General features: G+C 42.2%; 4 protein-coding genes, 1 long non-coding RNA gene, 1 other non-coding gene and 2 pseudogenes across 12 annotated transcripts; 3 read left to right on the forward strand and 5 right to left on the reverse strand.

Annotated features, from left to right (window-relative positions):
- Positions 1-1720: 1720 nt before the first annotated feature.
- On the reverse strand, positions 1721-2069 carry LOC123001506 (NADH dehydrogenase [ubiquinone] 1 alpha subcomplex subunit 5-like; annotated as a pseudogene).
- Positions 2070-18781: 16712 nt separating this feature from the next.
- GRAMD2B (GRAM domain containing 2B) lies at positions 18782-123866 on the forward strand. Of its 4 annotated transcripts, XM_044387357.3 has the most exons (15): positions 57261-57496; positions 100080-100199; positions 101048-101090; positions 103148-103259; positions 105844-105910; positions 106846-106949; positions 110887-110982; positions 112892-112963; positions 113063-113143; positions 115585-115696; positions 116268-116390; positions 117120-117207; positions 118073-118177; positions 119636-119729; positions 122637-123866. In XM_044387357.3, exons 1-15 carry the CDS (start codon positions 57433-57435, stop codon positions 122676-122678), a joined length of 1323 nt encoding a protein of 440 aa, XP_044243292.2. In that variant the 5' UTR covers positions 57261-57432; the 3' UTR covers positions 122679-123866. The 4 variants fall into 4 exon arrangements, with proteins under 4 accessions (XP_026363646.2, XP_057162976.1, XP_044243292.2 ...); XM_026507861.4 differs by lacking the exons at positions 57261-57496; positions 101048-101090 and adding an exon at positions 18782-19052; XM_026507863.4 differs by lacking the exon at positions 101048-101090 and having other exon boundaries at positions 57263-57496.
- On the reverse strand, positions 101479-103810 carry LOC123001513 (uncharacterized). The gene is made up of 3 exons (XR_006410489.3): positions 103122-103810; positions 102881-103014; positions 101479-101541 (listed from the first exon to the last, which is right to left on the reverse strand). It is a non-coding gene; the product is annotated as an uncharacterized LOC123001513 (long non-coding RNA).
- LOC113261959 (U6 spliceosomal RNA) lies at positions 109783-109888 on the reverse strand. Its single transcript, XR_003318565.2, has one exon. It is a non-coding gene; the product is annotated as a U6 spliceosomal RNA (small nuclear RNA).
- ALDH7A1 (aldehyde dehydrogenase 7 family member A1) lies at positions 110077-209293 on the reverse strand. 4 transcript variants are annotated; one of them, XR_008957462.1, is made up of 20 exons: positions 209051-209279; positions 207684-207737; positions 207080-207145; positions 200758-200838; positions 200301-200424; positions 196979-197111; positions 195156-195200; positions 191751-191828; positions 189504-189601; positions 184581-184622; positions 183455-183549; positions 181661-181745; positions 180401-180507; positions 178470-178586; positions 177308-177405; positions 177032-177105; positions 173280-173355; positions 171866-171922; positions 139786-144970; positions 110077-115754 (listed from the first exon to the last, which is right to left on the reverse strand). XR_008957462.1 is itself a non-coding variant. In XM_026507860.4 (19 exons), the coding sequence occupies exons 1-18, from the start codon at positions 209240-209242 to the stop codon at positions 171868-171870; spliced, it is 1620 nt and encodes a 539-aa protein (XP_026363645.1). In that variant the 5' UTR covers positions 209243-209279; the 3' UTR covers positions 138117-144970; positions 171866-171867. The 4 variants fall into 4 exon arrangements, 2 of the variants coding, with proteins under 2 accessions (XP_026363645.1, XP_026363644.1); XR_007190485.2 differs by lacking the exon at positions 110077-115754 and having other exon boundaries at positions 138117-140315; positions 144798-144970; positions 209051-209280; XM_026507860.4 differs by lacking the exon at positions 110077-115754 and having other exon boundaries at positions 138117-144970.
- A 5936-nt stretch (positions 209294-215229) lies between these two features.
- Positions 215230-229834, forward strand: PHAX (phosphorylated adaptor for RNA export). The gene is made up of 5 exons (XM_026507864.4): positions 215230-215349; positions 217946-218559; positions 220660-220780; positions 223598-223681; positions 228551-229834. Exons 1-5 carry the CDS (start codon positions 215254-215256, stop codon positions 228818-228820), a joined length of 1185 nt encoding a protein of 394 aa, XP_026363649.1. The 5' UTR covers positions 215230-215253; the 3' UTR covers positions 228821-229834.
- A 3359-nt stretch (positions 229835-233193) lies between these two features.
- SPMIP10 (sperm microtubule inner protein 10) lies at positions 233194-238361 on the forward strand. The gene is made up of 3 exons (XM_026507865.4): positions 233194-233586; positions 234374-234482; positions 237999-238361. Exons 1-3 carry the CDS (start codon positions 233501-233503, stop codon positions 238206-238208), a joined length of 405 nt encoding a protein of 134 aa, XP_026363650.1. The 5' UTR covers positions 233194-233500; the 3' UTR covers positions 238209-238361.
- A 4888-nt stretch (positions 238362-243249) lies between these two features.
- Positions 243250-244033, reverse strand: LOC113261666 (40S ribosomal protein S2-like; annotated as a pseudogene).
- Between the last annotated feature and the right edge of the window lie 44325 nt (positions 244034-288358).

Raw genomic sequence — 288358 nt, forward strand, 5'->3', positions numbered from 1 at the left:
TCTGAAATCTATAGGAGTGGGGTATTTGTACAAGTTCACAGTGTGGTTCTGAGACAGAGCAGAAAGTTTGAGGACAACCGGTTAAGAAAATGACTCTAAAACAGGATTCATTGACCACGGGGTGGCGCCAGAATTTCAAAGATGAAAATTCCTACTCCGGCATTGTTTCTTTCGAGAGTACACTAAGTATATTTCCCTTTCCTCTCTATCCTCCACGTCTCCCCAACTTTTAGAAAAGGGCTATATCACACCAACATAAATATTCCACTCAGTATCAGTGTGGCACTTTCTCCTTGAAATTATGTAGGTTACAACAGACTGTCTTGCTCTGCAGGGACCTTAGATGGGGCTATTTCAGCACTGCCCCCACTTTCCCTTAGCATCGTCCCTTCTGAGTGCAATGTTTGGAAGAAGAAAATCCACTGTGAGTACTGGCCTCAACAGCGAGGAGTGATTGGACAAAAAACAATTAAATGACAAGTTCCCGAAAGCCATATTTAGTCATTTGTAGTTTTCGATCCCTGCCTTTTCCCAAAAACCATGACTTCAAAAATACACCAGAATCACATTTATTCTTTCCAAACTCCCACTGCCTCAGTGCAAAAGTATTTGACAACTTTTTAACAGTTTTGTCTTCTGTTCTTTGTCAGAGATTTGGCACATTAAAAAATCCCATGCAGATAATAACATCGTTTAAAAAGTTCTCTGAATCGTCCATTTGTTTGAAATCTGCTTGTGGTCACTGTATGTAGCCTTTCATGCGTTTAATTACTTTTAAATGTGAACTGATCAGAAATGGCTGGAAAGATGAACAAGACATATAACATTTATTTTACCGATCCTACAAATATCTACTGAGCAAACTATAGGTACCAGGCTCTGTGATACACACTAGCGGGAAGATACCAGGTTGAACACAACAAGATGGAAAGTGACCTCGACTTTTATTTCTAGTTGAGAGAAACATGGGGGGGGGTAGCAAATAAATGAATAAAATAATAAGAGCAACAACTCTTTAAAAAAATAAAGCGGAATGATGTGATAGTTTCTGCACAAGGTGAGACTGGTGTTGACAAGGTGGTCAGGGGCGGCAACCCTGAGGCGGTAGCGTGTGGACAAAGAATAAATGATGATAAGAAGAACCTGGGTGGCTCAGTTGTTTAGCATCTGCCTTCGGCTCAGGTCGTGATCCCAGAGTTCTGGGATCGAGCCTCTCATTGGGCTCCTGCTTCTCCCTCTCCCACTTCCCCTGCTTGTGTTCCCCCTCTCGCTGCCTCTCTCTCTGTCAAATAAATAAATAAAATACTAAAAAAAAAAAAAAAAAAAAAGAAGAGCCATCTAGGCAGAGGGTAGAGCAACGGCAGCGATTTGGGGTTGAACAAGCCTGGTACACAGTAAATCAGGAAGGAAGTCAAGGTAAGGAAGCATCAGCCACATGGGGTTGGAGACATGACTGAAGAAAGACCTTATCAAGGCCAGAGACTGCAATTTAAATGTGTATATATACATATGTGTGTATATATACATATATTTTTTTTAAGTGAAATGGGAAATCACCAGAAGGTTTTAAGGAGGAAAGTAACATGGATTTATTTGTTTATTTCTTTATTTATTTATTTGTTTGTTTGTTTATTTATTTATTTATTTATTTATTTATTTATTATAACAGAACATTTAATCACATCAGTTTCCCACCAACACACTAGTCATTTAATAATGATTACATTGGACGTTTCCACTGGTTGGCAGGAGGCTTTTCCACTACAGGCTCCCATGGTTTCCAGGGTATCATTTTCCCTGCCAGTCTTAGTTCATATGCAGCCTCAAGTATCCCCTCTGCTAATTGGCCACCCTGCAATTGGTCTTCTAATTTCTTACCATCTGGTTCCACTTTAACCACACTCAACTTCTCCTTTGCAATCTGTTCTGTGTCTGTTCTATAGGCTGCATTGTTAGGAATTGGCTCAAGAACGTCAAGAATCTGTGTACAACACTGCTAGGTGTTCGTGTGAACTCTCACGTTTAACCCAACCCACAAGGCTGGTGGTCTTCCCCAGCAAACCTGTCATGACAGCGCCTATAGATTTAGTTTTTTAGATCATCTTGGCTCCTGATTGCAAAGGGGACAAAAATGGAAGCCGAGAGAACAACTGGAACATGGCAGTAATTGTCTGCATGAGAGATGATGGTAGCTTGACTAGAAATAGGTGTGGCCATGGAGAGAAGTGGTCACATTCTGGAGTGATCTGCAAGGACAGACTTGCTGACCGACTGCATGTGGGGAATGAGGGCGTGAGAGAAATCAGCAACACCTCAATTCCTGTTTGATCAACCAGGTATAGGGGGAGACCAATTACGGAGGGTAAAATGGGCAAGAAAAGTTGAGAGGAAAACTCTGAATTTCAAATGCTGTTTTGGTCACACGAAGTTTGAGATGTTTATTTAAAATGGGAACAGTCAGGGGGGAATTAGGAGATTTAATAGTCATCAGCATATGATATTATTTAAAGCCTAGATAATATCCTATAATATCCTATAAATATCATATCATATAAATATTATATAACAGCTGCATAATATCACCTAGAGGATGTGTACAGATAGAAAAGAGTATCAGGGACTGAGCCCACTGACTCCACATTGATGCTGTCCTTTTCCTCTTTCAATAAGACTGTAGTGGTTGTGGAAAAAAATGATGTCATTAAGATCAATATTGGTGAGAATAATAATATTCCATACGGTACTGCAAAAAATAATTAAGGGGAGAGCTGCTGGGTGGCTCAGTTGGTTAAGCAACTAACTCTTGATTTTAGCTCAGGTCATGATCTGGGAGTCATGAGAACGAGCCCCCACATCAGGCTCTGCACTGGGTGTGGCGCCTGCTTAAGATTCTCTCTCTCCCTCTCCCTGTGCCCCTCCCCCCTTCCACTCACACACAAGATTTCTCTCTCTCTCTTTCTCAAAAAGAAAAAAAAAGAAAGAAGGAATACATAAAATATCTAAGTGTTTGACACAGAGCAGACAATCAAGAAAACATATTTTTTTTCCTATTTCCTTCCTGGGTAAAAAGTGGACTCGGCAGTAAATTCCAGTGGAACCAAAATCTTTCTATTAGTTCAGATGTCTTTACAGCCACAGGAAGTCATGAGAATCATCTGCCTCCACATTTCCAAAATGAGATTCTTCCTTTAGGGTCTCAAGAGGTTTCCAGGATCTCTATTAAGCCTGAATTAATAACAGATTTCTTGAATGCAAACCTTCACAAAGTTCTCTAAGGGACAGACCTTGTATGCAGCATTTCCCGACTTTCACGCAGGCTAGAGGAAAGCACTGTCTAGGAAAGCACTGACTGACCCCATGCGCACATTTTATAGATGAGAAAACTGAGCACAATGGGGCTCAGTTGGCCTGGAGCCTTGGCCTGGAGCTCGTTGTTATAGAACATGCGTTACTAAGAAACTGCTTGCCCCAACCTTCCCATCTGAGTGCCTATTCCTGCTTTTTTCCTTAAAGCTGAGTTAATGAGGGGTCGACTATAGGCTTTCGGGTTGATAAGATGCCTACGATAGGCCTCAAGTTCCTTCCTGGAGCTGAAGGGCTCACATGTGGTTTATGAGAACTGGCCTAAGAATCACTATTGTCACATAGCCATAATATGAAGAGGGAGACAGATTTTTGATTTTTTTCTAAGGTACAAACTACTACTATATTTATGGCTTTGCTTCCAGCCATGTGTGTGACTTTGGGTCCATCCACATCTTGTCAAATCTCTGAATTTCCATTTATCTGGCTGTTAATAGTATGGGCAGTAAAATGAGAGTCAATATTTGCTAAAGCTGTGGCCCATAACACAACGTTTCTAAATCACAGAAACTATCTCCAACAATGACCAAAAGAAGCTTGGACTAACTTTCTCAAAAGCGATGATCTTCCCCATCACCATTTTGCAGGAAAGAAAACTCGAGTACACAAATACTAAACCCTTAGTGGGTCAGAGGGCGTAATGTGAGAGGCATGAGGCAGGGTTGGAGGTCAGCTTTGTCGCTGGTGCCCCTTCAATGCAAAGCCCTCTGGTGTAGCTGATAAAGGGGTCGAAGAAGGAGTTCCGTAAAAAGAGCCAAGGAAAGCGAGTGGTGGGTACGGCTGTCAGCTGCTCCTTGGGGCCAAACAGGAGAGTGGGAGCACTGCCCCAGAGGGTGGGTAGGATGGTTTGGGGATGTCATGGCAACAGTTTGTAGGTCTACCAACTACAGCTTTGAGATCTTTAATAGACGTCATCTACCTGATCTCAAGACTATTTTTTTTTATTTCTAATGATAATAGCCTTCCGAAGTGTATGGGACTATTATCCCGGGAAGATTCCACGGCACTCCCTAAGTTCCCCACTGTCACTTACTGAAACTGAAGACACTCTCAAAGGACATTTATTTAGCTCAACCAACTGACAACAGTTAAAATATAATAGTCCCTGGGAGGAGCTACAACTTTCTTATTCCATTAGTATTATGAATATAGGATGTGAAGCAGTTAGCTATGACTGCATAATCATCTCAAAACATATGGGTTTAAAAAACTATTGTTTTGGGATGCCTGGGTGAGGCAGTCGGTTAAGTGCCTGACTCTTGGTTTTGGCTCAAGCCATGATCTCAGGGTCCTGGGATCAATCCCCACTTCCGGCTCCACGCTCAGCGTGGAGTCTGATATTCTCTCTCTCTCCCCCTCCCTCTGCCCCTTCTGCTCTTGTGCTCTCTCTCTCTAAGGTAAATAAATAAACCTTTTAAAAAATATTGTTTCTCCGGAGGCTACAGGTTGGCAGGTAGTTCTACTGATCTAGTCTAGTCAGATTTTTGTGTGGGCTCAGTCTGTGGTAGACGGCCATCCACTGGGAGCCAAGTGTTCCATGATGGCTAGAATGACTCAGCTCTCCTCCATGTGGCCTCACATGGAACGTGCCCCAAAGTCAGACATGTTGTCATGGTGACCAGAGGGAAGCCAGAGAGGAAGCAGAAACACGCAAGGCTTTTTTGCTGTCTAGACTCAGAATCGTCGCATCATCACTTCTGCCACATTGTACTGGCCAAAGCAAGTCAGGAGACCAGCCCAGGTTACCGTGGGCAGGAACTACAAGGCTATTGGACAAGGGGTATGGATAGATGCCATTAAACTAATTGAGATCATTGATGCCTTCAATCTAACACAGGGTGGAAGGGCAAAATTTGATTCAAAGAATAGAAAAGGGAGAATAGAGAATAAAAGCTATCTGCCTTCCTAATAAACTCATGCCTGGAAATCTCATTCTGTTTTTGAGCCTCGAATTCAAACAAATTGGACTCTTCCTTGTCATTTGTAAATCTTCGTCTCGGTTTTTCCTATGCAAGTAAATCATCTCCACAGATTTTGTTTTACAATGGTCACAGATTAAAATTCATTAAATACTTAAAAATATTTTATCACTTGAGTTTAGCCCAATGATTTTGTTTGGATATTTGTTTAATACAGAGTAAAAAAAAAAACTTTAATGTCCTTTTTTTATGCTTCTAATTAATAAGCAACTTTGGTATTTGCATTAGCGATATGGTGAAACACCTAAAAAAAAGGAGAATAAAAAAGATCAACTTCGCTGTGAAAGAGCCTTCTCTAGTATGACAGATTTATCATCAGTCAATATTTATTGAACCCTCACCGTGAGCAAAGAACCATGGCGAATACAGTACAAAACACGTTTCTTTGAAAGTATATTCTGAAAAAATAAAATAAAATAAAAATAAAAGTGTCTTCTGATTATAGAAAGCGCAGATGGGGCAGGGGTGATGAAACATTGATAATACCGTTTAACAATGAATATCAAAGCTGTTGTGTTGGGCATTTTGCTTGTTTGGTTGGTTGGTTTTTGTTTTTTTTTTTTTTAAGATTTTTTTTTTTTTTTTTTATTCGACAGAGATAGAGACAGCCAGCGAGAGAGGGAACACAAGCAGGGGGAGTGGGAGAGGAAGAAGCAGGCTCATAGCGGAGGAGCCTGATGTGGGGCTCGATCCCACAACGCCGGGATCTCGCCCTGAGCCGAAGGCAGACGCTTAACCACTGTGCCACCCAGGTGCCCCAGTTGGTTGGTTTTTTGTTTGTTTTAAAGATTTTATTTATTTATTTGGCAGAAAGAGAACACAAGCAGGGGGAGGGGCAGAGGGAGAAGAAGGCTTCCCACTGAGCAGAGAGCCCGAGGTGGGGCTCGGATCCCAGGAATCCGGGATCATGACCTGAGCTGAAGGCAGATGCTTCGCTGACTGAGCCCTCAAGGAGCCCCGGCATGTTTAACTTAACGAATGTATAGTCATACAAACAGGAGGAAGCTGAAGCCCATTGAGGGAGAAAGAGGGTAGAATCTCTAAGGGGGAGCACTAACTCACTATCTTCTAAAGGGAGGAAAGACAACAAGACTGGAATAAGACATAGGTCCTCATGAGGCAGGGGTCAATGTAAGTGACCCCATACCAGCATCAAGATAAGATGAAGCTATTGAGGGAGTTATTAGGAGTCACACAGAATGTCGCTGCGGTATTTGCTCAACCACACATGTGTGTTTCAGGTGTGGCTGATCATGGTCCTTCCGAGCAGAGTCTGAAAGAGAAACCTTCTGTCCTAGCACCTAATACAGTGAGGCAAGAGCAGGCCACTTGGCTGAAAGGGCTCTCATTGGCTAGATCAGGAGTACACTCCAAGTTCCTTCCTGGTACTCCCCAGAGTTTCTCAAAGATCAGGTGGCCTCTAAATGATGTGGAAAAGGCAGCAGGCCCTGCCAGCAAAGAGGAGCATCCAGCAGACCTTTCAAGCACAGATCACATCCTACAAGAGCTTGCTCCAGAGGAGGGAAGTGAAGCCAACAGACCCAGACCCAGAATTGTAAGTGTCAGGTCTCAAACCTGGGGGAAAAATAGGTGAGAAGGGAGTGTTGCCTCTTTGTATATAAAAGGACTCTTTAACATCTCAAGGACAGAAAGCCTCCGAGGGGGGGGTGGGGGGGTGAGGGGAGTCTTGGTTGCCCACAGAGAGCATTTTTCTTCTTTATCATCAAGGGCTTGAGAAAAAAACAAGAGTGATCCCACACGCTTTAGGAACCTAGCACCTATTAATCTAGGATGCAAGTGTATTTTGCTTATAGGGTTACTGCCTAGACAACTGTCAGGGTTTGAGGGTTTTCATGTTATTCAAGCTGAAGAAAGAGAACTTAAGCAGGGGGGGACAATGAGCAAAGCTAGGAAAGCCTTGAAAAGCATGGCTGGAATCCAGGACTCAGTTTGCTCAAGAGAACTCAGTATTTTTCCAGTGAAGGGAAAATGGGATTGAAAGCAAGAAAGAAAAGAAAGAAAGAAGGGGGAGGGAGAGCACCGAATCCTAACCACAAGACTACCAGGGAGCATTGGAAGGAAGGAAGGAAGGAAGGAAGGAAGGAAGGAAGGAAGGAAGGAAGGAAGGAAGGAAGGAGGAAGGAAGGAAGGAAGGAAGGAAGGAAGGAAGGAAGGAAGGAAGGAAGGAAAGAAGGAAGAAAGGAGAAAAAATACAATTAAAAACAAGAAAAAAGAAAGAAAATGGGATTATAACACACTTGCACTGTCCTGTCACACTTACCGTGTCAACCTGTAAGTTTTGGTTTTAAGTTCCTTTTAATCTAGAAAGATAGGTTTGGTTTTAGGTTAGATTTCTTTGACTTCCTTGTAAGCCTGCACAATGTCTGAGGCTTTTTTTGGTCTTTTGACTTCTGCTTTGTTTTCTACTTTAAATTTAGCAAAACCTCTCGCAGAGCACCGATTACATGTAGAGGAATTTAATTTTTTTAAAAATTCCTCAGGAGTTCCAGCTATAATTGCTTTAAAATCCCTCAAAGAGTCCTGTCTTAAAAAGAAAGAGAATTTTATGGGAAGGTTGTTAGGCTCAGCTCAGACCTAGAGCAATAAAGAGAAAGCCTCCAGAAACCCATTTAAAGGCATCACCATGGGTACACACAAACACTGTGAAGACAAACACTGTCCCTGAGACGTGACGGGAACAGGAAACATAATATAAAATGTAAATGGATTGAGGAGACAAGAAACCATGTGCTTTACTTTACTTCCAGGAGACTGTGTGTAATAATGGAAAGACACAGGGCTCTGGATTCCACAAACCCGCCCTAAATCTCAGCTCCGCAACCATTTCACTCAATGTGTGGGCTAGGAAAAGAGACAATGTTTCTTGACTTTGGTTATCTTATCTCCAAAATGGTGAGAAATATGCCTATTCCCTAGCCTTATTAAGAGGGCTAAGTAAGAAACTTAACAATGATTCAATTCCCTTCCAGTCTTTATCCTCTGTCCCTGAAAACTCAACAAAAACACTAGAACACAGTTTCACAGATAAACAGTCTATGCATCTCCGCAGCCATCAAGAGACAGTTCAGTCCAATCACCAAACTCCACCTTAATTTACAGCATTTTCATGGGTGTGTCAGGCAGGGGTAGAATTCAACCTCTGGTTTACCAGCAATCTCAAAATGACATCTGAGCTGTCTGGGCTAAACGGTCACTGTGCCTGCAGAGGAGATGGTAAGCATCTGGATCTGCATTTGAGTCTCAGCCTTGCACTCACAAGCTAGGAGACACGAGATGAGTTCATTAAACTCTCTGAGCCTCAGCCTTCGTCTCTGCAAAATGAGGACAGTAACTCCCTTCCAGACTCACTTCCAACACTGCACACAAGCATGTGAGGAAGGCGAACACTGTCACCACAAATGTGGTGGCCTTTCAAAGACCTGCCCCAAAAACCAAAAAACAAACAAAACAAAACAAAAACCTGCCCACTGGTCACCCAACTGGGTCACCTTCTGCATTGTTTGATAACTAGAAGAGAATATTTTTATTTCTTAGCCATGTGCATTTTTTCTTCCACACATTGCACTCTTATGACCCAACTCGTATCTTAAAAGAGCCTATGAGCTCAATTATCAAGACCAAACTATTACAGATAGCACTGTCTCCATCACCTTCCGAAGTCGGCCCAGTCTCACGGCTCTGCACTGTTTTAAAACCTTGCAGAATGAATGGTAAATTGAAGACATGTAATCAACAGTAACACAGAAATGCATTAGCATAGGAATCTCTGTATCTTTGCCTGTCCTTACGTGATGGTAATTCATGCTCTTCTAAATGCCCGAAGATTCTGTAGGGAGGTATCATTATTAGTGTTCTTTGTTATTGTCATTGTTACAAACAGGTGAAATAAACAACCGTCTAAAAAACATGATGTCAGGATTATCAAGAACGATAGAGGGAAGATACTAAAACTCTGGCCCTGGACTTACTTAGAGATGCATAAGAAAGATAAAAGTCCATGTCTTCAAAAGGAACAGTGATGACCAAATTCACCAATGGAGAATAAGTCGCTAATTATATTGTTAAAATTAATCAGTTAGCCAGAAATAAATCCTAATGTTCATGGTCAATTCATTTTCAATAAAGGGGGCAAGACAATTCAATGAGAAAAGAACAGTCTTTTCAATAAGCGTGCCAGCAAAAACTGGCAAGGAGTCAAGTACCAGGGCAACGTACAAAAGAGTGAACTTGGACCTCTACCTCACAACACACATTAGAATCAACACAAAGTAGATCCAAGACCTTATGCTTACATAAATGTGAAAACCATAGTACTATTAGAAGGAAACAGAGGAAAGCTTCATGACCTCAGGTGAGACAATTATTTCTTAGGTATGACACCAAAAGCACGAGTGATAACAGAGAAGATTGATAAATTGGACTTCATCAGAATTAAAACCTTTGTGCTTCAAAAGACACTATCAAGAAAGTGAACAGACAACCTATAGAATGGGAGAAGATATTTGCAAATCACATTTCTGAATAGAGACTTATATCCAGAATATATAAAGGATACAACTCAGTAATAAAAAGACAACCCAGTTTGAAAATGGGCAAAGGATCTGAATCAGTTTTTCTCTAAAACAGATAAGCAAATGGCCACTAAGCACAGAAAAGATGCTCAACATCATTAGTCATTAGGAAAATGCAAATCAAAAACATAATGAGATACCAGTTCACATCCACCAGAAGGGCTATAATCAAAGAGGAAAAAAAATAGTTAAATGTTGGCAAGGCATATGGAGCAATTGGGACCCTCCTCTATTGCTGATTGGAATGCAAAATGGTGCAGCCACTTTGGAAAACAGTTTGGCAGTTCCTCAAAAAGTTAAACATAGCAATTTCACTCCTAGTTATTTAACCAAGACCACTGTGGACACAAAACATGTACACAAATTTCCATAGCAGCATTATTCATAATAGCTAAAAACTGGAAACATTCCAAACATGCACCGAATGAAACATGAACCCATAAAATGTGGCATATCCATACAATGGAATATTATTTGGTCATAAAAGGGAAGTACTGATACATATCATAACATGGATGAAACTTGAAAACATGCTAGGCGAGGGGTGCCTGGCTGGCTCAGGCGGTAAAGCGTGCAACTCTTGATCTCGGGGTCATGAGTTCAAGCCCCACATTGGATGTGGAGCCTACTTAAAAAACAAAACAAAAACAAAAAATCAAAAGCATGCTAGGTGAAAAAAACCAGTTACAAAAGATCACATATAGTATGATCCCATTTATATGAAATATACAGAATAGATACTTTCTGCCTCTATCTGCAATGTTTCATCCCTAGACACAGAAAGCAGTGATTGCCCAGGGCAGAGGAGCTGGGAGGTAGGAGGAGGGAAGGTCACTGCCAATGGGTACAAGATTTCTTTTTGAAGCAACGAAAATATTCTAAAATGAGACGATGGTGGTGGTTGCATACGTCTGTGAATGTACTAAAAACCACTTAGCTATACACATTAAACAGGTGGACTTTATGTTATATAAATTCTATCTTAAGCTGTTTTTTAAATCTTCAAAAACAGTTACTTTAAGACCCTCTGATTTTATTATAAATGTTGGTAACAATAATTATAACAGCTTACTGTGTGCTTATTATGTGCCAGGCAATATTCAAAACCTTTACAAGTACTAATTCACTTTTCTGACAAACGTGTTAGGCAAATACCATTATTACCCCCATTTGACAGATCAGAAAACTAAAGCTATTAATAAGCAGCATCTAAGAATTCAAACAGAGAGAGTCTGTGTTTTTAAATAAAATATGGACCTGGCCCTGTAATCCAACAGCAAAATATGGGGAGGAAATCCCTGAAATTCAGAGAGTTGGGGAAATTTTAAAATATTATAAACGACAGGGTCGCCTGACTGGCTCAGTCCGTGGAGCATGCAACTCTTGATCTCGGGGTTGTGAGTTCAAACCGCAGAGATTACTTAAAATTTTTTAATAATCTTTAAGGGACACCTGGGTGGCTCAGTCAGTTAAGTGTCTGCCTTCAGCTCAGGTCATGATCCGAGGGTCCTGGGATCAAGTCCCATAACAGACTCCCCGCTCAGTGGGGAGTCCGTTCCTCCCTGTGCCTCTGCTGCTCCCCCTGCTTGTGCTCTCTCTCCCTTTCTCTGACAAATAAATAAATAAAATCTTTAAAAAAAAAACACCTTAAAATAAAATATTATAACAAACGACAGAGCCTAAGAAGGTTAATGACTAAGAGAAAAATAATTGGGGGGGGGGGCGTTACTTCATACAATAGCAGTGGAAAAGGAAAGGCTATAGATGACATGGCCATGGCCATCTCTTTTCCTATAGGCAAATAATATTAAACACAGGTGGGCCGTTGCTGGGAATCCTGATACATTTTCATTCTCCCATGAGCTACAGGAGGAGGGAATGGGTACAGCAGCGTGGTAAGAACAGAAGCCAGACTAGCAGGCTAGAAGCGAAGACAGAGTCAGGAGAGCAGCCCTTCCTCCGGCACTGATAATTCATGTGGCCTTCGGTAGGTCACCTGACCCCTCTGGACACAAATGATGGATCTCTACCATGAATTATCCTCAACTGACCCTTCTGAAAGCATCTGTGTGTTTTAAAATCTCAGCATCTAGCTCCTAGTTTCTAGACGGTTTCAAAAACATCTTGTCCAGCGTAACGCTTACTCTCTAACAAATCTTTCTCAAATTGGTTTCATGCAAGTCTTCACGAAATTCTGTATGTTTCTATGTCAACTCCTCCAGCCCCTAGGGCTCCGCGGGTGGGGAGGGAACTGAGATGTGTCTGTGTGTTCCTCATGTTGAATGGAAAGGCCCCTTGAAAATTACAAAAACGTAGTTACTAAATGTCGGCTCTATTTCCAGGATTACTAAGCTATTTTGACAATCCTTTGGACTAAAACATAATTTTGATAATGCTAACAGTGTTAATTGTGATTATCTCTGGAGGCTGAGGATTATAGGGGTTTTCTTAATTTTCTTTTTTAGATTTTGTGTATTTTGTCTTATAAACAAACAAAGTGTATTTTAAAAAGCTATGGCCCAACATTATGAACGTAGTTAATGGCACTAAACTGTGCGCTCTAAAACAATTATGATATTATGTATATTTTACCACGATAAAAATCTCCCCAAAAAATCCATTATGGAGACACTAAAAATAATACAATGTTCAAATATTTCTCTGGAAATAATTATCGATTTGTATAAAATCAAACAAAGGCAGAATAGACAAAAACTATGCAATAGGTCTGAAGATACTGATATTTAAATCAAGGAACACAGTTTCTTCAATCTGGTAACTCTGGAGCCAAATTCATACGTTTTGCCAAATACTGCAGCTGGGATGTCTGAATGTCCACAGCGGTGTGAGGAAGCCAGCTCCTACAAGCTCACAAGAGTTAACTATCAGCATGTCTTCCCAACGTCATACTCAATGTCGCCATGTTGGTAGCTTAAAATCAGCCATGGTGGGAGCATTTATACTCTGGAACTTGGCAAATGCTACAAACCCAAGCTTTGTTTTTCCTAGAAAATCAGCTTACCAGTACATTGTTGTTTAAATAATAAAAATGTAAATAGACAGAAATATATACTAACAGAATGCCTAAAGTCAATGATTTCAACTCATTTTATAAATTTAAATACAGTTAGGAGCAGTGAGAAACATGCCCAAGTGAGTGGCAGGGCAGGAATAGGAACCTGGGTTTCCAAATTTCTTTCCCTTACATCATAAAGACCAAATACCCAAGGACAAAGGTTGCCTTAAATTTGATACTGCCGTGTTCACTAGAACTGCAAGATCAATTTTCTCATCTTTCTGGGGGCGAAACTCCCTCTAAAGTCACCAAATGCTGCAGATAGTAATGGCTTTCTGTCAAAAGCTATACGTCACTTCTCTGCATCCTCTCAGACAAGAGCTCATGACTTCAGAGGAGGAATTAACCTCCTTTCCAACTGCGATCATGGACGCCACAGACCAAAGGAGCTTGAGGAAGGAGGAAGGGGCTTGAGATAGGACCTAGTTCACTAGTTAGACTGAGCATTCCAGGCTGTTGGTGGAGCCGTTAGCACCAATGTCAACACCCCACAGGCACAAATTGTTCATACTTGAGCTCTCTCTGAGACGAGGTCTTCCACAAGCCACGTGCAGGCACACAGCTGACGTCACATTCAGAAAAGGAAATTATATCTTTCGATTATATTACAATAAGACTCCACTCAACTTTAGTGAAGCTATGACCACGTCAAATCATAATCTTCTTCCTCCTCCGCCTCAATAGTATTTTCTGCATGCTGACTATATACAGGCTTCATGTTGGAACTGTACATATCATCCGGTTCTCACCTTTGAGATGGATACATTATTACCATTTTTCCAGAGCTCTGGAACCTTTCTAAAGTAACACAGCAAGGAAATAATGGAGCCACCCTTCCAATGCAGACAACCCACCCCCAAGCCCACATTCTAAATCACTCTAGAAATGTGCATACATTCATAATACACCCAATATACCATCATTCCATGAGGAATTTGGAATCTCCAGGTAACTTCACCAGAACACACACTTGTTTGCCCAAATGGCAGCAGCATGTGCGTAGAGTATAAAACTAATCATATTAACACTAACCTGAACACAGCATAATCCATCAGATAAATCTTAAAGCACAAATTCCTGTAACGTTGCTTACTTGTAGAGGAAATTCAGTGTATTTTTAAGTGGAAATTTACATTCCGTGCCCCTGGAAAGCTCAGTTTTGAAGCTCTGTTTTTTATCTGGTGCTTTCAGTTTGGTCTTGTGCCTCAACATCCCATTCCCACACGTCTAGGAGGAGGAAGAAGATATACAGGCATGAGTTCCCCACCCCTTACCTAACTGAACACCAGCAGGCATATCAGGTCCATATTTGTGGACTTCACAATGGCTGGATATAATAACCAAAGATTATCATCATTGCACAAGACTAAATTCCTAGAACTACGGACCTCATTTCACTGAAGAAAGAAAAAAATTGTAGGGCACCTGGGTGGCTCAGTCAGGGAAGTGTCTGCCTTTGGTTCGGGCCATGATCCCAGGGTCCTGGGATCAAGCCCCACATTGGGCTCCCTGCTCAGTGGGGAGCCTGCTTCTCCCTCTCCCTATGCCTGCCACTCTGCCTACTTATGCTCTCTCTCTGTATCAAATAAATAAAATCTTTTAAAATTTTTTTAAAAAAAGAAGAAGAAAAAATTCTTGCAGTGAAACTTAAGTGAGTCGGGTTTAAGGAGCTAGAGCTAGAGAAGACTTTCAACATCATGTAGGCTCAGGGTTTAAAACCCAAAAGCATATTTGGAGAACCCAGTGAATCAAAGCAGGCCGGATGAGCAATGGGGAGGGTTGAGGACAGACGCAGACTGCAGAGATCAGCCCCGCCACAAGGGGGCACTACTACTTAGTATCAGTCAACTATTACCACACGGATCCTATTTTTCAGGCAAGATAACAATGTTTTATATGAAATGTTTAAGAAATTTCTAAATATGAAACATGGCAAAGGCCAAACAGAAGCTGTCAGCAGGCCAATTCTAGCCTAATATCTTTCATTCGGTAGAAGAGAAAAAAGTCCAGAGACATTAACTCAACTTACCAAGTGAGATCGCCCAAATTCATTGTTCTGCTTTTCTAGGTCACAAGCTCTTTTACAATCTCTACTTACAAAGATATAACATGTGACTTACTGGAGAGTATCAGCAAAATGAGACATCTGAATCCTTGGTGGTCTTGCTTTAAACTGCTTGCTACTTTGTCAATTTCTGCCTTGTTTGGTTTCCATAATCTCAGTTTCCACGGGAGGAGATAATAAGGTCTCTTCTATCTTTATTTTAGTTGTATTCTACTTATTATCATTTTTTTTGCCAGTGTGTATGCTCTTTTTATAGCTACATTTATATAAATGTCCTACTCCAGTTGTTTATCTTTGATCGCCTGGCCTTTGTTTTAATCTTCACACACAAAAATGAAAGCTGCCGCAAAGGCTGAGTGCCTTGAGCAGAGGCCATGTCTAAACAGTTGAGAGGGTCAAACAGGGGTAGTTCGGTGCCTGTTGATGTGGATTGCTGCCCAGCAGTCAACTGCCATTAATCTTAAAAATAAGGCATCAGAAGTCACATTTTGCTCTCTGTGGTCGTGTGCCTACAGAACTTCATTCTTGTTTGAACATAAGGTGCCAACAGAACTACTAGCAAACTTTGAAACATTTAGCATCTGCAGCTCCTATCGGAGGGGGCAAGGCACACAGCTGGATCCTGTTCCTGAACAGGCTTGGGTTGCCCGTCCCACCAGCCTCTGGCCACTTAAAACCTGAAAGTCCCTGATTGATGATGACGTTGAACATCTTTTCGTGTGTCTGTTGGCCATCTGGATGTCTTCTTTGGAGAAATGTTTGTTCCTGTCTTCTGCCCATTTTTTATTTGGATTATTTGGTTTTTTGGTGTTGACTTTTATAAGTTCTTTATAACTGGTGGTTACCAGAGGGGAGCGAAGTGGGGGGAACGGAAGAGATAGGTGAAGGGGATTAAGAATATACTTGTTATGATATGAGCAGAGTAAGGTAAAAAAAAAAAAATCTTTGAATCTCTATATTGTACACCTGAAACTAATACAACGCTGTATGTTAACTACTGGAATTTAAAACAACTTGAAAGTCTCTGGGGAGAACACACACATTGCCCCTTTCTACCCCTTTCTGCTGGCTTCCATCCCCACCTCACAGTCCTACTTACCTTTCTGGCTCTTGAAGGTATTTGAGTTCATGACCCCTGGTCTAGACTTTCAGCAAACCTCATCTTCACACAATTTCTTATGATTGGGGACGAACTCAACATCGTACACAAGAGTTCAGTCAGTACTGTTTCAACGGCTTCAGAGTGCTTCCCACAGACTGGGAACTGCCGCCTCAGTGAAATAATCCTATCAGATGATTGCAGTCATTTTCAGCTTTCAAAGCATCATGCACACGGCCATGAAATTCAGCATTCATCTGTTTATTCCTATTACCTGTAAGATAAAGCTTGACCTAGCCACTGGCATTCGGGGTCCTTCATCATCCAGCCTCTACCTGAATGTTCAAAGCTACTACGTTTTTTGCCAACACAAAGTCTCCACTTACACACACACACCTGGCCTGTGTACTTACTTGCTCGTGGACTCCCCTCCCTTCCCTCTCTGCTTTTCCAACCTCTCCTCACTCTTCAGAGTTTAACTCCACCTTTTCCTGTAGGCTTTTCTAAATCATCCCGGATTCAAAAGAAAGATCTCACCTCCTTTTAAATGTAAATAAACATAGTCTCACTTCTGTTTAAATGCTCAATAAACGTTTGGTGAATGAATGAATGAATTCCAGCACCACCGCATTCTTAGGGCCACTTAATTATGGCCATGTTGCTTAACCTTTTTAAGGTACAGTTTCATCATCTGCAAAAATGTGGTTTGGGCAAGAGACCAAGATAGTGTTTTGAAATTACCTAGCAGAGAAGCTACAGAGACTCAAAAGATATTAGGCAGTACAAAGACTGGAGAAGTACTAGCCTGATTTACTGCCTTGCTCCCTCCTGCGTTGCGAATTAACTTTTCCATTATGTATAGTGTCTCTTCCTAGCTACATTATTGGATCAGGACCCATTACTTAAATTTTTTTTCTGTCACTCACTGTGGCTAGCACAGAGTTTTGTTAACAAAATATTGTTGATTAATCAATAGCTTCTCTATTGAAAAATATGTCCAAAGATAGTCTGGTAACACTGGAAATCCCTCCTTTAGAGACATTCTCTCCTAAGTTAAGCATTGCCCCAGCTAAAATCCAAGCCTGATTGGGAGATAGTAACAAATTATGTTGTATTAGTTATTAATATATGCGCTGGTTAGACTTTTTGTTTACAAGTAAGAAGCAGAAACTAGCTTACAGATTGTTGCTAGTATGCGAAGTATGCTATGGTTTTGTTTAACTCAACACTTTAGTAGAACTTACTTTATTTAATGTCTTTCCAACATAACTGCAACATAGAAATAAGGGGGACAAGAGAAATACAGATACGGCACTATCAAGGACAAGAAGTGAAGCGGGATGCAGTGTGGCATCAGAATTGTGGCAAGACGGCACCAGGAAGCACGGTGACCGGCTGTCGAAGTTTGCCTCGAGCTAAGAAGTCCCAAAGATGCAAGGCATTCAGGGCTAAAACCAGAAAATCCTGGACAAACTGGGATAAGTTGGTCATTCTATTAGGAACCACTAATTTCCCACCAAAAGACGCACTTCCCTAATTCCAAAAGTGCACTTGGAGTCCGTATTGCATGCCCAGCAGCACAAACCCGAGTCTGGCTAGTTATCAGCTGGTTAGAGCAAAGAGCTCACAAGGCCAAGGTTGAAGGTTTGATTTCCCAGGAAACTTTGCTCTCTTCCACAGACAGAGTGGGTGCGCTTCACTTAAGCCAGCCATCCTCCAATGTCACTGACCAATCACAGGGGAACAAGGAGAGGGAAAGTGCAGCTGCTTTGGACCAGATCCTTCACCGCTCCTAGTAACGTTGGTGGAGGGACGCTGATGTCTTCTTGGGGCATCAACACTGAGTCATTGAATAATGTCACATAAAGAAACTCACCTTCTGAACTTCCTGCTTAAATGCATTTGAAGTAACAATAATACATAGCCGAATCTCCTAGATTTCATTCTAATATTGTGAGACAGGCTGGCAGGCAGCAAGCTCAGCAGGTTGGAGATCACCTGCGGTGACAGAGCCAGAAAGTAGCGAAGATGGAGCTGGAACCCTCTCCCCCTAGAGATTGTTTGTCTTTGTGGTGGTGGTGGCGGTGACTGTGATAGAGGCCACAGCTGCCTGGAACCCAGCAAAATACACGACCTGGACGTTGAGCTTGACTTTGTACGTTTCCCTTCCCTGAGAATTCCAGAACTCTTCAGGTCCCAAGAACCATGCAGGGCATCCAGAAAGCTCTTGTGCGTCTTGCCCCATGTCAGCCGTGGCGTGCTTGTGGGCTGATTGTTTCCTGCATGTGTAAAGGCTTTATAAAGCCCACCCACATTCTCCACTCTGTCGCTCAGCCCCAGGGGGTCCAAGAAAAGCAACCCCCTTTTAACATTGAGATGGTGCAACTTTCTGCACCTCACTTTTTCACGTCTTTACCTTCCCAGAGATTTTTCTGCCTAAATCCACCTAAATCGTGTGGTGTTCATATTAGTACACCGGGAGGTGCAGTTCCCAAACACGCGTATTTTTCCTTTAGAACGAGTGTGGGTAGGATGAAAACCACTCTGTGTCATACTTACATGTTACTCATTAACTGACTTCAAAAAAAAAAAAAAAAAAACAGCTTCGGCTAGATTAGGAGTCATGTGAAGAAAGAGTTTCCTGCAATGTGGGAACGGAGCAAAGCTAAAACGCAGAGTTTTTCACATGATTGGGGGGAGTCAGAAAGGAGCCTTTGAGCTTCTTTCCTGACTTGGCGATCGACCCGCGCACCATGGCGAAGAAAAGTCTGTCTCCCAGCGACACGGTGTTCCGGTTTGACATTCCCGGCAGCCCAAGAAAGGCAGGCACCGAGGCCCCACACAGCTCCACAGACAGTCCCGGCTCTGTGTTTCTCAGGTGGGTACATCTCGTGTGTCGCCCTGGTGGCCTCAGCCACCTGACCGTTGTTCTTTGGAGAGCTCCGTCCTCATCCCTGGAGGCAGCAATCGGCCAAGGGGAAGGAGAAGGCACAGCCTAGGCATTTGGGCCAGTGCATTTGAAGGGGGGTACATAGCAAAGAAAGTGACTTGCTGAGCAAATCGAACTATTACCACTATTAAGGGAAAATAATGGTTAGCGCCTTCTTTAGGATTTTTTTAGTACTGGATGACTGCCCAACTCTGCCATTCTCTTATTCTTGATCACTTTCGGGTTCATAGGAAATGAAGTCAAATAGTTGAGCCAAAAACCTTACTTGGGTGTTGGAATTACCTGTGTTATTATCAAAAGCGTAAATGCGAGGGCTTTCTAAATTAATTATCAAAATAGTATTAGCTGTATTGTGGGTTCAACTATTTATTGTACGGTGGTTTGGGGCAGCTTTGGCCTGATTGAGAACACACTCTTAGCTGTAAGTTTTAATATCTATATAAACTCACTCTGATAATTACATATTTTTTAAAATTTTTATTTATTTGAGAGAGAGAGAGCACAATTAGGGGGAGCAGCAGGCAGAGGGAGAGGGAGAAGCAGGCTCCCTGCTCAGCAGGGATGATGCGGGGCTCAATCCCAGGACCCTGAGATCATGACCTGAGCGGAAGGCAGACGCTTCACCGACTAAGCCACCCAGGCACCCTGACAATTACATATTTTTAATGAAAATTCATGTTATCAGCTCTTCGTTCATTTTGGCCTCCTAATAATTCTCTAGGAATTTACATAATGTAGAAATCAAATCCAAATGGAAATCAATTACAAGAGAAAGTTTCTCACCCAACTTTGATGTAAACTTCAAGGTTACTCCATGTGGACCTCCAAGAGGAGGCAGAGGAATGACCTCCACGCGGGAAGTTTACTTCAACACAACACCGTAGCCGGAAAGTTGATCATTTGTTTTGTGTTTTCATCATTTTAAATCATTTATACAAAAAAGTGCTCCTCAAAGTGATAGCTTTTAAAAATTAAATGGAAACCAAGAAATCCCATTTCATTTAACTGTGTTTGCATAGCAGAATGTCAGGTTATAAAAACAAGTGAAATAATTTTAAAAAGAAGTTTTGGGGACAAAGAGTCTGAATTTATGCAAAATGTTGCATAATACCTCTGTTTTTAGGTTAGCTTAGTTTACCCATCCATCATGAAAATGAATCTATCTGACTTGAATTGTCTGAGCAAGAGCACAACTCCTATGACTGAAAATGTAAAACCTCTGTATTATTCCTATATTTTGCTGAATTTCAAATGTTTCTCAAATCTTTTTGTCTGCTTAATCCACCTCTTCTGTAGATAATGCCAACTCTTCTAGGAGCTCAAGTTCTAATCAGGAAAAACGAAATTAAAATACAAAACAAACAAATATTTAAAATATATAAAATACAGAAAGTATAATTTAAATAAACATGTCTTATTTAAATAAACTTAAATAGAATAAAAATAAAATAAAAACCTGCATCAACCTAAATTCAAGCCTCTTTCAAAAACAGCCCAAGCCTATTTTACCAGCCTATTAGAATATTCAATATCAAATGTCTATATTAGTATCTAAAAATGGTTTTTTTAATGTGTATTGGAACCCATCTAAAAACATTACATGTATCTCCAAACGGTCTGAGCATTGCAGGACTTTTAGTCTGGTTGAAAAATCTACTTAATGTATTATATATTAAATCATTCAAAATAATTCATGGAAACATTAGGCACATGTTGATTAATTATTTGAGGTAAAAAATGAGACCAGGTACATACTTCCTTTAACTTTCTAAATAAATACTAAGAATTTATGTGGCTGATGTGGTATCCCATTATCATTTTCCAAACCAGAAGTAATAAAATGTACTCTGAGATCAACAAACCACTTCAAATAGGTACAGATACAATTTATGCAGTGCTCTTATCAATCATTCAACAAAGATTTACTGAGTGACTAGATTAAGCCAGGCTATGTGGAACACACAGTGGGTACATTCACAAGCAAGACAGACCTAGTCTCTGCCCTCAGAGAAGTTATTAGTTTAACTTCAGAGACAAGCTAAAAAAGTATGAATGCATGAATGGACACACCCACATATACATAATTCTTACATTAACATTTATTATCATAGGAAACAATTCCAGGGCTGAGAAAGAGAACCAGATAGGGAATACTAACTTAGATGAGATGGCAAGTGAAGGACCCTTTAAGGAAGTGATAATTCAGCTGTCTAAAAGGATGAGAAAAGAGCCAACCATGGAATGGCATGGAAAGGACATGTTGCCCTGAGCGAGGGAGGATCTTACGTCCTGAGGAACCCCAGGGAGAGTGGCAGCTGATGAACCTGGAGAAGGGGTTTAAAATTCTCACTTAACTGCACTGGGAAAGCACTGGGTGGTTTAGAATAGGGGAGTATCACATGTGTTGTTCCCTTGAGAAGGGCATTCTGGCCCCTTTCTGGGTGATTTCCAGGTTTCTGCTCCGCTGAGCAATACTGCATCTTGCCCACATCTCCCCAGGAGCTTGGATATGCCTGTAAGGTATGGACCCAGCAGGGGCATTACTGGGTCACAGATTACAGGCTCGATTAATCCTGCTCATGATGTCAACTTGTGTTCCAAAGTGTTGTGTCATTTACGCTCCTACCCTCAACTATTCTGCTGCCTACACAACATTGGCATTATCTGACTTTTTAATTGTTTCTAGTCCAGAAGCTGTGCAATGGCATCTCAATGGGGTTTTAATGTTCATTTCCCTTATTAATACAAAAGGAGCATCTTTTCAACATGTTTATTGATTATTTTCATTTCCTCTTCTATAAAATACCTGCTTACGGATTTATGACCCTTTGCGGCAGAAGGCGGGCAGGAAGATGGGTTACTATCTTTCTCTTATTTTTAGATAGTTTTAAAAACACTCCAGATACTAATTTTTTGTTAGTTATATGTGGTGTAAGTATTTTATTCCAGCATATGATTTGTCTGTTCTCATTCTCTATCATACCCAAAGTCTTATTTTTAATTTATCAATGCCTTTACCAGTTCATGCATTTCCCTACCTCCCTCCCCTCTGGCAACTGTCAGTTTGTTCTCTGATTCTGTAAGCGCATTTCTGTTTTGTTTTCTTTATTTTGTTTTTTAGAATGCACATACAAGTGAAACCATATGGTATTTGTCTTTCTCTGTCAGACTTCTCTCTCTTAGCACAATACTCTCTAGGTCCATCCACATTGCCACGAATGGCAAGATTTCATTTTTTTTAATGGCTAGGTAATATTGTGCTCTGTGTGTGTGTGTGTGCGCGCCATATCTTCTTTATCCATTCATCTATTCATCATTCATCTACTGATGGACATTTAGTTTGTTTCCATACCTTGGCTTTTGTAAATAATGCTGCAATGAACAGAGACATGCATACATCTTTTCAAATTAGCATTTTTGTTTTCTTTGGATAAATACCTAGGAGTGGAATTGCTGGATCTTACAGTAGTTCTACTTTAAATTTTTTGAGGAACCTCCACACTGTTTTCACTAGTGGATGCACCAATTTACATTCCTACCAAGAAGGCACAGGGTTCCCTTTTTCCCACATCCTTGCTAACACTTCTTATTTCTTATCTTTTTGATATTAGCCATTCTAACAGACGTGATTATCTCGTGGCTTTGATTTACATTTCCCTGATGATGAGTGATGTTGAGCATCTTTTCATGTGTCTGTTGGCCATCTGGATGTCTTCTTTAGAAAGATGTCTATTCAGGTGCTCTGCCCATTTTTTAATGGGGTTGTGTGTTTTTTCTGCTATTGAGTTGTATGAGCTCTTCATATATGTTGGATGTTAACCTCTTGTCAGATATGTAATTTGTGAATATTTTCTCCTATTCAGTAGGTTGCCTTTTCATTTTGTTGATGGTTTCCTTTGCTGTGCAGAAGTTTTTTTAGTTTGATGTAGTCCCATTTGTTTGTTTTTTGCTTTTGTTGTCCTTGACTGAGGAGACAAATCAAAGGGGAAAAAAAAAAAAAAGATCCAAAAAAATGAGGCAGCACTAAGCTTGAATGTGGGACCAGGGTGGGACTAGCCCAGGCCTCCTTAGACTCCTTCAGTGCTCTGATTTGGGGATCACCCCAGGCTGCAGTCAACAATGACAATGGCAGGTCCAAAGTAGCCCTGTAGTCACACTCATGATGCCTCCACCCAGTGGTCCCACTGATTCTGTTTCTGTTCATCTACTGTCCCAGCTGCCACCAGTGAACGTCAGAAGAAATGTTGGTCCTTCTCTCTTCTCCCAACATCCTTGATATTTCTTAGCCACACCCACTTCTCCTGCTAGTAGGGAAAGAACAGAGCACTTTTTGGTACCTCAAGAAGAGGAACACTGTAGACGTCGTATTATGACCCATTTTCACTAGATGAGCCCATCATCCCAGCTCCTGTTCGCTGGCGTTGTAGAAACAGGGTTATATTTAGAACCTGGAGGGAGCTGATTTCTGGGAAATGTGTTTCCCTCTCTAGGAGAAGGGATGGGGAGGTAACAAAGAGAACAGGACTGTGTTAAGAGAATATAGTAGTAGTAGTCGTCCTAATGTCCTAAGTGTGGAGTGGGTATTTCAGTGAAGGGCGTACCTCTATTCTTAGTGGGCAAGGTTCACCGGCAGGACCTGGGAACTCTGTTGAGCCTCAGAGGAGAGCGAAGAGCAGGTTGTCAGAAAGCAATGAGATGATGAATTACCCCAGGATGTAGTGAAATGGGGCTTGGAAGTTAGAATGAGGAGGTACAGTACCAGGAATAGACGTCTCTGATAGGAGAGTCAGAATTTTCCCAGCAGGAGAGAACAGAACTCCCCAGCAGCTAACCTGGCCAGGAGAGAACGGACCTGCAGTCTCTTTCCCAAACCTCGCCAGACACTTCCCCACAGTCTACATATACCAAGCACTCAACAGTCTCTCAAGACACATGTTCTACCCTTGCACCAGACTTTTGAACATGCTGGGAGCCCCCCCCTTCACTGCCTCAAAAATTCCTGCTCATCTTTCATGATGCACCTCCAGAAAGGTCTACTCTAACATCTGGGGAGACTTACTACTTCCACCCCTCAGAAGTAGTTGCCTTTTTTATTTCTTGGCACTTTATCCAATATTAACCACTTATCAGAATAGACTGTCAGAAGGGGTGCATTTATTACAAAATCAGTGAAGTTTAAGCTTCCACCCTCACTTAGACAAGCCCTTTCCAAGGCCCTGGGAGTGCCTGTAGCAAGCTCTTCACATAGTCATACCTTTCAGTAAGCCTTTCAAACAATATATTAACTACAATTATGACTGCTCTCTCTCTTCACTCCAATGTTCTCTCTATCACACTTGCCCTCCTGTCCGGTGGGCAAGGGATTTTTTGACATTACGAGATAAGGGGAAGTTGTTTGGAGATACATTTAGTTTGGGATTGCTGGAATTTGTTTATGTGATTTGTCATGTGTGTGTAAGTTATTGCTAGCCAACCTGGCTTCCTGGAATATTCCCACCACCCATGAAGGGCCAGAGATGATATCATGATAGGAATACGTCCTCCCGGTACCCTTTATCAGCAGTATGTAGGCAGTGAAAGAAAAACAAGACTGGAAATGTATAGGACCAGAAACTAGTTTCTGGTAAATTCTTCCAGTCATCTGATGTGTAAATTGTAAGTGGTGGACTCTGTCCTCATTAATGCCAACACAAAACAGAAGTTCTCTTCTGTTAGGACCATAAACTCGATAATGCAGCTGATATCATTAAGTACACCAAACGTTTTTCTTCTGCTTCTTCTGCTTCTTCTTTAGTGGTAATTGCATGATTTATCAGAATTTCTGTGTTTATGGGACACAAACCCAAGGTAATACTAAAAACAGCCACTGCCTTTGTGAGTGTGTCACATAATAGATCACATCTTAGTATGACATTATTAAGAGGAGGTTAGAATACAAAAGAAAATATCAATAAAAATTAAGGTTTTTCTAGAAAAAAGACTAAATTATCTCTTTATTGAAAACATTACAAATCTGTTGCCATGTGAAGATATTAATGAGTATCATCTAAAAATTATAAGGAAGTATCATATAGTGTATCAGGCAGTTAGGTCATAAGAGTGTTAAATTACTTCTCTGAATTGGGAGATGTTTGTGGAATTTATTGGCTTTTTCAAATTAATAATTTGATTTTTTTCTGCATTCTAAAGATTTTATTTATTTATTTATTTGTCAGAGAAAGAGAACAAGCAGGGGTAGAGGCAGGCAGAGGGAAAGGCAGGCTCCCCGCTGAGCAAGGAGCCTCATGTGGGGCTCGGTCTTAGGACCCTGGGATCATGACCCAAGCTGAAGGGAGATGCTTAATTGGCCGAGCCACCCAGGTGCCCCTTCTTTCTGCTCTAAATAAATATTCACTTTTGTATCTAATTTCTCATTCATAATGTTTCTTAAAGAAGACCCTAAAGTTGTATTCGCTTCAGGACCACAAAACCTGGATCTGCCCCTGAGTCTAACTACCTCTGTACCTGTGTTTTCCAACAGATTGGAGCTTCTTTTATCCGTAGATGTTGACACAGGCTATGAACTTGTAGTGCTAAGCGAAGGTATGGAGGTGATTCCCTGGGAATGAGTCCCTGAGTGGAAGGCGTGCTGCCTTATAAGTAACCGCCTGTTAGAAGTTTCCCATTTGGGGCAATTTTGAACATATTTATAGAAAAACTAAGTTTATAAAAATGTTTCTCATCAGTGTTCGGTTCATTAAATGTTGCACAACACCTAAACTTGTTTTTAAAAAACAATTTTAAAAATTAATAACCTATGTTTAAGCCCTGACTCACTTTTTACATGACGTTTTCAAAAGTCGTGAAGATCTATTTCAGATGAGCTTATCTTTAAGTCGCTACTTTCATTAAAAGCTTTTTATCATAACAGGTTTTTAAAAAAATCAATCCGGTTCATTTACATCCGTCCCCCCCCCCCCATTCCTCCATGTCTAACGTTAAGCCAGGGAAGTGAGTGTACCTGCGTTGCAAGTTCCAGGAGTTGCCTCCATGGGTAACTATGTGGAGTTTCAAGACGGCATATTGGCCAGCCCTGCCAAGAAGTACAGGAGTGATGAATGAGGGCTTCTTTATAGCCAACAGCACGAACATAACCTCTGCTGTTTGCACAGTGGCTTACTCATGGGAACTTTTTACAGATGTGAACTTACTCACCTTAGTGGCTTTTTGCTATGGTGGATGGATTACGATAGTTACTCTCTTTGGTGCTTAGATAACGGTGAAAACAACAGAAAAAGGAAAAGAAGTTTTCTGCTGTGGCTGGATGGTAAAATTAAGCCAATGAAATTAGGTCAGGTAGTGAATGCCCAGCCAGACAGGTGGCCAAAAAGGCATTATCCAACTTCATTGACCAATTGATTCACCTCGAGGGGCTTCAAATTATGTGGGCTATTTCCAAAAAAAAATCAAATCCATCTTCAAGGGTCATTTAATTCAGTTCCTTCAGCCCACCCAGGGTAACTTTTACAACCTCAGAGGGGCACCGGTTTCGGAAGTAGGCATGTGACTCTCTTTGAAAGAACAAAGTTAAGGAGACCAACCTGGAATTCTCTATTCTATATTGACCCATGATGTGATTCTGTGGGTCTTGGTTAAATTTGTTGGTAAAAAAGACAAGGGTATTTGTCCTTGATACTTTTCAGGAGCGGTGAAAGAACAAGTACGATGGGTCATTTCATTTAACAAACAGTTATGGGATACTTTCTACAATCTCTGTATAGGGATATTCTACATGGAAGACTGCCTGGTGTGTATGTGGTAGATAATATTCAACAAGATAATACATAAAGTGCTTGGGAGCACAGCAAAGGTTCTAAGGAGGTTATTATAAGGCAGTAGGCATGATGCACAGACGAATCACGGTATATTCACTCACCACCTAGAACTGTTAGAGGCGAGAAATACGTCCTTTCCTCTCTATCGATAGCATGTGGCACAGAGAAGAAACTCTATAAAGAGAAGAGAGCCTTGCAAAGTAAATAAATGGCTGCAAACCCAGCTCCAATTTCTGTTGGTGAAGGACACACCTGCAGGCTACGATACAAGGAAGGCAATGTGCATGTACTATGAAGATTAAATTATTAGCCTAACTCTCCAAACTATAATTTCCCTCAGCATGTTTACGGCTGATCCCCACATTGCAAAACTTACATCTAGGAATAACTGCACATTTCAAGTGCTTAGTGCCACAAAATAAACCTTACCTAATATGAAAAACTAACGGCTGTCAGGACTCTCCTGGGGGGAGGAAAAAAAAAAACCCTATTTTATTACTTCCAATAAACCTGCAGGGCAGAACAATGTGCCATGAATAAGCCTCACTCCAAACATGCTCCTGTGAAAGGGAAATAAAACCAGAAGCAGGAATGGTGAAGTCATACCAGTGTGTGCATTTCTCCCCCAGACTTGTCCTTTGGACACTGGGAAATACTGCCTATGACCCCGCTGGCCTCCCTGCTCCAGGAAGCCTCCACTTCAGGCATGCACGCTAGTCCTGCCTTTGCACCTTCTGATCTGACCACAACCCTCTGGCAGAGTAAATTCTATGTGGTTCTTCAGATGGGACCAGACATCCCTGCCTTCGGAAAGCCTCCCTTGACGCCTGTTTCTGGGCTATGTGTTATCTTTTGTTTACTTCCATGACAGCATTTATCACACGCCGCATTACTCTTGTTACGTTTGTCTTTCTTTTTCACTTTGCTGCTGCCTTGTTTCTAACCAACCATTCAGCACAGTTCCTGGCACAAAAGAGACAACAATAAATGTCAGATGGTGCTGGGCGACAGAGCAGTGAAGAGCTCCCCTGAGATGACAGGCAAAGTTGATCCTTGCTGGGGTGCTGCTGACCTGGCCCCAGGAAGGCTGGGGCTCAGAGGAACAGTGAGGGCACACAAGGGAGGAACCGGCTCAGGGCAGGAAAGCAGCTAGAGGCAAAGTCAAAGGATGGATCAGACCTTCTGACTCACCGTCCTGGACCCTCTCGCTGTTCCACAGTGATTTATTATTAGATCTGAACTAGCATTTGCCTACACCGTGGTCCCCAATGCTTTATCCTTGCAACTGGGAAAAGAGAGGGAAAGAATTACAAGGAGCCACTGAAGCTGAGATTTCTGTTTCCATAAATTGAAGTGCAAACTTGATTTTAACTCATTTTCACATTGAATTTAGTTTACAAATAAACTTGAGTACAGTAAAATTGAATTAAGCTCAATATAAAAGAAAAAAGAACGCAACAAAACATCAGTTTTTAATTTAATGAATAATCCCTCACGCAGGCCACATGCTTTCCTAACCTCCATGCCCCTGTGCTCGCTCTCTCTGCCTGGAATACCATCTCCCTCCAACAGGACTAGATCAACAAGTGTTTCTTGTGCCGCATGTCACTAGAAATCCAGCGGTGGCTACACCAAGAGTGGTCCCTGTTCTTACGCTGCTCTCATCGAAGGAAGTCACATATGAACAGGGTTTCGAGCATCTTGCGTAGAGGAGGACAGGGCACAGGTAAACGGAGCAAAGGGCGTCAGCCCAGGCTCCAGGACATAAAGCAATGGCAAAGGAGACACAGTTCCCAGCACGAAAAGGAAAGGGTGATTCTGTGACATCATAAGGTGTTAGCTAACACTACTGTGGTAATCACATTGCAATACAGAAATGTCTCAGGCGAACAGGTTGTGCACTTCCAACTTACACAATGTTATCTGTCAATTATATCTCAGTAAAAATAATAATATTTTTTTAAAAAAAGAAATGAAAGATAGGAGGTGAGCTGAGCATGAGGCAAGGGAGCGGCAAAGAGAGAAAGAGCTAGAACCCAACACTGAAGAAATAGCATTTTGCTACTCTCTGGGGAAGAGAAAAATGTATTTCAAACTGTTGACAGAACCCTGCAATCTGGAGCACACAGGGGGAGGGAGAATCAGAGGAAAGGATGCAGAGCCCAGACACACTTTCCTCAAAGAGTAAAAATGAAACTCAGAAGCTTAATCTTGTCCCAAGTTCCAACAAAATAAAATGCCCCCCAGAAATAATACTATCCCCATGTCTCTCCCGGTCAGAGATAGTATCCAGTTGATACAAACCCTTGAGGCGGCAGTTACCGTCTCCCCATGCCACCTTTAGAGAACAAAAGATGTTCATTTCTCCTTTTTGGCTGTGCCTCCCCGTCAGCCCCCAAGCTCTGCCCGCTGACCCTTGCCTGATTCCACGCCACCCAACATCCAAAGGCAAATCCAACTCCAATCTAGTCGTTTGTGTGAACATGAAGTCAACCAGGAGGCTCACTCCAAAGTGAGGAAGATTGGCCGACAAAGGCTGTATGAGTTACCAAGTGCCTCACAGCACGTTACACCAAAACGTTGCCTCTTAAAACCATAAGCATTTACTATCTCACACAGTATCTGTGGATTTTGAATCTGCAAGTGAAGAGCTTGGTGATTGTAGCTCAGGGACCCCGGTGAGGTTGCAGTCAGCCATCAACCACAGCTGCCATTATCCAAAGGCTTGCTTGACTGGGGCTGGGGGGTGCATTTCCAAGTGACTCACACACCTGGTGGGTTAGTGCTGGTGTCTGCAAGAGGCTTCAGTTCCTCTCCAACCGGAAAAAGGGTTATTTACAACATGGCAGCTGGCTCCCCCCAGAGCGAGTAATTCATGAGACAGGACCGCGAGACACAATGTCCTTTATGACCCAGTTTCTGAAATACACCATTTTTGCAGTATCTTGGTGGTGAAACAGGTCAGCCCTGTGTATTCAGTATAGAAGGGTACAATACAAGGGCGAGAATACCAAGAGAGGGAGATCATTTGGAGCTGTCTTGGGGGCTGGTGACCACAGAGCTATGCAGGTGACACCAAGGCTGCCACGTATTTCTAATCCGAAGGCGGTATATGCTGGAAGGACAGCTTAGAGTTGCATAGGCCTGTGTTTGTGTTTGGTTTGGTTTGGTTTGCACAGGTCTGTATTTGATCACAATGCTGGCATGTGCTGTGTTACCTTAGTCCAGTTACCTGAACTTTCTAAACCTCAGCTTTCTCATGTGTAAGATAGAAAAACAACACCTACGTCTGAGGACTGTTTAGAGGATTAGGTGTGGAGAGCCTATAGGCTGGCAAATACTGAGCGCTCGAGAATGGTTAACTGTTAACAGTTACAAAGTAAACTAAATGTTACCATATAGCAACACAGTTGGAAGTCCGTACCCACACAACCCTGTATCAACTCCAAGGGTTTGCTTCCATTTGTTTCTTTATATTTGTTTCTCATATGTTCTTTTATAACTTATGAATGACTTAAAGGTAAACCCAGGGTGGGGGCAGTGTATAAAGCTAAAAAACACATATTTCTGTTTATATATTTGAAAAGAAGTAGAAACCACGAAAACTTTAAGATCTAAACTGGAGCCAAAGAGCTGTCAGGCTATTGCATTTTTCCCATATGACTGAAGTCCATACTATAATGACCTTAAAGAAACACGGACAAGACGTAAGGGGGGGAGGGAAGTATTGCACTCAGGAATTTACTTAAAATCACAGTTTTTCTGGGGGAAAAAAGGTGATTATTTCTAGAGAAAAACACAAGTTCTAGTGCTTAAGTTGTGTCTCATGTCAAAACGAAACATTTTTTCAACAGGGCTACTTGTTTATAAGGTTAAAGTATATTCTTTACTCAGAAATTTGAGAGTTTGGGTTTTGCCTTTGATGCAAATTTCTCCACCCTTAGCTTCTTCCCCAGTAAAATAAGGTAAAGATACTATGAGAAGAAGCTTCGTCATGTGTGTACTCAGAATATTAACCCTCTAAATTCATGCACCAAAAGTTTAAGTGGAAAGAGCCCAGGCTTGGCCCCTACGTTCCTCTGTGACCCAGAACAAATCACTGACCCTCTCCATTCCCTCATCTCACAAAATGGAGAAATCCACCAGTAAGAGGATTTTTCCAGACAATGGAGAAGTTAAGGAGGGGAGGGGATGAAATGAGGTGAGATAAATAGATATATAGAGAGAAAGGTAGATATATAGAGAGAGAAGTAGATATGTAGATATTTAATTATAAGCTCTTTCCAGGGGGAAAAAAGTGAAGAATTCTTTTCTGGGAATACTTTATTCTTACGGTATCTAAAATCTATTTTAGTTGCTATCTGAAGTGGCGGATTTACCACAAAGCTAATGAAGCTGAACTTTCAGGGCTGATCACCTGAATTAATCTCTTCTAATTCAATATTCTCTGTCTGCACCTAATTTTCACATTTTTTTTTCTCAAAGGAGTCCCCCATATCCTATAAGCTGCAGGCCCTACAAAATTGAATCTTTCCCAGTTGCTGCTGGTTTTGTTTTTTGTTTTTTAAAGATTTTATTTATTTATTTGACAGAGAGAGAGACAGCCAGCGAGAGAGGGAACACAAGCAGTGGGAGTGGGAGAGGAAGAAGCAGGCTCCCAGCAGAGCAGGGAGCCCCACGCGGGGCTCGATCCCAGGACCCTGGGATCACGCCCTGAGCCAAATGCAGATGCTTAATGACTGAGCCACCCAGGTGCCCCATGAATCTTCCCCAGTTGCTGCTGTTAATATAAATACACGTTTTTCAACCAAGATCAATTTTCTAATATTATCATTGGTGTCTCATCATTATCAGTAAATGAGATAATATCCTACTAACAGCTTAACAAATCTATACAAGAAGCTACTACTATAGTATGAATGGGTATTTCCAAAATGACTGATTACTGAAATAGATGGAAATAAAACGTATTCCCTACACATATATATTATTTTTCAGAACATTCATATTGTCATTTATACAGGATGATCACATGACATAGACCATATAATTCATGAACCACATATACTAGAGTACGTAACATATTTAATGTAGGATTTAATTTTAGCATGAAACATAGATAAAGGTGGTAGTATCTTTATTTTCCTTCTCAAAAGAGAAGAAAAATATTATCGAATTTTTTATCTATCTATGTTATTATATCCCACATTTTGGGGGGGTTGAAGAAGTGTAGATTCCAGAAATTCAAAAGTTGCTGTACCAATACTGATTCCTCTCTGAGCCGAGAAGCAGCACAGAAGAGTAGTTAAGAACAGCACCTCCAATGGGTGCCTGGGTGGCTCTGCCAGTGAGTTTTGATTCTGGGTTTCAGCTCAGGTCATGATCTCAGGTCCTGAGATCCAGCCCCACTTTGGGCTCCACTCAGCTCAGAGCAGGCTTGTCCCTCTCCCTCCCTCCACTTGCACGCACGCACACTCTCTCTTTCAAATAAAGAAAAAAATAAAATCTGAAAGAAAGAAAAAAAGCTTCATTTAAATGTTTCATGGCATGGGATTATTATGTGTTTTTATTCCAAAAGGGTTTTTAATATTTGCTAAGTTGTCCACATTAGTAAATATAATTATGAATTAATAAGCATATCTCTATTGGAAGATGCTTCCTTTGTCAGCCTGTAGGGGAAGCTGACTGAGAAGTTGACTTGACTTTGAACTTTTAACAATATCTGGGTTTACAATAATAATACAGAGTGTGTTTATTGTGGCCCTAACCAGTCTGTACCTGTGAACACTCAATGATTGGGTCATTAATATGTAAGTTCTGAGGTAATGTTATCAACATGGTAAATATTTAATGGAAATACCAAGCCACCTTTCTTAAAGTCTTATTTCTGAATGGTAGGGAAGGAGTTTTGTTAATTTCCTTATAATTCTATCAATAGCCCTTAATTAATGATAACTAAGAGAAAAGTACACATTGTGATGAAACATTCAGTCATGCTGATACCAGTTTTTTGTCTCTTCTTTGGATCCCAAAAAACAAAAACATTGTTTATTTTTGAATTCAAAAGAAATAAAATTTTCCTACTATGTGCCTATCAGGTTTTTCCATGATTCCAGAGGCTATATAACCATAAGCAAACCTACAGTTTAATGTAACTTTTGCAGCCTTTCAAAAATGCATAGTTAAGAGCTCGGTAATAACCATAGTTCTATTAGGTAATTCTTAACATGGGCCAGCCTTGGTCCCACCATCTTGTCATAAAAATGACAATAACTTAACATTTATTATATGCCTCCTGTACCAGGTACAGTACTAAGCCCTTTTCACAAATCAGCTAATTGAAACTTCACAATAACTTTATGAAATAGGAACTATTATTACTGCATTTCCCAGGTAGAAAACAGAGGTTTAAAAAAGAATGAAGTACTTAATTCCAACAATGCAAGATTTGGATTCTATCTTAAGACAGACTCTAAATCCCACATTCTTCCTACTTCACTGTACTCCAGCCCTTGTAACCCTTAATCTCCTTCCTTCATGGAGTAACAGAATTGGGCTAATGGATGTAGACATTCTAAAGTAACTGCAGTGCTTCACATCTGATGTGAGAGTTAGATGTGACACCAAAAGCAGAAGCCACAAAAGAAATAATAAATACACTGGACCTCATCAAAGTTAAATACAAAACACACCAACAAGAAAGTGAAAGACAATCCACAGAACGGACAAAAATATTTGCAAATCATGTGGGTGATAAAGGTCTAGTATCCAGACTATACAAAGATTTCTTACAACTCATTAATGAAAAGATGGGTGGCTCAGTCAGTTAAGCCTCTGACTCTTGATCACCCAGCTCAGGTCTTGATCTTGGGGTCATGAGTTCAGGCCCCACATTGGGCGCGATGCTGGGTGTGGAGCCTACTTTAAATAAACAAACAAACACACAAACAAACAAATAAATGCAAAGGATATGAATAGTTTTTTTTCTTCCAAAGACATGTAAATGGCCAATAAGATGCAATATGGTGTTCCACATTAGTTATAAGGAAAAAGGTAAAACAACAATGAGAGAAAAAAACCCATAATGAGGTACCACTTCACAATTACCAGAATGACCATACTCAAAAAGACAGAAAATGACAAATGTTGGCAAGCCTGCAGAGGAATTGGAACCCTTCTACAAAGTTGGTGGAAATGCAAAATGGTGGGACCACTTTGGAAAACAGTTTAGCAGTTCCTCAAAAAGTTAAACACAGAGTTACAAAATGACCCAGCAATTCCACTCCTTAGTATATAACCAGGAGAATTAAAAACCCATGACCATGCGAAAACCTATACATGTATATCATAATAGCCATCAAGTGGAAACAACACAAATGTCCATCTACTGATGTATAAAATGTGGCTTAACCACAGAATGGAATATTAATTGGATAAAAGAAAAAGGAATGAAGGACTATTCTATGCCACAATATGAATGAAAGAAACTAGTCACAAAAGGCCACGATTCCATTTTTTTTTAGAAGATTTTATTCATTTATTTGAGAGAGAGGGAGGGAGCTCACGAGAGAGCATGAGCCGGGGGGAGGGGCTGAGGGAGAAGCAGGTTCCCCACTGAACACAGAGCCCAACATGGGGCTCGATCCCAAGACCCTGAGATCATGACCTGAGCTGAAGGTAGACGTCTAACCGAATGAGCCACCCAGGCATGTCCACATAGTTCCATTTAAATAAAATGTCCAGAATAGGCAAATCCACAGAGATAGAAATAGATCTGTAGTTCCCAGGGGCTAGAAGAAAGTACAATGAGATTGACTACTAATGGTTACAAGGCTTCTTTTTGTAGTGATGAAAATATTCTGGAATTAGTGGTGATAGTTGCACAACTCTGAACCATTGAATTGGAGACTTTGAAAGAGTAAATTTCATGGTATATGAATTACGTCTCAACAAAGCTGTTATTTAAAAAAAAAAGCTAATGAAAGATAAATCATTCCTTTTTCTTAAAACTCATGTTCTGTAAGTACAAAGCATAAACATAATTTTTCCATGACTGACAAACTGGCCTCTTGATTTTCAAAAGGAATGACACATTTTTATTGGACTAGATATTCTACATCAGTATTTTCTTTATTCACTATTTAACTTTTTTTTTAAAGATTTTATTTATTCTTCAGAGAGAGAGAGCATGTGTGCACTGTATGAGGGGCAGAGGGAAAGGGAGAGAAAGAATCCCAAGCAGACTCCCCACTGAGCACAGAGCCCAACACAGGGCTCGATCTCACTACCCTGAGATCGTGACCTGAGCCAAAATCAAGAGTCAGACGCTTAATCGACTAAGCCACAGGTGCCCCTAAGATTTTATTTTTTTAAGTAATCTCTACCCCCAACGTGTGACTTGAACTCACAATCCTGAGGTCAGGAATCGCACACACCATTTAACTTTCTGAAAACATTTCCCTTTCATCTTTGCACTGAAACTGTGCCAGGTTAAGGTAAGGGTGTGGGAAAATAAGTTAATAATAAGAAAGGGTTTGTGTCAGGGGTCCATAAGACCACCCCACACTGAGAGATTGACGAAACGCACACACAGAACTCAGCATACAGTAGTACACAAGGCTAAGATTTACAACAGTGACATAGTAAACGGGGTCATAATGGAAAAAGATGCAGGCGGAGTCTGGGGGAATCCACGTATAAGCATCCTTATGCCCTTTCCTTCCCATCAAGAGTCACAGAGAATAAATACCCTCTTCCCCCAGCAAAAAAAATTTAACAACAGATGTACAATGTTTCTGACCACAGAAGCCCTTCAGAGAGGTGAGATCCACAGTGCTTATTGGGGGCTGGTCACGTAGGTACACTCCAACTGTAATCTCCCAGAAGGAAAGCAGATGTTGAGAACAAATCATATTGCTTGCACAGCGTAGGCCCAATGAGCCACTTTTATCAGCCTGGGAAAAGTGGGAACGCCCCCAAAACCTAAGTTCCAAAGCACCAAGCTTGCAAACACGTCTTTCCAAGAAGACCTGTGTCAGGACTGCTACAGTAACTCTGTTCTGCACAGGGGTGGAAAACCAGGACCTCAACACTACCATCCAATGAAACACAGATTCTTGAGGGAAAGACAAAGAGGACTAAGAGGTTCTGGAAGGGTTAGCAGGGTTAGCAGGGATTCAAGGCCAAGGGGACACCATAAGGTTTGGCTCCTAGATCAAAAGTCTACCCACATCCATGACCCGAGAAAAGTTGGACTGGTTCAAGGGATAGCCTTAGAGCCAGTTGGGTCTGATCGCTTTGAAGCGATCCCAGGATTTTCTAGCCTCACTCCTAGCTCCTACCACCATCACGGCCTTCCACTCTCTAGTGCTCCGGGTGAAGGCACTGCCCCCCCACCCAGTGCTTTCCTGGAATCGGTCTGTCTTTCACAGGAGAGATAAAAGGACACAGAAATGAAGTGCAAAGGTCTCTGACCTTTACCTTCCACCTGTGGTATTCAAGAAAGAATTCTCACAGATGTACAGATGTTGAAATGGCTTATCACCAAGAACAGAGTTCATGAAACACTTACCAGCCCAGCTGCACCTGTAGCCCAGATGTAAAGGTCACAGAGGCAACACTGAGAAATAACCCTGAACAGGAGGGACTTCGTGTCATCCTCTTCTCTACTGCAAATGCTTAGTAAGAATTTATCTCACAGAAGACTGGAAGGATCTACCTGCTGTCTCAACTCTTCTGGGAGCCAGTAAAAACCACAGATCAACTAGAATATATTTGAAAAATAAAGTGGAAGGGACATCTATTGTTTTCCCTAGAGTATATTTCTGTTACATAAGAATTGTTTAACTTTGACCAGTGAGTTACAAAATGCATCATTACGGGGCAGGATTCAAAGTGCATGCCATGCACGGAAACAGTTTAGGCTTCGGCGGCTGCTTGGAATTTCTAAGACTTTCTACTTTCTCTGTAGCTTTCTCTTTTATCACGGGTTCCTCATTTTCCTTTTACTTCTTCCACCCACCAGTCTCTTTCTCTTTCCCACTTCCCATCATTCCCATCTCCCCCAACAATTAGAAACTGTCATTTCGAAGGTTCAACTATCTGCAGCCAGTTGTTTTCTTTGACGATTTTATTTCTCTGATTACCCAGATGTAAGACGGTATCTCACTAACAGATGATTTCTAATAAAAAAATTCCTGCAGGTGACCATATGCGTGTACCTGCATCTTCCACATTCATAGTTTTTTTTAAACTGGTACCTTCCATAAATATTAAAGTTTGTGAAAATCAGTAAATTATTTTTTGCTAGGTTTTACTTAGCCCTATGAAAAATCAGACAGTAAATTCATATTTAGCAACTGCCTTTCAAAATCTTCAACGCTCTGCCTTTAAGATCAGGCAGCTACATAGGAAAATCAGAGTTTCCCAGAATCAGACTGGGTAGCCCTCGCAGAGAGGGAGGAAACATTCCTGGCAGAGATCAGTCACCCAGGGAGGGACCCTGCATCTAACTATCCACATTTAATCTTCACAGAGAGTCAAATTGTCTTGAATCTAAGAAAGTCCACTTAGATACAAGACATAATAGATGAGCCATTATCAGGTGAGCCTGTCCCCAAGATAATAATAGCCTTCCCTTTCATTTGCCTGCCATTGAGCCAGGGTTTTACTAGGACGAAAAGAGAAGTTTTCTCTGAAAAGCTGAAAAAATTGCTTCCTCCAAAAAATTAAAAAGTTAATTTGATATCAAATAGCGTAAGTAGACTTTAGGATAGGTAACTATCCTGTGTGTGTCGGGCCCTCCCCGAACCATCGTGGGTTCTATGGAACGGTGATAATCTGGAGCATACTCAGAGATCCGAGAGCATGAGCAAACATGCAGATCTAGGCTGTGCAAGAACTAGGACTATTAGTTTGCAGAAGCAAAGCTCAGAAGCCAGGTGGGGAGAGTAGGGCATGAGGGTCAACTCAGATATTTAAAGGTTTGTCATGCGGTGGAGTCAGTATACATGGCCTGAAGGGCTAAAAAGGAACAACTAAGAGAGATGACATTCCAATCATTATTAAGGAGAACTCAGAACAATCAAAATTCCTAAGGATAAACTGGGCTGCTCTGAATGGTAATGAGTTCCCTGTAGCCAGAGGTATTCAAGCCTTTGATAGATTAATTCAACATTCTGCTCCTTTATCAAGTGTTCACTCCAGAGGCTCAACACTGGCTACACAGAGGTGAATGAAATGGTTATGATTCCTGCTCTTATCCAACGGAGAGTCTGGTGAGGTGATTTGCTAAGCGGTAGACTGTTGAGGGAATTGCTAGAGAAAACCCAAACATACAACCAGATAAGATTTGTCAAGTTTTTCTGAATCTCAGGAAACATTCCAGGAAACAAAGCCATAGGTTTTTCTACATTTGAGTCCCAAATGTAGAATGAGCCAGCCAGATTAATAACTCTTAGCTATGGAACAGTTTACAGCTAGCTTAAAGAATATTTGGGAGACTGTTGGGATTAGGGCTTTAAACTTTTGGCTGTGGGCCTCCAAAGTACCTTAAGGAAGAAGCCTCAAATCCATTTTCCTAAAGAGAGCTCTTAGAATCATCCTTTGGCTCTTGGTGACAGTTCTTATAACTTAGAGTTCCGTATGCTTTATGGTTAGAAGATAGCTAGCTTTTGGAAAAACAGAATGACAGTATTTTATAATTAGAAACGTAACATAAGGCTGGTATACACTCAAGAAACAGATGAAAAAGGATTCTTTTTAATGGTTTGTATTTATTCTCAGAATTAATTCCTTAACACACAATGCTGATTAAGTACAATCTAGTCTTGCCTGTTAGTTATAATTAGTGAAGTTCATTTTCTAATCACTTTGGTAATCAACACATTTCAAGATAAGATCATTTTACCTTAATCTTAATTTCACAACTACGATTTTAGACTGGATCACATGATGATTTAGAAAGATAACCTGCTGTAGCAACAAGGCTCCTTCGGGTTTGCCTAACTTGACCAGGGGGCAGAGGTGAGACGCTCTGGGAAAATTCCAGGAAGTTCACTTTAGAGAACCTCTCAGAGTAGCTCCAGGCAACACAGAATTCACAAACACGTCTTCACGGAAAATAAACTGGCACTAACAAAAGCTCCTTTCACTTCTTTTTTTTTGTAAGCTTTTTTTAAATATTAAAATTAATCCAAAAATACCAATTAGCAAATTATGTATTAATCTATGATAGAATGCTAAAAGTTTAAAAAACAAGAAAAGAACAAGGTCAGGGACTGAAAAGTCATAAGCAGCAGGAAAGAACTTGCTACTCAGTTTCTAGAACAAGAGGGAATGTTTTATAGAAACTTCTAGATACAGACCTGTTAAACCTAGTACTTAAAGAGAAAGATTTACTATCAAAAAGAACCATGATACTTTACATTATTATACAGTTTTCTAACCATATTCTTGAGCAGACCATATCTCTGCTGCTGGTTAGGCTCAGACAATTAAATACTGAGATAACCCTCTGACCCCTAGTCATACACACGTGTGCACGGGATCACAAATGAATAAGTCACAGAAGTAAGATAAAAAGGATCATGGGGCTAACAGTAAATTGGCAAGTTTTCAGCTCATTGTTAGGCTTTCAAATTCTAGTAAGCCACTGGATGGCTCACTTAGCTGAGGGTCACTATTTACTAAGAGGGGAACCAGACAGAGAGAAAATCAAAAGTGTAGGTGGGGGTCCTTGAATCAGGTTTCAGGCCCAACCCTGTCCCAGCATTGACCCCCTCCTCCAGCATTTTCCCTTGCATCTTACCCTTTCCTCTATCCGTGGGGCTTCTGCTGACATGTCCATGGGGACTCCAGGCCATCCACGGGCCTTCCTATCACCCCTCCCCAAGGGGAAAGAAGTCCTCTCTCCTAGTATGACAGTTCTTTCGGCCAACTGAGAAAGCCTGGTTTCATGAATGAAGAGGCCCACGAATAAGAAATTTACAGCTAATGAACCTAAGAGTTGGCAGAACCAGGAAGTGTTGATAAATAGAAGAGAGAAAGATATTCTCAGCCGTCTGGTCAAAGGAGGTGATTCTCCCCTAACCCTAGAACCCATCCAACATGCTGAGACTAGGACAACCTTCCTTGTTTTCTTCTTTGAGGCATAATCTCTATGGTATTACAGGCCCACAATCTACTACCAGTGAATCTGAGATAGAAAGAGCTCTGAAAGCCACACGACTTTTATAACTTTGCTAGTACAGCCTGAACTCAAGTGATGTGAGACTCTCAGCCACAAGTATTTGTCTCACGTAGTGGGAATATTCACACGTTTAGCTGAAGAAATCTTATCCGATTGAATCACAAGCTGGGAATATTTTGTAACATGCAGCATATGTGTCGTATTACTTCCCTAAAATCCAAAAATCTCTCTGTATCCAAAACAGATCTGGCCCCACCGGTTTTGGATCAAGGCCTGGGGATCTGTAGTAGCTTCAAAATTAATTCCAGAGTTTTCTTTCACTATTTCCCTCAGGGGCCTGAATGAATTATACAGGATATTGTGGCGAAAAGGAAAAGGTCACATACAGGAATTAGAAGTCCTCATAATTTAGTGGGGAATTTAATGGCAAGAGAGTACTTTTAGAGAGCCAGGGGTGGAGTCTTCCCCAAAGCCCTAGAGAAGACAATACTTACCCCTTAGCAGTCTCTTCTCTTTGTCTACCTTTGGCTAATATTCACCCAGGAAGGAGAGTCCATCCAGGGAAATCCATTCCTGAATTCAGTGGGGAGCTCACTACAGGGTAAGAACTGCCTTCACTATACAAACAAGTTTTTAAATGATTTGATTCCCTCACTAAGCCAGAAAAGTTTGCTTATGGAGTAGCAAACACAATAGAATCCACAATATGGAATAAGCTCACTTTTATGAGCCAGTCTTGGAATCCAAATTCTTTTTACATTACTCCTTACATGAGAAAATGTATTCTGCATACAAAATGCCACGTAGCACACAACCCACTTCTAAGTCGGATGCTAGCTGTAATATGTAGTGTTCTTCTAAGCATCATCCCTTGTTGTCCAAGAAATAGTTATGGGGCACTTACAAGAGGTTCTAGGAATAGAAGGTTCAACAGGAGACCATGAACCAGTCCTCACACTGTTCAGACACTAGGGAGAGAGATGAGAGGGGGAGAAATGTAATACAGATTAAAGTAAACCCTTCTCAATGTAAAATCAAATACCCAATAAAGTCACAGTTTTCTAGTTGTAATTCTGTACATCCAAAGTCTCCTATGATGAGTTTCATCTTACTAAAAAGCCGCTGCATATTTTCGGATACAGAGAGCTGGACACACTAAAAGTTTTACACTGAGTAACATAAAAGTCTCCAAACCTTCACAAGTGTAAGAAACTTTCTAATTACAGATATTTATCCTCCAAGTTCTACTAGTAAGAAAGAAGCCACCCAGAAAAGAACAATTTACAAAAACTCAATAGGATAAAAGCACCATTTTCCCAAAAGTGAGACATGGAACACTATTTGAATCTTAAAACAATAGTGCTGAAGTTCGTCATTAAAAAAAAAAAAAAGTTGCAACTTTGCCAAAAGAAGATGGAATATTAATGTCTGATCTGATTGTTGCAGCCCACATTTTTAGAAAACCTGTCTCAAGATTCTGCATATCAACCTTCTGAAAACAATAGTCTAGCGCTATTGAAATGTCAAGGCTAAATTTTCTAAGTGGAAACCAAAAAATAACAGCTACTTTCCCTGAAATCAGGAAATCCCAGTATCCCACAATACAACCCAAGGAAACAAAGCCTTGGACTTACACGCATTCTTTTCATGATAGAGGTATTCGGTAGAGGGCGCGTGTGAAGGGAAGCAAAAAGAGCAAAGGCCTTACTTCTCTGCAAGGCAGCTCCCAGGGGGAGCTGAAGGCAGGAGTGCCAATAGAAATAGGAAGCTGTAGGTAGAAAGCAGATAGAAGAATTACGTGCTTGTTACCTTAATCCAGATTGCATCAACCATGTAATGCTAAGGACAGAAAGTCAGTCTATACTTGATGTTAATCCCCTAAAGGAACAACAAAGAAATAACTAAGTCTTGAAATGACTCATGGGCATATGCAACTCCCTCTCTACTTTCAGATTTCTTTTTTTTTTTTTTAAGACTTTATTTATTCATTCGACAGAGATAGAGACAGCCAGCGAGAGAGAGGGAACATAAGCAGGGGGAGTGGGAGAGGAAGAAGCAGGCTCATGGCGGAGGAGCCTAATGTGGGGCTTGATCCCATAACGCAGGGATCACGCCCTGAGCCGAAGGCAGACGCTTAACCGCTGTGCCACCCAGGTGCCCCACTACTTTCAGATTTCTAAATGCAATGAGAAATCCCAGGGGATGGAAATGCCAGCCTGGAAAGCAATAATCAGGATCCTCAAGAGTAGCAGAATAAGGTCTGGGAGGTGTGGATTCTGTACTTGATAAGTTCTTTCACTGGGGAAATTTGGACAATGCGGAAAATTTGGAAGGTCATTAACTAGGAAAGTGAAATCACTCGAGTAGGCCTTTGTTCAGTGTCTCGAATTATGAGATACTAATCTGGGCACTAAAGGAAGAATTACAAAGATGTGCAACACATCACCTCCATCTCCTTGGGGAGGTAAGCCTCTACACATATAACCATAAATTGAGGAACATGCGGCATAATAACAAAAGCTAATTCTTAACACACACAAGACATCCATTACATGCCATACCCTATTCTAAAGGGGTTTCCATGTTTTATTTCATTTAATTATCACAACCACTCTGTGAGACAGATACTATTATTCTGTTATTTTACAGTGAGAAAACTGAAGCTCAGAGAGGTTGAGTAAACTTACCTAATGTCACACAGCTTCTAAGTGGTATATCAGTAATTTAAACCCAGGCTCCAGATGTCACTTACTCCTGCCCACCACACAGTAGCATGCAAAGGATTCTAATTCTGTCTGTGGTGAATTACGCGGCCAGGATGAGGTAGGGATGTGGGGAGAGAAGGGGGAATGAGGAAAGGGCAACTGAGCTGTGTGGTGCCTCGATGAACACGATATGACCTCCCACAAAATAACCAGGTCCCATAGACCTAGTTTCCTTATCTCCAAGCAAGACTGATGAGCTTCTCTCTCAGGTCCCTTTGAATCTTTTAATCGCTTCGGAACTCAATGTGTCACCTCCTGTGACATCACCAGAGACAGTACAAAAAGAGCAAGCTTTGGAAGAAAACCAGTGAGTAACAGCTATGTGACATTAGGAGAGGTGTGTACCTTTTCTGAATCTTAGTTTCCTTCATTGATACAATGAGATAATCTTCATAAAGTTGTTGTAGAGGTTCAGTAATTTAGACTCAGTGCCTGGCACATAGGGGGCACTCGGTTAAATTTAGTCTCTACTTCCCCCTTCCTTTTTCTTTAATTGCATAAAGATCTCAGTTCTTGAACTCTCTTAACCCTTAGATGAGGGACTTGGATGTGCAGCTGGCTACACCCCTTGGAGGGAGATTAAAAAATAAAAGATAGGATATTTGAGGTTCTCAAATGTTTTCCAAAATATCTGCAAGGTTTTCATTTACAGTGCATCCATTTTATATTAAAACATTTGTCCTTCTCTTGATCTCTTTCATTATACAACTTAACTACCTTAGTGAACAGTCACATGATAAACTGGAAACCAAGAGGTGAAGACGTGTACTATTTATAAGCCATGATTCATATGGCCTAGGAAGCTTTCAACATTCCTTAAGTCACGCAAAAGTGCATAGTTAAAAGGATGAAAAACTTTATAATGTTACACACTGAAATAAACGCGAATGGAAGTGGGTAATAAAGTCTTATCTAAAAACACCTGCCAGAATTTGAAGTTTTATTATCAAAGATTAAATAAAGATAGAGATCATGAGGCATAGCCACAGAAAAGAATAGACAGATACCATGTTGATAGCCAAGAGAAAAAAAGAGTATATAAGCAGATGTTTTATTTCTTCTTTCATTAACTCAGAACACTTTTTTTTTAACCAGCGCTGGCTCGAGATTTGAGACTTTTCCTCCCTTTTTACTTCTTTTTAATTAAGGTTTAACTTACATATATTAAAGTACACCAATCTCAAGTGTACATTCAGTTAATTTTTACATATGTATACACCTATGTAACCATCTCCCAGATCAATATATAGAACATTTCCAGCACCCCTGAATGTTCCCTACCCCCTTTTCAGATACCAAAAGGTAACGTCTATCCACGCTTTTAAATACAGTACTGTAACAAAAAGAGGCAATGATCAATGAAAAAGTAAAGTAATTTGTGTCTTCTGGTATGTGCTAGAGTTTTTCATTGCAAAGACTACTCGTGGGCAGTGTAGTAACCAAGAGATACTCAAGGCTCTAAGGAATTCACTCACTGGATAATAAACTGAAAACCACAGCCTGGGACGTTCTTACTCTGAAAGAGTCAAATGACCCATTTCTTTCTTCTGGAGGAAAATGATTAAAGAAATCATTGGGAGAATTAAGCCAGACTGCAAACTCCATGTCAATATGAATGACTCATAAATGACTGAAATTCTGCTTGGTGGTTATAGCCAAGCCAAGATAGGTAATAACCATGAGTCAGTTAGGACCAAACTCTTGATTGGATCATGAAGCCATCATTGTGTACAGCGATGCCTCTGATTTGACATCAATGGAGCATGAACTTTGAGTTGTTTTCTAACTGTGATAATTTGACATTCTTGCATACATTTCTTTTTTGCAATACACTTCTTTTCCAAATTTTTATTTAAATCCTAGTTAGTTAACATACAGTGCAATATTGCTTTCAGGAATAGAATTCAGTGGTTCATCACTTACATTTAAAACCCAGGGCTCATCCTAAGTGACCTCCTTACTACCCATCACTCATTTAACCCATCCTCCCGCCCATCTCCCCTCTAGCATCCCTCAGTTTGTTCTCTGTCGTTTAGAGTCTCTTACGGTTTGTTTCCGTCACGCCTTTTTTCATTTCCCCCCCGCCCAAATGTTCACCTGTTTTGTTTTTTAAGTTCCACATATGAGTGAAATAATATGGTATTTGTCTTTCTCCGATGGACTTATTTCACTTGGCATAATACACTCTAGCTGTATTCACATCATTGCAAACGGCAAGATTTCATTCTTTTTGCTGGCTGAGTAACAGTCCACTGTACATATATACCACATCTGCTTTCTCCATCAGCCGATGGACATTTAGGCTCTTTTCATAGTCTGGTTATTGTTGATGATGCTGCTATAACCATCAGAATGCACGTACCCCTTCAAATCCATATTGTTTGTGTCTTTTGGGTAAATACCTAGTGGTACAATTGCAGGAACATAGGGTAGTTCTACTTTTAACTTCTTGAGGAAGCTCCATACTGTTTTTCAGAATGGCTGCACCAGTTTGCATTCCCACGAACACTGCAAGAGGGCTCCCCTTTCTCTGCATCCTCGCCAACACCTGTTGTTTGTGTTGTTAATTTTAGCCATTCTGAGAGTGGTGAGGGGGTATCTCCCGGTGGGTTTGATTTGTATTTCCCTGATGATGAGTGATGCTGAGGATCGTTTCATGTGTCTGTTGGCCTTCTGCATGTCTTCTTTGGAAAAATGTCTATCATATCTTCTGCCCATTTCTTAGCTGGATTATTTGTTTTTTGGGTGTTGAATTTGATATGTTTTTTATAGATTTTGGATACTAACCCTTTATTAGATACGTCATTTGAAAATATCTTCTCCCATTCCATTGGTTGCCTGTTAGCTTTGTTTTCTTTGCTGTGCAGAAGCTTTTTATCTTGATGAAGTCCCAATAGTTCATTTTTGCTTTTGTTTTCCTTGCCTCCGGTGACGTGTTAGTAAGAAGTCGCTACGGCCAAGGTCAAATAGGTTGCTGCCTGTGTTCTCCTCTAGGATTTTTATGGTTTCCTGTCTCAAATTTAGGTCTTTCATCCACTTTGAATTTATTTTTGTGTATGGTGTAAGAAAGTGGTCCAGTTTCATTCCTCTGCATGTTGCTGTCCAGTTTCCCCAACACCATTTGTTGAAGAGACTGTCTTTCTTCCACTGGATATTCTTTCCTGCTTTGTCGGAGATTAGTTGGCCATAGAGTTGTGGGTTAATTTCTGGGTTTTCTATTCTGTTCCATTGATCTGTGTCTGTTTTTGAGCTAGTACCATACTGTCTTGATCACTACAGCTTCCAAATGTGGCTGGAATCTGGAATAGTGATGACTCCAGCTTTGCTTCCCCCCCCCTCCCCACCTCCCACTCAGGATTGCTTTGGCTATTCAGGGCCTTCAGTGGTGTCATACAAATTTTTGGATTGTTTATTCTAGGGCTGCAAAAAAATGCTGGTGGTACTTTGACAGGGATTGCATTAAATGTGTAGATTGCTTTGGTTGTATAGACGTTTTAACAATGTTTGTTCTTCCATCCCATGAGCATGGAATGCTTTTCCATTTCTTTGTGTCCTCTTCGATTTCTTTCATAAATGTTCCATAGTTTTCAGTGTACAGATCTTTTACCTCTTTGGGTAGGTTTATTCCTAGGTATCTTAGGGGTTTTGGTGCAATTGTAAATGGGGTCAATTCCTTCATTTCTTTTTCTGCTGCTTCATTATTGTAGAATAGAAATGCAACAGATTTCTGTACATTGAGTTTATATCCTGCGACTTTGCTGAATTCACATATAAGTTCTAGAAATTTTTTGGAGGAGTCTTTTAGGTTTTCTACAGAGTATCATGTCATTCACAAATAGTGAGCGTTTGACTTCTTCCTTGCAATTTGGATGCCCCTTATTTCTTTTTGTTGTCTGATTGCTGAGGCTAAGACTTCCAGTAGTCTGTTAAATAACAATGGTAAGAGTGGACATCCCTCTCTTGTTCCTGATCTTGGAGGAAAAGCTCTGTTTTTCCCCACTGAGGATAATATTAGCTCTGGGTCTTTTCTATATGGCCTTTATGATGTTGAGGTAAGTTCCATCTATCCCTACTTTGTTGAGGCCAAGAAGGCATGCTGTATTTTGTTAAATGCTTCTTTTTTTTTTTTTCATCTACGGAGAGGATTATATGGTCCTTATCCTTTCTTTTATTAATGTGGTGTATCCTGTTAACTGATTTGTGAATATTGAACCACCTGTGCAACCCATACATAAATCCCACTTGACTGTATTGAATAATTCTTTTAACGTGTTGTTGGATTCAATTGGCTAGTATCTTGTTGAGAATTTTTGCACCCATGTTCATCAGGGATATTGACCAGTAATTCTCCTTTTTAGTGGGGGCTTTGTCTGGTTTTGGAATCGAGGTAATGCTGGACTCATAGAAGGACTTTGGATGTTTTCCTTCCATTTCTATTTTTTGGAACAGTTTGAGAAGAATAGGTATTAACTTTTTTTTAAGTGTCTGGTAGAATTCCCCTGGGAGACCATCTGGCTCTGGACTTCTGTTTTTTGGGATATATTTAATTACGGATTCACTTTCTTTGCTGGTTAGGGGTCTGTTCAAATTTCTTCCTGTTTCAGCTTTGGTAGTCTGTAGGTTTCTAGGAATTTGTCCGTTTCTTCCAGATTGCACAGTTTGCCGGCATATAATTTTTCATAGTATTCTCTTATAATTGTATCTATTTCTGTGCTGTTGGTTGTGATCACTCCTCTTTCATTCATGATTTTATTTAGTTGGATGCTTTCTCTTTTCTTTTTGGAAAGTCTGGCCAGGGGTTTATAGATTTTATTAATTCTTTCAAAGAACTAGCTCTTAGTTTCATTGATCTGTTCTTTTTTTTTTTTTAAGATTTTATTTATTTATTTGAAAGAGTGAGCGAAAGAGAGAACATGAGCGGGGGAAGGACCAGAGGGAGAAGCAGAGGGCGAGGGAGAAGCAGACTCCTCAGTGAGCAGGGAGCCCAACATGGGGCTTGATCCCGGGACTCTGGGATCATGATCTGAGCTGAATGAAGGCTGACGTCTAACCGACTGGGCCACCCTGGCGCCCCACCATTGATCTGTTCCACTGATTTGTTTTTTGTTTTTTAATTTCTATATTGTTTATTTCTCCTCTAATCTTTATTATTTCCCTTCTTCTGCTGGCCTTAGGCTTTATTTGCTTTTGCTTTTCCTTTTCTAGCTCCCTTAGGTATAAGGGTAGGCTGTGTATTTGCGACTTCTCTTGTTCCTTGAGGTAGACCTGTATTGGTATATACTTCCCTCTTAGGACCACCTGTGCCGCATCCCAAAGGTTTTGGACTGTTATGCTTTCATTTTCACTGGCTCCTGTTTACTTTTTATTTCTTCTTTAATATCCTGGTTAACCCATTTGTTATTTAGTAGGATGTTCTTTAACCGCCAAGTATTTGTGGTCTTTCCAAATTTTTTCTTGTGTTTGACTTCAAGTTTCATAGCATTGTGGTCTGAAAATATTTTTTGCAACACATTTGTTCTGGTAACTTTGAGGTCACTTAGTAGAAGTTGGGACTACAATGAGTGACAGAGGGTACTCGACTGGGCAGCAAGGCAATCAGATCCAAGAGTTTGGTTCATGCTTAATCTAAACACCTGAGCTAATACAATATTTTAATTTGGTCAAACTATAGATGGACGGTCAATAAGTGTTCCAAACAGGGACACCTTTAACAGGGGACCCTACTATAAATACACCATAATAGTGGGACTAAATCAGGACTCTCCAGGCAAATGAGAATGTACCATTGCCCTAGCTATCACAAGCCTCCATAAGCCTCAGAGTTCATATTGATCACCTCTTAATTCCAATGACTTCTTTACCATTAAACTAAAGCTCTTATGGTGGCAAAGACATTTGAGAGAGGAAAAAACCCAGGGCACACGAGAGATTACAGAGGAGATCTAGCCAGGTAAACATATCAATGTCACTGATCTAAGGATGGAGTCTTAGCTTCTGATACAAGGATATCAGCTTGAAGAGGGTTGAGGACTCAGGGGAGAATAGATACTACACCTTCGACAGCTTTAGTAATGCCTTCTCGCATATGACATAACACTCCACACGCTGTGGGTTGTCATTAAATAATCAGGGCTGATGATCTAAGGGAAAGCAGTAGCCTCCATTTGTTAAAATATTATTCTGGTCAATAATAACATGATGATGATAATCAATAGTTTAAATGAACTGAGTGTTTACTAGGTACCTGGCATACTTTACTAATTCCTTTACATACATTAGCTTTCTAAATTTCCCAGTGTTCTATAACATCGATACTACTGCTATTCCCGTTCTTCACCCCAGATGAGGAAATGGAGGTTTACAGGAGGTAAGCCAGGTGTCCAAGGTGGTTAAGTACACTTGAGGACTCTTAGATCAGTCAGGATCTCAATCACTTGACCTCACCTCATCCCTGCTCCTCCCCTCCCGGGACTTTTTTGCTGCAGGACAATTCCCTGAAGGAGCTCCAATAAGGGGGTTTGTTTACTGAAAGGACACCATGGACAATCCCTCAGACAGGAGGGGCAGAAGAGAAAATACTGTAGGACTGCATGAGCAGTGCATCTGAGAGGCCAGGAATCAAGACCACTACCACCAGCTCTCACCTCCTGTTTCTTTGTAGTATCTACTCCTAATTTATACATTTTCTCAAAATCTGGAGGCTTGGGATTCTAGAGGACCAAGCATTTCCAATGTCTGTATCCCTCTCTAATGTGTGTTTTACTAAAGAGCTTATTGTTTATTTTTTTGATAAAAAAGAAAGATGAACTTTTGTTTCTTGGACTACTACTAAAAATAGAAAATAGATTCTGATTTTAATCAGCCTGGGATCATAACACAGAGGGAAACAGTCTGTTTTCACCTGGTGGGCTTTTAAAGGTAGAAGTCCATACAAAGAAGCAGAAAGCTCTACAGGAAGGCGGTAAATGCACTTAGTTTCCCAAGTGAACAGATTTGACTAATTACTCTCGCCTCATGAAATGTATTTAAGTGTCATTTCACAATAGGTACTTCCAACATTTCTGTGTAAAAAAGTTTTTCCCCCTTCACTCCTTTAGTCTCTGTAAGACAGACGGTCATACAGCTGTAACCATGAAGTCTAGAGCCCTTCCCTTGAGGCCAGCCTTCTCTTACTTCAATGCTGTATTCCATTAATAGATGCACATTCCAACACAAAGCCCAGTGCCTGGACTAGAGCCCAGTTCTGACTTCCAGCCTAGAACCTTCTCAACAAGTTGTGCGGATATGTAAGGGGGCTAGGTGGGGAGTGGGTATGACTTGTGTGTGACCCAATACAGAAGAACGTGAAGCATCCCATGGCCATCCCCTGCCCCTTTCACCATGGGACACCCAAGTGTCTGGTTGTGATATACTAATGTGATAGGTTTTGACTCAAGTTCTTGGTATGTATATTTTGTAAATAACCATTTACTGAACTCTTTCCCAGTGGACTATGAACTCACTTATAGCGCATAGGTGCTTATTTATTTTTACATCTCCATCACGCAGAATATAGCTTGGTACATGAAAGGCACCAAAAAAATATTGGTAGGAAGTAAAGAAGGAAGGAAGGAAAGAAAAAAGGAAGGAAGGAAGGAAGGAAGGAAGGAAGGAAGGAAGGAAGGAAGGGCACGATTTACCTCAAATGAAGGGTCTATTTATAACATTCAAACAAAAGCAAAGTAAAACTGTGGTTACTTGAGGGAAATAGAAAAACTTTCTTATTTGCCTGAGGTGTTTTCTGCATTCGCTCCTCCCTGTTCCTCTTTTGCTATCTTTTTTGTTAAATGATTCTTAAAAAGGAATAATATTAGAAAACAAATTGGAAGAAAGGATAACAAAATTCTAACAGGAATTGTCAGAAAGGAATAATAACATGAAAGTATGTAAAAAGGAATGAAAATTTTAAAAAACAATAAAAAGTATGCAATAACGAAAAAAATGTAACATGCAGAAACTCCTTGAATAATTAAAGCAGTATTAACTGCTTCCAAACTGTGTATTAATTGCACCGTGCAGAATGCATCGTCAGAACATCTCACAGGGAGGAAAAGAGAGCACGCAAAACCAAGGCGCAAGGAAAGAGAAGGGCCACCCCTCCTAAGCATGGCATGATCATTAGTTCCCAAAACAAGGAAAGGAAGTTGCTGTATGAATGTTTCTCCAAGAAAAATGAAAGATTCCCTAACTTTAAATCACTGCCTGTGGATGATAAACAGTGATTCTTGGACTTACTTTGGAGCCAGACCATCTGGGAGTCTTGGGACCTCTCTGACCCGTTTGAAACACTTGCAGTCAACTAGCAGACAAGTGATCAGTAGCATGAACTACTTTTCTGTTTTTAGTTGGGGGGTTGAGGTGGGAGGAATTTGAGTTAAATTTCGTTTTTTCATTCACTCTCTTTTTTCCCTGCAAATTGCAAAAAAGGAAAGAAAGAAAGGGAAAAAGAAAGACCAATGCTACTGAACAATAGAACATCTCAGGTCACCTAGAGTTCCAGAAGATCATGGTTGAGCAACATTGGTTCAAACAACCACGCTATGATTCCTTCATTCATTACACACACATTTACTGAGCATCTAATAGGAACCAGGTACTGTGGATAGAGTGGCAGACACAACACACAAGTCCATTGTTTTGGGGAACATTCCAAACTTCTGGGAGAGGACAGATAATAAACAAACGGACAGAGAAGGTAATATCTCTATGAGACCATCTCCCACCAACCTCCTCTTCCCTCCTTTTACTCCAGGCACAGTAGAGAACAAGGGCCTCCCTGCTGTCCCTAGAATGGGCTGAGCTCAGACTTGCCTTGACACCTTTACCCATGTTCTCCCCACTGGCTGCCAAGCTTTGTACCCAGACTTCACATGGCTCCCTCCTTCCCCTCCTTCCAATCTGACACATCACCTCTCAAAGAGGCTTGCCTGGACTTCCTGTGTATAATAGACCTCCCTCCTCTCCACCGTTTTCTTTTTTATTTCGTTTGTATCTCCCATCTGTTGAAATGGTGTTCTTCATGTGCTTACATTTCTCGTTTTCAGTTCCTCCACTAGAATGCAAGACCCACGGGCACTATGGGTCTTGCCTGTATTGTTCACTTGTATACCTCATGTGTTTAGAACATCGCTGCTAGAAGTGTCCATTTATCCACATCCACATGGACAAAGCATCTAAAGTCAGAGGGTCTCATCTATTATCCGCACTGTGGTAGCTGGTCTCCAGAGACAGTCCCCAGGGAACTGCACTCCTGCTATTCACACCTTGAATGTGGGCTGGCCCTGTGGCACACCCTTGACCATGAGAAAGCAGCAGAGGTGAAGCTGCCTGACATCCAAGGTTATCCCATAAAAAGCCTTGCAGATTCCCCCTTAGCATTATAGAACACACACTCTAGAGGAAGCCAGCCACCAAGTAAGAAGTTTAAGTATACTGAGATGGCCATATTGTAAGGAAGCCCAAGCTAGCCGTGTGGTAGGCCATGGAGGGAGACAAAATGCTCAGCTAGTCCCCACCTGCTCCAGCCATCCCAGCTGAAACACGAGACGTGGGAGCACATCTGTAGCTCAACTGAGTCTTCAGATGGTGCTGCAGCCCTGGGCACCATCTGACAGCGACTGCATGAGAGACCCCTAGTGAGTACCATGCAGTGAGAGCCCCATCTGCCCCCCCCCCGTACCATGAGCAGAAATAATAAATGATTGTTTTAAGCCACAAGCTTTGAGGTACTTAGTTATGCAGAAATAGATAACTACAAAGTGCAGCCACCCAAGAAAGCTCTAGATTCCAACATTTCCTTCACCAGCAACATTATAGGTGTGTAAGCGTCCCTGAGCTTTCCCTCACGCACTCTCTCCAGTAAGGCGTCTCTGCCATTAACGAACTTTGTGTTTGCCTTGTTCACTCTCCTGCACCCCTACAATCACCCAGTGGAAGTCAGGAAAGCTGAATCTTCATCCTCAGGGGATCGCTATCATCTTGGCCAAGTCCCTATACCCTCTGAAGCTCAGGTTCTTCTCTGAAAAATAACTGTAGATTTCATTTTCCAATTTTGTTTAGTGTGTGGCAGGCAACCTTCTCCCCCTCCCTGAAATAGAACCCAGTACAGAACACAAATACGTGAGAGAGATATAGTGGAAGTGGTCTAGCAGAGGCAGGAGAGGCTGTATGTCTGAGTGGTGGTAAGAGGGAGGCTGACGTCAGAAGACCTACGTTCAAATGCCAGCTCTTCCACTCTCTAGTTCAAACCATCCAGCTGACTCCCCCAGAACCTGGTGTGAAAACCACAATACTGGGTGGTCTCAGAGGCCTCCTTACGTCACATGTGATCTGTGACATTAACCATGCAGAAAATAGACATCTACTTTAAAACTTTGGGATTGATTTTAATGTATTATTTATGGGGCATCATGTATTTTAATTTTTAAATAATATCACACTGGAAAAGTTTTTTATTGCTTCTGCTTTCTCACAGAACCAGACTTCCACTAATGTGTGCCAACCACCACCTGTCCCTACACCACTAAGCCCTTACCACCTTGGCCATTTCTCTAAATACGGGTGCTAAGCTTGGTTGGTGCTTCATCCCTAGAGAGAGGAAAAGAATACTTCAGATTTCCCCATCTGCAGTTTAACCTGACTTGGGAAATACTGGTTTACAACCATTCTATGTGTTTTTTTTTAAATATTATTTTCAAAAGCCTACAGAGTAGGAGATTCCATGCCCTATTATAGATTCCCACTGCGATGTTTAATGGCTATACTCATCAGGAAATTGTCCTTCATCTCAGTAAAGGTCCCCTTCACATAATGCTTCTCAACTTTCATTCTTAAAACTTGTTTTAGAAGTCTTAAAATCAAATTCTTCAGTGTCCCCATATGTCTCACTTCTGAACTCTGTGTTTTCCCATTTTCTCCTTCGGATATTTAACTTCAGTTGAAAACAGGAATGGTCTCATGAGTACTCATGAAATTCTTTGACTTAGGACACTGACACATTGAATATTATGCATCGTTAAATGATTACAGGTTACACCTCGTTAAGAGCATCAAGCACCTTCTTAAACACGTCATCAGACAACAGGCACAAAATCCCAGGCATGCGATGACACCTGATGTGTACCTATACTGGCTAATAAGTACATAGCCTGCCACGTGTTATAAATTAGGTAATCACTTGACCATACATTGCACCATTATCTTCACTCAAATCTCCAAGCTCATGTTTGAACTCTGCCCCTGAGACTATGGGCAGATGTACAGTGTATCTGATCACTGTGAAAAAGAGACCAACTTTGATCGATATTCCAAGCTGTTAAGTAGAAGTCTCCTACCTCCTGAAAGGTGATGGATTAGGCATTTTCTACTGGATCTGGTTCGGTAACTGGAAAGAGTAACAGCTAGAACTCCTCTTTGATATTAGGAACAAGAAATGATGTTCCCAGAGGCTAGAAGGAAGAAAAGTAAAGGGTCTTTTGTTAGAGAAAATCAAAGAGCTCCCCAAAATATATTGTAGACATAATCCCACATCTCAATTTTGTCATACTACAGTGAAATCCCCTAATGTTGGCCGCTGCAGCCTTTTAAATATTGCATTCCATTTTACTGTATAATAGCCCCATGAATAAACAAATTAGGAAGCAGTTTGACAATGTCTTTTAAATGCAGGCAAATGTCACCAAGTAAAATAATACAGTTTACTTGCTCCTTTTTTTTTAAGATTTTATTTATTTATTTGACAGAGAGAGAAAGCACAAGCAGGGGGAACAGCAGGCAGAGGGAGAGGGAGAAGCAGACTCCCCGCTGAGTGGGGAGTCCAATGTGGGGCTCGATCCCAGAACCCTGAGATCATGACCTCTGCTAAAGGCAGACGCTTACCTGACTGAGTCACCCAGTGCCCTTACTTGCTCCTTTCTAATTCCTCCCCACTGTAGGAAAGGACTCTGTGCTATTTTCTTCACCTGCCCCTACACCCATCCTCCTCTCCTCCTTTCTCACTTAAGACCACATTATTTCACACACTACAGAAAAGTTCCAGGGCACTCATTAATTGAGCTGTAAGCCCATGCTGAGGAAGTTTTGAATACTTGTCCTTATTCATGCATCCAAAGGGGTCTGACTGAGGTTTCTCAAAAGGTTAAACACGTAACTACCATCTGACCAGCAATTCCACTCCTAGGTATTTACCCAAAAGAATTCAAAGAGGGGGTCAGACATTTGTACATCAATGTTCACAACAGCATTATTCACAAGAACCACTGGGTAGAAACAGCCCAAGTATTCATCAACAAGTGAACAGATCAACAAATGTGGAATATACATACAATGGAATATTATTCAGCCATAAAAAAGAATGAAGTTCTGAGATATGCTACAGCTTGGATGGACCTTGAAAACATTATATGTAGTGATACAAGCCAGACACAGCAGGAAAAATATTATAGGACTGTATTTGCATGAAGTATCCAGAACAGACAAATTCATAGACGCACAAAGTAGAATAGAGGTTACCAGGGACAGGGAAGAGGGGAGGAGGGATTATTGTTGAATGGATATGGAGTTGATATTGGGTATGACAAAAGTTTTGGGCATAGGTGTGGTAATTGTTACGCATATTGTGATTACATTTAATGCCACTGAATTGTACACCTAAAGAAGGCTAAAATGATAAATACTATGTCATGTATATTTTATTGCAAGAAAAAAGAAAAAACTTGGGGGCAAAAACTGAGCTCTCCTTTGAGCTGTAGCAGGTGCTGTTAGGAAGATACCCGACATTTAGGGAAAGAGTCACTACCCGGAATTTACGAGCATGTTCATCTGTTTTGTTTCTTAAATTTCACATATGCATGAAATCATATGATATTTGTCTTTCTCTGACTCATTTTGCTTAGCATAATACCCTCCAGTTCCATCCATGTCACTGCAAATGGCAAGATTCCATTCTTTCTGATGGCTAGGTAACATTCCCGTGTGTGTGTGTGTGTGTGTGTGTGTGTGTGTGTGTGTATACCACATCTTCTTTACCCATTCATCTGTTGATGGAGATCTGGGCTCTTTCCATACTTTAGCTATTGTGGACATTGCTGCTATAAACATTGGGGTGCATGTACCCCAATAAATAAAAATTTAAAAAAATAGGGAAGAGAGAGCACAATCTATCAGGCCAACTCTCATGGAATTTACATATTTTTTTTACTTTTATTTTTCAAGTGTCAAGAGAATCGATTTTGGAGCAAGCAGGCTACAAAAAGATGCTTTTGTTCTCTTTGGAAGGGACTTGATCCCCCAAATATTTGCAATTATCTGAAAGGGTAGTTGTTTTCTTTTACACACACCATATATACATATGCATACGTACATGTAAACACTACCGTTCGGTAGTCTTAGTAATTATTCTGAAACCTAAAATCAATTTTACAAGAAAAATGAAGGACTTACAGCCCCAGACAGAGCAGAGAGTTACTGGTTTTTTCCCCAGCCAAGTCATGAGCTACTGTTGACCCTTGTCATTGCTTTAAAGTAAATTTGGGCTTCCAATAAGGAGGTTTTACACCACTCTTACTCTCAACTACTTTGTAGAAAAGTAGAAAACCACCAACACATACTCTACTTGGGATAATCAGGGCACGTTTGGAATAGTACCTGGAACACGGTAGCTCTCAAAAATCTATGAGATAAATGATGCTTGAAATGCAAAACTTCAGACGGACTCACCACGTCCAAACCTCACCAAAAAGCTTGCAGAAGAGGCATTCAGTTTACTGGGCGGGGGCGCAGTCCCTGCGGACTTGCTAAGGAGGTTTTGATGAATGCCTCCCCACCCCCACCCCCACCCCGCCCGGGGAAGGGTTAACCCGACAACCACTAGACACAACCACGTCTCACTACCTTTGTCACTGAACTGACGTGTTGTTGAAGCCCCGACGGAGCAGTCCCCAGTGAGGCAACATCCTGTTTGAATAATTTAGGCCGGGACCCAGGCCAGCCCATACAGCGCATCTGTGCGGGAGAGCGCCTCGCTCCGTCGCAACCATTTCCTGGAGCTGCAGCGGGCCGCCCTTTTCCCAAACCCCAGGGTTACACAGCCGGGGAGGGAACCAGCCCCACTTACCAGGAGGCTAAATATACGGAGCCTAGTCAGGCAACTGTTTCACCTGCCTGGCCAATTAGCTTCCTCGGCCCCGGCGGACTAGTTCAACAGGTTTGCTTGCGCGCCGCCCGGGCCTCCCGGGTTGGGGCAGGAGGCTGTCACTTGGCTTCGACCCTCCCCTTCCCTCCCCAGCTCGCACGCCGGCGCCGACCAATCGCGGCCGGCCGGACGTGTCCAGGTTGGCGGCCCCGCCGCGCCGCGCGGGCCTGGATGCGCCGGGCGCCTGAACGCGCGGGGAGGGCGCGGGGAAGGCGCGGTTCGCAGGGCCTGCGCCCGGGTCGCTGGCAGACGCGAGGGGACGCCTGAAGGTGCCCTCCGCACGCGGCCCCGATGACCGAACTACAGCAAGATGTGGAAGACACGAAGCCTGCCAAAGTGCTCGCGAAGAGAGAGGGCAAAGTTGGCTCAGCCCAGTGAGTATGCTCTGCGGGGACCCAGCCCCGGCGGCCGGAGCGCGCTGCCCAAACGTCTCTGCCCGGGACCGGTTTGGAGTGGAACTTGACCGTGGATAGACCGCCCCGTGGCTTGAATTCTTTCGGTGGCGCCCGGTCTCTCTCTCTCTTTTTTCTCCCTCCGATGCTGTGTTAGAGAAAAAGGCAGGGCAGCGTTTCAGGAATGTATTGCAGCTTGCAGTCTGGTGGGGATGTGAAGGGTTGGAGCCGAAAGCACGAGTGGAGGGTTCCCATTCCCTAGGGAGGTGTGGGGCAAGCGTTCAGATCTCGAAGCCAGGTCAGGAAACAGCGCAACGTTTATTTCTGTTGCCCTACTTCTTCGTGACGTGTGTGAAGATGAAGTTGCCTCATAGGTGTCATCTGGTCTTTACCTTCACGGTGATGTGTGTTTCGTCATTTGATTCAGAGCTTGAGGGTGTCCTTCTCCCATCGCCTTCACTATTTCCCCTAAAGAAAGGGGAAAAGCAGTGGAAAAATGAAATATGATTATCTTTTCCCTCAAAGACTGACTTTGCTTGGGAACTTGACACAAACTTGTTAAACACTTTTTTTTTTTTTTTGAGAGAGAGAGATGGTGTAGGAGTAGGGTGGGGGGAGCACAACAAATATATTAAAATATAAAGCACTTCAAATATTGGGTTGTGACTATCCTCTTAAAAGATTCATGTTTATAATAGGATTTGCACATTGTTGGGCCTATAAAGTCTTCTGGTTTCAGAAACTGAAAACTGAAATATTTGGATCACAAGGATTAGCTTCCTATAATAAAACTAATTTATCTTCCCCTGTACTACTTTTTTTTTAATCCAAAAGTATTATTTCCACGATTGTTATTCCCAAACATTCTTCTTTGAAAAAGGAATCTTTCAGTATTCGCTTCTTTTCTATATCACTGTAACTTTAAGTGGTACTAAGATAAATACATAAATTGTTAAGATGAATAAATAAGCCCATTTTTTTTTGGTACCAACCTGTTGGGGGTACCTAAAAAATAGTTAAAATTCTATCTCCTTCATTATTTCAGCATTTACTCATTTTTTTATACCACGGCCTGTTTCCACATAAAGACTTGGGTTTATAAAAGCATCTTCCATCTGTGTATCAGAGTTTGGGCTGAAGTTTTGGAAGAAGAATAGCTTTTATTAGCTGCTTTGATTTGTTATTTCAAAGGCTTTGGTCATATTCTCTTCCAGTGTCTGCTTTCCTTGGCTACCCTTTCTTCTGCCCCTCCAGCTTTGTCAACTTAAGCTGATACTCCTTCCTCTTCGGTGATAGATAACAGATGATAGAGGGGAAAAAAAATCGCGTAGGTAGAACCCTCGCAAAATGATTTTGTTTTCTTAACCCAAAATAAAAACCTAACTCTATTCTAATCATTCAAGCCCAAGAAAAAGGTAAACTAGCAAAGGACATTTATGTCCTTTGCACTTAATCTTTCTTTTATATGCTTCTCTTAAAAAGAGGTATTGTGGCATTCTTAAGCAGCCCTTGATGGATGTTTGAGGTGACAGGAGTGTTAAGGGGTACAAACAGGCTGGAGGCCAGGACTGTGAACCCCTAGTCCAGAAGTCAGCCCCCCAGGCGGTGTTAAGTTCCAGTTACACAAAGCAGAATGATTTAAGTCCACCCAACGGCTCCTAAATTTTTACAACTTCACATTCCCAATAGTCTACTCAGTTAAGGAGATCGTTTAAGTAGATGGAGAAAGTCTGTTATCTGTTTAGATGAATTCTCTAAACTTAAAACTCTTCAGATGTTGGGAAAATAATTTTATAGAAGATAATCATAACCATATTGAAGCAGAAGGCCCCAAACAGCCAGACCTTCATCTGGAACACCTAGTTTCACAAATTCATTTCAGTTCCACAGATGTTAGAATACCTACTATTGGCTCCATGATGATGAGGAATACAGAATGAAGGTGGTGTGGTATCTGCCCTTCTGGAACCCAAGAGCTGTGTTGAGAGGCATACATATAGATATAGATATAGATATAGATATAGATATAGATATAGATATAGATATAGATATAGATATAGATATAGATATAGGGGCGCCTGGGTGGCTCAGTCGTTAAGTGTCTGCCTTCGGCTCGGGGCGTGATCCCAGAGTCCTGGGATCGAGTCCCACATCAGGCTCTTCTGCTGGGAGCCTGCTTCTTCCTGTCCTACTCCCCCTGCCTGTGTTCCCTTTCTCACTGGCTGTCTCTCTCTCTCTGTCAAATAAATAAATAAAATTCTTAAAAAATAAAAAGATATAGATAGATATAGATATCTACATATATCTATACCTATTACTGTAGTTCAGAGGACGTTGGTATCCGTGGCCACATTCAACACATAAACAAGATCCACTAGAAAAAGTTTGGCCTATAACTGAATCTTCTCCACAATACGGATGTTTGCCCATTTGGCAGTCTTTGGTAAATTTTTCTTGGTTTATGGAGATTTTTGTTTGTTTTGTTTTGCTTTGTTTGTTACAAAGTGGTAATTTCCAGGCCTGCTGAAGTCACTTCTGAGTCAATCGAAGACTTCAGACACTCTCCACTTCGTGAGCTTTTGAACTTACAGAATAAGAGTGATTTTAAGAGGCAGACAGATAGATACATTATCAGTGTTATATGTATTGTGATAATTGCATGTTCGAAATCATTTGAGGAGCACAATTTTGATGCTTAGAAGCCCAGTCTAACTTCTTTATTTTGAACTTTGTAACTTAGATTAATTATCACTAACCTCAGAGTCATTGGAGTCCGAGTGTCCTGATGGATGTTTTCTTCTCAAGTATTAGAATGGCTTGCTTTTCCTACACAGCCCTCATCACCTGGAACCCAGCCTCGTAATTAATAATAGCTGGCATTTATGAGAATCCTTGCTTTGTGACAGGCAGTGTGCTCAGCACTTCACGTTCATTTTCGTATCGAATTAGGCAGATACTGTGATCTCCATTTTACAAATAATAAGAACATGGAAGGTCTGAGAAGTTAAGCAACTAGGCAGAGACCCAGTTAATAGAGAACAACTCAAATTCAACGCCAGGACTGCTCACCCTGGAGCCTGAACTTGAATACTTTAGCACTACTTCTGTACTCCAGAATTTATGACGGCCCTCCATGACCTCCTCTCCTTTGTTAAGAAGTTCAGACCTTTCATGATCTGAGCACATGTAGGCCATTTCAACCTCATTCCTAAATACTAGCGTGCACATCTTTTATAGCTAAACAATTGCTCTAGCGGCCCTGTACTTAGAAGGTGATGATGCAGAAAGATAAAGAACAGGTGTGCCAAATGTACTGCTGGGTGAGATTCCCTTCATTCTCTCCTTCTCACCTCTTGTCCCTTTGCTCAAGCAATTCCCTCTCTTCGTTTCAGTATACTTCTACAAATCAACTCAAAATTTCTTCCTTTAAAGCCTTTCCTTGTCCCTGGCCATACTTAGCTCTCCCTTATCTGGGCTCACCTTGCATGTATGTGATTGACCCCAGAGAATTTAGCTGCCACTATTACTGCTGTTAATTAACAGTTAATGTTTATTGAGCATTTGTTATGTACAAAGTACTATTTTGTTAACAGATATTAACTCACACACTAGTGCAGGGTATATTAGTTAACCTTAAATTGATTTTTTCTTACTGAACTTCTCAGAGGGCCCGACAAATAATGTCTTCCGATAACCATCTGTTAGTGAGGGAGAGAGGCTGAGATGCCAGCCCCCTAATTAAGGTATAGAATATACTTGTAACTGACATTCCACTTGACTATCTCCAGGGAAATGTTACTCTTCTAAAATTTCTTAATCAAATTTTCTATCCATAGCAGTTAGAATTTTTAGGTACATTGACTTGCCTGAGAATTGTGACTTATTCATCTTTGTGTTAGCAGTGATGTGAGGCTGCAGATTTACTCTACCAAAATGCATAGTTGATTTAAAAATATTCCCTTTTTTTTTTTTAAGATTTTATTTATTTATTTGTCAGAGACAGAGAGAGAGAGCGAGCGGCAGGCAGAGGGAGAAGCAGGCTCCCTGCTGAGCAAGGAGCCTAAATGGGGGACTTGATCCCAGGACTCTGGAATCATGACCTGAGCCTAAGGCAGACACTTAACCGACTGAGCCACCCAAGCATCCCCAAAATCCCATTCTTACCAAGATTTGTTAATTTAGCTGCATATTTCCTTTTGAAATCCTAGTTTTCCCCTTTCAGTACTTTTTTCATTCTGGATATTATGTTCCCCATATATAGACATTTCTAACAAGCCTAACTTTTTTGACACACATTTTCTTTTTTTTTTTTTAAAGCTTTTATTTATTTATTTGACAGAGAGAGAGACAGCCAGTGAGAGAGGGAACACAAGCAGGGGGAGTGGGAGAGGAAGAAGCAGGCTTCCCAGCGGGGCAGGGAGCCCGATGCGGGACTCGATCCCAGGACTCTGGGATCACACCCTGAGCTGAAGGCAGACGCTTAACGACTGAGCCACCCAGGCGCCCCTTGACACACATTTTCTGAGATACACTTTTATTTCATAAACTCTCTTGTGGATCTGATTTAAGTTATTTTCAATGAATTGCAGAAAGTATCTAAAATGACTGATACATTTCTGGTCAAAAGTTATCTTGATTCATATTTTAAGTAATGAATTTTATCACATGTAGTGTATTTATAACGCAATTTTAATTTTTAACTTACTTGAATAATTTGAGACCTAAGAATTCTAGACATATATTCAACTCGATATATATGGAGAAAGAGAGAATGGATGTGGACAACATAAACATTAACCTTAAAAGGAAATTCTTGTATTAGCAAGAAGTAATAATGATTTTAGGGACATATTTGACATTAGTGAATTCAAGTAAAAATAAGTGACCTGCCTTGAGAGCATTAATGCAAACAGAAGTAGGGGTTGAAGTTAAGAATTGACCTAGCATTGGAAGCAAGAGGAGCAAAGACAAATAATGTTTGAGGATAGCTTGATTTGTTAGTGTCTGCTTAATTCTAAACTTCCAAAGTGCTCATTTAGAGAAAAAAAAAATCTCCGTATTGTATATTACCTATGTATTATCTATCTTTCTGTGTTTGTATGTGCGTGTCCACGTTTTTCTAAAATTCTAATTTCCAGGTCACCAGGTCTGACAGATGATCTGATGTACTTTTTAAGAGAAATTTTGGAATAGGAAGAAAAAATTTTAACATTAGAAACTATTAAATTTGTATTAAAGTGAAACAGTTGGAGGAGTTTGTAAAGATGGAGAGAGATTAAACAGTGTGCTGGTCTAAAGTATTTCGGGAAAGGAATTTAATGAATCAAATCAGTCCTCTGGCTAGAGGGTACTACCCTAGGAAATTGATGATTTATCACGGTAGTTCATAAAGATGTTGAGAATGCAGGCTCGGACCTACTTTACGATAAAAAAAATAGAGCAATGATTTAAAAAGAAATCCTAGTGCAACCTACACATGTATCACAATTTTGAAAAAAAAAAAATTTTTTTTTTAAATTGATGCCAGAAAAAAAAAAAGGCTCTAGGAAACAAGGATTTGAAATCTGACTTTCCTGTCTCCTGAAGTGTGACCCTGGCCAGTTACTTAGCACCACTTAGTCTCCCTTTCATCATGGGGAATGCTTAAGTCATCTGTTTCTTAGATGCTTGCTTTCATGTTTGAATGAAAAATGTTAAGAAATTCGCTTTACCTAGTGTTGACATTGTGAGCTCTCAGTAACTATAGCTATGTTCATCTTCGCTGTTGAAGGTGTGGGACTTGCTGTGGAGTGGGGGGTGAGGGAGGGAGGCTGACGGAAGAGGTAATTAAATTAGTCAAAATTCAGCAGGCCTGACTCTGACAGTCGCATGCCCCTGTGTTGTAGTCAGTGAGCCTCTTTTATATCGGCTAGACCTTGAGGACACTCGGGACGGCCCCTGAGCGGTCCCATGAAACCAACATGGCACCTTCGTTTTTAGTTTATGCTAAGAGGATCTCCTGTCGTAACTGTTTAGTGACCTACCAGCTAATTTAAATATTGCTTATTGCTTTGGTGTTATCCCACCTGTCGTCCAGAACTGTTATCTAGGAGCCATTGATTTTCACATCCTGCTTCCTGGCACTGAATTTTATCTCGTGGCTCCTCATCTTTAAACTGCTGATTGTTTTTCATTTGCTATACTCCAGTAGAACTCTCCCTCACCATCTTTCTAATTCTTTAAATGCTCAGCTCTAGGCATTTCACACGTTTTCAAATGGCGTAATGCAGAGGTCCTCGAGAGAGACTCCTCCACGGTCACCTTAATGACTGTTCTTTCTCCTTAAAGGGAAGCAGGTGTTTTTATCTGAACTTAAATTTGATTATTTATTCCTAGCAGAGAAGCAGAACCAACTTAAACTGCATTCCGTAAGGGAAACTAAATTGTATGCTGTCATTATTCACTCCGTGTCCCATGCAGAATGGGACATGATGTCTCAAGAGGCAGATTATTTTTTATCTCAATAAACTTGAGATATATATAACGTATCATAAAATTTTCCCATTTCCAGTGTACAATTCAGTAACTTTACTGAGTGGTACACCATTGGCATACCTGGCTTTAGAGCATTTTCACACCCCCCCCAATAAGATTCCTTAGGCCCATTTATATTTAATCCCCATTCCCACCTAGCCCCAGGTAGCCACTTGTCTACTTTCTGTTTCTACAAATTTGCCTTTTCTGGGCATTTCATATAAATGGAATCATATAATATGTGGTTTCTTTCTCTTTTTTTTCCCCAAGGTTTATTTATTTACTTATTTATTTGAGAGAGAGAGAGAGAGAGTCAGTGAGAGAGAGCACAAGCCAGGAGGAGAGGCAGAGGCAGAGGGAAAGGGAGAAGCAGCCTCCCCGCTTAGCAGGGAGCCTGATGCAGGGCTCGATCTTAGGACCCTGAGATCATGACCTGAGCTGAAGGCAGGTGTTAGACTGAGCCACCCAGGCACCCCAATATGTGTTTTCTTGTATCTGCCTTCCTTCACTTAACATCGGGTTTTTGAGGTTCATCTGTGAACCTCATGTCAGCAGTTGATTCCGTTTTTTGCTGAATAGTATGCCACTATATGGATATACCACATTTTGTCTGACTCTTCATTTGTTCATGAGCATTTAGCTTGTCTCCACTTGTTGGTTATTATGAATAATGCTATGAATAGTTGCATGCAAGTCCTTCTATGGACATATGTTATTAATTCTCTTGAGTGTATACCTAGGAGTGGAATTGCTGGGTCATATCGTAATTCTGTGTTTAACTTTGGGACGAATTGGCAGACTTTTTCCAAAGCAGCTACAGCATTTGATGTTTCTCCTAGCAATGTATGAGGGCCCATGGTGTAGATGTAAGAGAAAATGCTTTCACAGTGCAGGGAAACAAGATTGTGAGCACTTTAAAGGTAGATGGGTGGCTTATACTTTATAACATAATGAATATCTGTTGATTTCTGACTAAGGAACATTCATACTTAGGATTTTGAAAACTCCTCCAAACTGCAATGTTATCAAAGATGTGAACAGAGTTACAATGTTAACAAAGATAACTCCGCCTGTCGTACTTGGGTACATTTTTTACAATCTCTTAAAATTTTGCATGTAACATTTATCACTGTTGTTTTATGACAGAGTAGTACAAAGAAGAAATTTTAAAACTGGACCATACCTCCCCCATCTGTGTTGACATATTTTAAAGCAATATGTGTATAAGGTTAGGAAAATAAAACAATGTAAGCTGTGTACAAAATGAAAAATGAGAGCTTTGTTACATGTCCTTGTCTCAAACAAAGGTAACTGCTTGCTGAGGTTGTTGTTTTGTTCTTTCCCTGTTGGCACTTAAGGCCAGAATCGAGTTTTTTATTGGTTTGATTTGTTTGAGAACATCCGCCTCCCAGCATGCATGTAAGTATGTTGGACTTGGTAAAACTAAAGACCGTGGGAGGATTCAGAGTGACCATACTCTACTTGGAAAGCATACCACACAAGAGCTCCGTGAATGGCGGACGGTATTCTCAAAAGGCACTGTTTTCTCCAACTTATTTGCAAAATGGTCATCTATACCAATAAAGTGCCCTCCTTGGTTTTAGCAGTGAAGAATAAATAAATCCATCAGAACGTGACTTTCTTGAGTGGACCTTAGCAACATAGTGTTAAGTGAAGGGTCTGATGTCTGATCATGCCATCCTCCAGTTATCAATTCATCTTCTCATCTCTTCTCTTCCCCTCTCCTAAATGAGGGACCCTAGGCAGGCCCCTGATGAGATGAGGTAACAATACCTGGGCCGCCATGTGAACAACTAGATGGAGGTCACAGTGGTGATGAGATGGGTTTTAAAAAAGAAGAGATCGAGCGGAGAAGTGGAAATGTGAAGGTGGCAACAAGGAGTAAGGAGATGGGGAAAGAAGAAAGAGAAACCAAGGAGGGATATCAAGTTACATGGAAAAGAGAAAGAAAAAATGATGATATACCATTAATGTGTGTGATCTTCCACTTGTTTCCTGGTAGATGTTTCTCCTCCTCTCTCCATATGCTGTTCTGTAGCCTGTTGGTGAAGTCACTGGCACTGTGATGGGTAGCAGACATGCCTCTTCTTCCTTTCTGGAGATACTGAGCTGTGTATAAATGTTGGCGATCTCTTTAAGTCCCTGTATACCAGGTTTATGATTATACCCGTGTTTGTTATCTTCTAGATTTTTCAAATTATGTCTTCCATCTTATGCAGTGAGTTAAACACTGGGAAGAACCTTAGACATAGGCTAAATTTTGTGTCATTTGCTATTAAGGATTATTACCTGAAAGGCAGTGATCTTGGAATCCTACAAATTATTTTGAAACCCCTAAGGTGTAGTGCCGTAAAGGGTGTATTGCGAGTTGAGTTGCTGTAGGTTAACAGTGATGAAAAACTAATTCATCATGACAGCTTTTATTATCACAGTGTTGTTTCTATAATTCTTTGGAAAATAGCACTTCATTTGATCCTAGCAACTTAAATTATGCTACATAACATATAATGTCTTCTGAGAGCTTATAGGAAACACCAAGATTTTCCTTTCCTCTTTCCTTTCCTCTTATAATAAAGTCTAATAAACTTAGACTAGTTTTGAGATGAAGCTCGTAGGTTTCTGACACTTGTTCTTGATTTGATCACAATCTTTTCTAAAAATTTGACAAAGAATCACAGCACTTTTGTTGACATCAGATACTAAAATCTCAAAACATCAGACTTTTCGTCAGCACCTGAAATGAGAGAATAATCAGTGGCATCTGAACTAGGAGAAAGGCAATATGTAACAACTGATAATGACCGGAGAGATTTGCTCATGTTCTCAACTGACATTGACTAAGTAGTTGTGTATGTTAGTCACCATATTGGGTGTCATGGCAGTCACCAAATGAGGAATGGAAGGCCTTTGCCCATAAGGAAAATAAGAGCAGAGGAAAGGAATATTTTGAAATTAGAGCTTTTTTTCCGAAGAAAAAACGAGGTAGCTTCAGAAAATATATTAAAGCTTAGATGAAGTGCGATATCATTGTTATGTGCTAGACGCCATTCAGAGTGCTTTTACATATATACATGTGATGAGGTAGGTAGTTTTCATCACATGTTATGCCTAACAGAGACTCAGTGACTTACCCAAGATCATAACAGCTCTTCAGGTGTTGAAGCCAAAATTCAAATGCCCAAGCATTCTAATCTGAACCAGCCCCCTTAGATCGTTACTTACACAAATAACCTCAGTAGATTTAGGAAGAGTAAAGACAGAGAAGGCAGAGTACCTCCATGAAGTGTTTCTGATCCCTGAGTTGATCTGTTAACGTTGGTTGGTGTGTTTTCTCACCTATGAATCCAAGATTCCTTTCCATTCGACACTTCTAACATTGAAAGGATTTCTAATGTTATGTAGAGGACGGGGTGGAGGGAGCACCTTGAGCTAACTCTGGGGCACTGGGACTTTCTTTGTGTGTTGTCAGACACAGGTATCCCTCTCTGGCTCCTTCTGCTCAGACCTGACCACAAGCAACTTGATCATTGCAGTTTCAACTTTATACTGTGATTTGTGCAACAGTCATTCATAGCTTCCAGTTATTAAAAACCATGGTTGGGTTCTTCTTTGCATAAGCACAGAGTGTTTCTACAAAGTAATGTGACTGCTTTGTTGTAAAAACATGTGAATGTTGTCTCTTTAAAAGTAGTCACCAAAGGAACCCAAGAACTTTTCCAAAAATGCTGCAATTGCACAAAACCTTTTTGAAACTCTTCTTAAAGAGTTACTTTCAAAGCCTGGAGCCCATTCTTTGAATAGTCATAAGGTTGGCAAATCTTCGTCCTTTGAGAATGAATTCAGTTTCTGGAAACAACCTGAAGCCAAATGTGGTGAATAAGGTGGATAAGAATAATTTAAATACCTTTAAACCACTCTTGGATAGGATCATTTTTGATCCCAAAATAAGCTGTGACTATGAAATAATAAGACCGAGTTTCTAGTGATATTTACGAACTAGTTTCTATATTTCCAAGTTCAGGTTATTATTTTGTAACCTCATTATGAAAACAGAAAAATGTTACAGTTATTATTCTGACCTAAAGCCATTTTTCAGTGTTTATAACATACCCAGGTAGGTGTTAGACATATCATAAGCATTAAAAAATACATTGAGTATGCAGATGTAACATGTGATAGCTTTTCATTGAAGTGTATTCCATATGTATTAGGGAAAACAATTTCTGAAAAACTTGCCCTGAGTTTTGACAGTTAAGTGAGCGAAGTTCAGGTGTCACAATCTTCTTGTATTATCTTGTCCTTCATTACAGATTAAGGGAATTTGTGTGTTCATTACATTTTTTTCAGGCCCTTTCTCCATATCAGAGCTTGACACCAGATGGACTTTTTTCACATATGCAAGGCATCACTCTTGACTTTTCCACAGGATGGCTATCAATTATCAGCGTGAAGCTTTCCACTTTTGTCTAAGTGTCATCTGTTAGTTAATATCTGTGAGATGATTGATCTAGTACTACCTGTTAAGTCCTAGAGCCTTCTTAAACACAAGCATATTTTCCTGTTCCCGGCTTTTGGTCCAAATGGATTTCTTAGCGTAGCAATTTTATCCGAGTTCGATTTTAGTGCTACAAATTTGGTAACTCATATGTGCTTTGTCTCTGCTCTTCTGTAATCCGCTGGAATTCAAAAAACATTTCCCTACGGCTTACTGTCTGCTGGGCATACAAGGCTAAATGACATGTGTGCCTTCGCCTTGGGAGCTCACAGTCTGGGGAGAAGAGAGTGGGAATATGGACGTACGCACATAACTAATACCACGTGTTAAAAATTTCACAGTTGTCTACGGCTAGTGGGAACAGAGATGTAGGCAATTTGTTTTCCTTGAGGTGAGCTGAGGTAAGAAGTGATGTTGAAGTGTGGTTGAAGGGCAGTAAAGAATTTGGCCTCAGCCGAAGGGAGAAAATTATTCCAGGCAGAAGGAAGAACCATGATAGGTTGCTTGAGAGTTCACAGTCATGTTTTTGATGCATACATAAGCGTCTCCTGCGACTCAAATGGTGCGGGCCAAGAGAACTAGGAAGAGCAGACTGGGGGCAGACCTGGAGCCCCCATTTAGAATGCTCGTCCTGGCTTTGTTCTTTGTCTTCACTTCCGGCTTTGGCTCTGCTACTGATTCTTTGGAACTTTAGGGAAGTCATTCACTCTGGTCTTCACCCTCCTCCTCTGTGAAGAAGGAGGGCTGAATGACCTGATTTGTTCGATTCTTTCCAACCTTAAGAGGAAGAGTCTTTGCAGAAACTGCCCTACTTCTCTGCACTCTTCTGTAGCCTTTGTGTAAAGAAGTCTATCAGACTGAACAAACCAAGGAAAGGTTTTTGAGTATGAATGGAACCCTTGCTTTCTTACTTGGTGTTATGCTTTTTTATTTTTTTTTTCTTTCCTTTCGCTAGGTAAACTTACACCTGGTTAAGGCAGAATTGCCATGGAACATAACTAAATTGTCCTCTCACAAATTTGTAGATACTTATCAGCATTCATGTTGCATTCAGACATCCTTTCTTTGCCCTTTGGCTGCAGCTGACAGGGTCACAATGCCTTCTGGACCAGTTATAGTAGAAATGTCAAATCAAGTAACTTAATGTCAAACCTATAACACACATGGAACCAAACTCCTTACCAGTAGAAATGCAAACTTCCCAGCTATAGTTCAGGTCTGAAAATAATGGTATATTTCACGTAATACAGATGACAATTTAAGGTTAAAAGACATTTTTTCTCAGAAATGAAGTCAGGGATATGTGCTTATCACTTCAACTTAATAATTATTTTAGCATTTAAAAGCACTTTATATGAAGGGAGGGTAAACAGAAGGGGGAATGAACCACAAGAGACTATGGACTCTGGGAAACAAACTGAGGGCTTCAGAGGGGAGGGGGGTGGGGGATTGGGATAGGCTGGTGATGGGTATTAAGGAGGGCACGTATTGCATGGAGCACTGAGTGTTATAGGCAAACAATCATGGAACACTACATCAAAAACTAAGGATGGTGACTAACATAATAAAAAATTTTAAAAAATTAAAAAATTAAAAATTAAAGCACTTTATATTTTTTAAAGGACTTTTATTTACCCCAGTAGTTGAATTTAACACACATATTCTGAGGACTTACTATTGTCAGGGACTGTACTGTCCACCTTAAAAGTAAAATAACCAGTTCTTTTACCATCAGAATGGGTTTACTGGGGAACAGCAGAGAAATTGCAGTCGGACATGCAAGCTATAGCAAAAGCCACAGGCAAGTCCAGAGAACAAAGGAAAAGAATGCTGTTTTACAGAGGAAAAGGGGGGAGTCGGGAGGGGCTGTTATAAACAAAAAGGCCATTGGTGTAAACTGGGAATTTGAAGTGTAGGTGCTTCTCATTGGCTGAGGGGCGACAGTCTCTCATTGGCTGGGCTGTGGCCACGTGAAGAGAAAATCTTCCTTCCTCCTGTGGTGGTAGTAAAGTAGGCTTTTTCCTTTTGGGAATGCAAAGTCTGTCTCTTTCTGTTGAGTCTGCAAAGTGGGGCAACTAGTGTTAGAAACTTGAGCTTCCCACCTTCTGGCCTCTGGACTCCATTTTCCATGAGATTTCCTTTATTCAGTTTCACAGTACTGGGTTATAAGTATATTAGGTTGTATTAGTCATGGACCCTGCCCTCCAGAGCAGATTTCACTCTAATTTGAGCAATATCTTAATATGACTTTAAATATGAATTTCGATCTATTGTGATAAGTAAGAATATGTACAAGTTATTTTTAAGAGAATAGCAGGAGGAGAAAGTAGCCCAGTGTGGATACTGAGTAAATAAAGTAAATCATGAGAATGGTTGGAATTTTCCAATGGAGAGTAGAAAAGAGTCCCAAAGAGAGAGCCTAGGAATGAGTTTATGTTACAATGAAGGACAAAAGAAGAGGCTCCAGAGGTTATCAAAAAATAAATGGCACAGCAGAAAACAAAGCAATAATAATATGAAAGGCATGGAATAGAATTGTGACAAAATGATCAAGGGAAGGAGAATCTCAAGACAGAGCAGGGGCAGGTGCTGCCAATAGCAGCATTAAGAGAACTCCTGAAGGGCTCTTAGCCTTTAACAACACAGAGATCACCAGGGAACTCTGCCAGAGAAATTTTAGTGGAGCATTGAAAATGGAGGCCAGACTGTCATGATTTGGGTTAGTGGGAAATGAAGAAGCAGACACAGCGTGGGTGGGCTATAGCTTCAAGAGACTCTACTGAGAAATAAAGGAAGGGGAGGGAGGTAACTAGAGGAAGTGAGGTCAAAGGAAAATGTTTTGCGTGTGTGTGTGTGTAATATAAATTCTAGTTAATATACAGTGTAAGGTTTTGGACACACAAGGTTTATGCACACAAAGATATTAGAACTTTATTTTGAAAAAATTAGAAAGATAATGACCATCCTGGAGCAGTGACATGATCAAAACTGGGCTTTTGTTGCCACAGCTGTTTATGACTGAAGCTCAACTAAGACTGAGCATCGAAGAATCATGGTAGATTCAGAAGCAGGGCCTGTGATTGGGAACCAAGGGCTTAATGTGATGGGCTCAGAGATGAGCCTTTCTATATCTCAGCTTCATCATGGGTGATAGGTCTGTTAATTTTTTAATTTAAATTCAATTAATTAACATATAGTGTAGTATTAGTTTCAGAGGTAGAGATAGTTCAGTGATTCATCAGTCATATAATACCCAGTGCTCATGACATCACATGCCTTCCTTAGTGTCCATCATCCAGTAACCCCTTTTCCCCACTCTCCTGCCCTCCAGCAACCCTCAGTTTGTTTCCTATGGTTAAGAGTTGCTATGGTTTGTCTCCCTCTCTGATTTCCTCTTGTTCTAATTTTCCCCTCCCTTCCTTTATGATCCTGTGTTTCATTTCTTAAATTCCACATATGAGTGAGATCATAGGATAATTGTCTTTCTCTGACTGGCTTATTTTACTTAGCATAATACCCTCTAGTTCCATCCACATCGTTGCAAACAACAAGATTTCAATTTTTGATGGCTGAGTAGTATTCCAGTGTGTGTGTGTGTGTGTGTGTGTGTGTGTGTGTGTGTGTGTGTATACACACACACACACACACTGCATCTTCTTTATCCATTCATCTGTTGGTAGACATCTAGGCTCTTTCCATAGTTTGGCTATCGTGGACATTGCTGTTATGAACATTGGGGTGCAGGAGCCCCTTCAGATCACTACATTTGTATCCTTGGGGTAAATACCTAGTAGGGCAATTGCTGGGTCATAGGGTAGCTCTATTTTCAACTTTCTGAGGAACCTCCATACTGTTTCCAGAGTGGCTGGCTGCACCAGCTCGCATTCCCACCAACAGTTTAGGAGGGTTCCCACTTCTCCGCATCCTCACCAACATCTGTCTTTTCCTGACTTGTTAATTTTAGCCATTCTGACCGGTGTGAGGTGGTGTCTCATTGTAGTTTTGATTTGTATTTCCCTGATGCTGAGTGATGTTGAGCATTTTTTCATGCGTCTGTTGGCCATTTGTAGGTCTTCTTTGGAGAAGTGTCTGTTCATGTCTTCTGCCCATTTCTTCATTGGATTATTTGTTTTTTGGGTGTTGAGTTTGATAAGTTCTTTATAGATTTTAGAGACTGTTTACCTGATAAAACATTTACAAATATCTTTTCCCATTCTGTCTGTCGTCTTTTGGTTTTGTCTCCCTCTCTGTTTCCTTTGCTGTACAAAAGCTTTTTATCTTGTTGAAGTCCTAATAGTTCATTTTTGCCTTTGTTTCCCTTGCCTTTGGAGATGTATCTAACAGAAGTTGCTACACCCAAGGTCACAGAGCTTGCTGCCTGTGTTCTCCTCCAGGATTTTGATGGATTCCTGTCTCACCTTTAGGTCTTTCATCCATTTTGAATTTAATTTTGTGTATGGTGTAAGGAAATGGCCCAGTTTCATTCTTTTGCATGTGGCTGTCCAGTTTTCCCAACACCATTTGTTGAAGAGACTGTCCTTTTTCCATTGGATATTTTTTCCTGTTTTGTCGAATATTTGTTGACCTTGGAGCTGAGGGTCCATTTCTGGGCTCTCTGTTCTATTGATCCACATGTCTGTTTTGTGCCAGTACCATACTGTCTTGATGATTACAGCTTTGTAGTAGAGCTTGAGGTCCGAAATTGTGATGCCACCAGCTTTGGTTTTCTTTTTCAAGATTCCTTTGGCTATTCCGGGTCTTTTCTGATTCCATACAAATTTTAGGATTACTTGTTCCAGCATTGTGAAAAAAAGTTGATGGTATTTTGATGGAGATTGCATTGAATGGGTAGATTGCTGTGGGTAGCATAGACATTTTAACAATGTTTATTCTTCCAATCTATGAGCATGGAACATTTTTCCATTTCTTGTGTCCTCCTCAATTTCTTTCATTAGTATTCTATAGTTTTCTGAGTACAGATCCTTTGCCTCTTTGGTTAGATTTATTCGTAGGTATCTTAATTGTTTTAGGTGCAATTGTAAATGGGATCGACTCCTTAATTTCTCTTTTTTCTGTCTCATTGTTAGTGTATAGAAATGCAACAGATTTCTGTACATTGATTTTGTATCCCACCACATCACTGAATTCCTGTATGAATTCTAGCAGTTTTGGGGTAGAGTATCATGTCATCTGCAAAGAGTGAGAGTTTGACTTCTTCTTTGCCGATTCGGATACCTTTTATTTCTTTTTGTTGTCTGTTGAGGCTAGGACTTCTAGTACCATGTTGAACAACAGTGGTGATAGTGGACGTCCCTGTCGTGTTCCTGACCTTAGGGGAAAGGGTCTCAGTTTTTCTCCATTGAGAATGGTATTTGCTGCGGGTCTTTTGTATATGCCTTTTGTGATATTGAGGTATGTTCCCTCTCTCCCTACACTGGAGAGTTTTAATCAAGAAAGGATACTGTATTTTGTCAAATGCTTTTTCTGCATCTTTTGAGAAGATTTTGTGGTTCTTGTCCTTTCTTTTATTAATGTAATGTATTACATTGATTGATTTGTGAATGCTGAACCACACTTGCAGCCCAGGAATAAATCCTACTTGGTCCTGGTGAATAATCCTTTTAACGTACTGTTGGATCCTATTAGCTAGTATCTTGGTGAAGATTTTGGCATCCATAATCATCAGGCATATTGGTGTGTAATTCGTTTTGGTGGGGTCCTTGTCTGGTTTTGGGATCAGGGTAATGCTGTCCTCATAGAATGAGTTTGGAAGTTTTCCTTCCATTTCTGTGTTTTGAAACAGATTCTGAGGAATAACTGTTCTTCTTTAAATGTTTGGTAGAATTCCCCTGGGAAGCCATCTGGCCCTGGACTCTTGTTTGTTCGGAGATTTTTGATGACTGCTTCAATTTCCTTGCTGATTATGGGTCTGTTCAGGTTTTCTCTTTCTTCCTGGTTCAGTTTTGGTAGTTTATACATCTCCAGGAATGCATCCATTTCTTCCAGATTGCCTAATTTGTTGCCATATAGTTGCTCATAATATGTTCTTATGATTGTGTTTCTTCAGTGTTGATTGTGAACTCTCCTCTTCCATTCATGATTTTATTTATGTGGCTCCTTTCTCTTTTCTTTTTGATAAGTCTGGCCAGGAGTTTGTCAATATTATTAAATCTTTTGGAGAACCAGCTCCTATTTTTTGGATCTGTTCTGCTGTTCTTTTGGTTTCTGTTTCATTGATTTCTGCTCTAATCTTTATTAATTCTCTTCTCCTGCTGGGTTTAGGCTTTATTTGCTGTTCTTTCTCCAGCTCCTTTAGGTGTAAAGTTAGGTTGTGTATTTGAGACCTTTCTTTTTTCTTGAGAAAGGCTTGTATTGCTATGGACTTCCCTCTTAAGACCACCTTTGCTGCATCCCAAAGGTTTTGAACAGTTGTGTTTTCATTTTCATTTGTTTCCATGATTTTTTTAAAAAATTCTTTAATTTCCTGATTGACTCATTCATTCTTTAGTAGGATGCTCTTTAACCTCCATGTATTTGAGTTCTTTCCAAATTTCCTCTTGTGATTGAGTTCAAGTCTCAAGACATTGTGGTCTGAAAATATGCAGAGAATGATCCCAGTCTTTTGGTACCAGTTGAGACCTGAGTTGTGACCCCGTATGTAATGTCTTCTGGAGAATGATCCATGTGCACTCTAGAAGAATGTGTATTCTGTTGCTTTGAGATGGAATGCTCTGAATATATCTGTGAAGTCCATTTGGTGCAGTTGTTATTCAAAGCCCTTGTTTCCTTGTTGATCTTCTGCTTAGATGATCTGTCCATTGCAGTGAGGGACACGTTAAAGTCTCCTACTATTATTGTATTATTATCAATGTGTTTCTTTGATTTTGCTATTAATTGGTTTGTATAATTGGCTGCTCCCATGTTAGAGGCATAGATATTTACAATTGTTAGATCTTGTTGGACCCTATAATTATGAAATAGTGTCCTTTCTCATCTCTTATTACAGTCTTTGGTTTAAAATCTAATTTGATATAAAGATTGCCACCCCCTTTTCTTTTCATGTCCTAATGGACCTGTTTACACCTCTACAAATAGAAAAGCAACCACTTTCTGCAAGAATGACAAGACGGAAAAACTCACCTCAAAAAAGAGAACAAGAGGCACTATTGACTGCCAGGGACCTAATCAGTATGGACATAAGTTGTCAGAACTAGAGTTCAGAATAACAAATGTAAAGATACTAGCGGGCTTGATAAATGGTTTTCCACTCCCTCACTTTCAATCTGGAGGTGTCTTTAGTCTAAAATGAGTCTCTTGCAGACAGCATTTGATGGATCTTGCTTTTTTATCCAATCTGATACCCTGTGTCTTTTGATTGGGGCGTTTAGCTAATTTACATTCAGAGTAACTATTGAAAGTTATGAAGTTAGTGCCATTGGATTACCTGTAAAGTCACTGTTTTTGTATATTGTCTCTGTTCCTTTCTTTTCTATGTTACATTTGGGCTCTTTCTTCGCTTAAAGGATACGCTTTAATATTTCTTGTGGGGCTGATTTAGTGATCACAAATTCTTTCAGTTTCTGTTTGTCTTGGAAGCTTTTTATCTCTCTTTCTATTTGAATGACAGCCTTGCTGGATAAAGCATTCTTGGGTGCATATTTTTTCTCATTTAGCACCCTGAATATATCAGGCCAGTCCTTTCTGGCCTGCCAGGTCTCAGTGGGTAGGTCTTCTGCCAGTCTAATGTTTCTACCCTTATAGATTACAGACCTCTTGTACTGAGCTGCTTTTAGGATTTTCTGTCTGTCTCTGAGATTTGCAAGCTTCACTATTATATGTCAAAGTGTTGGCCTATTTTTATTGATTTTGAGAGGGGTTCTCTGTCCCTCCTGGATTTGAATGCCTGTTTCCTTCCCCAGATGAGGGAAGTTCTCTACTATAATTTGCTCCAATATACCTTCTGTGCCCCTCCCTCCCTCCCTCCCTCCCTCACCTTCCTCTCCTGGGATCCCAATTATTCTAATATTGTTTCATTTTATGGTATCACTTATCTCTCAGATTCTCCCCTCATGATAATAGTTGTTTATCTCTCTTTTTCTCAGCTTCTTTATTCTTCATCATTTTGTCTTTTGTATCACTAATTCTCTCTTATGCCTCATTTATCCTAGCAGTTAGAGCCTCCATTTTTTTATTGCTTCTCATTAATAGCCTTTTTTATTTCAACTTGATTAGATTTTAGTTCTTTTATTTCTCCAGAAAGGGATTCTCTAGCATCTTCTATGCTTTTTTCAAGCCCAGCTAGTATCTTTATATTTGTTATTCTGAACTCTAGTTCCGACAACTTATATCCATACTGATTAGGTCCCTGACGGTTAGTAGTGCCTCTTGTTCTCTTTTTTGAGGTGAGTTTTTCCATCTTGTCATTCTTACAGAAAGTGGTCACTTTTCTATTTGTAGAGGTGCATCTATTCTTTCCTTATATCTCTGATTGAATTTGCAGGTGTTCAGAATCCAGCTATCTAGCTGGATTCCTGGGACCAGACAAAATTATGGTCTTCTCCTCTGCCATCTTGGACTCTTCTCACAGATTTGGTTTTTAAATGAGAGAGCTTTGTGAGGTTGTACATAAACTTGCAGACTATGGAACATAAGAAATAGGATGATTGGTAGGGGAAGAAAGAGATAAGGGGGGTTAATCAGAAGGGGGAATGAAACATGAGAGACTATGGACTCTGAGAAACAAACTGAGGGCCTCAGAGGGGAGGGGGGTGGGGGAATGGGATAGACCAGTGATGGGTAGTAAGGAGGGCACGTATTGCATGGTGCACTGGGTGTTATACGCAACTAATGAATCATCGAACTTTACATCGGAAACCAGGGATGTACTGTATGGTGACTAACATAATATAATAAAAAATCATTAAAAAAAAATAAAATAAAAAATAAACTTGGAGAAAGCTAGCAGAAAGGAGAAGGGTGAAGATGTAGCACAAAGGTGGACTGATAGAACAAGCCCAGAGGTGTGGGAACATGGGCTTGAACGTCACTAGGAGAGAGCCCTTGTCTTCTGAAACTGGGGGAACACACAGATGCGGTAGATGCAGGTACACGCCATTGTAGTTCAGGGGAACACACTGGCGGCACTCCCATGAATACTTCAGTTTTCTGTTCTCCTAGCTAGGTAGTGATGTGCCCCCATTTCTTCCAGAGGGTGGGTTGTGTGTGGCTAGGGGCTTGGCAGCATGGAGAGTGTTTAGAAAGCAAGCTGAGGAAATAGGTAGGGAGGATGGCCAAGAGCTGCCAATGGGCCCCTGACAGCAGCATCAATCCGCAGTAAGGGCTAATTTTGCCCCTTCAGCAGTGCTCACCATCTAGGGTTGAGAAAGTAAAAAGGCTGATATTGAGCTGATCTTGTGGTGTTGATGCTGGCAGAAGGATTGGCATACCTGGAAACTGAGGGTGAATCTGTCACAGAGGTGGTCTGCACTGCTTTCAGGAAATAAGTCCAGAAGGCATTGATCAGCTTAGGAGAACATGGAATATCAAAGACTGTTATCTGTGTCTGATGCCAAAAAGAACCAGGTGGGAGTGGTGACAGGCGGGAACTGGGATGATAGAAGATCACAGGCAGACAGCAAGAGAGAGCATTTTTATATGGAGCAATCTGAGCAATGATTTAATGGAGTTAATACCAAGTGGTCAGATGCCATTCACGTGGACAATGAAGGATCCAAGTTTCAAAGTTCTCAAGAAAAGGAAGTGGTCCATATGTTGGAGGATGCAGGCAATAAGGAACATTAAATGCAACTCTGTCAAGACGAACCCACAGGAGGTTGGACTTTCTGTATGCTGAGCAGAGGTGAAAATGAACTTCAATTTTTAAACTCAAGTGAACTCACACAGTTAGAAACAAGAGTAGTCAATAGGTTAACTGGTCATCAGACAATATTTTAAAATCAATTACCTTTCTTACCAACAGTCACAAATTTAAAAAACAAATTGGAGGAAAAGGTACAAACAACAAGAAATATGAAATAACCAGAAGTAAATTTAAGAGGACTTAAAAACAATGCAGCTACTACAGGAGACAATTAATGGAGAGGTTTACCTTCTTTGAAATGAAAGAAAAACTTAACATAGTAAGGATAGTTGTGTTCCTTTAATTTTATGTTCAAACAGAATTTCAGTGACACTCTGAAACGTTACAGACTGAATCTAAAATTCCTCTCAAAGAGTAAGCATGTAAGAATATCCAGGCTAAATCTAAATAAGAGAAGGTAGACTTGTAGCTTGTCGGGATGGATTCTCAAGCTCTAGGATTTAACTGTAGCACATCTAATCTGTTAACTCCTGATCTCATCACCAACCACCTTCTTTATTATTTTTTTTATTTATTTGAGAGAGAGAGGGAGAGAGGAAGAGCAAGCACAAGTGGGGGGAAGGGCAGAGGGAGAGGGGGAAGCAGACTCCCCACTAAGGACAACCACCTCCTTTAACTGAATATTTACATCACTCAAAATTTTGAAAGAAACCTCGTCAAAACCCTATTTAAAATGTATTTTCCAAGATGTATTCAAATTTATGGGTTATAAAATGTAGAGATTTTCCTGTGAGCCTTGTACTAAAAATTCCTCCCTAAACATTTACTTGAAATCTGCTCTGGTTTAAGACATTGAGCATAACTCGTGTCCCACAATCCAGTGGTGTCCCTTTTCTCCTTTTTTTAAAAGACAGTTTAAACAAATTAACATATGTGATTAGAACAAGCTCACAGTAGTAACCTTGACCACCACAGATCATAGCAAAAAATAAAACAAAAATCACGAGTAATTTTACCTCCAAAAGAAAATTCAAACATGGTTTGTATTTCGCTTTTGGATAGTGCATTTAACTAATATAGAAACTTCATTCCTAAAGGTGCCATTACATACTCATCATTAATGGGGATTATTTTTCTAGGAGTACTAGCTTGTGCTGATAAATTTACCCCTTTTTGCCAGCCCGCATTATAAGATCACTGAAAGAAAGAATCAAAACTAACCAATTTGCTTCTCACTTGACCTAATAATCTTTGGCTTGGTTTCCATTCGCCCCAGTAGTTCCAAGATTTTAGTGGGCATAAGACTTAAGTCTTAAAAGGGTTTGAAATAGGGGCACCTGGGTGGCTCAGTTGGTTAGGCATCGGGCTCTTGATTTCGGCTCAGGTCATGATCTCGGTGGTGAGATCGAGCCCCACTGAAGGCTCCACACTCAGCATGGAACCTGCTTAAGATCTTCTCTCTCCCTCTCCCTCTCCCCCACCCCTCCCTCTTTAAAAAAAAAAAAAGAAAAGAAAAACAGTTTGTGGTAGGTTTAAGTATGTTCATTTTTACAGCCCACCCACCATCTCCCAGGTGGCTCTGACATAGAAAGTGCTTAGGCCCCACTTTCAGGACCACTCATTTATGGAGTTCACAGATAGATCTTACCAGAAACCGTATGGCTCAAGCCTACCCAAAATGACCTGTCACAGAAGAGAAGAAGGTGCTTCAGCTTTATTTGTATTTTCTGTCCTGGTTTTGGTAAGTGTTGTTTCATTCTGTGTGTTCATGTCTTAAGCCAGGCTCCCATTAATTAGTAAGAAAACAGGGCCCCCCAGGCATAAGCTTGAGGCTGCAGAGCCTGCTCACACTCTTTCACATCTTCCTCCTCCTCTGTCTCCAAACACACCCTGTACTTGGTCACCTACTGCTTTGCGCCCTCTGTAAAACCAGCTTTCTCTCAGCCGTGGTGGGAAGACACCGCCAGTGACTTCAGGAGGTGGTGGTGTCACTTCATAAGAGTAAAAGAGAGAGATGCCTTCCAGTAGCCCCGCCCCGGTTCTGGTTTACATGTTCAGAGATGCTTCCCAAGAAATAGAGGGAAGCATAATAGGGTGGCAGTTGGAGGAGCAAGCAGGAATGGTGGGGAGGAGATTCAGGTGTGCTACAAAAGACGGGCTGCCCATTTTCTCCCATGATTGAGCCAACTATACTGTGCAGGGAGCTGCTTTTAAAACAAGCTAGGCTTCAGCTTAGAAAAGACATTTCCTCAGCATTCTTTCTAAGATAACCTGACAGTTTAGTATCTGAAGCTGTTCAAGGAGAGGGTAGGAATTACTGTTACATGAAAGGTCTTTCTCATGGACAGGATTCTAAGGTTTTTGTTCTAAGAATTGGCAAGAACTTCTTGCAGAGATAAGGGGGCAGTTGTCGTGTGTAGCATATATATATAATTGGCAAAGTCTGAGAACTGAATACTTTTGAGAGAGAGCTGATCTTTGCACCTAGAATGCCATATTTTGTTTCAAACCCGCATACTGCTTGCTTTTTAGATGCTTACTTTCCATCCCTTTCCTGTGCCCAGGAGGGCTGACCTAACCCTGCCAATTCTCAAAGGCCAATGAGTGCATCTGTAGGAAAACCCAGACAACCTCAAGTACCAGCACCGCCCAAGGCCTCACTGACAAATAATATTGATGGGCCAGAGGAAATGGGTGGTTGTGCTGTCACATCCCCCTGTGTGTCTGCTGAGCAGCAGGTTTCTCTCAGGAAAATCCTTGGGTTTTGAAAGGCAGGTTTGGGGGTGTTGGAGAGGAGCAGGCAGGAACAGATGTGGTACTAATATCCCACCTACTGTCATGGTGGCTCATCCATTTAGATACAGTCTGCTCACAATGATAACCAGCTTCTTGTTGACCCGTGTAATTCCACATCTCTTTTCCTTCATCCCCAAGAAGACCTAATTTGGCCCAGGTGTTGAGATTAGGGACTATTTCTGTTTCTTCTCCCCAGAGTATCCAGAGCAACTAGGCCCCCAAGAAAAGAGCCCCCAGCACATGGAAATACCAGAGGGTTAGCTCCTGTTGCCAGGCTGGTGACAACCATGTGGGTTAATGCAGGGAATGTGAACTCTTCCAAGTCCCGTACTGGATACTCTGAATATCTAGCATGTGCCCAGAGATGATTTAGTTCACTGTAACCCTAAGTACTGCAGAGGGAGAAAATAATTTTCCTTCTACTCTTCTGAGTTCTTAGCTGAGACTTCCATAATAAAAGGTAGAGTCACAAGAGAAGAACATTATTAACATGTTTGTCCTATGTATATGTGGGAGCTACCCAGGGAAAAATGAGTAACTCAGAGAGGTGGCTTTAGAACTCGGTATTAAATTCCATCTTTATAGGGAGAGGAGAGGGAGGACGTGGGCCTCTCAGGGAAAGTAAATGATTTTTATGAAAGATGAAGGGCCTGAAGAAGAATAGGCAAGAGGTATGACAATTTCTGACCGTTTGTCTGGGTGGGTGTGGTGGCAACTTCTAGTCTACTCTTTCATGATGAGTCAGTCCTTCATGGTTGATGAAACTCCCAGGAAATTCCTTCTGGGAGAATCTGTCTTAAGGCAGGGAAGGGGTGTTCAGAGAAAGCCTCTCCATGCATTTGCTCTCGTTCAAATGCCTACAGGTCAAAATAGCCCACACACCGAAATGGCATCTTTTGGGGAGACATGTCCTGCTACTCTTCAATAATAATACATAATGTTAATATGTTCCCTGAATAAGAGCTAGATTTCACTTATTTTTTTTTAAAGATTTTATTTATTTGTGAGAGCTAGAGAGAGCGCGAGTAGGGGGAGGGGCAGAGGGAGAAGGAGAAGCAGACTTCCCACTGAGCGGAGAGCCCCATACAGGGCTCCATCTCAGGACCCCAAGATCATAAGCTGAGCCAAAGTCAGACACTTAACTGACTGAGCCACCCAGGTGCCCCTCACTTATTTTTTTAATCAGTTACAATTGTTAATCCTTTTTGGGTTTGATATTGGTATTGTGTTTATCTTTTTTATTTATTCAACTTCTAGCATGCATACTGCAATGATTATAGATGCAGTGATAATGTAGGGATTTGCTTCAAAATAAATGGGAGCTGGGAGGAGAAGAGATAGATGAAACGAGATTGGCCAAGAGTAAATAATCATTCTTTTGTCTACATTGTATGTATCATAAAACTCATATAATTGGAAATTTTTCTAATCATTTATGAAAATAAGTGGGAACTTTTAATTACTCAGTTGGCTGTGATGTAAACTAAGTATTAATCCCCAAAAGTAGACCAGCCTTAGTTTTTCTAATGAGATCTATGACAGATCTTCAAACATTGTCACTATTCTGTGAACATCACCAGGCTTCATTGGTCAAATAGAAAATGCATACGCTACCCTAATGAGCTTTACCCCAAATTCTTAAAAATGGAAAATAAAAAAAAATCTAAATTCAAGTGTGATAGGACAGAGAGCAGCTCTGTAGTCCATGCTGTGGGAGCAGGAACCTGGTGTGGAGGCGAGAAAGCCAGAGTCTCATTCAGACACTGAAATGTGATAAACAATCTTTATGAAGATGCCCCTCCCAGAAACCACGCATTGGGCTGCTCTTAGGAAGCCACAGATCCGGGAATAGAGTCTTTTCCTTGAGCCTTATCCATTGCAGAGGTATAAAATGAAGAAAAGCAATCTTGTGTTCTTTGGGTTTCTTGGAATCTGCAATATCTAAGCATTGCCCTTTAGACTCTTAAAAAAACAAAACCAACAACGGTGTGATGGCCCCTCCCAACAGCAATGATGAGCTCATATGGGCTTAGTAAGGCCGACTCTCCTACCTTTCACCCAGTTTCGTGGGAAGAAACAGTAAAGCTTCCTCAATTGAGATGTTCCTTCTTGACCCACAGTATTTGCTGTGTCCCTTTGTCAGACCTTTGCCTGGAAGAATTGGAAGGGCAGGCCATTGCCTCACTAAAGCTGCCCGTGACCAGTTTGGTCCAAGTTTGCCAGAACAGGATCCACCCTCTAGTAGAAAATTTCTCTGGCCTTTCCCATGCCAGTCTTCCCAAGTCCAGGAATCCCCAGTGAAGTACATCCCTTCCTGTTGCTATTTATGCTGTCTGGTGTAGCCAGAAAGGGCTCTGGGCTAGAAATCAGAATGCCTGGCCTCTAGTGCTGAGTTGAGGAACATGAAGTACTTAAGTACGAGTAGAGCCCTTTCCCCCAAGGGGTACAGAAAACCCTGGACCCTGCCCTCCAGGGGCTTATGATCCAAAGAGAAAAAGGCAAGTAAACTGTAGGCATTCATAATTTTAAAACAAACCCCCCAATTAAAGCATGCAGTTGCCATGGCAGACCTACCTTATAGAGTACTGGGAAGGAACATTCTGAAAAGGAGGATCAGTCCTCTAGGCACACAAGGCACTGGGCAAGCTTCCCTATAGGACGATGGCCAGCCAGAGCTAAATCTTGGAAGATAACCAGTGCTTGCCAGGGCCGGGAAAGATGTCTTAGGCAGCCCAAGCCCACGACTGGGGCAACATGATGGAAAGTTAAAAGCCAAAGAGGGAGGTTCCAAATTGCATAGGGCCTCCTTAATTCATCTTCAGATGCATCCCATAGGCATTGGAGAACCAGAAGGATTTCAGTGGGATGTGGGTGAGAAGATAATGTAATTATCCTATTTGGGTTTTTCCCAGATCACAGCATAAAGTGATCTAATATATAGACAGAAGGTGTTCGATGGAGGAAGTGTCTCTCAGAGCTCAGATGAGGTAGGGAGGTACAGTGGTCCAGGCAGAAGACCTTGAGGATCCCGGCAAAGCCAGCAGAACTGGGAAAAAACAGGGTGGGAACATAACTGGAGAATATTAAGGAGGTAAATTCCACAGGTCTTGGGGTCTGAATGAGTTTGGTGGGAAACAGGTAGTCAATGTATGGGAGTAATGGAGGTTCTAGGCACTCAGATTACTGTGTGTCAGTCCCTCGGTGCTCTTATTTAGCTTCCTTACTCGTGACATGTGGATAACAGGTGTCATACATACTCTCCTTGTTCAAGTTGTCACGAGCAGTGGGATGGTCTCATGCATGGTATGGGTGTGCGTGCTCTTTGCGAACAGCCATGCAAATTTAAAGTCATTTGGAAAATGCAGTACAAAGGGGTGGCAAGGGAGAGGGAGGAGGCAGAGAACAGGTGTTTAGCCAAGCAGTGTATTTTCAGTAGAGAAAATGCATATTTGTGGTGGGAGAAATTAAGAACAGGAAATAAGGATGTCAGATGTAAGATCTGTTAAAATGTATTTAAGGGCACCCGGGTGTCTCAGTCGGTTGAGCATCCAACCCTGATCTCAGCTCGGGTCTGGATCTCAGGTATTTGAGTTTTAAAAAAAACCTGTTTAGGCTTACTGCTTATATTTTCTTGGAAGAGGTACTAATTTTCATGTATAAATTACACTAATTCTAATTCTTCTATCCTGCGCAAGTTACTTATCTTTAAAATACTGGGATAAACATTTCTTCTCGACAACAGTGAGGAGTTACTCTATAATTATTACATATATTGATATATGTAATAATTATGATATATCATGTATTTGCTTAGATCATGATACTGACAAAATGATACATGCTATATTGTTTATATCATATGTGATATATTATGATATAAATATCAAATAATTCTCTGACAATAATACATACAAAACACAGGGATAGATTCCAGGGGAGAAAAACAAAGATAAGAGACAGTTAATGGGTTTACTTTCATGAGCAGGTTACATTAATACTTTTGAATCTTACAACTCAAAATAACCAAAAAAGTACTCTTTTATAATTTTTTGCCATAGGATAACATGAACTGTTCTTTGCTGAAGTATCTAGTTTGGAAGTGTTTTAATTAAACCAAAGCGTAGAGGAAACTGTTTTCTGTAATGTATGGATACTGCATTATTAAAAAATGACAGAGGAGCCTGGCTGGTGCGGTGGGTTAAGCATCCAAGTCTCGATTTCCTCTCAGGTTATGATCTGAGGGTCCTGAGATGGAGCCCAGAGATTGGGGGTGGCGCTCCATGCTCTGCGGGAGTCGGCTTCTCTCGCTCTCCCCCGCCCCTCCCCTCACTCACATGCTCTCTCACGCTCTCTCTTTCTAAAATAAATAAATAAATCTTTTAAAAAATTAATTTATAAATAAATAATCATAAAAAGGGACAGTGCCTTTCTTGTCTAGTGGTTGAGTCCCATTAATTTTCATTAGAAAGAAATCCGGAGTCTTAGTAATACAAAGCATTTAAGCAAAGAGAATGTCCTCATGCACTGATGACATCCAAGGAGCCCATGCCCGCTTGGATCACCGGGGGTGATGTGGCAGGAAGTGTGGAGCTGACTTCTGGAAATTCCTATAGGGCACAGCCCGGGGAACATCCTGAGCTGTTCGCACACACATGCTGTTCTGAGCCATGAGATCAGAGGACGGAATCCTGAGGACACAGCACTGCCCAGTTCGAGTGGGGGGAACGGAGGAGAGACCGTTTTGCGGAGCTCTCTTTGGTGCTGTGTTGGAGTCTTGAGGCACCTTTTACCTCTGCTGCAATGGCCATGTACCTGGGTCTTTCAGCTCTCGGGCTTTTGATGTTTTTGGGTTTTTTTTAAATCTGCATAGACCAGAAAGTGTTCCAGGAAATGAAGGGTGTAAGAGGAAAGAAAGCCCTTTAGTCATCACAGATGACAGCCAGGGTGGCAGGAGACAGCTCCTATCTCCTGTCTCCGTCTCCGGTGCTTCAAGTCCAAATGCCTCCTCCAGCAGCTGAGGGCCTGTTTCCACGGACACAGTGGGGGCTCCCTCAAAACAAGAACAAACACTGCTCTTCGAGTCAGCTTCCAGTCGCCCTGAGTTGGGGTGGGTTTTTTTTTTTTTTATTTTATTTTAAATGTTACTGTGCTATTAATAGGTAAAATATTCCCTTCTGGTTAACTGCATGTATTTCTGGCATGATACATTCCCTCTCTCTCCGGAATAAAAGTTACTCTCATGCATGGTAACAAGAGAAATGAAACTTAATTCAGGAAGCACTGGTATTCACATAAAGACATGTTTTGCCCATGTCGTTTATTAGGGAGCTCCTACTTGGGGGTGGGGGGGTCTGCCTTTTCCCCTTTCTCTCTAACCACCTGGTCCTCTAGCTTCTCTTTGCTGGAAGAGTGCCTATAAATATAGACTCCCCCACATTCCTCTCATCCAGGACCCATCTATCAGAGGACAGAATGTCATTTTCTCAGTATCATTTTTAAAAATGTTATTTATTTATTTTAGAGAGAGACTGTGTGTGCGAGTGGGGGTCAGAGGGAGGGAGAGGGAGAGAGAGAGAGAGAGAGAGAGAATCTCAAGCGGACTCCCTGCTGAGCACAGAGCCCGTCTCACCGGCTTCAATCTCATGACTGTGAGATCATGACCTGAGCCGAAATTAAGAGTCAGATGCGCAACTGACTGAGCCATCCAGGCGCCCCTCAGGAATATCATTTTCAGAAAGTTGTGCCTCATTTTAGGGCAGTATCCTGTTATTTTCTCAAAATCTTGAGGCTCCTCTGTTCAGCAGCACCTTTCTGCCTTGGCCACTTGATTTTTTTTATGATTCCACTCACCTCTCAGGCTCTTCTACTAAAGACACCTTCTCTTTGGAACTCCTCACATCCATCGTCATTGTTCGTTTCTCTTTCCTCGCACACTGTAATGTTTTATGACTTCTGCCTGAAGTCTTTATCCTCCCAATTTTGTACTATCCTTGGTCCTCTTTTCCTTTAAAATGTGGTTCCAAATTGATACTCTGTGATGGAACCCCACACAGGCATTAACATCTTTATTCTGAGTTTTAATGAGGTTGATAGAACAATGGGTTTTGTTTTTTTTAATGTGTGCCAGTTGTCTTTATTTGAAGTGTAAATCTGCTGAGAGCAGAGACTGTCCTTAAGTATTTGTTCTTCCCTTCTTCCTGGCCGTGTTCAGGATGTGATAGGTTCAAAGACTATGCATGTGGCCATTTATCTTGGATATCAGATCTCTTTTGGTATAGAGGTGTTTAAAATTGTGTCCCTCCCCAAAGCTCGTTGAAAGAACTTCTTAATTTTTCTTAAATTCTAGCATTCCTGCTCTGGGCAATAAGCACATTTATGAATTTGAGTAGTTACAAGTCCAACTTATGTAAAACAGCTTTGCTTTTATCGTTCAGAATTGCTTGTAATTACAAATGGCTATTTTATCATGTGGCATGTTCTTTTTCTGTATTATGACCTGTAAATACATTCCCAATGATCTAATTGCTCTCCATAATCTAGGTTTTAATTTATAGTTATTTCTCAAGTACCTGAAGTCCTTTCTGATCTTATTTAATATTTTTGATATTTTTGAGTATTTTCCATAATAGCTTAAGATTTGTTAATATTGTACTTTCTCTAAGTATTTTTTCCCTGAATTTCATGCCCTTTTCTTTTGTATTCCTATCTTTCTGTTTTGCTAGGCTTTTCATTCTGCTTTTAAAATTTATTTCTTCCCCAAACACATCCTTCAGACCAAAGCTTTAATAAATGTCCTCGAATATATCTTAGGTACATGAAAATGGCTTATTCTGACATTTAGCAATTGCTGGTACAGAACAACTTCAAAAAAGGAGTGGAGATAGAAATACAAAAACTATTTAAAGTCCTTGCCCCTGAGAAAATCATGTTCTTGTTTAAAGGAGCTGTATTAAACTTATTTTTAGAAATTTTGTTAGCACAGAGCAATGCAACATAGAAAATACTGTTTACACGCTGAGGGTGTAAATAACCAAAGGGAATTCACCATCAGCAGCCTCAAGTTGCCCTTCCTGGAAATTGGCAAAGTCAATTGCTGTCTCCTTGATGTATTTTCTTGTCATTTTATTTTGTCATTTTCCATTTGTGCTTGGCCTCAGAGTACCACTACTGAGAATTGATTGAATTAGTTTGATTATAATTTTCCTTGAGATCGTTTCTTCCAACAGCGAAGTCAGTCTGTTTGAGTTGTCACAGGGTTTCACATTATCGCTCACCTAACTAATGATCAGTGTGAGGAATAAGTCTGTACACAGTGCTGATTCAGTATAAGGGAAAGTGGAAAGACGACTTGTTCTCCCCTCTCACACCTTCAGCGTGGCCCCCTTCTGCTAGAAGTTGTAAGGCACACCTGGGAAGGAGTATAGGATGTAGGTTGAAAGAAAATGTAAGCCCACGCTCCGTTTTAAAATGCTGATTGTTGGGACACCTGTCTGGCTCAGTCAGTAGAAATGTGACTCTGGATCTCCAGGTTGTGAGTTGAAGCCCCACATTGGGTGTAGAGATGACTTTTTAAAAAAAAAAAAAAAGGCTGATTTTTGTCCTGTACTGCAAATATACTCAAAGTTGTCTGGTCCGTAAGTATTAATTGCACAATTTCGTATTTCCAGACACTGAAGCTAAAGAGATGGGAGCCAGTATCAGAAAGGTCTATAATTAGACATGCCCCGGGCATGGAACAGTGTGTCGTTGTGGGGAGTTGGGAAGAAGCAGAGAGGATGGTCCAGGCTAGAGCCAGTGCACGGAGGGAGGATGGAACACGATGGAAGCGAGGCCACGGGGAGTTGACCAACATGGCTGGAACGCAGAACTCTTTTTGAGAAGTAGAGAAACACGGCAAAACTCTGGCAGGTCTTGGCTCATATTCAGACACCGCAATCCAAGGCCCAATAGAAAGCCATTGTTGGTTCTGGAGCGGTGACGTGACGCAATGGAGGCAGTGTCCCGGGAGGATGAATTGGGCATTGATAGCCCGGGCGACTTGCAGAGGGAGACCCCAAGATGACTGCTGTGTGTTCAGAGGTTGAAGGGAAAGGTCTGCAGCTGCAGCTCTTCTGCACTCGTGACTTCATCTTAAAGCAGGGACAAAAGCCCTTTGGGTTTTTTTTTTTTTTTTTTCTTTTTTTGTAGACATAAGCTGGTTTGAGTTGGGTTTCTGTCCCTTCCGAATCAGAATCCTGACAATTAAATGCTTTTTGGAATTGAGTCGCTTAGGCTTCGAAAGCAAAGCAGTGATGTGGGCAAACGGAATGAGGAGAAGGTAGAAAGGTGGGAGTGACTGACGTGATGGGTCCTGGGACATACGCTTGTCCATTTGAATGCGAGCAGAAGAAGCTCTGTGGGACCAGTTTAAAGAGGTGTGTTGGGGCCCGTTGGTGGCCCATGGTGAGCCATTCCTCCATGCCTGGGATTGCAGCTGTTGCTCTTGGCTCTAGCCATGTGCTTGGGGCTCAGCAGAAAGAGTTTCCAGCTGGCAGGACTTCTCCTCTGCAGTCGGATACTCTTTTTGCTGTTGTTCTTTTGGGTTCTTTCGGTTTCTTAGATACAGCTTTCTCACGATATGTTAGATTTCTATTGCTCACAATAGACGTCTGTTATATCTAAAACTAGGTTTGCAAAAACCCTCCCACCCAACTACATTTCCTCTTGCGTTCCCTGTAGTTGTTGGTGGCAGTCCTATCTTCTCTGTCCCCCAGATAACCTTGGGGGTATCTTGGATGTCGCTCTCCATTGCTTGCTTTCTTCTCTCTTTTGGTGTTATCGCTGGATTCATCCTCCTGTGCAGTCTCCTGCTTCTTGGCATCACACTCGGCTCCCCACCCCCACCCTTTGCTTGGCCGCTGATGTAGTATAATCGCCCCAAAGTCCGTAGCTCTTTAGACCCTCACGATGGCAGTGTGGGAAAAGATGGGCACTTAGTTCCCTGCCGCTTCATTCCTTCTGCTTAAAAATGTTTCATTTATCCCTGCTGCCAACCCAATGAAGTCTAAAAGCAGCCTGCTCTCGTTAGGAATCAAACTTTCCAACAACGTAATTTGCCACTTCTTTCTGCTGCCTATACTCCAGAGAAAACCAGACTGCTAGATTTCCTTGCGCATGTATGACTCTTCCTTGTCTGCCTGTTTTTGCTACTGCCTTTCCTTGTATTTCTGGTGACCTTTTGGTATCTCTATAAGTCTAAGTTGTATGTACCCAGCTCAAACACCGATCCTTCCCCCATGACAGTTGCACAAATACAGTGTCTCCCTGGGTAGAGGGGTGGCAGAGATGACTACAGTGTGGTAATGGAAGGGTTTGATTTTCTCCATCCAAAGGAACGGATTTATTTTTTTAGTTATTTTTATTTATTTACAACACAAATAGAAATATAATTTACACTTCTGGTTTCTTGTACTGAAATGTATTTCTGACAGCTAAATGAGAAAAGAAATATTGCTCCCCCCATACATGCACACGATGTCATGCTGATTTCCTCCACAAATGTTCCCTGATTCTCTTCTTCACAATTAGATTTCTGAATTCCCAAGGCACTCTGTGTATGGTAGACATCCCTTATAACCTGTGCTTTATTTAGGTGCTAAACTAAAACTCCCAGTAGAGGCGATAGCCCTGGAGAGGGCAGCATCTGCCAGTACGTTCTACACATTGCAGGAACTCAAACATCTGAAGACAGCAAATCCACCTATTTTTATGATCCGCGCTATATTTTACATCTTCTTTCTAAGGATGTTAATATGTTTTTAAGTGTTCACAAAATAATACAGTGTATTAAAATTTATAGCGAACTCAGTTCCACCTCTCCCATTCTCCATCTGCCTCCCCAGTAGCTTCTTCTAACTGTGCCTGATTTTAGTGGCAGTGGTTACTTCATTATCTATAAAAATGTTTGCATCCTGCTCTTTCTTATTAATTTTAAACCTTATCTCTTCACTTCCTGTTTTGATGGAACATAAGAGTCAACTCTAACTAACTCCCTGCCTCCCTCTGCCTATTCCTAATGTTACATAGGCAGATTCCTCTAAGTCCTGCTTTCTCTTTTATCTCTTTAAAGAATACATCAGCCTACATTTGGTGAACAGCCAGTGCACAGGTTTTCTCGTGAGAGCTTAGGGCTGTGGTTGGAGGGAAGTGAGTGAGGGGGTCAGGAGCTGAGGAGGGGTGGACAAGACAGGTCACCAAGTGCCTTGTAAGCCACTGAGGACTTGGACTCAGGGAGAATTGAGGAGTCCAGAAAGGTTTCCCTTGCCATAATACTGTGATCCATTTCATGGGTGCCACCTTCTCTCTCTGAAGATATTCATTAGAAGGCTTTGGGGTTTTGTTTTTCTTGTTTGCTTGTTTGTCTTAAGTTTTCTTCTGTTCTCTGAAGTCAGTTTCCTAAGGATTTTACTTTCCTGTTGGTTTATCTCAATCTTTTCATTAAGACTTCAGACTTTCTTCAAGGGTCTGGCAATCCTTTGTTGCCATTTCATGTTTCAGAAAGACGGACTAAAGAGCTCTTCTGGGATCTATGGAAGGACATGGGTAGTCGATTGGCACCTAGCCTGGGGATTACTGATTCCACATGGGAGGATGAGAAGGATTTACTGTAGGGCTCCACCCTCCATTCTGGGTACCCTGGTTTTCTGCACCTAATTTGGCTCTGTCTTTTCACTGACAACCGTTCTGATATTTTACCCCTGTGGCTAAGTGTCTGCTTGCCTGATGATGGGTCTAATGATGGGGGCTAGGGTGAAGAGGAGGCAAAGATCTCTTACATACACCTTTAATTTAATCTAATGTATTCATCAACTTCTTAGTCCTTCTCCTATAGCACCTCATTGGACTTTGACAGACCAGATTACTGTTCTCGTATCTTCCACTGATGCCCATATTCTAACTATAGCTTCTTTACTTTGCTACACGAGTTAATACTGTACTTTCTACTTTCCATATTTCAGAAATTTGGGAACTGACTCTTCTGTTGATGGTTTCCCTCCATGATTATAAGCAAGAGTATTACTTCTTTTATACTTATTTTAACGGGCCTTGGAAAGGAGAGACAAACATTTGTGCTCCATTCCTCCCTCTAGAACTAGAAGCCTGTCAGGTTTTATTAAAGGTTTTGCTGAAACCAAAGAATGCTATGTTTTTGGCATTTTTTTCCGTACCTGCCAGTAAGCCTATCCAAAAAAAAAAAAGGTTAGTTTGTCATTGACATTTTATTTTAATGTTAGGCCAACTCCTAATATCCACTTAACTTCTGATTATTTAACATCATTTATTTAAAAAGTCAGTTCTGGAATATTGTGAGAATCAGTGATATATATAGTTGTGATAAGAAGTGTTGCTCTTGAATGTTTCAATCAACAGCCCAATAGAAAAATTGGCACAATGTACATACAAACAGCTAAATCACAAAACAGAAATTTTAAAATACATAAAAATACACTCACCCTTACTCATAGAGAACAGTAAATCAAAACTAAAATGGATTTTTTTTTTTTTTTTTTGCCTCTCACATTTGCAAAGATCAAAAATTTAACACTAGTCTTCATTAAAAGTATTCTTGTTATTTTATGTGCCAGGTAATCTGCTAGGGACTTGGAAAAAAAATTTTTTTGTTTAACACTTTATCATTAAGAATGTGTAAACACTGCTTTGTATTGTGGGTGTGGGTTACAAAACCTCTACTGAAGGCAATTTGTCAATAAGTTTTTTTAATTGTGTATGTTTTGACACAGGTGTTCCATTTCCAGGAAATTATCCTATGGATATACTGACACACAAAATAAACATACAAGGACATTTGTTGCAGTGTTATTTGTATTTGTAGTAAGACTGAAATCCACCTGAATGTCCATCAAGAAGGAACTGGTTAAATTATAATTTATCCATTTCTATGGAACTCTATGCAATCATGAAAAAGAATGAGGAAGCTCTGTGTCTACTGATAGGGAAAGAGCACCAAGATATATAGTAAGTAAAAAGGGAAAAAAGCAAGCTGTATGATAGCATGCTATCATTTGTGCTTAGTACCTACACTCATACGTACACAGAATCTTGCTGGAATGACACACAGGAGCTAGGAACAGTAGTGGGTACCTCTTTGGAGACAGACAGGGCCACCATGAAACAGGGAAAGAAGGGAGATTTGTTTTTTGATTTGTAACTTTTTAACTGAAGTACAGTTGATACACTGTTACCTGAGTGGCAGGTGTACAACATAGTAATTCTGCAGGTCTATACCTTATGCTGCGATCAGCAAGCATAGTTACCATACAATATTACAGTATCATCGACTATAGTCCCTGTGTTGTACCTTATTGATTCCATAACTGTAAGCCTGTATCTCCCACTCCCCCACATCCATCCTCCTACCCCTACCCTCTGGCAGCTATCAGTTTGTTCCCTGTATTTATGGGTCTCTTTCTGCTTTTTGTTTGTATTTATTCCTTTGTTTTGTTTTTTTAGATTCCAAATATAACTGCAATCATAAGGTATTCGTCTTTCTCTGTCTGACTTATTTCACTTAGCATAACAGCCTCTGGGTCCATCCATGTTGTGAAAAATATCAAGGTCTCGTTCTTTTTAATGGCTGTTTAATATTCCATTGTGTGTATAGACGGCATCTTCTTTATTCCTTCGTTTATCCATAGGTGCTTGGACCACTTCCATAGCTTGGCTATTGTAAGTAATGCTGCCGTGAACATAGGGGTGCAGATATCTTTTCAGATTGGTATTTTTGTTTTCTTTGGGTAAATACCCAGAAGTGGAATTACTGGGTTGTGTGGTATTTCTGTTTTTAATTTTTTGAGGAGCCTCCACACTGTTTTCCACAGCGGCTGTCCCAAATTACATTCCTTCCAACAATGCGCGAGGGTTCCCTTTTCTCCACATCCTCACCAACGCTTGTTATTTCTTGTCTTTTTGAGTCTTAGCCATTCTGAGGTATGAGATAGTATCTCATTGTGGTTTGGATTTGCATTTCCCTGATGAGTGCTGATGATTAGACACATCTTTTCATGTGTCTGTTGGCCATCTGTATATCTTCTTTGGGAAAAATGTTTATTCAGGTCCTTTGCCCATTTTCTAGTCAGATTATTTGTTTTTTGGTGTCATGTGAGTTCTATACATATTTTGGTTATTAACCCCTTACTGGATATATCATTTGCACATAGCTTCTTGCATTCAGTAGGTTGCCTTTTCGTTTTGTTGGTGGTTTCCTACACTGTGTAAAGGCTTTTTATTTTGGTGTAGTCCCCATAGTTTGTTTTTGCTTTTGTTTCCTTTGCCCAAGGAGACATATCTAGAAGAATGTTGCTAAGGTCAATGTCAAAGAGATTATTCACTATGTTTTCTTCTACAAGCGTTATGGTTTCAGGTCTCACATTTAAGTCTTTAATCCATTTTGAGGTTTTTTTTTTTTTTAAGATTTTTATTTATTTGAGAGAGAGAGCGAGCTCACATAAATGGGGGAGGGACAGAGAGAGAGAGGAAGAAGCAGACTCCCCGCTGAGCAGGGAGCCTGACATGGGGCTCGATCCCAGGACCCTGGGATCACGACCTGAGCTGAAGGCAGATACTTAACCGATTGAGCCACCCAGGTGCCCCTGAATTTATTTTAGTGTATGGTGTAAGAAAGTGGTCCAGTTTTTCCAGCACCATTTATTGAAGAGACTGTCTTTTCCCCGTCGTATATTCTTCCTTTGTCATAGATTAATTGGCCATGTAAGTGTGGGTTTACTTCTGGGCTCTCTATTCTGTTCCATTGATCTGTGTGTCTGTTTTGGGGTCTGTACCATACTGTCTTGATGACTGCAGCATTGTAGTATATCTTGAAATTTGGGATTACGATACCTCCAGCTTGTTCTTCTTTGTCAAGGTTGCTTTGGGTATTTGGGGTCTTTTGTGGTTCCATGCAAATTTTAGGATTATTTGTTCTAGTTTTGTGAAAAATGCTGTTGGTATTTTGATAGGGATTGCACTGTGTAGATTCCTTTGTCTATACTAAGGATATTGTAACAATATTCTTTCAATCCATGAGCACAGGCTGTCCTTCCATCTGTTTGTGTCCTCCTTGATTTCTTTCATCAGCGGTTTATAGTTTTCAGAGTTGGATTTCTACCTTTTGAATTGTGTACTTCTGCTTCTAGTACTTATTCAGAAGTGAATATGTAGGGGCGCCTGGGTGGCACAGCGGTTGGGCACCTGCCTTCAGCTCAGGGCGTGATCGCGGCGTTGTGGGATCGAGCCCCACATCGGGCTCCTCTGCTAGGAGCCTGCTTCTTCCTCTCCCACTCCCCCTGCTTGTGTTCCCTCTCTCGCTGGCTGTCTCTATCTCTGTCAAATAAATAAATAAAATCTTTAAAAAAAAAAAAAAAAAGAAGTGAATATGTAGATAGATACATAAAATTTCAACTTTCTAGACGAAGATCTGTATCAAAATTGTAAATGAGAGACTTTTTTCTAGCTTACAAAAATCTAGTTTGGGAGATTTTGCATTTACTTTGCAGTTGGAGAGGCTGAGGGGTCTTCCAGAGGCCCTGGTCTCCATCACCACCTCCTGCACCTTTGTGCCGCATTCTGCAGCCTTTTTATGGTTACCATGATGTCTCAATCTGTACTATGGCTGCTGCCCAGCCACCCCCAGAGCCTCCATCTCTTTGTTCCCTCGCAGTGCCGCCCATGCCTGCCAGCCAGCCTTGAAGCCACTAAGCAAGCAACACATCAAAAACAAGGGTTTGATGGGGCTCCTGGGCGGCTCAGTTGGTTAAGTGTCTGACCCTTGATTTTGGCTCAGGGCATGATCTCTGGGTTGTGAGATCGAGCCCCCACTGGGGTCTGTACTCAGCAGTGAGTCTGCTTCAGATTCTCTCTCTCCTTCTCCCCCACCACCCTCCCCTCAAATAAATAAATCTTAAAAAAAAAAATAAATAGCAAGGGTTTGGTGCCCTAGGTCTTGGCTTGCCCAGGTGTACCCTAGTTTCCAGTATAGGGTTTTAGCACAACACTGTATTGTGACAGACCTGGACTTAAAACGACAGTCCCATTTCCAGGATTTTATCCCCTTGAGATCTTCTGGTGACACAGAGCCTATCTATCTTCAAGTCACTTCCCAACCTTGTTGGTCAAGACTGTGGTTTCAGCATACGGTGATCAGGGATTTTTTTTTAAGTGATGATGGATTTAAAACTACCCTCATCCATACTACCATAAGGGAGTTGATGACATTTTCTATGCTTTAGCTTAGACTGATTTAACTTGAAGGTCGACTCAAACGCAGGGATCCACCACTGTGATTAGGAAGGAACACAACTACCTGGACTGAACCATAGGAGGCACTTGTTTTCATTTACCTGAGACGCCACTTAATCACTCACCTGAGACGCAACTTAATCATCATTCTGCCCAACAGCTACTTACCTTGACTTGCTTGGGATGATGGCTGAGTACAGCTCATTCTCAGCATGAGGGACAAAGCGCCTCGGAGATGAATGGGGCAGGAGAAAGGAGACCTGAGTTTACCTTAAACTCAGAGAGACTCTTTCCAGGAAGAATATAAGAATTCTAATTCTGAAAAATTGTGAAATCTGAATCATCTCATCATCAGATTAACAAGGTCTGGGAACTGACTCATATTGCACTCTCGATAGGGATTGTCCAACCCGTTCTTTATTTATAGATTGTGTAACAGTGTGGGACAGTGTCTTCTGAAACCAGCACTTCCTAGCTGGTAATAAAAATGCATTCCCCCAAATGGTAACATCAGGCTTGGTTGGTATAGGCAGGACTGTCTCACTGCTCTGGAGTTCCTACTGAAAAGCTTTCAGGGCCCACAGTGATACTTGGGTTGGGTTGGAGATGGGAGAAGAAATAACTTGCCAAGGCTGAGTGAAGGTTAATCGTATGTTTCCAGCATCTGGTTTTTCTGACGATACTTAAAACTGTCAGTCACTTATCTGTGTCACCGGCCCAGCTCAGCGTCCTACCCTGCCAGCAGGGACCCTTCCAGTAAACGTTTGTTGGAAGAGGAAGGTTGGAACACCTGCCATCAGGGTCTCCACTAGCGGCCCTGCAGAACCATCCCTATCCCCTCCCACACTCGGCCAGTCTTTGCTGTTTGGATTCCGTACAGTTTCAGTCCACTGCCTCAACACCTCAGGGGGGACGGCTGCTTGTGGGAGTGAGCTCTCCTGTGTCAGGAATTCACTTGCTTGAGTTTCCGTAGCATCTTTTTTTTTTTTTTTTAAGACTTTATTTATTTGAGGGGTGCCTGGGTGGCTCAGTCGTCAAGCTTCTGCCTTCGGCTCAGGGCGAGATCCCAGGGTCCTGGGACCGAGCCCTGCATCGGGCTCCCTGCTCCGCTGGGAGCCTGCTGCTTCCTCTCCCACTCCCCCTGCTTGTGTTCCCTCTCTCGCTGGCTGTCTCTCTCTCTGTCAAATAAATAAATAAAATCTTAAAAAAAAAGAAAAGAAAAGAAGAAAGAAAGAAAAAGACTTTATTTGAGAGGGGGAGCAAGGCTTTGGGGGGTTGGGGAGGGGCAGAGGGAGAAGCAGGCTCCCCACTGATCAGGGAGGCCAATGCGGGGCTCTATCCCAGATGCTTAACCGCCTGAGCCACCCAGGTGCCCCCCGTGACATCTTTAAGTCGACGAAACTCTAAAACTGAATCGGCCCCTACATGAATTTCACTTCCTGAGACACGGCAGAACAAATCCCATATCAGTCAACACGAATGAATGGCCACTAGGAGCCAAATGCAGAGCTGAGCGCCATGAAAAAACACAGACACTCCCTGTTTGTAAGGAAGTTAGTCTAGGAGTTGGATAAATACGACATTTGCCCAGCTAGGGGGACCTTAGCTCAGCCAGGCCCTGTAGCAGTGGGGCTACCTCCAAACAGAGGGGCAGGGTTAGGGTTAGGGTTAGGGTTAGGGTTACGCTGCTCGGTGGGAGGGCCCGTTCTCGGTCCGCAGGGGTGCCGTGCGGGAGAGCAGGGGCCTCGGCTCAGTAAATACATGAATAAATGCCGAGTGGCTTGCTGAGGGTCCACACACACTTACTCTCCCTTCGGAACGAGGGCCTCACAAGTGGATTCCCGTCTGATGCTTTTGAAGAATGGGAATAATGTGTGTATCTTGGGGAAGACGGGTAGACGGAGGGGTACTCTGAAGCCCCTTCGCCGTTCTAAAATTCTCTGAGTCTATGGACTCCACTTGATCCTAAAATTAAATAAAATGCTCTATTTCAAACCAAAGCAGTGATTTCCCAGTAATATTGCAAAGACTTCCATGTGCCTTTTATCACCTAACGCAATTCCGTTACGAACTGAGCTCTCTTCTCGATCGTACGTGAGTGCTTTTGAGTACTTTGTGAATTGAAGAAGTGGAAGGTTGGGGAAGGTTTATGTACTAAGAGATGAGAAATGCTAACGACGATGTAAGAACATGCACCATCTGTCGGGATTGTTAATTGGCTACCTTGTCAGATACACTCGGTCTTGATTTTGACACGACTGCAGTCTTACGGGAATGGACTGGAACTGTCCCACATGGTGAAAAGTGGTAAGCAAGCAACCACAAAGCTTCAGCTAACCACTCACATTTCCTGCCTGTGCAGTCATGTGCAGGTGAAGACACCAAACGGTGGTAAATTAGGATTCCGATCAGCCAGACTGTCATAGCAATGCTATCTTAGTATGTTTTCCTGTATGTTCGGCTGCCCTGTCTTGTGAATTCTGTGCTTTGCAGGCTGACACGAAAGAAGGTCTGCTCCATGTAAAACACCACACAATCTCCCTTCCCGTGTTCCTGTCCCTCCTCTTTCTTTCCCAAATTGGAATTCGTGTCCCCCGTCCCTAAGATTGAGGAAGCTCAGCTCCTGCATCCACCCCACCGGTTACCTCCGTTTGTTAGTGGTGCCGTGTGCAGACCCTCCTGACTTGCTTTCCCCTCGGTCAGCCTGAGGTCACCAGGTCAGCCTGAGTTTTCTAAAAGCCTGTTGATGATGATTATATACCAGCACTCACCTAGACCCGTGGTCAGTATAAAAATCCCTAAGACCCTCACCCCACCCTGGAGCTCTCCCACTGAAGAGCTAATGAGGGGGCTAGATGGAGGGACAGGTGGTTGGAGGCATGGGGTGGGTGGATGGCAGGGGAAAGAGAGAGAGGATATGAGGGTGGGTGTGTACCCAGAGGCCTCCTCGATGGACAGACCTAAGCTTGAATCCCAACTCAGACAGATGCTGGTTGTGTGAACTTGGGCAAGATGGGTGATATCTGAGAGCCTGAGATTCCAGATCTCAGGGGTGTAATAATTCCTACCCAGCCTGGGTGGCTGTGAAGATTAGAGACTGTAAATGGCTTAGAGAAGCGCGTGGTTAAAATATCAACAACCCAAAGTGGGACCTATATATAACTACAACAGTGGGTGGTAAATGACACAAGAGAAATGCAAACAAAGGGGTGGGGGCTCGCAGCAGGAAGGCTCACACCTGGCAGAAGGCCACGCGTGAGCGTGTGTGCTGAGCACGTGTGTACATGGGCCCTCCCACCTCTGGGTGATCTGTCGCCCCAGCACACAGCCAGCAGGGCAGAGCTGAGCAGTGTGGGGCCCAAGGGCGCACACCTGGGAGCCACCCATTTCCCACAGAGTCGGACGTTTACCTGCTGCAGCAGGCATGTCCTGGAGCTCGTGCCCTTGAGAGGCCAGCTGAGAGGTGGCAGAATGGAGATCTGGAAAGGGCACAGACGTCCAGATTGACTTCGGCCTGCTATGGGGATTGAACATCATTCCCTTCTCCAGAAAGCAAGGTGTTTTCATCGTTTTTCCTTCCACGCCCTTCCCCGGATGTCTAAGGTCAAGCGTTCTTCTCTCTTCAGCTCAGAAGCTGAGAATGGTGTGGAGGAGAAAAAGAAGATCTGCAAGTCGCCAACAGTCCAGTCCCCAACCCCGTCCAGCGAGGCTGAGTCCCCAGACCAGAAGAGGATCATTTCCTTGCGGTGAGTCCTCACGGTGACGCTTTGTTCTTTTTGGGCCTTTGGGGAGGAGGGGTTACTGGGAGGAGCCCATACTTCTAGTTTAGTGGTGGTGGTGGGGAAGAGTCAGGATCTCCTGTAGGCAGATAAACCTCCGAGAAAGAAGTGGGGTGTCTGTCTTGATATCCAGGCACTGATGTTTGCCTTCCTGTCTAGTCTCGTGCGGGCAGCATCTTTCCTCCTTCCTGCCCCAGCCGACTGCAGAACGTCTGCCCCTTGCTTCAGGGACGGATCTTGCTACCTGATAGAGCCAGGACAGCCCCCTGTCTGGCACAGACTTCCGAAGCACCTGGAAAGGCTGGCCAGGGAGCCGGCGGGGCCCGCCCAGGTTGCAGGGCCTTTGCGTGTGCACACCTGCTGTCTCGCTTTCCTGGCAGCCACAAAAAAGCCAAGGGGAGCCCTGCCTGGGATCCCTGGGCGGGCTCTGCCAGTCTCGGGGGGCCACCGGCTTCCTGGGGGCTGGTGCTGGGAGACAGCGGTAGTTTGGTCATGAGCCTGGGAGTGGAAAGGCAGTTTTGAGAGGAGCCACGGTCCCCGGCACTCTCAGAGACTCTAGCGACGGGCTTCCTTTCACACAGAAGGAAGTAGGAACTTCAAGTTGCTTTTTTTTTGCCCTGAAAAGACAATGGCTCTACCCATGGTCAGTTACGGGGAAGTGTGGCCAGGGTTCTGTAACCGAGCAGTGGAGGGATTGTTCTCCTTTCTCCTCCCTGTTACTAGAACTGTCAGAACTGCACCTTCGGGGTCTTCTGGCCTCAGCTGAAGGGTAATTAAGTAACTCCTGCTTTTCCCTTTCCTTCCTGGCTACCCAGCCCATTCCTTCTCTCCAAATCCTTACTTCCTTCAAGACCAAGCGTAAGTCTCATCTGTCTCCCCCAGATTTTTCTTTCCTTTCGCTTCTAGTTCTCTCATCATCGGTTCTGCGTGGCTGGCTTGACACATCTCACATTTAACCCTCCTTTCTAGAGCCGTTTCCTGTCTGAGCATCTCGCCTCACTCATCACAGGAGTCTCTGGGCAAAGGCACAAAGCACGGCCTTTCTTGAATCTTTCACCATTACTGGCTGGCTCCAGCGGGCACTTTAAAAAGTTGGTTTGACACCGCCTCCCCCAGGCTTCGGATGAGAATAACACACTCATCGTGAGAGCATGCTTGTTAAATGGTGTGGGCGTGTCATCTGTGTGGTCGCAGAGAGCCCCACGCTTGCTTTACTGCTCTGCTCTCGCTGTCTGCAATTTCCTAATTTTTGAATAAGAGGCCCGACGTTTTCATTTTGCACTGGGCTTTCCGTCCAGCTCATAGTCACCTGTGAGAAGAGAGAGTACCACAGTTCAGAAGAAACAAAGACAGCAGTACTGTGTCAATCAGCACCCCTCCCACCCCTTTCACAGAGCCCTGTGCCATGTAGACAAGTCCATTCTGCTTGTGGCTCTTGAATTTATCAAGGGTAGAGCTGCCCTCCTTGTCGCACCTGCTTACAGTCCTTCAAGAAGTCATTGCCTTGGCAATGCCATTAACATTTACTAACGTGAATCAGTAGAGGTGATTAAATCAGGTTACTGGATAGTATAAATAGGTAATTTGATATTTGTAAAAATAATTTTATTTTTGAGTACAGTGTTTACTGATAATTTCAAAGAAAAAAGTAATCTCTAGAATTCAAAAGGGATTTACATCTGTGAATAGGTTCAGTGGTCAGTAGCTAAATCCAGATCTTCACCTGTGGGTAGGGCAACGTGGACCCAAACTGTTGGGGCTGGCAGATGGCCCGTCTTTTCATAGCTGAGAGACCCAGAGTCTAAAATCTGACTTCAGTCATTTCTGTCTGCATCATGCTCTCATGCCACCTGAATTACTCACGATTCTTACATCTGCTTTGAACCAAATAGTAGTTTTAACTGAGCTTTCTAAGGAGTCATATTGTGGAATCATGGATTTCATGTGCCATTTTTCCCAACAATCAAAAAACTACCTAATTGCATCCTAAAACTTGGTCATATATAGACTTCTAAAAATTATCCATGCGTTCCACTTTGAAATGCTTCTGTGTGTCTGTAGGGCTACAGACAGGTGCAAATTCACACATGGACTCAAACGGAGAGCCAGGACCAGAATCACCTTAGAAACACATGCGGGAGCTCTGCCCTCTGTCCTTACTAGAATAAAGGAAGACTTGACTTTCAAACACATTCTTCATTTTTATCCTGATTTTACTTCTGTTTTCCCCACTCTGGGATGTTTTGTCTCTCTTTTCCTCGTACCCACCTCCTTCTCATCCTCTGAGGCCCAGTGTATTAAACCCACATTGTGCTATCAGTCTCTCCTCTTCTCTTCTCTCCTGTTGGACTTAGTGTCTCTATTCCTCCTCCTAACACCCATGGTATGTATTATGTGGTGCTAAATCTTGTACTCCCTTTTTAAAAAGATGTCTGATGAATTCACAGGGTCCTTGAGGATAAAGTCTCTCTTGTGTGCCTTATGGCTTTAATACAATGCCCTCCTCAATTAACACATGTTAAATAGTAATAGAATTCTGGAACAAAAAATATTCTTTGATTGAAACTATCGCTGTAGTTTTGTTGTAATAATTTGCCTATACGACTCTTCTTTTACTGCTTAAAATATGTTTGAGATGGTATAATGACCTTCACAATTCAGCTGATACTTCTCCCTTCGACAAGTCCACATTTCTGCAGTCTGAGATTGCAGCCTGGTGAAACCATCCCGGTCTCCTATACGCTGTACTCTGTAAATGCTCCTAGAGTATTAGGAGTGATCACTGAGGTCAAGAAGAGAAAAACAAATGTCAGGTTTTCTCGTGAGATGGTATAATAATCCAGATTTATTACAATGCAGTTAATGAGTAGCGTTAAAAATTCATCTTACAGACTGCCTGGATTCTCTTTCCTCAGGTCAAAATCCAGTTTTGATGGTGCCTCTTTAGCAAGCGATAAGAACGACTGTAAAACAGAAAACAAAAATGAATCTAAGATGGACAGGAAAAAGTATTCGTCTTCCAGCCAGGTAACTTGGGACGGCGGTATGTGTCATGTCGAGGTGGAGGCCCTAAACCCAACTGCATCTTCCTGCTGGTCGGGACTCATGTAGGCAGAGATGGTAGAGAATCTGGAAGAAAAAACAGGATGCATTTCCTTCAGTTGATTTTTAATCAATATCATATTTCACCACTGACGTTTCAGTATATCCTGGCCGGTGGTGAGTTCCGTGCTGTGACCCTTACCTCCGACAAGCACCCTGAGGGAGGGACCCACACGGTCAAGTGCTGGTCGAATAATTAGCTGAGCCCAGGAGAGCTGTGATAGCCTTGCACTGAAATTAGAATCTGATACGGCACCCGTATGAAGAGAAGGTTACCCAGCTGCACACGGAGGGGGGCAACCTGTGAACAGGGTCATTATTCTCGTCCAGGAGTAGTTTAGTTTTGCTCTAAAACACACCCAGATGGTGTCAAAGCCCAGTTCTGTGTCTGAGAGTGTGGCATACTTACTGGGGTCAGTGGTTTAAGGTCGTTATTGACACTTCACCCCTAAATACTTGAATACGTGTTTCCTAAGAACTAGAACAACAACCACAAAAAAAAAAAAACCCAAAAAAACCCACTGACACACACAAGAAATGCAACTAAATAGTAAATATACAAAAATATTAATATAAAATCCATTTCAGATTTCCATAATTGTCGCAGTACTGGATGCCTTTATAAATGTTTTTTGCTCCCCCCTCTCTAGAATCCAGTCAGGAGGCATGAATTACATTTATCTGTCGCTTTTAATATAGATCATTCCCACCACTTTTTTTTTTTTATTGTATTCACATTTTTGCCTTTTATTGTATTCACATTTTTGAAGACTCCATGTTCCAGGTTTTTTGTTTTATGGACTTTTTTTTTCTTTTGGGCCCAGGTTTTTGTTTTTGTTTTTAAGATTTTTTTTTAATTGATTTATTTGTCAGAGAGAGCAAGCACAAGTAGGGGGAGGGACAGAGAGAGAAGCAGGCTCCCTGCAGGGAGCCCCATGTGGGACTCGATCCGAGGACCCTGGGATCACGACCTGAGCCGGAGGCAGACGCTTAACTGACTGAACTACCCAGACGTCCCTGGCCCAGATTATTTTTAAATCAAGTCATGCAGCTGATTCTCACTGTAGCCATTAAAAACAAAAACAAAAAACCAAGAAATCTCAAGAAAGCGCCCACGGCCTATCTGGCTTTACTCCAGGTAACGTTCCGGATGCAGAATGTAGTTTTTTGGAAGCAGCATGAGGTGACCTACTTTACGTGAGGCGTTCGTAAAATAGCTGACTTGTGGGGACCATCTTTGATCTGTGTGACCTTTCTAAACTCTTTCTTAGGGCAATACTAGGGCCATTTCTGCCACTGAGACCACTCCTAGTTTGGATAATAAAACACGGAGGGCCTGCTTGTACTGTCTCTCTGTTCACGAGACTTTATCGAAAGCATCCTGTCAGGCAGAGGTCCATGGAAGGAGGACCAGTTCTACCTCTTTGCTGTGTGGCGCCAGTTCAGTGACTCAGTTTCCCTGAGGCACACTGTCCAGACCCATGGAATGGGGACGTGAGTTCCCCGGGTTATTTTGAGGATGGTATTTGTGAAGGCAGTTTACCAAATGGAAATTGCTGGCTGTTCATTGTTGTCACAGCTGTCTAAACACATGCCTTCTCCCGCCCTCGAGAGTTACCTCCCCCGACACTGGCTAAGGAAGTGCCCTCCCAACAAAAGTAGTGAGAGTGACAATACCAGCTGGTGGGTCTTTAGGTGACTTGTCCCATGTGAGCCGTATGGCAGCCCTCCGAGGCAGGTAGCATATTTGCCCTCTGGTACAGAGGAGGAACCCAGGGCTCCAGGAGCCTCAGCCACAATCACACACCAAAGGACAGGTGTAGCCAAGACTTGAACTCAGGTTTGTCTGACCCTTTAACCACTGCCGTCCTGAGAGCCTCTGTATCTGTAGTGCCCTGGGATCTACTGCCTTCCCTGGTGAGACCGCTTGGAGTTTCATGTCATTTTTTATCAGGGGACATCCTCGTCAAGCCCCCTGGGCAGAACGGTGACCACCAGCTGCAGTGTGGTCACAGATGTCTGTCCCCCCGGCAAGTCACTAATTCTTGTTGGAAAATGAAACCTTTGTGTCCTGCCCACTCTGAAGGGTTGTGCTGAAGACTGTAAGATCAGAGAAAAGGAATTCCTAAAGAGACTGTATTGAGGGAGGGGGAAATTTGTTGTGTAATTTATTAATTAACTTATTAATTTATCTTAAAGATTGATTTATTTATCTTAAAGATTTATTTATTTGAGAGAGAGGGCACAGGAGCAGGGGTAGGGGCAGAGGCAGAGGAGGAGAGAGAAAGAGAGAGAAAATCTACAAGCAGACTCCCGAATGAGTGCGGATCCCTCCTCGGGGCTCCATCCCAGGACCCTGAGATCATGACCTGAGCCAAAATCAAGGGTCGGACGCTTGATGGACTGAGCCACTAGGCGCTCCTTGTTATGTAATTTAAATTGAAGTTAAAATGTGCACTGTTTCATCCAGCAATGTGAACAGTGACACCGTGTTGTGTTCTCATTACAGTACAAGGCAAATATGCACTTCCACAAGTTGTTCCTTGATGTCCCAACTGAGGAACCACTGAGGCAAAGTAAGTTCTGGCCTGTTCGACTTATTTGAAAAGATGCTCATTGGTTTGGGGGTAGAAAGCGGGCTCCGTCTCGGGGCTGAAGCCCCCAAGGGAACAAATTTTTTGAGAGTCCCGATGTAACAGTGGTGCCAGCTTCATTCAGCTTTGACCAGGCACCTTGAAGGAGAGTAGAATGGGAAACTGAATCCCTCCCCATGACGGGGAACCCTCCGAGATGATTCCCAAATGATCGCCTCACCTTCTGTGTCGACTGCTGAAATGCCCTTTGTGGGGGTTGTCCTGAGATTTAAGATAACGAGACTGGAGGAAGAGAGAACACTGGAAAGGCTGAAAGGAAGCGCAGATCCTAGTGCACAGACATGTGTCTATCCCTGTATGATGTGGGGTGCAATGATCACCCCCAAACATCCTGCCCAGCATGCCACTGAAGACCTACTCTGCTCCTCTTAGGTCCATTAGGACCAGGGTTCCATTCTGGCCTCTCAGTACACCCATGTTAAGTGGGAGGCTGGATTCCTGCCATGACGGCCTAAACATGTGGGTCACAGGCTCTTCCCACACTGAGACCATCAATTTCAAAAGGAGTCATTAGTGACAGTCCCAGAGTAGGAGGGGCAGGAGTGCCATCATGAGCTCAAGGTGACACACCTTCCTAAACAGAGGAGATTTTGAAATTCCATTCTGGAACTCTCATTTGCAGTGATAGACTTGCCTCGCCATTTTGGTTTTTACACTAAAGCGTGTAAGACTTTGAATTAAAAAACAAACACTCATCCCCATAGCTTTACGCCATGAAAGATGGCTGACAAAGAGGTGAAAGATCTTTTGAGTATGAGTGTATTGTCTCTGCCAATCCTGAGCCAGCCACATGTTTACATAATTTTTATTTCATATGGAAATTCTCAGCGCTCTTAAACCTGTGTCTGTTTTCCCAGGTTTTACCTGTGCTCTACAGAAAGAGATATTATACCAGGGGAAGCTCTTTGTATCAGAAAACTGGATTTGTTTTCATTCCAAGGTCTTTGGAAAAGACACTAAGGTTGGTATAATTTTTTAAAAGAAAGCTATGCACTTTAGTCTATGTTGTGAATATCACTTGTTTGAAGCGTAGCTATGTTGATAAATATTTACTCTTATTATACCTTTTTATTTCCTTTATCATAGTTGCAAATATTACAGGATCTAAATGCCTCTAAGTGACACTAACTTCCCTTTTTCCCTAAAGATCACTCTCCGTTTATTTCCTTATATACACAGATCTCTCCCACAACCCTACGCTAAATCCTTTCTACCCAGATGTCACCAGAGAACTCTCAAAGTTGTCCATTTGGAGAGCGTGCCATAATTTGTTTCAAAGACATAAATTAAACCTGAGACCCATTTTTTTTAGATAAATATCGATTTTTACACCATGTTCATATCAGTTACATCAGACAAGTAGAAAAACAGGCTTAAATATAAGCCAGTTATTAGAGCTCACTTTGTCCCATCACCAGCACCAAATGAGCATGAATTGGAACATTTAAGGCCTGGTCTGAGAGTCACACATCCACATTCCCCAGTGGACAATGACTGACAAGTTCTCCTTCTCATTAAACAGATTTGGGGGAGCACAGGCCCAAGACACCTGAGCTGTTAAGTATGACAGCCTGGAGGAATTGGCAGTTTTCCCAAGCCACTGCCTTCCAAAGCAAGGACCTTGGGACTGTGTCCTAAGAAGGAAAAAGATAATTCCATCCCACTGACATTGTTTCCCTTTGACCTCCAGTGTCACACCACAGCTCATTCAGGCCTCCAGAACAAGGAGTCCAAGAAACTCCTTCTTAGGTCTGCGTGACCTAATGAGTTTTTTAATCCTTCTGATTCATGATTGTGAATAAGCAGCTTTTATATTCATGAAGTCGCGGACTGAAAACTTTTTGTTTTGCGTGGTAGTTATGTTTTATTTAAATATTCTCCCTAAAGCCCCTGGCAGTCTTTTAGATAATGACTTTGTAACAAATACAATGGAAATTCTTGATTTTGTTGGTGATGGGTCCGCCGACTAGCACGTTGTTCTTTGGGTCAGACATGTTATTTTGATGTTGTTCTGTAATTATGTGGAGTTATGTTTAGACAAGCATATTTTGATGAATAGTATCACCTGAATCAGTATAGCACAAAGCCCCGTAAGCAGTATTTCACCGTATTTCTAGACTTCTCAGTTATAAGAATTTGTCCATGGAGTAGGGAAGGGCTTGGGTAGCAGGGATCTCCAGTTCAATATGCTAAGATAATTCTCAGGAATTTACAGCCAGCGCCTCCTGCCGAAGCAGCAGTGTTGGAGATATTAGTGAACAAAGAATGAGTCTTTGTTAAGGGATGGGGGGAAATTCTAAAACTCAGTAAGTGCACTTTGAAGCTAATATGATTCTAGCAATGGTTTTAAAATCCATCATCTACCTACGAGAGAACAGACCAAAAAAGGGAAAAAGAGTGGCATAACACACTGGCTTTTTTTAAAGACGTAACATGACGGGGTTGCTTTTGCATCTGCTATAGCTGATCCAAGAGACGAGACAAAAAATTTTCAGGGTGGGGACCTAACAACTGTGAGAGTGACTTGTATGCTTCTTCCCCTCTGAGGATGGTGTCAGGGAGGTTGGGGCCTCAGACCTGTGGCAGAATTTCCATACTGCCAACAGAACTGGGTCCAACACGATCCCACATGAACTAAAGGCAATTCGAACAATGAATTCACTCTAGGAAGGGAAATAGTCTAAGCCCCTACCCTGGAAAAATAATAACAAAGTGCAGCTTTAATGTAATCAGGACCTTTTGGTCAGTGTGACAGCATTTTCAGATGCTATAAAATTAAATGCATGTATCAGATCCCATCTAGGCTCAGATTTATGCTTTATTTCTCATATGTGGTCTGGTTGTGATTTTATACTTACGAAGAGGTTGACTGAAAACTTCTTAAGAGTGTTCCATGCCTTAGATTAAGAAAAAACCAAGTCCTTAGCCCCTAGTCTCTGTGTGTTTGTGTTGTCACTCAGAAACAAAATTAGACTCTTTTTTAATATCATCATCCATCTTGGTAGACCTTAATTTCCACCCCCCCCCCAAAGTTATCCCAATGTATAACTTCTGAGTTATTTCCTACAGTTCAAAATTTGGGGCAGTAGAGTTCTTTGGCAAAATAGCTTTTAGGAAATGTCTCATTCAGATTAGCCCCTCATTCTTCCATAGCCTTCATATCTGGAACGCGGAGGGGCAGTAGAACATCTCCGTCTCATAAACCTCTAAATATGGAAATGCAAGTGTTCAGAATAAAAGCTCATATTTCTTCCTTCAAGATGGCAGTACTAACTTAAGGCCCTCCTCTTCCCCACTGACCTTGTTGCTCTCGTTTAGAACATGCAAAGCATTTTTACAAAGTAAATGTTCATGGGAGTGTGTGTTCCTGTGGAGGGAGTCAGGTCATTTTACCGTGTATGTGTGTGACTCTGTTTTCCAGGATCAAAGTGATAGGATCCATTTCTCTTTGAAACCTGGCTTGGGGGGATATAACAAAACTATTGGAACATCTATTGTGTTATCTGGTACAGGCTTGTAATACATTGCATGAAAAAGAACCCACATTTTGGATTGGATTTGGATACAAATTCCATTGTTGTAACCTATTTATGACCTTGGACAAGTCACCTACCTCTCTAAACACATGTCCTAATCTCTTAGAATATGTACTTCATAGGACTATCCTAATTAAATGACATTCTCATCTGTTGTAATTCTTTATTGTTTGAACCAGAAAAGAAGTTAGAGTTCTTTTATTTCACCCGTCCTCTTTTTATGAGACGAATGAGGAAATGAATGACTTTTTTTTTTTTTTTAATATGGAACACTTCATGAATTTGCACTCATCCTTGTGCAGGGGCCATGCTAATCTTCTCTGTATCATTCCAATTTTAGTGTATGTCCTGCCGAAGTAAGCACAATACATCACTTTCTTAATGAGTGCTAGGCATTTTCTGCGTGTTACCTCAGTTAATCCACAGAAAATCCTGGGAAGCAAGGAAGATTATCTCCATTTTACAATCAGGAAACTGATGCATAGAAAGGGTAGCATGTAAGGTTGAGTAGTTCACGTAGATAGTGCGGACCATATAAAGTAAAACAGCCAGTTGTTTTATCAGAAAAATGGGTTTATTCAGGAACAGGAGAGAAATCGCAGTTTGAGCCATGCAAGCTCTGGTAACCCAAAGGCAAGTTGACATCGAAGGAGAGAAATGTTAAATTACAGAGAAAACGAGGAAGTTGGGTGGGGTTGCTTTGGAAAACAGTCCATTGGAGAGAAGTGAGCGTTCAGACCGTCTCATTGGCTGAGCTTGTTGCTGGGCGAAGAGAAAGCCTGCCTTCCTCCCGCCTGGGTGAGTAGTCAAGGACTTCTTCCTGTTGGGGTCTGCAACTGAGGAGCAGAGGCGGTGCATGAGAGCGCCCCCTTCTGGCCTCCAGAGGCCATTTTAAATGAGGTTTCCTTCATTCACTTTCCAGAACTGAGAATTCAGGTCCCAGACTTTTTGTCCAGTGGTGGGTCCACTATAGCAGTGCCAGTCAATGTTTTCCCTACCCGCATGTGCCTTAGAGGAGAGCGGGGTGTGCAGAGATTAGCCCTAAATGGAAGACCACAAGCACACAATTTCCTTAGAGCCCTGGGCCTATCTTTAAGATGACTGCATTTTGCGTTCACTCCCTTGTCTCAAGATAAAGGTTTCTCGCCAAGCCCCCGAGTAGAATTGACAATGCAGATTTACCCTCTGGCTTTGGAAACAGAACTTTGAGGAGACTCGCTTTTCTTCCTGGAGGCTGGAGAGCTCACTGATGGTTTTGATTTTGTCGTTAAACTTTTAAAAAAAATTTTTTTTTCCTTCAACATGAAGATTTGAAGTCGTGTTCAGTGAAGCCTAAACTCGTGTGAACTGGTTCTGTTTCAGATCTCTATTCCGGCGTTCTCAGTCACCCTAATAAAGAAAACTAAAACTGCCCTCCTGGTGCCAAATGCCCTGATTATAGCGACAGTCACGGACCGGGTGAGTCGGCCTCGCAGCCAGGGCACCTTCGCTTTGTCCTGTTTGTGTATCGTTTCCCCTCACAATGTGCTTGATTCTAATATAATTGTTGACAATTTTGAATTTCCTGCTGACTTAATTCTACTTGCTCGACCAAGGTCAAAAACAAAATTCTTTCCCAACTTCCCTTTCCCTTTTATCTCTTAGAAGAGGCTAAACTGATATATTGAGTTTCTTTAATATTTAAAACCACCACCACCACATTGTGGAGGGGGTGAGGCAGGTGAGACTGAAGAGTCTCTGGGGTGGGGTGGCCACCCTCCCCAGAACCTTATTTAATGGTCCCTCTCCAGAGCCGTCCCAAATACACCAACCCGGTGCTTGCCCTGCATGGTCAGCTCAAGGACCAGTTTCTAGCCCCTCTTTGCTTCCAGCTTAAGTACTGTTCTTCTATGTAGAAATTCTAGAGCTGCTCCTTACTGTTGGGCTGCCCCACACACGTGCAATATTTGCATTGAGAGTAGTGTTTATTTCAGTCTGGCCAGAAAGAGGGAACGGAATAGTTCAGTTACTCATTTCTCACTTGAAAGTAATTTTTTAAGAGTTTACCTACTATTTCTATAAAAGCATAAAAGGGGCATTCCATTTCTAACCCTAGTGGATAACTTGAAGAGGGAAGGAGGGTGGAGGAAAGATAAAAGAGGCTATTCTGATGAGGTAGGAAATAGATTAATATTTTGGGGAAAAAAAAAGTTTTAATACTAATGGCTAACAAGCATTAAGTGCTTCTCCCCAGGCATAATGCTTTCCTTCTGTTTTCACATTGATTTCACACGCCACCTAGAAGGGGTAGGTGTTGTTAAGAAAACTGAAGCCAAGGGTTGCTTGAGTGTCCGACTCTTGATTTCGGCTCAGGTCATGATCTCAGGGTCATGGGATTGAGCCCCACATCGGGCTCTGCACTCAGCACGGAATCTGCTTGAGATTTTCTCTCCTTCTGCCCCTCCCCCCATTCACATACTCTGTCTAAATAAATAAAATCTTCACAAAAAAAAAAAAGGAAAAAAAAACTGAAGCCAAGAGTGCTTGAGCAGTTTGCCAGTGTCACCCACTTCTAAGTAGCAGAGCTAGAACTAGCAATTAGGCCTAATGGCAGAACCCACCATGTTAATTACTTCGGAATACGTACTTGCTGGGAAAGCCTATCAAGTGCTCTCCTCGATGAGTGAACAGGATAATCACAAACTTCTGGAAAGGGGCTCTGAAAAGATGCTGTGGCTCAAACAGATGGAGAGTGAGTTGTAATATTTTCTTAACGTACTGTTCTTGGTAAAATCGTTTTTCCTTATGTCCTGTGTCTCCAAATTCCTTGTCTAGTCTGATTTCACTTCTTTCCCGTTGCTTACGTATATGCATCCACTGGAAGATCTCCATATTTGTACAAGGGAGAATGTGGAAGTGGCTTGAAAAAGAACGAGCCTGTGAAAGCCTCTGGGAAATTCTTAGTGGAAATCTAGGTCAGAACAGAGAAAGAGGACCCTTGGGAATTGTTGAATACCTTAAAAGAAAAGGGGGGGTGGGGAATAAGCTTTAAAGAGGATGTAGCAAATGTCAATAGCCTTTTTTAATTATTATTTTTTTTAAGCCTGCCTGTGTTCGGGACATCCATGTCAGTGTATTAGAGCCTTCACGTTACTCTCTGTTGCTTTATTAGGGGTTTGGGGGTTTTGTTGCCGTTGTGGGGGAAGAGGTTTGGTTGATTCCAGAAATGTATTTTAAAAAAATGTGTGGGTGAATGAGACTTTAAGACCAAAGAACAGCCTCCATCATTTGGAAAGGAAAAAAAATAGATACAGATAAATTTTCTTGCACTCTGAACTCTCACTTCTTTCCAGGCAGTATTGTTAATAATGACTGTTTTGCTTTTCAGTACATATTTGTCTCCTTACTCTCCAGAGATTCTACTTACAAGCTACTGAAATCTGTGTGTGGACACTTAGAAGTGAGTCCAACCTCCCTGAACCTCATTTGCTGTCTCTCCTTTATATTTCCTCTGGTTTCTTAGTTGATCTGGTTTTTCATTTTGTCACATTAATTTCAGAACACGAGCGTCGGGAACAGTCCCAACCCGTCTTCTCTTGAAAACAGTTTCCGGGCAGACCGCCCTTCATCTCTGCCTCTGGTGAGTTGCCTGTGTAACTATCTAAATGAAACAGAAAGGGAACGTGTCCCACAGTGAACAACACTGACAAAGTCCTCCTTACACCAGGATCAGGGGACGGAAGGCGTACAGGACCTTACTATCTGAGGTAAAATTTGAAGACACAGGGCATTTCTGTGCTGAAGAAGAGAGGCCGTAGGAGGCCATACGCTTTTTTCAAGTAACTAAAGAGCCGTCCTACAAAAGAAACAGGATAGTGGGCTGTCTGGGCGAGTGAGTGGTCAGTGGAGGTGTCTGTAAAATCTTGCTGTCTTTGTCAGTGTTGTTCTAGAGGGATTCACCAGTCTCTCTGTGCAGGGGCCTGAGCCATCCCCACGAAATCTGATTGTCTTCTATGTTCCAGGCACTGTGCTAGTGTATGCTGTAAGGACACCAAGAAAAAAACTAGTTCTTGCCTTCGGAGACTTTATAGCTTAGTAGAAAAGATGAGGAATACCCAGAAATCACTGTAAAAGAAGAACTCTTTAGTGACCAAGTGAAAGATTTTTTTTTCCCCTTTAGATTTTATTGACTATATAATAAATCTCCAGTGGAAAGTAGTTCCCCCCGTTTGTACAAAATTTATACCTATGATGGTATAATGTTGGCCTGAGAGAGTCCTAGCCGTATTTATTCGTTATTTCCAAACTGATTACTATTAAAGGTTGGAATACCTCGCGTGCAATGGTACGAGCCCATGGTTTTAACATCTAAAAATCTTTTTGAGAGGTGTTCAGTAGTACAAGGATTGAAAACATGTACCCATAAAAAGTTGCCCAAGAATGTTCACAGCTGTCATGCTTGGGTGGCTTAGTCGGTTAAGTGTCTGCCTTCAGCTCTGTTTGTGATCTCAGGATCCCGGCATCGAGTCCCACATTGGGCTCCCTGCTCAGTGGGGAGTCTGCTTCTCCCTCTCCCTCTCCGAGCCCTCTCTCTCGCTCTCTCTCAGGTGAATGGATAAAATCTTTAAAAAAAATAAAAGTTCACAGCTGCACTGTTCATAATAGCCAAAAAATAGAAACAATTCTAATGTCCATCATCTGCTGAATGGACCAATAGAGTATTATTTGACCATATAGAGGAAGGAGTACTGACACATACAACATGGAAGAACCTTGAAAACATGACGCGAAGCAGAAGCAGCCAGACACACAAGGCCACATATGGTACAATTCCATTTATATGAAATGTTCCAGACAAACCGATAGGGAAAGCAGATGAATGGTTGCTAAGGAATGGGAGGGAAGGAGGGAGGAATTAGGCGTGACTGCTAATAGGTAGAGTTTCACTTTGGGGGTGGGGGAAATGTTCTGAAATAAGACAGTGGTGATGGCTGCAGGACATTGCGATTATTCTAAAAACCACTAAATTTTATGCTTTAAATGATGACTTTTATATTACATGAATTTTATCTCAATTAAAAATAAATACCCTGGGGGAAAAACAGTAGTGGGAAGTACTACAAAATAAAAGCAAACACATATGATTTGGAATCCAACAAACTTGGTTTCAAATCTGGGTTCCACCCAGCTGAGTTATGCCATCAGACAAGCTCTGTAACTGCTGTGACTCAGTTTCTTCATCCAGCAAAATGCCAACCTCCTGATGCGGCCACGGAGATTAAGTGCAGTCATCTGTCTAAGGAGTTTTGCACACCGCCTGATCCATGATAGGCATTTAGTCAATACTTATTAAATCGAAAAGACTTTAATTCTTCAACTTTCTATGCCCTATAGATTCTTGCATAAAATTGAAATGAATTATTGAAATGATCAAAAGATAGCTAGTATAAGACACCTGTGGTCCCTTCAGTTTTTAAGCATTTGGAGGAAACAAGTGGGAAATAAAGTAAAACAACAGTGCCTTTTCCCCACTGATCACCCCTCGGCCTCCCTCTGTAATTCGAAAGTGACAGCACGGACTCTCTTTTAATTTGATGGGGGGAAGCTAAAACTTTGCTTTCAGTGTCCAATTTGTTAAAGCCATTTTTCCTTTCATTTCCAATACCTTTTTTAAACTACGATTTAAAGAATACCTTCACATTTAGAACATGGATTTAGAAAACTGGGCATCTATTTTTTTCTCGTATACATCTGTGTCGATCACTTTTTCTCATTACACGATGCTAATGAGACTTTTCCAGTTTGACCCTGGAAACTTTTCAGTCATCAGCAGTTCTTTTTCTAGACATCTGTTGTTTCAAACAATTTGGCCACTGTTGACAGAATTTTAATTGCCCAGAAAAATCTGTTTCGATCACCAGATACTCCCATCTGTTGGGGAAATCCCAGTGGTACGGGGTAATCCTCCCTTCTTTTTCATTATTTTATAGGTGAGGCCTAAGTGAAAGGGCTGGGGGTTACAGAGGCCTGTCTGTTTACTGTGGGGAATGGGACTCTGTACTCTTCCTTGTTTCCCTTTAGGATTTCAACGATGAATTCTCAGATCTGGATGGAGTAGTTCGACAAAGAAGGCAAGACATGGGAGGATACAGCAGCTCCGGGTCTCAGACTCCTGAATCAGAGAACTCTCGAGGTCTGAGAAATTTCTGTGTTAACTAAAATATAATGCTCCAAACATCCTCATCTCACCCCTGTAAGACAAAACAAAACCAATAAAAACCACCTTGTCGATTAATTAAGAAGGGACGAATTAACAACAATTGAGAAGGGACTCTGGAGAGAGGGTAATTGGAAAGTTTCAGGGAAAGGAATCGTCTACTTGGTAAAAAAAAAAAACATTTCTCTTTATAATACACATTTAATAAATATCTCTTAAATTGACACCACGTTGGGGTGGTTCAAAGAGAAAAACACAAAATGTTGGGTTGTTTTTGTTTTTTACCTCTTCTTACAGTCCTATTATTCACTGTTCTAGCTGAATGGTCCCCATGAGTCAGTGGGCGAAGGACAGACTGTCCTTCTACCATTTTCTTACTTGTTTAAGCATTGAATTTCAATACCTAACCATTGAACCAGCTTTTGAGAAGATCCATTTATATTCTCAGCCATTATGCATGTTGTGAGATTGATTGGCTTTGTGGTTGATGCTGTGTTTTTAAATGCTTTGGGAAGAAAACTTAGCGTGCCCCATTTTGGCTTGATAGATTTCCATGTGACCGAATCCCAGACAGTTCTGAACGTCTCCAAGGGAGAAACAAAACCAACTCGGGCGGATGCCCATGTGAACAGAGTGCCTGAAGGAAAAGCCAAGAGTCTCCCTGTACATGGTAAGGAACAGAATGTCTTGGGTAAAGGGGATGGTGGCAGATCTGCTTGTAACTTGTAAAGGGTGTTCGTATTTCAGGGCCACCTGGGTGGCTCAGTCAGTTAAGCATCCCACTCTTGGTTTTGGCCCAGGTCATGATCTCAGGGTCCTGGGATCGATCCACGCATCAGGGTCCGTACTCAGCATTCAGTCTGCTTAGGATTCTCTCTCTCCTTCTCCCTCTGCCCCTCCCTCTACTTGCGCTCTCTCTCTCACAATAAATAAGTAAAATCTTCAATAAAAAATAAAGGCCCTCATATTTCACTTTATGACCGCCTTCATATTCCCTCCCCTCCCTTCCCACTGTAGGTCTTTGTTCTGTGCATATTAATTCATGTATTCATTCACCAAACAATAGCCAGTTCTGTGCTTTATTGTGAGGGATACAAAGGTGCACAGCCTTCCTGGAGGTCCCTTCAATGTTTTTAATATTTTGAGATTGTTATTCACAAATTGGTGATAAAATTCAAATTTTTAAATTGTTGCTTATTTAGTAAGTATTCTAATAGCTGTTTACCAATTATACTGGTAAGAGAGCAAGGACAGACACCTGGAAGGCTTCAGTCAATGTTTTCTTCAATGTCTATTATCTGGGAATAATGACCTTTTTCAAGTACCTCTTCCCCGTAGGGACTTTGCTGGATGGAAGGAGTGTGTTGTAGTTTTAAAACTGTTTTTCCCCCCACAACAGGTCAGTCAGAAACCACTGGAGTCTTACACAAAGTCAAGTCTCAGACATGTACAACTCTCCACCATATTCTTATATTTTACGCAGTCGTGTAAGTAGATGAATTGCTGAGTGACTTAAGAAAATCATTCAGTTCTCTAAAAGAATAATCTGATGATTCCAACCATCATTGTAAATCTCAGTTGTCTCTCATGTGACCCACATCTTTCCTTTGACAATTTTTGTCTCCTATTCCACATTTTTTTTTCCTTAGGCTTAGGTCACATTTTCCTGTTCATCCCCTTATTTAAATAAATAGAAGGGAGGAAGGAAGACCAAAATGGGCCAATTCCAGCAGGACTAAATTCTGAGTGGATACCATTAGTAAGAAAACTGTTCTGTGAATGATGAAGCACCTTTGGCCTCACTATTTATTTTCTCATCTATCCCATGTCCTCTGGACAGAGGCCAAAACAACTTTAAGACATTCCCCCTTAGTTTCCAGCCTTTAACCAGTTGTTTTTCTGAAAAAACGGCTGACCCAGTTCTAGGCTGCTCCTTACTACCATGGAGGATGTGCCCAGTTTTGTTTCCAGATAAAGAAGGGAACTTGTGAGTCACCAGAGAAAAAGACTGGGGCCTCACTAGCCAGGCCCTCTAGGAGGGGACACAGCACCACACGGGGGAAGGAGCACAGGCCTGGTAATCCACCTTGGGCATGGCCTTGAGGAGACCCTAGTAGAATGGCCATTGTTTGTAAACCGAGGAACCTCGGCCAGAAATTTTAAATCCCGTTCTGTCTCTCAAGTTTTGTCACAAGCCATCCACCTGTTGAAAAAAGACCTTTTTCAAGTCCCTTTGGCAAGTTAATTTTGGAGAGGATCTTCCCTTAAAGGTACAACACTGGCTCTACGTTGATGGTTTCATGAATGTCAGTTCACGGGCTTACTGAGAATTTCTCTTTGATCCCTTTCCAGTGTCTGTGCGCTAATCATCTCGACCTTCTACATGAGACACAGAATTAACACTCTGGAAGAGAGGCTGGGGTCACTGACCTCCGTCGTGGACACGCATCATCATGAGTAAGACGATTCCCTGCCCTGCCGTCATCTTGCTACAGAGACTAGTCTAATACCGGGCACGGACCACCCTTTTTAGCAAACGTGAATTGAGGTTACGTTCTGCGTGAGACATTTTGTGAAGCGTGTCTGTGGGAAGTAAAGGGGTAGGTGGGAGGGTCCTAGAAATGAAGGCTGTGACTCTGAACCGTTCTTGCTAGAGTGTTGCCAGTTTATCAAGAAACAAGCCTGATTTTACATTATCTTGTTCTGGTAGCCTAAGACTCAGTTGTGACCTTGGCCCATTTATTAAAATATACCAGTTTATCTTAGTAAAACAGCAGTGGGTGATGACATTAATAGAAAAGAAGCAGTTGAAGTAACTCAGCTCATTTATCATGTATTATCTCTTTATATTAACGCATATATTGATGAAACTCTTGACCGCTTTTAAGGTCTCTGTGGCTAGTAATTAGCTGAATGCATCTGTGAAGATTTTCCACCACAGTCGTTTTTAACATGCCTGACCTAATTAAACCTATTCAGACAGAGAGCTCTTTTCTTCAAATCCATATACATAAGGATTTTGATCCATTACCTAAAAAGTAAAATAAATTACTCCATGTTAGAAAGCAAACTTTTAACCCAAGTTCTTTTTTTTAAAGCCGTTAGGTTTTTGTTGTGTTTTGTTTTGTTTATTTAAGTAATCTCTGCACCCAAGGCGGGGCTCAAACTCACGACCCTGAGGTCAAAAGTCTACATTCTCTTCTAACTGAGCCAGCCAGGTGCCTAACCCAAGTTCTAAAAGTAGAGATACTCGTTTACAGAGTTTGTACCACGTGCTAGAGACTCAATTTCCTACGGTTTCAGCTGGTATAGGACCCCGGGGGGCTCCGGGGAAGAGCCCAGGCCGTAAAGAGTTCAAAGAGTAAATAATGATCACCTCCGTTAGATTAGAAGACAAGGGCAGATACCTGGGCATGGCAAGTCTCAAAAAAAAAAAAAAAAAACTACAAAAGTCTCACACGTCAGCAGCAGTTTGACTAAAGACGTTCCTACACATTCTGAAACTTCCTGTGTAAACGGTCCCTCCTCCCATAAAAAAATAAGTCTGCGACTGAGAAGAGCAGTAAGTCTTGCCTATTTCTGCTCTGGTGGGGACAGCGAGGATCTGAGGTGAACAAGAGGTCTAAGCAGCCATGTGCTTGAGCGGAATTGCCTGATTTTTGTTTGTTTGGAAGCCAAGGCACAACACGGCCACTTCCACAAAAAGAGCTTAAGAGACGTCCAGCTGAGTTTTTAAGATACAGTCCTCACTGTCCAGTCGGGAGCGGTGGCATTACCACAGGGCCTTTCCAACGTTAACAAGTGAAATGCTCACGCTCGACTCACCAAGGTTTCTGTTCAAATAAATTTAAAATGCATGCATTCCACTTCCTTTGCCACTCCTGCCCACAATCATTTTTCTCTTTGTTCTTACAGACAGACAGCACCATCCGGCCTGGGGTCACAAGTACAGTTAAACATGGAGGTCCTCTGCCAAGAGCTGACGGCTAACATAATGAAATTAGAAAAGGTGACTCATTTATTCCTGGGTTGGAGCAGGAACTGTAGTGCCTGTTGATGGCCCGAGAGCAGCGGTTACGCACGCAAACACCTTTGCGGTATAGCAAGCAGCCTCCATGACCAAACCCAGCCAGGGGATGTCACAGTAAATGGGAAAGAGTATTTTTTTTTTTTTTTTGGTTCCACCAGGAAATAGGTTTCAATCTCATTCTCCTTGTGGGTGTGTCTTTGGCTTTTCCTCCTTAGTTAGAAGTATTTCTCTCTACCACAAGGGCCTGGTGACCAGTGACCGCTGACACAGGGCTCAGCGGACGGACACAGCAGGGAGGGTCCTCACCACAGAGTGTGGCCGACTCCACCCAGGCTGATACGTTGCCATACGTGAAATACTGTGTTCATTCTGTTAGAACCCTGCCAGATGGATGTCACTTTTCTGTCTGACAGAGGAAGAGTCCAAGTTTCCAAGTAACTCACTCGAGACATGCAGAGCAAGCTAGCAGATCTGGAATCTGAACCAGCTCTGATTCCGGAGTTGTGTTCGCGGCTCCTCACAGTCCAACCTGAGGCTTTGCCAGTAAAGCCACTGATGTACCTTTACCCTCTTCAGAGCATCTAACAGTAGGGCCATTTTCGAGCAAATCTGTCCCGAAGCCTGTGTCATTCTCTGAAGCCAGGAGGAGGGCGGACAGGAAAATGGGCACAGGAGAAACGGCCCAGAATCAAACCTGATTAACATTTCTTCACTTCTCCTTCCCGTATGTCAATCTTTTCCATCTGGTGGTCTGTTTTGGCCCTAAACCTTCAGGAAAGGTTTCAAATGCAGGGTTCAGTTCAGGCCGTTACCACGAATGCCCAGCATTCAATGGCTCTCTCCCTACCAGTGCAATCGTGCTTACTTGGTAAGAAATACAAATGAACCAAATGAGGTTGGTTTTGCTGGACTAAATGATAGTTAGCGTTCAGCTGCTCAAGTACTGAGAGCCAAGGAGTTTCCAAACTTCAGTTCTAAACCAAAGGATGACCTAGAATTCCTGTTGGATCTGTGGACACACTTGGAAACTTTTTCTCTTCGTAACCCAGAATCATCCTAGAGAAGGTCGGGGGTAGCCACCAGAAATGTTTTCTTTTCTAAAATGTTCGTTGCTCAGACTTGAAGAGAATTTCTTGATGTGTCATGAAATGCTTACCAACGTTTGGCTTGCATGCGGGCCTAGAGAATGGGACAGTGGTCGTTGTCTGTGTTGCTCACACTGGCACACAGTGGCATTCTTTGGGCCAGAAGCACTCAGATTCCTGCCCGTCCCCTTTTGCATTTCTTCCTGTTCTTGCGCCAGGCCCGGCTAGGGCACCGCACGCTGTAGTGAGGGACAGAGCCTGTCCACGGCAGGCAGACCGCTGCCCCCGTCCTGTGCATTCCAGAGCCCAGCTCCTCAGCTAGGAGGCCTGCAGTACCAGCAGCAGCCTCGGCCCCGAAGCAGCAGCAGTAAAACGTGGAGTTAGGGCCCCAATGCCTATGTTGAAGTTCTAAAATGTTGGAAGTTGCACACACTGCCCCAGGGACTCTGCGTGAACAGCCCTGTACCGTCTGCTGGGTCTGCCCCGCGTCGCAGAGGCCGTCTGGGGCCGTGCAGCACAGCCTCGGGGTGCAGCAGCAGCTGCCCTGCCCCCCCCCCCCCGGCTTTTACTTTTGGGTGTCTGTCTTTGAAGGTGTCTTTCCGATGTTTTGGTCATCAGTCCTTTGTGTGATCTCTTTTTCTTCCTTCCCACGCCTGCTTTGCTGCTCATCTTTGGTCCTGTGGGATAGGCAGGAAAGAGAGGACGGAGGAACAAGGTGGGGATGAAAGCAATGCTTTTACGGGTCGTGAAGGTAAATACTTATTTTCTGAGCACCGCAAATGGCATTTGTGGTGGAGCAGAGAAGCAGAAGCGAGACCTTCGTGGCTGTGTGACTGCTCTGGTTTCATGACCTCCCAGTTCCACGTGTGGAACCTTCTCTGCGTGGCAGTGGAGTGTGGTGAAGGGCAGCACACATGAAGCTCCCGGCACAAACACATTAGATCTTTTTCCTCTTCTCCGACCCTGTGTGCCTGCGGGACACCACACACTGTTCTACAAAAATATCTATTTATTAGCTGGGGCGCCTGGGTGGCTCAGTCTGTTGAATGTCCGACTCTTGGTTTCAGCTCAGGTTGTGAGATCGAGCCCTGCATGGGGCTCCGTGCTCAGTGGGGAGTCTGCTTGAGATTCTCTCTCTCCCTCTGCCCCTCCCCCAACTCATGCTCATACCCTCTCCAAAAAAAAAAAATATAGATATAGATATAAATATAGATATAATCTTTCTTTTGTTCCATGGGGTTCACAGGATTGCTTTTTGAGAATTCTTGCTCAGAATTCTTGGAAGTTCACTTAACAAACATCTACTGAGCACGTCTAATGCCCAACACTATACTGTTGTCTTGAGATCCAAAGATACATCCTGGACCCTGGGCCTGTGAAACTCGGTCTTCTGGGAAATGGGCAGTATCTAGCAGGAGTGTTAAACACTGATGGATTGAATCAGACACCACGTGACACACAGGCTTTGTAAGGATAGGTTTCCCGTTATCTGCATTTAGGTCACACTTGGTGCTGCCAAGCTTTTGTTCTTTTCCTTCCATCTGATTTCTCTGGTCTCTCCAGATGTTTTCATCTTTGTGCCACTCTTTCGTTTTTAGCCTTTTTTTTTTTTTCAAAGTGGATTATCAACAGAGTTCGATTCCATTAAGCAGCATTTGCCTGATCTAAACTGAACCCTGGGGGTCGCTTCTTATTCAAGGTAGAACAGATTAATCTCAAACATTATACAGGTCATGGCAAACAGACCCTTGAAAGACTCCCTTCTCTTTAATAACAGGAACTTCTCTTTCATTATTTCCAGATACAGAACAACCTACAGAAGCTGCTTGAGAATGGTGACTGACAGATGGGAGAGTTCAGGCCAACATGATACCTCGCGCTTCCCTTCGAAGAAGGTGCTCCCCTAGGCGTTCTGGTGGGGCGCTCCCTGCTGGCCAGAGGAGCGAGCAGCCAGGCATCCCCCGCCATGTTTGCACGTGGAGGTCTCCAGCTCAGGAAGGGGGGAGGGGGAGTAATTCCGGTTCCTGTGCAATAAACATTGACCCTGTCTCTCTGAGGAAGTTTTCAGTGCTGCTGCCTGAACAAAACAGACCCATCTCTGGAGGTCTCAGGAAGAGCCTGGTAGACACTCTCTCTCAGATGATTGTGGTTCCACAGTTCTCATGACTGTGTCAGCAAACACACTCCACTCTGTGCCTTTTTAGTCCTTTCCGTGCTCCTTTTCTCTCCTTTACACCCCTCTGAACCAGCCTTCGAAGTAAGGGAGAGATCCTGTGCCAAAAACTTGATACGGTCCTTTCAAGAATTAGCCCTGACTCTCCAAAAACAGACTTGCCTCAAACAACACCAGCATTTTTTCTTTTCCGCCCTTCTGCTGTTCTGTTCTGCTTTAAATCACCCTGTGTATCTTCTCAATTCAGTACGGGCAAGAATATCACAAAGCAGATTAAAAACATCCTGTTTATGTTCTGTTTTGTTCCTGTGACTAACACTTAATTGGACTGAGCGTCAGCCACCCCAGATCGAGAATCTATAACCACATGCGACTGAAGTACTAAATTAAACTTACTCTGAAATCAAAACTAATCTTTAAACCAAAAAGTACAGTATGATTGATTTGATACTGGATGGAAAACAGCGATTTTTTAAGTTTATACGTGGACTGTGTTAGTTTTGAAACAGGATGCCTCTGTGGAATGGTGAGACCCCTTGGCGTGGCCAATGCATGCTTCCCTCTTTTGCTGACTAAAAGAAGTAACTGGTGGTTTCCTAACTTCTATTTACCATATGGGTTGGCTGGTTTTTATTAATAATTATTTAGGTACCATAAGATCTGTAATATAAATGATATTCTGTTTCTACTGGCAATGCATTTTATAATCATTTCTATGAAATGTATTTTGTTTAATCAGATAAGCTAATAAATGAACTGGTTACATCATTTGTATTTGTCAGCCTACTGGACCAGAACTGTGCCTGGTGCACCCCCCTGGCTTTTAATAAATACTCATTGGTTACAACGCCCTGCTAACACTGTGTTTTGTCAGTTTGTAAACTCTTTCAACTAAGACAACATGGCCTTTTTAACTGCTGCTCACCTCCTCTCTTCTACTTCCAACTCACCCATATTTCTTTCCTCCTGAGGACTCATTTCAAAACTCAAAAATGATTTAGATTCTGGGGTTGCACTGATACAAGGGGGAAAAAATGAACTTTGAAATCAGAAAAATGATGCTTTATTCCTGGGCCCACATTTTATGAGTTGTGTGACCTGAAGATTTGGGGGCATTTTCTCCCATTTTATTTACGGGACTGAAAGTACCAGCATAAAGTGTCATTGGGAGGCTCAAATGTGGTGATGTCTCTAGAACACAGCAGTGTCACGCAAGGAGTACACTCTCATAACAAGGGCCAAATTCGTTATTTTTAGAAATGTTCTTGGGTCTGACATTCCAGTTTCATAAAAGCTCTATGTCAGTACAGTCCAAACCCATTAGGGATTCAAGAATGGGTAAGCCGCCTATACAGACAAATTTTAGAACATGAAAAGCTTTAAAAGGTTCAAATTTCACAGCAAAGGAAACAAACCTAAAAGACAACCTTCAAAATAGAAGATATTTGCGAATGACACATTCAATAAAGAGCTAGTATCTAAAAAGATATAAAGAACTTATACCCCCAAAACACAAATAATCCATTTAAATGGGAAGACATGAACAGAAGTGTCTCCAAAGAAGACATTCAGATGGCCAAGAGACACATGAAAAGATGCTCAACATCACTCATTATCAGGAAAATGCAAATAAAACGAAAATGAGCTATCACCTCACACATGTCAGAATGGCTAAAATCAAAAACACAAGAAGTAACAAGTGTTGATGAGGATGTGTAGAAAAAAGAATGCTTCTGCACTGTGGGTGGGAATGCAAACTGGTACAGCCCCTCTAGAGAACAGTATGGAGGTTCCTCAAAAAGTTAAAAATACAACTACCCTGTGATTCAGGAATCGCGCTACTGCATATTTACCCAAAGGATACAAAACACTAAATCAAAGGGATACATGCACCCCTATTTGTAGCAGCATTATTTACAATAGCCAAATTATGGCAGCAGCCCAAGTGTCCACTGAAAGATGAAGAAGTGATTATATTTATATATATATTATATTATTTTTATATATTATAAATATATAATATTTAATGATATATATTTAATATTAATATAATATATAGTTAATAAAATATATAAATATATAAAATATATAAATACATATATAATTGTGTGTATACATAACAATGGAATATTTTTCAGCCATAAAGAAGAATGAAATCTTGCTATTTGCTATGACATGGACGGAGCTAGAGGGTATTATGCTAAGCAAAATAAGTCAGAGAAAGATAAAACCATATGACTTCACTCATATATGGAATTTAAGAAATAAAAGAACAAAGGGGAAAAAAACAGACAAACCAAGAAAAAGACTCTTAACTCTAGGGGTGCCTGGGTGGCTCAGTGTTAAGCGTCTGCCTTCGGCTCAGGGCATGATCCCAGGGTCCTGGGATCGAGCCCCGCATCGGGCTCCCTACTCCGCTGGGACCCTGCTTCTTCCTCTCCCACTCTCCCTGCTTGTGTTCCCTCTCTTGCTGGCTGTCTCCCTCTCTGTCAAATAAATAAATAATCTTAAAAAAAAAAAAAAAAAAAAAAGCCTGTTAACTCTAGAGAACAAACTGATGGTTACCAGAGGGGAGGTGGGGGGGTGGGGGATGGGTGACATAGGCGAGGAGGATTAGAATACACTTACCAAAGAAATAAAATAAAAGGCTTGAATTTCAGGAATCAGTTATCTGCTCTCTAGGAATTTATCCTGAAGCAATAAGCAGAAATCTAATCTAAGATTTATATGCAAGAATATTCTTTAAAGACATGACAACAAAATTTTAGAGATTCTAAATATTCAATAGCAGAACAATTAAATGATATAACTATTTAGAACTGTATTGCTGAAGAATGGCATTAAAAATACCATTAAAAAGGGAGGCACGAAACTATATATGATCCCAATTTTATGAAGAAATTCCTACATATATGTGTATACACACATATATGTACATACAAAGCACACACACACATTTTCTGTATTCTCTAAATTTGGTACAATGAGCACTTACTACTTTTTTTTAATCAGAGAAGTTGATGAAAACATTAAGCGGCTCTCCGCAGGGAATGAGATCTTACAATTGTGCCCACCCTGTCCAATAACACTGCCACGAGTTCTGGACCAGGAGCGACTTCTTTAGTGGTTTTTCCAACATCCACTATGGGGTTTTCCAAAGAGAGAGAAAACACACCATCATTTCTAAATTTAGTGACTCTTTTTGCTCTGGGTATGCTGTTACTTATTATTTTGTTTTGTTTTGCTTTTTGGTTTTGTTTTTCGTTAGTAGCTCCTAAGTCTAAATCTGGTACAGATGGATCTGAACGACGATGCCCAGGTCATGTGTCTGCATGTTAACTCCAAAGAAGCATGGGAAAGCAAGCATCTTGGGATTTTTCAGCCTCTACCACCAGATTAAAACACTAGGGAGGGGCGCCTGGGTGGCTCAGTCGTTAAGCGTCTGCCTTTGGCTCAGGGCGTGATCCCGGCGTTCTGGGATCGAGCCCCACATCGGGCTCCTCCGCTGGGAGCCTGTTTCTTCCTCTCCCACTCCCCCTGCTTGTGTTCCCTCTCTCGCTGGCTGTCTCTCTCGGTCAAATAAATAAAATCTTTTAAAAAAAGAAAAAACACTAGGGAATTCTAAAGTAGATAAGGGTTTCAAATGTTGAGTGATCAAAATAACAGCAAATGTCCACCAGATACCTTGCCCCTTAAAACCTTAGCATTACCTTTCTAGAATCAGAAAAAAAAACAAAAAAAACCCAAAACTTAAAAAGAGATTAAATGGTTATAATTCTATTTCTGTGCACCCTAATATTTTCATCTATGATGAAATATATACTATTTGGATGAATGGAAATCAGCAGCCTCACATAAACTGAAAATGCTATTATTATTGACCTCTCAAGCTCTGTGACTATTTAAGACACTTTCTACACAGACTCTACAACACTCCACAGCATTTCCCAGGTATTCATTTATGCAATTCTTTGGAACTGTCCCAGACACATTTTTTTCTTTAAGATTTTATTTTTAAGTAATCTACACCCAAGGTGAGGCTCAGACTCACAACCCTGAGATCCAGAGTCTCATGCCCCTTCGACTAAGCCAGCCAGGCACATTTTTTTTTGTCTTCCACAACTCATCCTAATTCATGAATTCATGGTGTCAGACTGAAAATTTTCCAACTTAAATGCGAATTTTCTCTTAGGTGGTTTTGTTTTGTGTATCCCAATAGTGAAATTCAGGTGATGCTCTCCTTGTTTATCTGTTTCTGGTGATCTAAAGGTCATGGACACTAACATGTTATAGACAGCCCAGACAATTTTGCTCTCAAGCATTTTTTTCTAAGATTTTGTTTTTAAGTAAAAATACACCAAACACAGGGCTTGAACTCACAACCCTAAGATCAAGCGTCGCATGCTCCACCGACTGAGCCAGCCCCTCCAGCATTTTCTTAAGTCCAAATCCTACACACTGGTAATAATTATACTGTCACTTGGGATCCATAACCTGATCTTCTCACAAAGGAGACCAGTGGTACAATATTCTTTTTATGTGCCTCTTTTAAGCCTATCCCTACTAATAATGATAATATTACCAGTTCTTGACTAAACCAAAAAATTAAAGACATTAAATGAAGCATCTTTTACCATGAGTTTCTACCATCCTTTGTTTTTTCCATATGCTAAGCTTTACCAAAGCAATCTACAGATACAATGCAATCCCCATCAAAATTCCAATGCCATTTTTCACAGAAACAGAACAGTCCTAACATTTGCATGGAATCACAAAAAAACCAAATAGCCAAACAAAGCGTCCTGAGAAAAAACAAAGATGGAAGCATCATGCTCCCTGATTTCAAACCATATTATGAAACTATAGTAATCAACACAGTATGGTATCAGAATAAAAAGAGACATATAGGGGCGCCTGGGTGGCACAGCGGTTAAGCGTCTGCCTTCGGCTCAGGGCGCGATCCCGGCATTATGGGATCGAGCCCCACATCAGGCTCCTCTGCTATGAGCCTGCTTCTTCCTCTCCCACTCCCCCTGCTTGTGTTCCCTCTCTCGCTGGCTGTCTCTATCTCTGTCAAATAAATAAATAAAAATCTTTAAAAAAAAAAATCTGTTAAAACAAAAGAGACATATAGATGAATGGAAAAGTATAGAGAGCCCCAAAATAAACCCACACATATATGGTCAACTAATATACGACAAAGGAGCCAAAAATTTATCATGAAAAAAGCACAGTGTTTTCAATAAATGGTGTTGGAAAAACAGGAGAGCCACAGACAAGAGAATGGAAATGGACCTCTATTTTACACTGTACACAAAAATCAACTCAAAATGGATTAAAGACTTGAATGTAGGACCTGAAACCATAAAATTTCCAGAGGAAAACATAGGTGGTGTGCTCCCTGACACTGGTCTTGGCAATGATTTTTAGGATCTGACATCAAATAGAAATACCATAAAAGACAAAATAAACAAGTGGACTCCATCAAACTAAAAAGCGTCTACACAGCAAAGGGAACCATCAACAAAATGAAAAGGCAACCTACTGAATAAGAGAAAATATTTGCTAATCATGTGTCTGAGAAGGGATTAATATCCAAAATATATAAACTCACACAAACTGAAGAGCATACAAACAATGTGATTAAAAGATGGGCAAAGAACTGAACAGACATGTTTACAAAGATACAGATAACCAACCGGTATGTGAAAAGATTCTCAATATCACTCATCATCAGGGAAATGCAAATCAATACCACAATCAGATATCACCTCCACCTGTTAGAATGGCCATTATCAAAAGGACAAGAAATAGTAAAAGCTGGCTAGGGCACAGAGAAGAGGCAGCCCTCCTACACTGGTGGTAACAATGTAAACTGGTGCCACCACTGTAGAAAACCCATGAAGGTTCCTCAAAAAATTAAAAAGAGAGCTCCCATAGGATCCAGTAACTCCACTGCTGTATATTTATCCAATAAAACCCAAAAACACTAATTCAAAAAACATATATGCACTCCCATGTTAATGGGACACTGCCGCATTATTTACAACAGCCAAGATATGGAAACAACCTAAGTGTATACTGAAGGATGAATGGATAAAGAAATGCGGTGTATATGTACAATGAAACATTATTATATGACATTAAATATCTATTATTCCATTGAATATGTGTATTAGTCCATAAAAAAAATTAAATCTTGGGAGTTCCAATCCAAGAAGGCAGTGTAAGAACACCCTCAACTCACCTCCACGACGGACACACCAAATCTGCACCTATTTATAGATCAGTTTCTCCTGAAGAACTAAGTGCTAACTGAACAGCTGCCACTCACCAAAAGATGGAGAAACCACACAGAGAATGGTGAGAGATGGGGACATGGTTACAAAGGGAAGCCACCCTTGATGATGCAAACTGCAGGGCGGAGGGACAGTGGAGAGGGACCCTGAGCAGATTCAACACTGGAGGACTGGGGGGGGGGGGGGAGCCACAGTTTGTAAGAGCAACATAAAAGACCCAGCCCTACAACCCTACCAAACAGCAGGGGAGCTGCTGGACTGTCTGCAGGTCAAAGGGGCTGGTGAGCACCACAGTTATGTTCCTCTCCGCCCTGATGGAATGGGCAGGAGCAGAGTATGGGCACCCTAGTCGGCCTGCTGCCCCACTGGGTGCCTGGCCCCTAATGCACACCAGCCTCGGCATGGTGCACAACAGGACACCCGGGGTCGGTGCTCACTATAGCTCCAGCCATCTCACCAAGGTCACACAGGCGCAAAGCACCCCAGAAGACTCTGGGCCCACACTACTTTGGCTCCAAACAACTCGCAGGGGGCGTGGAGCACCCCAGAATACCCTGGCTTTTACCCAGTTCAACTTCAGCTGGCCTCCCGGATGCCCTCAGCACACAGCCTGGAACTAACTCAGCCCACACGCACTTCAGCTTCAGCCGTCCTTCCGGGGCGCCCTCAAAGCAGAGAGCCTGAGGACCCCACAGCCTGCACCCACTGCAGCTTTAGCTGTCCTGGATAGGTATCCTCTGCACAGAGAGCCCTGGCACTGCCCCAGCCCGTGTGCACATCAGCTCTGGCCATCCCACCAGGGCAGTGCTAGTACAAAGTGTCCCAGGACTCCCAGTCCATACCAGTCACAGCCCTAGCCAGCCAACCACAGTTAGTGGGCACACACAGTCTCCACAGGGATGACCACACACGAGGTCATTCCTTCAAGTTTAGGAGAAGTAGTTGTTCCACATAATTCAGAGAAACAAAGAAATTCAAACAAAATGAGAGAGGAATGTGCTCCAAATGAAAGAACAAGGCAAAACCTCAGAAAAAGAACTAAATGAAACAAGATAACCAATCTACATGATAAAGAGTTCAAAATAATGGTTATAAAGATCCTCACTAGAGAGGAGAGTGGATGAACTCGGTGAGAACTGCAACGAACAGAAAATACATCAAAGAACCAGTCAGAACTGAAGAATACAACAACTGAAATGAAAATACACTAGAGGGAATCAACAGTGGATTAGAGGACACAGAAGAACAGATCAGCAAGTGGAAGACAGGGTAATGCAAGCATCCCAGATGAAATGCAAAAGGAAAAAAGAATTTTTTAAAATGATTAGGTTATGGGATATCTCAGATAACATCCATATCTTGGATATCTGGGAGCAAACATTTGCGTTACAGAGATCCACGAGAAGAGACAGAAAGGTGGGACAGAAAACGCAGTTGAAAAAATAACAGCTAAAAACATCCTTAACCAGGGAAAGTAAACAGGTATCCAGGTTCAGGACGCACAAGGAGTTCCCAACAAGCTGAACTCAAGGGCATCCACACCACAACATATAATAATTACAATGTCAAAGAGGGGCTCCCGAGTGACTCAGTCAGTTAAGTGTTCAACTCTTGATTTCAGCTTAGGTAATATCTCGGGATCATGGGATCAAGCCCTGCATCAGGCTCCACGCTCACAGGGAATCTGCCAGAGACTCTCTCTCCCTCTTCCTTTGCCTCTCCCCCACTCTCTCTCTAAAATAAATAAATAAATCTTCAAAGTAAAATAAAATGTCAAAGATTGAAGATAAAAAGAGAATTATAAAAGCAGCAAGAGAGAAGCAACTATTTATGTACAAGGGAAACCCCATAAGGCTATCAGCTGATGTTGCAACAGAAACTTGGGGGATCAGAAGAGAGCGATAATGATATATTCAAAGTGCTGAAAGGAAGAAACCACAACCAAAAATACTCTACCTGGCAAGATTATCATTCACAATGTAAGGAGAAATACAGTGTTTCCCAGAAAAGATAAGTTAAAGGAGCTCATCACCACTAAACTGGCCTTATAAGAAATGTTAAAGGAACTTGTTTAAGTGGAAAAGAAAAGACCATGTTTAGAAGAAAATTATGAAAGGAAAAAATTTCATGAGTAAAAGCAAACACACAGTAATAGACCAATCACTTATAAGGCCAGTATGATGGTTAAAAGACAAAAGTAGTAAAATCAAATATATCTTAAAAAAATTAAGGGGATTCATAAAATAAAAGATGTAAAATATGGGGGATGGGGAGTATAAATGAAGTTCTTCAGAACATGTCTGGGGGTACCTGGGTGGGTCAGTCAGTTGGGTCCAACTCTTGATTTTGGCTCAGGTCATGATCTCAGAGTCATGAGATTGAGCCCCATGTTGTAGACTGAACTCCACGTGAGCCTGCTTGAGATTGTCTCTCTCCCTCTCCCTCTGCCCCTCCCCACTCACGTACCCCTCTCTCTCTCTCTCATTAAAAAAAAAAAAGAATGTGTCTGAATTTAAGTGACCATCAACTTGATATAGACTGTTATATGCCTGAGATGTTATATATGAACTTCATGGTAACCACAAACCAAAGACCTATAATATACACACACACACAGACACACAAAGAAAGCCAAGCATAACAAAACAAAGTTGATCACAAGGAAAGAGAGCAAGAGAAGAAAGGAACAGAGAAGAACCACAAAAGCAACCAGAAAACAATTAACAAAATGGCCATAATACCTATCAATAATTACTTTAAACGTAAATGGTTTAAGTGCTCCAATTAAAAGACCTAGTGTAATGAAATACAAAAAAAAAGACCTACCTACATGCTGCCTACAAGAAATGAACTTCAGACCTAAAGACACATACGGACCGAAAGTGAAGGGATGGAAGAAAATATTCCATACAAATGGAAGAAGAAAAAAAAAAGTTAGGAAAGCAATACTTGTATCAGATGAGATAGATTTACAAATGCTGTAATAAAAGACAAAGAAGGGTATTACATAATGATAAAGGGATCATTCTAACAAGAGGATAAAACAATTATGAATATCTATACACCCAACAATGGAACACCTAAATACATAAATAATAAGAGACATAAAGGGAGACATTGACAGTAATACAGTAATAGTAGGGGACTTTAACATCCTGTTTACATCAATGGATAGATTATCCAGGAAGAAAATCAGTTACAAAACAGTGTCTCTATACAACACATTAAGCCAGATAAACTGAACAGATATATACAGAACATTCCTTCCCAAATCAACAGAATATACACTCTTTTCAAGTGTATATGGAACATTCTCCAGGACAGATCAGCCTAAGTCTCAATAAATTTAATGAGACTGAAATAATATCAGGCATTTTTTTCTGACCACAACATTATGAAACTAGAAATGAATTACAAGAAAAAATGGAAACTAGAAAAAAACCCACAAACACATGGAGGCTAAATAACATGCTGTTAAATGACTAATGGATCAATAAAGAAATTAAAGAGGAAATAAAATACATGGACAGAAATGAAAACACAATGGTCCAAAATCTTGGGGGCACAGCTAAAGCAGTTCTAAGAGGGAAACTTACAACAATAGAGGCCTTTCTCAAGAAACAAAAAAAGTCTCAACCAATCTAGCCTCACATGTAAAAAAGGAAGAACAAAAAAAGCACAAAGTTAGTAGAAGAAAGGAAATAATAAAGATTAGAGTAGAATAAAGGACACAGACACTAAAAAAACAATAGAAAAGATCAATGAAACCAAGAGCTAGTTCTTTGAAAACTACTATGAAAAATTATATGCCAACAAATTGGACAACCTAGAAGAGACAGATAAATTCCTAGAAACATACCATCTTTTAAAATTGAATCTGGAAGAAATAGAAAATCTGAACAGACCAATTTCTAGTAATGAAATTGAACCAGGAATCAAAAAACTCCCAACAAATAAAAGTCCAGGACCAGATGGATTCACAGGTGAATTCTACCAAACATTTAAAGAAGAGCTAACAGCATTCTCAACCTATTCCAAAATACAGAAGAGGAAGGAAAGCTTTCAAATACATTATAAGAAGACAGCATTACCTTCATACCAAAACCAAAAACACTACAAAAACAGAAAACTACGAGCCAAAATTCCTGATGATAGACGCAAAAATCTTCAACAAAATATTAGCAAACTGCATAAAACAATACATTAGAAGTATCATTCACACAATCAAGTGAGATTTATTCTGGCGATGTAAGGATAGTTCACTATCTGTAAATCAATCAATAGGATATGCCACATTAACAAAATGAAGGACAGAAATCATATGAGCGTTTCAACAAATGCAGACAAGGCATTTGACAAAAATCTGACATCATTCATGACAAAAAAAAAAAAAAAACTCTCAAAAAGTTGGGTTTTGAGGAAACATACCTCAACAACAAAAAAGTCGACATATATGAAAAACCCACAACTAACATCATACTCAGTGATGAAAAACTGAGAGCTTTTCCCCTAAGGTCAGGAGTAAGACAAGGATACCCACTTCACCACTTCTATTCAACATAGTACTGGAAGTCCAAGCCACAGCAATCAGAAAAGATAAAGAAATAAAAGGAATCCACATTGGTAAAGAAGAAGTAAAGTGTCATTATTTTCAGGTGACATGATACTATACACAGAAAACCCTAAACATTCAACCAAAAAACTGCTAACAGTAAATTTAGTAAAGTTGTAGAGTACAAAATCAATATACAGAAATCTGTTGCATTTCTATACACTAATAATGAAGCAGTGAAAGAAAAATTAAGAAAACAATTACATTTAAAATTATACCAACAAGAATAAAATACCTGGGAATAAACTTAAGCACACAGGTGAAAGCCTTCTACTCTGAAAATTATAAAACACTGATGAGAGAAATTAAAGACAACATAAACAAATGGAAAGATATCCCATGCTCATGGACTGGAAGAATTAATACTGTTAAAATGTCAATACTACCCAAAGCTATCTACATATTCAAGCCAATCCCTATCAAAATACTACCAGCATTTTTCTCAGAACTAGAACAATCCTAAAATTTGTATGGAACCACAAAAGAACCCACATACATAATCAAATCAACATTGAGAAAGAACAACAAAACTGGAGGTATCATAATTCCAAACTTCAGGATTATTATAGTACTATAATTATCAAAACAGTATGGCACAGGAACAAAAATAGACACATAGAGCAATGGAACAGAATAGACAGCCCAGAAATAAACATACACTTACATGGTCAATTAACCTATGATTAAAGTGGCCAGAATATACAATGGGGAAAAGATGGTCTCTTCAATAAATGGTGCTGGGAAAACTAGATGGCTACACATGAAAGAATAAAACTAGATCACTTTCTAACACCATACACAAAAATAAACTCAAAATAGATGAAAGACGTAAACGTGAGACTTAAAGCCATAAAATTCCTAGAAGTAAATAGCAGTCAATAATCTCTTTGGCACTGATCTTAGCAACATGTTTCTAGATAATGGCTCCTCGGGCAAGGGAAACAAGCAAAAACAAACTATTGGGACTACATCAACATAAAAAGCGTTTGTTCAGTGAAGGAAACCAGCAAAAAAACAAAAAGGCAACCTACTGAACGGAAGAAGCTATTTGCAAATGACATACTGGATAAAGGGTCGATGTCCAAAATACATAAAGAACTTACACAACTCAACACCAAAAACTCCCACGTAACCTGATCAAAAATGAGCAAGGACCTGAAAAGACATTTTTCTAAAGATGTACAAACATCCAACGGACACATGAGAAGATGTCTAATCATCATTAATAATCAGGGAATTACCAATCAAAACCACAATGAGGTATCACTTGACACCTGTCAGAATGGCTACTATTAAAACCACAAGAGACAACAAGTGTTGGTGAGGATGTGGAGGAAAGGGAACCCTCATGCACTGTTGCTGGGAATATAAATTGGGGCAGCCACGACAGAATAGTAGGGAAGTTCCTTAAAAAAAAGAAAATTAAAAATAGACGTATACATTCCAGCAAATTCCACTACTATTTACCCAAAGAAAACTGAAACACTAATTTGAAAAGATACATGCACCCCTATGTTTATTGCAGCGCTATTTACAACAGCCAAGACAGGGAAGCCACCCAAGTGATCACTGATAGATGAATGGATAAAGAACATGGATGGCCCTAGATGGTATGGTGCTAAGTGAAGTACGTCAGAGAAAGACAAATACTATGATTTTACTTACATGTGGAATCTAAAAAACAAAATACATCAACAAAAGAAGCAGAAAGAAACCCACAGGACAAAATGGTGGTTGCCAAAGAGGGGAGGTATGGGGAGATGAGCAAAAAAGAGTGAAGGGGAGTGGGAAGTACAGACTTCTAGGTATGGAATGAGTAAACCACAGGGAGGAGACGTACAGCACAGGGTATGAAGTCAACAGCATGGTAATGCCATTGTATGGTGACAGATGGCAGCGACACCCGTGGTGAGCACAGCCGAATTTACAGCGTCTGCTTTTCACCTCCTAGATAGCTGTTACAGGTCTAATTCTACCTTGTAGGGAAGTATTTCCTCAAAGAACAGTTTATTTTTTTTCCCTCCAAGAACATTTTAAAAAGCAGCAAAGAGATGTTTGATGTTCAACTGCTTAGTGAAAAAATGTGGGTGCAAAATCACATGACAACATCTAAGTAAAAATATTCAGCCATATGGACAAATCCTTGGAAGGGAATACCAAGTCATGAAAATACTTGCTTTTGTTAAGAAGATGAAATTGTCCATTGCAGAACAGTTATTTGATAATTAAAGAAGATAATTTTTTAAACGCCAAGATGTTTCCTAACTTGAAAAAAGCACAGATCTGACAGTTGTCACTGGTTCTTATAGTTTCTCTTATTTCTTTATGTTTCTAACCACTTTATATAGTCTGTCTTCTCACACATACACACACACTGTTCACCTTATCAATAATCCCAAGTATGTGGTAATGAAAAGTGGGAGGGGAAGATGGCCCTTGCTTGCCATACACAAAACCACTATCTCAATGGGTCTTGGTGTCTTTAAAAATAACATATATATATATATATATATACACAAACCTAGTTTTTGTTTACTATAAACAAAACTGCTATGAATATTCTTGTACAAGCCTCCATACGGGTGTGTGTGTGTGTGTGTGTGTGTATATATATATACATATATACACATACCTCCAGAAAGTCACTTTCACTGTTCTTTCCGAAATTGATGATAAAAACCCTTCTGAGACACAAAAGTGACAGAGTATGTCATACAGGGAAGCATGCCTATCCCTCTGTCCTGCTGCCACTGCACTGATTTGCAGACACGTTAGTATGCCCCCTTCTGTCTCTAGAAAGCCACAATCACACATTTTCCCCATTCTGTTTCTAATTGTCCTTAAGCTACATGCGCATAAATAAATTCAACCCTCTATTTTCTTCATTTTCCCTCCCCATATGATAATGGGATGACAGAAGAGCCAATAACCTCTGGACCTAAGCAACGTAGGCTCTTGTCCTCCCTCACTCTGATGCCCTGGTCAGGCAGTGATCTCATTACGCCACTGCAATTTTTCCACTTAAAGATTACGAGTGTGGACTCTATTCCTTGTTTTCTGCACGTACATGGACCACAGAAGGAAGCAACAAAATTCTTCCCCAGGACCGAAAGCTGAGCTACCCTAGCGAGAGTGCATTCCAAAGCAGCAGAAACAGGAGAGAAATAGGTTAGCTGCCGAAAGCAATGTGTGTGCAGTGTTAGCTAACCAGAATCACTGTCAAAGCACTGTAATTCGTTTTATTTCTAATTTTTAATACCTCGGTTGAGGTATAATTTATATCCAGTAAACTCTGCATGTCTAAAGTGTAGAATTTAAGTTCTGACGTAAGTACATGCTTGCAAAACCGTCACCACAATCAAGACAATAAGTGTACCCATCACCCCCAAAAGTGATTCCTTCACAATCCCCATTATGCCCCCCTCTACAACACCCATCCCCAAGCAACCACGGATCTGTGTTTGGTCTCCACATATTTGTTTTTCTTTTCTAGAATTTTATATAAATAAACCATACTGTATGTACTCTTTTGTCTGTGCTCATTCAGAATATTTTAACATTTATCAACTTTTTGCCTGTTTCAATAATTCATTCCTTTTTATTGCTGAATAATGTGTGTATGCGTATTGTTTATTTATCAGCCTGTGGATGGCTATTTGGGTTGTTTCTAGTTTTTATTTATTACAAACAAAACTGCTCTGAATATTCCTGTACAAGCCTCCATATGGGCATGCACTTTATTTCTCTTGGCTAGGCACCTAGCAGTGGAACGGCTGGGTCAGATAGAAGGTATACGCTTCACTGGTTAGGAAACTGCCAAACTCGTTCCGAAGTGCACTATCTGACATTCCCACCCGCTGTGCATGAAAGGGCCAGCTCCTGGGCATCCTCTCCGACACTTGATATGACCCGTCTCCACAACTGCGGACTTCCTATTATCCGTGTACTGTGGTACCTCGTTGCAGCTCTAATTCGCATCTTCCTAATGACTATGATGATGTACATCTTTTCACGTGTTACTTGACACCATCCGTGTATCTTCTTTGGTGAAGTCTGTTCAGATCTTCTGTCCGTTTTTATAGAACCGTTTCTTATTATTGAGCTTTGACGTTTCATTATATATTTTGGATTCAAGTCCTTTATGAGATACGTGATTTGCAACTGTTTTCTTCCAGACTGTGGTTTATCTTTTCCTTCTTTTTTTTTTTTTTAAGATTTTATTTATTTGAGAAAGAGAGAGAGCCCGTGCGCAAGCTGGGGGAGGGGCAGAGGGAGAAGAGGGAGAAGCAGACACCCCGCTGAGCAGGGAGCCCGCCTCGGGGCTCGATCCTGGGACTCTGGGATCATGACCCAAGCCAAAGGCAAACGCCCGCCTGAACCACCCAGGCACCCCTATCTTTTCCTTCTCTTAATGCCTTTTAAAGAGAGATTCTCTACCTGCCAGGGCTCTGCTCTGTGAACTCTACCCACCTGGGCCGACTCCCAGATCCATTTCAGCAGCTCGTTTCTGGCTCGGTTCTCCTCCTGCCACCACAACCTGAAAACTGTCTCCAGGCAGGGAGCCGGACCAACAACAGTAGGGCTCACCTCTCTTGTCTCCCTCCTCTCAGGCATGACTGTCCTTCATTACCTGCTTTCCAGAGTCTTTAAAACCATTGTTTCTATAATTTGTCAGGATTGTTTGGTTGTTTCAAGTGTTAAAATCAAAAACAAATGGTGACCAGCCCTGAAAATTCCCTGAGTCAACAAAACCAGTTTAGTCACACAGGCAAAGCTTAACTGAGCTTATTTTGCAAGACTAACTTCACCTGGATCATTTCTTGTATATACCTCTGAAAATCAGAGGCACAACTTGACCTGTTTCCCAAGGTTGATAAGAAATAACCACTGACCAATTCCCTATTCCTTAAGAAAATTCTAACATTATAACCAATCACTGCGAAGAAAAAACAGTCACTGCCTTCTCACCACATAACTTTAAATACTTTATAACACCTGAGCTTCATTCCATGTTTAGTCTGAGCAGGTTTCAGTCTTTTTGGTGTAGGCACAAATTTTTACTTGTAACTACTTCAGCGACACAATGGTTTTACTTCGGCCATTGCTCAACGTTTGACACTGATGAGAAGTCAAATCTCGTCCCTGTTAAGCCCATCTTGGAAAGAAATGGAAGGCCCACACCAGAGAACACCCTATCCCAAGGACGATGAAGCAGGTTTAAAGAACTGTCAACTTGGTAACAGAAAAGGGAGACAGAACACCAAGACAGCACACAGGAAGCAAACCTAGGCTCTGGGGAACAAGAGCAAAGTGGCTGAAACCATTATAAAGCTTGGACGCTCAGGAGGGGCTCCAGGGAGCTGAAGTCAGCCATCTGAGGAAGGGGCACACGGGTGGCACTCATGGCTCAGAGGGGCACAGCGAGGCTGGTTCTGCAAATGCAGGGACAACTGCAAAGTGGGTTCAGCAGCTGCCACCGTCAGGGTGAAGAAGTGAAAATGAGGTGACACTGGCACAGAAAGAAGTCAAGGTCTCAGGAGCAAACAGGAAGGAGCAGTCCCTTCTTCCAGCCTCATGGCCCTCGCTAGTGCCCCCTATTAGCTGACTCTAACGCAGAAGGGCTGGAGCCACAGAAATGGTTTCTAGAAGTTTCGACGCCAGCACCACAAAGCGGAATCTAGAAGGGCAGGCTTCGTGCTGAGGGACCACAGCTTCATGACTGGCTACTAGCCACCCGTCTGGCTCCTCAGGAGCCATGCACGCTCTTCTATGCATACATGGGCGCCTGCGCAAGAAACTCAACTGCGGGTTCGCGGCCAACAAGGCGCAACTAGACTTGACATAGAGAAGATATCCTTGCCCTTACCTGAAAATGATGCGACGCCAGGTCCCAACCTGCGCGGGGTCCGTCTCGGCGGTACGGCAACTCCGGCGAGCTGCGGGACTACCCGGCCTCCAAACAGCGCCGCCGCCGGGAGCTTCCTGCTCCCCGGTACCCAGGTGTGGGCGATTCCAAGCCTCGCAATCAAAGACTGGAAAGGGAGGGGGCCCTGGCTCTGCTCTTCGTGGGAGCACAGAGGCGCCCAGTTGCAATGCCCCCCGCACTGAGGCCGAACTTGTCCTCTTTCACCCCTTCTCCAAGGAAGAAGGGGTGCAGGCCCCAGTCACGTAGATGAGCGGGCAGCGATGCGGGCAGAGTCGGAGAGGCTGGAGGAGGAGTCTCGAGGGCCAGGAAGGCAGGAGGAGGAAGAGGAGGAAGGCCCTTTTCTCGAGGATCTGCGTCCAGCCTCAGAGCCCATCAGCCAGGGCCTGCCGCTCTGGAGGGCTACCTGGACAGGTGGCGTGCACAGGTGCTTTACGGAATTCCGTGACACATTCAGCGCCTGCCAGGTACACCTGAAGAGGGCAGAGGAAATCTTGCACCTGGGCCTCTCTAACTCCTGCCCTGAGCGGGACTGGGCCCTTCCCCAGGACTCCAGCTCCCCCACTGCCCGCCACGGCCTTGTCCCTGTTTCCTGGTCTTATCACTCCAGGGGGACATTTCTATGTGTAATTAGACCAAATGGGGGGGGGAATAATGAATTCAGAGCTCCCTTTAAACAATAATGAGTTCCTTTTAAATAATTTGAAGTAATTAATAATATTATTTTTATTAATTATTCCTCACATTTGGTCACAGCCCCATCAGAACAGTCTGTTCCTTAATGACTATATTCTAAACTTAGCCTCCAGCAAATCTTGAATAAAATATTAAAGGGAAGGATGAGAGAAACGAAAAAAAAAAAACTGTTACGATATACACATTTATGCTAATGTACCATACAGATATGTTTGTACACACACACGGCAAGAAAGAAAATATGCATAGCTGCTAGTCTTCATTTCTGTAAATAATCACAAAGATATTTTTATAACCTCCTTTAACTACCCATTTCATTTTTTCTTTGCCTTCATAAAGAACCACAGCTGTTCACTATTCTTTATGAGGTTAGGTGATCTAAATCTCTATTCTTAAAGGATCTCAATTCCCAGAACCTTTTTTTTTCCCTTCGTTTTTTGTTGTTGCTGTGTTGGTTGCCTGTTGGTTCAATGGTGTTAGTAGACCAAAATGGGTATTTGGCAGTGTTCACTTCTAGTTCAATGAAAACATGTGTCCCTGGGAACCACAACTTCCAAACCAGCAGAGCTCAACACTGGAGAGAGAAAAAGCAAGAATTCCATACATGAGTTATTGTAATAGCGAAAGGAGCCACTTCTACCTCCAACCTGCGTTGGGAGGCTATAGGAGAGACTCATGTATATGGACTTCTTCGTAGCGTCCGCTGCAAGCTCTAAGGTAAAAACCCCATGCTTTCAGGGTGTCTCTCCTAACGGGGAGCCTAACAGGGTCTTCAGTAAGGCCACACCATGGCTAATTAAGCCAGCAGCTCTGACTAATGGAGTATGTGGTAAAAAAAGAAAAAAAAAACAAACCAGTGGATTCAATGGACACTAGCCCTCTGCTGAAAGTCTTTTGCTGAAAATGAGCTGAAATGAGCTTCCCAATCAGAAGTGTTATGGTGTGGAACCACCCTGACAGTGAATAAAGCAGAACCATTATGGGAAAGGAAGGCAGGTCAATATTGAGAACACCTATCTATTCCAAAGAAGACAAATCGCTTTGCCCTCTGTGCGGGAAGAGATCCAGATGAAGAAGAGTTTTGCCAGCAAGGGGCTGGCTGGTCTGCAGGGGAACGAGGTTATATCCAACGCTGGTGCCAGGCTAGGTCTGCAGCGTGTCAACCACGGTGAAGGAAAGTTCGTGTAACTGAACCCAGAAAAAAAACTTAACGATATCAATATTCTCTGTTTCTAAAGATTAAAATTTGAATGTGTTATTTTAGATTGAACACAGGATAAGGATTCTAGCCCTCAGAGCTACCCTTCCAAAAAAAAAAAAAAAAAAGATTTACAGGCTCCAGTCGGCCTCCCCATCGGCATTGGACTTGTTAAAATGCCATTTATTAAGTGAAAGCTCAGTTAGGAAGCCAGTCAGAGCCAGTCGGCTGGCAGGGGAGGGGTGTGAAGGAATTTCCTAGATTGCTCGGCATTCAATAGTTCTATAGACTTCAGGAGAGCACAGCAGTGAATGAACAATTGCATTTCTTCCACTACACATCCCCGCATTTTTAAGGCTGTAGCAGATTTCCGTTCAAGGGTTAAACTCACCCACGGGTAATTAAGATATTTCGTGCTACACTAAGAACTAAGAACAACAGTCACATGATAACGCTGGGGCTCTGACACGGCTGATCCGTGTCACGTTGCGTGGAGTCTGTGATGTGCTGTCAGCTTTACCGACAAGCATATTGTGACCCAATTTGTTTGCCAGGCAGTTGTTCCAGAGAGGTCGTTTACTGACAGAAGAAAATTGAAGGCAGAGTACTGATTGGACCATCAAAGCCGAGTGTCTGCTCAAGTCAATAAAATGCTGTGTAAATCCAGGAGGCACCATGGAGTGAAGAAAATGAAATAACGAGGAAGAGGGATTAACTCACAAGGAAATGCGAGGTGATTTCTACCTGCCTTGCCCTGTCCAACACTGATCTAGTGGGCTCGACCCCGTCAAGGCATCCCCGCCCAGCGGCTCAGGGACAGACTCCTACCGGCAGTCTTGGTAAAAAGAAGTCAATCAAGCTTTGGGTCAGCATACACCTCCTTTTGCTGCCACTGTTTAACTCTTGAAGAACCTTCAGCGAGATTTTCAATTGTATTTTACATCCTTTTGCATGCTTAAGGAGCCGTGTATGATTTTCAGGCTTTCCTCGAACACTATTTTCTGTGATGCCGCCACAAAATCCAGCGTAAGGCCGGTCTGTCTTGAAGGCCTGTGACCCTACTGCACCAATGGACTTGTGAATGATGTTTCGGAAGAAAGTAACACTACGAATAGACTTTCTGAGGGGCCTGAGCCCCCTCCAGGTTCCTGAGTTTTTCCCCTTGTACTTTCAAGGTCAGGAATAATTCGTTTCCAAGAATAAACAATGTGAAAACAGGTCTGTAACAACTGTAAACCTTCTCAAGCAATGGAATCGTTTCTCCTTTTACGGGGCAGAATGTGAAATTAGGTAGGAATCCAAATCCCATGCCAAGTTGCCCTCTCCCGAAGATGATTCTTTGCAACATAGCCTCTCCTGACTTAGCCAGGGAAGGAAAGAACATGACTGGGTCCAATCAGAACTGAAGTCTCCCCCACCCCCCAGAAAAGAGAACTGAAGTCACCCATTTTTACATGGAGCCCAAGGGTAGGTTAGAAGTTTTAAATACCACCTGTGGAAATGGTGGTGAACAGGAAGTAAGGGAACCTGAAAAGCCCCTGAACCTATAAAAGGGCACAGACGTACAATACGGTGACGACATTAAGGAAGCTGCGTTAGCATTCAGATGAGAACCCGTGATGGCTTGAATAGATTTGTGTGAAAGGCTGTCTGTCAGCTTCCTATCTGGTTCCGTTCCAAGTAAATATTCCCATGTTACCACACCTGCTACTGAGGTGAACACAAAGAACCAGGAACACGGTCTTCCTGGAAAAAGAGGAGGTGCATCTCTATCTAAATCAATATTTTTACAGTCTTTTGTTTGGGTACCATCAGGCTTTTTACAAATGAAAGACTTCCTGGCATGTGGGTAAATATTAATAGATCAACCCGTGACGTTTCTAAAGGACAAAACATGTTGCTCCCATCCTCTGCTTCCAACTTCACACACAGCACCTGAGATGCTGAGGTTAAATAATTTTCTGGTGGCCAAGCAGCCAGCACTGAGCAAAGGGGACTTGCTGTAGAAGGTTTTGCTTCCTTTCAAATCTGGGAGCTTATCATGTGGATGTTTTTGTTCACACACACCTGTACTGGTCTGAGGAGGTGAATGGGTGCAAGTTAGCGCTCCCTCCCAGGAATATGGTTTTCATTACAGAGCTAGGATCCTATGAACACTTTATTTCACGTTTGATGGTATTATTTATATTTGTTACTTGACACTACTAATGAACACACCCCCAAACAGTATAACTAGACACTGTTAATTCCCTGATGAGACCCTAATTGAGTCAGCGGGGACACAAACACTGCCCCAGGTTGAAACACTTGGAAGCATTAGCTGCTCATTTTCCTAGAAATTAAGTTGCATCTACCTTTCAAGCTGTCATGGGGACCCTGTTCCCTAACTTTGTCTCGCCCTGGAGAAAACACAGGCCTGCCTCAACACACCTTCCGGAATTTGATGAAGCTGAAACCATGGGCCTCACTCTGAGGAGGAGTTTCTTGATTTGGCTTCCAGTCAGTAACTATGCACTTTCCTAGGCATTAACTCACATTAACTCACATGATGCTGATTTTAACAGCATCGGCCCCCCCACCCCCACCCCAAAACAGCGCAGTCCAAGGAATGCCTACGACAGAACCCTTGGGAGGAAGATGTTCGCTGAAACAGATCCTGAGATCTTTATCAAAGCTCCTGAAATTTCTAGAGCTGGGAGTGGGAATCCAGCGTCACTCACTTACTCCAGTCATATATTAAAGCCAAACTGACCCTGGTTGGACACCATGAGGTGAAGGTGCATTCGATGCAAGCAAAATCCAAGTCCAGGGGCTCTAAGCAGTAGGAAACGGCAGCCAATGTTGCATTCAGCTCAGGTCATCCCACATTCCTATTCGGGGCTGAGGATGTGACCTAGGACTTGCCTTTACGGTTACCCAACACACTGGTTATGCCTATTGCTGATTTATTTATGGCAAGACAGATATCTAAACCACCATCAGTACAGAGCAGGAAAAAAAATGTTCACTGAGGGATGTCAGAGGACAACTCAAACCACAGATTTCCCTGATGTAAACTCACTAGCGCACGTCGCAAGCAGAGCCTGAGCGGAGAGCGTCTCCAGAGGTAAGGAGAGGTTTGTGCTTCCAAACCAAAGGAAGAGGTCCTCGAAATACCACGTGGTTGGCTCCCAGGATGGGGAGCCTCTCAGGGCCTAGTGGGTGAATCCCATCAATTTGTGGTCCTTTGTCCGCCTGAGGAAATACAAATACAGTGGTGGTGAAGTTTAAAATTAAATATGCTACATCGGCATCAAGGACATTTCTTGGTGTATGGAAGTGTGAGGAATCCCGAGACGCGTGCTCTTCTGAACAGAAATGAGAACGCATGGAAACAGGAAATCAGCCTCACAACAGGGAGGGGCCTCAGAGAAAAAGGACTCAAACTTTTCTGACTGCTCTCCATCTGAGGGGACTAAGACCCCCACAGCCTGCCCACCTCCGCCTTTCCAACTTCCCATGGGGGAAAAAAGCTTGGTAACGAATGAAGAGAAGAACAAATCAGTCAAAATGGTAATAATGGAACAATTACGCAAGACAATTACCAAAAGAAAACCATAATGATGATTTTACAAATGCACCATTTAATACAAAAATATCAACATCTCCAGATCACGGCCATCATTCACAGCATGATGCTTCTGAGAGTAAAAGGTGGTTTCACCAGGACAGAGGGTGTAAACGGCAACTGTCCCAGGACATCCAGGACTTATCATCACCCAAGTGATCACACACCAACATATCCTTCCAGAAAAGTAGGGGTATTCCCAGTATCCGGTACTTACTCGGTAGAGACGCTGCAACATCATTGGTGGTAAAATACTGCAAGTAAAGCCTTGGAATTCTCTAGCAATAGGTTGATTCTAGTGCCCATTCATATGACAGTTTTGGTCTTCTTGCACCTTAGAGATTTGTCAACCTGACTTCACTCCATGAGGGTCCATATCTGCAGCTCTCATCTCTCATGTCATTTGGTTCCAAATATTTCTTATATTTTTTTTGAGTTCTTTTTATTTTATTTTTTATTTTTAAGTTTCTTTTTTCCTTCCAAATTTTTATTTAAAGTCTAGTTAGTTAACATGGAGTGTAATATTGGTTTCTGGAGTAGAATTCACTGATTCATCACTTACATACAACACCTGGTGCTCAACACGACAAGTGCCTTCCTTAATGCCCATCACCCATCTAGCCCATCCCCCACCTACCTCCCTCCATCAACCCTCTGTTTGTTCTCTATTGTTAAGAGTCTCTCACAGTTTGCCTCCCAGTCTCTTTTCGTCTGTTTTGTTTCCTAAAATCCACACGGGAGTGAAATCATACGGTATCTGTCTTTCTTTAAATTTGAGTTCTTTTTAAACCTAAGATTTATTTAGTAATGTTACTTGGTTTCCAACATATGAGATGTTTAAGCTATTCTTCTGTTACTGATTTCTAATTGTACTGACAAGTATGGTCAGATAACATACTCTGGATGATATTGTTCCTTCTCGAATTTATTAAAGTACCCTATATGGCATAGTGTATTATATTAGAATTTGCCATAGAAACAGAACCGATAGGATATATCGAGATATATAAGTAGAAAGTAATTAGAGGAACTGGCTCATGCAATTATAGAGGCTGTGAAGTCTCATACTATGCCATCTCCAAGCTGGAAAACGAAAAAAGCCCGAGGTATACTTCAGTCTGAGTTTAAAAGCCTGGGAATATGGAGCTCTGATGTCCAAGGGCAGGAGAAGATGGCTACCACAGCTCAAAAACAGAGCACAACTTTGCCCCTTCTCCCCCTTTTTGTTCTATTTGGCCCCACAGGGTTGGATGTCTACCCACACTGGTGAAGGCGATCTTCACTTGAAGCTACTGACTCAAATGCTAACCTCTTCCTAAGACACCATCACGGACACACTCAGGTATCTGGGCAGCTCTTAACCCATTCAGACTGACACATAAAATTAACCATTACATGTGTGGTTTGTTGTGTTTTTCTTTAGTATTAGCTTCGCTCTAAAAGAATGCCTTTTCTTGTTTGATAGGTTTACTGTCCCCATTTTTTACTTCTTTGTGGTACTTGTGTTGCCAGTTCTGGGTCCTGGACACCACTGTCCTCATCAGTTTCCTCAAAAGATCCAATGTAAGTTCCTAATATACAGATTTACCTGTGATGTGAGAAGTCCAGGGGAGAGAATTATCATACACCATTCAGCCTTGGGCTATCACTGCTCTCCCACCTGCCCCCTCTCAACCGCTCCGAGTCTGCCTTTTGCCAAGGTCCTTGCTCGCACCATGTGACCTTCGCAGGAAGCAGCCCCTCCAGCCAGCCAGGGTCCCCAGCCTACAGGCCTACCTTCTGTCCCCGAGGGGGCTTTTCCATGCACTGCCTCCAGAGATGAAGCCCTCCCTACAAAGGATTTGCTTACCAGCTGCAAAGGGAGTAAGACTGTCTTCACAGATTGCGCCAAGGGATGGTGACTCTAAATATCCCATTTGTATGTGAACTTGAGAACTTAGTTCTCAAACAGACCCAAAGAGATTACAATATGCCATCCCAAAATATGTCATTTGGACATAAGAATCATTTTGAGCTGAAGGCTGGGTCCCTGAAATCCCTTATCTACTTAAAAGCGGAGCTTCCCAAAAGAACTCAGTTTGTCATTAATACCCTCCCTGAGAAGATCTCTGAATTATCACACCCAAACAGGCATTGTCACAGAATAGCACATCTCTATCTAGTTTCCTAAGGGCCTCTTTATCTTTCCAGAAAGTCATTTGCCAGAACTGCCTTTTCTCCCACTCCTTTTTTCCTACTAAGTTAGGTACATAAGACTCCAGTCTAACTGCTTCTTTGGGGTTTTCATTTCTTTTCTGTCAAGTCTTTCATACATGTAAAATTACTAACATAGTATATTATAATTAATTATAATATAATTATAATTATGTTATATGTTATGATTATATATCATTAATATCTATTTTTTTTTCTCTTGTTAATCTGCTCTTTGCCAATTTCATTCACATACCACAGTTACTGAAACTAAGAGGGTAGAGGAAAAATTTTCCTTCCTCTTAAATATCAGGTAAAGTCCATAAAAATTTGTGTTCATCCATTAGCATGACAATAAGAATTTTCCATTTTTAGATCAGACCCGGCCCAGCCAAAGGACCTCGATATTCTTGATATTCCCAGGAGTTCTGGGAGAAGAGATGCACCCATGAACAAATCATTCCCAAACCTGGTGACTTGTGAGTTCAAAGGCAAAGTTATCAAGTGTTCAGAGTATGGATTCTGGAACCCAAATCTCTAGACTCAAAATTTTTCTCCCGCTTACTAATAGTGAGGTTTGGCCAAGTTCCCTATCTTTCTAAGCATTAGTCACATCACCTGCAATGGGGATAATGACTCACAATTCTGTGAATTTGTGGGGAGGAGTCAAGGAGATAATGAGCACAATGATGCAGTAATAGTGTCACCAAGTACTCGGGGCTGATGTGCTGACGGCATAATGGGAAGAGAACCGAAGCCTCACCTACCAGGAATGCTGTTCATATACTTCTCCCTTTTTTATTTTGTAACTTGTTTAAGGATCGCTTGTCTCAGAGATAAGCACTGTCATAAATGAATGGAATTAACAACAAATATGCAGTTTCTCCTTATGAGGGACAAATCATATGAACATTCCTCCTCATACAATAGTAACAGGAACTTGTTACGCAGCCCTTTTTTATACAATTTGCCTTCAAGCTACAAAAAAAAAAATTGGTTAAAAAAATGGAGGCACATATTAGTATTACCATTTTACAGACGAGGAAGGCAAAGTCCAAGCTAAGGGACTTGCCCAAGGGATTAAACTGCAGAGAAAAGCACTAGAATCAGGTTTTCTAATTCAAAATCCCAGCCTCTTCTTACCACACTCTATGCCTTAGGAATGTGTTCTAAATCCAGAGTATAATACTAAGAAAAATCTCATCATTAGTAGGGAAAAAAACTCCAAAGACACCCCAAAATAATCACAGACTACATGTTATGTCACATCTCATTAACCATCAAACATATCACAGACTATTAATGGACAAGATGAATACACCCATTCTTTAACTCAGTTTGCAATTTTGTTAAATATAACAAAAGCTCAAGAATTTACATTTTGCCTCAGGTTATGCAAACCTTCCCCAGAAACTTTGAAATATATTTGATTTTGATCTTGTTGGAACAACTTGCCTTTGCTTAAGAGCAGAATGTTTTGCTCAATTGCCTTTCAAAACCCGTTTAGCACTATGATCCTAAGACTTCGTGGAGACATGAAGTTTAGGTTCAATTGTAGGACCAGTATTTGTGATTGTAAGGGCCAGAGGCAGGCTGCCCCAATAGGTACTCCCCTGGCATATCGTTTTATTTTATTTTTTTTTTAAAGATTTTATTTATTTATTTGACAGAGATAGAGACAGCCAGCGAGAGAGGGAACACAAGCAGGGGGAGTGGGAGAGGAAGAAGCAGGCTCACAGCAGAGGAGCCTGATGTGGGGCTCAATCCCATCACGCCGGGATCAAGCCCTGAGCCGAAGGCAGACGCTTAACCGCTGTGCCACCCAGGCGCCCCCTGGCATATCATTTTAAATAAAAGTTATACAAGGACACTCAGAACCTCCTCTGTCCCCCTGAAAGCAGGAAGTCAGTCTCCCACATGAAAGGTACCTTCCTGTAGCAGGAGGTAAAGAAACATGCTTATCACCAGAGATGGGAAACTTAGAACCAAGAAGGCTGTTTAAACAACCCTGATTATTTTTTTTACTGACCTGCTACCACAGCCCAAATTCTGTTTAGAGTTCCTTACTAATTGAAGCTCTCAAAGTGAAGTTTTTTCTGTCCTGTGAACTCAGATTTATTGTCTCTTTGTCTAAAAGGTATAAAAACTGCCCACCTGATCATTTCTTTAGGTCTCAATTTCATTGCTGGGCCTCTGTAAGAATATAAAATCTTGGGTTTAGCTCATGTTAATCTGTCTCACATCAATTCAATTCTTAGTCCACCCAGAAGACCTTGAAGGGTAGAGAGAGATTTTTCCTCTGCTTCTGATTATATTTTTGCCACGGGTAATTTTCCTCTACCTTCAAGGTTCTTCTGGCTGGTCTATGAATTAAACTGACATAAGACGGATAAACAGGCAAAAAATCAAATGTAATTACACATGCACAGGGAATCCACATAAACATGGGAGATTTCAAAGACAGGCAAAATGAGGTTTATATGTCATTCTGGACTGAGGAAGGGAGGGTATAGGTCTGATGCTATAAAGAGAAGGAAGACAATTTGTAGGAATAAAGACTAAATGTTTCGTAAACATTTACTGGGCCACCCAAAAACAAAGGGACAGAGAGAGGACTTTGATCAAACAGACACTGCTAGGTTCCTTCTGTCTACCATACCTAGTTCACATTATACTATAGTTATCTATGGTGATAGCTTCTTTTCTGGAGAAGATTCTCTATCTAGGTTCTTTTATTTTTTTTAAAGATTTTATTTATTTGACAGAGACAGCCACCGAGAGAGAGGGAACACAAGCAGGGGGAGTGGGAGAGGAAGAAGCAGGCTCATAGCGGAGGAGCCTGATGCGGGGCTCGATCCCAGAACGCTGGGATCACGCCCTGAGCCGAAGGTAGACGCTCAATGACTGAGCCACCCCGGTGCCCCTATCTAGATTCTTTAAGACATTTGAGGGGGAAGTGAAAGGTTCTTCCTGAGCCTGCTCTTTCTTAAAAAGAATCAGCTTAAAATAATCCACATGCCAAAGAGACACATTTTGAAGTGGCAAATTTTGCTCCCCCTCATTTGCACCAATGTAGGAAGTTTAATGCACACGCAAGTTTGCTATTATTAAGGCGGGGGGGGGGGGGCAAATTCATTACAAAGTCTTCTTTGCTAAAAAATAACTGATGTTCACATAGTATTTTGAAATTACTATTTTCTGGGTCTTAGGGAAATGTAAATCAAATAAAGTATTACTGCTACCGAGTATCTCATATGACTCTGGTCCTAAAACATAAGATTTAAACATCCAGAATCTATTCCAAGTGTCCAAGGCATTTTGTTTTGAGCTTAAAAATTCTCTCCTCCTCAGTAACAATGAAACGCCTCGTCTGTCCCATTGGTCTCTACTCCTACATAATTCAGTTACATCACCTCTGTTATCCGGATCAAACCTCCAGAATTCTCAAGCAACCAGACTACTTCAGAACCTAATAGTTCAAAGGAAAAGCAAGCACGAGCTAGTGATAAAAAAGAATAGGAAAACAATTAAAAAGAGAAACAGAGCAAAGAATAACTTGAAGCACAACTTCTGGAGGCTTGCCAGAGGGAAAAGAGCGTTCTGGTTTTCCGATGACCAGGCCTGGCTCTTTGTACAAGGCCATAACACAATGGGGAAACAGAAGATGGTAAGAAATAAAGCAGAGGAGGGGCGCCTTGGTGGCTCAGTTGGTTAAGCATCTGCCTTAGGATCGGGTCATGATCTTGGGAACTGGGATCCAGCCCCAATACGCGGGGGGGGGGGGGGTCCCCACTCAGCAGGGAGCCTGCTTCTCCCTCTCCCTCTGCCCCTCCTCCCCCACTTGTGCATGCACTCTCTGTCTCTCCCAAATAAGTAAATAAAATCTTAAAAAAAAAGCAAGCAGAGGAAAGAAGAAACAGGCAGTAACGAAGAAAGAGTGATGGGCAGGGAGCTAAGAGAGCAGAGCCCCTCTGCTGACAGGGTCACCCTCTCTGCGTGGGTTACTCAAGCTTCACCACCTGCAACAGACCACCCTGTGTCGGGGAGATGACCTGTACCTGGCACACAGCCTGGAGCCCAACCGGTCCCCACGGCCACCTTGACAGCAAGGCTACAGGACCCAAGGAGAGCACATTCAGTATCCATCACACCCTCTGACTTTGATAAAAACCACTAATTATCGAGCACTTAGTATGCGCCAAGCCAGCTCTAATGACATCTTTTAGTGATTCAATTCTACCTCTGAGGTGGGTACAATGATTAGCACCCTCAGATGCCAAGAAGGGAATTAAATGTCCTCTAATTTTTGGCCAGATAAAATATGAGTCTACTAAAAGTTAAGGTATACCTTTCAAAGAAATTGATTTGTTGTTTATCTTAAATTCCCATCTAACTGGACACTGTGATGTTTAATTGTTGCTTAACCTGACAACCCTATTATCAGGGGAACTGCTCATAATGAGGGATAAGAGGGAGGGAGCTGGATTCAACTGCGAGAGTCCTGAGACCATGATGCCATGTGAGGCCAGGGAAGAGACAGGCAGCAGGTTGGCTGGAAACATCACAAAGGGACAGGGAGGCAAAGCCATCAAAGAGTCCACGAGCCACAGCAGTAAATAAAAGAGCTTCGTGTGGCCCAGGATTGGATCTACCTTAATATCCCCGCCACACTGACTAGGCTAGGAACAGCCGCAGGGGCCTGGCCTCAGGGAACCCCAAAGATAGATATCAGAGCACAGGGCCTGGGGCCCTTGGTCAATTATAGTTGAAGGTTAGCAAAGCACATCTTAATGGCCACCACACCCTCACAACCCATTTTATAGTCAGCGAAAGGGAGTCCCGGAGAAGTAAAGTAATTTATCTGAAGTCAGGGCTAATTAGTACAGCAGCCAGGATTTGATGCTGATTCCAGAAGCCTCGCGGGAGCCTCGCTAGGCTCCTCCTAAGTCCACACTTTTTGCAAGTTTAGAAACTATCTGACACTCACGACTGTGTATTTAACGAACAGCCACATGTTCACTTGGTGTGCAGTGTTCAAGGGAAGGAAGGCTAGACAGTTTAAACAGATGTTCACCAGAGCACAGTATGTTGACAGACTACCAAAATTAGGAGATCCATTCCCAAGCCTAGCTAAGTACAGAGCAATGTGAAAAGAGTACAGAGCCAGGGGCACCTGGGTGGCTCAGTCTGTTAAGTGTCCGCCTCTTGATTTTGGCTCAGGTAATATCTCAGGGTCATGATCTCACGGTCGTGAGATCCAGCCCAGGGCTCCATGCTTAGTGGGGATTCTGCCTCTTTCACTCTCTCTCCCTTTGCCCCTCCCCCACCCCCGCTCAGGCTTTCTGAAATAAATAAAACTATTTTAAAAATTACACAGTCAGGATGATTCTTGGGCCCACAGTGTGCGGTCATTAAGATTATTACTATTTCTTTTTAAGAGCACAGCATCGGTAAACTCTACTATTTCATTAGGTCCCTCCAATCGTAGAATACCTGCACTATGTTTCCATTTTCTGGCACCAAGCAAGCCCGATGTGTGGATGAGATGCCAGGTAAACAATCCCATATCACTGGTTGAGGCTTTTCTTAACAGGCTTGGAAATACGTCTCAACACGTTAAGTTTAATTTCCTACAAAGAAACAATTCCAGAAAACTTTCGCTTTTTCAGAGAAGGGACTGGAGAACTGAAAGCCTAGGGAACAAAAGCTGCCTGACGCCGTCCAACAGGCTTCAGAGGCTGACCCTCGTCCTTCTGGGAGCAGCTGGAGGTTTAGGCGGGGACGCCTAGCCCCTGCATGAAGACAGTGACCTCAGCTAATTCTTGAAGAGGTCAGGACCTGTGCAAGCAGCACCTGCTGTCCTGGAACTGACGACCCAAGAGACCGAAGTCACTTCTAATCTCAACCCCACACAGGAATGGCAGGGGCCCAAACTTCCCATTTCTGAATCATCTCCTAGGAGTAAATCCATTACACTGTTCAAGATTCATAAGACCAGTCAAAAACACCCTGGACTTTTGTAATGATGACTTGCAGTGTATTGGGCATGGCCTCTAAGTTATTCCTACTAAAGAGTCTCCTATGTTTTGAGAAGCCCCTCAGGGAAGAAAATTCACACGCCGACTTCCACCCATCCATTCAAATGCTGCACCGTGACGCCCCAAGGGGAATCTTAGAGCTTCCCTACATCCTCAGTCACAGAGGGTCATTTTCTTGTCCTCTTTGTGGACCTTAGACTTGCTTAATAAAACATAGTTCATGTGTCTTCCTCCCCTCCCAGGTGATGGAGGACCAGGAAACAGCTTAAATGTGAAGCAAATCCATTAACTGCAATAACCTATTTGTATGAGATTTTCCCCCCTCATGATAATTTAGGAAAATAACTGCCAAGTATAATGGCCCCAAATCTCCCAAATATCAGGCCGGTCTGAAATGGCAGTGTATGTTGCCCACCCCCATACACACACATACAAACCCTAATCATAGAATGTTCTAGGTGCATGGGATGAGAGCCGGAACCAGTTGTCACATCTGTTCTTTGAATTTTACCAAAAAGTGGATCGAGTGGGGAATTCCAGCTGGGTGGGGACTGAAGGTGGTTTTTCCCTCAGATTGGGTGTGAGGATGCGGAGGTGTTTTCTCATCAGTCTCACCAAGCAATGTTTTCCAGTGCACAAACCTGAAAAGAAATTTCTCTTCTTTGGGGCCTGTGCAAATTCTGGGAAAGTACCCAAGCATAAACTGGCCCCTGGCTTGTTTTCTTTCTTTGCTTTGTCTTGGGGAAGCCTGTCATCAAGTACCACCCAACATACGCCAAACTACATTTATTGTACTTGTCTCTCAAAACCTTGTCTTTTTCACTTGAGCCTATGAGATGCCATCTGTCAGGACCAGATATGGTGATTGTCAGTGTTGCAACTAGAAATAACTCAAGTCCCAGCACTGGCATGTGCTATATTCCCTCACCGATTATCAAGGAAAAATACTGAGGAGGGCCAAAAATAGCACAGTGATTAAAAACAAACAATCTCTCCAAATGCCCCACAGAAGGGCAGAGCAGCATATGAATTTCTTGGAGAAATCAGAGTGTGGCTCTGGTTGAACACCGAGTTTTGTGAGATTCGGAAGAAATTAAGAGTAGATAGATAATGTGATTTTAAGGTGTTACAATTTAACGATGTTGGCACTGTGCACAAATTTGATTTTTATCCTCTGCCTGGGCTTCAGAGTAACAAAAAAATAGTTTCCTAGAAGGAAAATGCCCATTTGTGGGTTTTACTCAGTCCCAGGGACCTACTTTCATAGCTGTGTATACAAGGAAGTGGCAGTTTTTCCTTTTCCTAATTTATATTATGTCAGTAGGAACAGATAGCCTAGTTTTCCCTCTCACAAAGGCAATGAGAGAGCAAGGAACAGGCAAGGTTACCCAGGTAAGGACACGCGTGCGTCAGACTATACACCCCAAATCTATGTGTTGATAATGAAGAAAAAACAAGTGACAATGACCATGCACACAGAATTACTCCATTTTTGTTCCTAAAATTACATGTATAATTAATAATTACATGGGATACAATTCCAGCTCTCTTCCACGCCCTATGGAAATGTGGGCCTCACTAGAGGCCAACAACCCTGGCCTCCTGTTCCTCCCCCTGGAAAGTCAGTCAAATGTGCCAGCCTCCTTCCTGCTAGAGGGGAGGAGAGACTTCCCCTCGGTGCTCTCGGGTTCTGTGGCTAGGGCCTAGGAATTGAACTGTCAGGAGAAAAAGCACATAGATTTTCCTGATGTTACTATCTCTCCAAGGCATGGGCAGTTACCTACACAGAAGTGAAAATCCCAAAAAAACATTTAGACCCGAAGGCTCATATATCACATTAGCAAAGAGCAATAAACTGTGGAGATGTGACAAGATAAAGGCAAGGTGGCTTGCCTTTGGGGCTGAACACAGTGACGTGTGGCAAGGTGACCAGTATCTACATGAGGGAAACTAACACCAAATATGGCTTGTTTTCCTAAGGTATTTCTGTGTAGACTCATCTCACGGTGACTCCCTGTGTGTAATGGTAAGAGTGTGCTCCTCTTCCTGGTACGAGGAGATCTACACTCTACTTTTAGGCACAAAGCGGGAAGTCCAAGAGCCTTCCTGCATCTGCTCTTTCTCAAGTGCATTTGGCTGTAAATATTCAACATGCTGAAGAAGACTTTTCTGGAGAGGCACGTTCTGATCCCCCTCACCGCGCTGACTTTACCTCTGCCAAGACACTCGGCAATTTGTATCACCAGCTACCTGACCACTCTCATCTCTCCGGAAAGGTCTTCTCCTCAACAAGGCCCTTCCTGACCTCCCTGTCTAAATGAGCCTATTCCTCCTTCCGCTCTCACACCAGAATTCTACCCTCTCTTTTTTTAGTGGCACTTTGTTTCCAATATCTCCATGTGTGGCCGAAGTACTTGTTGGTGTACTTGTTTATTGACTTTGGCCTCCTCTAGACTGAGGGCAAAGACTACATCTACTTGTTGTCCAAACCAGCCCAGCATTTAGTACAGTGCCTGGACAGAGAGGGTGCTCCATCAATATTTGTTAAATAAATGAACGCAGAGAGGTTAAGGACAAACACCCAAGTGTTAACCGTGCTTCTCTCCAGGTGCTGAAATCATGGCTGCCAGATTTTTTTTCTGCCTGTGTGTACTTTGTTTTTTTTCCCCCAATGCCTCGCTTCCATCCTAAGAAAATAATTTATTCATCCATTTCTTAATATTAACAACATACTAAAATGCTTTTTTAATTTTAAGGGGCCACACCATTATATAGAAGCTCAAGGCTTTTCAATAGCTCCACAATAAAAGAAGGCTCATTTCTGCAGCGATGACTTGCTTCTCAACTTGACCAAGGAGGTTACTACACTGAATCCTAAGTGAAGGGGCAGTGAGTATTCATGAAAAGATCACAGCCTTCAGGTTCAGCGAGATCCAGGTTCCCATAATGCCTCCTCTAGCTCTCAGCTCTGTACATGTGGACAAATGATCTCTACTCTCTGAGCCTTATTTCTTTATTTACAAATTATTCTTTTAAAAAAATCCATTTTCAGCTTTATATATATTTCACTTCTCATAACATTTACGGTCACAGTTCTAAATTAACTCCTCATGAAAACTAAAACCTCACGTGTAGGTTGAGCCAAATCACCAATATTTTACTTTTTTTTTTTTTAATGTAAAAACAAAATGGCAATTTCCTATGATTCAACATAATGGGTGTTTTTCAACCTGAGGGTTCCGGAGGACACCTAACACTTTGTGGACTGTGCAGCCGGCTGACGCAGTGTCCAAACCACTGAGCTTCCCCCAAATGGCCCAACCTGACAGGACCTTCTGCTTTTTGACGCCTACTAGTTCAAAGTGCATGGGCATTTGAGAGCAAAATTTCTTATTTTAATGTCCCGTGACTCCAACTAGAACTTTTATCAAGTTCCCAATTTCATAACTGCCTAAGCTTAATAAGAATTCCTGTAGGAAAAAAAAAAAGTAGTATTCACTTAACAATGAAGGCAAAGAATATTCTCATAAAGCCATGGCTCACAGACTTGAGTTATAGCTCATTAATGGCCCCTCGCCCCACCATCTGCACGTCCTCCACAGCCACCACTCCTTAGAAAAAGACAGCATTTCTCTGCTCCTTTATTGCTAAGAAGGTAAGCGGAACAAGGTTTAGACAACCAAGGTGTATAGCAAAGAACTGGTTTAAGAAAGAAACATGCCCTGGCAAGGAAGTGCTTATTCATGTGATGTAAGTTAAACGAGACAATAAAGAAATTTAAATCTTTAAAGGAAACAGGAAAAAGAAACTGGCTCCAGCGACATAAAAATAATAAGGGAGGGGCAGCCGGCTGGCTCTGTGGGTAGAGCATGCAACTCTCGATCACGAGGTTTTGAGTTCAAGCCCCACATTGGGCATGAAGCCTGCTTAAAAAAAAAGAAACAGCAGTAATAGGGGAAAAATCTTTTTTTAAAAATGCAATTGGCTGCCTCTTCCTTACGTCTAAGAGTGAAACAAAATACTAAGCTGGGCAGAGCAAACTTCCTGCTCTGTTGTTGCCAGTTATCCGTGCACACGTACTTTCCACCTACCGGAACACATTAAATATATCAATGTGGGGTTTTTTGTTTTTGTTTTTGTTTTTTTTAAGATTTTATTTATTTGAGAGGGAGAGAGAGCATGAACAGGGGAACAGGGACAGGGAGAGGCAGGCTCCCCCCTGAGCAAGGAGCCCAATGTGGGACTCGATCCCAGGACTCTGGGATCATGACCTGAGCTGAAGGCAGATGCTTAACCGACTAAGCCACCCAGGCGCCCCTATATCAACATTTTAATGTACTAATCTGTTAATATTTCTAAGTCAAGGAGTGAGACAGGATGAGAGGACATGTTCCACATTTGTGAGCAGACAGATATGAAATAAACTGGCCAAGAAAAGCACCTCAGCTAAGGCTGACGTAAGATTCTGAACACCTGAAACTAGCATGGTTTTCTATGGTCGTCCCAGCTAGATTTAGATTTTTAATCCCAACTGCCCCCGGTCCTCAAAAATGCAAATGTTAAACTGACATATCTTTTATGATTAGGTGTGGCTACATGTAACAGACAAAAACACCAAAATTACAGTAGCATGAACAGGATAGAAGGTTCTCTCTCCACCTCGGAAAAGCCCAAGGGCTGGCCATCCAGAGGTGGTAATCTGCTTCTAGAAGTCCTCAGAAACCCAGTCTATTTTTTTCACAGGCCACATCCCACAGCAAAGAGCTGGGAAGATGCTGTCTTTACTCCAGGTAGCCACATACCCACTGTATTGGGAGAGAACGGATGGTGGAGTTGGAAATGAGGCTTCTCTACCACAACCAAATTTTACCAAACAGTGAAAGGAATGAGACTATGCCATCCTAAAATATGCCACTTCAGCATAAAAATGACTTTGAGCTGAATGCAAGTGAGAAAAAGTAGACAAAGGGAAAGCTTTCCACCTTCCCCCAATCTGCCTAAAAGTATAAACTTCCCTTGTAAAGGTATCCCCCTCTCTTGTACCTGGAAGAGAACAAACTTTATAACCAGACATGGAGAAAGTGCTGAGATGAGTCTGTATATAGCTTACTACTTAACTTTATCTTCCATTAGTTTCCTCCATATGTTCACCTTTCCACAGTCTACCACCCTGAAAAACCCAAGCCCCTTTTCCTTTGTCTTGTCATTTCTCTACAATTTATCACCCTTTGTTAAAATAGTATGTAAGCCCCCAAGTTCAACCACTTCTTTGGGTCTTTACTTCATTTGTAGAAGGCATCTGTGTATGTAAAAATTAAAAGATTAATAACAAAAATAATTTGTCTTCCTTTTCTCTTGTCAATCTATCTTTTTTTCAGTTTGATTCATGGGCCCCAATTAATGAACCTAAGAGGGTAGAGTAAAATTTTTTTCTCCTCCTACACATACAAAAAGAAGCCAAAACCTCTGTAAAGCACCTATTTATTTGCTTATTCAAAAAACATTTACTGATTCCATACTGTGGAATCTCATTAGATACAGGAGAGAGAAGGAGCTGGACAAGATCTTGAATAAGATAGACAAGGTCTTGACCTCAGAGAACTTTCGTTTACTGAGGGAAACAGACAGTTGAGAACAACGATGCATAGTAACTGTTGGGGGCAAAAAGAGAGAGAAGCCAATTTGACTTCGGGGTGTAGATGCTCATAAAAAGTTTTCTGTAACCTTCCTTATTTTTAAGGGATACTCACAGAAGAAAAAACAATGAACCAGAAGTAGACTTTGTAAGTCCAAGAAGAATCCTAAAGCAAATTTCCTGTAATGATTATTTGAGTATGAGTCACGCTGTGGCTGGTACTACGCTCCTTGATGGTAAAGAGAGGTCAGCCAGGGAGTCTTCGCTGGAGGGAACAGTTGGACCAGTAAGAAAGCCCCTTTTCTTTCTGTAAGCTCCTAAAAATTCAAGCCCTTCAAGTCATTTAGGCAACTCTGAGGGAACAATTAGGCTTTTGCCCACTTCAGAGAAATCATGTTACAGAGAAGCATCCTGTTGGGGGAGAGAGGAAATGACACACTGACGAGGTTATTTATAAAGATGCAAGAGAATGGCAACTCCAGCCACTTAGCCTGAGAGGCACATAGGCGGTAAAATCTCAATGGTGGGGCACTTGCCCTCTTGTGGTGTGGAAGTTCTAGAAGGCCAGAAAGGAGAGAGCTCCTGGGAAGGCCAAACCACCTGCAGCCAGCGTGGCTCTGTGTTTTCTGTGAGCGAGAATAAAACAAAATCCCTGAAGGAGGAACGGAGGCAGTGTGATCATGAGAAAGTCATCGTTAAATGTGCAGAGGTCAAAAAATACAAACGGGGAATGAGGCTGGGAGGCCCTCAACTTACCTGAGCTCACAGAAAACACTAGAATGATCTGTCATTTACTTGGCAGCTGAGGAGAATGGCAGAGGGAGGCAGAGTCAAGAAAACGTCTTTGACTCCTTGCAAAGAGCAAACTATGAGAATAAAAATTCACTAAGCCATTTGATGCAGCGTCTACAGCCCAGAAGCTATAGAAAATGTCCTGATACTTTTTCTTTAAAGGTCCTTTTTCATCTCAGGAGATTAAAATCATTTGATCACTCCGCTTTGGGTATCTGGAGTCAGGATCTAAACCACCATGGAAACACTGCAATGATTATGCCTCATTTTATAAGTTGGAACAGGTCATTACTACAAGGCAAGAAAAAAAAAATTTCAGTGACTCATCTTGATTATTTCTAGAACAGTTTGTCGAATTTTAACACTAAAGCTATTACTACTGAGGGATAGGAGTATCTGATTCTCCAAGCTGCAGTACAAAATACAAGATGCGTCCCTGAGACATGGTGCCCGTCGTATTATCCCTAGAAAAGATAAGGCAATGTGACACCCAGGCTCTGAAAAAGGACAGAGGCAAAGCTCCTCTCACACGCACGGTCTGAGATTGTGTGCAAAGCTCACCTTCCTAGCTCACAGCGGAATGTCCTCAGGTTGACCGCACACTTAAATGACACACTATTAAATACAAACGATCTCCTCATTCCACACAGGGAATTTCCACAGCTAAAAGCCAACCAAGTGCGTTATGAGTTCACCAGTTCAAACCAGGTCAAAAGCAGAGACGATCAGTTTTATGGCTGTTTGACTCACAGCAATCCAACATCGGATGAGTTCAAGCCACGCTCCCTGGGCCACGGCACCCATCAGAGGCAGCTCTGGAGATCCTACCACAATGGCATGGCCCAGCCTAAGGTGTTGCTGACTATACACCTGAGACGTCTTCTCCACCTCGCCAGACAGGTAAGTACTCTGAAGCCCAGGTCCTGAACCTGACAAAGAGGGCCCCAGCCCCCCAGACCATGTGCTCTCCCCCAACCCTGTCTGCTGCAGAAATGACCTTTTGATCAGGGTGACCCTGCCTTAACTAAATCCATGCCCCTGGGTCAGCCCAGGTCTAGACAACTCCCACACAGAACGCAGAGTTCTACCACTTCTATCAATATCATCCGTCTATTAGACTTTGCACACACAATTTTCCTATTTGACACTGCATTTGTATTTCATCGTAGTGTTGGGAAAAGCAGTCTGGTAGGAAGATCATGCCCATTTTACGGAGGATAGTGGGTCTTCGAAGAGATGTGGATTTCCCAGCATCACATCGCCCAGAGCTGGGAATTTAATCCAGCTCTTCTGAAAGCCCCAGTGCGATGGGTTAAGAATCCACTGAGCCACAGAGCAGAAAATGGAGCAAAGAGGCCACGCTAGCAGAAGCTCACGTCCTGATTTCTGGGTTCTCTTGGATTTCCCACTTCTCTTTTACCAGCACCACCTTCTCCCAGGATTTGCACTTTCCCTTCAGCCTGGTGTTGCCACACGGTTTTCCACCCACCTCTGCCAACCCTGGCTCCACTGTCTCATCTGTCCAAGCTTCTCCATCCCACCTCCCGCTCTTCCTTGAACAACTTCGAAAGTTTCCTCATCAGCTGCTTTGGGAAGCTCACCACCTTCACTTTTTACTAAGGGAGAAATAATGGAAAGCTCTCAGGGATGGAGACAGAATCTAAACTCATTCTTAACTGGCCGATTAGCCACACAAAGCAAAATGACATGTGACAGAGGATATTCCAGACAGTAGGCAGAGGGGATTATTTTTAATAGAGTTGGAAGGTGTTACTTTTCCAGTATCCCTTCTGCCCTCTCTCAACATAATGCCACACCCAAATTCTGACTGGATCCATGGCTTCCAAGAATAAAGGTCTGGGGGCGCCTGGCTGGCTCAGTCAGTAGAGCACGCAACCTTTGATCTCAGGGCTGTGAGTTAAAGGGTAATGATTACTTAGAAAAAAAAAAAAAGAATTAAAGGTTTGTTTCTCAACCTCTCATTGGTTGTGTCTGCTGTGTGATTAAGTTCTGCTTCTGTAATGTGAGTGGAGGTGACATGTGCAACTTCTGGGTCACATGGTTCAACAGAAGAGCGCCTTCCTGGCCCCTTCCCGGTGTATACGAGCTTAAGTATGAGGTGGCAATGACCCACCTTTCAGTACATGGAACAAGGCCTCAGGCCTGGACACCATGGGTCACTGACCCACCCTGGACTATTTACACCCGAACTCTTAGAGCAACTATTTTGTCTAGCCTTTCTTCTTTGCAGTCTCTGCTCAAGGAGCAACTATGCTAAATCATGCCAGGGTCCCGACTTCAGTCTACGTAAACTGCTCCACTCTTGGTAGAAAACCTGTGCTTAGCCAAGAAGGACTTTTTGAAGTATGCCTCATTCATCACAGCTGAAAGAATAAAGCCACTGAGGCCCTGGGCCGGGAGGAAATGTGAGAAGCTGGCTAAGATCACAGTTGTGGCCAACTGTGGAGAATTACAGTGCACCACCTACACTTTCAGAAATTTTAATTTGATTTTTATAAAAGCTAAATTCCAAACAAAACAGGCACCGGCCCAATTTTGGCCAAGGCACCAGATCTCAAGAGCAGATTTGGTCCAGCTCATTCACTTCACACACAAGACAGGGCCAGAGAGATCAGGGGTTTCTCAGAGCCTTCACCCCACTAGAAACAGAGCAGTGCCGAGATTCAAGCGTTCCACCTCCCAGACCCCTACCTCCCTGTACGATCAGCTGAAGCCCCAAGCATCTCTGCTCCCTGGTAGGCAGGGTGGGGGGCGCCCAAATAACATTTGGAATTGGACTCAAAATTGCACATGTAAGGAAAGGTCAGGTCCTCTGTCTCTTTTTTTTTTTTTTTAAAGATTTGATTTTTATTTATTCGACAGAGATAGAGACAGCCAGCGAGAGAGGGAAACAAGCAGGGGGAGTGGGAGAGGAAGAAGCAGGCTCATAGCGGAGGAGCCTGATGTGGGGCTCGATCCCAGAATGCCGGGATCACGCCCTGAGCCGAAGGCAGACGCTTAACCGCTATGCCACCCAGGCGCCCCAGGTCCTCTGTCTCTTTAACAGTGCAATCCTAAAGCCGTTAGATAAGAGGGACATCCTCATGCGGGAGTAGTTGTGGATGGCAGTCTGAGGCTAAGCTGGGTGAGGAAGACGTCCATGGTGGGGGCGAGCCCAGCACCCTGAGAACCAGGATGAGGTGAGCAGGGCATCCTTCAGTGAATGGGAGATTAGTGAAACCAAACAGAACAAGGATCAAGGGTACCAGGAGGCAGGTTTCTGACTATAGACAAGAGAAGCAAATCCTGGAAGGGCAAAAACTGAACAAGCACTGTGATGTTGGACCGGACGTGAAGTTCTGCTGTGGCCTCATGGTCGTCCGTATGCAGTAAGGTTGTATGCATGCGTATTTTCCAACTCTGCCCACTGTGAGGACCTCACAGCACTGGAATCTTCATGTTGATACAACTCGGCTTCTAAATAGGTTTCTTGACTAACAGGAACCAGGGCTCTTCAGAGAAAATGGCTCATTCCTGGGTTGGGGCAGTTAAGTACAAGAACCACCCCGAACATCTTGCTCCAAAAAGAAAGCAAGGGCTCAAAGAAGAATGAGAACACATCAAAAGAACACAGAAGCCAGTTTCACAGGAATCGTGCTGGCCAAATCAGGTATCAAAGTTTACTCTGAGCATGTAACTTACTGGCTGAAATAGGAAAACATAAAAACATTATCATATAAATAATAAAGTCTGAGGCAAAACAGGCCATGTAGGTAGTTTCAAAGTACCTCCCCACAAAAGACATTCATTTACAAAGGAGGAATGATTTTACAATGGAGAAAGCCAGCAGACATCACCCTATGAGAGCGACTTTAACATCCTCAGTAATGGACAAGTGGCAACCACCCACCACCTAGCAAGATGCAACAAGGCGAACACAGCATCGCTTCTCTGATTGTTCTGCTCTACCGCAAAAAAAATTTTTAAAGATTTTATTTGAGAGAGACAGCACAAGCATGAGCAGGGGGAGAGGCAGAGGGAGAAGTAGGCTCCCCCGCTGAACACGGAGTCGCATGCGGGCCTCGATTCCGTGACCCTGAGATCATGCCCTGAGTGAGCCAAAGGCAAACACTTAACCCACTGAGCCACCCAGGCATCCCTTAGAACACAAATCTTAAACCTGGACCTACTCATGAGCAAACACCAAGTTCAGGGGCATTCTACCAAGTAAGCTGTAATTCCTGAAGTGTCATGGTTGGGGCGCCTGGGTGGCTCAGTGGGCTAACTGTCTGCCTTCGGCTCAGGTCATGATCTCAGGGTCCCAGAATCAAGCCCCACGTGGGGCTCTCTTCTCAGTGGGGAGTCTGCTTTCTCCCTCTGCTCTCCCTTCTCTCTCAAATAAATAAATGAAATATTAAAAAAATAAATAAAAGTGTCATGGTCATATAAGTGAAGAAAAAAGAACAACACAGCTCCTTTTAGTATAAAGGACATTACTGATACAAGGGGCTAAAGTTGAACGGGATCTGAGAATAAGATGTAACATATGGATAAATCCCTGATTTTGATGGCGTATGACAGTTACGTAGGGAACTGTCCTCATTTGTAGGAAATACACACTCAAGGATTCGGGGCGATGGGAGTGGTCAACTACATACTCTCAAACAGTGAAGGGGAAAGAAGTTCTTTGTACTGCACTCCCATTTTGAAGTTTGTTGTATCAAAATAAAAAATACAGAAAATTATAGAAGAAAAAATGAAGGGACAGCGATTAAAAAGAGAGGTAGGCAAGGAAGGAGAGCACTAATTTTAGATGACTCATCACTAGAGCACTAACTCTGGAGCCAGGCCGCTTGGGTTCAAATTTCAGCCCCACTGTTTATTAGCTGGTTGACTTGGGATAAGTTACTCAACCTCTCTGTTCTTCTACTACCTTGTTAATAAAATGCGGGTTATCACAGAACCTAATTCACGACTTGTTAGGAAAATTAAATGGGTTTCTATTTGTTAAGTGCTGTGAAAAGTGCCTGGAACATAGTATCATAAAAGTTAAGTAAAACAAAATGTCCCCTGGGGTTGTTCCAACGGGAGTAAACACACACATATGCTCCACGAGGGACAGGGAGAGTAGATGGAAAGTAAAACAACTCAGTAGTGTTTTAACTTAAAAGACACTCATCTGCAATTACAGCCCAATACTATTTTTTTGCTGACATTCTGGGGCTTAGATTTTACCCAAAGTCATCCATCCACAGAACTCAGGCGACCTGTGTCGTTAGCAGACCAGAGGTAGGAAATGCGGATTACCAGTGGTGCTGGAACATAAAGCACTCCATAAAAGCAGGGCATGGTGCTTAGCACAGCTGTCTGCGGAGTAGAAAATCTCTTCCATGGTGACCTCCTGGATACCACAGTCAACAGAACTCCCTTCCCCGCGAAACTCAGGCGCTTGCTCTGAGCAGCAGCGCCACCTACAGCTCGACACCGTAAAGACAACTCCATAATACCTGAGTCCTGGCCAAATATCCCCAACTCTAATGCTGAGGGGCTAAAAGACCTTCAACCAGCTAAAAGCAAAATGTACAGTAGTGATAGGATCTGTGTTTTCATTTTCAAACCTAATCCACCTTACAAAGTAAACAGTATATGTAATAACTTACACATAAGGAAGGGGAAATCTCATTTACAGCTCAATCTTAAAATATAGGAATAAGCTTAAAAGACACATGAAATGCATTATGGACCTTTACGAGGAGTCATGAATATAGGATCAAATCAACAGATACATAATGAGATCAAAGACAATCTGAGTACTATGAATTAGTTCTTTCCTAATTTATTTATAAATGTAATATAATTCCAATGAAAATCCCCCAGAACTTCCCTTTTCAAAAACCTGAAATATGCTTCTACATTTCTTTTAGGGAAATATGGAGAACACTCTAATAACAATAGTCAATATCTATGGAGCCCTCACCATGTACCAGGCAGAGTTACTTTTGTAATTTTTCTCCTCTTCTTTAAAATTGTGATAGGAATTATTACCACCCTGTGGAGTGAAATGTATTGTTTTAGCAGACCAGCACCCACATTTCATTCTCAGGATAATTCATTATTTCCAAATCCAGGGAATTATGCTCCCTTGGTTTCAGCATCTGCATATTTAACACACTTGTCCTGCTCTTCCTCTAAACAATGAGCAGGGAAAATACCTGACAGGCAAAGGACCCATGCCAGGCCAACCACCTGCTGCTTCAAGATTTCCATTTTTAGTAAAGGAAATAAAAGGCCTAAAAACAGCTGAACTTCATTCATTCTAGCAGAATGACAAGGTAGTTCATTACTCCCTGCTTTCTAGCTAGGTCCAGGGAATAAGGGACTGAGGGAGGTAACAAACCCAGGAAGCATCAACACAATGCCATTCATACCCGGAGAAGGGCAGGCAAGAAAACGCAATGGTGACGGCAGAATCCTGTGTCACCACAGCAGAGGGGACACCTGACAAGCTCTGTAGTCACAGAAAGAAGATTAAAACCACTGACAAGTTAACTACCAAAGGCTGGCAGGGAGGGAGTGAGGAAATGGATACTCTGACCTCTGTGCTTTGACGTTCTACCACTGACCAAACACAATAAAAAACCAGAACACAAAGAAAGCCCAGGTGAAGGAGTCCAGAGGTCACCCCTGAAAGACACACTGTGGGAGAAACGTTGGAAAATGAACCTGCGGGAGCCAAGCGAGTGCGACTACCTTTCCAATTTTTGCTAAAAGCAAACTTGTTTTCTGCAGCTTCCAACAAAGCAGCCAAACCAGTAGACCCCAAATTACAGTTAAGAGAATGAAGTTCAAATAGGTTAGCTGCTTCCTGAAGGTCAAATGGGTAATCTGTACAGGACTCTAAAAATAAAACAAAAAACTTTAGTAACAGGAATTTAAAGGCCTGGGCCATAGCAAGAATTGGGTTATCTGGGTGGCTCAGTCCACTACAAGTCAGACTCTTGATTTCAGCTCAGGTCATGACCTCAGGGTTGAGATCAAGCCCCACCTTGATTTCTGCGCTGGGTGGGGAGCCTGCTTGAGATTCTCTCTCCCTCTCCTTCTGCCCCTGCCTCCACTCTCTCCTTCTAAAATTAGATAAAAGCCACAAGAATCAAATCAGTCCAATACACGTGTGTGTATACCCAACCACATATATACACCAATCCCTAAATCAGAATATGCAACCTACAGACCAATCTTGGTATCCACAAGAATGCATCATACTATAAAAGGCATCAGTGAAGACAGGGAAATTCATTCATCACATCTGGGCTGCGGGGGTATTAAATACTTCAAGGGGAAATCAATTTACATCAAATCATAACATACACCCTAAGGCCACATGGATTAAAGACCAATAGCCAATCCCGGAAAACACTTCTGGGCCTTTCCAATGGAAAAAAGAAATAGTCTATTTTTAATCCAGAACCCTATACCAAATCTTCCATTCAATGTGGGGACAAGGCCCTTTCCTTTAGAAGACTCTGCAAAAAAATACCTTGGAAACCACCAGTCAGGAAGCTTCTGCAGGGTGTGCTCCAGCAGGACTAGAGTATAAAGCAGTCAGAAGAAATACAAGGGTGCCAGGAAGCAAGTCTCTCTAATGTACAAGAGCGAAGGAAAGGGAAATTCACAGATGTTACTCCTATGCCAGCAAAGAGCAGCCAGTCTCATTGAAGTAGAGGACAAAGAGCACTGGGACAGGTGATTCCAGGAAAAATAAAAAACAGCTTCCTGAGTAACTGGAAAATATTAATAGGCATGTGACAGGATCCAGGCATTTAGAAATAATTAGTAATTGTCTATTTTTTGAAATATCCAGAATAGGCAAATCCAGAGACAGAAAGCAGACTGATGGTTGCCAGGGACTGGAGAATAGGGCAAAAAGGGGAGTATTGCTCAGGGAGTATGGGGTTTCCTCTGGGGGTGACAAAAATGTTCTGGGACTAGACAGTGGTGATTGCTGCACCAATGAGTGAACGTACCGGATGCCACTGAGCTGCACACTTTAAAATGGTTATGTTGTATTTTACCACAATAAGAAAAAAAATAGATGCAGAACAATTTAAGCAGTGAGGGCAATTACAACCTCCAGGAAAAAGAAAAGTACACATGATTTTAAGGTCGGATTTGCTGCCTTTTGCACAGTCATAATTAAGTCATGACTACAGACTCAACCAGATGCTGTGGTGTGAACAGACGAGAGGAATGGAGGAAAAGAGGCTTTATGTTTGGGGAAGCGCTAATAAGAAAGTTAATCCTCAACGCATTGAGAACTCTGCATTCACTATTTAAACTGATTTACTGAAAAACAGCAGTAGGAACTTATTACTTAGGAAAAGGTGGTCGGCAACAGTAGAAAAGGTGAGGGAGGTCGCTTCAGTAAGTAGGGGGCAGATCAGGAGGGAACAGGAATAGTGTTTTAAGCATTCTAAGCCTGCTGTGTACGAAGTATGACTTTTTTACAAAAATTTGCTTTAAAAAAAAAAAAGCAAGGGAAAACTTTATAACCTAACTTTCTAAACTTAAATTGGAAAAATTAGAAAAGATCAATAGATTTGGGGCATCTGGCTGGCTCAGCTGGTAGAGCATGTGACTCTTGATCTTGGGTTTGTGAAGTCTGAGCCCCAGTGTACAGACTATTAAAAACCTTTAAAAAAAAAAAATCAATTGATTTGATTGCATGAGAAGTCCAAAACTTCAGTATATCAGAATCTATCAACACTTTCTAGGACTGAAGAATAACATCCTGGCACCTAATGTCATCACACTTCCCCTAAAAAACCTTTAAGGCCAACAAACATCTAGGAAAAAACCAAACATGAGCAGTTAAGGGCGAGAGGGGAGAAGTATGAGAAGGGTAGATACTGCAGATAGTTACCAGTGCAAATGTCTACAGCAAACAGGCAGAGTAAAGTTACAGGGAAGCAACAAGAGAAAGACCTGAAGCACTAAGGGAAGGGCAGAAGAGCAAGGATATGGAGGATACGGACTCCTCGGTCCATTCAGCATTCCCAGGGACAAAGAACGCCACAAGAATGATAATCTGCTTGCAGAGCAGGAAAGAGAGGAGTGAAAAAATAGCACCCCTATTTCGTTTGAGAAAACTGCCCCATCTCCATTATGTGAGACTTCGTCATGAGTGCCTGCCTCCCAAAATGGTGGCCAGGACAAACAAGTCTTCCAATGCCTGCCTCTGGAACTACAAGGGTCAGGATCCTAGGATCAGCCAGTGGGATGCTTTCTCGAGACTGGAGAAGTACAGCAAGATGCTAAGACACTTAGGGTTCACTGCAGTGGTGGAAGCTCGCATGCTGACCACAGCCTCTTGTCCACAATGGGGGCTGGGAAATGGCAGTACGGCTACAGTACTGGATGCAAGCAGTCAGGAGGGGCTCCACGGAGACAGTAACCAGAAGCGGTACAGGGCCCCTAGCACCTTAGAACACACGACCCTAACAATACAAACAAACGTGTATTTCAACTTCCTTCATTAAAAATACTAATAAGCAACGTTTATTTGTTGAGTCACTAAAAAAGAACAAAGAGGGACAATTTAAGTGCAAAATTTTTTAATAAGCATTATGACAAAAATATGCCCTCATAACTGGTTAGAAACATATATAGAAAAATTACAGATTAGTTTCCAAAAAAGCGTTTAGATTCAGTTTTACTCAATTTCTATACGTTAAGACTAGATCTGCCAGTCACCCCAGCATGCTAGAAAATTGGCCACCGTATCATGGCTTTAACAGATACACGGGAGGATGGAGAGCCTCCTTAAAAACCTAAAAGAGAAAAATTACAAATGTAAAAAATTTTAAGTTAAAACAAACACTGAAAGAGCTTATATTTTAAAATATTTGTTTAAAAATAATATGCTGGGAAAATCCAGGATATAAGGAAATATTTCAATCAAAAATCACCTTGCACAATTTCACTAAATAATGGCCTATCAGTATGTGATTCCTAAAAGTGTTTTATATGGTGCTTTACTTTCTTCACATAGTAATACAGTCCCTAAGATAGGGCTAAACATTTAAACATTGTGACCTAAAATTAAAAAAAAAAAAAAAAAAAAAAAAAGGCAAAACAAAGCCACAGCAAGATTTTTAAAGTTAATGCCCAAATTGCATGATTTTCTTAAGCAACTACTTATTTTAAAATAAGTACAGATATCTCAATACAGCATAATCCAGTCTATTACAAACTTTAAAATATGGGGAAAATTTGGTTTTCAGCAGGATCATTTCATGAGATGTTTCAAGGTTACCTAGGTTAATACGGGACATACAAGTGTGCATGTGTGTGCTGGGTGTGGGGGTGGAGGGAGAAGGGTCTGGAAATGCACGATTCCAAGCACCTCATTCTCCAACATCATTTTCTTTTTTGTGGATTTTAATTTTTTATCAAAGTTATACATTCTCCAATCAAATAGTTTTCTAAGATATGTTCTGAAAACAGCCATCCCTCCCATCTCCACACATGACCTCCCATTTGCCCTCCTGAGACAATGCACTGCTTTCAGAATTTACCTATCTCCATCAACCTTTGGTACTGTTTCTTACTTCGTAATTTTAGGCATTACTGATTTTCCACTAGAGAACAGTAACTGTCCACCTCTTTGATGTAACCCCGAATTCTTCCTGCCCACATGCTCTCAACAGGTCATCTATCACCAGCATTTTGCTTCATTAATGTTCAAGGTTGACAACAGCATGCCTTGGTAATCACTAGTCCCAGCTACGCCATGGCACATATGAATACCTTCCCACCCGGATACATTTTTAACTGCTTCGTTTTTTCATTTGCTTCCTTCTCTGTCGTAACTCAACATACTCTTTGCCAGTCGTCCAAATCCCTGCACACAACCTGATGCATCCGACTGTCTACAAATGTCATCTTGGAAGGCTTCTGCCCAGGTCTAACCCAGCCGGGCAGGACACACTGCCAGGAAGACAGCAGACCTTCAAGAGCCAATGTGGGCCCCACAGGCAACCTTGGGCTGACCCACTCCAAAGGCTATTTCCCAAGAGGAGGCAGCAGATTCTCAGCCACCAACAAGTGAATTTTCCTCCTTTCACAAAAACCACATGCTGCCACACACAGTGGTCATTCTCCCCACCAAAGCCAAGGGCAACGGCACAAACGTAAGAGCTATGAAGAAAATGGTCTACGGTTGTGTAAGAAACCCAGACACATAGACATGGGCATGGTCCTTGGCAGGTGCAAAACCTACATTCACCACGCCTATCTTTCCTGTGGTGACACAAAGCCAATATGAGCAAGAGAGGCCATAATGGTGATGAAGACCCTCTCAGTCATTTCATACAGAGCGAGTCATTCCACGTGGATGTTGTGCTCATCTACACACAAGAACACACACACACTCCCTGCAAACACACGCTAGAGGCTAATGTGAGTCAATACTCACTATGGCAAACTTTACTCACACTCTGGAGATGTTCCTGCATCTCCCGAGAAGACTATTTTCTTCTCCCTTCTATTGTTTTTTCCAATTACCTCCTATTACATCTACTCTCTTCTTCCCAATTATAATAAAAAATTCTTGAACTCAGGAATTACTGGTAACAAAAGATTCATCCTATCTTTTACTAAATAGGGCTATGTCATGACAATTTAGCTTTATTTTTAAAAATTTAAGTCTCTTGATTTACGTGGGGCCTCAGGCTTAAGAGACTAGCCACTGTCATAATCAAAATGATGCATTTATTCAGGGCAAGTCTTAATTTTCTTTGTCTTCTTCAGAAGAAAGAGTTGCAAGAATGCCTGTAAGATCTGAAGTAACGTCAATTTATTGTCACCTTTACTGAAACTTGATTCCTTGAGCCAGAGGAAGGTCCTTACTGTAGTTGATGGTACTAGAGGGAGGGAAAAAAAAAATTCAGTGAAGGGCAGAACATACATAACATAGAATATTTTATGCCAATAAGAAAAGCTAGCATATCTGTATATGTAACATCTGTATATGTCTAAGATACAAGTTGGTAAAGAAAAAAAATTAGTATACAAAACGTTAGTACAGATCCAGTTTTATAAAAGAGAAAAGACAAAGGAAAAGACACACAGAAATCTGGAAAAAGACCTATCAAATATGTTATTCATAATCTTCAGGGCGCAAGAATAGGGCGGGGATCTGCTCTAGATGTCAGGTGCGCAAAAAAGTGAAAGGAACTTTCCTGACTTCAAAGAACAGGAATCAGGAAAAAAAACACACAAAACCCACAACAAAGAATGGGAACCGGGAGAATATGCCTGTGTCTGGGACTTAAGGCACGCCAGGAGCACCTCAGAATTTCCAGACAGACATCAAGTCACTGAGGCTCTAAGGGGTTGTGGTTGAGAATCCCCCCGAGGTTACAGGGGTGAGAAGCAAAAAATGAGACTAAGATGAGTGTCCTTCGATCCCCAACCTGTGTTCTTCCTATAACATAGTTATCATATGGGCCTGACCCACATACTGTTTTAATACACTTGCGTAAAAATATTTCTATTAGAGGAAAAACAGCATACAAGTGGGGCGCCTGAGTGGCTCAGTCACTTAAGTGTCCAACTCTTGATTTCGGCTCAGGTCATGATCTCGGGGTCATGAGATCCAGCCCTGCGTGGGACTCTGCGCTCAGCAGGGAGTCAGCTTGAGATTCTCTCTCTCCTCCTCCCCCAGCTTGTGTACCCTCTAATAAAAAAAAAATATTAAAAACGAAACAAAACAAAACCCCAAAACAGCATACAAGTAAAAGAACCAACTCCTAGTAAAATTCTCCCTGAAGCAGGCTCCTGCACCAGCCACCCGTGTGCTGGGTGAACGAGCTGATGCATCGTCAAGAGCCATGCTCACTCCTCTGGCCCGCAGGGGCCCTGCACACCTCCCCTCTGCCTCTGCTCCTGCCTCTGCAAGAGTGGTGGCCACCCAAGGAGAAAACTGCAAGTACACCTTCTCCCACTCCCTCCTTCTGGTTCACCCTCCCATGTCCTGCTCTTCTGCTGTCTCCAGACAGAAACCACGACCAGTCCTGTCCTGGGCACTAGCTGAGGTGGGACAAGGGGGAGAAAAGTAACAGTACAGGACGGATGCTCTGGGAGGGGACAGCAGCGCTTCGTCACAAAACCAAACAGAAGTGAAGCCGTACAAAGGCAGAGCACACAGGAGAACAGCGGAAAAGCACGTTCCAATGGCTTGAAGCTCAAGCCACCCCCCCCCCCCAAGCCTTTTCTTACCAAGTGGATCTTCTCATGTATTGCTTCCAGGCATCGCTACCGGACTCCCGGCCACCTCCAGTGTGCTTTTCTCCTCCTACAGAAATACACAAGCAGCTCACTTAACATGAGCGGTTCCTCTGGGGGCAGCTCCTACATGCTAGCACGGAAAGACACACACCGAAAGGAGACCGGAGCTACCTGACCAATGAGTTCACATTTAGCTCAGAGTATCTCCTCTACAAATAAAAGAGACCAAATAAACAGGAAAAAAGAACTAAGAGGGGGAAAAAAAAACACAAAAGGAATAAAGAGGCAACAAATTTGTCAGAAGCAGAAGAAAACCAACCTTACCATTAGATCAGATTGAGATGGGACACCTCTAGGCGGTGGAAATGTAAATTTTATTTTCTCATTTAAGCTTAGCTATATATAATTTTCAATAATATATACACACTTTTATAATATTCTGAAATGTTATATTAATGTGCTTATATTAATAAGAAGGTAATGATTCCTTAAAACAAGAAAAGGATACTATATACAAGTGTGCCACCAAAGTTCAAGAAAGAAGTCTTGGTAGTGTTTTTAGTAACAGCAGAAGAGAAAACACTTAACAGAAGAGCTAGAAGAAAAATCTGAGCAGGTGCCTGGCTGGCTCAGTCAGTGGAGTATACGACTCCTGATCTCGGGACTGTGAGCTCAAGCCCCATACTGGGGGTAGAGATTACTTAAAAATAAAGTCCTAGAGCACCTAGATGGCTCAGTCAGTTAAGCATCTGACTCCTGATTTTGGCTCAGGTCATGATCTCGAGGTGGTGAGACCAAGCCCTGTGTTGGGCTCTGCACTCATCGGGGAGTCTCCTTGAGATTCTCTCCCCCTCTCCCTCTCACCCAGCACACATGTGCCCTCTCTCTTCTCTCTAAAATAAATAATCTTTAAAAAAATTAGATTTTAAAAATCTTAACAAAAAAATCTGAGGAACTCTCCCATATTAAAAAAAAAAAAAACAAAAAAAGAAAACAGATGGAAAACAGGAGGGGAAAGATAACAATATTAGACAATTCTTCAAGAGATAACATTCAAATAATAGTCCCAGTAATGAGAAAAAGAGAAAAACTGGGGCGCCTGACTGGCTCAGTTGGTAAAGCACGTGACTCTTGATCTCGGGGTTTTAAGTTCAAGCCGAATACTGGGTGCAGAGATTATTCGGGGGGGGAGGCGCCTCGGTGGCTCAGTCGATTAAGCGTGTGACTCTTGGTTTCAGCGGCTCAGGTCATGATCTCAGGGTCGTGCTATGGAGCCCCAAGTCAGGCTCAGCGTGGAGTCTGAGATTCTCGCTCTCCCTCTCCCTACGCCCCTCCCCCTCCACATTCTCTCTCTGAACAAAAGCTTAAAAAAAGGGGGGGGGGGCGCCTGGGTGGCACAGCGGTTAAGCGTCTGCCTTCGGCTCAGGGTGTGATCCCGGTGTTCTGGGATCGAGCCCCACGTCAGGCTCCTCCACTATGAGCCTGCTTCTTCCTCTCCCACTCCCCCTGCTTGTGTTCCCTCTCTCGCTGGCTGTCTCTATCTCTGTCAAATAAATAAATAAAATCTTTAAAAAAAAAAAAAAAGGGGGGGGGGAAGTGAAGGGAAAAAAATTGTCAAAAAAACCACGCTACCAAAACAGAACTGGCAAAAACACCCAGGCACTGAAAACTATGAGTCCCAACACTCTAAAGTTAGTCACTGGCCCAACGTCCAAGAAAAATTTTTTACAAAGATCTCCACTGACACAAATAGGAGACCCCAAGTTTCTTGACGTAGGAAAAAAAGAAAGATCGGAAATTGAAGTGGACTGGGCTCTTCAACCACAATACCGGAAACCACAATGCAAATGAGTAACAACTTCAGGAGTCGGAGGAAAAATTACCGCAACCATGCAGGAACGGCACAGCAGGTCTGCTTGCGATGTCGCTGCATGTGGGAACTCGGCCGCTAAACAGTTCCCTATATGGATATAAAACTTCCCCAAATGGTAAAAGTCTCTCGCTGGGCGTCAGCTGTTTTGGTACGATGTGGTTTATGTTAAACACCTGCATTCCGGCAGGGAGTCTGGAGTTTTGGTAGATGCCAGGGAAAGGAGGCCCAGGTGACCAGCCCCCACAAAAGCCTTGGATGCTGAGCCTCTCCTGAGTGTTCCTGGTAGGGGACATTTCATGGATGGTGCCCCAATCCGCTGACGGAAGAACGAAGCAGACCCCGCGTGACTCTGAGGGGGAGAACACTGAGAAGCCTGGCTGGGTGCTCTGGTTTCCTCTTTGCCTCACCGAGCATGGTAACATCATACCACGCACACAGAAAGAGGAGGGAGGTTTAAGAAGGTTCATCTGTGCTAACAGAGGGTCAACAAATAACGTCTAAATTGAAGAAGAGACTTTGAACAACAGAAGGTGGAGCGCCTGGCTGGCTCAGTCGGTAGAGCACGGGGCTCTGGATCTCAGTGCTGGGAGTTCCAGCCCCACGATGGATGGAGAGATGACTCAAAACTGATAAAGGGGATAAAGGGCCGCAGGGGGACAGACGGACACTGGTGCACACAGGCCACTCAACAGTGCAGTGCAGGGCGAGCCTGAAGAGCAGGAACCTTGTATCAAAGTCGGCACAGTGAATATAAGTGCAGCAAACACTGGTCGAAAACATTAACAAGTGCCTTGACTTATTTCAACTGTTGGAATTACGAATGCATGTGTGTCCTGCTCCACACAGACAGAAGTATATGTAAGTATATGTAAGTAATAAGTCATACTGTAAGTTATATAGTAAGTATATTGTAAGCAAGTAACCAAGAAAATCTGTTTTCACTATTACTCATTTTTAGTTGTAATGCTTCATACACCATTGCTGGTTGGGATGGCTTAAACAAAAAGAAACTATTACTCAATTGAAGCATTAAGAACTCAAAGCTCACTGAGAGAAAATACAAGCAGAACCCAGTGGAAAAAAACCAACTTAGTATTTTATCTAAAATAAAAGCTAATGTTTAACGCTTAACCACACCCCTTTAAAACTAAAAACCAAAATTTTTCGTGTGACAGAATCTGGCTTATCCCTAAAGCCATGGGTTAATATTGTTGGGTCGGAGACCATCCCCCCAAAAAAGAGATGCCACCATTTCAAGGGGTCACATCTTAGGCTAAGGGCCGCAGCTCTACTGTGATGCTGCGTTTGAGAATAAAAAGTCGGATTTTGGACAATCTGAATATGGCACGTAAGCTCCTCTCAAGCATGTTAGACCAGATTCTTACTAGGTTCTGTTATTTCAGTTTCTTGGTCTAACTTTCTAAAAGCTGCTCCTCCTTCTCTTTTGCCGCCTGAACCGTGTCTCCTCCCCAAATACCTATGCTGAAAACCTAACTCCCAATACTTAGAACATGGCTGTATTTAGCAAAAGGACCTTTAAGGAGGTAATGAAGGTTGAATGAAGACATAAGCCAAAAAAAGAAGTCATAAAGGTACAGCCCTATAACAACAGGACTGGTGTCCTCCTAGGAAGAGGCACCAGGGATGTATGGGAAGGCACAGACGAAAGGCCTCGTAATGACTGCAAGCCACAAGAGGCTGGTCTCAGGAGAAGCCAGCACTGCCCACACCTTAACCTTGGACTTGCAGCCTCTCCACCTGTGAGAACATCGACTTCTGTTGTTCCAGCCACCCACACCACGGTATTTTGTTACGGAAGCCTGACCATCTAACATACTGCCCCCAATGTGGAAAAAGATTCTCTACATACCGAATGCACCTCCAATCTCAGCCCCACTCGTGGGGATGTTGACGTTCACAATGCCACAGTCCGATCCTTTTGGTCTGTGTGTAGAAAGGGAAGCACGGGTGAGAGCAGCAGAGAGGAAATTAAGAAACACAACAAACAAACAAATCCAAACAAAACCTCTAAGACTCTCGATGCTCAGAAATGGCTTTTCAACTATGATGGTTTCGTTTTCCTTTTTTAAGCCCATTCACCACACAAATTAGGCTTATGTAAATTCTCAAAATAGACAAATTATACCCAAGCCAGCGGAAGATTCTGCCCAAATCCTTGGTAAAGATGCTACTTGAAAGTCCCTGTTTTACTTCATTATTCCAGGCGAAGACTTCTTCTTCATTCTAGAAGGACAGACAGTGGACGCTGTTAGAGGACACAGCGTTCAGGAAAGTTCACGATGATACATTTCATGAGATGTACCAGCATAATTTCAGGGCACAAAAGGAAACTAAAAACTCCGTATCTTACTAATTCTGTTTCCCTTATACAAAGCTTTGTGGGATTTTCCCTTAATTATACTCTGAGAAACGGAGATGAGGACATGTTTCCATTGAAGCTGCTACATCTAAGAGCTAATATTTACTGAGCTCCTATGATGTGCAACCCAATGACCTAAGCACTCTGCATGCACTGAGGTATTTAATCCTCATCCAATGATACAGGTTTTATATTATTCCCAATTTACAGATCAGGCAAGACACGCTAAATAATTTACTCAAGAATTCACTCACATACACGCTGTACAAAACATGAAATTATCCTCTCTAGTCACATGATGTGAAACAATGCGAAGACAATTTAAACTGAAGTTTCTTAAAAAGCAATCCTATAATTGCAAACAGATGTAATTCTCATTAATATTTTTTAACTTAATCATGGCACATTCCAACCTTGGTTCGATCGCTGAATATTTGCTGGCACGGCTCAGGCCTGTCTCATGGTGGGGAAAGAGACCTTCTAGTTCTTTCCGTCTGCTAAAACCTCCAGTCTGTCCGCAGATACAGGTCACAGTTGTACATCTCAATTGCTCACATAGCTGCTCATATGTCTGCTGACACTCAGCACTCAGGCTACGGGACTGCCTGGTCCCTTCCATGCAGAAGCTGACCATGCGGCCTACACAGCTCAGGACGGGGGACACATGAAGGGAGCCATTCTCCATAAATTCCAACCCTGGTCCTCAGCCTGCCTCGGTTTCCCTGGCAGCGGGCCGGACATGCTCTCCAGTGTAACTGTTCATCCCATCATGGTTTAGCCTTCACCTTCAGACTCCTACTGTCAGAGTGACCTCCTAAAACCTCCTGAAAGGCTAACCGAGTGTAATTTCATAAACCTTCCTTTTCTTTAGTCTTCTCCCTTGTTTCAACATCAAACTCCAGAAAAGGGAAACGGAATCCATTTTTACCTTGAATTTAAAGACGTAAAGAATTGGCGCAAACGTCTCTGTGTGTGCAATGGATGCGTTGTGGGCCAGACCTGTCACAATTGTCGGTTCCACGTAATTGCCAGGGCGATCCATGGCCTTCAGTAGAGAAATCAAGAAAGAATGAAGGCATTTTGTTTTCCAGTACTTTGGGTCAGAGGACACCACCTTCCCCTCTACTTAGAAGAAGAAAATAATAAACACCATTTTTACAGATAAATTATTTCCCCAAAGTAACTTCCCATCATGAACAAAAATATTCTCTCTCCTGTTGATACTAACTCAGCTGGTCAGAGAAAAATAGAAAAAGCAGTGAAGGAGAAAAAGCTGTGACATGTGACACGACTAAATTACACTGAAAAAACAGTTATACGTGGCTTTTTATAGTTTATATAATGTAAAAATAAGTTATCTACACTGTGTTTGAAGACTGTATTACATCCCCTATCCCTAAATTCCTACATGGCAGCCTTAACCCCCCCAGTGTGACTCAAGCTAGAAACAGACCTTTAAGGAAGTAATTAAAGTTAAATGAAGTCACATGGGTGGGGCTCGAATCTGACAGAACTGAAGTCCTTCCAAAAAGAGGAAGAGACACCAGAGGCCTATTCTCTCCACACTCAAAGCAAAGGCCTTGTGAGGACACTGAGAAGGTGGTCATCTGCGTGGTCTGTGTGCCAGGAACACAGGGCTCACCAGAAACCAACGCTCCCAGCACCCAGACTTTAGACTCAGTCCTAAGAACTTTAAGAAAAGTAAACTTCTACCCTTAAATGACCCAGTGGGGCTCCTGGGTGGCTAAGGTGGGTAAGCATCTGCCTCAGGCTCAGGTCAAGATCGCAAGGTGCTGGGATCAAGCCCCACAAGGGGGCTCCCTGCTCAGCGGGGAGCCTGCTACTCCCTCTCCTTCTGCCCCGCCCCGCTCATGCTCTTTTTCTCACTCTCCCAAAATAAATAAATAAAATCTTTAAAAAGAAAAAGTGTCTAGGCTAGTCACTACTATACAAATAACTAATTTTGTGGATTGTACCTCATACTTGTCTTTAAATCTCTCACTGACAGTACTACACATTTTCTTGCTGTTTGATTTGATTCATTAACGTCGTACTTTTTCTTTTTTTGCTAAAATTTCTTCTTTCGTTAAGAGAGGTACTAGGATGCCTATTTCTAAATGAGCTTTGTATTGTGCTGTAAAAGTCTTCTACCCTGTTATTTGTGCTTGGCATGTTTTCACGTGTCTGTTGACAGACATTTCAAAGTTCAATGGGAAATGCAAAATTCAGTTCTGTGGGAAATCAGTTCAAAACTCTGCACCACTACACAGACCATCATGAGGGCTACGATTTATATAATATAAAAACGGGACTACTACATCAATGCAGAAATGAAACCCAACTGTCAACCCATGGATCAGACCAACACACTGACCAACTGAATGGCCAATCAGTTATGCTCATTATTTTCATGACCCTTTATGCCAAAATTGCCTTTATAACCAATTAGTTATGCAATAATAATATCTTTGGTGAAAAGGCTGGCAGCAAAGATGTCTATTATGGCCAAACTACCTAGTATCCCGTTTTTGATACCTTGCCTTTTGAAAGTAACCACTAAATACGGATTCTGACTGCTCTGACTACAAAGTCTCGTACTGTTCCAGGAAAAGGTGGTCTCCCTTCCATACCAATTCCCAGGGACTCAATTCAACAATTCACGGCTCTGAGTTTCCTGTGTGTCCTTTGAGAAATGTTCCATGCATTTTATGTTGTCACTCACCAAAACACTGATTTTCCCCTTACAAAAAGGATAGAAAAAAGAAAGACAGCAGTAGGAGACCCTTCACCCATCTGCGCGGAGCCAAGTTTGTGCCTAAGAAGCAAAAATGTGTCACTACTGAGCTCAGGTGTCATTACCTTGCCACCAAAGACCACGGTGCCACCTTCTTTCTTTGCCTCCTCCACTGCTCCCAGAAACATGCTCACTGCCTGTTTGGTGTGGAGTGGCCCATAGAGAACACTAGCTGCAGAGAAAAAGGAATGCTCTTAATCTCACCCTGAATTATTTTATTATTTTATTATTCGAAGAGCTCTCCCAATGAGCCCCATCTCTTCGTACAGCCCCCCAGGGTGGAGCAGGAGTCAGCAACCTTTCCCAGTAAAAGCACAGGAAATAAGGAAGGCTCTGCAGGACGTGGCCTGCACCGCAACCACTTGTCTCTGCGAGGGGAGCGAAAGTAGCCACAGAAGACACGGAAACCAGGGAGCAAGGCTGTGTCCTGACGAAGCTCCTCTACCTGAACGGGGGCAGGCCAAATGTGTCAACCCCTGGGTTAAAGGAATGGCTATCAGTTCATCAGAGCACTGCATTAAAAATGTAAGATCACGAGATCATTCTGTAAAAAACTTCACAGGCTCAGGAAAAGATGGATGCTGTTGGAATCCAGAGCCTTAAAGGTGACCGGGGGATAGAGGGAGAAGGGAGATTCCGATATGCTTCAGTGAGGAGATGGCCTTAGAGCACCAGTCATGGGAAAAGCGAGGTGAAGAGCATTTCCGGTGGGAAGGGTAGCAGGATCGTGCCTGGGACACTTGCAGCTCTGTGAGAAGGATGGAAAAGCTGGAGCTCAGGGAGCAAGGAAGCAAATGGTACACAGGAAGTCAGGTGGATAAGAGGAGGAGGCAGAGGTCCCATCATGAAAGACTGAGCCAGAGCCAGAGGGACTGGGAAGGAATCCAGGTTTTAGCTGAAGAGCAATTAGCAGTCACTGGAGTGTAGGAAGAAGGAAAGTGAATTATTTTTCACCTCATTACATTTTTTATAAAGATCACTCTGGCTTCTTTGAAGGCAGAAGTGGAAGCAGGCAAGTCAGCTGGGTGACTCCTGCAGCCTTCCATGAGGACCGTGGTGGCTTGCACAAGCGTTTTAAGAGTGAAAAGAGAGAAGCTCCTTCAAGTCATTCCATCTGAACACCACGTCCTAAGCTCACCCACCAGCTGACGTCAAGTACTCAAGACCCTAAGCTAGGAGCAGACGTGATACCCCAAGTGCCCAATAACCCTGCTTCTAATGCCCTCAGGCCTCTCAGGAAAGGAAAAACAGAAAGTGTAAGATCAGAACCACTGGTAAGACCAGCTGTCAAAAAGAACATCTTTGAAAATAAACCAGATACTCACAGTCCCATGGGTTCCCCACACGGATCTGCGCATAGGACTTTTTAAGTCTATTTACAACTTCATCATGGATGCTTTCGTGTAAAAACTAAGTGAAAAAAGAAACATTCAAACAAATAGTCAAATATACAATTTTGTAATAATGTGCGATTTTCCATAATAGTACCGATTTACAACTCATAATGGTTTTTAAACACTGTGACCTCTGAAAACGTAAGTAAATAAAGTATTAGATAATTTCTAATTTTAATATTAACCACATTAAAGCAGTAATTTCCACCTGGTGGATGTTGAAAAAAATTTTAAGCCATCCCTTTGGACCTATCTGGCCAAGCTCCACATGTTAATTAAGCCTGTTTTTTTTCCTAGAGCATTCCACATCTTAACTATTAGAGAACACAGTTTATCTGTCCCAGTTGTGGTGACTATACACCACAGCTGGATGGTCAGCCCACTGCCGCTGTGCAACACGCCCTTAGCCTCAGGCCAAGTAGGGCTCCAGAGGAAGGCCTCAACCAGGAGGACTGCCCTTGGACTCACTTGAGGGAGGACGTAAGCTCCATGCTATGTTCCCAATGATGGAGCTGAACTTGTCAAACCATCCTTTCTCTGGGTTGGTCTCCATGTAGCAAACGGACTGACAGCCATGGAGAGGTCCACAGTACTGGAATGGACTCTTCTACATACCACTAACTGTCCCTGTGGAAACCCCTCTGGGCAGTGAGTGATCGTATCCTCTAACCTTTAACACTAAATATAAAGCCCGATTATGCACACTTGCCCCAACACACAAAGGAAAAATAACACTCAGCTAAACAGACAAATGCTTGACCTCCATCTCATTTCAAATGTCACCATGTGATTATCTTTTGCAGAACCAATTTCCTTCTCAGCGTTAGCACAGTGAATGCTTAAAGCAAACAAATGCAATACACTGTAAATGTTCTATGATTTTTTTGAGAGCTTCAACTATGGAACAAAGGAAATGCAGATAATCAATTGTTGTAAGATACATGAAAAATGAATGCATGAAAAGTTCCAGAAAAAGGATGACTTACTTTCCAGATATCTTTAATTCTAATTAATTTACATTATGTCAACCTTATGAAGAATGGGTTCATTCTCACTATGGGTGAGAATAAAAACACGAAGTAATGAAAGTCAGGGTTGTACCCCACACAAAACTGAAATCTAGCTCAAATCTACGTATGGAAATTAAACGTTCCAAACCACACCTCCCTATATGCTCTTAATACTGACGTGTTCTACACACTGGTGTGCAAACTGCATATTCATACAGAGACAACAAAGTCATTTGCTTTTCAATAAACCATGCATATCAAGTCTAGATCTAATACCAGACTTACAGGCCCAAAATTAAAATTTTAGTATTTTACTACTTAAAGTGTTTTTATGAAAAAACTAAGGCTATCTTTTAGCAAATAATTTTCAAATTCTCCAAACTTTTAGCTGATTTTATTCTCTAAGGGACATTGCACTCTGTCCGTATTGTCTAGGTTTAACACTGAAAACAGGTCTCATCCGCCACTCAAACTCCAATCAAGGAGCATGAGTCTGCTTCTGGTTTGGAGTGGAGGGTGAGGCCGAGGCCCTGGTTGATCAGCGTCATCTGCCGTGAGCAAGGAAGAGAGTAACAGGACCACAGAGGAGCCAACCACACCCGCAGAACACATTTTTCTAGCAGTGCTTCCACACCACGTCCCAACAGTACGATGTGATCCTAAGTGGGGCCTGAAGACGTCATTCGACGTCATGTGCCCTCGCAGACACACTCACCAGGCGCCTCGCGGTGGTACACCTCTGGCCAGCCGTCCCCACAGCTGCGAAGAGAGCTGATGGAACAACTAAGCTGAGGTCTGCATCCTCAAAAGCTGAGAGAGACAAACAGATACCCATCAGTGTCGCCAAGTAGACTTGCTAACCAGTACTAAATGCTGCTGCCAGAAAGCTCAGTAGGAGACTACCAGCATTTCCCCTGTGACCGAAGCACGCTCACAGCGCAGAGGCAACTTTTCTTCCAGGGAGGATTACGTAAGAGCAGAATAATGAGCTCTAAGGTCTTTACCCCAGTACAGATGTCAAAGGAGAGTAATAATGGTATGTACCTCATGGGATTACTGTGGGATTAAAGGAAATAACTCACATGGAACAGATGAACACAGTTATCTGTGAATACCCAGTGCTCGCTAAATGCTAACTCTATTTTAAAATGAACGCTCTTTAACTAGATGGGTTCAACCAGAATAAAGCCATCACCACATACTTTATAACTTCTGGTGTACACCACAAATACGTAGGCATTTACGGAAGACGATAATGATGGCAATACACAAATTACCAAATTTTGCCTTTTATCACAAAATCCATGCTTCTATCAAGCAATCATCCTACTGATGTTCTTATCCAGAAAAGGCCACTAGCCTATTTCCTTTTTCCAAAAGAAAAAGAGAATCACGTCAACTCCAAGCCTATGGGTAAACGATACAATGCTTTAAGGAAGGGCCCCCTCCCAATATAAAAGCACTCAATATAACAGACAAGCTAATTTTTTAAATATAAAGGAATCAGGAAGTCATGTTAAGAATTACTTACTTATTCTAGAGAAATATGTGGCCAGTTTTCAGAAAGCAGGAGAAGGAAAAAATAAGAAATCATGCCACACTAGAAGTCTCAGGCGCAGGCTCTAAGCCGCAGGTAGCATTTCCCAACGTCAACACCTGTCCTTCCTAGTCCTCTCTGCCTTCAAACCTTTGCGTCCTGTCTCGTAAGTAAATCCTGAAAGCTAAAACTATGTCTTAGACACACACAGCAGAGGAGGGATGAGTTTCTATGCGAGTTCTGTATGTTCACTGTGGCTACGGAAAGCTATTCTGAACAGAAAATAAACGAAAGGCAGCCTTACCAATAATGGCATTGTTTCCTCCAAGTTCTAATAAACTTCTCCCTTTAAAAACACAAACACACATTAAAGCCCATTTCAGTATTTAACGCACACTGCAAGACAGCCTGAAATGACAACCTATTTCAATTACGTCTTAATTTATTTTTGGATTCCAAATGCAGTATGAGCATTGCATCCATGTCAAACTTCTTCATTTTCATAATTATACCATGGTTATATGACACAATGCCCGTACTTGTAAGACATACACCAAAATATTTAGTGGCAAAGAAATACAATGTTTTCAACGTTTCTTTAAAGGTTAAAGAAAACCAATATGCACCCACAATTTATGTGCATGCGTTCATGTTGCTGACGAGAGAGAATGATTAATGGAGCAATGCATAAGCCACTGGGTAAATTTCATTAAGGGTATATAGGAATTCCCTGTGTTAGTCTTGTAACTTTTCTCATGTGAAATTATACCCACTGAAATTCTGTAAGTCTGGGAAATTGTGTAATTTGCCAAGATATTAAACACAGATTTACCATATGACCTAGCAATCCACTTCTGAGTCCTTAACCAATAGCTAAAAGGTGGAAACAACCCAAGGGTCCATCAAAAAATGAGCAAATAGGGGTGCCTGGGTGGCTCAGTCGTTAAGCGTGTGCCTTCAGCTCAGGGCGTGATCCCGGCATTCTGGGATCGAGCCCCACATCAGGTTCCTCCGCTGGGAGCCTGCTTCTTCCTCTCCCGCTCCCCCTGCTTGTGTTCCCTCTCTCACTGGCTGTCTCTCTGTCAAATAAATAAATAAAATCTTAAAAAAAAAAAAAACTCAAAAAAAAAAGAGCAAATAAACAAAAAAAGGAAGAAGATTCTTAGACACGCCACAAACATTAAGATATGCTATGTAAAGGAAGCCAGTCACAAAAGGACAGATACTGGGTGGTGACTCTGCTCATAGGAGGTTCTTAGACTGGTCAAATCCACGGAGAAAGCAAGCAGAATGACGGCTGCGAAGGGCTGGAGAATGGCAAAAATGGGGAATTCGCTTTTATTTGGGGTAAAATTGGGAAAACAAAAAAGTTCTGGAGAAGGATGGTGGTGATGGTGGCACAACATGAAACTGTACTTAATGACACAGTATACGCTTAAAGCGGTTAAAATGATAAATTTTGTTGTATTTTATATATACATATATATACACACACACATTTTTACCGCAATTAAAAGAGTTAAGAAATTTAAGAAAAATTTTTAAATCAGAAAATATTAAATAGGCAAAAAGCTATGGTTCATAAGTCACCATGAAATCTCTCCTCATCATTTGATACAGCGCCTTCAGATCGCTTTCCAGTGCATTTATATTTATCTGACATCATAGGAAGTAATTTGCTCTTACACCTTTTCCCTAAGTTGTTAAGAACTGTCTGAAAAATCACTGCATACTACTTCAACAAGATGATGGACCCAATTTTACTTAGCTACTGCTCTAGTGTTGGATAATAATTGGCTACTGATTATCTACCTCTTGATTATCTACTTCAGTCAGGGCCGTAGGTCTAACAGAGCTCCTCATACACAATGCCAACTTACATTCCACGAAAGTTACACAGCAGGCTACGAACACCACTCTTACCTTACACACCTCAGCAATAAAGAGCAGAAACTTGCCTCAATTTCAGAGCTGTTTACTGCTGATCTTTTGAATTTTTCCTTAAATGCCCTTTAAAATCAGGGGTGCCTGGGTGGCTCAGGTGGTTAAACGTCTGCCTTCAGCTCAGGTCAGGATCCCAGGGTCCTGGGATCGAGTCCCACATCGGGCTCCTTGCTCAGCAGGAAGCCTGCTTCTCCCTCTGCCTCTGCTGCTCCCCCTGCTTGTGTTCTCACGCACTCCCTCTGACAAATAAATAAAATCTTTAAAGTCAGCTTCTACGTTCCAATTTTAGTATATGTGCTGCCAAAGCGAGCCCAACTCAACTTCTACGTGAAAGTTTCATTTAATTGTGATATCAGGAGCACATGTGCCAGCAGAAGAACACGTTCTCTCTCTACTGCTCTGAAACAGTTAAGCGTCCAGGGGACAGTAGGAGGAGATGGGGCGGTTACAACCAGAAGTCACTGCTACTATCAGCTGTAGACTCTGCTACAAAGAGGACTCAATGATAGCTTGGCTGCCTACAGCAGAGGATGACGGTACCTGCTAAGAGAAGGAAGGCAACAGCAGATTCCACACCGAACATGGGCTCCTGCCACACCGCTTCAAGGGACACACCGCAAAGAAGGGACCTCAACATTCCGTACCCTCCCAATTCTCTACGTGCTCCCTAACCCTATTCATAACCAACCCTCTCCAAGTAAAGAACCTCTAACTGATGATAGAGGATACACATTTCTAAAGACTGCAATCCTTCTACTTAAGAGAGAGTAACAGACTACAGCTTTGAGTAAGAAGGGGAAAGGAGAAGGAAGAGATGAATCTGATCCTGAGCACCCCGCACAAGCTTCTCGGGCCAGGTGGATCTTCGACCAAGTACCTATTCAAAAGCTTCGCCCATTTTTTAACTGGGTTGTGTTTTATATTGTTGATTTTTTTTTTTTAAGATTTTATTTATTTATTCGACAGAGAGAGAGACAGCCAGAGAGAGAGGGAACACAAGCAGGGGGAGTGGGAGAGGAAGAAGCAGGCTCCCAGCGGAGGAGCCTGATGTGGGGCTCGATCCCAGAACGCCGAGATCACGCCCTGAGCCGAAGGCAAACGCTTAACTGCTGTGCCACCCAGGCGCCCCTATATTGTTGAATTTTAAGAGTTCTTTATTCTACATACAAATCTCTCATTAGATAAAGGATTTGCAAATACCTTCTCCCACTCTGTAGGCTTTTCCTTCCACTTTTTTGTTAAGTTTCCTTGGAAGCACAAAAGTTTTATTTTTTATAAAGCCTACTTTATCTTTTGTTGCTTGTGCTTTAGGTTATCATATCCAAGAAACTACTGCCTAGTCCAAGTTCACAAAAACCTATTCCAACATTTTCTTCTGCATTTGACAGTTCTGGCTCCCACATTCAGGTCTTCAAAAAATTATTTTTTGTGTAGGATAAAATAGGGGTCTAATTTCATACCTACGTACATGGATATCTAGTTGTCCCAGCACCCTCTGTTGTAAAGACAACCAGTTCTCCATTGAAATGTCTTGGCACCCTTATCAAAATCAAATGACCGGGACACCTGGGTGGCTCATTCGGTTAAGTGTCTGCCTTCAGCTCAGATCATGATCCCAGGGTCCTGGGATCGAGTACCACACCGGGCTCCTTGCTCAGCGGGGAGCCTACCTCTCCCTCTGCCTGCTGCTCCCCCTGCTTATGCTCGCTCTCTGACAAATAAACAAATAAAATCTTAAAAAAATAAAAAAATCAATCAAATGACCAGAACTGTCAGGGTTTATTTCTGGACTCTCACTGTTATTCCATTGATCTGGACGTCTATCCTTATGCCAGTACATTATCTTGATTACTGCATTTTTGTACCAAGTTGTATTATCAGGGAGTATGGGTCCTCCAAATTTGTTCTTTTTAAGATTGTTCCAGCTGCTTGCGGTCCTTCACATTTCATCTAAATTTTAGGATCAGCCTGTCAATGTCTCCAAAGAAACCAGGTGACATTTCAAAAGGGACTGCAATGAATCTGTGGATTACCTGGGCAGTACTGCTCGTAGGCTACAACAGTATTAAATGTTTCAAAATGTGAAAATGGAACGTCTTTACATTTACTTACATCTTCTTCACTTTCTTTCAATGATATTTTGTAGTATTCTGTATAAAAGACTTCAACTCCTTTTGTTAAATTTTTTTCTTTTTTAGATTTTATTTTTAAGGGGCGCCTGGGTAGCTCAGTCAGTTGAGCATCTGCTTTCAGCTAGGGTCGTGATTTTAGGGTCCTGGGATCGAGCCCCACATCGGGCTCCCTACTCAGCGGGGAATCTGCTTCTCCCTCTGCTCCTGCCCCCTGCTTGTGCTCTCTCAATCAAATAAATAAAATCTTTAAAAAAAAAAAAAAAAGGTATTTTATTCTTTTTGACACTACTGTAAATGGAATTGTCTTCAGAATTTCATTTTCAGGTTGTTCATTGTTAAGGTATAGGAATACAAGTGATTTTTGTATAGTGATCTTGTATCCTGCAACCTGACCTTACTTATTAGCTCTAATGCTTTGTAAAGGTCCTGTTTAAAAGCAATGCCTGGGGTGTCTGAGTGGCTCAGCTGGTTAAGCATCTGACTCTTGATCTTAGGGTCCTGAGTTCAAGCCCTGCACTGGGCTCCATGCTGGGTGTGGAGCCTACTTAAAAAAAAAAAAAAAAAAAAAGCCACACCTTTAGGATGGGGAAAATAAATAAACAAAACCAATGCCTTTATAGCAAAACAGCTGGCAGATTTAGTAGTCAAGTCTCATTTTAGGCTAGGTTTAGTCCAAATTCAGCACAACAGCCAAATAATGACAGTCAATATTATCCCCGAAAACCTCTTTAAGAAGCCATAAAGTGGAGTACACAAAATTCTGCGTATACAACCCTTGTCAGTCGTATATGTAAAAGGAGAACAGACTTACGTCTTGCATTCCATATTCACTGCAGGTACTGTCAATCCCTGCACCTATCTAAAGTGTGACTCTTCTGTCTTTAATTTGCCAAACACTTCCAACAGAAATCAAGACACGTATTCGACAGGATTTCAATTTCGTCATTTAGGGGGGAAATGACTTGCTTTTCCAAACTATGCTCTTAAATTTGCAATCTCCCCATTAATAACTGTATCACTTTTCTCTTTTACATGGACAAATAAACATGGTTGACATCCCCAAAGAAAAAGGATCAAGGAGAAAAACCCAACTTTGAGATTTCATATCCATACCTGAGGGAATCGCAATCCCCGAGTAAACCAACACTTACCAAACCTCTCCTGCACCATCAGGGCCACCTGTTTTCCCACCTGTGTGCTCCCGGTGAAAGACAGCAGGTTCACCCGCTCATCTTTGGCCATTGCTGTGCTGCAGGGGAACAAACACAGTCACCCAGGGAGAGAACCGCAGCAATGGTGCCTCCTACCGGCACCGGGCCAGAGCACTCTGATGGCATCCCTCATCACAGAAAGGCACTCAAGTCTATCCCAAGAGCGCAAGCAAAGGTCTTCAGAAAATGAACCAGATCTACATAAGCAGAACCATACAGTCTAACAGGCTAACCTGGTTTGGGAAGCTCTGTGTAAACGGAAATCACCTCGAGGACACTGTTAAGGATGCAAGTTGTGGGGTGCCTGGGTAGCTCAGTTCGTTACGCCACTGCCCCGGTTTCAGCTCAGGTCATGATCCCGGGGTCCTGGGACCTAGCCCCACATCAGGCTCCACACCCAGCAGGGTGTCCTGCTTCCGGATTCTCTCTCCTTCTGCCCCTCCTCCCACTCACTCTTGAGTGCTCTCTCAAACTATTTTTTTTAAAAACGGATGAAAGTCTTTCCTATACATTATAACCTTAGCATTTCCTTGACGAGCATCTCAGTTAAGTTGCAGACTCCTAAACTATTCATTCCTCGATGAATGAAAAGTCTGAGGGACGCCTGGGCGGCTCAGCTGGTTAAGCATCTGCCTTCGGATTGGGTCATGATCCCAAGGTCTTGGGATAGAGTCCCGAGTCCAGCTCTCTGCTCAGTGGGGAGTCTGCTTGTCCCTCTCCCTCTGCCTGTTGCTCCCCCTGCTTATACTCTCTCTGTGTCGAATAAAATAAATAAAATCTTAAGGGAAAAAAAAGAATTAAAAGTCTGAAGACTACAGGAAAACATCCTAAGTATCTCACCTAATAAAGACTGTGCTAGGATTTCCATTTACCCCTAAGAAATATAGACCAAACACTATACATCTGAATCTCTTGGCTCCGGGCTTCAAGCGCTTGGTATGGGCCAAGCAGATCAGCCACAGCATGAGACTAACTGTAGGGCCGGAACAGCTTGATGGGATAATGCATGGACATGTCCCCAGGTTCAGCCCAACAAACATGAGCACTGGTGCTCAAAAGTGGCTGTTGCTTAATGCATGCCTGCAAACACTCCTCCATCATCTGAGCTAGTCCACACCCATGTGAAGGGCTGGATGCTCAAAGACCACAAAGACTAGGTCTTCTGTTATAATGTTTGATTGACATGTAGATAATATTGCCCTAGGCGCTCTACACGTGTAAGTTGTATTTCCTATTATTTCTTCATTTTTATCAAAAGGACCAAAGTATTATTTCTTTCTGAGACTGACAAGTAAGTGGAGTAGTACGGTAAGTGAAGGAGGGAGACCAACGTTTCAACCAAACCAGTGTGGGTTGTAAGGCCCGACTCCTACCAGAGCACAGCTAATTAAAGTCTAGGCCAGTAGTAGTAACCTCAGCTGTCATCAGGGATAGCTCCTGGCTTAAGAGGAGGCTCTGATATGATGGTGAGTTAAAGAAACCAGGCACAAAGCCCATGTGTTTAGGATTCCATTTACATGAAATGTCCCCGTAGAGACAGAAAGCAGATGAGTGGTTGCCAGGAGAAGGAAGGGGATGCTGAGTGAGTGCTAACGGGTATGAGCTTCCTTTCTAGTATAACAAAAATGTTCTCGAACACAGTAACGATGGTTGCACAACACTGTGAATATTCTAAAAACCACTCAACTGTACCTTTTTAAAGAGAGAATTTTACAGAATGTGAATTATACAGCAATTTTCTAAAAATGATACATTTTTTAAAAGATGCCCTATCCCCAGAGGTCCCTTTTTTGTTCAGCTGAAGAACCTAGACAACTGGACAGGTTCTCAGCTGAAGGAGTGAAACACCACTGGACTCCAATTCCACAGCTTTGCTTTCTAAGCTCCCTCCTCTACGAACTACGTGGCAGGAAGCCAGACTTCCCAATGTTACAGGAGTTTCTTATTTTAGGTTATACACACCTCACAAAACTAGCTCCAGGCAATTAAAAACACAATTCTTACTCATCCTCTAACAAAGGCTATGTGCTAACAAAGTGAAGCCCAATGAGGTACATAATAATAACAATTCCAAAAAACCCCTCTCCCCTCCTCAGCTGTCCTGGGTTCATTACTCTAATAAAGAAGATTCTAACCAATGGACATGTGATCCTTCAACAGAAAGCTGCTCTGGGCCCACTGACCTACCCGATGTCCGCGCCACCGCAGGTCAGGGAACAGATCGCACCAGGCAGCTGGTTGTCCTCCAGAACCTTGGCTATTATCCTAGAAAGGGAAAAATGATTACTGAGAAAGGGAACAATTTAATTTCTAAGGGTTTTGTTTTTTTTTTTTAAACTGGCAGTAACTTCCCACCACCTGACTTCCCTGTTTCAACTCTCTCCCCCACCCCTTGCCCCACACCCCCGTCCCCCCCCCCCGCCCCCAAATAGCATACTGGATTTCACCTCACATATTAGAGACAAGGTTAAAAGCACAACTTATTTTCCCCAAAATCTAAAGAAGAAAAATACATGGAGTGCCTGGGTGGCTCAGTTGGTTCAGTGTCTGACTCTTGATTTCAGCTCAGGTCATGATCTCAGGGTTGGGAGATCCAGCCCTGCATCAGGCTCCGCACTGGGTGTGAGGGCTGCTTAAGATTGTCTCTCCCCCCTCTCCCTCCCCTGCCCTTAAAAGAAATAAAAGACAAAAGAGAAAAATACACGCAAAAAAATAAAAGACACAATGCACTGGGTCAGGTAGCTCAAGTGTTCATTGTCTCTGAACACATGGCTGGATTCAAGATGACAGACAGAGCACGGGCATTTTTTTGGTATCTGGCCCCAAGTCCATTAAAATGAGGGAAAGAAAAAAAAAGGAATAAGGGCTGTAACCCAGAAAAATGAAGAAAAGGAAAGGCAGTTTCCATCAGCAAATGAGAAGTTTCAACATATTGCTGCGAAGAGACACCAGCCAGGGAAGTGTCAAGGATGGAACGGGGAACAGGCCCCAAACTTAAAGAAGCTGCTGAGGAGACAGAGCAGAGGGAGCTGGACCTTCCAGGACAACCTAAGTGAGTTCAAGATGGGTGTCCACTGGTCTCACACCGAAACCTTTAGTCTGGAAGTATCAGGAGCCTCCAGGCTACAGAGCTGTGGGCCAGCAGAGCTTTTTCTTAAAACATTATCCTACAACTTAGGTTATTCGAGTTAAAATGATAAATACAGTTCAATGCCACTTCAATCTGACGATGAGATGTAAAAAGGGCTCCAGTAATCCAGGTTTCTCGGACGCTGGGTTCTTTAAATCATTTTGAGTGTTCCAAGGAACGCGGGCCCAAACAGAGCCAAGGCTCTTTTTATCCATCACCCTAACCTTCTAGGAACTTTCTAATTTAAATTAAGAAAAAAAAAATCCAAATCCTGTAGCCACTTCCATAAAAAAGATACCATTGTTACAGATATATTCTCCAACTGTCATCCAAAATGTCCTTTATAGCAGTCTTCTTTTTTCCCTGTCCATCAAGGATCACATGTGTAGCTGTCATATCTGAGACCAGAAGTCAGGCTGTACAGTTTCTTCCAGGGACTCGGGGTGCATCTACTGTCTGCACAAGGAGACAGACTATTCTTCAAGGGTGGGGATTCTACTTTGTGCCTAGGGGTTCACCTAACCCTTTCCCATACTGCATGAGCCTCTGACATTGGGTTAACTCTCCGGTTCTGCTGCCCCGGTTGCCTGGTCAATGTTGGGAGTATCAACAAGGCTACAGAGACACGGTATGACTTATGCTAGAAACGACCCCTGAACTGGTCAACTCCATCTGGACTGGGCTAACAACGTGAGAACTGAAAATGGAACCCTCAGGCTTTCTGGTCACCCTTGAGCACAGGGCCTCTGGTAACTTCATGTCCCTTCTGGGTAGCTAAAAGCTCTGCCTATGGAACTGTTCCAAGACATGTTAGGTCCTGTGGGTCAGCAGGCTTTTATGCTAGGGCACCCCCCGTATCTGCCCAAAGCAGATCTCATCTCCCTACTCCTGTATGAGCTGCTACAGAAACAAGGAATGAGGAGAAATACTGGATGCTATCCTCCTGGCCAACTGTGACCTTCCCTACATCCTTCTCAAGAGAAACAGGCGCAATGCGTGGCCTTGTCGTCATCTGCGAATCTGAACGCTGGTTAACATGACGGCACCCGTGGTGAATTCAGCAAAATCTAGAATCGTTTTACTTATTGTTTTCTGTAACACTATCAGGTAACATTCTCAATTATCTAAAGAATCGGCCATGTTTCCCTATGAACATATCAAATCCTTCAGACTGTTAGAGCAAACACATAAATAAGCTCAAAGCAACAATCACCTAGAACATTTGAAACTATTATCAACACAGGTATTTTAAACTAGCTGCTTACTAACAACTGGCAAGTCTGTTCACTATGTGGACAGTAACTGTTTGGGATTTTGTTGTTGTTGTTGTTGTTGTTTTTTAATTCCTGGGAGGCAGCTCTTTCTGCCCATGGGTCCTGTCCCGGTGCTTCAATAAAACCAACTTTCTGTACCAAAAAACCAAAACAAACAAACAAACAAAAAAAAAACCCAAAAAACAAAAAACAAGAAACAGAAAACAAACAAACAAAATGCCTGGGAACCTCATCATTTCTGTAGATGTGTTCTGTCTCATGTGTTTTGCAGATTACAGTTGTCTGTAATAGTTAAATATAATTTAAGTATAATTATAATCATAAATTTTAATTATTGTAAGTCAATAATTACTTAATTATTCAATTTAATTATCTTGCCTCGGAGGATAAAGTTTCCTCAATGTCACATATCCTTTCAAGTAAATACTAACACACACTACTCTCTTTTTCAGCCCATGTTTCAAATCCTAAGCCACTGTCCTTAAAAGAACTTCTAACATTAAGGAACCTCTTCCAGAGACTCCAGAAGCTTTCCACGAGCAATTCTTCTATCAGAGAAGGCAGACCATGCAACCAAGGGAACATCAAAGAGGGTCAACAATCACCACAGTACATGGGAAGGCATCCTCTTCTATACGGACTCTAAATTCTACAATGACAGATCAGTAACACTGATTTTATGACCTAATCAGAGTTGTCAAGTTCTCAAAAATGAAATTTGTAATCCAAAGATGAAATACATTTTAGACATTGCTAGAATCAGTAGAACGGTATCACCATTTCTGTTTTGCTAGCCACTTACTAAACAAAAGCAATAAAGTATTAGTTGGGTAGAAATCAAAACCATGAATATGTTCAGCAGTTACTAAATACAGCTCCTAAGTTGCATGACTTCCTTTCCACTGGATTTGTATTTCCCAAATGACATGAAGGTTTATAAGAGCTCAATTTCAACATGTTAATCAATATCTGGCATGTTGCCAAAGAGTTCAATGATAGGGCTCTGGAAGAGCTCCATACACTATAAAATGATTATCAAAATGTTATTACAATCAAAGGAGAAAGAGGTTATCCAAATTCCATCTTAAGTAAATGTGACCCTTTCACACCTAATTAAAAATCAGCGCCTACAAATCACCCTTTGAGATTATTCAACACTCAGGAAAAAAGAAAGCCACACATACTTACTTTGTGACAGCTACACTAATGAGCGAAGTTGTTGGAGCTCCTTTCCTTGAGAGGGTTATTAAAAAAAAAAAAAAAGGCAACTTTATTTGGGGGAAATCATAAATACCTTTTACTGTCAAGCAAAACCAGAAGTCTTTGTGACAAGTTCTGTCCAATTAGACCACGGAGCCTTGTAACTGAAATCAGAACCTGTCCTTCTGCAGCTTTGTGTCTCTGGGACCCAAGGGACTACAAAACTTTGAAAAACATAAAATGGCAATTTTGAACCTGCTTGCTGCACTGAACACAGGAAATGTTGTATTAACCTTCATCAATTATGGACATGAAAATCTATCAATATGAACTTCAGAAGTTCCCCAAAAGGCTCAGGGGGCTGAGAAAAACCACAGGACTAGTCTTTATGGATTCAAACATCTGAAAGCGTGGGTCTCTTTGGCAACATGGTACCAAATCATTAATCTCCCAACGATGCCTGGCTTTTGCAGATAGTGGGTGAATATGTTCAACTGGACACAACACTACAGTTAAGTGAATAACCAGTGGGACAGACGCCAGACAGGCCAAGACAACTCTCCTGACTTTCCTGATCTCACCATGGAAGCTAAAACTATGCAAGTGTTCTGTCATCTGCGAAACAGTCATTTCCCAGCTAAATTCTACTATCACATTTTTTATAAAGATGTAAAAGTTAACGTATCAATGGGAACACTGGCCAATGGCTGCAGAATCACTTGGGAATTCACTATGAAATTTTTACTGAAGGCGGGAAAAAGTCAAATTTCACAAAGACTCTTCCCAAGTTCTTTTTTCTCCAACTCTTTAACTTAGTTTTGTTTTTAGAGTGAGGCATAAAGAATATATCAGGTCTGTGTTCCCAGTTTCTGAAACAGCATCAGAACCCCTTGGCATTTCCTGAGGGTTATGTGTCTTTGTTATGCTAATGAGGTGACTTGGGGTGGGGGATGGGGTTTGCTGGACAGCTGCAGGACGGGGGCTGGTCACTGGTCACCATAAAATCCAACCATGTGATCGGAGGGTTGGAACTTTCAGCCCTCCCTGACTCCACCTATGGCGAAGGGAGGAGGGCTGACAAGAGTCCACTCACGTGTCCAATGATTTAATCAACTGTGTCTTTGTAAGGAAACCGCAAGAAAAACTGTAGACACCAAAGATTAGTGCACCCTCTCGGGAGGGAGGGTAACATGCCCCAGCTGAACTGGGAGAAGGCAGAGATGCTCTGTCTCTGGGACCCATCTACACCTTAGCCTACACCTTACCCTACGTGTATCCTTTAAAGTCAAACTGGAACCAAGTGCCTGGCTAGCTCAGAGTATGAGACTTTTCAACTAAAACCGCAGTCATTAAATACAGCACTTTCTTGAGTTCCGTGGGTCATTCTAGTGAAATACTGAAACTGAGGATTCACGGGGACCTCCTAATTTATACACAGCTGGCTAGAACTACAGGTGCCCTGGTGCCCCTGGGACACTTGCAGCTTGTTATCTGAAGCAGAAACAGCCTCGTGGACGACTGAGCCTTCAAACCCACAGAGCCTGACACTAACTCTTACCTGGGGTGGAAAGAGCTGGAAACAAGCATGGGGACAAGGCTTTGCCAAAAAAATAAGGCAAGAAATTTAATTTTACCAAGGGCAAAACACGTAATAGTAAAACATCAGCACTGGACACTAGCAGGTGGGACTTACATGTTCATCAAAGAGTCGGACATTAGAAAACATTTCAATACATTTGAAATCCTTTCAGCAGTAGCTGCAAATGGCTACTGTGATCATCTTACTACCGCGTCAGAAAGTGAGGTCTTACCACAGGCAGACGTTCCCACAGATCATCGCGATGGCATTGTTCCAACCGTACACTGCCACGGGGAAGTTGAACGCAGTGATGATGCCGACCAGGCCTACAGGATTCCACTGTTCAATGAGCGCGTGGCCAGGTCCTGAGGACACGAGATGGGGCAGAACACGCTTAAGCATACTGTCCTAATGCATTTGATGGTCAAGGTAACAGAGTCTGAAATCATACATTCTGAGAACGAAGGTGCACCAGCCGCAGCGGGGGTTCCAGATGCTGTGCAGTGATCACTTTACACAGCTGCTGGAGGGTGGTACGCTAATTAGCATACAATACAGCTGTTACTGCCACTCCAGGTTACACACCGTACTGCTACCACTGTGCCTCTGATCCTCCCAGGAGCTGAGTGTGGAGCAGGGCAGCATCAGCACCCTGGGAGACAGGAACGTCCAAGAGGGATGAGAGGTGCCCTGGGGGATGTGACTGCCAAGGGCATCATACAGGAGCTCTGACTCCTGTTTACACTGCCTGTAAAGCCCTCGGCCGACCTCTCCGCAGAGACAAGGTGGCTCATTTATAAGAAAAAAAGAACAGCTCTAAGAAGTATATGTATGTTAAGTGAATGAAGTGCGCAAGTCTTTATGTTCGTATAAGAAAATGATAAATACAAACAAAAATACGTATCTTATAAACAACTTTTAAATGTAACATCACCCACCATCCCACAACGGGCGTATTTTAATAGAAGGCAGCCGGAGCAGTGAACTGGGGCAAGGAAGGTGACGGCTCACAAACTGAGTTAAAACCACAGACTGACTGGGAAAGCAGGGCTCCCAGCCATCCATCTTCCTGGCCCTCTTTCGCTGTGGGAACAGGGAACCCAGCAGTAGCTGCCCTCCTTCCAGGCCCTCCTTTAGCTGAGGCACCTCAATCCCCCTAGAGACAAAGTGCTGACACAGCCTCCTCCTGGCCCCTCCCCATGGAGGCCAGGACAGCCCTGATGCCCTCTGTCCCCTGCTTACAAACCTGTGGTGTCTGGATGATGACTGTGGTTGCCCTCAGGACAAAGTCCGAATTCCTCGCCAGGACGAGTCTCTCCCAGGACTCCATCAGCACCCTGTGTCTCCCCTCACACGGTGCCCTTAAGCTATGCTGAAGCAAGGCAGTTGCCCAAATAAGCCACGTCCTCCCACCTTAAATCACAGACTTCCTCCCAGTGTCAAAGCACCCCTCCCGCAGCACCCCACTGGTCTCTTCCTTGAGGCCTGACCCTGGATTACTGTCTCCTGGGGCATTTCCTGATTGCCTCACAAGGCTGGCTCAGGGTCACCATCTTCCCCTGCACCCCATCACAGTACCTACCACACACTGTTACAATTATCCCATGACTTGTCTCCCCCTTGCCTCCCACTCTAAAACTTAAAGGTATCTTTAAGCTTATAAATTCCCTCAGTATGGGGTGCCTGGGCGGCTCAGTTGGTTAAGCATCTGACTCTTGATTTTGCTCTGGGTCATATCTCAGTGTCGCGCAATCAAGCCCTGCATAGGGCTCTACGCCGGGCATGGAGTCTGCTTAAGATTCTCTCTCTCCCTCTCCTCCACCCTTGCCCCGCTACTATGCACGCTTGCTCGCTCACTCTATCAACCAATCAATCAACTAATTAAACCCTTCAGGATAAGGACGATGCCTTTCTGATCAAGTATCACTAGCAGTTCACCTGGCACCTGGTACACACTCGGTAAGCACTTACTACATTAATGAAATCAAAGTCACCCGCAAAGCCTCTGCATACATGAATAACCTACTCTTCTAAAAAAGGTGGCAACAGGGCACGTGGGTGGCTCAATCGGTTAAGCATCTGCCTTCAGCTCAGGTCATGATCCCAGGGTCCTGGGATTGAGCCACGCATCGGGCTCTCTGCTCAGCGGGGAGTCTACTTCTCCCTCTACCTCCCCAACCCCCGCTTATGCACATGATCTCGCTCTCAAATAAAAATATTTTTAAAAAATTAAAATTATAAAAAATAAAAATAATGTGCCAACAACTGAAAAAGATTTAAATTGGTGAGACAGACATCTCAGTAGGTATAAATCAAAGCAGTTCCTTATTTGTACATGTATATTTGTCCTAACTGGCAACTTACTTTCTTAACTAGAAAAGCCTACTGAAAATGGTAACATAAAATCCATCTTGGATAATGGGAATCACTGTTCTATACCTAATTAAGGACATTAACTGTACTTAAAAAAACAAAATCCCAATTCTTTCCACAAGCAGGTAATCTGCCAAATATGCCAAGAATAAGACGAAAATGTGGTCTTAAAAAAAATATATTTCTTTTCCTGATTATAAATGTAACATAATTCCCATCATGGAAATTTTTTGAGAACAGAGAAAAACACAAAAAAACATCCATCAAGAATTCTGCCATACACAGCAACAACCCCATCACTGCTCTGGCCGACCGGCACCCCTTGGTACTTTCTCTGCAGACATGCAGTCACCTGTTTGGCTCCATTAACACTTCAAACGTTACAGACCACAAAAACCCCTATGCTCACTGTGGAAACCTCCTCCAAGTACAAGGTCGGTCCTTGCAACATAGAGTAACAGCAAAAAAACTGGAAATGCCCTACATACCCATCATTTGGCACTGGCTAAAAAACTGTCAGTGTCCTGACAACCAATAGAAAGGCATAAAAAAAGATGAAGTCCTTACTGGAATAATAAACAACGATCTTTAAGTAAAAAATAAGTACAGAACAGAACATCTAGCTTGCTAACGCTGGTGTTCCTGAAGGACACGTGTTTGCTCGCACAACCGCAAAACCTCTAAAAAGATAAAGAAGAAACCAGAAACATTCACTGCTTCCATGGGAACACTAGGGACTACCCAGGGAGGTAGGAAGAAAACTTTTCTCATCCTTTACCCTTTTACTCCTTTTCAATTTTGTGATATGAATTTATCACCTCTTAAAAAAAATTTAGAATAATTCAAAAGTAAGTAAATACAACTTTTCCCATAAAAAAAGTGGGGTTAGGGGAGAACAATCTTCATTAAGTATGACTTAATATATGCTAATGCTACCAAAATTAGCTTAACATTTGTCATATGATACGGCATTCATGTCATTTCAAATTTTAGCTACTGATACTACAAGGAACACCTTTATATATAAACCTTTGTCATATTTCAGAGTATTTACTCAAATTAGAGTCTTGAAACTGGTATTAAACATTTCGGGCCCTTGGGATTTATTTTCAAATTGTTTTCCTGATGAACTGGTGATTCATGTTACCGAAAATCCCCATAAAACTGACTTCATTGCTTACTTTCAGAAGGCAGGATGGGTCCTCCAATCATGCGTGATAAGCCAACAGCGTAATCACAAATATCCACGTACTCTTGAACTTCTCCCACACCTTCCACTAAGATTTTCCCCATCTCCAAAGACACCTAAAAAAAACCAAAGAGCCAAGAGGCATTTTTCCCCACACAATTCATGTTTTAAATACTAAATTTATGGGGCAGGAGGGGGGTTAGCAAACCATATCTCGTGTCTATTTTGTGAAGGTATAAACTGCAGAAAGTCTGTTATTATCTTAATTTAAAAACCCACGAGTTGTCTTTACTCTTCCCTGTTCATCTTGTTCATCTTTCCACTGAAGACATTTATTAAATGTATGAACTATTCTCCGCTAGCATCACAATCTTACAATCTTAAACACAAATGCACAACAGCCTTACTCCCTAACTCAAAGGAATGTCTTTACTATGAAAATACTTTACCAAATTTCCTAGTATTTGGATCTTCTCCCGCAAAGCATCCCCAATTTGTCTCACTACTTCTCCTCGCTTCGGAGCAGGAACCTAAGAAGACAATGGAATCTTAGCATCTGTTTCAAAGTGTAAACTCGTGTTTGTAACACAGTATTAGACAAATATGCGCTAAGAGAACTAAATGCAAACCCATCAGATGGCTTTTGGATCACATCCAAACTGTGATTATGGCACATCCCTCACACTGATACCAGAGCCCCAGAAAACATCGATCAGATGACAGGTTTTTGGAGAGTAAGGGTCTGTGCCAAGTACAGAGAGAAATTCTGGCACTGAACACAATGATTCTTAAAAAAGCTTAAAATACCTTAAATACCAGCAAACCTTTATGATTCCCAGTGATATTTTCTTATGGGTCACACTGACTGACTGCATACCCAAATCCTAGACTCAGCTGATAAAACTGTATTCCCTAACCCATTCAAATTATGATTCACCCACTATTTTCTGAGCACCAACTATGTGACAGGAATAATGCCAGACACCGGGGCAAAAATAAACGAGGCATTCTGGAGCTAATTATCTTCCTGAATCTAACTATTAAGTGCAATGGGAAGGCTTTAATGGTTTTTAAGGAGATGATTTGCTTTACCTTTTTTTCCCCAAAGATTTTTTTTTAATTAAGTAAGCTTTACGCCCAAACTGGGGCTTGAACTGAAGACCCCCAAGATCAAGAGCTGCATGCTCTACTGACTGAGCCAGCCAGGTGCCCCTGCTTTGCCTTTTGTAAGACTGCTGGGGGGTGGGGCGTGGAGCAGGGGAGCCCAGGTGGCTCAGTTAATAGCAACTCAGAATGGCCAATACACATGACCCTTTACATTGTATTCTGTGTATATAGTATTCGGTCTCTATCCAATAATTACTGTATACTTTCTATGCGCCAGATACTCTGTTCTTCCCCAGGGATACTAGGGAAGACAGCTACAATTCAAGCCCACTAGAACCAACACCCCAATGGGGTGGTGGAGACAAGAAACAGGATTTCCATCTCATGTGGCGAGTGTCGTGCTGGATAAGCCAGACTGTATAAGGGGAGAACCTAAGTGTTACTTTTGTGTTGCTTGGTGTTAAGCGAGCAGGGAAGAAGGCAGCTTTCTGAAGAAGTTTGAGGTTGAGATCTAAGACCTCAAGCATGACTGGTGCTTGCCAGGTAAAGAGGTAGAGAAAGAGGAGGGAAATTATGGGCAAAAGGAAACATAGCATATGCAAAGGCCAAAAGGCAAGAGAGAATATGGGGAATTTTAGAAAATTTAAAGGGATTAAAAGAGGCAAGAGAGAAAATTAAGAGGCCACAAAGCAAAGGACCTTATAAAGGTTCCTCCAAAAAATAGTGGGAAAATCATTAGAGGGCGTTAAATGGTATGGGGAAATCACAGTGCTTTAAAATATCACTCCAGGGGCGCCTGGGTAGCGCAGTCGTTAAAGCGTCTGCCTTCGGCTCAGGGCGTGATCCTGGCGATCCGGGATCGAGTCCCACATCGGGCTCCTCCGCTGGGAGCCTGCTTCTTCCTCTCCCACTCCCCCTGCTGTGTTCCCTCTCTCGCTGGCTGTCTCTCTGTCACATAAATAAATAAAATCTTTAAAAAAAAAAAAAATAAAATAAAATAAAATAAAATATCACTCCAGGGTCGCCTGGGTGGCTTAGTCGTTAAGCGTCTGCCTTCGGCTCAGGGCACCATCCCAAAGTCCTGGGCTCGAGCCCCACATCGGGCTCCTCCGATGGGAGCCTGCTTCTTCCTCTCCCACTCTCCCTGGCTGTCTCTCTCTCTGTCAAATAAATAAATAAAATCTTTAAAAATAGTAATAATAAAAAATAAAATAAAATAAAATATCACTCCAGGGGCGCCTGGCTAAGTCTGACCAGGGGCGCCTGGCTAAGTCTGAACAGTATGCAACTCTTGATCTTGGGGTCATGACTTCACTCCTCATGGTGGGCTTAGAGCTCATTAAAAAAAAAAAAAAAAATCACTCTAGTTGTGGTCTAGAAAATTGATCAGAGGGAGACAAGATTCACATAGGAAGACCATTAGGCAAGACAAAGATGGTGACTTGTCTCAATTACAAAGACAGCAACAGAGATAAATATACTTTAAAATATTCAAGACTTGGTAACTGACAACTGGTCACTGACAGATTCTCAACTCTGGGTATTTAGAAGAATCACCACCCATAACTTTTGGGCTAGATTCCATCCAAGACCACTCAAATGCGGCCTCTTCATTTGTGTTCCAGCCTCCCAAATGACGGGATGGAGTAGCAAGAATTGAGAAAGCCAGGATTAGGTCTGGGGAGACAGAAATGAGGGCACAGTAGACAACAAGACAACCCCATCTCCCAGATGAGCTTGATTGGTCCCAGCGTGACAGGCCATTGACAACCCCATGCCCTCCTGAGATGGGCAGCAAGAGTGCTCATCCCTGCACACTGCACCTGTGAGGTCACATTTAGAGCAATCATCCGCAGAGCCATGAGGAGGGAATTATGAGCGCCAAGGGAATATTAGCTGAGCCTCTGGGGCAATAATACAAGGAAACCCAAGGAAAGAGCTTCCATGTACATGGTATTCCTTTATTCAATTAGAGATGGCCCATTAACAGTGGCTCCTCCTCACCAGAGACGAGCAAGAACAATGACACACGGGGTGCAGAGAAGCATAAATGGCGGCATTCAGTGTTGAAACCAGTTCATGAGAGCAGTGGAGCCAGTTTTCCCGACCAGGTTCTCTGTGCTTAGGTATAGTTAAGGGAAAGAAATCAGTGTGTATAAACTACCTTCCTCTAGTTTTACACTTTTTCCTTAAAGAAGAGCATTTCCTTTGAAAAGTTCCAGGCTTAATCTAAGTGAACTCAATGAAACAGTGGTTTGTCCTCACACAGGCAAGGCCAGCCCAAACCATCAGGGCAAAGCAGAAGGAGCCCTGCGGGAGTAAGGACCCAGGAGGGTAAGTGTGTAGGCCAGGAGGGCATGAGCTTTGCTCTGTTCTTGCTCGAGGAACCAGCAGCCTCTAAGTCACTGCCCCGTTGGCAGGAGCCCCAGAAGCACAGTTAGGAAAGGTTCTGCCGCTTCCCTCAACTTTGAACTCCACTGCTTAACTCAAATTCTAACAAGTGGGATCCCCTACAAACTCCACCATCACCCAGGGCAGCAACCCGTTCTCACTTAGCAACCTTACTCCACTGGGAGATCGAACAGCCCGGGAAACAGGAGAAAGCGTGGTAGGTGGAGGGGGGCACTGTTCCATGAGAACACACTACCAAATGCGATCCTCAGCGTGAAAATAGCAGTAACAGAAAAGTATGGCACGCTATCAAGGGAAGGCAACACAGTGTCGGTGGCCAGCCCCTCGCACAGCCAAGACTGATTCAGAAGCCAGTTCGGAAAGACAAGATCATGACTTACACACACCTGGGTAAATACACACACACCTAAGAGATGTTTCTGGTCACAGGTTTCCCTGGCATTCAAAACATGTATGCAAACAGCGAATCCTAACACAATTATGGATTTTAGTTAATAAAAACTGATCGGCACTGGCTCTCCCACTGTAACAAAGGCATGGCACTAATATAAGAGGGAACGAGCCGAGTATGAGGAGGGACAGGAACTCCCCCGCGTGAGGCTCATCGCTCTGTTAACAGGTCACAGACTGAGCGAGAACGTGTCACTTTGGCATGAGGATCATTTTAAGCTGAAGGCAAACAAGGCCCACCAGACTCAGGAAAAGCTTTTCTCCTCCCCCTTCAACCGCCTAAAAGAACTTACAAAGGGGATCTGTGCCAAGAAGCGAGTTACTACCAGAGATCACTTTCGTAAGGAGACCCATATGCATGGCAGGGAAAACATGTGCTCCTCTCACCTTCCTGTGAACTGCCTTCGGACCACAAGAAGCCCCTGAGCTTTGAATGCATAGAAGCCTAGATGTCTGGCTGCCCTTGGGTCTGAGATCTTTCCTCACTGCCACCCCTCCCTGCCCCACATGAGAAATTAAAATCTTTTTCTCCTGTGAATCCGTTTTATGCCAATTACTGGACCAGCCACAGAACACAGAAGTGAAAAGCAAAAGATTTTCCCTCCCCTGTACTGTAAACCTAAAACTGCTCAAAAACATAAAGTGTAATGAACTTCTTTGTAAATAGCTTATATATAGGAAAACAATGATTTTTAAAACTATGCAGCAACTTTAGGCTGGGAAGCGGTGCCACCATCAGTCACAAAATTTTACACATGCCACGTTTAACAATCACAACTATGAACCACACAAAAGACTGGAAGGAAATGCACAGAATCGAACTCTAATAGCCATTCTGTACAGAAGAGGGTGAGGTAAGGGGATTCGACGTGATTATCTTACTGTCTCATCCAATTTTCAGTGAAGAATAGGTTTTGTTGTTTTTAAGATCGTATTTATTTATTTGAGAGAGAGCGCATGAGGGGTTGGGGGGAGGACAAGAGGGAGAAGCAGACTCTCCGCGGAGCACCGAAGACCATGACCTGAGTGGATGGTAGCCACTTAACCGAAGGAGCCACCCAGGTGCCTCAAAAATGTATGATTTATGATCAAAAAGAAAACAAAAATTATTTTGCAAACAATAAATGACACGTTTCCCTAATTAGGGTGAACTTTACTCAGCATACCATTTACTTTTGGAAGTGGCCAAGTGTATTTTTCATTGTGCATAATGGAACCCTACGCCAACTTACAGCGAGATTTGATTAAAGTTCAGGAAAGATGTTCCTTCTGCTTTGCACAGAGGTGCTCTCCTGGATGACAATTAAAGGGCATCCGAATCAGGGCTCTCTAGGAGAGCCTGCCCCTCCCCAAGTCACCCTAGTGATCTTTGATTCAGAGAAAACACTGGCTCAGCAGTCCCAAACCCAGCAGCACGTGGTTGTGTAGCTCAAGTATGGAAGTTTCCAACCACAAGGTTCTGCAGCAAGCAATTCCAATGATGAACAAATTTAACCCTCACCATAACCCCAGGAGGCAGGCAGGCCCGAATCCTCTATTTACAAGACAAAGCACACTGAAAGGAAGTCATTTACCCAAGGCTAGAGCTGGGTTAAACCATCCAGGATGTTCCTCTAGCCTCAGGCCTTTGGTGGTAGAACAAAGGGGATTCTGAGAGCAGGAGAGGGGAGGGAGGATTGGGAAATGCAGGCTACCCCGGTTCTTCCCTCTCCTCTCCAGGGCCCAGTCCTCACCGAGTGACAGCTCCTTGTGGCCCAGCCCAGCTCCAGTCACAGCTCCTACACTGGCTCATATTACCCCAGGTGGAGATGATGTGGGAAACAAAGGCAGAAGAAAAATTACCAAATTTCGTTACTACCTAGAGCCCAATGACAAGTTCCTGAAACAGAGATGTTAATACTTTGCTAAGGGCAAAAGGGAATCCAAGCTCAAACCCATCCCCCCACCCAAGGATCCTGTAAGTCTACTTGAACATATAAAAATTCCTTTGGAAACTGCCTTTATCTCTAAACCTCCCCAAGATACGTGTTGGCAATCATCCCCAAGCATATGGCCCACCGATATACATCTGAAGGGTCTCATGACTAAGGTTTTATTAGACTGTAATCAATGACCTTTTCCCAACCATAGGTAGCCTCCTCAAGGTCCTGGAAACCTTGCTTCCAAAATTCCTTAGAGATCTACGCTATCCCAAACCCCCTCCCAACTTGAAAGTATGTAATGCACTACTACTCATGACCCCAGGGCAGCTCTTCCTGCCCACGGAACTAAAACCACCTTTTCGCACCAAAGGCATCTCAAGAATTCCTTCTTGGCTGTCGGCTTTGAACCCTAACGTTCTTTCCTACATCAGACACAGACGGAGGAGGCAGTACCGGCTCCACTGCCTGATCAGACTGCAGGAACCCCTGCCCTTTGAACCGGGACTATCAACCAACAGCAGAAATGCTCCCTCCCACACCCCCAGCCCCTACCCCTGCATAAAGCAGGCTGGAAGGAGGCGGGAGAAGCAGCAAAAGGGTCTTTGTAGCATAGACAGTCCTTAATTTTTGTCCAATTAGAAACTTAAGAAACTTCAATCGGAAAGCAGTGTTCATTACTGAGGTGCAAGCTTTCTATCCACTTAAAATCACTATTTTTTGAAGGCTAAATACGGAAAAGGCACTATCCTGGGACTACAGCAGAGGGAGATTATCACACCCCCAGCAACTCCCACTGCAGGGAGTACAGATTGCTCTGAAGAGTTTTCTCTTATCTCCCTGCAGTTACCATAGGTCATGGTATCGTGACCTTCACACTCACCTCTGCCCAGACTCTCCATGCTTCCTTCGCTTTCTTCACCGTTTCTTCATAGTCAGCCACACTGGCCTAAATTACCAATTGGGGGGAGACAAAGGGTAAAACAAAGGGAAGTTCTGAGAACACCCAAGATTTTTGGAGAAGAATTGGAATATCTCTAGGTGACTCTCAGATTTCTAGTTTAGAATTAATTTCACAGCCTATGCTTCCAAACTCTTGTAAGAACCCAGCAGTGCTTTTTATTGCTTCTAGAAGCAAGGTCCATTAGCCTCATCTGAGAACACCACCTGAGATGTCAGAAATTCAGAACCGTGGGCTCCAACCCAGACTTCACAGGTTAGAATCTTCATTCAAAAACAGGTGATTCAAAAGCATGGCCTTAAATGGATCCCCCCCCCCAACTTTCCTGTTTCACCTTTTCTAGGACATCCCAACCCAAACAGTGGGCAGTCTCTCCCAGATATTCTTAAATTTCATATGAAAAAGAAACACTTTATTCTTGGACTATGAGATTCCATACTGCTCTTCATCACTAGCACAAATTCCCTGTGGGCAGTTTGTATTTTAAAAAAACAACAACAACAAAACAAAAAACCAAAAAACTTACCTGTCGGACTCTTGCTATGGGTTCATTGTTAGCAGGACAATAGGTCGTGATAACCTTCAAACAAAAAGAAAATGAATGCTATCTATAAAAAATGTAATCCCTTCCAAACTGGAGGAACAGACCAAATTGGGAGAGGGGGTGGAGAGGAAAAATAAACTTAAGATACCATATCCAAACCCGTAATTTTTACATTAACTTCTATTACAAACAGTTCACTTACAGAGCTTTCATTTTTTACCTAAACATTCAGAACCACTTTTTGCAAAACCCAGCCCTGCCACCCAAACACTTGGATGTAAAAGCAATAATCTAATGTTAACCCCTTCCTTACTTCACCCTTTTTCCATTAATAGCAGACCAAACTGACGAGTTTTACTTACTCTTCTCTTACTCTGCCCTCGTCAGAAGATGGAATAGCCAACAGTGGACAACTATGGGAAAGGCCTATCTCCACACAAACTGCGGATTAGGAAGAAAAAAATCAAGGCGCAGCTAAAAGATTTTCAGGAGAGAGTAATTTATCTAGGAACCTAATAACATGCACAGGAAAAACAGGATCACACCGCCAACAGAAGAGGGGACTAGAGTAATTACAGCACCTGCATCTCCTATACTCACAGATAACCAAAAGGAGTAGGGGTTTCCTCCAACAAAGCAAGTGCATTGTATCACACTCCACAAAATCTGTGGCATGTTATGTAACATTTCCTTTTTGGTTTTTTATATAACATCTTTCTACAAAAGCTTTCTTTTGTATGCAGCTTTCAAAAAAATCTGACTGGTAATAATCTTATCTTTCTATCGTATTCTGCAGAACACTTAATTGAGCTTTTACCGGGTGCCAGTCATGGTGTCTGGCTCTGGAAATACAAAAATGCTGGATCTCCTGTCCTCAAGGAAGCTCAGCGCCCAACAATTTCAACAGGATTTCACCAAGTCTGGGCCTGCAAACTCCAACAAAGGATTTCCGAAAAGACAGTATCAAACTAAGACAGAACATTACCTGTGGACACGTCACATCAGAAGGCACACGTCACAAGGACAAAACTGACATAATTTCCCAACGCTAAGCGTGTGGCATGTCTCACTATCCATCGCAGAACTCTCCCATAAGGCTGTAAGCGTGCGGGAAGTTCAAGCCCTACCAGCTACAAAATGACCCTGATTCTCCGTAACACACAAAACCCTAACTATCTAAGCGCGTTTTTTAAGGCACCTTTCCCAAGCACACGTTTACAGCGGGGATTCAAAACTTGCCACCCAGTACAACCGTCCACAACGGCAGCGGGGCGGGGGGGGGGGGGGGACGGGTCAGGTTGGGCAGGGACCGCACTGAGGCCGCACAGATTTCCCGCACGCCCCCATACCTCTCCCCGGCCTCCCCAGCTTCCATTATACACGCCCTCGTTTTCCTCGCGGAGCCCGAGCTCCTTCAGCCAAGCGTACTGGGCCTGATTGATGAGCAGAGTAGACATGAAGGCGGCAGGCCTATTCCAAGGGCCCGAGAGCTTGCTTCCCCTCGCAACGTGCACACACAGCTGGTGAGGAAGACGCCACATACTGACCCCGGACGCGCAGCGCGCCCGCGCCCCCGGGAGCGGCTGAAATAGCGCCCCGCCCCCCGCCCGGGAGAGCCCATTGGGCAGGCCGGGCCCCGCCCCCCGGAGCACGCCCCCGCCTCGGCCCAGGCCAGCCTGGGTCTTCCGGAGGCGCGCGGAGCTCGCCCCCGCCAGAAACAGTGGGGTGCCTCTAGGAGCAAGTGAGATGGATACCGCCATCTGGTGAAAAACGCCGAGAACCCTGGCTCCAGCTAGAAATTCTTTCCAGCAAAATACCGGTTCTAAAGTATCCTAGCTTAGAGCAGGGCTTGTCCGGGGGTCTCGTGCGTGTACTCACCTGGCCGTCATGTTACAGGCACATTCTGATTCGGTAGATCTAGCCTGGGGTCTGAAATCGGCGTTTCTAACCAGCTCTCAGGTGATGGTGACGCGGCTGTTTGCCTGGAGTAGCCAAAGGACGTTTCTTGGTGGAAGGAGGGAGAGGGTTGTTTTCACTGCTCTGTTAAATTACAAATTCGAGTTTTCTAATTAATGAAAAATGTTAAATGATGACACTGCCTTCTAAATATCCTGCCAGGGTATATTCTTGCTTTTGAAGAATAAAGACAGTTTTGATCAATTCCCTTCATTCTCCATTACTTCAGTTTTCCTGCAGTAGCCTTTCCACTCACTCCCCCCACCCCCCACCACGCGTAACCATCCCACCTCTCATCTCATTCCACCATAACTAGGCCCACCCTATATAACGGACATACTAACATCTCTATCAGCATGATTTCGATGTGGGTTACAAATATACGCGCACTCTTGGGCGCCTGGGTGGCTCAGTCCATTGAGCATTCCACTCTTCCTTTCGGCTCAGGTCCTGATCTGGGAGCCCTGAGATCAAGCCCCATGTGGGGCTCTCAGTTAGTGGGGGAAGGGGGGGATTGTCTGCTTGGGATTCTCTGTCTCCCTCTGCCCCTCCCCCTGCATGAGTACTCTCTCTCTCTAATAAATAAATAAATATTTTAAACATATATATGTAGGGGTGCCTGGGTGGCTCAGTCAGTTAAGCTGCTGCCTTCGGCTGAAGTCATGATCCTGGGGTCCTGGGATCAAGCCCTGCAACCAGCTCCATGCTCATCAGGGAGCCTGCTTCTCCCTCTCCTGCTCCCCCTGCTTGTGCTCTCTCTCCCTCTGTCAAATAAATAAATAAAATATTTAAAAATACATATATACATACACACACACACACATACATATTCTCTGGGGCTCCTGGGTGGCCCAGTCAGTTGAACTTCAGACTCTTGGTTTTGGGATCTGGGGTTGTGGGATGGAGCCCCATGTCTGGCTCTGCACTCAGTGCGGAATAGGCTTGGCCTCTCTCTCCCTCTCCCTCTGCCCCTCCTCCCCCCCAAATAAATAAATCTTTAAAATATATATATATATACACACATTATATATATATACACACACATTATACACACACACACACACACACGCACGCACGCACGCACCACTCTAGAATCAATTGAGTTAATAGGCCTCTCAGTGATTTCCAACAGACCTTTTGAAAATATTCCTCCAAACTGCTGGTGGCCTTCCACATTGCAGCCAGACACACTAAGTCCCTTTGATTCTATGCACAGCCTGTTTTCTTCCCACTGTGCTTTTGTCCTTTGCTATTCTCTCCACCTGTGAAACTTCCATCTCTGCATTCAAGCTTGAGCTTTATCCGTTCCATCCTTACGGCTCAAATAATTGCAACAAATACTCTGGCATATCAAACACCTACCAGAAAGTAAAGTGGGCACTGCATATACAAGAATGATGCTTCTGTTTGTAAACGTTACATTTTTTAATAAATATTTTTTAATTTTAGATTTTATTAATTTATTTGAGAGAGAGAGAGAGAGCACGAACAGGGGGAGCAGCAGAGGGACAGGGAGAAGCAGACTCCCTGCTGAGCAGGGAGCCAGATGTGGGCGGGGCTCTATTCCAGAACCCTGGGATAATGACCTGAGCTGAAGACAGACACTCAACCAACCACCTGAGCCACTCAGGCACCCCTAAACGTTACCATTTTTACCTGTCATCCTTGCATGGCTCCACAATTCCCAGCATTGTACCAGGCTCATGAACACTTACATGAATGAATGAACAAATGAACCATGAATACACCTGAGGAGCAGTAGGCATACACACCTTGTCCAGCACTGGTAATCTATCAACAGCCCAGCTGCTATCTTCATCCACCCCTAGGACTGAAGCCCTAATTTCCCTCGTTCTAAAGCTCAGACTTTCTTTTTTTTTTCCCCCTCAGACATTTAACTGAGAATTTAATGCTTCTCACTTGTGGCTGCTAGCAAGATTCCTTATACATAGATCCCAACACCACAGTCTTCTTTCTCTTCTCCTCCATTTAACTCAGGAAACATGTACAGATGCACTAAATTTTAGAAGCAATACATAATGCCCTTGACAAAGGTTAGATTCTTTCTCTTCACTGTGTCAAGTAGAGAAGTTCATGGCTGTCTCTCTAAACCAGTTCTAGCAAAAATAGACACCAGCAATTGCCTACATGGAAAATGGAGATTACATCTCTCTCTTCTACCTCCGTTTTTCAAAACTACTTATCCCTGCCCAATAGGAGGTCAGGAAAAAATTATAAGCAATGAATTTTGATGGAGCAGAGTAGGAAGAGATAGAATTAAATGATTCATGAGAGCACATTTCATATATGAAAGAGAATTAAGTGAATCATATAGAAAAGCATATATAAAAACTGCAAAGCCCTACAGAAATGTCAGTATACTGACTGAACTCAGGGCACCTTGAAAGTATTCTGTATTAGAAGTGGCAGAGTCTGCAAAGAGCCAATCCTGCTTTCCAATGACTTATCAAAGGCATCGTAGCTTGGTGATTAAAGCAAGGACTCTGGAATCACAGCATTGTAACAAATGAACAGTGCTTATGATGTGATGTCCTCAGTGAATGCTAGAAGCCTTCATTCTTCAAAGATAGCTACCAGGAGGCAAATGCAAATGCAAAACCTGATTTGTCAGAGCATGGGTGAGTGACACTATTGCTCTGGGCAAACTCGTTAATCACGCTCACAAAGAAATGATGCTACAACTACAATGCCGGCATACTCTTTTACAGGGAAAATTATCTTCAGAAAGAACCAACAATTCACATCCTATACTCACGGCATTCTCTCCCAGGACACACACTACCTATCTGGTTGTTTAATAAGCCCAGAATCAGAAGAGTTATTGATTAATAATATACGGTTCCAGATTTTTTTTTTTAATTTTTAAGGATTTTATTTATTTGATGGGGCGCCTGGGTGGCTCAATTGTTAAGCCTCTGCCTTCCGCTCAGGTCATGATCCCAGGGTCCTGAAATTGAGCCCCGCCCCACATCCCCTCTCAGCAGGGAGCCTGCTTCTCCCTCTCCAACTCCCCCTGCTTGTGTTCCCTCTCTCGCTGTCTGTCAAATAAATAAATAAAATATTTTTTTTTTAAAAAAAAGGGGGTTTTATTTATTTGAGAGAGAAGGGGCAGAGGGAGAGTGAGAATCCCAAACTGACTCCATGCTGAGCACAGAACCCATCACGGGGCTCTACCCCACGACCATGAGATCATTGCATAAGCTGAAACCAAGACCGGTCGCTCAACTGACTGAGCCACTCAAGAGCCCCTGATTCCAGCTTTTAATAGCATCAAGCTAAGATAGCCTCCTCAGCATCTGAATTAAATGATAGATTCAATGCAATCCCAATCAAATACCAGAATTGGCTAGCAGATCTCAAGTTTAAATGGAAATGCAAAGGAGCTAGAATAGCCAAAACAATTTTGGGAAAAATGAACAAATTTACATTACCTAATTTTAACAATTATTATACAATTGTACAATTATTATAAACCTGAGTAATCAAGACAGTGTCACATTGGTGGAAAGATAGACATAAAGATTAATGGAATAGAATAGAGAATCCAGAAGTAGATTCTCACATACACAATTTTCAATAAAGGTGTCAAGGAAATTCAACAGGGAAAGTAGACCCTTGTCAACAAAAGGTACTATATTAATTGGATATTCACATGCCAAAAAAAAAAAAAAATGAACCTTGACTTTCGCTTCACATTACATACAAAAATTAACTTGAAATGGACCATGGACCTAAAAGTAAGAACAAAAACTCTAAAACTTCTAGAGGAAAACAACGGAGAAATTCTTTAGGATGGGGAGCTGTTCTCTGCATTTTATAATATTTAGCTGCATCCCATACCACATAGTAAAATGTTAATTATAGCATGAAATTTGACTCCTACCTCACACCATTCAGGATCAACTCCAAGGGGACTGCAATTCTATGTAGGAAAGATAAAAAATAAAGTTGTCTAAGAGTTAGGAAACCTGGAGTCAAGACTCAGCTTAAATAGTTTACCTGTGTAATCTCTTTTCATTGTCAAAAAGGGATCGGACTAGGTCTTAGATCTTAAACTCACATTTCAAAAATCTATATTAATTCTTTTCCATTCAGTCTAGAAACTTATCCCAAGGAAATAATAAAACAAGTTTGTAATAATATGCGTCAATTGCAAAATTGGCTACAGCCTATATGGACACCATCAGGGACTAAATAAATGATGGTACCTCTATGCAACCAAATGCTAGCTGGTCATTAAAAAGGAGCTAGATTTTTCTATTTTGGTATAGAAAGGTGTCCAGGATAAATTGTTTCATTTAAAAATTTTTAAGATTATTATTATTTTTTATAAGTACAATCTACCCCCCCCCCCAAAGTGGGGCCGGAACTCATGACCCCAAGATCCAGTTGCATGCTCTATGGACTGAGCCAGCCAGGCATTGTTTCTTTTTTTTAAATTATATTACAGGGGCGTCTGGGTGGCTCAGCCACTTAAGCATCTGCCTTGGGCTCAGGTCGTGATCCCAGGACTCTGGGATCAAGCCCCGAATGGGGCTCCCTGCTCAGCGGGGAGTCTGCTTCTCCCACTCCCTTTGCTGCTCTGCCTGCTTGTGCTCTCTACCAAATAAATAAATAAAATCTTAACAACAAATAAAATCAGATTGTAGAATAGTAAAAGGTACAAAAAATAAGATCCCCCTTATGTAAAAAAAAATCCATAAATATTTCTTGATCACCTATCATATACAATAAGTCATCGGCTGAACACTGGGGAGAAACGACAGTCAGTAAAACAGACATTCCAAGGGAGAACGAAGACAAAAAAATATATAAAAATACACATAGGACTACTGACGTCATGAAGAAAAATAAGTGTTCAAGAGTGAGAGTAGAGGATCTTGTTTTAGTTAGGGTAGTCGAAGAAGGACTCTCCGAGGTGGCGGCATTCAATCGGAAAACCTAATCGTGCAAAGAATGAGGTGTCAACTCCTCCAAGCAGAGGCAACAGCAACTGCAAAGGCCTTGAGCCTATGCAGAACAAAGGATGCATGCCTGAGGGACAGCGTGAGCAGCGCCATTGCGGCTTCAGAGCCCGAGAGGACACAGATGGCTGCACTTGCCATGCTGAGAACTCAACTTACTGTGTGGAGCGAAGTCCCTGGAAGGTCTGAGCAGGGGAATGACCTCAGGTGCTGTCTGAAAGGCTCTGCAAGAAGCTACAAAAAGAGTGGGTTGTGCAGGAGCAAGAACAAGAGCATCTTGCTGAGGAATTTGAGGCCAAGGGAGGAATCCCCGACCGCAGCTGTCCACGCGCAACTTTAGGTTTGCACCAAAACAGAGTTCGGAAGAAAACGCGCCAAAGCGCTGGGGAAACAGGAGATTCATTTTCCCTGAGTGGTGCGAGCGGTGCACAGTTACTCATGATTATGCGTATTGCTCAACGTTGACCCAGGCGTGCGGAGAAGGGCCGGCGCGGGCCGTCGGGGCGGGAGCTGCCCCCTCGCGGGGGCGCCCGAGCAGCCGCAGCCAGCCGGACCTTCCCGCCGCGCCGCCGGAAGTGCTCTCCTGACCCGCCGCGCCACGCCGCGGGAAGATGGCGCAGGACGCCGGCGACATGGAAGATGGGCAGCTTTCCGACTCGGATTCCGACATGACGGTCGCACCCAGCGACAGGCCGTTGCAGGTGCCGGTGAGTGTAAAGGGCAGGAGGGTCATTCGGAGCCGGGAGCGCGCAGCCCCGGCTGCGAGGAGGGGCGGGCGGTGGTGAGGGTGAGGGGCGGGCATGCGGAGCCGGGACTGAGGGAAGGGGCGGGCGGCTGTGTGGATGAGCCGCGGGCGGGTGTCCCCGGCCGGGTCGAGGCACGCGGGCCCCGGCGGCGGAGGGGAGGCGCTGGGCGGGGACGCGACAGTGGGCGATCCGAACCCTGACCCGGCATGTTGTTGCCAAGCGGGACGGCGAGGTTTGCGGCCTTCTGCTGGCGGCCGTACGGCCGTCTCTTCTCCGCCTGCAGTGTGCCGCTCTGGGTTTTCCAGACTTACGGAGTGCCCCCACTGTAGCGTGATTAGGTTGTCCCGGCCCCGCAGATGATGCCCCAGGATGTAGAACTTGGGGACAGCGGGCAGAAACATCTTCGGGCGCTCCTTTTCGCCATGATCAGATAGGGAGACTGAAAACCGGGAATGAAGTTCATCATTTGCTTAAGGACCTGGCTTTCCATGTCCCCATCAGACCTAGTTTCGCCATGCAGTAATGTGGCACCGGGTTTTGTATTAACCTCCCCATTTTCTAAACGGGAGTTTGTCTTGATTGTCTGCTAAGTAGCACACACTATGAGCGGGCTTTGTGCCAACGAGCCTGCATTCGAAAACTGGCGCCTCCACTGTGTGACCAGTGGCAGGTTATTTAGCCTAGTGCCCCAATTTGTATAATGGGAATGATAAGAGTACGCCACTGATAGGGTGTTTGTAAGGATTCAGTGAGTCATAAAGTAATGCCTGACAAATCTTAGATGCTGTGGTTATTTGAAAATGGTAAGACTGCCTCTTTATTGACTTCAATCATTCCTCCTGCCGCCATTTCTAGCACATAATAGGAGCTCAGCAAATACTTCCTTTGCTACAAAACACAAAGGTGTTCCTCTTTTTTTTTTTTTTTTTAAGATTTTATTTATTTTAGAGAGAGAGATGGGGGAGGAGCAGAGAGAATCCCAAGCCCACTCGGTGCTGAGGTGGAGCTCAAGGTGGCACTTGATTCAGGGCCCTGAGATCATAACCTGAGCCCAAACCACAAGGTGGCTGCTTAACCATCCGAGCCACCTAGAGGCCCCAAGGTGTCCCTTTTGCATATAAATGTCTTCGGACATTGATAGGAAGTCTTCAGAAATTGATAGGAATTTAGGTTTTCAATCTTTTCCAGGTGGTTTTACATAGATTGACCCATGACTTGTTAAACGTAATGCCATGGACTGTGCAGTTTTAAAAAGTAGTATGTCAGGGATCCTGTCCCATAGGAGTTTACTATCTAATCTCAAAAGAGTGTGGTTACTAAATCGTGTAACGGAAGTTGAATGTGTCCAAATGCAAAAAAGACATGTTTGGAAAGAAAGAGAACATACTCTGTTATAACTGTGTTAACCTTTAAAATAAAACTTACCAGGGGCGCCTGGGTGGCACAGCGGTTAAGCGTCTGCCTTCGGCTCAGGGCGTGATCCCGGCATTATGGGATCGAGCCCCACATCAGGCTTCTCCGATGGGAGCCTGCTTCTTCCTCTCCCACTCCCCCTGCTGGTGTTCCCTCTCTCACTGGCTGTCTCTCTCTCTGTCAAATAAATAAATAAAATCTTTAAAATAAAATAAAATAAAACTTACCAGTTATCTTACCAGCAAAAAAGGGCTTATCCTGGAACAGCAGAGAATCACAACTCTGAACAAGCAAGCTAGGGCAAAACTATAGGCAAGTGGAAACGAAGAGGAATATTCTTTTATAGAGGAAGTGGAGAAGTTGAGAGGGGCTGTAAAAAAGCCCACTGGAGTAAACTGGGAGTTAAAAGTGGTTTTTTGGATGCCTGGGTGGCTCAGTCCGTTAAGCATCTGCCTTCAGCCCGGGTAATGATTCCAGGGTCCTGGGATCAAGCCCTGCATCGGGCTCCTTACTCCTCGGGGAGTCTGCTTCTCTCTCTGCTCCTTCCCCTGCTTGTGTTCTCTCTCTCTACTAAATAAATAAAATGTTTAAAAAGAAAAAAAAAGTATAGTGGCTTTTCATTGACTGAGTTGGGACAGTCTCAGTGGCTGGGCTGTTGCCAGGCAAGAAGAAAATCTCTTGCTGTGTTAGTAAGGTATAGGCTTCTTCCTGTGGGAGGTGCAACGTCAGTTCTTTTCCTTTGATAGGACGTGAGAACTCCCCCTTCAGGCCTCCTAACTTCATTTCAGTAAGGTTTCCTTTTAATTTTCACAACTGCTACTAACAGTTATTGTGCATGTCGTTTTCAGGCATTCTGACAATAACTGAAAATACTGAAAATCTTCTAATGTGGGAATTAAAGAGCTTTTTAGAAAGAGGCTTTAGAACTAAGTTCTGTATTAGCTTTAGAAATCGAATTTGTGGTTTTAAAATTGGCAAATTCCGTGTGGAACTTTAGTAGGGATTGGATTGGTTTCAGAGATTCATTGAGGATGGTTCTGCTTCAGTGGTCCAGCTGAATCCCTAAATAATTTTTTTGAAATAGCACATGGCGGGTGGATTTAATGTGTTTGGTGGAATTGATTGTATTGCCTTTCACTTGCAGAAAATACTAGGTGGGGACAGCACAGCGAGGCCCTTTCAGGGCACTGCAACACCATGTGCGCCAGTATCACATTATCGGACTGTTAAAAGTGTGGATTCAAGTGAAGAGAGTTTTTCTGATTCAGATGATGATAGCTCCCTTTGGAAACGCAAGCGACAGAAATGTTTCAACGCTCCTCCGAAGCCAGAGCCTTTTCAGTTTGGCCAGAGCAGCCAGAAACCACCTGTTCCTGGAGCAAAGAAGGTTAACAACATATGGGGTGCTGTGCTTCAAGAACAGAATCAAGATGCAGTGGCCACTGAACTTGGTATCTTGGGAATGGAGGGTACTATTGACAAAAGCAGACAATCCGAGACTTACAATTATTTACTTGCTAAGAAACTTAAGAGAGAATCCCAAGAACATACAAAAGAATTAGACAAAGAGCTAGATGAATATATGCATGGTAGTAAAAAAATGGGATCAAAGGAAGAGGAAAATGGGCAAGGTCATCTCAAACGGAAACGACCTGTCAAAGACAGACTGGGGGACAGACTAGAAATGAACTATAAAGGCCGGTATGAGATCACAGAGGACGATTCGCAAGAGAAAGTGGCTGATGAAATTTCTTTCAGGTGAGCATTAAAATTTGGCTTAGAAATGAACACTTGACCAACTATCTTCGATTTATAGGAAGTAATTCCAAATGCATTAAGGATGATGTTTCTTTTGAGATTTTTTTAATTTTAGGAATGGGCTTATTTGATTATGGGAATATATCTGTGTTTACTTAAATTTGGACAGACCTGATAAAATAATGAATTTCGTAAGCTTTTATGAACTTTTTTTTTTTTGCTTTTATGAACTCTTAATGACTCTTGTTATTCAGTGCTTTGGAGCTCTTTAGAGCAAAGCATATCTTTTAAAATCATGGGCGTTTGGCTTTTGCTGTGTTTTGTTTGTTTTTAGTGTTTTCAAATATTCATGACCTTTTATAACTTCATTGAGGCATATTGTACACATGATAAAATTCACCCATTTTGGGTGTTGTTTAGTAAATTTATCAGTTTTACGATCATCGCCATAAACCACTTTTAAAAACATCACCCTAGTAAGATCCATCATGACTGTATGCCTGTGTGAAGTGTTTTTTTTTTTTTAAGATTTTTATTTTTTTATTTATTTGACAGAAAGTGCGCACGCATGTGCACACAAGGGGCCGCGGCAGGCAGAGGGAGAAGCAGGCTTCCTGCTGAGCAAGGAGCCACATGTGGGGCTCGATCCCAGGACCCCAGGATCATGACCCGAACCGAAGGCAGACACTTAGCCAACTGAGCCACCCAGGCTCCCCTAAAGTTATTGTTTGCTCCTGTCCCAGATAACTGCTAATCTGTTTTCTGTTGGCATACATTTGCATTTTCTGGACATTTCGTAATAATGGAATCATACAGTGTGTGGTCTGTATGTGTAATGTTTTTGAGATTTGTCCGTTTTGTAGTAGGCATCAACACTTAATTTTTTGGTTTTTGTACATATACAAACATCCATATTGCTATTCCACTTTTTGACTATCATGAATAATGCTATCTGAGTTTTGACATGCGGGTATGAGGACATGTATTTTAATTTTTCCTTGATAAATACCTAGAAGAATTTCTTGGCGTATGGTAAATTGATATTTCTTTTTTTTTTTTAACAAGTTCAGATTTTGTTTAACTTTTTCTTAGCTCTAAGTTATAATGAACAGTGTCACAAATTTGAAAACATATGGTTCAAGAGTAATTACGCTAATACTGGACTTTAACCTACAGAGTGAGTTTCGAATTTGACTGTTGGAAAGGAATTTAGAGATTTTGTATACCAAAGCCTTCATTTTACAGATAAGGAAACTGAGACCCAGTAGTTAATATGGCTTGTCCAAAGTCACAGTTTTAAGTGTCAGATTTGGAACTAAGCCTTGGTTACTTTGTTCCTAGCCCAGTGTTCTCTCCCCGATAATGCACTGCCTTTTGTTGAGAAGGAGCAAGAAAACCAGGTGTAGTTAGAGAACTGGTAGAACTTCCATGTTAATCCTCCTTCATGTCTGTGGAGTGTGGACTGTGACGTGAGAAGTGTTAGTTAGGCTTCTTATGTTTTTACCTCTCAGTGGTAAGATGAAAGTAAGTACCTACTTCATAAGGTTGTTGAGATAATTAACTGAGATAATGCATACACAGTTTTTAGGATTGTGCTCGTCCCATAGTAAGTCAGCAGTACATACTAACTATGGACTATGTTCTGAGGCCGAGAGACTGAGTATCCGCTTTAAAGCTCCCACACATCTCTGGATTTAGGAGAACTAACTTGTAGGCATGATAATTGAAAGCATAGTATATGTTTGTTACTTGTTTTACAAGAGTGGACTTACCTTCTTTTGCTTTTAGGCTTGCATTCCCGTTGCTAGATGCACATTTATTTTGAAATTCACCGTAATCCATTAAGGCAAAATGAAGAGACTAGTTCTGAGACTTGAAATGGAACCTTGAGTTTACTGTCTCCTTGGGTGACCCAAGGTGATAGCGTTGGCATGTCAGTGATTCTAAGGTTAAATATTGAAGATTGCAAAAAGGAGATGTTAACCAGAATAGGATTTTGATTCTACTTGGGGATTGAACTGGAGTCAAATGTAGATTTCTTCAACTTTATACAGCAAATAAAGAGATTAATATTACTTTACTATATTTGTTCCTTATCAGGTTGCAGGAACCAAAGAAAGATCTGATAGCACGAGTAGTGAGGATAATTGGCAACAAAAAGGCAATTGAACTTCTGATGGAAACTGCTGAAGTTGAACAAAATGGTGGCCTTTTTATAATGGTAAGACTTAACGGCTTTGTTGTTTCCATTTTATATTGTGTTTCATGTTTGTTTGGTTTTTTTTTTTTTACAAAATAAACTTGTCTCTGTTGGATCTCTTATTTGTCAGTATATTACAGTGTCGCTCAGATTTTTAAAGACTGGGTTTAAAAAATTATGTATAGTTAGTTTTTGCAATTACTACTTTCCTTACAAAAACCATACATAAATTGTATCCTGTAAGTGTATAGTCAACAACACATCTCTTATAGATTTCATTGAGAGTAGGGGCTGAAATTTTAAGAAAACAGTCTGGAGGGAACTTGGAAACTCAAATTTTAAAAATACAGGTTTTAGAGTTTGGGATACCTTGTTTTGAATTCTGGGTCTGCAACTTACTAGGTGTGAGATGTGGCTAAATTATTTGACTTCTCAGAGCTTCTTTCTCCAGGTGCAGATTGGGGCCTAATCCTGTGTTAGAAGGGTTGGACAAGATGATACACAAAAAATACCACAATGTGCCCAGCCCTTAGTTAGCAGTGATGAACAGACATGTTGCTTTGGGTTCATTTAATTCATGCATTCTTAAAAATTGGTTCTTGGGACCAAAAAAAAAAAAAAAAAAAAACCATATATATTATGTATAAAACCAGGTGGATATACAGTGTGAGTATTAAAGTTCCATGGAAGGAGGAGTGAATGAATAGGAAAAAGTCTGAAGGCTCCTGGGGTAGGGGAAGCAACAGTGAACAAAAACTTGAGAAACACTTTAGTATTTGTTTTTCTTTACACTTTACCATTTTGTTTTCTGTTGTTTTAACTGAGGTATAGTTGTCACAGGAAAATAATTTTAGCTGTACAACATAGTGATTTGACAATTATAAACATTACAGAATACTCACCACAATGAGTGTAGTTATCAACTAGCTCCATACAAAGTTATTACGATATTTTTTTTTAAATAAAAGATTTTATTTATTTATTTGAGAGAGCGAGTACAAGTGGTTGGGAGTGGCAGAGGGAGAAGCAGACTCCCTCCTGGGCAGGAAGCCCAACTCAGGGCTCTATCCCAGGACCCCGGGATCATGACCAGAGCTGAAGGCAAGACACTTAATCAGCTGAGCTGCCCTGGCGCCCCAAGTGATTGCAATATTATTGATTATATTCCCGATGCTGTGCTTTCCATCCCTGTGACTTTACTGTGTCACTGGAAGTTTGTACCTGTTAATCCCCTTCGTGTATTTTGCCCATTCCCCACCCCCTGCCCCTCTGGCAATGACCAGTTTGTTCTCCGTATTTATGCGTCTCTGGTTTTTTGATAAGCAAGTTTGTTTTGGTTTTTAGATCCTGCGTATAAGTGAAGTCATCTGGCATTTGGCTTACTCTTTCTGGCTTACTTAGCATAATATCCTCTACATCCATCCGTGATGTGAATGGCAAGACTTCAAACTTTTTTTAATAGCTGAGTGATATTTTATCATATAGGTATAGATATAGATAATCTTTAAGCATCATTGGACATGTAGGTTGCCTTCATATTTTGGCTATTTTAAATAATGCTGCAGTAAACATAGGGGTCCACGTTGTCTTTTCAGATTAGTGTTTTTGTTTTCTTTGGCTGAATACCCAGCAGTAGAATTGCTGAAACATAGGGTATTTCTATTTTGAATTTTTTGTTTTCCATACTGGCTGTACCAGTTTACATTCCTACCGACGGTGCACAAAAATTCCCTTTTCTCCACATCCTCACCAACATTTGTTATTTCCTCTTGTCTGATACTAGCCATTCCGACAGATGTGAAGTGAGAAACACTTTACTGCTTGAGAATGGCAGAAAGAGCACTCACTACTCTGGTTAGGGTCCCATCACAGGCAACGGTACTTTAATCCCATATGGTTTTGGAGATCTCATTTAATTCAGCTTTCACCGCAGGGTAAGGGTGAAGTTTGAATGGCTCCTTCTTATTTGCTCCTCATGAATCTGAATGGTAACCTCACATGAGAGTGAATCAATATTATGCTGTGGAAATGGAGAGAAAAGAAACCAGTTAGAATTGATAACATTGGCTGAGGAAATGGCGTGTGAACGTAGATTATAGAAGTCAAAACAGAACTTGACAAGAAAATAAATTACAATAATAATGAGTGTACTGGCATTCTTGTTTGTCACTGCTCAGGTATTTGGATTTTTGTTTAGTTGAGCCCAAAGTTGCAGATTCATTGATATCTTTATACTGTAGTAATAAAAGCTTTATATCATAGTGAGCTAGTAGAAATCTGCTGGTTGTTGGAAAGATGCAAGTCCAAATTCACCTTCTTTTAATGGACATTTTTCTTTTTTTCTTTTTTGAAGATTTTACTTAATTATTAGCATGAGCGAGGTGAGGGGCAGAGGCAGAGGGAGAAGCAGACTCCCAGCTGAGCAGGGAGCCCGATGCAGGGCTCCATCCCAGGACCCTGAGATCATGACCTGAGCTGAAGGCAGACATTTAACCGACTGAGCCACCCGGGCGCCCTAATGGACATTTTTCCTGTTCAGTTATTTACTGCTGTGTACTAAGCACTGTTAGAGACACAGCAATCTTTCATTGTAGGTGGGGGTGGAAGGGAAATAATGTATAAAGAATAAATGTATCTTCAGTTATGTTAGAAAGTGATAAACACTATGGTAAAAGAAATAGATCACGTGAAGGTGTAGAGAAGAGAGGACGTTGCAGTTAAACTGTGGTGATCAGGGTAGACCTTATTATTTCTTTAGGTACCTTTCTGTTTAAAAGATGCTTTAGGCCATTCGTAGGAACAGTCTATACAGTATCATTTTTCTGTTTCTTTTTGTAGAATGGTAGTCGAAGAAGAACACCAGGTGGAGTTTTCCTGAATCTCCTGAAAAATACTCCTAGTATCAGTGAAGAACAAATTAAGGTAAAAATTATAGTGTTCTTGGCTTTTAAGATCTATCATAGTTCTACTTCTTTTTGCGTTCTAGCTTCAGATTCTCTTAATTCGCACCACTGTTCTGCCTTAGATGACCAGTTCTGTCATTGTCTTGTTTCAAGTAAAACATGTGTCTTTGTAAATTCTGTCTCCTCTTTTTCTTCCCTTTCTAAGCCAACGTCACAATTTCCTTTGTCTCTCTTTTCCTGGTCTTTTAGCATGTAATTATTTTTTCTACCTTCCTACTACTTTTTATTAATGAAAAATTTCAAACATGCAGAAGAGGTGAAAGAAAATAGGATGAATTTTCTACACTTAGATTTAGGGGTTGTTACTACTTTGAGATTCTTAACCTTACAGTTGTTTTTCTGTACCGTTTGGTAATAATTAGCCAACGTCATGGCACTCAGCCCTAACATTTTTAATACGAATCTGTCAGTAATAAGGATAATTTCCTACATAGCTTCACCTAAGAAAAAGAAAAACAATTTCATAGTCTCATCTAATATCTTGACCTTATTCCAGTTTCCTAAATTGTCCCAGGAATGTATTGTCTACCTTTTTATCCTCCCCCGAGCCAGGAGCCTGTCTAGATTTCCACATTTCATTTGTTGTATCTCTTTTGCTCTTTTTTTTTTTTTTTTTAAGATTTTATTTATTTATTTGACAGAGAGAGACAGCCAGTGAGAGAGGGAACACAAACACGGGGAGTGGGAGAGGAAGATGCAGGCTCCCAGCGGAGGAGCCTGACGTTGGGCTCGATCCCAGAACACTGGGATCACGCCCTGAGCCAAAGGCAGACGCCTAACGACTGCCACCCAAGTGCCCCTCTTTTGCTCTTTTTAACCTCCCACATTTTCTTTTGTAATTTAGACCTTTTGAAGAGTCTGAGGTGGTTATCTAATAGAACGTACCACATTCTGGTCATTGTCTCCTCATGGATTTCTTTCATTCATTCATCTGTCTCCAGTAGTTCTTAGAAACTAGAATCTAGGGGCGCCTGGGTAGCGCAGTCGTTGGGCATCTGCCTTCGACTCAGGGCATGATCCCGGCATTATGGGATCGAGCCCCACATCGGGCTCCTCCGCTGGGAGCCTGCTTCTTCCTCTCCCACTCCCCCTGCTTGTGTTCCCTCTCTCGCTGGCTGTCTCTATGTCTGTCAAGTAAATAAATAAAATCTTAAAAAAAAAAAAAAAACTAGAATCTAGGCTCTTCAGGATTAATCATTTTTACATTATCAGAATGTCTTATATGGGAGTTCTTTTACAAAGTGAGATTTTCATAGCTCAGAATTTATCTTTTAATTTGTTAATTAGGGAACATGATGACATTTAGCAGATACGATCAATTTGGAAAACTTGCCTCTTGCATAGGAAAGAGTGGTACACAGGCAACGCAGGTGCTGTTTAAGGAGGTTTGTATTCTCTTTTTCATAACAGTGGGTAATACAGGTCGTAGGAACGTTGTTGAGCCATTTATAACGCTGATGAAGACAGATAAATAAAAACCACTTCTCTTGAGCTGCCACTCTTTCTGAGTTTACTTTACATCTGCTCAGTGTTGGATTTTTTTCCCTCAAGTTTTCAGCTATCCACTTCCAGTTATTTTTAAAAAATCTGTTGTTGAAATTCCTACAGGAAACATTAGTGTTACTGCACATTTGAAATCTCTTGTCCTTAACTGCCTTTTTTCCTCATTGGAACAGTGACTTTGGCAAATTCATAACAGTGTAATTTTCCTTCGGAGCACATCTACTGAGTAGTAGAACAGAGCTTATTGCTTATTACATTCTCCCTCCTCCCCCACTCTAATGCCCCACAAACACATACACTGAGAAGGAACATGCTTCTAAGTAACGTGAAACATTGTGTGATAGTAAAATGTCAGAAAAGTAGCATGATGTGATCAAAAGAATTCTCTAACACTCAAAATCTGGGTTTTAATCTTAATTTTGCCATTTAGTAATCATATGACTATGAGCGGATCACTTTCTCTCCCTCAGCCTTAATTTTCTCATTTATAAAGTGGGGACTTTAGTAAGTGCCCTGCCTATTGAATAGAGCTTTAAAAGGATTAAGTAAAGTGGTATCTGGAAAAGCTTCTTGTAGGTAACTAAACTTTGGACAATTTCCGCAAGCAGAAGAGAAGAAAATAATATTATTCACCATGTCCCCAGCACTGTGCCAGATATTTACAGGACTCGGTCTGTACCAGGTCCTAGCAAAGTGGATGTCACCATGGTGTGCACATGAAAAGTAATAAAAATGATCTGCCTGGGATTGCGCAGAAAACTGACTTGAAACTGGTTCTTTGAAGTTCAGTTCTTCTAACTCATTGTGGAGAAGGAGAGTTTAATGTTGGTAGGTTATGTTAAACTACCAGAAACATTGCATTATAACAACAAACAAACATTTGGAATATCTAATAATAGAGGAGTGTTGACCAAGAGGGACATTTTTTAAATGAATACCAAAATTTTTTTTTAAGATTCTATTTATTTATTCGACAGAGATAGAGACAGCCAGCGAGAGAGGGAACACAAGCAGGGGGAGTGGGAGAGGAAGAAGCAGGCTCATAGTGGAGGGGCCTGATGTGGGGCTCGATCCCATAACGCCGGGATCACGCCCTGAGCCGAAGGCAGACGCTTAACCGCTGTGCCACCCAGGCGCCCCTGAATACCAAATTTTTTAAAAAGGCAAAGTACAAATTTAGAACTAAATAGAGGCATGGGACAATTAATTGATATGTAAAACACCAAAAAGTTACCAGTGATTTGGTCTGCTCTAGGGGATTATAAATGTTTGGCTTTTAAGATATTTCTGTGTTTTTCCAAATTTTCTGCATGTGCATGGATTGAGTCCTTTTGTTATTAGAGGAAAAAACGTAAAGCAAATAGAATTTCATCGTAGGTAATTTCAGATCATCTAAATGATAATGTTATAAGTACTGTTTTGATCACTATAATGCTAACAATCATTCTGTAGAACTTGGAAGCCAGAACGGAACTGAGTGGGTTTGTTTGCAGTTTTTTTTAATTTGATTTCATTTTGGTATGTGACATACCATTTTGTTTTGGTTTGTTGTTGTTTAAGTTTTGTTTTGGAAAATACAAAGTTTGTGAGAGAAAAAAAGATTAAGAGTAGTTAAAAGTTAATTTGCTATATTTTTAAAAAGCTCAGCTATAATGGTCTCTCTCTGCAAATAGTCTACCATTTAGGTTCTTAACTTGTAAAATTAATTCTGTGCGGGTAGATACGGATGGGAGGACAACAGACTTCTCTCGGATTATCCGTTGTCTGCGTTCGTTGTAACAACAGGTTACAGCAGCATTTCTGTGGGCCATAGCCCCAGTTCTGTCATGTTCATAACCTATGGAATGTTGTTCCTTTTTAATAAGGCTTGATGTATTTGGAGACAAAGGGGAAACTTTATAATTTTACTTAGTGTTGCCAAGCATTGTACTACTTAGAATTGTTTTTTTCAAGATGCTTGGATGTGCTTTCCCATGAAATGGAAATACTTCCCCTTGCAGCTTCTTTTTGTCTCTCCCCTTCACAGGGAAGTAGACTCTTGAAAAGACTATGAATTATCACAATTCTGTGAGGGCAACACTGTGGGTTTTGAGAATGTGAATTTAGGGAACTAATATATGAGCTTACACTTTATAGCTTCATACGTTGGCTCTGCAGTCTTGTGCCTTCCTTGCCTCGTCTGATTTTAGTCTGTGTGCTGCCGAAGCACGCACTCTCACTTTCCTCATCTGGAAAGAAGGATAATCCCACTTCATAAGGTTCTGGTGATGAGAATGAAAAATCCTTAGCACAATACCTGGCATGTAAATGTGCTCATTCAGTAAATGCTGCCTGGCTGAAGTCACTTTGTTTTTGTCCTTCTTCCACTTCTTACTCACATGTGTACCCCCCTTACCCCCAATCTTGTCATTTCTTTAGCAGATGATTTTATTTCCTCCTTTCCATCAAAGCATTCATCTTTTGAAGCTTTCCCTTGTCCCCCAACTTCAGGACTCCTTACGCCTTCCTCTGCTGGTTCTCAGTGCTGCTTGTAACTATCCAGCAGAAATATTAGGAGAGGCACTCCTTTCTTTCACCATCCCCCATAGTACTTAAATAAGAAGGGATTTGTGATTTGTGCACTTTAAGAATATAATAGGGAGTGACTTGATTATAGCTTTTAATAGTCCCTTCCCAGAAGATCATGCAGTGTCAAAAGTGTGTCCTGCCTGTCCTAACTTCTCTTTTATACCTGAACCTTCTCAGTGTTAGCATAGTCATTTTGGCCTTCTCTTTTGTGCCTCGTGGTATAAGTTTTTGACAGATATACATTCTCCATGTTAGGTACAGTAACATTTTTTAAGGGGTGGATTTTTTCCATTCTGTAGGTTACGTGATCTTACTTGGTCACACCCTTCAGGCGTGGCTTGGTTTCTTAGCATGTGCAGTCACATATGGTTATGATGCCATTTCAGAGTTAGAAAACCTGTATTCCAAACACTTCTGTTTTGTTGGGACAGATTATATTTTATTTAAATCCTGAACGACATGATTTTTCTACCGTATCTTCCCATTTAGGAAACCTGTCACTATAGAGATGGTACGTTATGGTTGAATAAGCATGCTCCCTGGAGCGAACGTGAGGTTGAGTTCGAATTATAGCTTCCATCCTCTGGTTGCAGTGGGGACTTCCCTGCTAACTGGACTCTGTGCCCTATTAGAGTCTAATAATATTTGCTTGTTTTTTATGAAAAATGAAGATAATGAATGTAAAGGAAGGGCCTGCCTTCTAATAAAAACATTCAGTAAATGGCAGTTTTTACTTCAAGTCGTTCCTTTATCGTAGGACATTTTCTACATTGAAAATCAAAAGGAGTATGAAAATAAAAAGGCTGCTAGAAAGAGGAGAACACAAGTGTTGGGAAAAAAGATGAAACAAGCAATTAAAAATCTAAATTTTCAAGAAGATGACGATACATCACGAGAAACTTTTGCAAGTGATACGAACGAGGCCCTGGCCTCTCTTGATGAGCCGCAGGAAGGCCACGGAGAGACAAAGCTGGACGCAGAGGAAGCCATCGAGGTTGATCATTCGCACGATTTGGACATCTTTTAGTACATTTGGAAGAATAAGCCTTTTTAGAATAACCTTGTAATAAGCCATTTCTACTGAAGTTGCTTTGTTTTACTTTGCACTGATACACATAAAAATCTGGAGAGAAAGAACTGTTTTCTTGTTTAAAATAAAGTTGAATCTGTAGGAGATAAACGTTATTGATAGAAACATTTCTCATGTCTGAAAAAATACTTGTAAGTATATATAGCAGAGGATTTAATTTCTCAAGCTGTTGCATGTGTTACTTCTTACTAGTTGATACTTACTTTTGTCCAGGTCATTGTAACATGCCATTCAAAAATTTGTTTTCTTTTTCTGATTTATCCTTGCAGCAAATTATGATTGGTTTCAAACATTCCATTAAAAGCTCCTAATAAGGCACATAAATTGGTAAGCTATTGCAGATGCGTTCAAATTTAGTTTTTCTGTGTTCTGAGAACTTTTAGGCAGTTTTAAGGACAGAGACTAAAAAAAGGTTTATAAGGATGGCTCTTAACCACTTATTTGTCCGGAAGTAAATTAACATCAGAAGCTTTTCAAAGAAGTATTGGTTCTTAACTTTAGTTTCATTTTTTTACTTCTTTTTAATTACTTGCTCATGCACTAAATACTGAATGTGATCCATACCTGTGTAATTACTATGGACATTTAAAAAATCCACAGTGGTTGCCTGCCTAAGACTGTTTACCTTATGTTAAGGAAGTTGGGTATTAAACATCTGCCTGAAATGTCAAGTTATTCTTTTTTTTTTTTTTTTTTTTTTTTAGGAAATAAGGGTAGTTAAGGTGTTCTAAGAGTTGACTATAGTTTACAAAATAAATTAAGCAAAAATCTGTAGGAAGCAATTATAAACTATTCTTTACAGACAATAGAGTCTTTCTGTAGTTCCTAGAATACATAGTCATTGAAGTTGGAACTAAGGATGTAAGTGAGAAAAGAAGAGGAAAATGGTTATTGGTTGCTTTTTATTCGTAAAGAATGCAAAAATAAAATTAGATTATGGGCATTCCTTAATGCGCTTCAAATGACTTTTTTTTTTTTAAGATTTATTTATTTAAGTAATCTTTATACCCATCCTGGGGCTCGAACTCAAGACCCTGAGATCACGAGTCTCATGCTCCTCTGACTGAGCCAGGTGCCCCTCAAGTGACCATTTTTTAAAATCTCAGATATTCTTGCATAAAATTGCTATAACCAAGAGAAGAAAGTATTTAAAATAGGTAACTGAATATTGTTTCTGAGATTATTCACGAGAGGTGATTTTAAAGGTGTAATACATTGGGAAAGATAACATTCAGTTCACTGCCACTTTGGTGGGGTTTTTTTTAAGATTTTATTTGAGAGAGAGTGAGTGAGAGAGCATGAGCCGGGGAGGGGAGGGATGCAGAGGGGGAGGGAGAAGCAGACTCCCCACTGAATGGGAGACTTGAGTTGAGACTGCATCTCAGGACCCTGAGATCATGACCTGAGCCGAAGGCAGATGCTTGACCGACTGAGTCAGAGGCTCCCCTAACTGTCACTTTAAATGCCGTACATTTGTGTAAATACTGCTAAATTTTCTAATGAAAGTTAAGGTTTTCAAAGGGCATTAACATCTGAGGTTACGTCACCTTCACTAAATGGTTAGTCCTGGTTCATTTTCTTTTTTTTTCTTCTTTTTTTTTTTTATCTATCTGTTGAAGAGAAAGCGAGTGCAAGTGACCAAACAGGAGAGGAGGGGCAGGGGGAGAGGGAGAAGCAGGCTCCCCGCTGAGCAGGGAGCCTGACATAGGGAGCGCAATGCCAGGACCCCCGAAATCATGACCAGAACCGAAGGCAGACGCTTAGCAGACTGAGCCACCCAGGTGCCCCCTGGTTCATTTTCCCAGTAGTTGTTGCCTCAGAGATTTCTGGATTACATCCTAATGTTAAATAGAAAGCCAACACTTGAGTTATGTTGTTTTGTTTCTTCATAATCCATTACATTTTATTATCAATACATCTTGGATTCTTATCTTGCACTTTTACCAAAAGGTACTCAAGTTTTGAAAATATCTAAATAACAAACAGCAATCAAAATAATTCTGCAGAGGGGCACCTCTTGGAGGCATATGCTGCGGGGATTGATGCAAAACGTTCAGCAGGATTTTCGATGTGTCCCAGACAGCTTTAATCATTAGTGTGGAAGAACTGCCTTAACCTCGCAGAAGAGACCCTATTCAGGGTCAGTATCTTGAGGTGGCAATTCCAGGGTAGGGAGCAAAGGCACCTCACGGAGCCCTGTGAGCTCCACCGAGAGCAGCCTCGAAAGAGAAGCACTGAGACATGGGTACTGCTATTGGCTGATAGCTTTAGCTGCCCTGTTAGCCAGCCTTCAATGTGCAGGCCACACCAGGACTAAGAGCAGATGTATGAAAAAGAATCTCACTGTGATGTTTCCTCTTTAACATCTTGGCCACTAGCTCCGCTGAGGATCTACCCATCTGCTCCTTGGTCAACTCAAAGCACCTGTAGATGACCTGTTGCTGCCTTGTGTCCTCACTCACCACCAGCCCCCCATGTACGCCCATGGCCAGATCCCCTGAAGGAATTTCTCCACGTCTCTGTACACTTCTGTAGTTTCGCTTAACAATGATTCCCACGACCAGTGGCGAACCTCTGCATCCTACTGGGGGAGATGGTATGTCCTCTCAAGACTTTGCAGAGTTTGGGAGTTCATGGTCTTCTGCTCCAAGACATGCTCCAGAGGCCAAATAACCTGGTCTGAATGGAGCGAGGGTCCCAATGGGGCACAGGCCAGAGTCCGGAGTCCTCCCCAACACTTCAGTTTTTAAGGTTCTTTACATTAAAATTACTCGTCTTTAAAGCTTTCCGCCCATCTACATCTAGAAATGTCTATCCAGGGACGCCTGGCTGGTTCAGTTGGTAGAGTGTGTGACTCTTGATCCTGGGACCCATGAATTCAAGCCCCATGTTGGTTGAGGAGATTACTTAAAAAAAAAAAAAAAAAAAAAAAAAAAAAGCCGCTCCTGGGCGGCTCAGTTGGTTAAGCATCCGCCTTTGGCTCAGGTCATGATCTCGGAGTAGAGCCCTGGGATCGAGCCCCGCGTCGGGCTCCTTGCTCAGTAGGGAGTCTGCTTCTCCCTCTCCCCCTGCCTGCTGCTCCCACTGCTTGTGCTCTCTCTCTGTCCCTGTCTCTCTCTCTTATCTCTCCCTTCCTGTCAAATAAATAAAATCTTAAAAAAAAAAAAAAAGGAAAATGTCTATCCAAACTATGGTCAGGTATATACTCAGTTAATTGTATCTGGCAGTAATTCTTGCGGCTCCGCCTAACTTCTTTGTGCTCGCTGGCTATGGGATTGACAGGATAACCCTCCACCTCTCATGGTGATGTGAGTGTCATTCGCACTTGTAAGACACACTCCATGTATTTAATGAGCTTTTATAATCTCAAATACTCTGCAATGTAACTCAAATCCTAGGGGATAAAATGAGTTAGATTGATTTCGGGTTTAGACGTACTTGATTTCCACTCTTAAAGGGTGTGTCTAAGCAATGGATGGTGAAACGTAAATGAGACACATCCAGCATGTGCAGTATATAAACAGGACAATCAGCTAAGGACAAATACAGAATGTTAATATGAAGGGCTACTTTGTGAATAGTAATTGCATAGTCCAAAATGTTATCTAGCACGTTTGTGTCAAATTTGTAACATGGGGAACCTGGGTTGTTCAGTGGGTTAAGCGTCTGCCTTCAGCTCAGGCCACGATCCCGGGGTCCTGGGATCAAGTCCCACATTGGGCTCTCTGCTCAGTGGGGAGTCTGCTTCTCCCTCTCCCTCTGCCTGCCACTCTACTTGCTTGTACTCTCTCTCAAATAAATAAATCTTTAAAAAAAAAAATGTGTTACATGTCCGCAAGCATTCTCATTTTTTTAATTGTTCATGATAAGAATGATGTTTTAGCCATAGGGGTATTAAAAAACACTAAAAATAGCTCTAAGCTCCATATTTTTAAAAAATATGTTTTTAAGTTTTGTTTATTTACTGTCTACAGCCCATATGAGGCTTGAACTCATGACCCCAAGATCAAAATCATGCGCTCTTTCAGCTGAACCAGCCCAGGCACCCTTTAAGCTCTACATTCTTTTTGCTTTTATTTTTTTTAATTGTTATGTATTTATTTCAGAGAAAGATAACACAAGCAGAGGGAGCAGCAGGCAGAGAGAGAGGGAAAAGCAGGCTTCCCACTAAGTGGAGAGCCCGACCTGGGGTTCAATCCCAGAACCCTGAGATCATGACCTGAGCCACCCAGGTGCCCCCCCGCCCCCCTGCAAGCTCTACATTCCTTTTTTTTTTTTTTTAAAGATTTTATTTATTTAGTCGACAGAAATAGAGACAGCCAGCGAGAGAGGGAACACAAGCAGGGGGAGTGGGAGAGGAAGAAGCAGGCTCACAGCGGAGGAGCCTGATGTGGGGCTCGATCCCATCACGCCGGGATCACGCCCTGAGCCGAAGGCAGACACCCAACCGCTGTGCCACCCAGGCGCCCCAAGCTCTACATTCTTAATCAACTGCTGATGTAACTGCTCGGGGTTTGCTATGAAGTTAGCAAGACTGTTCTCTCTGAGGCAATGATGTCATCATAATTAGAGGAGTGAGTAAAGTTCTAGAAGAGAAGTCTGTCCCTACTGGCAGTGATGGCTTCAGGGAAAGACACTTGTCCTATCTTACCTAAGCTTGCCAACAGCTGTTCGAATGAGAGTTCATATAAGCCTTCTAATAAGTGAGGACTCCAGGGTTCTGGGTTTGGGGTTTTGTGTGTGTGTGTGTGTGTGTGTGTGTGTGTGTGTGTGTGTGTGTGTTTAAAGATTTTATTTATTTATTTGACAGAGAGAGACAGCCAGCGAGAGAGGGAACACAAGCAGGGGGAGTGGGAGAGGAAGAAGCAGGCTCCTAGCGGAGGAGCCTGATGTGGGGCTCAATCCCAGAACGCCGGGATCACGCCCTGAGCCAAAGGCAGACGCTTAACGACTGCGCCACCCAGGCGCCCCATGGGTTTGGGGGTTTTAAAACGTGTTTTGTTTGCCATCTGGGAGCTACACAGATGAGGACAAACATTTTGTGCTTCCCTTGACATCTATCTAGAAAGCTTGATGTTCTAGAGAAAAACAATGGACGGGCAGGGAAAGCAAGTCTGCCCTGAGTTGAAAGCAGGTACTCAATTCATAAACTGTCGTTTGGGGCTGGTCAGAGACTTCTTTAGGTCATGGGAGGGCCTGGGGCAAATCATGGTGTGCTGACTTCTCCCTTAGTATCAAGTTAAATGAACACTGCAAGCAAGTTGTAAAGGACAGCATGCAGGTGGAGGTACAGAGATCTAGGCTGGACTCTTGATCTTGTGAGACTTGGAGTTTTAATGGGTTCATTATTAGATGAGCCTCAAACAATGTCATAGCTCTCTGTCCTGCAGCTGGGGGATCCAAACATCATGGACACAACACATGAATAACGCTAAAACGATTGTCTTGGACTCACCAGATATCCTTCCTTCGTGTCTTTCTAATCTTCAGGTGTAATGAGGTTCATTTGCCACGGTTTTCATTAAAGCAAGGGATGATCCCAAGACGTTACATTATGCCTTGGAAAGAAAACATGAAATTCAGGAATATGAATCTGAAGGTATTTTCCTATACATGTTCATAATGAAAAATTCATAGTTAAATAGTATAATTTAATATCTATATGAATAAATATATATAACTATACAAAAGCTATTTTTAAATTTATATTTATTTTTTCCAGCTGTATTGGGAATAATAAACGTATGTATTTAAAGTAGGCAACGTGATGACTTGATAAACATACACACTAGAATAATTACCAGGATCAAGATTATCAACACATTCATCACTTCACATAATTAACTCATTTTTTCTTCTGGTGAGCTTAAGATCTCTCTGCAACTTCCAAGTGTACAATACTGTATTATTAGCTGTAGTTACTAGGCTGAACATTAGATCTTCAGAACTTGGTCTTACAACTGAAAGTTTGTGCCCTTTGACCTATGTTTCCCCATTTCTCCCTCCTCTAGGCCCTGGTAACCGCCATTCAGTTGTCTGACAAAAACCATAAACTAGTTGATGCACTTTCACATAAACTTGCAAGAAGGAGTTAAATAGCAAATTCAAATATTCAAGTCCAAAGATGACTTAAAATAGATACACCCAAAGATTTCAGAACTGTCTGCCTTTCTCTCCACATAATGCCAACTCGCAGTTAAGAATTAACTTCACTGGGGCGCCTGGGTGGCTCAGTTGGCTAAGCATCAGACTCTTGATTTCGGCTCAGGTCATGATCTCAGGGTCGTGGGACTGAGCCCCCCCACCCCCAGGCTCCACACTCAACAAGAAGCCAGCTTAAGATGCACTTCTCTCCCTGGGCCCCTCCTCACGCTTGCTCCCTCCCTCTCTCTCTAAAATAAATACATCTTTTTAAAAAGAATTAATATTAATGAAATGTGCCATCAATATTAAAGCTGTAGTACAGAGTATGCGTTTTTAAAGCCGCACTGCGTAGATATGGGTAGAGAGCTATGGGAACAGTTTGGCTAGATTTACAGGTAAGACTTGCTGCCCTTCAGTCAGTCTTTTCAGAACATTTTCCAAATGCAGTTGGACTGATCACTTGTGTAAAGGTAAGTTGTTTCTTCAAAGGAGAATAGAGGGTGGCTCAGTCGGTCAAGCCTTCAACTCTTGATTCCTTCTGGGGCTGTGGTCTTAGGCTTCTGAGATAAGCCCCAGGATGGCTCTGTGCTCCGTGCGGAGTCTGCTTGGGAGTCTCTCTCCCTCTGCCTCTGCCCCTGCTCACGAGAGCTCTCTCTCTCTCTAAGATAAATAAAATCTCTTTTAAAAAAAGTAGAATAGAATCTATTGTAATAATCAGGCTATAACAGGAGATTTCAAATTAGGATTCCTAGAAAGAAATGGGTTTGCATAGATTTGCAAATTTCTAACAGCTAAGGAATTAAGCTTGAATAAGAATATACTTTACCAAGAGATAATATAATAAAATATGAGTATCATATGATACATGAAATATATCACAAAAATATGGCTTATTTTCTTATAAACTATAAACAATACAGTAAATGAAGCTGTTCTTTGTCCTGAGATGATTATTTTTGTATGTACTTTTATCTGATATTTTGAAAACAAATATAACATGGAGGAAATCAAGACTCAAAACATCACATTTTTCTGGTTATTAAGACTTCTCTACAGGCTTAATATTGGGCTGTATTTCTTGTAATTCAGCGGCTTGTCAGGTCATTTTTCGTGTCCTAATTAGCGTGAGCATGGTGACAATATTAATACTGACTTTATTTTTCATTTGCCGGAACTACAGGGTATATAAACTTCGAGCTGAAGTCAATAACGAAAAACTGTTTTGAATGCATCTTGACCTCACTCTTGAGAGCTATAATCTGGCATAATTTTCTCATACTGTTTCACTTGTGCAATTTAGATGACAGTGTTCCTAACAAGTGAAAAAATAAAATTAGTGATTGGCGTAGAGGAAATTCTCCCTGACAGAATAAAAATGAAAATTAGGTGAGGGCCGCCTGGGTGGCTCAGTCAGTTAAGAGTCTGCCCTCAGCTCAGGTCATGATCCCAGGGTCCTGGGATGGAGCCCTTTCCCTCCACTCATGGGCACGCATGCATGGGCCCTCTCTCTCTCTCTCTCTCTCTCTCTCTCTCTCTCTCTCTCTCGCAAATAAATAAATAAACATTTGAGAGAGGTGGGGAGCGGGAGGCAGAGGGAGAAGCAGATTCCCCGCTGAGCAGGGAGCCCAATGTGGGGAGCCACCCAGGTATCCCTAAATACAAACTTTTTTTTTTTTGAAGATTTTATTTATTTATTTGACAGAGACAGCCAGCGAGAGAGGGAACACAAGCAGGGGGAGTGGGAGAGGAAGAAGCAGGCTCCCAGCAGAGGAGCCTGATGTGGGGCTCGATCCCAGAACGCTGGGATCACGCCCTGAGCCGAAGGCAGACGCTTAAGGACTGCACCACCCAAGCGCCCCCTAAATACAAACTCTTAAAAAAAAAAAAAAGATAAGAAAATCTAAGTGAGAACTGAATGAAATGAATGTACCCTGGGTGAATGCTAGCTGTGCTTTCTTCCTTCTACTTACCTTCACCATTTTTCCTGCTGGAGAGGATGTAACTATGTAACAACATCACAGTGAGAACACAGCATAGTGGAGATGGGGCTGCACCCCAAGACCCCCTCCCCCAGAGTGCGATTCAGCAGAACCCAAGAACCAGACATAGATGCATATGTAAGACAGTAGCTCAAGTAGCTGCTATCTCTCCAGGCAGTTGCCATGGCAGCGGCATAGTGGATATTGATCTAATACTTCGTAGTTGGCCAAAGTCTTTTCATTCACATATAATGTTTTATTCAACAGTCAAGGAATCCTTGACTAATACCCATTTCATATTTGAGAAAACTGAGTCTCACAGCAGGATAAGTGACTTGTACAAGGTCACATAAGCACTGAAGAACTACATGGTTAGTCAGCACTCCACGCCACTCTTCCTGGTGGTCCAGACAGAAATCATCGCCTTTAAAAAAGGGGATATTGGGGTGCCTGGGTGGCTCAGTCGGCTAAGCGTCTGACTTCAGCTCAGGTCATGATCTCAGGTTCCTGGGATTGAGCCCTGCATTGGGCTCCCTGCTCAGCCCTCTCCCTCTGCTCCTCCCCCTGCTTGTGCTCTTTCTCTCTCTCTCTCTCTCAAATAAATAATAAACAAAAATCTAAAAAAATAATAAAATTAAAATAAAGGGATGTTATAGTGTCGTGTCCACTAGACCTGCCTTTTTTTTTTAAAGATTTTATGTATGTATATATTTATTTAAGAGAGAGAGAAAGAAAGAGAGAGCACGTGCGCTCAGGGGATGGGGCAGAGGGAGAGGGAGGCAGTGCAAAGCCCATCGCAGGGTTGAACGCCAAGACCCTGAGCCCATGACCTGACCTGAAAACCAGGAGTTGGGTGCTTAACTGAGCCCTCCAGGCCCCCCTAAACCTTCCTTCTCAACAGGGGTAGTAGGAAAAACTATTGGGGAATCTCTATCCTCATCTAATCAAGTGCTGTTTGGTGTGAATTACAGTGGGATCTTTTTACCCCTTAGCATGCAGAAGTGTGTGGGATCCATGCTGGCCCTTTAGAAGACTCTCTGTTTTTGAATCACAGCGAAAGGCTTTGCCATGGGGAAGATCGGGAGGTTGTCCTGAAGAAAGGCCCACCAGAAATAAAAATTGCAGATATGCCTCTGCATTCACCGCTCTCCAGATACCAAAGCACTGTGATCTCCCATGGCTTCAGGAGGCGACTGGTCTGAGGTTAGAAGAATAAAGTGTCGGAGTATTTCACTCTCAATCTCTTTCTCTCCCCACAAATTTAAGGCCATTGTACAATTGTATTTCACCTACAGATTCAACTTTTTGCAAGTCAGTTGTACTCTTGATCCATTATAAAAGTTTCTGAAAGCAAACAGGCTCTGAGAACATTGGGGATGAAGTGGGGGAACAAGGCAAACTCTCAGTGAAATTAATTTCACACCAAATAGTTAAGACATTTAACTGATGGATCCAGTCCAACCACCTATCCTCACTGTGCTGCTCTTTCTCTTCTCGCTCCTTTGTTGTTCATCACCTCCAAAACTCAGGGTCGGATGAGCCACACTGAGAAAGAGTGGCAGGATGTGGAATTATTTCTGCTGCTTTTCTGCCTGCCCCAACACTATCTATCTGTCCCCCCTCACCAACACACCTTCCCTCATCCAGGCTGTGGGTCCTGGCAGCTATGCCACATGGTAATTTGAAGTGTTTGGCAGATATCTCTCTGATCCACTGCACGATTTCAGCTGAAGATTTTTGTGTGGTGTTTTGTTTTTTTTGGTTTTTTTTGTATTGGTTCAGTGTATCCAAGTATCAGTTTCCTGTAGCAAAGAACAGAGGAGCATAATTTAACCTAAAAATGACCATATGCAAAGTGGTGCACCACTGTGGAAGAGGGTATAGTGGTTTCTCAAGCAATTAAACATAGAATTACCTTAGGATCCAGCATTTCCATTTCTAGGTATATGCCCAAAAGAATTGAAGGCGGGGGGGGGGGGGGGGGGCGGAGAATACAATTGGCTGGCTCAGTCAGTAGAATGTCCAGCTCTTGATCTTGGGGTTGTGGGTTCCAGTCCCATGCTGGGTGCAGAGATTACTTAAAAAAAAATTAAAAAAGAATTGAGAGCAGGGACTTGACACAGATATTTGTGTGTCAATGTTCCTAACAACATTATTCACAATAGCCAAAATGTGGAAACAACTCAAGTGTCCAATGACAGATGAATACATAAACAAAACATGGTATATGAATGCAATGGAATATTATTCAGCCATAAAATGTGAAATTCTGGTACGTGCTGCAACATGGAGGAATCTTGAAAATATTATGCTAAATGAATAAGCCACACACAAAAGGACAAAAATTGTATAATTCCTCTTATATGAGATATCTAGAATAATCAAATTCCAAGAGAAAGAAAGGGTGGGAGTTACCAAAACCTGCAGAGGAAGGGGGAATAGGGTTGCTGTTTAATGAGTACAGAGTTTGAGTTTGAAATACCAAAAAAGTTCTGGAGACAGATGGTTGCACGACAAGGTGAATGTACTTAACTGCCATTGGCTTGTACATTCAGAAAGGGTTAAAGAAGGGGAGTCTGGTGCGGGAGATAAGCAGCAGCTGGAATGTAGCCAGCAATCCACTCACCGGGCTGTGTGCATCTCAGTGCGTTAACGGGGGCCCTATTTGGAGACCATATAAAAGTATTCATTGCAACTCCTCTGGCTTTTACATGATTTACCAACAGAAGCCTGGCTATCAGAATACATCTTTTTCTTCTCTGAAGCATATGGAAAGGGGCACCTGGGTGGCTCAGTAGATTAAGCGTCTGACTCTAGAGCTCAGTTCATGTCTTGATATTAGGGTCATGAGTTCAAGTCCCATGTTGGGCTCCATGCCCAGTGGAGCCTACCAAAATATAATAATAATATGAAAAAATAGGTGTGATAAAACATTGGATTTATGCAGTTTTGTGGACAAAAAAGAATGTATGTCACCAGAAAACAACACAGAAAGCAGTGCATCAAAACGTTTATATAGTATAATTTCTGGACGGTAGAGTTATGAATGATTTTTATTTACATCCTTGAATCTTTATAACTTATCTACATTAAGTACGTATTTTATCATCAGAAAAGAAGGAACACTTCCACTCCTGTACACACTGCTCCCTATGTGCGGGAGCATCCCTCTCTCTGTTCTGCTTGTCAGACCTCGAGCCCCAAAGTCAAGATCAAGTCTTACGCAAAACCTGTTTCATGTTTCATCTTTCGGCCCTAACTTTTTCCAGGTTGGTTCTCCGCCTAAGACTTCTACTTCTTGACCAGAAGAGGTCTCTGTTGCATTGCTCAAGAAAAACCAATTTTTAAAAAATGTTTGTTTATTTAATGAATGAAAACCGTCTTTACCTGTTGGAGATATTATGATATTACAGAAGTTTGAGAGAAAAATTCTTCAGTGCCTCTGTAACACATTTCCAAACTATTTTATCGACAAAGGGGAACTTGAGCCCTGAGGACTAAACCCATTAATACCTAGCACTTCACAGAGTCACAGAGGAATTTTATCTGATATGTAAAAAATTGAAAGTAGAAAAAGAGAAAACAAGGGAGTATGCATTTAAACAGGAAAACATATGTTTTCTAGGGACAAATTAAAAACCATCAGGGAAGTGCTTTAGAGAGTATGGGCTTTATAGTTAGGTGGACTTGGGCTATATTCTGACTTTGCTACTTACCGTGTGGCTTGAAGCAAGATCCACGTCTCGATCGCCTGTCATTCACTTTCCCATCTGGAAAATGGGGCTAGGATAGCTAGTTCAGAGGGTTGTTGAAAATAGTCTATTAGATTACTTGTAAAGTCCTTAGCATGACACTAAATACCTCATATGTATTTTTTTTAGGCCTGTGAATGGGCACATGGGTTAGATTGCCAGTTAAATTTTAGCAACAATGGCTGACTTAGTTGCAAAGCAGCTTTTTCTGGGAGGAAAAATATAGTGAATTCAGGAAATAGAAATTCCCTGAAAATGAGAATAAGAACATTTTCCTTTTCTTTTTTCTTCCCCCAAGAAGAGGAACATACTTCATGTGCCATTTTGGTTTCAAATATTCTCGCCTCAGAGAAAACCAAAAAATTCACGCCTCTAATGTCTTTTACAGGCTAAGCTGGAATTCCTACTCCAAGCTGCATAATTCAAATAATTGTCTCACCCAGAGTCTCAAATTCATCAGAGGAATGTCTCATCTTCCCTGCTCTTTTCTTTTTGGGCCTACTTTTTTCTCCCAGCCTTGCCTCTTCCTGAAATTATCCAATACTGACAAATATCATAAAAGAATAATATGTCCATATTCTCAGTTTTCTGGGTCTCAGAAATCACTTTAGACTTCTGCTCCCCTCCCCGACCAAACCGTTCAGTCACATCTGTCCTTGTAGGTGGGTAGTGGTGTAGACACGGCTATCCCCTCTTTCTATCCTGGGGAAAAAGCGCACCAACGTGTTCCTGTCCCCTCTGTCACCTTCCCCATAAGTATGTGAGGACAGCTCAGGCGGTCCTGCGAGGTGCTACGGGAGCAATTTTGCTAATGCCCTCTGTGATTCCTTCATGCTCCTTCTCAAAAAGCATTCATGGAAAGTTCTGGAGCTGGATGGTGGTGATGGCTGCACAGGAGTGTGAATGTACTCAATGTCCCCGGACCTATACACTTTAAAAGGGTGAAATGGTAAGCTTTCTGATATGTCTACTTGACCACACACACACACACGCACACACACAAACACATCCGTTAATGATCCAAAGACCAGAGCATGATGTTATATAAGGACCAGCACCATCCAAGCCCTGTCATCTTCATCGGTAGACTGTCTGGCATCCAGGACAGTGAAAGGAGCAATGGTGGTTATCTTATTGCCCATGACCCGCGTACTACTACCCCACATGCTTGCACTCACTGTCCTTGCTCTGAGGTCTCTTCCCTCCACTGTTGCTGGGAATGGCCTGTGCTTTGTCTTGGATATAGCCTCTCCCCACCCCTACCCTGTCTAATGTAACCATGTACTGAGCTATCCATTCGAAGTCCAGCCAACTGTATTCTGTCCATGAAGCCTTCACTCTCGTATCTCTCATGTTGGAAGTGATCGTCCCTTGCTCTGGGCGTCCATGGCACTTTGTATTACTATTCTGCCTGTACAAATGTCCTGAAGGACAGAAACCGTGCCTTAATCCTCCTGGTATTTCCCCTTGATTTTACTTCAGTGCTTTGCACAGAGCAGACTTCCAGTGAATGTTTATTGAATGGCGAAGTGAGAGACCTAAGGAGGCCCTGGAAAGGGTACCTCAGATCTTGGGAGGGCCTTGCGTCACACCTGACCCTAAGCCCCCCCACCCCCTCCACCCCAGTGGTCAAAGGGCTTTATGTGCTTTTGTGCAATATATTTTGCCCTTTTTTGGGAATATTAGTTTTCCTGCTTCATTTCATTAGTCATTAGATTCCAAATTATGAAATTTCTTGTTAATGGTGGGGCCAAAATGTAATGGATTCACAGTCATCTTCCTTAGATTCCCATAACAACCTGTAGCAAAGGAATGGTCTGTATCTCTAAGTCAACACGTGTACTGGATGCCCAGGCAGCGTTTGGCTGTTGGGTAGTCTAGGGACTACCTATCTGTTTTTAAGACAATCAATCAATCTTGATAAAACTGTACATGTGTATGTACCATTATCTTTTGAATAGGCTGTTGCGAAGCAATATTTTACCTTCCAGGGAAGTGACCTTGGAAGAATATGTAGTCGTCCTTGATAGAACTTCGCCTCCGGCACTGCCAGAAGTTAATATTATGTCAACATCTCCATTATAAAGATATAACTTCATTGTAAATGATTTGTCTGGGTTAACAGTGGACTCTGGACTTCTAAACCATAGAGGAAAAGAAAGCTTTTTTTTTTTTCTTTTAAGAGAGGGAGTTGGGGGAAGGACAGAGGAAGAGGAAGAGAGAGAATCCTAAGCAGGCTCCACCCCCAGCCTGGAACCCGACAGAGGGCTCAATGTGGGGCTCAATCTCACCACCCTGAGATCCTGACCTGAGCTGAAATCAAGAGTTGGACACTTAGCCGACTCAGCCATCCAGACGCCCCGAAAAGAAGGCCATCTTTACATAGGGGGAAAATTTAACTCTTGAATAGCAAGAAAACAAAACCACAAGACAAAGAGCCTTTGTTGTTTTTAAAACAAGCTTTAGTTCACTTAATTTTTCTTGTATAAAACTATGTGGTAGCCACAGTTGGAGCCTGCGTCCCCTGCACGGAGACTCTGGTGTGGGTCTTTACAAGACGGTCCGTGAATCCCTGATAGGGAAACTTGGTGAACACTGTCTCTTTCCAGAGATCAGGGGAGAGATAGCTGGAGGTCTTGGAGATGGCATCCAAAGTAGCCTTGGCAATGTTGCCCAGGGTGGCAGTGTCCCTGGCCGAGGTGTAGCGGTCGTCGATATGGGCCATCATCAGTAGCTTCTTGGGCTAGGGGCTGAGACAGTGCCAGTGCCTCTGGGTGGCAGGGGTGGGACGCACCAACACAGAGCCACAGCAGCCCGCCACCTTGCCTGGGACAGTGTGGGGCCTACTGATCTTGTTCTCCCACGCCTTGCGGCATGGGGATGATGGAAAGCTTAGCCAGGATGATGGCCCCACGGATGGAGTGGGTACCTCCTTGGAGCACTTGACATCCAGATCGACGTGTCCACTGTAGTCTCTGATGGCAGCGAATGCCTTGAACCTGGTCCACTGGCCAGCATGGGTCTGCTTTGCACAGGCGTGATCTTCAAAACCTCATCCTTGAGGGATGCCCCCAGGAAGAAGTCAATGATCTCAGATGCCTTGACGGGCAGGGAGAAGAAATAGAGCTCCTCTAGGGACTTGATCTTCATGTCCTTGACCAGGCGGCTCAGCTTAGTGACGGGGATCCATCCCCTGTCCTCGGTCTTGGTTCCACGAGCTCCATGCCCTCACACCCTGACCACAGGCCCCCCACAGCACCAGCGTCATCTGCCATTTGGTGTTCTCTCAGAGAAGAAGCACAAGACAAAGAGCTTTGACCACAGCTGAGGACTGGACTTTTTGCCTAATATAAATGTGAATTCTCTATTTCAGAAAACAGCGTTGTTCTCACAAAGACCTTAAAATATTCCAACCAATTATCACACTTGAAATCTGTAATTCATTTCTTAGAAAAAAGTATTCATTACAAGTGAAATAGACTTGCTTTTTTCAGAGACCTTTGCTTTAATAACTGGAGAATGGGGAACACATGTTGGCAACTGAATACATATGAATAGCAAGAAGATTAAGTGTGGTTGGTGTCTGTTATTCAGGCTTCTGCTTTTATTCATACCCTGTTGATTTTGTTCGTCAAACGTTTCTTGAGCATATATTAGGTGCTAGATACTTAATTTGGGGGACAAATGTCAAGTTGCTGGTTTATTTCTATAAGAAATTTTATGCTGCCGTGGTTCTTAAAATTTAGCATGTCTCAGAATTGTCTGGAAATTGTATTAAAGCTCAGATTTATGGGCCCCACATCCAGAGATTCTGATTCAGGTGGTCTGAGATGGGGCCTATGAATCTGCGTTTCTAACAAGCTTCCAGGTGAGGCTTACATTGTGCGGGCCACACTCTAAAGAACATCTTTCTAGAAAGGTCTGCTATGCAAGAAGACAGCTATAGCCAATCTGTCCTTCAACATGATAGTTTATCCAAAGGTAATCAAAGCCACCGTCCATACAGCTAATAGAGACCTAGAGAATCCGGATTACGGGTAAATGGCGTTCACTCCCTACGAGCAGTGATGATGCTTCTGCTATCACTAGTTCAGGCTCTTCACCATCAGAGCCCATTCTGATGGATGGGTGTTAGTGCTACAGAGTGTATTAATGAGGGTCATTACCATCCCTTCCTAAAGACTTCAGACCTGTCTTTTGAAAACAGAATGTACTAAAAACAGTGAGAGAAGAGCCATTCTTCACCACCAAATATGGAGTGCTGAGTCTTCGATGCTGGACCAGAAGATGGTCATGGAGAGTATATTCTGGGGCAGAGACAACTTTGACTTGAAGAACTTGGAGTGAACAGAGATTGCTTAAACTGGGTATAAAAGCACTAACCATAAAGGAACGATTGAAATGTTGGACGTCATTAAAATTAAAAACTTATTTTCATCCTAAGACTCCATTAAGAGAGTAGACAAGAAAAGAGTCACAGATTGGTAGAAGATGAAATACATAAATCTGAAGACTTCCATTCAGAATATATAAAGAGCTTCTTCGAATCAATAAGAAAAAGATGAGGGTAGGGGAGGAAATTTTAAACTTTTTTCACATATCTTCCTAGGATCTTCTTCTGGGACCATGTAAATTAGACTGACAAAGGACTAATTAACAAGGCAAGAACAAACAGAAGGTTATTAACACATGCTTCATGTACACAAATGGGAGTACCCAGTGATGAGTAACTCAAAACAGTGGTTAGAACTTGGATCTTACAGCATCTTAACGGAAGAACAATAATAATAATTTTGTACAGAATCAACAAACAAGGGGCGCCTGGGTGGCACAGCGGTTAAGCGTCTGCCTTTGGCTCAGGGCGTGATCCCGGCGTTATGGGATCGAGCCCCACATCAGGCTCCTCCACTATGAGCCTGCTTCTTCCTCTTCCACTCCCCCTGCTTGTGTTCCCTCTCTCGCTGGCTGTCTCTATCTCTGTCGAATAAATAAATAAAATCTTAAAAAAAAAAAGAATCAACAAACAAAAGGACTTAGAGCTTATAGAAGTTGCACATTGGGGAAGGGAATATGTGGAGAAATCAATGGTAGATAAAGCCTAATTTAAGCAAGGTTTGTTATAGAGATTCCTCCGGGCTGGTAAGGGTGTAGAGTTGTCTCTGATGATTAACTTCTGTCCCCTGATAGATAGGGGAGATGGGGACACCTCTCCAAATGGATTTCCTGTTTTAGGCAAGTGGTAGGAAGCCAGAGAGCTTTTCTGTATTCACATCTTCTCAATTGCCTTTAGCTCAAAATAATCTGTATGCCAAAGTGACGTATTTGGGAATGGCATATTCTGCTACACTTAATTAGCAACTCAATTTTAAAAATGGACAAAAGATAAACAGGTATTAAACAAAAGGGAGTCCTCTCTGCTCTCTGGCAGCATGAGGAGAAAGTATGCTGTTTTTTCTCTATAGACTTCTTGTCTCCTCTGGCAAGGTTGGGCAAATACACACACACACACTCTCTCTCTCTCTCTCTCTTCTGTTAATGCATTTATATTTTGACATTATCTCAGACTCACAAGAATTTGTAAAAACAGTACAGAGAGTTCCCATGCACTCTTCACTCAGCTCTCACAATGATAATATCTTACGTAACTGTAGTAATTGTTCAAAACTAGGAAATTGATTTTGTTAAAACTATTTATTCAGGTATGGAGATATAGAATTTATTAGGATTTCACCACTTTTTACACTTACTCCTTTTTGTGAGGGACAGGGAGGGGTATAGCGTTCTGTGAAATCAGCTAACCGTCCTGACCATCAGCATGCAGAACTGTTCCATCACCACAAAGAAACTCTCTCACATTACCCCATGATAGTCGCACCTTTCCCCTGGAAAACTACTACTGATCCATGTCCTGACATTGTAATTTCGTCACTTCATGAACATCATATTAATAGAATTCTACAGTATGCAACCCTCTAACATTGGCTTCTCTAAGTGTAATCCTGTTGAGATCCATCCAAGTCGTTGCATGCATCGGTGGTTTATGACTCTTTACTGCTGAGTCCTAGTCCAGCATATGGATGCACCACAATGTCTTTATCCATTCCTCCACTAACTGTCCTTTGGCTTGCATGTTGGAGGTTCCCCAGGACCACCTCCAAGTTCAGTAATTCATTAGGAAGACTCATAGAACAGTGTATAGTTATACTCATGGTTGTTATTTATTTGGAGATGGCCTGTTCTTCTACCCAGAGCAAAATCAGTGAAGGGAAACAGCACATGGGGTGAAGTCCAAGGACAGTGGGCACAAGTTTCCAAGAATCTTCTTGCTGCGGAGTCACATAGGACATGCTTAATTCCTCCAGCAATGAGTTGTGACGAGTCTGCCCTTTCTTTGCTCAGGGTAACAAACTCGTGCATCCTTTGCTGTTCCTGGGGGAGTTAATGAATTCTTTGCAAGTACAGTAAGGCTCCTTCCCTTCCTGATATTGGAAGACAAAGATCATGGTCGCGTTCTAAGTTTCTCAAACAATTACATGTGCATCTTATCCTAGGTGATTGCTAGGTGACCAGTCCTTGACTGGTGCTACCTATCAGAGGAGTGATAAGCTTTACAGAGTGAAAGGAATCAGGACGAATTCCAGGACTGTTACCCACACCTGGGTTTGCCTCTCGGTGCGTGTAGAGCCAAAAGATAGAACCATGCCAAAGAAAAGGAAAAGGAAGGATTTGAGTTGCAACAAGTAAAGGAGAATGCCACAGATCTTTCCCAAAGCAGGGTCTCCCCAAACAACAAAATCGGGGAAGTTTCAAGCTTAGGGTACATACATATTCATGAAGGAACTTGCCCAATGGGGAATGCAGCATGGATTTGGGGCAAAAGTCATCTTAAAGTGACTGAGTTCAAGTCAAGGTCACAGGTCTTACATTCTTTCACAAGATTGGCTGGCGGCCTAAAATGACTTTTCTTATGTCAAGAAAGCTTCTTTTCCTGGGGACCCCTAACTCTCTCTGCTTACAGGAGTTGCAAGGTTTGAATCATGGGTGAGAGGTGAGCAGAAAAGAACCAGAGAGAACTTTCTACATGTGGGGAAAGTACGAAGAGAGCCAACGAGGAAAGAAAAAGCCACTGTGTTTATGGGATGGTGAGAATATTCTGAGCAGACCAGGAGTTTTCTATTGGGAAATAAAAAAAGGGAGTCTTAGGAAAAGGGATTCAGCTTATTGAGGACTTGAAGTCCTAAAATGAAGCATTGAAATAGATTACTATGGAAAGTTATGTTCATGATCAAAATAGGGTTTCAGGAAAATTTATCTGTCAATAATTCAAAGGATGGATTGGAGATTAAGAGATGGGGACCCTTGTTTGGAAATACATCCAGGTGATGTAGGATTAGAATCAAAGCCACGCGAATGGAGAACGGGGAGCGGCCTCTCCACAGTTCATGTTGGTGCAGATGAAGCGCACAAGAGAGGCTTGTGCGTGCAGAGACAGGTTCTGGAAGAGTTCGGTGCCCTTGGTAGTTACTTTATAAATGAGGTCAGTAAGGCGCTATTAGAGAGGGCCATTCTAACCTCCAAGAAAAGTCATAAAGCTAAAAAACATGATAATACAAAGAGGGAAAAAATCAATGGGAGTTATAGGAAGTAGCAAGAGGTGCGTTTTTTTTTTTTTTAATGGTGAAGTATTTTAAGAATGCCCTTTGAGACTAATCTATTTTCCCTTTCAGAGACAGTTCATTAAAGTTTAGCCTAATTAGGAAGGAATAGATAAGGCACCCAAGGTCAAGATCCGACCTGCTTTGTTACCTTATGAAAATTCATGAACGGGGCGGTACCTCAGATCTGATGCATTCTGAACTGGGCTACGAGCCAGCGTGTGAGTGTGAGCTTTTCAGAAAGCAGGAATAGCATTTCTAACCGTGTCACTAACTCGCATTTCCTCCTGGTGAATCACTCCGGCTCTTGTTTCTCCAATTATTAAAAAGAAAGTAATTCCTGGAGTGAACTATTTATTTATTTAGAAAACAACGTTATCTCCAAGCTTTAAAGATAGGGTGTCTTAAGAGTGGTCATCAGAGTAAAAACCTTTGTCCTGCTGCTCTGGCTGATTCCCAAACACCACGTCTTGCTAGCACCCCTCTGTCATCACATTCCACTCACATTCCACATGGGGCTTGTTTCTGTACGTCAAACATGCGAAGGTGTGCCCCATCTCAGAACTATCTGGAATGCTCTTCCCAAGAGTTGCACACGGCTCACTCCTTCTCATCATTCAGTTTTTAAAGGGACTGTCGGCTTCTCAGGGAGGTACAGTGGATGCTGTTGGGCGCCCTGCCCACATCCCCCTTAACCGCCTGTGTGTCAGGGCTTAGGGCTTTGTCCTTTTATGGAGCATTGCCCTTGGCTGATGGGAACCTCCTCACCCAGTGATGGTCCTGGGGACAACGGTTGAAGGTTATGTCCCCCACCCAAGGGAGGGCCATGGCCAAAGACAAAGTGAAGAAGAGATACAGCAGCCTTCTATGCTCTGGGTGGGACAATTTCTCGGTGCTATTTATTTATTCATTTATTTTTAAAGATTTATTTATTCATTTGAGGTGGGGAGGGGCAGAGGGAGAGGGAGAATTCTGAAGCAGACTCGCTGCTGAACGTGAAGCCCAACATAGGGCTTGATCCCAGGACCCGGCGATCATGACTGGAGCTGAAACCAAGAGTCAGCCGCTCAACCGACTGAGCCCCCCAGGTGGCCCTTTGGTGCAACTTATGATTCAGGGCTTCCCATGGAATCAGGCTGAGACTAGACTTCTAAGGAGTATAATTTGCCAGTCTTCACCCCCTGCTCTCTGCTACTTTTTTTAAAAGATTATATTTATTTATTTAGAGAGCACATGCACGAGTGGAGGAGGGGCAGAGTAGAGGGAGAGAGGGAGAGAATCTCAAGCAGACTCCGCACTGAGCTGGGATCCTGATGCAGGGTTCACTCTTATGACCCTGAGACCATAACCTGAGACTGTGACCTGAGTCAAAACCAAGAGTCGGTCGTTCAACAGACTGAGCCACCCAGGCGTCCCTGTCTGCTACTTCTCTCACTCTCCTTGAGATCACTGAAGCAGGAATTCCCACCTTAGGCTCTGTCCACAGGGAGCATAATTTAAGACGGTTGGTGCAGCAGTGGTCCTGGGAAGGGGAGTAGATCTAGAATTCGGGATTGGATAAATCAACCACTAGATGGCAGTGTGAACCCCATCATTGTCAGCCAGTGAACTGTTAGTCTGACTTGCTGGAGGGGTGCGCTCGCTGAGATCGTCAGCTGTGGTGACTGGGACAAAATACAGGTAAGATGCTGTGTTAAATCGTGCAACGTCTCTGGCATTTCACATGTTTTGGGCGAACAGGGGAAGCTTGGTACACAGGACTGCTTGCACTATTTTCGCGATTTCTTGTGTCTGTAGTTACTTAAAAATAAAAAGTTAAAAATAAAAACAAGCAAATAAACAGCCATAATGTGTAAATGATATTCTATCCTAGGGGAAGTGGTAGGCATTAGTAGCGTCCTCAAGGACTTAGGGAATGCAGAGACAATGGTTCCCACGTAATTGCCATTTAATTCGATAGCTTGTCCTTTGCAAAAGCTAGATGAATTGTGGCAGATGACACGGACTCCTGGAAACTCAAGCAATTAGGAGCCCCAACCGAAGTGGCTTGACTGAGCATGGTATCCTCACTAAAACAGATGAATAGAGCCTTTGGAATGTGGCGCGCAGCTGTAACTGGCAACCACTTCTTTTCTGGACCCATCAGAAAGGTGAATCAGAAACAGTTGGCTTTCACAAGGAAGGGATGGTAGTATATATTCGTGACTTTGCCCCAGGGCTACTTTACTCGTCCTCTGCTCTATGATAATGTAGTCCAAAGGGACCTGGATCGTGTGGACATTCCACAGAACTTCACACTAGTCAACCATATCCATGTCATCTAAGTGGACCTGGAAAGGAGGAACTGGGAAGTGCTCTGGGATGCTGGCAAGACGTGTGCACTTCAGAAGGTGGAAGAAAATACCGGAAAGATGAAGGAGACTGCTACCATGTAAACATTTTTAGGGGCACAGTGTTCTGGGACATGTCAGGACATCGCTTCTCTGCTAAAGGACAAGTAATTGTGCCTTGTGTTTCCTGCCATTAAAAAAAGCACAGAGCGTGCAAGCATTTCAGAGGTAGTATTTATCACATTTGCAAAAGCCTGCTCTGACCTATTTATGAGGGATGAGGAAGGTCACCACTTTAAGTGAGACTCAGAGCAGAAAAGGGCTCTGTCATGGATCCAGGTGACAGTCTCAGGAACACTGCTGCTTGGGTCATATGACTCCAAGGTTTCTAGGGTAGCAGGTTAATCTGTGGTCAATAAAAATGCTGTGTGAAATATTCAGGACGCCCCAATGGGACAGTTGCCAGGTGGACTTGTAGGGTATTTGGGCGAGGCCATGCCATCTGCAGCAGAGAACATACACCATTCACACTAGAGCTTCTGACACACTCTTAGGACTTGGAAGGGACTCTCTGAGACATCAAGCAGTTAGGCAATTAGAGCTGCCCACCATGAGCTGGGCTTGTTGAGACACACCTCATCGTGAGACTGGGAACACCCGCAGCATTCCGTCATGAGACGGAAACCGTATGTCTGAGACTGTGCTCACGTGGTCCCTGAGTTGTGAGTAAGCTGTACAAACAAATACTTCCAGTGATATACCTCTCACGTCTCTTTCATGAACTTTTCCTTGAGCTCATAGCTTCTTGAGGGCTCCCTAAGGCCAGCTGATGGGGGAGGACGAATCCTTAGGCTGAGAACTGGCGGCTACCACACTACAGCCCACTTGGGCTCAAAGATGGTGGTGGGAACACATTCCGCCTGTGGGTATCTACTTTGTGTGGAGAGAAAATGGCCCCCCAAAAAGGTTATGTGCAAATTCATGGGCAGTGGCAAATGGCCTGACTGGTCAGGTAGTGGGTTGGCAAAGAACGAGGTTAGAGAATCATGAAGTAGGTGTAGAGAAGCATGTGAATGGATTAGTGGTTGTGGGCAAGAAGCATTGGTTAACGTCCGCCAGATCCTATCTGTTACAGACAAGGCACTGACCGACCAGGGGACAGGAAGCGTCACTCAGCAGATGCCAGCTAGCTTCCATCGTCAGCCACACCAGCCCTTGCACAATTGGCTTCCGAACAGAGTAGCCGTGGTGGCCGCAATGGGGATTATGTTTGAGTTCAACAGTACGCGCTACCTCTCCTCAAAGCTGGTCTAGCTACTGCTGCTGCCGCATATCCCACAGCAGGAGTGAAGAGCAGTGGAGTTCTCCAGACAGTACAACCCCTTGAGAACACCAACCAGCTACTTGGTGGCTAAATGGTGATATCAGACCCCCTTCATGCTGGAAAGAGCAACAACTCATCCTGGGCATAATTGTATTTATCATAACCTGAGGACCCCCTCCCCCTGTTACAGTCAGGGTTGTGGTTTGTTCCAGAAACCCTCCTCTTGTAAGTACCCAGAACTGGCACCAGCCAGAATCTTGAAGGACCTACAACCAGATGGAGTGACAGGAACACGAGGATCCATCAGCTCTGAGTGGTACAAAGGGTACAGACTGGAGCAGATGCTTTTGATGTCTTGCTAAATCCCCTTTATAGGCTGGAGTGCCGGGTTGGCTGCCAATGGCTCCCACCTATGCTATTCCCCAGAGGCTTGCATTTGGCTGAAGGAAACTGCCTAAATCACAGATGGCTGGGAGGTTAAGCCACTTCCCGCCCGAGCTATTGCCTGGGGTCCGGGACTGACTGACTGGTGCAGGAATATAGACCCAGCCCTTTCGCTTCACCAAACATTTGTACTCCTTTTCCCATAGTGTCAGCCATTGACTACATTTCTCAGCCTGTCTTGCAACTAGAGGGGGCCATGGGAACAGTTCTCACCAATGCAGTGTGAGAGGAGGTAAGGTATATTCTCTCAAGACCAAGATTTAAAAGGCTTTTCTTTTTTTCTGTATAATAATTATTTTATTATGTTATGTTAGTCACCATACAGTACATCCCTAGTTTTTGATGTAAAGTTCCATGATTCATTACTTGCGTATAACACCCAGCGCACCATGCAATATGTGCCCTCGAAGAAGGCTTTTCTACTTATTTCTTTCCCCCATCCTCCTTCTGCACATAGATGACTTTACAATAGTGAGGGCTATCGGATGAAAGGAGCCTGGGTCTCTGAGTTACCTTGTGAAGGGCTGCCACCAATCAGCTTGTTTTGTTAGATGAACAAGTAGTAAACTTTAATTGTGTTTGGTCACTGAAGTTGGGGATTTGTTTTGTTAGAGCAGCAGGTGTTACTCTCATACACCCTCTCCCTGTGAACTCTCAGGGGATTTCTTTTCTTTTCTTTTTTTAAAGATTTTTTTATTTATTTGACGGAGAGAGAGACAGCCACCGAGAGGGAGCACAAGCAGGGGGAGTGGGAGAGGAAGAAGCAGGCTCCCAGCGGAGGAGCCTGATGTGGGGCTCGATTCCAGGGCTCTGGGATCACGCCCTGAGCCGAAGGCAGACACTTAATGACTGAGCCACCCAGGCGCCCCTCAGGGGATTTCTGAAATGCTAGGAAGTTGAATAGGATGTTTCCAAAGGTCCTTTTTGGTACGGATTCTCTGGTACATTTCTTCTGAAAAATGGCGGAACGATGAATTCTAGTACTTGAATTTTATTTTAATAAACAGTGCCACTTAATTATTCTATCATAAACATGGTGAAGTTCAAAACCACTGGATCAAATGAACTGGATTCCAGTTCCAGGCTCCTCTTCAGGCCTGTTATAGAGTCCTATAAAATATGACCTTTTCTCTCTGTGTCTCAGTCTCACCATCTGAAAAATGCAAATAAAATGGGCAATAGAACCTCTTAGGTCCTTTCTGGCTTTTGTGTTTACTGATACTTTGTATTGTATTAAAATCAAATGTCTTCAAGGAAATATACAGCATCAGCTCTTTATAAGCTGCAAGGAGCGGGAGCACAGGACTCTAGGGCTTTAAATAGTATACTAAACTTAAGCTATAATAAACCCTTTAATCACAGAGTGTCTTTTATTATTGGACTTCAAAATTTGGAGATGAGTCAAAGACACTAGATTCTTTGCTTTTGGCTCTATATGCAGTCAAGTTGTCTCAAATAGCTCAAATACTCCATTCAGTTAAGGCATAATTGGGGATGATTTGTTTCAGAGGAGTGGGAAAAGGGGCCAAGTGAGTCCTGTGGGAAATGGCTGTATCTGGCAACACCCAGAAACGCTCTGGGTACCCGGCCATGACCACGGCAGTGACACATGGCCCATGCTGAGAATGAATCCAACATTAAGCTGTAGGCTGAACTAAGTTTTGTTTCCTTTATAAACAAATAAGCATGGCTATGTTCCAATAAGATTTTGCTTACTGGTTTTGGTAATCTTTTTAAAAAAATTAACACACCTAAAGAAAGTCGTTTAGAAGGTACAAAATTATTAAAGAAGTATTTCCATAATCTACTACAGATAAATCTTTTACCCTGGTAAGTATAAAAGTTGGCTGACATTCTGTGTCCCTGAATCACATAGATTTTCTTTTTCTTTCTTTCTCTTTCCCTTCCCATTCCTTTCCTTTCCTTTCCTTTCCCTTCCTTTCCCTTCCTTTCCTTTCCCTTCCTTTCCCTTCCTTTCCTTTCCCTTCCTTTCCCTTCCTTTCCCTTCCTTTCCCTTCCTTTCCCTTCCTTTCCCTTCCTTTCCTTTCCCTTCCTTTCCCTTCCCTTCCCTTCCCTTCCCTTCCCTTCCCTTCCTTTCCCTTCCTTTCCCTTCCTTTCCCTTCCTTTCCCTTCCCTTTCCTTTCCTTTCCCTTCCCTTCCCTTCCCTTCCCTTCCCTTCCCTTCCCTTCCCTTCCCTTCCCTTCCCTTCCCTTTCCCTTCCTTTCCTTTCCTTTCCTTTCCTTTCCTTTCCTTTCCTTTCCCTTCCCTTCCCTTCCCTTCCCTTCCCTTCCCTTCCCTTCCCTTCCTTTCCTTTCCTTTCCTTTCCTTTCCTTCCCATTCCTTCCCATTCCTTCCCTTTCCTTTCCTTTCCTTTCCTTCCCATTCCTTCCCTTTCCTTTCCTTTCCCTTCCCTTCCCTTCCCTTCCCTTCCCTTCCCTTCCCTTCCCTTCCCTTCCCTTCCTTTCCTTTCCTTTCCATTTCATTCCACTGCTATTTCTTTTTCTTTCTTTCTTTCTTTCTTTCTTTCTTTCTCTCTTTCTCTCTTTCTCTTTTTCTTTCCTTCTTTCTTGGGGGAGCTGGCCAGGGCATTTAATTAACCTCTAGATGTTTGGGTAAGAAACCCAGGTGAAGCATAAATAAAGAAGGTATCAGAAAGTGTCTCGACTTTGACCTTTTATGGACTGCCTTTGTCTCACCCATTGTACAATATGCAAATTCTCTTTGGGCTGATTTTCCCACAGGTCAGGATGATGACCTATCCTTGGAGGTTGGAGAACTGCTGGATTCAATTCAGGCAGCATGCAGTTCGCTTTCCTGAAGAGCTATGCAAACTTTTATCAAATTCTAGGGCTTAGCAGCTGCTTGAGCAATGACATTCCACGAAGCACTTCAAGGGAGAGAAAGAGCAGATGATCTTCTCAGCCTGTTTACCCAGGTTTTGGCTCCATTCAGCTCCCCACAAACCTGTCTCCCTGGGGTTGGGCTGTGTATTCCTTGTACTCCTGTTACTAGTGTAAGGGCACAAGTACTTCCTTTAGCAGCTAGAGCTAAGGCACTGCTGGCTTTCTCGACTGAGGGTCTGTGGAATAATCACAAGTCTCCTTATACACAAATACATCAAAGCACTAGAGGACGTGTTGAAGGATCCAGCCCGGGTACCTCAGGCGTCTAGAACATGCTTTAAGGGTCATCTACACTTAAAAACTTTAGCACCATCTGACCCCCACCTCCTTTGACCTTCTGTAGCTGATCATGTGTCAGCTTACGTTTATTCGACACACTCAGGATTTCTCATGTCATTCCTTTCTAAGGCCACTACCGCTTACCTCAGGCCTTCGCACTAACACGGTAAGCATTAGGTTCTAAGCTGCCTTTCTAGCCCCACCACATCGTGGACATACTGGGAGATGAAGCGTTTGAAACTCATGTCTCACCATATCAAGTCCTGCTCAAGTCTTGTCATGGTTTCACACATCCAGGTAGTTTCACACTACCTGGAAAAGCTTAAGCTTTCCTACATATGTGCCTTAAAAAGAGAGAGAGAGAGAGAGTTTATCTATTTATGTATTTGAGAGAGAGAGAGAGCAGGGGTAGGAACAGGGAGAGGGATAAGCAGACTCTATGCCGAGCGTGGAGCCATGCCCACGTGGAGCCCAATCTCCTGACCCTGAGATCATGGCCTGAGCCAAAATTAAGAGTCAGAGGCTTAACCGAAGGAGCCACCCAGGGATCCCATGTGTGTCTTTTTTAATACTTTGCCTCAATTCTTCTTTGAAAGTTTTTCCATATGAGTAGAGTCTGGTAGGGTTTTTTCTCCCCTAATGCTCCAAGTACAGAGCCATCCACAGCTACTTTTCAGTACACTGTTGTGGAATCAAATTAAGAAATGAAATCCCTCAGATACAATTCAAGATCCATTCTACCCTAGTTTTCTGACAGGCACTGTACTAGGGCTAAGGATATAAAAGTGAACACAACAGGAATAGATTTCTTCCCTCGTGGAGCTTAAATGGTTGGTGGCAGGGCTAGGGTATGAAGATATTAAATGAATAAATAAGCAACAGATTCAGAATGTCATATGAGATGTGAGCTATAGAGTAGGAAAGGGACAAAGAGTACCAGAAATGGTTGGAATGGGGGTTGGAGTTTTAAATGTGGTGATCACAGAGCATCCCACTGAAAAAGTAACATTTGAGCAAAATACTAAAAAGGATGAGAAAATGAGCTGTGGCTACTGAGCATTCAAAAGATAGGCACAAGACATGCAAAGGCCCTGAGGCAGGAACTTTTAGTGTTCTAGGAGTAAAGGGGAAAGACAACAGAGTGAGCTAGGCGGTGTGTGGTAGGAGAGAAGATTGGAGGACCTTAGCGGACCATAAACCATTGGGAAGACTTTGGCTTTTACCCTAAACCAAATAGCTGGAGACTTTGCAGGACGCTGAGTAGAGGAGTTCAGTGATCTGTATTATATTTTTAAAGGATCTCTCTAACTGCTTGAAAGTAAACGGTATAAGGCCAGAATAGAAGCAGGGAAACCATTTAGGTGCCTCTATGATAATTTATGATGGTGACTTGGACTTTGTAATAGTGAAGGTTTTGAAAAGAGGTCAGATTCTACAGATGTTTTAAAAATTGAGCTTATAAGAACTGGTGATGGGTTGAATGTGAGCTGTGAGTCAAAGAGAGAGCCAAGGATAATTCCAAGCCGCCTTTGTGCGTATAGAAGGATAAAGTTGGCACTTACTGAAACAGGGCAGACTATGGGAGGAACAAGTATTAGAGGGTATGGTAGGGGGAAGGTCAAGATTTTTATTAGGTTATTGGTGATAATTTTTTTGTTTTACGTTTTTAATTCCAGTTAATAGACATACAGTGTAATATTAGTTTCATGTGTACAATATAATGATTCAACAACTCCATACATCACCCAGTGCTCATCACAGGAAGTGCCTTCCTTAATCCCCATCACCTAGTTCACCCATACCCCCTGGGAACCATCAGTGCGTTCTCTATAGTTCAGTCTGTTTCTTGGTTTGTTTGTCTCTCTCTCTCTTTTTTCCATTTGCTCATTTGTTTTGTTTCTTAAATTCCACATGCGTGAAATCATACATTTTTTGTCTTTCTCTAACTTAGTTCTCTTAGTATTATACTCTTTAGCTCCATCCATGTCATTGCAAATGGCAAGATTTCAGTATTTTTTATGGCTGAGTAATATTCTATTGTATACATGTCACATCTTCTTTATCCATACATCTATTAATGGGCACTTGGGTTGCTTACATAGTTTGGCTATTGTAAATAATTCTGCTATAAACATTGGGGTCCGTGTATCCCTTTGAATTAGTATTTTGTATTCTTCAGGTAAATACCTGGTAGTGCAATTGCAGGATTATAGGGTAGCTCTATTTTTAACACTTGAGGAGACTCCATACCATTTTCCACAGTGGCTGCCCCAGTTTGCTTTCCCACCAACAGTGCACAAGTGTTCCTTTTTCTTCACATCCTCGCCAACACCTGTTGTTTCTTGTGTTGTTGATTTTAGCCTTTCTGACAGGTTTGAGGGATGCCTCATTGCAGTTTTGATTTGCATTTCCCTGGTGGTAAGTGACGATGCGTATCTTTTCATATGTCTGTTGGCCATCTGTATGTCTTCTTTGGAGAAATATTACTGATAATTGCAAATAGTTTGGGTCTTATCCACAGTTTTAATTAGAATGTTCCTTTCTAGCACATCCTGGGTTTTATCTCAAAGTCTTTTTCTCCTAGTACTCTTTAATACAAATCTCAGAAACTAGAGCTAAGTGATAAACTAATTTTAATTTTTAAATTTAAATTTTAAACTAATTTTTTCTAATTTTAAAAATTAGAAACCACCAAACTACCAAAAGAAAGTCTAAATACAAATGACAAACCATGAAACAGTATTTGTAGCTCATACTAGAATATTGCATCTTCTAATATATAAAAATCTCCTACAAAAAGATAAGAAACAACAATAAAAACCCAATAGAAAAATTAATAATGGATATGAACAGTTCATTGAAAAAAGCTCGTTATAAATGTTTTTTAAACACAAGACACTCACTATAATTCAGTACCAAGTTAAAGCTATCATTAAATGATTTCCTCCTTATCAGATTGCTAAAGATCAAAACTATGAGTAACTCAGGGCATTGGCTAGGGTATAGCATGATAAATATTCTCATCAACTTCCATGAAGGGCAAATTTGGCTACATCAAGCAATATCTTATTTATTTATTTATTTATTTATTTATTTATTTATTTGAGAGGAAGAGAGAGATGTGGATCAGGGAGGAGGGACAGAGGAAGAGGGAGAATCTTACGCAGGCTCCATACCCAGGGGATATGGATCTCATGACCCTGAGATCATGACCATGAGATCATGACCTGAGCTGAAATCAAGAGTTAGACGCTTAACCAACTGAGTCACCCAGGTGCCCCAACATCAATCACCATTTTAAATGCATATTCTTTGACCCAGCAACTTGACTTCTAGCCTTGTAGGTTAGAGATTTAATCACATATTTATGAAGAGATACATGCCCAGAGTGATATCTTAGAGCATGTCATGTAATAAAAAAAATCGGACACAATCTATATATGCAATAATAATAGAGTTATGGTTAAATAAATTGTGGTAACTCCATAGTAAACACCCAATAAAAATAATAAGGCAGTCTTGCAAAGCATACTATTAAGAAATAAGTATATTATTAAAAGAAAAAAGCAAAGCAGAGAATGGTTGAAAGCTAGCATATGTTTAAGAAACGTACGAGGGACAGAATATATGGATGTGCGTTTAGAACTACATGAAATGTCTCTGCAAGTACGTATGGCAAACTGATACATACGATTGCCTCTGGACAGCAATTGAATGGAGGAAGAAAATTGTGGGGAGAAGCTTCTTTAACCAACAACATTAGATGGAGTTTGCTGGGAACAGACACCAAGACAAAAATGAGTGCAGGTTTATTAGGGAGTTCTCGCAGGAGATTCACCTGCCAGGGAGGAAGATGGCGCTGCTGGGCAGAGGGAGAGGTTGACCCAACACGTAAGTGCGGCTGAGGCCCTGGCCTGTCCTCCAGTCATGTGGTGAACTCCAGAGCTTGTTTGGTCCTTCAGCATCAGCCCCAGCTGAAGCAAGGAAACCAGGGCTTTGTATCCCTGCCTCAGTCGGTGGTTGGCCTGGGGTGGCCCTCGGGGACGGATGTCATCTTGGGAGAGGCAGCTCCCAGCAGCTGATGCCAACGGCCACCAGTGTTCCCAACAGCAGGGCTATGGGGTCCTCAGTCCGGAAGGGGACTCGGGCAGAATACCTTTGAATTTGTTACAAAGTAACTAAATAGAATAACTTTGATGGCGTAAGCAGGGAGCCAGTACTCTGTTCTGAAAGTACAGGAGGCTGGAACTGAAAGCAGCCTCGTTTGAAGCTGCCTTTGGAGGCAGGTCTCTCTAAGTAGACGACTCTGACATTGGTTTGACCTCCTGGAGTTCCTGTCTCATCCCAGAGGGTCCTTCTTCCCTCAGAACCCCCATTCTCCCTCAGGCGAAAGAGAACCAAGCAAAGTAACTGTGACTTGAGAAAGTCATTTGCCACTCTATTTTAAATGAAAAAAGCCCTATCTCATCCTCCCATCTAATTTTAGCTAATGATTGTTAACTACATCGAATTTGAATTCATTACATGGTTTTTAAAGTTTTTATTTATTCATTTGAGAGAGAAAGAGAGAGCAAGGGAGAGAGAGCCAGTGAGCGTGCACATGAGCAGGGGGGAGGGGCAGAGGAAGAGGAAGAAGCAGACTCCCCGCTGAGCAGGGAGCCCAATGCAGGACTCAATCCCAGGACCCTGGGATCATGACCTGAGCCAAAGGCAGACGGTTAACTGACTGAGCCACCCAGGTGCCCCTTTGTGCCTCTCTACTTAATGATGAAATTAAAATATTTATTTTTAATTACCTAGATTCTTCAACAAACCAGTGCGATTAAGAGAGATTTAAGAGATGAAGAAAATCAGGGGAACTGATTTGAATCCCAGGGAACAGCGGGGTAAAGGCCACTGCAAATGAGTAGTTTTGAGATAAGCAGGGAAATGCGCACATGGGCTAGGTATTACGTTACTGTGTACCAAGAATGTATTGACCATTTTATTAGACAGAATTTTAAGTCTTTATTACCAAGTCATGTTGAGTTACTTATGAGTGAACTAGTATAATGTCTGGGATTTTTTAAATTGAAGTATGGATGACATAAATTATACTAGTTTCAAGTGTACAAAGTGTACAACGGAGCAATTTGACATCTATATACCTTCCAAAATGCTCACCACGCTACGTGTAGTTACCATCTGTCACCACCCAACGTTATTACAATAACATTGACTGCATTTCCCATGCTGAACTGGGATTTGTTTTAAATACTGCCGCCGAAAAGTCCCCGGGGTCGTGGGGTGACAGATAAGACAACATTGATAAAATGTCAGTAATTGTTGAAGCGGAGGATGGACGCACGCGGTGTCATGTCCTATACTCTCATCTTGTATTCAGTCTTCATAATGAAAATGTCAAAAATTCGTGTATCTAAATACATCTATTAACCGTGTCATCTCCCTAAATTGTAGCATTAAGAAAGGGAAAAAAAGGAAAACACCTGTTCAAATGAGAATTCTCCTTTGGCTTGATAAAGCTAGTGGATCATCAGACCTCGGAGTGCTCACACACCACTGGCTGTTTTGGTCCATTCTTGACATTCTAACATTGCAATTTCCTGCACACAAGCCTTTCATAGGTGACAGTTCAGGCTAATGATTGTTGCTATGAAAAACAACACGAAAAAGTAAGTTTCGTGTTTCCCAGTATTTGTCAGAACGAAGCCATATGATAGACTTTTTATCTGGTGGCAGAGTCCCATGTGTTGGCATATAATCTGGTCCTACTAAATTATTTTATTAATTAATTTGGGCAAGCTGAGCCTGCAGGAATGTGTGCCCCTGTTATGTTGGGCTGCTTCTTCCACAAACAAAACGAAACAATTCCTGAAGGCCATTTCTAACAATAATTACGTTCACATGTTAAGCCCTCTGTGCTTTCTGAGTTCGGATCGATTATACTCTATGAAATGATACTTCTCAAGCTTTTTGGTCTTTAGAACACTTTACATTCCTTTTCTTTTTTTTTTTTTTAAACATCTTTTTTTTTTTTTTTAAGATTTTATTTATTTATTCGACAGAGATAGAGACAGCCAGCGAGAGAGGGAACACAAGCAGGGGGAGTGGGAGAGGAAGAAGCAGGCTCATAGCGGAGGAGCCTGATGTGGGGCTCGTTCCCATAACGCCGGGATCACGCCCTGAGCCGAAGGCAGACGCTTAACCGCTGTGCCACCCAGGCGCCCCTCCTTTTCTTTTCTTTTTTCTTTTTGGTTTCAAGTTTTTATTTAAATTTCAGCGAGTTAACACACAGTGTAATATTAGTTTCAGGTGTAGAATCGAGTGAGTCAACACTTCCATGCACACCGGTGCTCACCACGGGCATGCCCTCCTTAATCCCCATCACCTGTTTAGCCCATCCCCCACCCACCACCCTGCTGGTAACCATGGCGTGTTCTCTAGAGGTAAGAGTCTATTTTTCAGTTTTCCTCTTTTTTATCCCCCTATATTTGTTTGTTTTATTTCTTAAATTCCCCATATGGGTGAAATCATGTGGTATTTGTCGTCCTCTGACTTATTTCTCTTAGCATAATACTCTCTAGCTCCATCCACATGGTTGTGAACGGCAAGATTTCATCCCACTGTGTATATGTACCACCTCTCCTTTCTCCATCCATCAGCTGGTGGACATCTGGGCTCTTTCCATACTTCGGCTCTTGTAAATAATGCTGCTATATACATAAGGGTGCATGTATCCCTTGGAATTAGTATTTTTTGTATCCTTGGGGGTAAATACATAGTAGTGCAATTGCTGGATGGTAGGGTAGTTCTATTCTTGACTTTTTGAGGAAACTCCATGCTGTCTTTCAAAGTGGCTGCACTACTTTACATTCCTACCAACAGCGTACGAGGTAGAACCCTTTACGGTCTTAAAAATTATTGGAGCCCGAAAAAAGAGTTTTTGTTTACGTGGGTTCTATTGACAGTATATTAGACATTAAAACCAAAATGAAAACTTCATTTTATTTATTTGAGAGAGAGGGAGTGCGTGAGTAGGGGGGAGGGGGAAAAGGAGAAAGAAAATCCCAAGCAGACTCCCCACTGAGTGGGGAGCCCCACACAGGGCTCGACCCCATAACGCATGAGATCATAACGAGCTGAAACCAAGAGTTGGATGCTCAACTGACTGAGCCATCCAGGCCTCCCTGAAAATGAAAGATTAATAATAAACTCACATGCTAACATAATGCTTAAAAACATTATAGTTAAGAAAAATAACTATTTTCCAAAACAAAAAGCAATTTTATGAGTGATAGAATCCATGAGATCTTTTTTTTTTTTTTTTTTTTTTTTACAGATTTTATTTATTTATTTGTCAGGGAGAGAGCATAAGCAGGGGGAGGGGCAGGCAGAGGGAGAAGCAGTCTCCCCGCTGAGCAAGGAGCCAGATGGGGGTCTCCGTCCTAGGATTTTGGGATCACCACCTGAGCTGAAGGCAGACGCTTAACCAACTGAGCCACGCAGGCGTTCCCGTGCATCTCTTTCTTGTCCTGTTTAATCGAAGGCAGCTGGAGTCCCCTAGCTGCTTCTGCTTTCCCTCCGCTGTGATACTACCTGTTACAGAGTTTTCAGTATATTCCATTGTACACTACTGTAAGAACAGGAATGAAAAGGCCATATAGTTGTTTATATTGTAAATAGTTTTGACCTCATAGGCATTCCCCAAAAGGTCTCCAGGAACCTCAGGCATCCCCGATCACACTCAGAGAACCACTGCTGGACAGCACGTGTGTATGTAGGAGAGTTTGCCCACCTGTGAGCGTTATAAAGGGAGCAGAGCTCTGAGGCCACTGAAACCCCACCATCTTGGGCAACTGGCCACCACAACCCATAACTTTTATAACTACTGCAAAAAGAATTCTTCAGGAAATGAGCTAAATAGAAAAATTTTACCCTTGCTGTTCTGGTCTGTTTGGGCCACTATGACAAAATACTGTAGACCCGGTGTGTGGCTGATAAACGTAAGAAATGTATTTCTCACAGTCTGGAGGCAGGGCAGGCCAAGATGGAGGCACTAGCAGATAGGGTGTCTGGTGAGGACTCCCTTCTGATTCATGTCAGATGTCTTTTCTTTCTGCTGTGTCCTTAACCAAGGAAGGGTCAGGGAGCTCAGTGGGGTCCCTTTCATTAAGGAACTAATGTCACTCATGAGGGCTCCATCCTCGTTACCTAATCACTTCCCAAAGTCCCTCCTACCAAGACCCTCCACATTGGGTAATTCACATTTAATACATGAATTTAGGGGGAGGAGGGAGAATGACAGGACACAAACATTCAGTCAATAGACCTTACTTGAAAAAAACTGTAACTGAAAAATTTTTAAAGCTTTCTTACGTTTATTTATTTATCTAAAGATTTTATTTTTTAAGCAATCTCTGTACCCAAGGTGGGGCTCGAACCCACAACCCTAAGATCAAGAGTCACTTGCTCTTCGGACTGAGATAGATACCCCTAAAAAGGTTTTCAAACAGAGATTGAAAGTGCTCTTATGACAGAGTGTTTTGAAAGGAAAGGAAATTAGCTTTAAACTTAACTCTTCAGAGTAAAGTTTTTGTTTATAGACTGCATTAGGACTTTTATCGCCAGATATTTTATTTACCTGACATCTAAAACCTTCATCTTTCCCAGGTAACGCTTGGCCCCGTTGGTGGTTTTATTCTTCCCAATGCATTATCTTCTCTGCCCTTCTTCTTACAGGGTACAATTTATTTCCAGTCAAGGAGACATGTTTAAACGACAAGTTTGGGTCTACATTCTGCTAGTAATGCATTATATTTTTAAAAATAACTTATTTATTTCTGATGATAAAAGTAACACATACTTAGTAAAAAATTTTAGAAAAAATACCAGCAAGGGGCACTCGTGTGGTTCTGCCAGTTAAGCATCTGACTCTTGGTTTCAGCTCAGGTCATGATATCAGGGTTGTGAGGTCAAGCTCTGTTTCCGGCTCCTTGCTGGGCATGGAGCCTGCTTAAGATTTTCTCTCTCCCTCTCCCTCTGCCCCACCCCCAACCCTTCCCCACTTGCAGAAACGCTCTCTCTCATAAAAAAAAAGAAAGAAAGAAAAGAAAAGAAAAGAAAAATAAAGCCCCAGCAAAATATAAAGAAGAAAATAAAGATTATATGTAATCCCAGCTTCTAGAGACAAGCACGGTCAATGTTTTGTGGCTTAGTCCTCCAGATTTCATTCTACATACACAGTGGACAGGTAGATTATCTTACAGTCAGATGCGGCAAACCATTACGATGTGACCCAATTGCTCTAATGTCTGGAGTAAACTGAAGCCTGTGGGTGACAGACATCGAAAATCGCATGGCTTTGACTTTTATTAAAAGAGCATTTTGTGAATCTAGGAAGTTACTGTTAGAGTATTTTTTTTTCATAGTTTTACTAGCTATGAAGAGTTAATTTATGGATGCTACTAATCTGTCTAGATTTTGATCTCTGGCAAATAAGCCAGTTTACCAAGTCGTCGGCGAGACCACAGCCTTGCAAATGATAGCGCCCGAAACACACATCGCGTAATTTTATACGGATGTGATGGCAAGAGAAGTGTCTGATGAAATCTTGCAAAGACGGTTTTGTCGGTCTTGTTATTTAGCTTACTACATTAATTACCCTTTCATGTGTTTTCTCTCAAGTGTTCATCCAGTTATTTTCTGAACAGATGGTCCCCTGAAGTCACCTCATTCAGGGTAGGGTAATTAAGCATGAAAATTATGATATGAAATATGGCCCTGACTTCCGTAAGAGACGCTGCGAAGTCTTGCAGACGAGTTGAATTTGAACGATGTCCTCAGGTATGTTGTGTTTGAGCAGAGACTGAAGGAGGCGCATACTTGGGTAAAACAGGTTATAAAAACAATAGAAGCGGTGGTTCCTGTATTTCCAGTTAGTAAGGGAAGAACTTTCAGAGCTCACTGGCTATCCAACTACCTGTGGTTTCCCGTGACAAATCCTGAGTGAATATGTCAGATTTTTCTAGGGCTTGACCTTTCTGCATGAAACTTCTGGATTATAAAACAGTTGTGGAGCATTCACTGCTTGGGTGTATTTACTATCTTGGTTTTTAAGTCAGGCATCTGCAAGTTGCATTAACTCTTCAAGACGTAGTTTAGTCTAGTCTAGTTGACGATCGGTACAGTGATGGTCTACATCCTAAAGTGTATTTTGGCGTTTGTAGGGGTACTTTTATGCCTCATAAAGATTGGAGGCTGCAGCACTAGTATTGGATGAGTGGGAACCAGGAATGCTAAACCAGCTGGAGGGTGTTCAGCTCTCTCACACAATTTGTACAATTTGTCTCAATTTGCACAATTTCCCATGTTCCGCCACAGTTAACCCACTACAAATATAAATCAATGGTAATTTGGTAGATTTTAATAATGAAGAGTTAATTGTTGTTTTACAAGAAGTTATAAAAAAGCCCTGTAGAAGATAGTATGGACAAGGAAACCCAAAAGAATTAAAGACGTAGTCTTTGGGGCGCCTGGGTGGCTCAGTCGGTTAAGCTTCTGCCTTCTGTTCAGGTCTTGATCTCAGAGTCCTGGGATCAAGCTCCTCGTGGGACTCCCTGCTCAGCAGGGAGTCTGCTTCTCCCTCTACCCTTCCCCTGCATGTGTGCTCTCTCTCTCTCAAATAAACAACATCTTAAAAAAAAGACAAAGTCTTTGAATAATTTACTAAATCTGAGCTGCTTCCTTTTGTGATGTATGATTATAACATTAGAAATAATTGGCGGTAAATAAACTAGAAAGGAGGCTATTAGCGCTGATTGAATAATTTCCCTTTTTAAAAACATTGTATTGTTATCACTGATGATACATGGTGGGCATCCCATTGTGTCATGTGTAGTAGTGTTGAAATCATGCAGTGGCATGAAAAAGTATTTTGCACATTTGCAGTTTGGGAAATCTGACAGGGCTGGTGGGGTGTATTAATACTGTTCACTTCTTCACTGGGGGGGATATGAGACCTCCTCATTTTCTAAGACGGTATGTTGTCTTGGCATGTTATCCTTACTTCATTTACATTTCTTTCTCTTATCATTTACAAATACGAATCACATTTGTTCCCCTGCTGTCTCATTTTTCTGTTTTTCTCGTGTGCAATCTCTTCTGATCCAGTTATTTCTCAAATTCAAACCTTTTGATTACAAGGAGGTGCAAGGCTCCGACTACTTCATAGCTTGTCGTGCTGCCCTGCTCCCCGGAGTGTGGTCCCCACGTCAGAGCATCAGCCTTGCTTGGAGCTGGGTGTTATCACAGAACCCACAGCCCTCCCCGAACTATCGAATCACAGTCTGCATTTTGGACAAGATCCGTAGGGCGTTCATAAGCGCATCTAAAGTTAGAGAAGCACTGTGATAATGCAGCCAGGCCCTATGGTTTGCATATGGAAATATTTAAAAATTACATAATATTTAAAAATTTTATTTAAATTCAATTAATTAACATATACTGTATCATTAGTTTCAGAGCTAGAGTTCAGTGATTGATCAGTTATATATAACACTCAGTGCTCATCCCATCACGTGACCTCCTTGATGCCCATCCCCCAGTGACCCCATCCCCACCATCCAGCTCCCCTCCAGCAACCCTCAGTTTGTTTCCTAAGAGTCTCTTACGGTTTGTTTCCCACATCGTATTTTAGCATAAATTTTGTTACAAGCTGAATCGTGTCCCCTCAAAATGCATATGTTGAAGCTCTGACACCCTGGACCCCAGAATGTGACTGTATTTGGAGACAGAACCTTTACTGAGGTGATTAAGTAAAAATGAGGCCCTTAGGGTGGTACTTAATCCAATCTGGGAACAAAACCGTGGTATTGGCAGAAAAACAGACACATCTATCAATGGAACAGAATAGAGAGCCCAGAAATAAATCCACGCTTATAAGGCCAAATAATCTATGACAAAGGAGCCAAGAATCTACAATGGGGAAAGGACAGTCTGTTCAATAAATGGAGTTGGGAAAACTGGACAGCCACATATAGAAGAATGAAACTGGACCTCTAACCTACAAAAAACACACAAAAATAAACTCGAACTGGATTAAAGACTCAAACCTAAGACCTGAAACCATAAAACTCCTAGAAGAAAACATAAGGGGTAAGCTCTTTGACATTGGTCCTTATTGTCCCTTTTTCTTTGTACTGTTTTAGAAAGTAGACCTGCCATTTATTTTTCTCACTGGTAATCCCTAAAATTTAAATATTTATTATTTGACAAAGTCATAAACTAATGATTTTGACTGATGCACAATTCAAGAACACGTGTGGTTGCCTGGTATTTCAGAATATCCCTCTTGATCCAAGATGTAAGAGAATTTGTTTTCTTTACATGTTTGGGTAGAGGGTCCTTTATTCTGTGATAATGTTAGTAAGTCTAGCTTTATTGTATTGATTAGAGAATGTGGCCTGCATTATGTCTACTGTTGGAAATCTGTTCAGGTTTTTCTGTGGACTCGTATATGGTCAGGTTTCAACAGGCACTTGAAATGCAGATGTATTACCAACTCGGAGAGAACAACATACACCATGTTTTATTGAATCTAAGTCACGATGTCTTACTTTCACATTTTAAAATTCCTGATTGAGATTCATCTTTCCATTTTGGCATCTTCTAATTACTTTTGGCCAGATGGCACTTGAGTGTGGTTGTTACTGCTGGCGCACGGACAAACCAGGTCCCAGCTGTGTATGTCATTGACTCTTCAACGGAGTTAGGTTTGCATTGCTGGCTCTGTACGTGTTGGGTTTAATTACCATTTTGAATGTGGGTGAAAGATGATAGTATGTTTGGGCACCGACACTAAAAGTTACTGGGCACAAAGAAAAGCTTGGAAATAAAGCAGAAAGGTGTAAGTTAGATGTTGGTAAGGCAAATATTGTTGATGGAAGAATTGCTGTAATTCCACACTTCCTTGCAAAAACGACCAAAGGCCTTATAGAGCCTTAAAACAATCAAGGACAGTAACTATGAGTAGATGGATCTGTGTGGCTTTTTGTTCTTGAGATACGTACAGGAGTATACTTATTGTACACCAAACAGAGCAGCCGAATTTAGGAGAAATTGCCAAATCCCTCAAAAGAGATGAAATACATTTCACAATGAGCAGAGGATGGTGAGACATCATGTATCTTTCAGGGCTGCAATTAAGGCATCGTGCCGTACTTTGACAGCACTTATTCTGTCCGTGCTACATAAAAAGTGTTATGTTTTACAATTAATGGCGTCTTGTATTTAAAGAAATGTGATGTATTAACCAGTTCTACCTGATGTTATTTACACCCTCACATCCTTCTAAAAAAATCTATCTGATCTGCTTTGGACCTACAGGTGCAATTAGAGCCTCCTGGGTAGGTGTGTCTAAGTCTGTCTGTATCTCCTGTAGTATCTGCTCTTTGCAGACACCACCATGCTTTTGATGCATATCTACCCATGACTGTTATACCGTCATCGTAAATTCCATCAATTAATATTGTCAGTAGCCCCACTTAGTCTCATTTCATGTGTTTTTGGCATAAATTCCTATTCCCTGATATTAAGATTGCAGTTCCTGCTTTCTTTTCCTTTGCATTTGCCTAGTTTACTTTTGTCCATCTTTTTATTTTCAACCTCGGTGAATCACTTTGTTTCAGGTGTGTTTCTCTTACATACTACAGAGTTTGGTTTTTGCTTTGTAATCTAATCTGAAAATCTGTTGATTTGTGAAAGGTACATGAGCACATTTTTTTTTTTTTGATGTGACAGGCATATTTTATTCTTCTCTGTCCCTTTCTTTTATATTTCCTGGTTTTTGAAATTTTAAAATTCTTTTGTGATGTGATTTGTTTTCCTCGCTCTTTTGATAATTCTGATATTTGGTGAAGTTTGCATCTTTGGTGACTTTTTTTTTTAAAGATTTTATTTTTAGGTAATCTCTATACTCAACTTGGGGCTCAAACTTAGATCCATGACATCAAGAGTTGCATGTTCTATGGACGGGGCTAGCAGGTGCCCCCATTTTTCATGACTTTTATAATTTAAAATGTTTAGTTTAGAAAATATATGTGTTAGCAAATCATATACTGATAAAAGAATTTTTCCCAGAATATCTTTAAAAACTCTCACAATTCAATTATAAAAAGACAAAAACCCAATTTAAAAATGGACAAAGGACTCGAATAAACATTTCCCTAAAAAAGATACATGAATAGATAATAAAACACATGAAAAGATGCTCAAGTAGTTACTATCGGGCAAATGCAAATTAAACTCACAATGAGATACTACTTTATATTTTCTATGTTATGGACCAAATGGTTGCATCCTTCCAAAACTCGTATGTTGAAGCCCTAACCTCCTATGAGACTATATTTGGAGACAGAGGCTTTATGGAAATAATTAAGTTAAATGAAGTCATAAGGGCAGGGCCCCAATCCAATAGGATTAGTGTCCTTATAAGAAGAGGAGAGACCATAGCTCGCTCTCTCTACACACAGAAGAAGTCGTGTGAGCACTCAGCAAGATGGTGCCCACCTACATGCCAGAAATAGAGTTTCTCCAGGAACCCAACTGGCTACCACCTTGATCTCGGACTTCCTACCCTCTAGAACTATGAGAACTCTTTCTGGTATTTAAGCCATTCGGTCGGTGGTATTGCATTTAGCAGCCCAACCTCATACACCCTTGAATAGCTATAGTCACAAAAATCATTACCTGTATTGCTGAAGATGTAGAGAAATTAAAATTCTCACACATTGTGGGTGGGACTGTAAAATGATGTAAGATGCTTAGAGAACAGTTCGCCTGTTCCTCAAAATGCTAAACCTACACTTCCTTTAAGATGCAGCAATTCCCTTCCTAGGCATCTACCCAAAAGAAACGTACATGTGGAAAGCACATGTCCATACAAAACTTGCTCATGAATGTTCATAACGGCATTATTCACAATAGCTAAAAAATGGAAGTCACCCAAGTGTCTATCACCTGACGAATGCCTAAACAAATGTGGTATGTGCAGACCATAAAAGATTCATCAGTGGAAAGGAATGAGTACATATTACAACACGGACGAACCTTGAAAATGTTATGCTAAGTGAAATGAGCCGGACCCCCAAGGACAAATACCGTAGGATTCCGTTTATGTGACATACATGTAAGAGTCAAATTCACAGAAAAAGGAAGTAGACTAGTGGTCACCAGGGGCTGCAGGAGGGAGGGGAGACAGGCAGAAAATGTGGAATGACTGCTGACGTGTATGGTCTCTTTGGAGTGACCATAAAGTTCCAATATTATATTGTGGTGATGGTGGCACAACTCTGTGAAGACCACTGAATTGTATACTTTAAGTGGGTGGCCTTTATGGTGTAAAAATTATATCTCCATAAAACTTAAAAACCAGGGGTGCCTGGGTGGCTCAGTCAGTTAAGCGTCCGACTCTTGATTTCAGCTCAGGTCTTGATCTCAGGGTTGTAAGATTGATCTCCGAGTCAGACTATATGCTGGCCATGGCGCCTGCTTGGGATTCTCTCTCTCCCTCTCCCCCTCCCCCACTGCTTGCATACATGTCCACACATGTGCACAGGCATGCTCTCTCTCTCTCAAAAACAAAACAAAACTGCTAAAAACCAAAAGGAAAACTTTTTTCTTTATATATACACGCATGTATGTTTGGTGTTAGGGTTAGAGTTAACATATATACATGCTGTACCCACACATACATATATATATATATGTATATATATGTTATACATACACATATATATGTTAGTATACATTGTATTGATATGTATATATGTGTGTGTGTATATATACATATGCTATATATACATATACTAACATATATATGTGTGTGTGTGTGTGTTTGTGTATTTTTTTTTTTAAGTAAACTTGAGCCCCAACATAGGGCTAGAACTCACAACCCTGATATCAAGAGTCACATGTTCTTGTGACTGAGCCAGCCAGCCACCCCGAAAGTTTTTTTTCCAATAAAAGACATGATTTAAAGTTCCATGCATTTCAAAAAATAAAAAAATAAAGTTCCATGCATTTCAAACATGGAAAAATATATGCAAATAGTATGTAAAAGAGAGAAAAACATAATACTATCAGGCTATAGTAATAAGCTATAAGGGGAAAAAAGCATTACTAGAGTTAAAAAGGATCACTACAGGGGTGCCTCGGTGGCTCAGTCGTTAAGCGTCTCTCTGCCTTCAGCTCAGGTCATGATCCCAGGGTCCAGGGTCCTGGGATCGAGCCCCGCATCAGGCTCCCTGGTCAGCAGGGAGCCTGCTTCTCCCTCTCCCTCTGCTTGTGTTCCCTTTCTTGCCGTGTCTCTCTCTGTCAAATAAAAAAAAAAAAAAAAAAAAAAAAGGACCACTACATATAAGGCTCAATTCAGATAGAAGATACACAAATTCTAAACTTTTATCCACTTACTAACATAGCAACAAATATAGAAAGCAAAATTTATCAGCACTTTGAGAGGAAATGGGATAATTCCCTATGCAAGAAGGAGATTTTAATATCTGTCTCTCACTAAATGATCCTTCAAGCAGAAAAAATCATCAGGGTATAAAAGATTGAAACAAGATTAACAAACCAGATCTAATGGATATATAATCAGATACATTCTTGTCAAGCACATATGGAACATTTTTAAGATTTGTTTCTGTGGTAGCCACAACATAAAACACAAAACTATCCAAAAAAAGATCACCATCTCTGTAACACATAAAAATTTTAATGCAATAATTTAAAAACTAATACATTTCTAAGCTTAAAAGTTAAATCTCAAAGATGATTCTTTGGAAAGAACAAGAATTTGACTACCATCTACAAGATAGATCAAGAAAAAAAGTAAGACAATATTATGAAAAGGGAGACATCAGTGTAGATGCAGGACAGATTAATAAGAAAGGACAAATTAGGGACAATATTATCCTAATATATTTGAAAACTTTAATGAAATAGATAAATTTATGTAAAATATGACTTAATAAAATAGTTCAAGATGAAAAAGAGAAACCATATAGTTTTCTAACTATTAAATAAGTTGAATTAGTAGGTTTAAAAGCTTTAAACCTGGGGCACCTGGGTGGCTCAGTCGTTAGGCATCTGCCTTCGGCCCAGGTCATGATCCCAGGGTCCTGGGATCGAGCCCTGCATCGGGCTCCCTGCTCAGTGGGTAGCCTGCTTCTCTCTCTCCTGCTCCCCCTGCTTGTGTTCCCTCTCTATTTCTCTCTCTTTCAAATAAATAAATAAAATCTTAAAAAAAAAAAAAGAATAAAAAGCTTTAAACCTTATAGGGGTGCCTGGGTGGCTACAGGGATGCCTGGGTGGCTCAGTTGGGTAAGCAGCTGCCTTCAGCTCAGGTCATGATCCTGGGATCGAACCCCGCATTGGGCTCCCTCTCAGGGGGAAGCCTGCTTCTCCCTCTCCTCCCCACTCATGCTCTCTCTCGCTATCTCTTTCTCTCAAATAAACAAATAACATCTTAAAAAAAAAAAAAAAGCTTTCCCTACCAAATGAACCTAACAATTTGGTCCACATAATTTGATAAGCAAGTTTTACCATAAATTCAAGTGCCAGATAATTGTAATCTTATTATTGAGCATAGAAAAAGAATAAACCCTTCTCAAATTATGTTATGTAACTTAAAAAACTGATTTTAAAAACCCAAAGCATTTTAATATACCAAATCAAGGTATAACCTTGATACCAAAAAGAAGTACGAGAGAAAAATACAATTTAACTTCACTCATTAACATAAAGATAATAAAAATTCTAAGCAAAATATTTACAAATTGAATTCAGCAGTATATAACAAATATCTCCCAGTGGATTTGGGTTGACTCCAGATATGCAAGGTTAAGCCAACAGGAGACAATGTGTTAGAGTACTTCACCATGCTGAAACATTTCAACATGTGCAGAAAATTTTTTCCAGATGCAATTCCAGATGAAAGGTAACATGATAAAGCTTTTGGAGGAAAGCATATGAGAATATCTTCTTGATCTTGGAAGAGGGAAAGATTTCTTAAACAGGACATAAAATACACTAACCATAAAAGAAAAAATTATAAAATGGACTATATTGATATTTGAAATTTTAGTTCATCAAGAGATACTGTGAAGAGAGGATGAAAGCAATTCACAGAATGAGAGAAGATATGCAGTAAACATGTATCTGATGAAGGATTTATACTTAGGATATATAATAACTCCTACAAATCAACAGGAAAAGGACAGACAATCCTAATAGAAAAAATAGGGCCATGATGGTGTAAATAGTGACACCACCTAGGAGGATGTCCCAATAGACAACAAGCATCCGAAAAGACATTGAACTTTATTAGTAGTCAGGAAAATGCAAATTCAAACCATAGTAAGATACCACTACAAACCCACACAAAAAGGTAATATTAACGAGGCAGGAAACACCAAGTGTTGGCAAGGCTGTAGAGGGACCAGGATTCTCAGACATTCCTGGCAAGACTACACAAGTCAGTCCAGCAACGCTGGAAAATATTTTGGCAATACCTATTCTCTCTGAACACACAGCATCTCCTATACCAGAAATTTCACCCCAAAGTATATATGCAACAAAGATTCTTACATAAATCACCAGAAAGCATGCACCAGAATTTTCATGGCAACGCTATTTGTAATAGTCCCCGGTTGGAAGTAATCCAAAAAGCCTATCAACCGTAAAATGAAAAAACAAACTGTAGTATGTTTACACAGTGGACGACCATAGAGCACTATAAAGGATGAATCACTCACATACCTCTTCTCAGGAGACTACCAGACAATGTCGCTTTAATTAAGGGAGTAAACCAAGATAAAGATATGGGTTCTGAGAAGACAAGAATCCAACGCAATGGACAGACTAAAGGATTCTCCAGAAAAGTGTTGACGAGAGATCCCAGAGTGAGAGCTGTTCAGCAGGGCTGGAGAGCCCTCTACCCTAACTGAGCCCACTGGGAAGCTGCAGGAGGGACTGCTGCACAGAGAAAGGACTGAATACCTTATGTCACGGACCTTATTGCGAAAAGAATTTCAAAATGGAGGGAAAGTTGAGGGTTTGCTATGGTCGGAATGTTTGTGTGTGCCCCTCTCCCCCTGTGTTTGAAATTTCATTGGTGAAATCCTAACTCCCAAAGGTGATGGTATCAGTAGGTGGGGCCTTTGGAAGTGATTGCGTTATGAAGATGGAGCCCTCATGAGTGGGATTAGTGCCTTAATGAGAAGAGGCCCCACGGAGCTTCCCAGCTTCTTCACCATGTGAGGATCTGATGAGAAGTCTACAGCCCTACCTGGACCAGGCTGGCGCTCTGATCTTGGACTTCCAGCCTCCAGAACTATGAGAAACAAGTAAGTGTGGTTTATAAGCTGCCCGGTCTGTGGTGTTTTGTTATAGTAGCCCAGGGGGAACTAGAAAAAAGCTCTACACAGAGAAGATTGAGCAAATGGCGGAGGGGTGTAAATAATTATTATTCAATCTAGGTAGGGGAGGGAAATAGAGATGAGGCCGGGAGGTATGATATACAGAAAAGAGGGAATATTTCAGTATACCACGTGGCTACAGTTTACATAGGTATAACAAGGAAATACTGGATATATATCTAAGTACTTTATTAAAAAGATTTTATTTATTTGAGAGAGAGAGAGAGGGAGAGAGAGAAAGCAAGCACAAGCAGGGGGAGGGGCAGAGGGAGAGGGAGAAGCAGACTCCCCGCTGAGCAGGGAGCCCAATGCGGGGCTCCATCCCAGGACCCTGGGATCACGACCTGACCTGAAGGCAGATGCTTAATCGACTGAGCCACCCAGGTGCCCCCTAAGTAGTTTTATAATATAACTCTATTTGGAGTCAAGGGGATAAGAAGTATGCTAATTGCCAAGTGCAGTGTATGTGGGGTGTGTGTCTGTGCGTGTGTGTAAGAAAGAGGACAGACACAGACTGACAGACTGACCAAACCCATATTAATTCCTCATCACTCATAGCGTGAAATCAGTAGATAGTACCTAAAATGGGAAATTCAAGAAGTCATGTTATATGCACATGAGAGACTTGGAGCTCAGTATCACAAGAATGGGCAAAATTAGTTCAAAGCTCTGGGAAATGGGAAATGGAAGTGGGATGTGAGTGGGGTGACAGGTTGGAGAGGTAGGAACAGCCAGGATGGAAAAAAATATTTTTAATTAAAATTCAATTAGCCAACATACAGTATATCATTAGTTTCAGATGTAGAGTTCAATAATTCATTAGTTGTGTATAACACCCAGCGCTCATCACATCATGTGCCCTCAATGTCCATCACCCAGTTACCCCATCTCACCACCCACCTCCCCTGAAAAACAATTTTTAATTTAATTTTTAAAATAAACCTTTTGGAATCATTTGACTCTTTATACCATGTATATATAATTTTTGGTTAAAAAAAAGAAAGAAAAGAATGTATGATCAACTGTGTTGAATGACCTCACCCCTACAGAAAACAGAAAAGAAGTGTTTTTTCGGCAACATGGGCTCATTGATGACCCCTGAAAAGAACAAATTCATTCTACTACAGAAATTAAGGACAGATCTGGGTGCCTGGCTGGTTCATTCGGTGAGTATGCAGCTCTTGATCTCAGGGTTGTGAGTTTGAGCCCCACGCTGGGTGTAGAGGTTACTTAAAAATAAAATCTTTGAAAAAAACAGATAACGATAAACATTAAAAACACTTAGCCAACATTACTTTTCCGAAGAATGGCACGTATTTTCATTAAGGATGTTATTTTTGTTTTTATGGGTTTTCTCTCATCTCACTTATGTGCAGAATCTAGAGGAATTACTCACATAAACACTTTAGTTTGTTATTAATTACAGGTTATCCATTGCCTTCCTCTCTAAAGTCATTTGGTTGTAGAAAACTTCAAAGGATAAATAATGTGTAACCTTCACCCCCTCACCGCCCAGCCTGCGCTCACCGTAATTCTTCCCTTGCACCTGAGGGCTTCTCCCAGGGGAACTTGTTATGAGTCATTCTTTGCTTTCCAGGATGGGTTCCACTGGTCTAGGTGAAAGCTGAAAAATTAAGAGACATAGTTACAGTTCCCCACGCTCTTCTCTGCACCAACCCCTTCTCACCTTCCAACCAAGTTAAAATTCCATTGGAGAAGAGGAGGGAAGGAGGGGAGAGGCCACACAGGAAGAAGTGGGTGGAGGAAGGCCTCCCTGCTCAGCCTGAGCAAGAAGGGCCAGTGTCATAGAGGTCGGCTCCTAGAGGCCCTCCAGTCTCCAGCCGAGGGAGGATGCTTCGCTACTCTTATGGCTCACAGAACACCATCTAAATGTAATCTCCACCTCTAGAAATTCTATCCAGATCCCTGGACTCTGTGGACGGTGGAGAGGGAGGGCCAGTCCTCTACGTAACTTTATCCATCTGCACACCAGGGAGTAAAACACTTATCTTTTTGTAGGGTGACTACATTGATATCAATAGTTTTATTCTTTTGTTCAGCATTTTTTCAATGAGTCTGCAAATGAAGCCCGTTACCTTTCTTTGCTTTTAGAAAAATTAAATATTTCCAGAATATCAACACCAAAGTTCACCAAAAATATTTCGTAGTCTTCTCTTTAGAGCATTACACTTTGGATAAAGCCATGAACGGCTCGAGGCCAAATGTGATTTAAAATACATACAATTCCAAGGAATGATGAAGTATGAAGTAATTTGTTTTAAGCTATTAAACTAGTTTCAGCTGAAGTATTTGTAAGATTTTTTTAAATGACCCAAATATTGTTTTCGAAAAACCTGGAAACTCGCATACTTGCAAAGAACTTGGCAAATTCCACGTGCTCGGCTAGACAGATATGAAGGCCTGACGGTTCCAAGCACGGTAACCTTGCACTGACACTCTACGTGTGTAAAAATGATTTCTGAGGTTTTAAGTACTTATCTAAGCTAACCGTAGATAAAAGGGCAACAATCTCGTGCTTGAAAAATCATGTAAGGTTTCCTAAACATTGCGAACACTGACTTTCATTTTAATCTTTTTTTCAAACCCTCGGAGACTACAAAGTGAATTATCATCTTACGTTTTAAGAGTTGGGCTTTAGGATGATAAAAGTGGCAATTTCCCTGACAGTCTGAAAGACGAGTCTCTAAGCTTAATCCAAACGCTAGTACATTTTCCCAAGAATCCATTGTTTTAGAACTGAAAGAGTAAAGATATTTCTAAATTAAACATGCATTTTATCTGAAGGCCAAAAAATGCCTATAATCCTTAGGCTGTTTCCACATTTACATAGCGAAGCTTGATGGCTAAAACATGAGGGCATCTGGCACCCTCTCCGGCATTTTAAGAGAGACTAAATCATTCTTTTAGAAGACGATACGACGTGTGACTGAAAGCACGAGATTGTCTTACATCTGGAAACACAGATTTAATAATATTGGACGGACTATTCCTTCTGTTGCTGGAACATACCCCTGAGGGCATTTGAGTGTCACAAGAGTACAGCAGCTGCCTCGAGCAAAGCAAAAGGAGGGTTTAGAAACAACTCATGTGAAAATGATTTAGGGAATGTCGCCAGCAGTTATATCAATTTCCACCCATCTTGAGGTTTCCACCAAAAAAAAGAAAAGAAAAAAAAAAAAAGAAGCAGCAGCAGCAGCCAGTATGCTTTTGGTCTGCATTAAAAGATGAGCATAGTTATCAGAAAGAACGAGTTCTCAACATTTGCTACAACATGGACGGCACTGGAGGAGATAATGGTAAGTGAAATAAGTCAAGCAGAGAAAGACAACTATCATATGATTTCTCTCATCTATGGAACATAAGAACTAGGATGATCGGTAGGGGAAGAAAGGGATAAAGAAAGGGGGGTAAACAGAAGGGGGAATGAAGCATGAGAGACTATGGACTCTGAGAAACAAACTGAGGGCCTCAGAGGGGAGGGGGGTGGGGGAATGGGATAGACCGGTGATGGGTAGTAAGGAGGGCACGTATTGCATGGTGCACTGGGTGTTATACGCAACTTATGAATCATCGAGCTTTACATCGGAAACCGGGGATGTACTGTATGGTGACTAACATAATATAATAAAAAATCATTAAAAAAAAAAAAGATGAGCATAGTTGACTGTCGCTCCCTACTTTCGAAGCAGGACATTTCATCGTGGATGTTGTGTTTTGGAAGGAAAAGAGACAACTGCCAAGTCCTCATGGAGAGAAGTCAGGAGCCTGACGCGCCTTGACTCGTGTCTCGCAAGGAACGGTGAAACTAACTAACCTGAGCGTGTTTAGCTTTGAATAATGTTGTCTCCCTTATGCTGGCTCTCCTTTCCATGTGTGAACGGTGGTGTTTCGTGGAAGATTGATTAGACCTAGCCCATATTGCCTCAGGGGGTAGAACCCAGACCGAAGAATGAACATTATGGGGAGACGGATTTTGGCAAAATTTTCAAAAGAGCATTTTTATTAATGTTTTCCAAACATGGGAGGAGGTGCTTCAAAAAATATTGAATCACAGTCTTGAGATCTGTCGGAATAGGCCGGACAACTCTCGGCAAGGAGATTCAAATACTGGGTGGGTTGTTAATGAGGCCATTTTAAAGTCATCGCCAGTGCCCAATGTAAGACTTCAGAACTTCGGAGCAACAGTGTGAATGTTCTGTTCTCTTCAAAATGTAGCTGAGGTCTTCCGTGTGATAATTTGCAGTGCAATGCTTCCCCTGTGCATATCCTCCGATGATCCCCCCCATCCCCACACCCAACGTGATTAGGACTCTCTCAAGGTGCTTCTTCATCCCAAGGGGCAGTCCTCGTTCGTGTCTCACTGCCAGAGCCAAAACTCAGAGGCCCAACGTCCACCCTTCTCACTCCTGCCTTAGGGACATCCACGTCTAAAGAAGTTGCTCTAAGATTAGAAGGAGCCTCCATACTGTGATTGCTCCCTCCAGAAGGAGGGAGTCTGGTATCCAGCTGAAACCGGGATGATCAAAGCAATTCTCCATTCACATCTGTTGCTGTCACGTGGCATTGCTCGTCCTGTCCAAGGCTCTGTGTGTCACTAACCCAGACCCATCTGGCACTCTGGGCAGTTCTGCAAGACGTTTCAAAGAGCAATGAAGAGCGGTACCTGCCCTGGTCAGTCACAGGGCCTGGACTCCCAGTGGGACAACGTTTCAGACTCAGTCACGCTGCCAGCCCCCCAGGATGCAAGCTAAGTTCCTGTCTATCTGTCCCCAAAGGTTAACCTCTGTACACTACACTGGGCAGCCAGGAGAGAGAGAAAGTCAGAAAATGTGGGAAGACTTGATGCATCCCCCTGAAATTCGGCCAGTAAAAAGGACAAGGATTTCCATACCATATAACCAAACCAAGTTAGGAGAATGGGAGCCACTTTGACCCAAATAACTAGTTTTTAAGAGTCCTTTAGATTTCTAAGCCAACTGGGATATTGCCACTTAGTGGTTAGGAGTGTGGGTTCTGGTTCCTGTCTGCCTGCATTCACATCCCAGCCATCACTCTGGAAGCCTCCGCTCCTCATCTTTCTATTCAGGTTCATAGGAGCATCTATCTCATTAGGCAGTTGTGCAAATTAAATCAAGTGATCCACGTAAGAACAAGATTTTAGAAAATAATGAGCATTCAGTAAACTCTGGCTATAAACCAGATGCCTCTCCCCAAGGTCCAAGGTGCTGGAAATACTAAGGTTCCCAGGTGCAACCGGGAATACCTGCACAGAAGGGTTTATGTTAAAATCATATAATAAGTTCATATAAGTTAGTATAAATCTGGTGATTTAGGGGTTAGTCTTCCACAGCATCTAGTTATCTCCTTTTCTTTTCTTTTTTTTAAGTTTTTACTTATTTGAGAGAGAGAGAGAAAGAAATCACAAGAAGAGGGGGAGGGGCAGAGGGAGAGGGAGAAGCAGGCTCCCCACTGAGCAGGGAGCCCGATGCGGGGCTCGATCCCAGGACCCTGAGATCATGACCTGAGCTGAAGGCAGATGCTTAACTGACTGAGCCACCCACTGCACCCCTCCTTTTTCTTTAGAAATATCTTTAGGATTCTATTTTTTCCTCATACTTCAGTGTATCTGTCCTCAGAGGCACTAAGCCTACTTTTTTTTCCAGCCTACTCCTTTCTACTGGCCCAGTACCTTCTCTCTTACGCCTGAGAGGCGTTTGAAGGTATGAGGAAGTTAAGGAGAGACAGAAAGGAGGACTAGGAGGAGGAAGAGAGGGAGGAAGATGAGGAGGAAGAGGAAAAAGAACTGGAGGGGTGGGGGGAAGGCGGAGGAGAAGAAAGTAGAAAGGAGGGGAAGGAGAATAGAAAGAAAGCAGTTTCCTACTTAAAAGAGAGACTGCTTGTCATCTGTTGTGGCCAGGTGCAAATTTTCTGCCCTTTACACACAAGTCTTTATTCCCAGCCCTGATTATTTTCTTAGTCTGAATCCCCAGAAGTAAACTGCTGAGAGAGAGAATAAACATGTTAAGCTTTTTCGGACATATTATCAAGTTCCCCTGCCATAACTCCTTTGGCCTGGTTTCTGGAAATCGCTCCTTGACTGGGTTTAGGCATTCTACTGGCCACTCGGCTTGCCTTGCCCACACTTGGGTTTGCAAGGTTTGGGTGGTGTAAAAGTTGTTCTCTGACACCCTCTACTTAAAATTTAAAAAATCTAGAGACTTCTATGGTGGATGTCCATAGAGATCCTGGTTGCTTATTGCTGTCATGCAGGGGTTTCTGGTGTTTCACCGTCAAATATAATGTCGGCTTTTGGCTTAAGATAGACACTCTTAAAAAGCAGGTCAAGAAAATATTCATCTTGCACTAGACAAAATTCTTGGTTTCTAGGTTCTTTCCCACCAGAAACAGAATCTGAGTGACTTACTGGAAGAAAATTTCGCAAGGCTATTTGATCACTCATGGAATCTCTGGTAAGACTGAAGATCCAAACTCAACCTATTAAAAAACAAGAAAGGCTGGGAATCATGAAATTGGGGATTCCCTTGAAGTTTGGGAGTTTTGCTTATTCCTTGAATATCCTATGGGAAGCGCCCATTAATAAATATGAGGCTTGCAAATCACCTGAAGTCATCTGGTTCAAGGACCCATCTGATATTTGAGTCTTGGATGCAACGTTCCTACCAAATGGTGACCCATCCATCTCTGTGCAAATGCCAGTCGTGGTCTTGCCAATTTTCTTTGACTTCCTGTAGCATTTACCCATCGTTTCTCTTTTTATCCCTTAGGTCATCAGAAAAAACCTAATGCATTCTGTTTGCTCTGCCTACATTGCTTTTTTACCACGTTTATAGGACACAATCATACTGATCTTTTAAAGGAAATTCAAATTTTCTCTCTTATAAGAGATAAAAAGCTGGGAAGCTTGATTGTAGCCAAAATTGTTCCCCAAAACTAGGTAGGTTGAGATTCTATCAACCTTGCAGATTCTTCCAGAATCTTGCAGAGAATCTTGCAGATTCTATCATCCCTGCTGTCTGCAGACGAAGTTCTAACTCACCCCTGCATCTTTGCATTACCCACTCCTGACCCTGAGTCCTGGGTGAGGGTCTCTCGTTATCAGGTTTGGTTGGTATCTGCGCTTTGGTTCCCAGGGTCAGGAAAACAAGTGACTGGCTTTTTAAGTGGTTCCCCTGTCCCACCAAGAGTCACAAAACTCTATACCCCATAATAGGATGCTGACGCTGGACAGTCAAAAATAGAAATGTCAAAGTCTGCCACCCATCTATTCTGACTTTACTAAAGTATTTCACCGGGAGTCAATAATGATCACCCTTCCACCATTTGAAATGACCATATGATTTTTTGCTGCAGACCTATTGCTATGGTAACTATATTCGTAGATTTAGTTGCATTGCATCATCTTCCCGTTCTTGGAATAAAAGCCACTTGGTTTTGACATTGTATTCTTTGAACGTATAGCTGGGTTCTATTTGCTACTATTTTATTTATATAGGGTTTTCATGGTTGGTTAATTCTTCGGTGACATAGGTGTGCATAATCCTTTTAGGGTTTGATACTGATATTTTAATTCCATTATGAAATACTTTGGATGATTTCCCTCTCTATTTCTTGGAGCAGTTTAAATACTTGCAAACACTTCTATATCGTGTATTACATACTTCTAAGTGTAATGTAGTGTATGTATGAAGTGTAGTGTATTATGTGTATTATGTATATTAACTCGTTTAATCTCTGCAACAACCATATGAAGTTAGTACCATTATTTCCATTTTACACAAGAAAAAATTGGCAGAGTGGTTAAGTAACTTGCCCAAGGCCACAATGTTAATCAGCATCAGAATGATATGTTCCAGAACATAAGAAAACTTTTACCTGCAAAATATATCCAGGTATTTATTTGGATAAGATGCTCTTCTACAATTTAAAAAATAAAATCCTAGAACAATGGTTCTCAAAGTATGGTTCCCCGACCAGCAGCATCAGCACCACTTGGAAAAAGACATTGTGAATCAGAAATTCTGGCGTGGGTCCCAACAATCCGTGTTTTTACAAGCCTTCCAGATGTGTCTGATGCTAGCTGAAGTTGAAGAACCACGAAGCCAGAAATATAACCATATTAGTCAGACATTCAGTGAAACACTGCTGAACCAAGAGGTAAGGGCAGTTTCAAAGTTCAGTATTGGAATCTTCAAGAATGCCTTCTGACGTTGTTTGCATAGCTCTTCTTCCTTTGTGGAATTGGTTCTCTCCTACAGCAGTGAAATCATATGATTTTTGGTGGGGCTGCTCAACCAGGACCCTGCTCCATGGGCACAGAACATTCCAGACATTCCTAATATCCTATTTATCTGGTTTAGTAGGCAAAGGCACGCAACCCAAGTCAGGTCACAAAAATCCCTTCTGGGCTTTACATTTAGATATTGTTTTCCTTTTTGCATTATGAAGGTGAGGGCTGATGATAACTGGGGGATATAGTCTGGTAATTTCCCTGTTATGTGTAGAAGGTCCACCTGCATAGAAAAGAATAGGTCCATAATAGTGAGGGGAAAAAAAGTTGAGAGAGAAACCTGACAAGCTCATCTGAGACCCTGGTTGTGTGATTCTGAAACCAGCCCTGCCCTGAATTTACCGGTTACACAAGCCAACAACCTCTCATTTGCTTGGGTTACTATGAGTTGGGTTTCTGTCACTTGCAATGGAAAGCTCGCTGGCTATTGCCCTAGACGTAGGGAGTATAGAGAGAGTGATAACCTATTTCATCATGGCAATCTTTTCATTTTCCAATCTACCACTATTGTGACAACACCAAAGGGCTTATCTAAATTATACGTTTGCACTCCTTCGTACCTTAGACATAAAGTAACCAGTTAAAGTAATTTGGCCTTTTTATGCTGTTGGTCCATAAACTTGCATTTTGTTTGAACCCAAGCCATTGCTTCCATCTGTCACCAGTCATCTCTGACACTCTTGTTTCCCCACAGCTGGTAACTGCCACAGAAAATATCAATTCTGAACTGCCGACTCCTTGGGGAGTTTGCTCACTTGGAAAGAAACTCCAAAGGGCAAACCTTGGCAGCTCTCTTTCCTCTGTTTGGCTTACCCAGAAGGGAAACCCTAACACATAGGAAGCACTCAATAAATATTTATTGAATAAATGAAATAAAACTCAGGAGAAAATTTTCTTAAAATAATAAAAAAAATAATAATATAAAAAAATAATTAAAAAAAAAAACCCAAGGATTTTATTTCAGCAGCTCAATTCAGCATCCATGCATGGATATAGGGAATGTATTCACTTTGGCAAATCTTAAGTATCTGGACTTAATACCGTGCAATTACGGTAGCCGAGGCTGGATCACGGAGCGTTTAAGCCTCAGGCCGGCACAGCCAGGACACCTGTGCCGCACGGCCCTGGGCCTGGGCTTTGTCAGGTGGTAGGTGAGCTGCGAGCCTTTGCGGGGGCTACTTATCTCTGACCCAACTTTACCTCCTCAGCTGTCTAAGTGGATTACTGTATTGTCTTGGCTCCTAGCCAAAGCTGGCTTAGATGTGTATTTCTGAAATGTTTATGGCCAGTGAGATTCTTGCCTGAGTTGTGCTCAGCACGTGACTCTGCTGAGATATCCCTAATGGGATATAAATTCCAGTGAAATACAACCTCAGGGAGACCTGTTCATGCCAGTTGGAGTACTGGAAGAATCCCTGCATACATTGTGGTTTTCTTTGTGGTTCTGGCTCTTTTTTTTTTTAAATTAAATTAAAAAATTTTTAATTTAAATTAAAAATTGACCTTGTTAAGAAGAAAACAATGAGGTCTCCCAGTAGATCATCTTTACTTATTTTTCCCCAAAGCAGATTTGTCTAACCTCCAAATAGAAGTATCCATTGGCTACCTGAGTCTAAAAAGTATGTACTTTAAAGAATGAACTCTATGGGTTTTTTTTATTTTTTAATATTTTTTAAAAGATTTTATTTATTTATATGAGAGAGAGAGAGAGAGCACAAGCAGGGGGAACAGCAGAGGGAGAGGGAGAAACAGGCTCCCCGCTGGGCAGGGAGCCCGACACAGGGCTTGATCCCAGGACCCGGGATCATGACCTGGGTGGGAGGCAGACACCCAACTGACTGAGGCACCCAGGCACCCCAAGAATGAACTCTTTGAAAAAAATCTATAGAATTGCAAATTTCGTATATTCCTGCTATAGTTTGCTAATCCTTTCTGGGTATTGTCGACATTCATAGAACAGAAAAATAGATCTCATGTTTAAAATCAGCATTCTGTTTTTTTTAAAGATTTATTTATTTATATGAGAGAGAGAGAGCATGCGAGCAGGGGGAGGGGCAGAAGGAGAGAGAGAGGAGCAGACTCCTCGCTGAGCATGGAGCCTGATCAGGGCCTGGATCTCACGACCCTGAGATCTTGACCTGAGCTGAAATCAAGAGGCCAACGCTAACTGAATGAGTCACCCAGGCACCCCTTCGTTTGAGTTTTGAAAGGACACAATTTCATCTCCCTTGAGTGGTTGAGAAATAAACAGAATCACATTGTTTATTATGGAAATATACAAGTTCCAATTTGCCAAAATAAAGTGTCTGACACATACCTGAGAGGTTTTGGCATGCCCTAAAGATGCTGTTTGTCTTTTGTCATTATACATTTACCAAATGATTGTGGGCTTTGAATAATACAGCAGGCACTCCCATTTGGGCATGGAAAGCTTCGAGAATGTAAACTAAAAAAAACAAAAAGAGCGCCTTTTCTTGCAGAGTATTTTCTGTGGGTATGGGCTTTTACAAAATAGAAGTCAGTTCCTTTTAAAAACCTCAAGTCACGCGGCACTGGAGGAGATAATGCTTAGTGAAATAAGTCAAGCAGAGAAAGACAACTATCATATGATTTCTCTCATCTATGGAACATAAGAACTAGAATGATCAGTAGGGGAAGAAAGGGATAAAGAAAGGGGGGGTAATCAGAAGGGGGAATGAAACATGAGAGACTATGGACTATGAGAAACAAACTGAGGGCTACAGAGGGGAGGGGGGTGGGGGAATGGGATAGACCGGTGATGGGTAGTAAGGAGGGCACATATTGCATGGTGCACTGGGTGTTATACACAACTAATGAATCATCGAGCCTTACATCGAAAACCGGGGATGTACTGTATGGTGACTAACATAATATAATAAAAAATCATTATTAATAAAAAAAAAAAAAAAAAAAAAAACCTCAAGTCACGGGTTCCCTGGGTGGCTCAGTCAGTTAAGCATCTGTCTTTGGCTCAGGTCAGGATCCTGGGGTCCTGGGATCGAGTCCCATATCAAGTCACATAATACCAAGGATGATGATGAAAAGAAGTTCAAAGATGGTTAAGAGCAAAAAAATATATACTTTAAATACAAATATTCCAATATGCTTACTTCTCTGATCCTATAAACCAACTGTCAAGCGAAATTCAAGAGTTTTAAAACCACAGAAAGAATATTTTCCAAAACTTATTAGAAGTTGCTGACTCAGCACTCCCAAATAATTGAATCTAATTTGGGGGGTGGGGGGTTGTCAGAGTCACCTGGCTCCCTCTACTTAATCATATCCTATGTTTTGTGACATTTACCTAAACCCTCTTTTAAACTTTTTTGTTCCTTCCGTATACTCCATTCTAGAAGAGTCCAAAGCATCCAGCCTGACCAAGCAACATTCTGTTAGTAAAATAAAAAGCTCAACTTTAGGCAATAACTAAAGCCTCTGAAATTGCTCTTCCTCTGCCCTCTGGGACGTTCTTTATTCTTATCTTCTCTGGCTCTGCACCTTCTCCTATTATCTGCCTCGGGACACTGGCTCGCTCTGATCATTCATGTTAGGCACACCTCCCTGGTTGATGTGCTCCAGGATAGATTGGATCGGTGCACTGTCTCTGAAGGTGAAAGATGCTCCAGCCCCCCACCTGACCCCGAGGACCTGCGGAACCAGAAAGCCAACCACTCGTGGCGGCAGGCCACGCCTGCGCAGTTTTTTTGGGTGCTCCACCTCTGCCCTTAGTCATGTCTAATTAACCCCTTCAGGCTTTCCATGAGCAATAGACTCAGATCCTCCCTTTTAAAAAGTAAGGCTGAGGCACCTGGGTGGTGCGGTCAATTAAGAGTCTGACTCTTGATTTTGGCTCAGGTGTGATCTCGGGGTTGTGAAGAGGTTTTTTAGGGGGGATGAAAATGTTTTGGAATTAGTGGCGATGGTTGCATAACTAAAAACCACTGAATCGTACATTTAAAAAAGACAATTTTATAGTATGTAAGTTTTACTGCAATAAGAAATCCAATCTGTCCCATCTTATTATAAATATTATTTATTACTCATCCAGTATGTCACGTGGAGAGGAGGTAAATAGCCAAGGTCAAAAACATGGTCAGACAAATTTGGGTTTGTATTTTAGCAACAAGAGGCTCAACTTCTTTTTTTTTTCCCCCACTTTTTAATTTGGTATAAAATCAGGATTACAAGTAAGTTTCAGCAACAGCACACAGAATCCCCAAATATCTTTCACCCACATTTCACAAATGTTAATGTTTTATCACATTTGTGTCCTTGTTCTTTGCATTTGTGTATGTACCAGTATAACATAAGAATACACAATATAGATAAAAATATAACATAATATACTGTATCATAATAGATATACACACATACTTTTTCTAAATTGTTTGAGAATACGTTGTAAATATGATGCCCCTTTATTCCTAAGTACTCCAGTGAATACTTCCTAGAAATGACAGCGTTCTTTTGCATAACCACAAAATCAGGCAATTGTCATTGATACAGTATTACTGCCTCCTCTGCAGATCTTTTTCAGATCTTTCCAATTATCTGCATAATATCCTTTATAGCAAGAGAAGATCCTAGAACAAATGCTGCGTTCAGTTTTCTGTCTCTTTCGTCTCAATTGGTGGGCAACAGTTCCACTGTGTTTTTTTGTGTTTCCTTATGTTTCAATTGAGAGTAGGCATTTGTGGCAGAAATTCCACAGAATTCTCAGTGCATTCTATCAAGAAGCACTTGATATCAGTTTGTGACTTTTCGGGTGACTTTAGCTTTGATCCTGGGATGAAGAGGTCTACCCGTTTCCTCCCTGGGTGGGGGGGGGGGTAACTAGTTT

The sequence above is a fragment of the Ursus arctos genome, unplaced genomic scaffold (assembly GCF_023065955.2).
Source record: "Ursus arctos isolate Adak ecotype North America unplaced genomic scaffold, UrsArc2.0 scaffold_5, whole genome shotgun sequence".
Taxonomy (NCBI): domain Eukaryota; kingdom Metazoa; phylum Chordata; class Mammalia; order Carnivora; family Ursidae; genus Ursus; species Ursus arctos.

What these genes read in the sequence shown, in the direction of transcription:
- SPMIP10 (XM_026507865.4), top strand. Translation starts at nt 233,501, where the DNA reads ATGGCTTCAGGGAAAGACACTTGTCCTATCTTACCTAAGCTTGCCAAC. An exon ending in TCATATAAGCCTTCTAATAA is followed by an intron (nt 233,587 to 234,373) that starts GTGAGGACTCCA and finishes TCTAATCTTCAG; the next exon opens with GTGTAATGAGGTTCATTTGC. An exon ending in TCAGGAATATGAATCTGAAG is followed by an intron (nt 234,483 to 237,998) that starts GTATTTTCCTAT and finishes TTTACCCCTTAG; the next exon opens with CATGCAGAAGTGTGTGGGAT.
- ALDH7A1 (XM_026507860.4), bottom strand. Translation starts at nt 209,242, where the DNA reads ATGTGGCGTCTTCCTCACCAGCTGTGTGTGCACGTTGCGAGGGGAAGC. An exon ending in TCCAAATACTAGGAAATTTG is followed by an intron (nt 200,425 to 200,757) that starts GTAAAGTATTTT and finishes GGTTTTTTTTAG; the next exon opens with GTGTCTTTGGAGATGGGGAA. An exon ending in CCGTGGTCTTTGGTGGCAAG is followed by an intron (nt 178,587 to 180,400) that starts GTAATGACACCT and finishes TCTCTACTGAAG; the next exon opens with GCCATGGATCGCCCTGGCAA.
- PHAX (XM_026507864.4), top strand. Translation starts at nt 215,254, where the DNA reads ATGGCGCAGGACGCCGGCGACATGGAAGATGGGCAGCTTTCCGACTCG. An exon ending in ACAGGCCGTTGCAGGTGCCG is followed by an intron (nt 215,350 to 217,945) that starts GTGAGTGTAAAG and finishes TTTCACTTGCAG; the next exon opens with AAAATACTAGGTGGGGACAG. An exon ending in ATGGTGGCCTTTTTATAATG is followed by an intron (nt 220,781 to 223,597) that starts GTAAGACTTAAC and finishes TTCTTTTTGTAG; the next exon opens with AATGGTAGTCGAAGAAGAAC.
- GRAMD2B (XM_057306993.1), top strand. Translation starts at nt 18,928, where the DNA reads ATGGCGAAGAAAAGTCTGTCTCCCAGCGACACGGTGTTCCGGTTTGAC. An exon ending in AGTATTCGTCTTCCAGCCAG is followed by an intron (nt 103,260 to 105,843) that starts GTAACTTGGGAC and finishes TTCTCATTACAG; the next exon opens with TACAAGGCAAATATGCACTT. An exon ending in CTTATATTTTACGCAGTCGT is followed by an intron (nt 117,208 to 118,072) that starts GTAAGTAGATGA and finishes ATCCCTTTCCAG; the next exon opens with TGTCTGTGCGCTAATCATCT.